At 51.4% G+C, this 245,958-nt stretch overlaps 9 protein-coding genes across 12 annotated transcripts; 7 read left to right on the top strand and 2 right to left on the bottom strand.

The window, feature by feature from the left end:
• Positions 1-231: 231 nt before the first annotated feature.
• On the bottom strand, positions 232-58,507 carry RBM6 (RNA binding motif protein 6). Of its 2 annotated transcripts, none has more exons than XM_062500637.1 (23): positions 58,439-58,507; positions 54,092-54,201; positions 50,585-51,920; positions 49,737-49,826; positions 48,697-48,766; positions 35,801-35,874; positions 16,428-16,502; positions 14,848-14,908; positions 13,334-13,402; positions 11,977-12,228; positions 11,324-11,484; positions 10,503-10,600; positions 9,989-10,031; positions 9,358-9,418; positions 8,349-8,440; positions 7,502-7,654; positions 6,530-6,619; positions 5,759-5,848; positions 4,904-5,176; positions 4,288-4,362; positions 3,594-3,691; positions 2,206-2,317; positions 232-517 (listed from the first exon to the last, which is right to left on the bottom strand). In XM_062500637.1, exons 2-23 carry the CDS (start codon positions 54,133-54,135, stop codon positions 392-394), a joined length of 3,543 nt encoding a protein of 1,180 aa, XP_062356621.1. In that variant the 5' UTR covers positions 54,136-54,201; positions 58,439-58,507; the 3' UTR covers positions 232-391. The 2 variants fall into 2 exon arrangements, with proteins under 2 accessions (XP_062356621.1, XP_062356620.1); XM_062500636.1 differs by having other exon boundaries at positions 9,989-10,034.
• A 1,572-nt stretch (positions 58,508-60,079) lies between these two features.
• Positions 60,080-63,738, top strand: MON1A (MON1 homolog A, secretory trafficking associated). 2 transcript variants are annotated; one of them, XM_062500649.1, is made up of 5 exons: positions 60,080-60,206; positions 60,431-60,898; positions 61,094-61,859; positions 61,961-62,108; positions 62,547-63,738. In XM_062500649.1, exons 1-5 carry the CDS (start codon positions 60,080-60,082, stop codon positions 62,685-62,687), a joined length of 1,650 nt encoding a protein of 549 aa, XP_062356633.1. In that variant the 3' UTR covers positions 62,688-63,738. The 2 variants fall into 2 exon arrangements, with proteins under 2 accessions (XP_062356633.1, XP_062356634.1); XM_062500650.1 differs by lacking the exon at positions 60,431-60,898.
• Positions 63,739-65,760: 2,022 nt separating this feature from the next.
• On the top strand, positions 65,761-73,039 carry MST1R (macrophage stimulating 1 receptor). The gene is made up of 20 exons (XM_062500745.1): positions 65,761-66,978; positions 68,179-68,367; positions 68,449-68,574; positions 68,652-68,822; positions 69,018-69,181; positions 69,272-69,449; positions 69,539-69,684; positions 69,796-69,957; positions 70,101-70,194; positions 70,302-70,529; positions 70,610-70,756; positions 70,833-70,992; positions 71,076-71,168; positions 71,245-71,478; positions 71,559-71,639; positions 71,712-71,893; positions 71,967-72,076; positions 72,163-72,328; positions 72,407-72,543; positions 72,623-73,039. Exons 1-20 carry the CDS (start codon positions 65,761-65,763, stop codon positions 72,891-72,893), a joined length of 4,257 nt encoding a protein of 1,418 aa, XP_062356729.1. The 3' UTR covers positions 72,894-73,039.
• A 9,881-nt stretch (positions 73,040-82,920) lies between these two features.
• CAMKV (CaM kinase like vesicle associated) lies at positions 82,921-86,320 on the top strand. Its single transcript, XM_062500765.1, has 10 exons — positions 82,921-83,018; positions 84,177-84,308; positions 84,387-84,461; positions 84,536-84,674; positions 84,754-84,874; positions 85,110-85,185; positions 85,264-85,400; positions 85,478-85,556; positions 85,630-85,717; positions 85,853-86,320. Exons 1-10 carry the CDS (start codon positions 82,924-82,926, stop codon positions 86,318-86,320), a joined length of 1,410 nt encoding a protein of 469 aa, XP_062356749.1. The 5' UTR covers positions 82,921-82,923.
• Positions 86,321-87,322: 1,002 nt separating this feature from the next.
• Positions 87,323-107,046, top strand: TRAIP (TRAF interacting protein). The gene is given in 17 exon segments (XM_062500824.1): positions 87,323-87,420; positions 88,584-88,641; positions 89,857-89,940; positions 93,874-93,913; positions 96,496-96,623; positions 99,178-99,272; positions 99,887-100,000; positions 100,898-100,985; positions 102,491-102,580; positions 102,789-102,877; positions 103,599-103,754; positions 103,956-104,004; positions 104,526-104,651; positions 105,184-105,234; positions 106,165-106,266; positions 106,591-106,698; positions 106,700-107,046. Coding segments are annotated over 17 exon segments (1,524 nt in total). The 3' UTR covers positions 106,748-107,046.
• Positions 107,047-109,874: 2,828 nt separating this feature from the next.
• On the top strand, positions 109,875-196,738 carry BSN (bassoon presynaptic cytomatrix protein). Its single transcript, XM_062500615.1, has 11 exons — positions 109,875-110,032; positions 131,617-132,013; positions 154,687-154,955; positions 155,028-155,565; positions 183,780-184,241; positions 185,267-191,902; positions 192,642-194,754; positions 195,058-195,794; positions 196,147-196,240; positions 196,371-196,514; positions 196,698-196,738. Exons 1-11 carry the CDS (start codon positions 109,875-109,877, stop codon positions 196,736-196,738), a joined length of 11,589 nt encoding a protein of 3,862 aa, XP_062356599.1.
• Positions 196,739-200,192: 3,454 nt separating this feature from the next.
• Positions 200,193-204,770, top strand: LOC134048837 (acylamino-acid-releasing enzyme-like). The gene is made up of 22 exons (XM_062500852.1): positions 200,193-200,222; positions 200,793-200,922; positions 201,018-201,144; positions 201,230-201,317; positions 201,412-201,487; positions 201,562-201,725; positions 201,798-201,935; positions 202,018-202,109; positions 202,229-202,269; positions 202,347-202,468; positions 202,631-202,691; positions 202,760-202,857; positions 202,935-202,986; positions 203,070-203,158; positions 203,267-203,405; positions 203,484-203,567; positions 203,641-203,721; positions 203,819-203,907; positions 204,010-204,200; positions 204,279-204,381; positions 204,449-204,555; positions 204,624-204,770. The coding sequence occupies exons 1-22, from the start codon at positions 200,211-200,213 to the stop codon at positions 204,727-204,729; spliced, it is 2,190 nt and encodes a 729-aa protein (XP_062356836.1). The 5' UTR covers positions 200,193-200,210; the 3' UTR covers positions 204,730-204,770.
• Positions 204,771-204,870: 100 nt separating this feature from the next.
• Positions 204,871-209,419, top strand: LOC134048675 (acylamino-acid-releasing enzyme-like). Its single transcript, XM_062500599.1, has 22 exons — positions 204,871-205,155; positions 205,197-205,305; positions 205,386-205,515; positions 205,634-205,715; positions 205,819-205,894; positions 206,025-206,167; positions 206,368-206,505; positions 206,579-206,670; positions 206,762-206,802; positions 206,870-207,024; positions 207,168-207,237; positions 207,338-207,432; positions 207,516-207,567; positions 207,638-207,726; positions 207,898-208,039; positions 208,179-208,247; positions 208,320-208,400; positions 208,478-208,566; positions 208,657-208,847; positions 208,922-209,024; positions 209,094-209,200; positions 209,281-209,419. The coding sequence occupies exons 1-22, from the start codon at positions 204,871-204,873 to the stop codon at positions 209,417-209,419; spliced, it is 2,478 nt and encodes an 825-aa protein (XP_062356583.1).
• Positions 209,420-209,630: 211 nt separating this feature from the next.
• Positions 209,631-214,117, bottom strand: MST1 (macrophage stimulating 1). Of its 2 annotated transcripts, none has more exons than XM_062500730.1 (18): positions 214,066-214,117; positions 213,528-213,669; positions 213,256-213,368; positions 213,017-213,131; positions 212,671-212,807; positions 212,479-212,599; positions 212,271-212,389; positions 212,011-212,173; positions 211,786-211,916; positions 211,602-211,704; positions 211,361-211,497; positions 211,204-211,239; positions 211,010-211,121; positions 210,862-210,939; positions 210,650-210,796; positions 210,462-210,568; positions 209,873-210,012; positions 209,631-209,792 (listed from the first exon to the last, which is right to left on the bottom strand). In XM_062500730.1, the coding sequence occupies exons 1-18, from the start codon at positions 214,115-214,117 to the stop codon at positions 209,631-209,633; spliced, it is 2,115 nt and encodes a 704-aa protein (XP_062356714.1). The 2 variants fall into 2 exon arrangements, with proteins under 2 accessions (XP_062356714.1, XP_062356713.1); XM_062500729.1 differs by having other exon boundaries at positions 212,011-212,176.
• Positions 214,118-245,958: the final 31,841 nt, after the last annotated feature.

Consider the following 245,958-nt stretch of genomic DNA (forward strand, 5'->3'; position numbering starts at 1 on the left):
CCCAGCTCTCATTCTAAGCCAGAAGAACATGGCACCAGGGATGTCCCTGAGATGACAGGGAACATGCTGCAGGACAGTGACACCACTGGTAGGGTCTCCAAGCTACCAAACCTGTTCTGGTGACACTGACACAGCTGCAATTCCTAGTGACATTAGCAGAGAGCAAAACACGATGGGAATCTTTCAAAGCACCAATGCTTTTAAACCACACCATTTTAGCCACAAGACAAGCACTGACAAATTTTCAGTTTTATTTAAAAAATTCTAGCAGCAAAACCTGTAACAATTCAAAAAACAACAGGAAAAAAAAAATACCAAACCTTCAAAAGAACATGACACAGAGAGAAAGAGGCGGAGATGGAGAGACACAAATCTGGGGTTCCTCCACCGTTCACTCAAGCTCCTTATAGCGGGCAAACATGACCCTCCGCACGGCATCACGGTAGGTCTCGTTGGACTGCCTCTTGGGGGGCTTCCCTGGGGCCCCCAGCCCAGGGCCCTTCCTCCTGTTTTCTGCCTGCAAACAGACACAGCTTGTGTTAGTGATTTTTCCTCCCATAAATAAAAAGCTTTCCTGGGCTGCTTCGGGACTGCTTGACTGTTCCCATGTGGATTCGCAAGCAGAGGAAGAGCAAGTGCTCTGTGTTCTTCCAAAAGCTGTTTGGGATAAATTACAGACCCTTTGTGGGCAACAAAAGCAGCCAGCAAATGCCCAGCAGGAATCAAACCCCAAGGACCAGCTGTGGAGGAACATACAGAGGAGTGGGCAGCCAAGGGTGGGCAGCCAAGAGGCAGCACCAGCAGTGAGCCTTTGCTCACTTTGAAAGTGAGCACTGGTGAGCACTGGACTCCTGGGGAGCTGTTTGCAGTTCGCCTGCATTGGCACAAGCTCAGACATTCTCTCTAACAGAGCTCCCATGGGCACTGGTACCTTGCTTGGAATTTCAACCGGTTTTCAAGGACTGGATTTTGCAGCCAGTACCTGCATTATTCAGCAACACCTGCCTGGAGTCAGCCCAGAAGAGCAGGCCCAAGGCTGGAAGTTTCTCTGGCTTTTCAGTTCAACCTACCTGAGTAGTAGAGATCTCACCAGCTGGACCAAGAGATCAGAGTTGTGTGGGGTTGGCATGGTCTCATGGCTTTGCCCAGCATGACTGGGAAGTGACAGGCAAGCACATCTCTCCTGACCTGTCTATGAACTGTATGAGGGCTCTGCTTTGCCAGCAGCTCCCTATCCAGGTGAGGAGCCCTGACAGGAGCACAGACGTCCCAGAGTGAAGTGCTGGAGCCGGCTCTCAGCAAAGCCTGTTTTATGGGCATGGGGATGTCATCATGAGGACTGAGCAGCACCTGGGGCCTGGTTACTGCTGTCTGCACTGAAGAGGGACTCTTGCCTCATGTATATGAGCTCAAGCAAACGTGTCATGAAGCCTCAAGTATTTGCTTTAATGATCTACTTGACTGCAGGCTGAATGTCAACCTGTGAGCCCTGCTCCAAGCTGCCTGTCCCCAGCAGAGAGCATGGACACCAAAGCAGCTGGCCAGCCATGAACCTGCCACCAGAGCACAGCACTGCTCATGTGGCCCTGGGCAAGGCAGAGCAGACCTTGCCCCAGGTGCTTCTCTGATAAACCCTCTGCAGTAAATGAAGGTCCACTGAGAGACCAGCCTGTCACAGAAGGCAGGATCTCCCTGACCCTGCCTACCCCTGACATACTTTGCCACTGGGCCTCTGCTTCTTGTCAGGTGCTGTAACTTGGTATTATCTACTGATGTCCAGAGCCTGCAGCAAGAGTGCTAAGCAGAGCAGACAAAGAGCATCTTGGGCCCTGTGGCTTTCGCTATACTCACACCTCCCCAGGGGAAGTTCACCTTTATCCCCAGCTCACATTGCTGCAGAGAACTGAGTTGGTAACCTGTTCAAATCTCAGCCTGACTTTGAACAGGTACTAATGAGATGCTCACACCCTTCCTGCTCACTGTTACTCTATTTTCAACACCTCCAGATCCATATAAATTCTAACCTTGTTCTACAGCCAACATACTTGTAGCCCCTCCCAGCCTGCAAAGTTCATCAGTGCACACATATTATTCCATCAAGGGAGTGCTGAGATTTGCAGCCTGACTTGAACTCCCTCCAGCTGTCCTGAGAAACATTATGGGCCACAGGACAGTGGTGTGCTTCGAATGGCAGGGAAGACTCACCTCCATTGGTGATGCTGTGCCCTGCTGGTTGTGGCCAAAGCCCTTCTTCCACCCCGGAGACTGCACCATTCGGTTCCCTTTGTTGTTACTGTCAAGCCTTGGTTCATAGTCACTGCAAAAGAAACAGAATCAATTGTCCAGTCTTGCAATGCCTCAAATACATAATATTTGTATGTATAATAATACATACATACATAATATTTGTATGCCAGGAATATCTAGTTCTGCTAATAGAACCTTCACTGACATTTCAGCCTCTCATGAGGGATATCCAAGTTTCCTGCCAGAAGCACGCCACCTAAGGAAACCACCACAGCGGATTCTGTGTGCAGGGCTCATACACCTCTGACTGCAAAATTTCTTGTCCCACCTCAGGGGGAAATACACCAGGGCACAGGAAATGAGCTCAGACTCCAAAATATTTACAGTGTAAGCAAGCCAGGAGTCTTCTGTGCTTGTATTTCTTAATTAAAGTCTTAGCAATAGCAAGAAAGCAAAGTCTAATCCCTGCTGCTCTGTTAGATCTTTCTCCCAGTGCTGTGGTCATGGAGCTCAACAGATGCAGTGTTGATTCGGACACTCTTTCTCCCACTTCATTACTCATCCAAGACCATTAACCAAAAGTCACAGTTTTGAAAACCTCTCAGCATAAAAGACTCTTGCTTCAGACAATTTCTACTTTTTGGTTGCTGGTGACACTGCACACTAACTGTTTATCTACAGCTATTCCAGGAAAACAGAGGGAAGAGAGATGTGAATGTTTAAACTGCAAGACACAGAGGAAAAGCCTCCTTTCTGAGATGCTGTGCCAGAAGAACACAGGCATATAACCAGTTCTATCTTCAACACATGCCTGTCCGTTCCTCAGCCCACTGAACACACGAGCTCACAGCAGGCAGGCCTGTCAAGAACTCCACACAGCACGCACTTTCTTCCTCCACCTACTCTGAACGAGATGGAAACAGCTCCCAGCATTCCCCTGAGTCAGGCAACAGATGAAACACTGCTTTGCTCTTTCCTCCAATGGCTAGATGCCAGGACAGGAGGGCAGCAAGTGCCTTAAGGACGAGGTGGATGGGAACAGGCTGCACTCTGCTCTCTGTGTCCAGCCAGACACACTCAGACCCACATCTCACTCCTCCAGCACCAGGCAGCTCTTTTATCTGCTCTGCCCTAAACCCTTGTTTCCACCCCAGCCTTTTCCTGACCTCTATGAGATGTCCTGCAGTACAACAGGCTCACACTTTGAGGAACTCCACCTCAGTCTGTCCAGCTGTTACTTTCCAGATCTACCCCACTGGACAATTCCCAACCTTGGTCTGCCAGCAGCACACATCTCATCCCAGCATCAGCATCCCCAAAGAGATTTAACCCACAACAGACAATACCTCTCCAAGTCCCGGTCATATCTGAGTCGTTTCCTCTCCGGTGAATCCATCTGCTGGAATTTCTCTCTCCGGTCATTTCCTTTATCTTTATGCCTCCCCTTCACAACAGAAAGAGCAAAGTAAGTACAGGAGCTATGAAGGATTCAACACTGCCAGGAGGCTGCCATGCATCCAGGTCTCATCTCATCCTCAGTTGGCTGGAAGACTGTCCTGGGGACTCACAAACACTGAATGCTCACATCCCACAATACACTTGCTCTATTCAGATGCCATCTGTTGGGCTGACCGAGACCTGTTGTTGCAGCCTTCCAGCCATTGCACCAGGAGCAGCTTTGTGACCTTCCAAACAATGGACAGGTACAGCTCTCCTGTCCCTGGCCAGGCAGCAGCAGCCCATCACTTTTAGGTGGAAATTTGTGTACCACTTAGCCCAGAGCTCTGTTCTGGCTTGCAGGACAACAAAACCACACTTAGACCCTTCTGTGAGGAGCGAGATCTGCTCTTAGAAGTTACAGAATTACCTACAGGACCCCATGCAGATGAGCTCACAGTTCACTTTTGGGAGGCATCTGATGCCTGGTGCCTAACTGGATGCTTGCTGATGCCTGGTGCCTAAATGGAGGGTCTTCCTGGGACCACCACCCCCCCAGTGCAGAAGCACAAGTGGCTGGCCTGCCCACCACCACAGACACACCTCACGCTCTCTCTTCTCCAAATATGCCAGTTCCTGCTCGGATCGTTTAATCTTCATATGAATCTCTAGGTTTTGCTGAAAGAAGGAAGACAGAAGGCAGTGTCAAGCAGAGAACACAAGCTGTCAGGGTCATCTGCTCCACCCACAAGGAGTACAGGTTAAGCAGCCTTCTCTTGTACCTGCACTATACAAGGCACAGGAGCCTCTCCTGCAGCCCAGACTATCTGCTCCCCCACAGAGGCCTGGAGCCCTTCCTCCCTGCAGTAAGGAAGGCAACCAGTCCTATTTCAACCCATGTGCAGCTTGGCTCTCCTAAAAGCAAGAGCTCAAAGGCAGCACAGAACATGGGGGTGCATGTGCCAAGTTTTTACCGCTCTCACACTTGTGTGTGCCAGCACCCCACTCTCCCTAAGCCTTAGCTATCTCACTACAGCTTACAAAGTCACATCTTGATGCTATAGCACTCCCATGGCAGGAGCAAGCAGTTCACACAATGCATTGAACAGAGCTTTGGGGGAACTTTGCCTGTTACAGCACAACTCTTTTCCCAACCACTGCATTTTCCATGCAGCTCACATAACCATTAAGCCAAAGGCAGCCCCCAGCTTCCCCATGCCTTGTGCAGGTTGGAAAGCTGCTGGTGCTTGATGAGCACTTCCTTGTTGGGAAACTGCCTCCTGCACAGCAGGCAGGCCAGCTTGTTCCAGTCAGTCAGTTTGTCATCGCTGGCCTTGGCCTTCCGTGGCTGCTCCTCGCGCAGTGCCGGTGGGTGCGGGGCAGGTGGCAGCCACTGAGCCTGGGACTGCTCCTCCTCTTCCTCCTCCTCCTCATTGTCACTGTCGCCTCCATACTCTCCCAGAAGTCCTATCAGAGGGTTCACCACCTTGGGCTGAGGAAGTGGAGAAAAGTGTGACCATTTGTAGCACCAAGCCTGCCGGGCTAGTGGAGCTTTGCTTCCCCAACCCATCTCCCTGTGACTCCTTTCTCAGTTCCAGTCCAAGAGGCAGAGAGTTGATTCCCAGCAGGGAAGGGAACAGAGAGGAGCTGGCTGGCTTTTTTCCCTTCACACCACAGGGTGGAAGCCCTCCTGCTCTCTAGACAGGCCGTGCTTTGGTGCCAGGCTTTTCCAACTTACCACATACCTGAGAGTACAAGAAGCCAACCAAGACAGTGGCTGCTTGGCAGGAGATCAGTGAGATTTGGCCTTCCTCAGCCTGGAAAAGTTTTCTGCTTTAGGACTGGTTGAGTGAGATCCTGCTCAAATGCAGGTACCAAATTTCCTCATGCTGGAAGCTGACAAACAAGGTCAGACTTAAAAAACAAACTGCCTTCCATTCCTAGTACTCCTTCCTCTGGCATGAGAAACATCTCTGGCACCTCTGGCACTCACAATTGCAGCCAGGCTGTGCTGAACCTCCCTAGACTGTATCCAGGCTCAAACAAGTGCATACAATCTTATGGAGATACTTACTGGGGCTGCACTCTCTTCCTTTTTCACAGAAGGAGGTAAAGGTTTTTTAAAGACATCTTCTGCAGAGAACTTCTCCTCTCCAGTCTCAGTCTGAAAAAGTCAAGATGAGGTGTTGAGACTGCCATAGCATGGACTCACAGCACACAATAGCTAAGCACTCATTCAAACAGGTCTCCGAGGAAACCAGGTGATTGGCAGAAATGAGGTGGTGGTTCTGGTGGGAGTCATTCCCATTCTGGGGAATCCAGAGCTCTCCTGGAGCCATACTCGTGATTTCAGAGACAGCTGCAGCAGCTCACCATGCTGTCCCAGCCCACCCCGCTCTCACTCTGCTATACTGTGATGCTGACAGTGGTTCCAGTAGTGCCTCATATCAGTGAGGGAGCTGAGGCAGGGCCAGGTCACATTTGAGCACCTCTGCGTGTGCACAAAGGACATGAAGACCGGGTTCAAAGCCACCCCCACTGCCAGACAACACCAATTTTCTCTGCTGTGACTGTAGCACAACATATGGCCAGGCTCAGCCAGCATGGCGGGGTTTCCAGGATCTTCCTTATCCTGGACAGAGGGCACCAGAGACTGCAGTCAGCACTGCAACAGGATGAGCCTGTGATACTCAGCTGTGTGCTCAGCAGCACAGACAGCAGGCTGGGATGAAGCTTCACTTTCACACATTTTACAGAGAACTGGGCTGGGGCCCTGGACAGGTTCCAATTTAATGTCTCATGAGTCACTCATACTTGACCAGGAAAGACAAGTGTAACACCTTACCAGGCCTGTGCTCTCATCCTTCTTCACAGAGGGAGGCAGTGGCTTTTTGAAGACATCTTCTGCAAAGAATCTCTCCTCTCCAGGCTCATTCTGAAAAATCCAAGACTGGGCATTAGGCCAGCAACAACAGAGGTGTCAGAGAGTGCACAGTGCATCCAGGAAGCCAATTCTGAGCATTTATGGAAAACAGGCAAGTGGGAAAAATGACAGAATGATTTCTACTGGAGAGGCTTTTACCCTGCATTCAGACAGGACCACGCTTCTCCTAGGTCAGTGTTCCTGAAAGCCTCCATACCTGATGACTCCTTGGCTGGCTTGTTGCCAGCCTCAGGGACAGTTACAACCCTCAAGTCCCAGGTACCCAGGACTGGTCATGCCACTGAGCATATTCAGACCAAGAGGCAAGAAAGAACACAGAGTTTCTGTACTGGTGGCTAAATCACTTCTACCAACTCTCCTGGCATTCCGCAGGCCCTGTCGGTATCACAGCCCTGGGCTGTGCTCGAACATTGCTTTGGGCAGCTACTCCCAAACAGCAGCTCCCACACTGGGATTTGCTCACCGGGAACAGCAATGAATGGCACTGTCCTGATTGGGGCAGGGGGAGGGGGACACAGAAACTGCAGTAAGGGGAGAGCTGAGTCTCCATCATCATCTGACTTGGTGTGTTTAAATGTCACTGCCAGTTTTTTGTTGTCTCTATTACAATAGCTGGGTGCTTTCAGCAGCGTGAGGATGGGTCTGTATCCTTCACCATAAGGAAGGAATGAGAAGCCCTGGATTTAATGTAAGGAGAGAAAAATTTTGGGAACTTAGTCCCTGGCTGGACAACCACCATGTTCCTTTCTGGCTGCTGACCCCACTGTCTTCTCTCACTGTCCCTTTTTGAATCCTCTAATTACTCTCTATTTTCTAACATCTCCTCCCTCAGCCTCCTGGCATCAGGTCATTCTGATGCCTGGAGGCAGTTACCTTAGCAGAAGTACTTTTCCCTTTGTCCTTTTTGTCCCTGTTGTCCCTGCTGTGTGGCTCCTTCCTGTCACTTGTCCATTCTTGGCTCCCGTGCCGCCGCCTCCTGCTCTCCATCGGGGGTGAGGAGGGTTCCCGGTCGATTGTGACTTCCCTCTGAAAGAGGCATTTAGAGCAGGTTTAGCCCAACCCCTGCAGTCTTCTTACTGGGCTTCTTGCCCTTGCTGAGCTGGGGAAACCAGCACAGTAAGAAGGGACTGCAGAGGGCAAAGGCTTCAGAACTTTGCTGGGGCAGAAGACAGCTGACCACAGCCAGGTCACCAGAGCACAGCCCTGCTCTCCCACAACATGGACATCCCCAGGCTCATGAAAACAAGATTATAGTTCCAGAAAATCTCTGCTGATGGCTCTTTTTTGGCATCCTTACAGCTATTGCTGGCTAGGGTTGAGAAGCAAAAAGACCACAGATGAAAACAGAGCTCTGCTGTCCATTCTTTCTTACAGACAGTCACTTATCACTTGTCTACAGCAAAATTTAGCTACAATGCTCTGCCTGTAAGACTACTTGAGGAAAAGCAGGCCAAAAACCCTCCAAAGGCAGGACTTCAGAGGCCAGAGGCTGTTACAGCTGGTTCAACACACAGCTAATGGGTTCCTAGCCTCTCATTAAGTTGGCATTTTGCAATGTGCAACCCTTTCACACAGGTCAGAAGACAAGAGTGAAAGACACAAAGCTGCCTCTGTACTGCCCTATGCTGGCTTGTCTTCAGGATCTGGCTGCAAAATCCCTCCAGGAAAGAGCAGTTTCTAAGAACATATTCCATGTAAATCTTCCTTCCCATACACTCACCTGAGTTCTGGGGTCATAGTATGTCCCAGCTATGGGATCATAGTAATGCCCAGTGTCAGGATCATAAATGTATGTAGACACATCTGATGGTGCTGAGGAGAGAGATAAGAATTAGAATCACAGGCTTCCAAAAGACAAAAGCAAAAACAAACATTACACTGGTGAAAATTTCAAGAATGGGAAAGAATTATTTTTTTCTCCTGGCAGGAGAGGTATGAGTATCTTCGTACCACTTGACCTACATAATCTTTTCTTTAAGGAATAAGAAGGGTGATAAGTTTTCACAATTCTGATTAGGACTCTGGCAAAACTTCCACATCAAAACAGATTTACAGGAGCTGTGCTGAGATCACAAGACCACAACACTTGGTCATGAAATTCAGTAATTTCCCTAAGAATGGGGTAATGAGTATCTACATCCACCCACTCCTGTGACAAGGAAAAGCTGTTCTCTCTCAATCGTGTTTGAAGTGATGACACTCCCCACATCCCTTCCACCCCATCGGTGCAGGAAAGCTCTCAAGAAGAAAAGGGAGTGAACTATTTCTACAGGAAAAGCCAAAGGCCTTAAGGATAGTAGGCCCATAATGTCAGGAATGCTTCTCATTTCCAAAATGTCCTTTGACAGACCTCAGAAATGCTATATATAAATCAGTAAAACAATCAGGAGTGGTCTTCCAGCTACTGGCATTGCTGCATCAAGTGTATTTTCTTCTGTCTTCTCTAGTAACTGCCAGGATGATTTTATCCCATCAGTTTTCCACAACAAGGAAAAATAGGCAGCAAGTTTCCTTTATCTGCATGTAGTTTCACACAGTGAGAATAGAGGGAAACACATCATCAGATAGGAAAATGTGACTAAACAAAGTTGGCAAAGGAACTCACAAGTGGGTGTAGCAAACAAACCTACTCTTAGCCTTTAAAATATTTTTGGGCTGATTTCTACATGTCAGTGCCCTTTTAAGGAAGAAAAGTCTCCACAGGAGGAGTGAAGCAGAGTTTAACTTACACTGTGCTCTGGTGCGTCTCTGTGATTCGCCACCCCTCCTGTCTCTCATGCCCCTTCTGCCCTGAAATAAGTGAATAACACAAACAGATCAGAGAGTCTTTAACAAACATCATATTGCTTCTGCTCCCTCTGACAGGCCCAAAGTTCAGAAGAAGGGCTCACTTAGCCATCCTAAACAGAGCACAAGCAGACATAGCTTTTCATCCCCAGAGCAATGGACTGTGTCCCAAACCACAAGATCTCTGCTCACAGCAATCCATATGAAAGCCTCCACTCCAGCCAGTACATGAGAACAGTCCTGCAGTCTAGTAGCAAACACTAAAGAGACATTCACTCAGGAACTGAGATCAGACATCAGTGAAATAACTCTGTAAAGTGTGTCATTAAGTAACCCAGCCCAGAAGTTCCTCCAGCAGCACTGACTTGCACTTCTGTGCACATGATAAACAGTATGAGGAGCAGAGCAGCAGTGGGCAGATTTGAGCATTATCACCCCATCTTCAAATGTAGTGAAACATGTTCTGCAGTACTTCAGCAGCCCAAAGAGAAAAAGCCTAACACAGTCAGGTCCATCACCCCCCAGTGCTCTTCCTCCCTTTCAGCAACCTGCAGGAAAGCTGTGCAGACCTACCGGGCCATAGTAGGAATTGTCACCATGCTCCCCATAGTCATTCCTGCTGAGATAAAGGTTGCAAGTTAATGGCAATTTGGTTTTACCTCAGTACATTCAAAATGATCAGCAGGATCAAAAAAGGCAGAAAGACCATCTTTCCTGGCCATATGTTGGACTGCGTCCATCCCAGGAGACAGACTTGGCAAACCACTGTCTCCACAAGAAATATGACTCTACTGTGTCTTCCAAGATTAATCTCTCCACATGTTTTTTTTTAAAAAGCTGAACCCACTAAGTTCAGTAGAATGGGATTTGATGGCTGGACAACAAGATGCATTATGATCACTAATCCCATTCTGCTCAATCACTGAAACTTCTTCAAGCTTCAATGCCTTCACTTCTCCAACACATTTTTTTTGGTTGTAGGAACATCTGTGCTAATTCCCACGCCAAACTTTAAGCACCTGCTCTGACAACTGAGCCTCACTGCACAGCATGTAAAGGACAACTCCACTGCCTCATCTGTCTGTACCTTCTCCTCCCTGTAGCAAGATTCACTTCCAGAGTACGTCCATCAATGCAGATCGGGGGATCCAGGTTCTGCAGTATCTTTAGCAACCTCAGAGCTTCCTGTAAAAGGAAAAAGAATGCCACTTTCCATGAGAAGGAAACAGCACATTTTCCAAATCCAGACTGTCTTGAGAGGAATGTTTTGTGCTCAGTAGGACAAGAAACACAACACTTAATATTTTTCTAAGTGTCAGTGAAGGGTGTTTAGGATGCAACAAAAGAGATAAATGCAACGTGAGGTTATCTGCTTATCCTGTGCCCACTTGTGCCAGTTGGGGATGGCACTCTCCTAGGGCTGCCAAACAGTGCAGCTCTGTAGCTGCTGCTGCCCCAAAGTGTTTTGGTAAACACCCTCTGGACCAGCACCCAAGAACAGCTCTGGAGCCATCCAGACACAGAAAATGTGAACCCTCCAACATGGGAGGGTCTGTAAATTGAGATTCTTGCCTTCTACAAACAAAAACGATTGGATTAAAGTTCTCTGCAAACAAAATACCTGTGGAAGAAGTGTTCAAGTTTAGAGTGTCTAAAAAGGAATGTCCTGAGGTGAGAAACTCAACCAGTGTCACAGCTTGTGACAACAATCAGTCTTTGACTCCTAAAGGCAAAGAATAACAGCTGTACCAGCTAATTCTTGTACCTGGTCAGACAAGCAGAAGAGACAACTCGCTCCAGCAGAGCAGCCTCACAAGTACAGAGATTTCTTGTATTTCTGTGGTTTCTCTACTTCTACAGGTGTCAGATGCCAACAGAGGGAGCAGGTGAAAGCAGGAAACTACTTACAGCATGAGATTCCAGTTCGATGAAGCCATAGGTCTGCCCCATGCGGCCAGCCTTGTTCTTCATGATGCGCACGCTGGACGTGGACAGACGCACGTATGGGGCCAGGAGCCCCACAATCACCTCTGGGGGGGTGAACCGAGTGATTCGCTTCAGCATAATTGCTGACAGACACAATCAGGGAGGTGGCCCAGGAAGAAAAAGCAGTGAAAAAAACAATTTAGAACCAAGTTTACTGTGGCTAAACCCACTCAAAGCAAGAGCACAGCTTCTTGCAGTCAAGTCTTCAAGCCACTGCTTTTTTCTCTCTGCTTTGCAAGATGCTCGTTATCACCTCCAATTGCTAACCTTTCCTTCCCAGAAAACAAAGTAGAAAGTAGCCCCTTCTCAGAGCTCAGCCCAGGGTAACTGCTGGCCCAAAAGACTTTTGAAGCTGTTAATAGCTCCACCCTAAAGCCAGCTCAGCCTGAATTAATCTTCCTAAAGGCAATTTGTCAGCACCTTTGGAGCTGGACAATCTTCCATTACTCTACACCATGGATTTGCACAATATAGAAATAGCCTCCAGAGGTTTTAGTGAAATGCTGCCCTTTCTGCAGAATGACCTCATGGAGTGCAAGCAAGAGGAGTCCAAAACTGGTCTTTGTGTCACTCACTTCTGCTTCCTCCACCATCTGGTGGCATGGCTTCCTCTGCTTCCCTCTGAGAGGGTGGCTCCTGGTGCCGGTCCACGTCCCTTCTCTTCTCCTGTGAGGGCCGACACTCTCTCCCTTCATCTCTCTTCCTTGGCTCCTGTTCCTGAGGCTGACATTCCTGCTGTGGAGCAGGAACTGAGGGCTGGAGAGGCTGCTTTGGAGATCCTGGCTGACCTGACAATTCCTGCTCAGGTGTTTCAAGCTTTGTCTCTGCTATTAGAGAAGAGAAATGAACTGGTTTCACATACAAATGTTTCAGCAGGTATTTTTTTTCTCCTATTTTCTGGCCCTTGCAGCAGTGGTCCTTATAGAAGGCCAACCTGTACTGCCTGTTGCATATCCACTGTCTTAAAACTTGGCAGACACAAGGTTGGCTCGGGTACTGTCATCCTTTCATTGCCTTGTTTTGTGTTGGGCTGCTTTACATGACTTTTCTAGTCGGAGACAAGAGGCTTTTTTGGCCTCCTTTTAGAATTGGCTCTTGCCTGAACAAACAAGAGTCAGGGATGGAATTAGACACATTCCTTCCATGACCAAGACAACCTATATGATAGCGATATCCTTACTATCCACAATGTATTTCTGATCATCCACTGCCAAGCAGTATCTACTAGTACTGTCACCCTGTTTATATGCTAGAGGAAAACTGGGTTCAGACCCTGCCAAGACTACAGAACGAAACACATCCATAGTACAGTCACAGATTTTATCAGGTGCCTACTGACTATGGCTGAGGCAGAAACAATGTGGGAACGCCCTGCCTCCCAATCTAGCTATACCATTCAGAGAACACAAACCCCAACAAGTTTCTGTGCCTGAAGCTTCTGAATGGCCTAGCTCCACTGCAAGAGATCCCTACCTGACCTAACACTGCTGGAAAGGGAAGCCAAATCTGTGAGGCTGCAAAGGCAGGTACCACCAGCCCAGCACCCACTGCTGAAGACTCTCCCCACAAAGAGAAGCAAATGAGGGTGCAAGGCATGGCACAGTGAAGCTTCCCTCTTTAATGTCCCTGAGAGCAAGTCCCTGCTCTCATTCTGTTTGGGCAGTGGGTGGCATGGCAGAACACACGATGATTTTGCTCATAACTGCTGGGAAAGCTGCACAGTGCCTTGCTTGGCTGCCAGCACAGCTCACCTTGGACAGGCTTATATGCATTTCTCTGTAGTTTGTAGAGTGCAGAGTTTTGGCTACATAACCTCATGTAAAATTTGCACATGAAACCAGTTTGCACCTGCAGCTGTGAAAACCACCTGTGCAAATCAGCAAATCACACAGACATGAGCACAACCCTAGAGATGGGGAGGGCAATTCTTACTGAATTCTTGCTCAGCAGACACGTCCTCTCCCTCAGCACCACCTCTGGACTCTGGGCCTGTTCTGTTTCCTGTAAGAAAGACACACTTAAGTCCATTTCACACCCATCAGTCACAAAGCATGCCAGAGCTCATACAAAGCTGCAGTAACCACTGTAAATTCGTAGAGAGTTGCTTTGTTTCACCCAGTCATAGAGAGGTTACTTTACTGCACCCTTTCCCAAGAAAAGCAGGTCAGTAAGAAGCATTCACCACAATCTGTCTTCACAGCAGCTTAAAGGCTCTATTTAATTTGCTCCTGGGCAGTTTCATTACAACCCACAGCTGCGTTAGGCCAGCTGTGTGAATTTTGCCTTCACAGCACTGATGGAGGAACCACAGAGCACGGAAAGCACAACCACAGGGACAATGCTTCAGTAAACAGAGATCTGTGCATCAGCAGTTGATGTATTGCCCTTCTACCTGGGGCAGGAGGGCAATACATAGAAGTCTACTTAAGAATCAAAGCTTACACAGAGACTGGAATGCACAGGCAGTGCCAGAGGAGGGTGGAGGACTCACTCGTGGCACTGTGGCCCCTGGTGCTGCACCCAGGGATGGTGAAGGTGGGCACAGCCATCATCCAAAGAAATCAGCTCCTCAAGGAAGCCTGTTTTGGCTCTTATGCCCTCCCACCCCAGAAATCAGAGGTGCTGGTGGGGTGAGGAGAAGCTCCTGGAGAGCTCCTCTCATGCATTTTTTACAGCCTGCAAGGTGAGTTCAGCAATTCCAATCCTGGTTTCACCTCTAATCTCCTCTCCCAAGAACAAGTGATAGGACAAATGGAAACAGTCTCAAGTTACCCTGGGAAAGGTTTAGATTAGATATTAGGAAAAATTTCCTGACCAAAAGGGTTGTCAAGCATTGGAACAGGCTGCCTTGGGAAGTGGTAGGATTACCACGTCTGGAAATGTTCAAAAAATGTGTAGGTGTGGTTTTTAGAGAATGGGTTAGTGGTGGTCTTGGCAATGATGGGTTAATGGCTGGACTTGATTTCAGAGGTCCTTCCCAACCTTGATGATTCCATGATATTGTGATCTTAATCTGAGAGTCTCAAATGTGAGGCAAATCTGAGAGTCTCTGAGTAACACTAAAACTATGCAGCTGCATCTCCCAGGGAAGGTGGGTCAAGGGAAGCAGTCTCACCTACAGGGAGCAGTACCAGCTCACAGTGCCAGAGGACACACAATTATAACTCCTTGGATTAAAGGACAATAACAGACAATAGGAGAGAAAGCCTGTGGGCAGTAAGACACCTCTCCCCAAGCCTCACAGGAGCAGAGAACCTGACAGCGACCCATTGCATGTAACATCTTTAGTGTGAACAGGCAAAAAGGGTCTAAGTGAAGCAAAACTAACAATCCTCCCACACAGCTAGTCCACCAAGAGGAATGCCATGGGAAACCAGAAGAAAAACTTACTTGTCAGGGTAGATGAAACTTTAAACTACCAAGCTCAGGGGACCAGATATACTCACCATCTCTTGGGAGCTTGCAATAGGAACAGGAAGATCTGTAGCCCACAGTACACACCTTACACTGCAATGGAAGGTGGACAGATGAGGAAGTCGGATTTTGAAGGCAGTTGGTACAACCTGTTCCAGAATTCCAGCCTCTGCAGCATGTTTTCAGAAAGTAGCAGCCATGAAAAAGTTACAGTGATAGGGAATGGCAGCAGGGGCCTTTGCTGGAAGTGCAGGTAAATGCTCATATGACTCACAGCTGGGTTTGCCTTGGGAACAGGGCTTTCACACAGCTTCTGAGCACACATTTATTCACTAGTCCTTGAGATGGGACTCTTCCCCCCTCAAGTGATGCTGGATGAAAAGCTCCCTGCTAGGCACAATGTTGATTTAAAGGGTCCAAAGTTACCTTGGCATTCTCTAACCTGAACTCACCCCTCAAGCAGTGACGAAGTCCTTATCTGAGCTGAACTGTAGATACTGATGTAATTTGGAGAGTTACTGATGAGGTGTGTGCTAACCAAGAGGCAGAACAGTACAGGCTTGGATGGTTATCCCACCTAGAGCCACTGTGGGGAGAGCCAATTGCCTCATTTTCACAGCTCTCTTCAAACACAGCACTCCTGACTTCCTCCTTAAGCTCTTCACAAATGCGTTGCTTTTGTTTCACGGCAATTTCTTCCTTGACTGAAGCTTTGTGGATGCTCTGGGACACAAGAAAGCTCAGGCCATGGCTACACACAGCAACAGTGAGGACATACAGTGCAGCCACCTCACTGCACTGAGAGCTTGAAACTTGAGTCTCCAGCTCTGGAGAGCTGCAAGCAGAATGAGGGGCAGAGCAACAGCTCTGCTTGCAGCTTGTAGCCCATGGTGATCCAGTGGTCAAGGTGGGACTGATTAGAACCAATCCCTTCATATCCTGCTGCAGCCTCTCAGCCTGCAGTCAGTGGGAATGCAGGCAACAATCCTGTCCTTTCTCCAGCAATCACCTCCAGCCTGTTGCAGCTGTAAGTTCCTGTACTGGGAGAACCTTGGGGAGGCTACAGGAACAAACCAACCCTTAGGCAACTGCGCCTTCCCAGAAATGGACCAGTCCCAGCATGTACTAGACTTGGCTCATGCTGCCTAGACTTGGATCCATTTCCATGCTTCCTCCCCTGCTGCACTTACTAGAGCCACAGCTAGACCACAGGTTCCTGTGTGAGGCAGAGGGGTGGTTACACACATGAACCAGAGCAAAGCCTGTTCCATTCCGGTTGGCAGAATCACTGTCTCGTTGTGGTTTTTAAGGAGAAAGGATCTGCACGCTATTTTTCCCACATTTTAAAAAGGAATCACTGCATAGGGACAAGGCTGCTCTGTGCATAAAAAAATCTGGCTACCTCTACCAGAGCAACATGCATACAGAGGTGGGACCAAAAACAAGGTAGGAAAAAGCACAGTTTAGAAGGGGAAGAGCTTCAGGGCAGGTATTTGTTACTCTGAGGGACGTGGGCCACCGAGCAAATATCTAAGACTCCTCTGAGCTGCCAGTACCACAGGTGCCAGCAGGGGAAGCACAACACAGCTCTGAGCTCTGAGCACATACTTACACGTTTGCAGCGCCAAAACTCTGGGCACGGAGTGTATTCAAGGGTCACTTCTTTGCCACCAATCGTAAGAGTTCCCTGTTGAGACAAGGGGGCAAATGACGAACGTGCCCAGCACATGAAGGTTACTCAGAGGCAAAGAAAGGGGTGAAAGCTCTGGTTCCTAAAGGTTTTGCAAGTGAAACAGGGTGAAAGGGGGAGAGAGTCTCCCAGTTCAGTTAGCTGGAGCTTTGCCATGGAAGTGGGAGGGAAACAGCCTGTGCCCTGCTCTAGCATGGAGCTACAAGGCTGTATTAGCTAGCTGCAGAGGAACCAGGCAAGAGAGGCCTTGCCACCTCCCAGGAAGAGCAGAGACAAGTAACTAGAGTGGGAAACTGCTTTAACCTGCTTTAGTCCAGGTGCTGGTAAGGGGAAGCTGGACAAACTCCCTCACACCAGCCACCAGGCTGGCCTCAAGACAGCTACTCGAGGAGGAATGAGTGGAAAAATCCTCTCAGGTGAGAGAACTTTCGTACTTGGGTTAGTCTTCATGCCAGTCACAAAACCATGGCTTTTCTTCAGAGAAATACACCAGAAATCTGCCACTGGCCCTGCAGCCAGCAGAGCCACCTCTCTGCAGCCAGCCCTTCCTTGCTGAGGCTGCTCAAGGGGCTCCACTGCCCACAGATACACTGCCTCCAGATCCACAAGTGATGCTCTGGAGATGTGCCAACACACCCACAAGCTCTGCTGAAATGCAGATAAAATGGGTCGGAGGTACAAGTCCCCTGGCTCCTGCCTGGAACAGCAATGACTCCTGTTGGCTCCCATCAGCCATGGACAACAGGCCATACCTGGGCAGGCAGGATGCAGGCAGGCCAAGTCGCAGATGCACGCAGCCAGGAGACACATCCTGTCACTGGAGGCACTGACAGACCATGCAGCCTGGATTTCCCAATACCACAGTCTGAGACTCGGTACCAATAAAGAGTCCCAGACCCAGGTCTCCCAAATCCCAGGAGAGCAGCTGCCTGATAGCACAGACAGATGTCAGGGAGCTGTAAACGGTCCCAGCTTATTTTGGGGACCTCTGCTGAGTCAGAAGTTTCCCAGATACTCTGACCCAGTAGCCTCACCATGCAAAAACCCCAGTGCAAAGTATGAATATGAGAAAACAAGTTCCCAGAGTTATTATTCAGAAGTCATGATACTCCTATGCATAAACTGTTCTGCAGAACGTGAGGGAGATGTTAGGGAATATGCAAAGTGGGAGTGAAGAGTTCATAGGAGGGAATCACTGAGTGGCAGTACAACAATCGTTTAACTCCTACGAAAGAACACAGCAGGGTTCCACCACCTCTCCTCTTCACATCCTGCCTTTAGGAACCAAAGCCATTCTTTCCTATCAGGCCTATGTTGAACACTTTGAGGGGGTTTCTTTCTGCCACCCAGCTGCTCAAGCACGGCTTTCCAACATGGATTTGCCTTTGCCTGAGTGAAAGCTGAGCCATTCCCAGACCTCGCTGAAGGCTGGTGTGTGCACCCAGAACACACAGCAGCATCTTTGGAGAATCTGCTCAGGGTCTACTCACAGCAGGGAACATTGCTCACCTTACGTGTCTGCAAGAGGCTTTGCACCTTCTTTAATGCATATCAGGAAACACAAGTGAGAAAGGGAAGTTGAAATCAGTGTTGTCCCACTGGAAATGCTGGTCCCTGAGACAGGCATGCTCCCTCACCCAAGCAGGGCACCCACCACATCCCAGCACACACTCAAGAGATGGGCAGTGCCAGAGGAGACTAGAAATGCCAGTGGGTGCCTCTGGACACACTGAGCAGAGGCAGAAGGAGAAGGCAGGGTGCACATCCTCATGGGCCCAGGGAAGTCCTTGGGAACAGCAGCCCCTCAGCAGGCAGCTGCAGCTCTGCCTACGAGATCAGGAAACAAAAAAACCAAAAAAAAAAAACCAAAACAAAAAAAAGAAATCCTCAATTAGAGAACATCTCCTCTGGCAGGGCCAATCCATCACAGAGCTTCATCCTTCTACCAGCCATTGAGGACAAACCTTGCCAGAAAGCCTGAGGATTATTTTTGGTTTTATGGAAAATGGTATTTAAGTGCATGTTGTGCTGGTGGTGCTGGTCCCTTCCGCAAATTCCATTTTCGGAGGCTGCAGAAAGTGTCACTTGCATAATTCTCCCTGATTTCACTAACACCCTGCTGATTGCCTGCTCACTTTTTCAGCAAGCTCTCTCTTACTGATTTCTTCTTGATAAAGTAATTTTCAAGGCTGCAATCATCATTTAACTGTCCAAAATTAACTCTCCAAATTTCACTTAGGACACACATTGTCAGGATTCAGTGGCTTTGAATTCCTCATTCTCCCATTTTGTTACTAGATTCCATCACAAATATTTTCAGAACCTTTATTTCCCTTAGTGCCTGTCTTTGCTTACTCTTCTTCATGTAGATCTTCCTTTACTGTGCAAAAATTTTTGGCTAATACTCTAAATTTCAGTCCAATTGAGCAAATCTTGACAAAGAAATGACAAAGATTTTCTAAAAACTTCAGGGAACAGTGCTGAGGGGGGAAAGAAAGGGTAAGCTTAAAGTATGCCACCTGTTGTGTCTGGTACCATATCTCTTCCATACTCAGGCATTTTTATCCTGGACTTTTTCACCAACCTGCACTATGCCTGTTAACTCCTCTGTATTTTTAATACCCTGTACTTTGGAGCAGCTTGGCTTTTTCTAAGTCAGAGTGAAACAGAAATGTCTCTCTGGTCTTCCCAGTCAGGAACCTCCCCCTCATAACTAGCAGTAAACACAGAGTTGACTCACCAGTGAAGGGTTTTAAAAGGCAGCACGGCTTTGCAGTACTAGGACAGCAGGCTCTCAGCCATGGAAATGCCCAGATTTCCAAGGGTGTGAACAGATTCTACTGTTTTCTGAATTGCCAAATTCATCAAAACAGAGCATCGGGACTTTACTGCTGGAAGCAATTATTTGTGCTACTGTTTGATACCTTTCAAACACAGTTATACATGGATTTTTTGCTCAGAGGTCATTGGAGATGCAACACTGAATTCTAATCTAAGTGATACAATTCAGTCCCAGCCAGTTCAGCTACTAAAAAATCTGCCCTTTGGCCAAGTATGTAAATATTCCTGTCAGCAGACGGATCCATGGAGCAACCCTACCATGAGATGGTCCTAGAGAGCTGTGCCAGGAAACCATAAAGCCTGTTTGCAAAGAGCACACACTGCGCAGCCACGTCACAAAGCTCTTCACTGAGCAGGGACAAACCCCACAGGAACAAGTTGCTTTTACAGAAGGAAAGAAAAAGGAGAAAACTCCTTAGCCGGGATATCCACAGGTGATACGATCTTTCCAAAAGCACTTTGGAGACTGTGTCAGCAAGGCACAGAGCTTCAGCAACAAAGCTAGTTTTACTAAAGCAGTTTCCAAGCTTTTTGTCCCCAAAAGAAGCATTAAAGAATACCAGGAAGGTAGGCCTACCTGTGAGAAAAAAGCCAGACTACACCCTAGGACACATCATAAGCACTTTTGAGGATGGGTTTAGCCCACCTCTAGTTTACCCTGTTTGTAACAGCACTGCTCTGCACAGAGCCCAGCCTGGCTCTGCAGGTACATGAGCACTGAGCACTCTGATCCCACTTCCCAAGGAACCTATGGAGCTACTGCCAGGGCCAGGAGACAGCCAGCTGCAGGTCAGGCACTGCACAAGGCCCTGCTTCAGCTGTTTGTCTGTCAATTAGCATTTACAGTTAGCATGCTGGGATTTTTCATGCTTGTTGACAGCCTTTTAATGATGATGACTGGGGGTTGAGGAGGGGGAGAACTTGCCAAAAAAGTATCTCTCTGCTCTCAAGACTGAGATGACAGAATACAAATCATCAGTGTCAAAGCTTTTGCTAACTGTTTCTCTGAAAAAAAATTAGAGCATCCAAGAGTGACCTAGAAAATTGGAAATGTGAAAGGAGAGCTCTCAGAACACAGCCACTCCCTCAAATCATACCAGGCTTCTGCTTTAACTGAACCTATCCAAACACTAAAACCTTCAGCAAAATTTCACTTTGGAGCCTCCAAACAATAAGCTGACAGCATTCCAAGTATTTCATCGTGTGGGTCATGCTTCAGCAGCTACAACTGGGACTGTGAAACCCCATGGAGATGTGGATGCAGTAACCAACACCACCATGGACTGCTGCGGAGGAATGTGCTCCAGCTCTTCCAGGGGGATGACAACAGCCATCTGTCCAGGATGCCACCATCCCTGGTCACAAGGAAGACCGTGAGTGCCTGACTTAGTGGAACAGCAATTGTCAGGCTCACCTTTACAGATGACACACCTGGGGTGGCACACATCAGTTTTGGAGAACCAAGGCTCAGCTACCAAGCACCCAAATCCACAAGGATTAATAAGCCAAACTTTTCTTCTTGGCTACAACCCCAGGGGAGTGCAAGAGGTGCCTCTACCACAAATGAACCACCTTCAGACTCCCTTTAGCAGCTGGCTCATGCACAAACCAAACACCACATCAGCTAATTACTTCCTTATATTGTTTGTGGTCTGATTAAATGAAAAATATCTGTATCATGAACTGAAAGGTTCAGATATCCTTTTTGATGAGTAATAACCAAGCTGGAAGACTAAATGTGGTTCAACATGATAAAAATTAACTGAAAATACCATTTGTAAACAGATAAAAAATTGTATATGAAGATTATGACAAAAGAATGCTTATGGGTAGCACAGCAAAGCAGTCACATTAAAATACAAGAATTAACCTTGTTTATATGATGTTAATTTAGCCCTCTTATGCATATTTACTATAATTAGGATGGTTATTCAAAAATCAGTATACATCCGTCGTTTAAAAATTATTTTAAATTATTTTAATGACTAATGTTTGTTGCCTTGGGAATGCTCAGACACTACCCCAGGAGGCAGTCTGGGAATGCAGTGGATGCCCCTGGTCCCAGCAGCAATTCCCAGAATAAAAAGTTCCTACCATCCTCAGGGTATATTCCAGTCCTGGCCTCCAAATGCACTGGACGGCACAGCACAGGAGACAAGGGGCTGACAGCACAAGCCAGGTCATCTAATTGGAACTACAGATCAGAATGCTTTCAGGTTCTGCTCCTACTTGAGTATGGATTAGAAATGCAGATTTTACAACCCCCAACTGCCACACAATGCAAGTTACATAATGGCATCCTACTCCACTGGCATGCACTGTACAGATGCTGAGTGGGAGCTGGCAGGGAGAGCACAGGGTTCTCTCCCTGATAGGATTCACCTTCAAATTAGGCAGGAGGGTGAGGTCAAACACAAAAGTCTCCCTAACTATCCCCAGTTACTCGTGGAATTCAGGAGGCAGCACCTTCCTGGGATGAAGCAGAAGGCCAACACCTGGGAGGATAAGAGACCAGCTAGATACATTTCAGAACAAGATCATCTCAGCCACAGAAACTGGCTTCTCATCCCATTTTCCATATGTTGAAGTTTTTATCCCTGAACTCATCAGCAGCTGCTGTAAAAGGGACTCAACTGTACAGAGCAACAGGCAGTACATCTGCTTACCTCTGACAAAAAGCAGATGAGAAAAGCTGTGAACCCACAAGCCACAATCCATCTCTAATTAAACAGCTAGAAAACGGAGCGTGACACGGAGTTGGAGAAACAAGAGCAATGCAGGCTGCTGCAGGCTACTGCAGCAATCTGGCATTTCCTACAGCAAGAGTAACTTCAAGCAAACTCCTCATGAGGTGGGATTTTCCTCAAGGCTCTCCAGCCTCTTTCCTGAGCTCTCAAACCAGTTGCAGCTCAGGGATTTCTTTTTATTGGCCTGATCTAGCAGTGTGTCCAGCACTCTACTACTGAGTGGCTGACAGCCAAGGCAGAAGACTCAAGATACAGAGGAGAAAAGTATGGTTTGAAAAGTGGTGGATCCCTGAGGAATTGTTACATCACCAAATGGATCCAAAAAACTTTGCTGTGTACTATGATTACAGATTTCCATCAAGACTAACACTGAGATGACAACTGACAACGTAAACACTGTGTTAGTGGTCACCCAAAGAGCAGGATATTTGGCTCTTGGGTATCAAGAGAACACTGTGGAGCTGAAGAGCACGTGGCATCACCTTGAAGCATTTAGCACTAAGGCATTTATTTCAACAGTGATCCAAGGCTAACCAGCATGGCATGCTCAGGGCTCCTGGTCTTCAAGGTCAGGGGAGGCCTGAGAGTGAGAGCCCGAAGCTGTCACCATACATCCTGAGCTGACAGAACACTGCTTCAGGCACACCACTGATGGGCATGTTAAACAAAACTGCCACTAACACAGAACTGAGGCATTAGGAAGATAACTGAGAGTCCTAAAGATTCAGTAGCTAAATGTAACAGATTAAGATGCTATATACGGATTATTTTATCCCAGATAGTTCCTGGTATCTCTTTTTCGAAGCCCTTTTATTCAAAACCCATTACCCACTAGCACTGGGATCATCCAGGCCACACAAGCTTCCATATCTACTTGCTCCCTCCTCAGGCCTCCCTTCCTGCCTGGTTATCCAGGCTATTTGTCCTTCAGCAGAAGGTGCCAGTCTGCATCCTTTAAGCACTTTATTTCCACAGACACCCCAGCTAGCCTGCTGAGACACCTCCAGTTTTCTTCCTACGGTTTCTAAATTCCCTGGATACCAGCCATACCCTTTTTAAGCAAGTCCCAGTATCTTTCTACAGCTCACCTCCCCTCACTGATATCCTTTTTGCAAATACACACAGAAATTGCTTTTCAGACTATGCCAGCTTTCTACATTTTAATGCCTGAATTTTGAACTCCAATTCAGTTCCAAGTTAGGACTCTCAAAGTGCTTATCTTTTAAACACAGCATTTGCTTTTCTTGTCAGCACTGTCAGCCCTGCTCTGAGAGCACCAAAACGGTGGGCACAGGCAAGCTCTCAATTACAGCTCTAGGACAGGTAACAGCGATGTGCCACAGCTGGGGAAAAAAACACACAGTGTGCTCAGGACCTCACATGCTCAAGGGCCAGCTTTGGGCAGCAGGTGACATGAATAGCTTCTGCATTTCACCCTTTAAGTAGATTTCAACACATCTGAAAGCTGTCTTTGATCCAGTGAAGCCAAGTGGACTTTCACCTGCCACTCAAGGCCCTAATGCATCTCTGCCTGGCTAATGCCAACCTCCAGCTACCCTCACTCCTCTGAAGAGGGCACTTTTGCAGATCAGCTTATAGGATCAGTGGGAAAAAAAGTGGAAATTTTAAAATGAAAGCCTTTCCTTTACAGCATGAAGGAGTCAGAAGAAGATTTCTAGAGTCCAGACAGTGAGGATTTCGGGACAACAGCTCAAAGAGGGATATGTTTTGTGTTCTAGTGTTACTAGCTGTGCTTCCACTGCACTGCTAAAGAGAAGCATGGATGGTTAGGGCCATATAACAAGGTAAGTGGAGGAGGGCATGCATGTGAGTTTCTTTAACAGCTGGACTTGATCTTAAAGGTCTTTTCCAACCTAAATAATTCTAAGTCAAACACTCACTTTCGTGCTCAGAAAAGTATCAATCAGGTTGAACCCTCTATTTGAAATATGTACTTGAACTATCAAAACTTAAAGAGTATTTCAATATTTAACATATCATTATTCATAGACAGATCCCTAGGTAAGGATCCACATGGCTCTGCCTCATCACTGTTCCTTGACTTATCACGGGCTACTGCATGGACAATGTTTGAACAACAACTGCTTCAGAGACCCCCTTCTCACCCAACACAGGGACTTCCCTTCTCTCTCCAAAATGCTGCTCTACTGCTTGGACATATTTCTCACTATTTTTTTTTTTTTTACATGGCCACCTTTTTCCTCATAGGTCATCTCATCCCATCTCACTGTTAAACAACAAAAAGCTTAAGCACATTAGCACAATGCACTAATCCAGTCCAGAACCTTCCTGTGCACCTCCCTCAGGGATACTTTACAATTAGTAATGGCCATAAGGAAGCTGGGACACAATGAGGAAACACCCAGCACCTTAATCATAGGTTTGAAACACAAATACCAAAACCCTAAAGAGCAATCCCAATGTAAAATCATGGTGGAAAAAAAGTCAGGCTGGAAAGCTCTGCATTAAACGGGTAAATTTATTGCTAGACAATTCAAGCTATTTAATTAAGCATTTTAAGACCCCCCCACACACAAACAACACATGATCTTCCACTGGAGCATGCACCTATGGGATTACACACCAATTCCAACACCTGCATGGTGAACAGAACTCAGGGTGCTCTGTGCAGCAGCAAATGTTTGGTAAGAACACACCAGCTGTAATGGGGAAGGGTGTGCTCCAGAGGCTCCTCCAGACACACCTCCCAACTTCATTCTTAGCAGCCTTCCCTGGCATTGCCTTCTCTGCAGCCAGTGCTCAGGCAAATTCCCTGCAGGACAGTCTCTCTGCTGAAATGAAAAGACTCAAAAACCCTGCAAAGAGGAAGTACCTCTGAAGAAAAGAGGGTTTTACCCTTAGAGACATCATTTCTCAATATTCCTAAACTCCCAGTTAATGACAAAAGTGGGAGTCTGATACTGCCTCCCAAAGGATAAGAGCCCTGCCATTTGCCACCAGCAGTGCAACACTTACCTGTGTCATCCCAATGATGATGATTCCCAGCACATCACTGTGACCTCGAGGTGGCCTGTCCAAAAGCTGTATCCAGCTCCTTAATGGTCACACCTGGACAGAACCTCAAGGCAGCTGGCCCACCTTCAGGCTGCCACCTGTACAGATTTCTGTGTCTGAGCAGATGCTGCCTCTTGAGAGCTCTTCTTGGAAGAGCTGTTGATTTTTTAAAACAGCTGCTTTAACCTTTTGGGTCAGTATTTGCCAAGAAACCTGACACAGCATGAAAACAGTTCTCCAAGCCCTTTGGAGGGAAATGGTTTCTCCCTGCCAGCCTGGCTTGGGTGCAACATAACACTAGTGGGTGTCACAGCTCACTGTGGGATCCAGCATCTCTTCATTTTTCAGGGCACTGAGGTTTAAGAGGTTAATTCAGGGAACTGCACTGTACAAAGTCCAGAGGTAAATTCAGATCATTCCTTCCTGGTCAGTTCCCAGAACTGCTGAAGACAGGAATTTAGTGCCTTATCAGTGTGCAGAAGTAGTGACTCTCTAGGCTCCAAGGCTCTGGTGACTGACCTCAGCTCTTTGGGGCAGTAGAGCCAGAGAAGTGAGTGTGCAGAACAGCAGTCCCTCTGATAACCCTGCCACCAAGGAAGGAAAAGAACACAGTTCCCTGCTGTGTCAGAAGTGCCTCAGCATGGCTGAACTCCTAAGGGTTGGGAAAGGGAAACAGCACACACAGACATCTCTTTAAACAGTCAGATAAACTGCACAGTAGTGGGTGGCTCAGATATACTGTCACTTGAACCCCCTGTGAGACTTTTAATACCTGTGGATTTAATACCTAGTGGCTCAGGATAGGGACTGGCCCGAGGGCAGCCAAGCACATGGTACTGCCTGCAGCTCCCTGTATGCTGCTCATCTCTCTGCAGCAAGCACTGGAGCACCTGAGAGGTGATGCTTTCAGCTGCTCCTCTTTGAACCACATAGATCAACCATTTGCCTGTCATTAGGAAGTGTCTGTGAAACTGTCTGGAATTCACTTCTTACGTTCAGTGATGTGCTCAGTACACACTGGAAGGAAGAAAAAGAGATGAGCTGAGTTAATGGAATAGCCAGAGAAGGCAGCAGTGGCAGTGGACACATCAGTTCCACATGAACCAGGCACAGAACAACAGCTCATCAGGCCAAAAAAATCCAAACCACCTCAGCACTCCTCTCCAGTGATATCACAGGTTGGGAAGAATCAATCAGACTTTCAAAAACTTAGGGCTATAAACAGTAAAATACCTTAGTCATCATATCATTAATGTACAGCTTTGCACCGTGAGAAAGCTTCTTAGTGAGACTTCTCAACCTGGTATTAAGTGTATGAAAATACATCTTGGGATTTTTAAGACTTAAAATTACTTTCTCTGTTAACTCTGCTCCTGAGATCCTCGATGGAAAAGTACATCAAATGTCTGCTTGGGCTTTAAATGCCATCCTGGCTCAAATCTGGTTCATGAAGCCCATTTAAATATATTGCTAATTTCCTGGTTAGACATGAACTGTACATCACAAAAAAACTAAGATTTCCCCTGTTGTCTATGAAAACAGGAGAAAATTACTTTCATTCTCTTGTCCTAAAGACAGTTTCAGAGTTTTAAATACTTAAACCTTATGTTTACAGCTTTATAGCTTTGACCCTCATTAAAAATGGAATTCCTTGCATGACAGGCTTGATTTTAGACCCCTGTCCTTCAGAAGCTGTTTGTTCATCCCATGGAAGGAATAACTAACTGAACTTACAGGTGGCCTGAAGCTATAGAGTCGCAGGAGGACACTTGGATGCAACATCTGGTAGCTGTCAACACATACACACAGTGCAACAGCACCACAAAATAAACCTTCAAACAGAATGCTCCTTTACATCTGATAGTTTTTGTTCTGCAGAAGCCAGGAAGAACTTCCCACCTCCATCCTGTGCCTCCTTGTACGAAAGAGCTCCAAGATTTTCCCACACAACCCTCTTCTGAGAGCAATTGTAGCCAGGATTCACTAAGCTGGGCACACAGTGCTACTGAGGACCTGTCAGTGGCTGTCCCATTCACAGGCTCTCTGATATGATGGAAGAAGAAATTCTCTCCCTTATGTGAGAGGACTGGGGAAGTTGGTGTCTTTCCTCAGCAGTGCAGAGGGATTTTGCCTGCCAGCACTCTCAGTGCTCTTCCACCTCATGTGTTTCCTGGTCCTGCACAGATGCAGAATGACAGCAAAACTCCTGATCTTGTAGCACACAGTGTTTCTTATGCTCTCTGTAGGCATTAAAGCTTTAATAAGAGTCTAGAAGGTGCCCTGTGGCTTGCAGGAGAATGGGGTGGAAAATAAGTCCGTGTCCTCCTGTGTTAAATACCTGTTTCCTTGTTGTCTGTGATTGATGGATAATGACACAATAGCCCACTTAGGCGTGCCGCCCCCATTTTCCACTGTAATAATTTCATTTCTAGACAAGAACATTAACAACCCAGTTACAGTCAAATGGAAACAGAAATTCACAAATAAAAGTTGATGACTGACAGAGCTTTGATCTTGCATCTTCAAACTTGAATCTGAATTTAATATTTTACTCGCATGATTCTCATGACCCAAGCAGAAAACAGCAAAATGCAATGTACTCCTTTTGAATGAACACAAATTCCAGGTAGCCAGAATTCTGTTACTTAAATTGAAAAGGTCCAATACAAACTCAGTTGGGAAGAAAACAGACTAAAATCCACATCTGAGGGGAATTCCAGATCTCTCTCACTATCAAAACCATATATACACACAGAAGATACGTAATTTCTACAGAAGGATAGGCATTTCTTTGAAGAGAAGGAAACGGTGGTTCTGCCTTCTTCTTTAAACCTCAGGGAGCGTGCAGTTTGACATTTTTTACTACATCTAGGGTCAATATTTTACCTTCCTGTTTCAGCAGTCCAACACCAACAGTGCATCAAGTAATGGAAATGCAATCGTTGCTAAGACAGCACAAAAGCATGAACGAACAGTTCTGAGGCTGAAGCTCACAACGACTCATCAAGTGAAAACTGCAACATTTTGGTATGCTCCCACTTATCAAAACAGTCCAGATGGAGTCCTAGCGTTATAATCTGACTCATATGCTTGTAAAACAGATCTGGTGTTCCCCTCGACATTGCTGGAATTGGGCTGAGGACTCATTGGACTCAGCCCAACAATTTATGTCACCTCATTCTCAGTGACGCGTCCTGTGCAAACCATTATGGCAAAACTGTGATAGAAAATGGTGTCACTCTGGAAATGAAAGTTGTGGTGCATTGACTGAGATGCCTTGATTCATGACTGAACCTGTCCAGACATTTCCCTCTCACTGCCTGCTCATCTCCCTTAAGACACTTCACTCACATCATCAGCACCGTCCACTTCTAAGAGTACAGAGGGAATTTCTGAGAGTACAGCTGCAGTTTGGTTAGTCACCAGCTTACTTAAAGGATGACTTCAAAAGCATCAAAGCAAATTAGTGCCATGAGTCCTACTACTTTCATAAAAGAGCTTGATCAAGGGATTTTACATCCTAATCCAAAATCCCCTTCTGACCATATACACAATCTATCAACTGCAGTACCACACAATCTGTCCTACACCTGATTTACCATATTCCTTTGAAGCACTATGAGGCTACGAGGTACATACCTTCCAAATGGTTACACAGGGATATATTTAGTTTCTACAGCTCTTCACAGAAAATCAAGTAATGATGAATGCAAACAATACAAAACATACAGTCTGTGAGAAAGATCACAGCAGTAAACCACTGCTCTTTGTTTTAAGGTGAAACTGCACCTATGCATAGTATATATAGCATAATCTATGACTAAGATTTCCCCACTGGCACACAATTATTCCATTAACACATTAGGAGGAGAGACCTGACAGTTATAGAGACAGGGTGCCATCTGTATCCTGCCCATGCATCCAAAGATTACTTAAAATCTTTCCTAGCTCAAGGCAAGATCTCACCTAGAAATGAATTCAAAAGATGAGTGTTCCAGATGCCTCACCGCTCAGGAAAATGTTCTGCGTACTGAAAATGACCAAACCAAAGCTATTTTTTGGGGAATGCTCTGCCAATGAGTTCTCTACAACACAACTTTACCCCTACGGAAGGGGCAGAAGCATTATGCATGGTACACACTCCACTTTTTCCCCAAGTACCCCCATTTTTATACCATCAGTGCTGGGTGTGCCCAAAGGTCCGGCTGTCCCATGGTGGTTCCTCACTTTGAGCCACCAGTGCAAGGAATATCCAACCTTTTCCTGCCCAGCAGCTGTGAGTGATGCAGCACAAGTACTGAAATATCAGATCACACAGCCAATCAACCAGAGAGGACTGGACACCTGTCTTGTCAATCACTCACAGACCAAGTTATTTAAACAAATTTCAGGAAATCACAATTATTTTCTCCAGTTCCTGGCACTGTAAACGGAACATCTAATCCAACAAATAACAACTTGATTAACAAGGCATTTATAAGCTATAGGGAAATAATGGTTATTTCAGAGTTACATCATCACACAGATTTGTTAATGTCAATGGGCAAAAAATTACAACAAACCCATCACCAGAACAGAAATGCAGGGGCCAGGAGGGAGAGCGGTTTCATTTTAGAGAAGGGTAGGGGGTGATGCTTTATGTGAAACAACTTATTTATACAGCAATCCAAGCCAACCTCAGCACACAGAATAGATAATTCTGTAATATACAGCAATATTTGAGTCCTAAGATAACCCTGCTGGGCCACACATCCTCAGCAGCAATCAGAGACACTGAAGAAGTTCCACTTAAGCATGTGCTGCATACTCCAGCCAGCTCACCTAGAAACTGTCCTCTGGGACAATCCCACTGAGCAGCAGCAAACACATACAGATCCCACCACATGGGTAAGGTGAGGATGAAGGAAAAAGAAGGACAGGATTTTGGAATATGAGCAGGGAGGTGGAGGGATATGGCAAGCTGGGAATCACACAAGGAGAGCAAGAAGATGCAGCTTCACAACTCTTCTAGTGAAAAATGAACTTATTTTAAAACACATTGTAGAATGGTTTGCTTCTTGAGGCAAGGCAGGACAGAGCTGCCAAGAAGGAGGTTGCAGGTTTTTTATCTGGGTAGGGCTGGAGAAAACACATTGATGGGAAGCTACTATTGGATAAAAGTAAGATTGTGTGAAGTCTCTGACAGAAGATCTCTTACAACCTTCTGTGCCAAAGGAAGAGGGACTAAGAGGATTCACACAGCTTGGAGAGCTGAGATGACAGAAGACGTTGAGAAGACAGAAGAGAAAAAGGTCCGGAGAAATATTTTCGGTACTTTTTGACAGTTACATTTTACAACAAAAGCCACCCTTCTCTTCACATGGAAGGTCATTGCAGCACACAGAGATTAAACCAGTCCTTCCAAACAGGCAATGCATTTATCACAGCTTCCTTGCAGGATACACACATGTGCACCCACACACCCAGCCCTGTCACAGGTCACTGCAGGGAGATCCAGCTGCTTATTCACAGGCAAGTGTCTGCCCAGCTCCAGGAGCTTCCCACTGCAGGATTCCATACAGATCTCAAAAGCTTACAACTCCCAGTTAAATGCTGGTATGATGCAGTGATAAGTGAAACACAAGGGGAAATGAAAAACGATTGACTCAACATGTCAAGCCCCCGTGATGTAAGAGCAGGGTGAACTCGTGACAAGGTCACACACTTGAATCAGATACAAAAAAACCCAAATCAGCTTTGCTGCCTGGACATCCACTCATCCACTAGCCTGTGGAGAGAACTTTCCATAGGTCAGGCAGCTCATAAAAATTCTTCCACAATGTGCATGTTTCCCAAACCAATAGGATGTTTACAGAAGAAACTGCCTAAGTATACAAGCCTTTCCCTCACTCAAAGTGGAAGACTCCAGAAGCAGATTCTAGAAATCCACACAGTCAAAAGCAGGATGGGCTTCACCGAGGAGAGGGAGAGCAGGGGAAAAGGAGGTGTGCTAATGATAAAACCTGAGCAAAATCCACACACCTAATATGCAACAAAAAAAGCAGACGATAATGCCAGCTGCGGATCCAAGGAGAACAGATCAAAGGCAAGGCCATCTCCAGCATCCTTAGCCTAACACACAAATGGATTTCAGTGTATTTGTGGACATGCCACCACTACCCTCAGCTGCAGGTAAAAGCTAAAGAGATGGAGTAACATTGTTAAGTCAATAAATGATGGATACCAGACAGCCCGTGAAAATGCATTTGAGGCAGGTGTCATCTTCCATTACAGGGGGAATCTGGCAGACTCTAGAAAAAAAATTTCTAGACTCCACAATTAGGCATGTTCTACCAAAAGGAAGGCAATTAGTTTTGATGCTTGGATACACATTTTCTCTTACAAATTGCAACACACTCCCTGTACCACAGGCTTCAATAAATACTCCAAGGCTACAGGTCACAGGAGAAGTTCCATTCTCAGGATAAGCACATGCTCCTTCTTTATTTAATTGGGAAGCTGCACAGAGTTGTGGCTTGTTACTGCAAATGTTTTCAGGACAGAAAGTCCTAAGCTTTGCCTGCTTGTCACAGCATCTTGTGGATTTTAACACCAACAGCTACAGTGAAAAGCCTGTGAAATCTGATCTGCACCAGAAGTTCTGTTCACACAGAATACAAGAAAGGCCCTGCAGTGAATGGATACAGGGAAATAGGCTCAGAGCAGGAGAAACACACAGTTGATGTTTATAGTTGCTCAAGTGATCACCCACAAAATCCAGTAAGAATCCCTCTTACCCTCTTCAGTAAAAAACAAGCAGGGAGTGGAGACATTGGTGTGCTCAGCAAGCTGAACCAGGACAGCGCTGCAGGGAAGCTGCTCTGACAAGTGCCAGCCTCAGTGCAGGAAGGCACCAGAGCAAGTCTCAAACAATCACTCCAGCACATGCCTGGAGACCTGCACAATAATGTACACTGTATGCATTTAAAAAGTTCATGCTATAGCTCTCCACTTGCCCTCTTTCTTAAGAAATAGGAGGAAAATATTACAAAATTGTTAGTTACTACCAATACAATCTAGGAAATATTCATGCAGCCAGTGTTGCTAAGTTTGAGGCCTGAGCGGAGACAATACTACAGTCAGTTGAGACCAGCCATTTGTTCCTGAGCTCAAAAATCCCCTCTTGCTTCCATATGTGTAACAACCAGCTTCATCTCAGTGAAAACAGTAAAACATGCAAGCAGCAGAGACAGGCTCCTTCCATTTCTCCATCTCCTGCCTTTATGATACACAACAGTACACAAAGGGTACTTAATTTCCCACCTGATTTTCTCACACTAAGTAACATGCTCATTATGTCTGTTCTTTTCTACACATTAAGGAGGAATGCAAGAAGATCCAATGCCTATGGACAAGAGTAGCCATGGGATGTATTTCCAAAGCTACTTCCAAGAAGCCAACCTGGTGCCCTCAGACAGGAACACTACCACACCAGGGGCTACGTCAAAGAAACACCAAATGCCACACCACATCCTTTCAAAAATAAGGGAAGGAAAAATATTTAGGAGACTTCATAGACAGAAACCCCATTCTCCATTCAAAACAACTTTCTCCCCAAGAGAAAAGTAGCTCATGGCAGACAAAAAAAGAGGTGTCACACAACTCAAGTGACAGCCACTGTGAAACAAAAGGCCACCAGGAGCATCACCAACCATGAGGCCGCTACAAGGGCTGGATCTAGGCTCTGCACAACAAATCAACAGCTCATCTGCCCTGCTGGGGCAGAGCCCCCACAAAGCCAAGGGGAGAGCCAGCACCTGGCACCTCACTCATGAAGCCCTGCTCCCACACTGGGAATAACAGCAACCCTGTTCATGCATGTTAGGTGGCACCTTGGCACTGGAGTAAGTTGCCAATGCAACAATCAACAAGTCAAAGCAATTAATAAGGAGCCTGTTGTCATTACTTTAGCTGTGACAGTGAATACACATGGAATGAAACTCTCCTGCAAAATTAGGGCAACACAGAATACGGGTGTTTCCTTATTACAATGTACGTAACAGAAAAGCCCCCTCAAATCTCAGCAGTCACATATACATGCTAAGATTTACTGAATGGAAGGAGTTGAACCTGGTAAACCTGTAGTTTGCAAGTCTGGCAATGATCTTAAGTGGGCGCTGGTACGTGCGGAGTAAAACAAAAAATATCAGAGTGATACAATATAGGGATGTAGCAAATTGTTCTTCAGGCAGGGGCAGTTAAACAGGCATGAAACAGCGTCAAAATGCTGGTTTTGCACAAGCTACTTATTCCCAGCCTGCAGATGCCTGAGAAAGAAGCAGGTTGACTAGTGAGAGACCAGCACGTCACTTGCTATTTATGCTCTCACAAGTGACTGAATATGACAGGGACAGTTGATAACCTTCTGAAAATAACTGAACTATCAAAGAATCTGTGTCTTAGCTAACACAGATTTATGGTTTTTCAGCTTGCAAAAATGCAGACTCTCAGTCTAAGGAGATGATCTTGCAACTCTACCCTGGAAGTCACTGAAATGGAATATCTAGTCTCTAGGGACAATTCCTAACTCCCTTTCTGAAGATCTCTATCTGCCTCAGTGAGAATTTTAAAGTCACCTATTTCCTTTGCAGTATGTCAGGTACAAATATTTTTAATTTTTCTTTGGTAATAAGAACGGCTCCTTTTCATGTTCAATCAAAACATTAGACAGATTAGACAAGTTAACCTATGTGGGGCAATCCAGAAGTTACAGCTCTCCTGACCAAATGCATGTAGCTTAGGTCATCTCAGACCCCACATTTCTGCCTTCTCTAATTACTGACTATTGTAGGTCTACTATAACATGATGAGGATTGCCATATGGAGGCTTGGGAGATGATCCCTTCCAAGCACGCCATCTTCCAGCTTTCCTCTGCACACACACAGAGCCAGGTATAACAGGAAGAAAACTGGAAGATTTTCACACCTTGCCTGTTTTTAGCACATCCCAGGTGTGTATGGCTGGCATCTCAACTCCTGTCACTAGTAGGGAATGGAAGCACAGGAAAACATTTTCCAGCCTAAATCACTGCTGTAACTGATGCTGGGGAGGTCAACGTAAGCAGCAGTGGAACACCAGTCACAGCTTCTTCCCATGCATGTGTGTGCAGGGATTTACTGGGCACTTGCAGGCACTCAATTCAGTTTAAGGATTGGTGCCTACAGGCTCTCTGCTGTAGCAATGGACCAAATCTGATCAAGTTAAAACACCTGCCCAATTCTATATACTCCAAATGGGAGAAAGGGCAGAGCAGGCATCAAAAATCAGAAAAAGAGGGATTCCCAAATTCCCTGACACTTGGGAATTGCTCTTGCATAGGAAGACATTATTTCATGAGAGCAGAATGGAGGAGAGAATATGGAGAGGCACTCAGTTAAAAGCAGTGTCATCTATCATTATAGATACTCTAGTGACAACAAAATAAATTGGGACTTGTAGAAACACTGAAGGGGAAATAAAATTTGTCACTGATGGTAAAAGTAATAATTAATTCTGGAGCCTTCTCTCTCTGCTCCTCACCACCACCTCAGTGGGAATGTGCCAGGCTCCTTCCCAGCAACAGAATTATTTCTGTAAAACATTTTTGTAAGTTGCAACACCTCTGTAACTGGAAATAGAGGCAAATGTGAGTGCTTAGTGGGACCTTTGAAACCCCAGCTGTGAAGACTCATTAAATGTAAGTACATTTTTGCAGATGCACAGCTCTGAATCTGACTCATAACTCACCTCCCATGATGGCAAGACCCGGGATTCAGGTAAAAAGGCTTAAGATAATTGATATGGATTATTACTCAGGCAAATTAGGAAGAAGAAAGCAGCAGAGGAGACTTAAGGGATATGGTGAAGGAATGGGGATCAGAAGTTGGCTCTATTGAGGGATCCATCATTTGCAGATCCAAGGCACAAGGAGGGCAATATGAGATGGGAATCTATGTTTTCTCTAACAGATTTTATGCATCTTGCTCTTGTATGGGGACAACAGCTCTAGCTTCAAATACCAGATCAGAGTAAAGGACCCTCTTGAATAGTTACTGGAAATTTCATTTTCTCCATTAAAAGGGCTGGAAATGTTCAGGTTTACCAGGCTCAACTGCACGTAAGGGTAGCCCTTATGTCTGCAGCTCCGGGTTGCCAAAGGACAGGATGGATATGAGGGAGATGCACAATTAAGCATCTCTCCCACACATAAGGCATATGGCAAAGTGGAGCACTCAAATCACAGCTGACTCAGAGCTGCACATGAGGGTATGCACCTACAGTCACACGTGCATGTGTGTGCACCAACAGCCGGGGGAAGCATTTACTGCCAGCACAGCTCTTCCCAACTGCATTTCAGTGAGGACAAAAACAGCAGGGCCAAAACCTGCAGTAGGAGTCTGTCAGCCACCAGCCTCTGACTGCAGCCAGTGTGTTGACACACACCAGGGAGGAGGACAGACCACTTGTTATCCAGCAGCTCTTTCCCGCTGGCATTCCCAAGCCTGATACAAGAATCTGGTAACAACAACATTTAAACTGTGGTGTTGTGTATTATACAAGAATAGATCTTCCTTCACAAAAATCTTACTGGCTTTCCACCACCCCACCAAAAAAAAAATCTTCTAGCATCATTGACCGAATTGTAAAGCAACCTGGTTGGCTTCCATGCATCCGATGGCCTCTTCCAAGAGTGAAAACTCCACGCAGACATAGCCATAGTCGTAACCTGGGGACAGCATTTAAATACAGACGGGAGTCATGTTAGTGCCTTGTCATAAAGAAAGCCACATTAAATAATCCATTTCCCTTTCCCTCCAATGACAAGCCCCCTAACCACCACCCTCTACCTCAGAATGAAAAAGAAAGAAACCAGGGACTAGCTGGATGATGATTAACTGTGCAGTTTACCATGAATGTTAATAGTAGTGTTCCCACTTTCCCTTACACAACCCAGTGACAGTCACACCCTTCCTTAGGGCAAGAAATAACTGCTTTGCTGTTGTTTCTAAGTCATAGTGACTTTCCATTGCCAGTTTCACGTTTTGTGCTGCCTTGGAGGCAGCACTCTCCAAACTAAGTGCTGATAATTTCCCAGTATTTTGCTGCAGATGTATTTTACATGAATAGCCAGCATTTTCATTGGGCAATATTTAGAAAGAACAAACATAATTCCTTTGCCTTTGCTATTTTTCTTTCAACACCTGCTTACTTTTTGAAGTCCAATCCCTTGCATTATGAAAAAGTCCAGCTGAGCAAGAATGAAAACTCCAACTTTCTCATTTTGGTATAGATACCACTGCACACATAACAAGAGGGTGTGGGACCTTTAAGTTTAGATTCAAGAAACTATAGAGCCTTTACCCTTCTCACTCCTTGGAAAGCTGTCATCTCTGTCACTGTAGAAGGGACCCACTGATTTAACTATACTCCAGTTACCCAAATATTATTAAATATTATGACCCAAAGTAAAGTTCAGTGAGAACACTACAGAATCTAAGACCAACTCAAGATCCATCCCTGATGTTGAAACTACCTCCAAGAACTGGAGCACTGAGGAACAACCTAAAGTCACAACCTCATCCTTCACATGTCAAAGCCACCACAATCTAAAACAGTACTTTCCCCATGGTCATGGGCAGAGATGATCCTACATGGACATAAGCAGTGAGAGAGCTTGGCTCCCTCCTCCTGCTGCTCTTTTGGCTGGTTTGGAGTGAGACAAAGGTTGGTCTGTATGTGATTTGTGCCATTTTAGGCACCTAACTCTCCTGGTGAAGAGTTCGTCTTCCCACCTACTAAAGATGCACATCTCAACTCTGGGATTCTCAACCCAGGTATGTATCTGGTTCCTACTGCTTCAGGCCCTCACTTTCCATGCATCTTCATCTCAGGCAAGGCATTCCAGCATCCTGGAAAACAGCTCTATCTCCCTCAAGCCTATGCCTAAGAACATTTGCTGCACACTCTAGTTTTTCCTTCTCTCACACTCTACCATCGTTGTACTTTACCATATCAAAGACAGGACCACACAAAACGATTTTATCATCGAACCCTACTGATTTTTTTATCTTTTTTTTTTCATTCTGGGGGCTCTCTGCATGTTGTTCTAACAACACAATCCTGACTTTGCACCTTTGCCTCTAATAAAATACTCCAATTTGAATCCAGCACCTTTTCCACCTCCGAGGAATTCATTCCCCTTTCCCATATTATTTTAGCCAATATAATTACACTAAATGGAAATGTATCAATCTGTGCGCTGTTCAGCTCAGCGGAAGATGCAGTCCAGCAGCACATCTGTGGTGGAAGGCAGCTAAAGCCACTTGACACTCTTACATCAAGTGGGCACCTGGAACTAGAGGTGTGGTTTCAGCTGGCAGGATTGACAGAACCAAACTGATCCAGCTGTTCCCATAGCATCCATTCTGCTCTGCAGTACAGCCATACCAGATCACATTTTGAAAATGAAGTACTCCTCTCTGCAGAAGGCAGCTGCTCTCCAGAAGCAGTGCTGCCCCTTGCTGGGAGACTGCTCTGCATTCTGGGCAGACACCTATGCTACTCCCTGCAGTGTGCAGCCTCACATGGTACATTTTAAAGTTTTACTCAAATCCAGAATTCTGGAGCCACTTCTTTCCCTTCTGTTTAGAAAAGGGCTGCATGAATGATATTTGTCAGCCCATAAGGCCCCCGATTCCCCTTCAGAGAGGATTTTTGAAAGCTGCTGTAATCAGCAAGACAAGATCAGAGCACTCTCTTTCTTCCATGTGTAGGAGACCTCATGAGGGACACAAAGCAAGATTGCAGAAATTTTTATTCTCTTTGCTCTGCAATAAGAGGACATTTACATCCCAGTCCTCATGAAGGGAATGAGTAGTTTAGACATGGATTTAATCCAGCATGACACAACGAAGAGTACAAGGCTGAATGTTATAGAGAGATACAAAAACTCAGACGCTTGGAGGAATGTGTGCCAGAGGATCATTCCAAGCATTACATGGAGACAGTTAAGGGGAAGCCCAGCACATTTCTCCTTCTGCACTTTCCCCAACTCTGCTCTCCCCCACCGAATTCATAAACATAGCAGCAATAACATGTACAAAACCAATAACCGTGGGTCTCATATCCTGCCAAAATGCAGCTCCAGGCCAGTCGTTCATCTCTTGTGGTCGGCTCGCAGAGGGACGCAGTGTTCTGGAATACACTACAAGCTGTCCTTGCACAGACAGCACCAAAGTAGTGATGCAAGAAGAGAGCAGCCTGGAGCCACTTGCTGAAAACCACTGCTGAAGATGTGTGGGGGCTTGACACTTTTCCCCTCCCCCAGATCCAGAGCTTTGCATGGATCTGACAAGCACACTCAGGATGTGAGAACTATGAAGTAACATCAGCCTTGGGCAGCACGCCACCCCTGCTCTGCCCCCCTGCCCCCAGCTCCTCCAGAGCATCCTTCCAGTTTAGACCACGGCAGGGAGGCAGCTGAAATGGAAGCCTGTGGAACAATGGCACCACACCTTCAAAACGCAACAGCTGCTGATTTTTCCACCATCTGCAACAACCACATCACCCAGAGAACAAAATATGAAACATAACCAAGTGGCTCAAGACTGGTTCTTAAAGGGGAGCAACTACAGAGGCTCCTGCCACCAAACCACTGTCAGGCCTCTCCCCTGCCTCCTCCATAGGCCTGGTCAAGCTCTGTGTAGCAGCTGCTGAGCTTGGATATTTTTGTTTCTGAAGCCTTCACACAGATTGCCTGTCAGAATGCCAACCACTTAGGCTGCTGTTATCAGAAGCAGGGCATGGGATTTTGATGGAAGAATAGGAACAGGCACCTAATTGCAGGAACTGGCTCCATAGGCATCCCAAGGTAAGCAGTCCTCCATTGTGAGTGAGAGCTCTTGGGCACCCTCTGGTATTCTTCAGGTCATAGCAGTGAAACCAAAGCAATCAAACCAGGAAAGCAAAACCACTGGTGAAGAACGGTGTGGGGTTTTTTACTCAAAGAGGCCTAACTTCACATGCAAGATTTCATGTGAAGATACAGATTCTGGTTTCTTCACCTATTGATTAGTACAATACTACAGTTCCAGGCTCCACAAGAAATTAGGATATAGTAATGATTTGTAGAAGTATATATGATCAACATAAACTCTGTCAAAAAGGAAAGAAATCCTTGTGTGGCATTTCCCCCACACAACCTCTGAGCATGCTGCAGCACAGCTGCGCTGTCCAAATTATCTTTCCAACAGAAACACTTGAACTTGCCCAGATTTTGGCCCTAGCATAACCATAAAACATGCATGTCCTCATCTGCCCCCATGTTTTAGGTCAACAGTGTAAAAGGACTCTTGTACCCTATTTAGCTACTTCCTTTCAGCTGTGCAAGTCTACAGTACCACAGGCTGTGTATGACAGATGAAATCAGAATGCAAGGAGAGCATGCACTAAGATTGCAGAGGACTTCTGCTTTCCCTTAAGTGCTTCTATGTATACACAATCCTTTACGGATGCTCCCAAAGCATGCTCGGCTGTCTTCTGCACTGAAAATGGCACAAACGCTTAATACTTAGGAGTAAGGACACATTTAGAGTTCCAGGAAGCAGTTCTGCAGGCATTGGAATAAAGAACATTCTGCCTCTGAAACAGACGTGTTTTAGCAAAGTGAATTTTGACAGCAAATGGAGGGTTCCTGCTAGCATGCAATAGTTTGGCAAAAAATCCTGAAAGCCTGCCTTAAAATTACTGTTCTTTGGCTTCAGATATAGAGACCAAAACCTTGAGATTTAAAATAAGTCTTGTCTCTATACAGAACCAGGTTCTACTGAACAACTGACACATAGTAATGTGTTGCTTCACCATAGTTTGTTATATCAAAGATCTAAATAAAGGAAAACCATAATGTTGTTCTCATAGGGGCTGTAAGCAGTGTGAAGACAAAAAAAAAAAAATCTCTGGAGTTTTAGAAGACCAAACTAAAAGATCCTGTAGTGACAGCAGTCCTGTCTGTGCCAAAGCAAATATAGTTTTGGAAAGAAGGCAGGATGGCAAAGTGACAAAAGCAACCAATCCAAGGGGTGATCCAGCTTCTTGATGCTAGAAATGAGTGTGCGGTCAGTTGTGTTCCTGCACAACCCCAACAAGCTTAAGGCATTAGGTCACCTCACATCCATGGGGAACCATAACCTGCCTTTGCAAAAACAACTCTGATAAAACCCTGGCTGCTCTGGTGCAACACAAAGATTCTTCTCCTCCGAGACTAGAAGAAGAACATCTCCCATCAAAGTAACTTCATGTAACAGCTCACCAAAGGACCCTACACTAACCTGGGCAACTGGTTAGTGTAGTGTACCTAGTTAACTATCTGCCAGTCTGGTGGAGGCCCCTGCATCTGCCAGGTGGGGCTAAGCAGCCTCAGAGCAGATGGATGCAGTGCAGTCTCTGCAGGCAGACAGTTTCCCCACCATCCCAACAACACTTGTGTATTTTCCCCTAGGATAAGACAGAACTACAACAGAAGAAAAGCATTTGCAGATCTGGGGACTTCTAGGACTCAGAGAGATGGCACATTAAAGCAGAGCCATGCCCAGCAGCTGAAGCAGGAGCTTCTTGCTGCTTGCTCTCTCTCCAGAGACAGCTTGGCAGAGCAGGGTGCAGCTGAGGAAACACTCCACAGAGTGCCACCCATGCCAGAGAAGAAAGTTCTACTGCTCCAAGGGCAGCTACAGCATAAAGTATGGAGTGACTATGAAGGGCTTCTACATTCCTGAGGGAATCTGCAGTCTCACGCACTGACCTTTGGGGAGCTCAGGTAATGGAGACTGGGATTGTGCACCCTGTTCTCAGAGAATCTGCCATTCTGTGGCTGAAAGGAAGAGCTGTCTCATGAGCAGGAGATGCTGGCAATGTGCCCATGACATCACACACAAGATTCACCTGTTTCCTCCAAGGACAGATGCTGATGTAGGTCATCCATACCAGAGTGAATAATACTGGAGAACACAGGGCTTTCTCTGGATCACTGGGCTACCATTAGGAGGAATCACAAAGTCAGTGCTTCCAAGAAAACAGGAGCTCCTGGACACGCTCAGGAATGGCTGTACCTGTGCTTACTCAGCAAGCACTGTCTTTACAGTGAGGATGGGCACCAGAGTAGTGCCTTCTGTGGCAGGCAGAGGAAATAAATCTCTCCAACCAGTCTGAAAATCTGGAGGGCACCTGTTGGAACCCTTGAATCTGAGGGTTTTGAGCTTTCTGTGCTGACAAGCACTGACCCCCAGGAGAATACTACTTTTGACCTAAGGCCATAGAGAAGGCTTCCAAAATTGAATAACAGAACTGGGCTCACTAGTGTGTAGTTTGAATAGAAGTATGTAATGTCACATGGTGGAAAACTTAAGAATTTAGGGTTTTAGACTACAGTAATACATAGAAAGCAAAATGGAGGTTTTAGGGTGGAGGTTTCTTTCTTCTTTACATTCTTCTTCATGGTCTAGGTGGTGTTTTGTGTGATTGGATGGAGGAGTTCGCATTGCGGGTCATGGGTAATTAGATATTAAGTTAAAAGTAAAAATAATTTAGGTAGCTTTTCTTAACTGGACAATTGGCCCTTAAAAAGCCTTGTAAAAAGAGAGATACATTGCCATTTTTAGCTTTTTAGCTAGAAGTGCTGTAGAACTCACTTGTACATAGATAAGAGTTAATAAACATCTAAGTCCAAACAAGAAATACTGTCTCTCAAGCTTTTAATCCCATCTCTGGCAAAAAAAAAAATAAAATAAAATGCAACAGGCACCTCCACAGCACGACAGGGACAGTGCCAATCTATCTATGCTACCATAGAAGCCAAAATCATGAGTTCTCTCAATACCAGCTGGTGGATTCTGAGCATCCATAAATTTGTCAGATCTCTTTACTGCACAAGTAAATTGGTCTTCAGAGCTACTAAAGCTGAAGAGTTGTACTAGAATAAACAGGACAACCTGGAACAAGCCATATCCCCAATCCCCTTCAAAGGCTGAGCATTTACAAGCCACACCTGCTGCTGGGAAAAGGCCTGTCACTTCCTGCTGTCCCTCTGTGTAAAGAAGCACACTAAGAAGTACGCTCTTACTCATTCATGACAGAACAACACTGAAACCACAGGAAATGAAACAGAGCTGTATTCTGAAAGCTAGAGCACTACAGTCCATCATTCTCCTCCCTCCATCCTGGAGAACAGGACACAGAAAGGACCTGCCTGAGACACCCTCAAAGGCAGACACTAGCAGCTCCATAAACTACAGGAACTACTACAGTCAGTGTGTCAAATGCTTGCCAATCCTTCTTGGCCCAAGGAGGATAGTTCACCCACCAGCACAAAGGAGAGGAGTGAAAAAAAAACCCAATGCTAAGATTGTACACATTGTAGACAAAGAATTGCATTATGTTTGTACAGAAACCTGGAATCTGAGGAAGGCTAAGGCTTTCACTAAACTTCATGAGAGAGGACTGTGAGCTGCATACCTGGGAAGGTGCTCCATCCAGGAACTTGGCTTTAAAGTGCTGCTAATATGAACCTGGTCTCCAGGATATACAACTTGTCATCTTAGCACAAAGTAATCAAGATAATGTCAGCACACTATGTAAAGCCTTGAAGTTTTGCTCCAGAGATGCAAAAGGAATAAGCATCTTCGTAAAAATGGATTCTGCACGTCAAAAAGTCTGTGAGTATGTTTTATGGATGTTTGTGTTTGTTTTCAGAATAGGCCTTATAACCCCAAACCAAGGTTGATCACTATCATAAACACTGATTTAGACCAGATTTGTACTTCCTATTTCCTAAGCCACCACATCACAGATGAGGAAAGAGGAGCAAAAACACCTTTTACTTCTAAGAGACAATGCACTAGTGCCCCGAAACCAAGCAAGGCAAGCCAAAAGCCTACTGCCCACACAGCTGGGAAAACTGGCAAGGACTGCTATTGATGACCATGGCTTAATTCCAGCTAAGTACATTTTTTGGTTCTTGGCAGGCTATTCTGGTTACAAGCTAGAATCAATTGGTTCAGATACATCAGTACTGAAGATATTTCTGCAAGTCCTGACAAGTGAGCCCTGCTGTCTGCAGAACTCTGCTGATGACTAGGGGATCTGACCACACCTCAAGGGGAAACTCCTGGTGTGCTGCAGCATCTCCTGAGCTCAGGGATGGTCACCTCAGCTCTCAGCAAGTGCCTGAGGTCTGCATGCCTGAGTCAGGCTGATGCAGCAGAGCGGGCCACACACCTTCACTGTGCAAAGCACTAAGCACAGCAACAGGAGATTATTCATCCTGTGGTGCATCAGCACCAGCCTTGATGGTGAGCCAAGCTGTCCTCTGTATAATTAGCACATCAGGCCAGATGCCCCTCTGCACCACAGCATGTGCCAGAGACATCCCACAGCAACCCACAGCTTCTGCTTTGTACCAAACCCAAGAATCTAAGTCCTTGTGGGACCTAGTCCTCATCTAACTCCACAGGGTTGGTGCCAAGCCAACCTCTGTATGAGGAAGCCACTGGCTCACCACAAATCCACCCTCCAGAGGGGTTCCCCCAGGGCCACTGCATCCCTCCAGAAGGAAAGGAAAAGGTTTCCATTTGGCACAATTCCAGAAACACACCCTCCCCCTGCAGAGGGGCAGCTTACCTCTCCAGTCCTACCTAAGGCTGGGACTGCAGAACAATGGCACCTGTGGCAGAAGCATCTTCCCAGCATTTCTGGCCTCCAAGAGCAGCCCTACCCAAACACCACCCAGAGCAAGGAAGCTAAAATCCTGTTATATGTGGGCCTGACAAATGCACAGCCATGTTTGCCTCAAGGGAAAGGTGATCTCACTGCCTTGGAATGCACTCCAGCCATGGAAAATACAGAACTTATCCCTGAGGACAGATGCACCGATTAAAAAAAAAAAAAAAATCAGTACCAAGTTTTTCATCATGAGCTGGAAACTTCTGGACCCTTAGATTATGAGTTTCAGTAAAATATAACACTGAAAAATACAATTCTGAATTCTAGAGGCTTCCTGATATATTCCTGAAACCAATGATTCACTGTTGTGATATACAAGATAGACTGCATTTGGAGGGGGGGAAAAAAAGCAGCACCTTTTAAAGATTTATCTAAGGGGCTTATTAATATTTAACAGGGCACCAATGCAGCAGAGCTCAGAGAGAACAAGCAAGATAATCCAGTTTCTTGTAGGACTTGGCCAAGGGAATTTTACATTTAACACAGGGAGAGATAAGAGAAGCAGTTCCAAGTACCACATAAGGGGCTGGTCTGGAGAAATAGAACATGAATGCTAGGGCAAGAAGGTGGCTGAGCAAGCAATAAAACATATTATTTAGTGGCAATAATACTTGCTAAAACAAAAGCTTTTCAAAATGGAGCAGGCAGCTGCTATAAAGCAGCTCATGTTTTCAAGTGACACTACATTTCTTGGGTGTCCCTCCACCACAGGAAGAAGCCTGTCCTTCTGCATCAGCCACCTGTATCCATGTGGACACTGCTCTGGCCCCAAGCATTACTGCTGTTCAGGGAACTTCTACCTGCTCCAGGCATTCCTGTTCCATGGGCTCTTTGCTCCTCAGGGGTGCTGTATTGTGTTCCCATATACCCACCCAGGATTCAAAAAAGAGAGTATTTGAAAGGGTCAGAATAGGGTTAAAAAACCCAAATCTCCCAATTTCTGAAGTGCTGCACTAATTTAGAGAGTACATAAAGAGGCTGGGGTAGATCTCACTGCTCCTGCTGACTAGAATCCAGCTCTCCTCATCCCTCCAGGTCCACTTCAGAGCTGTTCTCCACTATGCTGCTCTCCACCCTAGTGAGAGAGTCCAATCTCCACCAGGCTCTCTCAGCCCAGCAAAAATTTCTCTCAGTTCCCCAGATGGGCTTATGGAGTGAACTAGAAAAGTCTTGTGGGCTGCCAGCCATTTCTCAGGCTTACTTTCCCTGAACAACTTTCACAGCTGCTGGTACCAACACTAACACAAATCCTGGTTGGAAAACACATGTTCCAAGCTCGTCCCACTGCAGGCTGCATCCAGAAGAACAATTTGAACAGAAGGCTCAGAGTGTGCCTTGTGCTTTCACTTACTACTTTGGCCACCACTGCAGTGTCTTTTAAGATAAGCAGCCCTTTAAGATAAGGCTGGCTCCATGTGCTTCCTTCTCCAGGGCACACGTGTGTGACTCAGCCAGAGTTCTGTGCATATCACACCCTCGAGATGAGATCTGAGGCTTATGTCTGACATTAGTCAGGGAAGCAGAAATAAAGCCTGATGAGAATCAGGCAGGAGGTAAGTTTAAAATACGATCAAAATCAAAACCAGGGCAAGGTGTGTTCATGTTAGAGTCCTCAAAGGTCATAAGGTATCAGCTTCAAGCTCCTGGCAGTCAGCACAGAGGCAGGAGCATGGCCAGTAACAGGAGGAGGAGAGACCCCATACCATGAGCAGCCAGTGCTGTCACACTGCACTAACACCTCCACAGACACCACAGTGTAAAGCCACATGAAAGCCCTGAGCCCAGCAAGCAGAGACAAGCACCTCCAGATGGGATAGGGGAGCTTACAACCCCTTCCCAGAGAGCTGCTGACAAATCATCACTGCAGTCATCTACAGGAGCAGTGGGACATCCATTCTCTGCCCCCACACAAGGCTCCAGGACATACTGCACACCAAAGCAGCTGATAGCCTTTGAGAAGGCTGCTCAGCCACCTCAAGGTTTGTTCTTTGCAAAGATTAATTGGACAGACACACTTGAGAACGCAAGCTGAAAAATTTAATATAGTTATTTCTGCCAAGGCTTACACATCACACTCTTCTCCCCAAAAATGGATTTGGCACTTTCAGTCTGAATGTACAGGCATCAACTGAAAAATCTAGCTGATGGAAATTACATGTCTTTTAGGGTAATACTATAAAGTCTGACTTTGACATTTTATCATTGTAAATATCTGCCTCTTTGATTTAAATAGAATTACTATGCCACTTCTTAAGGTCTCTCACTGCCTTGTTTAAAATCTAGCCATCATTTCAGTTTGTGGGCTTCAGAGAAGAATCAACAGCTTGAGTGCATACCAAAATCACACCAGGTATATTAAGAACAGAGTTCCATTCTCAGCACAGCCTTCAGTGAAAATAGACTTTCCTTCGCACATACAGAGCATGTAAAAAAACCAGGGCTTTATAAAGAAATTGAGCTACTTTTTCCAAGAAAAATCAACCATATATTCTCCCCCAAACCAGAAAGAGTCTTGTAAAAGATCATACAGTGGAATCATTACACTGAAGCTGCTGAGATAAGCTTTATGGTAAGTGTTATATTTTTGAGAAACTGATCCGAACCTCACTTATTTCAAGCTAATTGTGTGTTATTTGTTATGGCTGTTATTGTTCCCCCCACAGCTGCAGGCATTCTTCTCTCAAACACACTCAACATGCATACTCATGATTAATGTTATTTTTAACATTTCTGGACAGCACTCAAAAATATACAACCCACACAGACTGGCTTAGCACGTGCTCCTCTGAGCCAGGCTGCCATCGCCCCACCGAGCTGATACAGCAGTGCAGGTGTATCCCAGAGACATCAGTAATCCAAAAGGTTTGCTTTTAATTCTTATGGGTATTTACATACACACCCCATCAACAAAAGCATTGTTTAGCCCACACCTAGCCTCTAGTTTCAAAGAGGTTTAGCTTTTCAGCAGTTAAAATTAATTCAATTTTATACACTTCTCTAGGAGGAGCTAATGTGAAAAGCTGGATTAATTTTGCTAAAGCTTCTAGTTACACAATTTCTAAAAGAAGTCTTCACAATGCAAACAAGTATTCATTTATTGCCCTAGACATCTTGTGCAAGAAGGATCAGAGAGCTGTTTAAATGCACCCTCAGGACACAATGCAAAACAAAGACTTTGGAGCCTCCGTGTAACCTTGAACAAAGCTACACCACTTAAATGGCTGATGTTGACTGGACAGGGTTAAACAACAGCTTTACACAGCTCATAAAACATGAGCTAATTTTAACTTCATTCTTTGCCTCCCCACAATTGCCAGAAAAACTTCTTAAAAAGCCAACTTTGCAGCTGAAGAGACAGCCTGAAACAGAATGCAGCTTTTGGAGAGAAAGCAGAAAACTGCAACCCTCGCATCACGTGTGACCACCCGCAGATACCCGAGCTTCTGCACATAACTTCAGACACTGTGTCTCATCCTGAGCAGCCTTTGAACCATGGAAGGGGAAGGAAGAAATGGCAGTTCTCTAATGAGGGCAGTAAGTCCAAATAACATACATGGGAACAGACTTAGGAAGGGATTTCCAGTTCAAGTTGATTTATTACTGAAGTGACATGTTTCAGAAGGAAAAAAACCACAATAACTGACAAATCTCATCAGCACAGGCAAAAAAGGAGCATGTTGCAATTACTGTGTTGCAGTCAGTGCTGTGTGGGTGACGACAGCCATGCTGAACTGTGCTTAGAAAAGAGGAAAGGAAGCAAGAAAGACTAACTGTGCCCCATAAGCCCTGGTTGTTGGGCCAGATTACGTGACACTGGGATGTTCTTTAGTTCAAAGGTTCCTGAGAAGGTTATGAAATCTCCTTTGACAGCTTCCAGAAACAAAAATACACTTGAGAAATACCCCACTGCCCCAGTTTCCCAACACACTGGAAGCTTTTATATAATGTATTGGCACCAAGAATTCCAGCTGCTTCACATACAACCCATACTGAAAATAAGAAAAAGCACTGATGAATGTAGAAGCTTCTGCTTTCCTAGGCTTAAAAAGAAAAATAAAATACCAGTTTCCAGGTATGTCCTACTAGTATTATCCACACCAATCCCCAGGACTCACCCTCCTACCATCGCACATCTTTGTTCCAGTACAACTTTTTCACAAAGCAGCCTTGTAAAATATTTCTTTCTTCAGAATCCTATACACACTGATCAGAAGTACAGCAGAACTTTATTCTTTCAATGAGGAAGAACATCCAGACTCAGTATTTGGATATCTGCTTATTAAACTTAGTATTTTTTTTTTTAACCTGTCTTCGTACTTTAGCAGGGCACCAGTTTCAGGATACTGAAGGAAAAATGTTAGGATGGAACAGGTTTCCTAAGGACACTATTTGTGCAGCATTTGTTCCACAGTGAGATCACCTCAGAAATAAGATTTAGAACAATCCAAAACGGTTTGGTAATTAAAAAAAAAAAAAAAAAAAACTATAGAGGAATTAACCTGCTGTCCCATGGCGTTACCCTTGACAGCTATTAGAACAGCCTTAGTGCTCCTACACCTCTCCAGAGGCAGCTGAACACATGCTTTACCTCTGAGGCAGCAGTGAGTATAGCCATCAATTTTGAGGACAAGACTACAAAACTCAGAGGGCATTTTCATTAAAATATACCTGCAATTAAGGGCATGTAAGACTTGAACCAAATTGTCAAAGAGGATATTGGTGTGAAAAATACCCTGCTGTCACCCTGAAACTAGAAGCACTGGAAAAGCATTCTCACCTGAGCTGTAATCTTTCAGTCGCAGGTCCTTCACAGGTGTCCCATCAGGTCCTCGGAAAGCATTGAGGATCTACAGGAAAAACAAGATGCACTTCATCTCCAAAATCAAACCTCCAAACCCAAGGTACTTGCCAATGCACATTTCTGTCTCTCCAAGAGTTCTGTTCTTTCTAGGTTAAGTCAGTTACAAACTGACACACTTTCCAGCAGTACCTGAGAACTGTTACCAAGTTTTCAAAGTATTTTTGGGTTTTGTTTGAAGAAGTGAACATCATTTATATCACAATTCAACTGTTCAAAGGTTTATTACACTGGTTTCAGACAGACAGTTCAACTCAGATCCTTATTTAAAGTAAAAAATGTCCTACTGCCTTTAAGAAAATCAAAGTACAAGGGCAACTGTTCTGAGTCTTATCACCCTCTGAAGGGCAAAGTTCCTGCCGTGAGTTCTCCTTTATCAAGCCTCAGAAGATGATCACTGCAGCTAACCCTAGCAAAAACTGCTGCATGTAGGGGGTTCCCATGCCTGGAACTTTCACCAAATAAACAAAAAACCCCAAAACCGAAGTCTGAATTCATAGTAGAAGCTTTATGAAAATGAGCTACTTTCACCTTGTAGCCTAGATCATTTTATGGTTTTTTACTAAAAGCAGCAGGAACAGCAGATATCTTTTCCATACTTGTAAGAGCTCATTTAAGCAATTTCAAGTAAGTAAGAACAAACAAGTTCACTTCTGAGCCCAAAATAGTAGTAACAATATTTGGTATATATAAAGCAGTGACGAAGTAAGGCATGTTGCAGAGTCTGGAGTCAAGGCTTCTAGCTATCAACACCCCACAGCCAAGCACAGGAAAACTCATCACTTATAGAACTCCCAAAAACCTAGAATAATCAGATAACAGGTAACATTGCAGTGACTTCTAAAACTGGATTTTCCCCTGGGGAAATGACAGGCCATCTGATATGTACTAACCAGACTTAGAAGTGGTACTTTAGAAATCCTCAATAGAAGTTTCTGGATGAAAAACATCACACTTACATCATCCTTTGTGGCAGTTTCAGGCACTCCTCCTAGTCGAATGAGCTTGCTTGGCTTCACATACTTGGGGCAGGTCCGGTAATCTTGGTCCTTGAGTTCATACAATCAAGATGGTTTTACAAATGAGAGATGCTGGCTCACAAGATACACAAGCAGTAGCAAAATAAAGCAGGGGAAAATTCAAAGGCAAAGGCCCATAAGCAGCCTGACTCAGAGCTTTAACCCCTGTTGGAGATTCAGCGAGCTCTGGATGAGCTCTTCACATGCTCACTGAGCTGTAGAGTAAGATCTAGCTCCAGGAAAATAAAATGGGCAGATCATATCTCTCTGCTTTCCAGCAGTGGGAGATTCAAATTCAACAGCAGTTATTCATATTCAGTAGCAGTTATTAACTCAGTAGTTACCACTACCTTCAGGTTTCCAAGATAACTCTGAAGGAAAACAAAATATGTATGAGAACAGTTGTACACAGGCCCACCCAAGCCAGTGCTTCTCTCTGATACTGCTCATAAGCAACATCCAGGGGAAAACAACAGAATAAGTTTATCTATAACCACTTCCCCAAACACCCTCTGCCTGGCCATTTTCAACTTGGGGACTTTCTGAACCAAATCTGGTTCTACATATTTAGCAACTCTTGCTTGCTAAACTGCACTTCTCTTGGGAAGTGTGTCTGAGATAGAAAGGGTGCCCATTAAATAACCTGGAGCAGAGAATGATCTCAGAGAAGGATGGTGGATTAGAATAAAACTGAAGGGATGGGATATAGATGAAGACTCCTTCCCAACTCCTTCCATTCTTTGGCCAACACACACTTAATAGAGACAGCAATTAACAAAACCACCTACCTGAAGGTTCTTATAGGGCCTAGAATCTTTGCTGGGTTTTCCTTCTGCAAAGGACTTGCCATGTTCATAATCAAACATCTGATGCCCTGGCAGCCGGTGATCCACATCACGATATTCCATGTTCCGGTAGTCTGTATCTTGCCTCCCAAGGAAATCCAGGTCACCTTCACCCTTTAACCCAAGATCAGAATCGGATCTTTGCTGCTCCCCCCCAGAAAGCTGCTGCTGCTGCTTGTTAGCAAAGTTCTGAGGTTGCTCCTCTTGGTCCTGAAGAGTAGAAAGAGGTCCACGGCTATTTTGGAAATTGTGCGAAGTGTCATCTTCACGACCCAGTCCCAGGGTCTCCTCTTCTCTGGCTGGTGCTTCTGAGTGTTGAAATTCTCCTTTTTGGCTACCAAAGGGACTTCTATCTAGACTAAGTGCAGACTCATCTCTTTTGCTGGTGCTTAAACCAGAGCCCTCTCTTTCTGCTAAAGGTACAGTAGATTGGTTGTGCCTAAAATCTACAAGGCTTTGATCCACAGGAGGCATTTCCCTTTCTGAAAAGTCCATGGGAGGAGCCACATCTCTGCTCCTAAAATCCTGATCAGATCGGGATCTGTGCCTATTTCTGAAGTCTGATGATGGTGCATTCCTGTTTCTGAAGTCCAGATCAGAAGCGCCCACACCCCTAAAGTCCAAATCAGGTACTTCCCTATTTCTGAAGTCTGAATAGGAATGTTCTCTGCCCCTGTAGTCTAACTCAGACATGTCTCTTGCCCTAAAGTCTGAATGAGGCCCATCTCGACCTCTGAAGCTGAAATTGTAAGACCCTCTTCCCCTGAAGTCTGAGAGAGGTTCCTCCCTGCCCCTGTAATCCATATTATGTGCTTCCCTCTCCCTGTAGTTCATACGGAACGTGTCCCTGTTCCTGTAGTCCCCTGAGGGAATATCCCCACCCCTGAAGTCCATAGGGGGCCCTTCTCTCTCCCGGAAGTCTCCAGAGTATATATCCCTGCCCCTGTACTCAGAAGGGGGTGGCTCCCTACCTCTGAAATCCATCTGAGACTCATCTCTGCCCTGGAAGTCAGATGGTGGGAAATCCCTGCTCCTGAAATCATGGTGCCCGTCCCCACCTCTGAAGTCACTACGTGGTCCATCTCTAGCTCCATAGCTGAAAGAAGGTTCCTCTCTGTTGGCAAACTGAGGATTGAGGAGGCCTGAGATTGCCTGGATATCAAAAGGAAGTGATTTTCTGCCAGAGAAGTTGCCAGAGTGTCTTTCTTGACCAAGACTATCAAGGGAAGGAGGATATTCCCTGTTCCACCCGGGAGCAAACCTTTCTTCTTGGCTCCCACTGTAGAAATAAAGACAGTATTATTCATAACGTGCTTAAGAGTCTGAAATCTACACAGCAGCACATTCTTCTCTAAACTTTTATACAGCTGTGTAACAGTCTAAGATCCGCAGAAGATATTGATGTTTGGCAGTTTAAGATGAGGCAGCATACGACAGATGTGAGAAAGTAAACTTGGGTGCTCCCATTTCAGCACAATTTCCAGAAGCACTCAACAGGGAATACCTGCAATATTAATGGGTTAATGATGGTAGCACTCCACATAGTCCTGCACTGCACACAGCTCTGCAGCTGTCTGAGGTGCCAGCAGCTGGTATGTTGGTTTATTAACATCACCAGCACATGCCTGTGAGGAACCCAGGAGCTTAAGCTTTCTGGGCAGTATGGAAAAAGCTAACTTAACACATCATCCTGAGGCACATGAAAGCAGAGGTTACCAAACAGGCTTTACTGACATGCTACAAAGACTCATTTATGCTTCCTTGTGCTGGAGACCAAACTGGAAAATTCTGAAAGCCATCAGTTCTGACACTGAGAGTGCCTCACAGGACTATGCCAACAATCAACATCCAAGCTATCCCTGTGCTCGTGCCTCCAGACTGTCTCACACCAAGTTCACAAGACTATGGCTATGAGCTCTTCCAATATCTCCATAAAAACGCTCAGGTAGAAGTTTCCTCTTATGGCAGTTTTGCAAAATCCAATGGGGCTTTTTTTTTTTTTTTGAGATGGAACTATCTGATTTTTCATCTAAACAAGGCTCCAACACATTAAAAAAAAAAAAAACAGAATAATACAGTATCAATACCTTTTAAAATAACACCAAATGCTACCCAAAGCAGTGGACATTTCCTTAGCAACTACAGCAAGTCATGCTGTACTCTGAGTTTCACTACAGAATCACTCACCAAGATTCATGAAAGCATACACAGATTTCCTAAGGTACACGGTCCACTTCACCATCATGTAGAATAGCAATTAAATGTGGATCAAGGTCAGCATTCCCCACCCAATACATTAAAGAATGATACCAATAAAATCCACTTTAAAATCATTAGAACAACACTACTGTTATCAACACAAGACTCACCAACACTGTTACTACAGGTTCTGGAGGATGCTGATTTTCATCAGCTTTCTCAACACATTACAGTAGACAATTATTTGAAGTATTCTTATGGCAGAAACCCAAGGCATGCCATGAGCAGTACCTTTATCACACTGATTTTCAAGGGACTTAGTGCACACATGAGCAAACAATGAAAGAATTATATACAACAGAGGAAAATTCTGGATTTTGGTAGCTTCATTTTTATACCCAGCTGCTCTTGCAAACACAGGTCCCAGTAACAACCAGAGGAACACAAACTAGTAAAAATATTGTGCTGTAATGGTCAGCTGCAGGTGTATCTTCAGAACAGTGCAGTGACATTCAAAAATGTCTTATGAAGGCGTATATAGGGATATAGATTTTTGCAAGTGATAGGACAATGGGGAATTGGTTTAAAATGAAAGAGAGTGGGTTTGGATTAGATACCAGGAGTAAATTCTTCCCTGCCAGGGATGGTGAAGCCCTGGCACGGGTTGCTTAGAGAAGTTGTGGATGCCCCATCTCTGGAAGTGTTCAAGGCCAGACTGGACAGGGCTTAGAGCAGACTGGGATAGTGGAAGGTGTCTTTGCCCACAGCAGGGGTTTGGGAAAAGATGGTCTTTAAGGTCCCTCCCAATCAAACCATTCTGTGATTCTATGATAGATGGACTTATTAACCTCATGGAAAGAATTAAATTCCCAAAGTTTTTATAAAATTGTGTGTGAAATGAATGTGCCAGTATTTCTGAACTCATTTTCTTCTCTTACAGGTATTAACAGCACATAATACCAAAAGATATAGAGCACATCACCTTAGCTCACAACAGCTAAACTAAGTATCACTAGAAAAGGTGGTGTGGAGAAGGACTAGAAATATTAAAAGCAGCTGTTGCTTAAAAACTAAATAAAAATCTTCACAGATGAAAATGTAAAGCCCATCAATTAACTTGTCTGTTCTTTGGCAATCACAACTAGCTCCATAGAGACCTCACAACTTCCACCAAAACAGTAAACAGTGGGGTCCCAAGGCTTGCTGTATTTAAGAATGTTCCTGAAATAAACTATACATTCAAGTGCTTACCGAAAAGATCCCATTCTGTTGCCTTGTCGATGGTCTCCCCACATTTTGATCTTGTCTGGTAGGCTTCCAGAAATGGTTAATTCACTCTAACAACACCCAGACACCACAACCTGTTGAATAAACAACATGATGATAAGCCACAAGGCAAACACACGTGACATGAGAAAAACTCTGCTGGTTAGAATGGGTATGTGTAACATCTGATTAGGATCCACAGATACACGACCACACTCAGCCATGAATGAATTCAAGTGTTGCACTTCTCCGCGTTCAGATTTGTAAGCATCAAACGACTCCTGAAATCAAATTGTCAATATGGTGGGCAAACAATTTGATATCTGCTTTGATTAACATAGAGCTTTCCAACATACTGTGCTGTCTGACACTATTCAGGGTGCAGATAGAAATGTGAGAACGTCGCCATCTATAAACAACAAGGACCGCTGCTGAACAACAGTTTGCAATTAATGTTTAATCCAAACTATTTTTGCCAAAAGCTCTTTGCCGTTCAAGGAAATGATCACCACTCTTGGTCTACCATGGATACTCTGCCCTCAGAAGTATGTAGATAACGGAGGAGGTTTTGTCAATAAATCATGACAAGAACTGCTCTCCAACGCTGCCCTCATCAAGCAGAGTGACGCAAGTATCACTTGCCTCAACAGAAATCTAAAATTTCATCCACTTCCTCCCACCAGTGGAGAAGGTGAGGATTTCCTGGTAATAACCAAAGCCAGGACTTGAAAGAGGAAGTATTTCCGTCTTTCCAAAAGAAAAAAAAAAAGCTGCAGCAGAGCGTGGAGAAAACTGAGGGAGATGGCAGCCTGATGGCCTCAAATCTGCTCTGGCCAGCCCAGCTGCGGTGGCACAGGAGGGCTGTCATATCTCCCAAGGCTGGGAGAACTGGTGCTTACATGCTGTTCCACAGTGGGACCATTTACCTCCAGTGGTTGAGGGGGCAGAGGACAGTACAGTCACTGCCAGGCTTGGCTGGAGCAGCCCTTGTCAAAGAAAGGCACACAAAGTCCTGTTTGCTCTCCCTCCCAAAGGTCAGCGCTGCCATAGCGGAGGCAGATCAGCAGACAGACCTTCCACCAGGGAGCAATTCAGGATGCTGCTGCTGGCAGCTGTGCCAAGGAGCTGTGGGAGCTGCCATGCCAAGAGAGTCCATGCTCTTGCCACAGTCCACTACCCACCAGGGAAGGCTTAGGTGAGAGCCAGGGACTGCAGGTTCTGGCAGAAACCAAGCATGTAGAGGCTGAGGAAGGCAACGTGTGCAACCACCACTGATCCATCCACCCCAATGTCACTTCCAAAAAAACAGGTTCATTCTGTTGGCCATTCAAACCCGAGAGTACCAGCCTGCTGACATTTTACATGGCTCTTGATAAATAACCACCCTGGTCCCAAGGATTTCCTCCATCTTTCTAGGAGGAAAAGTTCCCTTTCTGAGAGAACCAAGACTGCACCCCCTTCATGGCAAGGGCAGGCAAAAAGAGATGGCTCCTGTCAACAGCCAGTCCTTTCATCTGAGATCTTTTGCAGCCTGCAGACCTCGCATTTCTTGCTCTTCCCTTCTGGATTTCCCTCCCCTACTCCAGTTCTCCTTAAGTCAACAACCTCACCGAAGCCTAAAAAAAAAATAAATAAATAAAATCCCTTGCCAGCTGGGAACTGTTTAGACTTAATATTCAAATTATCAGATAAGGAAAAAAATACCACCGGACAGCTATCAGGCCTGGCACAGACCCGCTGAGCCATGCAGCAACCCCCAGTAGTGTGAGGTCATGGTTCAATAACACAGGGAGCAACACTGGCTCTGACAGCCCCCACTCAGCCTGATTCGCTCCCCGCCTCCGCTTTTGGCAAAGCACAGGGTGGAAGTTGTGCCAGCTTGTGCTTTTCTGGGTCTGCACCACAGATGACCCTCAGAAGAGAGTTATATTTAACCCAGGTCACTTCAGTGATACGCTTTACCACACAACCCCACAAACCAAGGTGACAGCAAACTGCAGGACGGGGACAGAAGGGTCTTAGCCTGGCTTCCACTGACGCCAAAATCTCCTGAAGGTACACCCTGCTACAACTGCTCCAAAAAAAGCACACTGTGATGAGACATCGTGAGGATTCACCCTTCTGCCACGGGCACGTATCTGCCAGCTCAGGTCCCACCTCCCAGCTCCCAGGTAAATGCTGGGAGACAGGTCAGTGTGAGTGAGGCTGTTTGCCAAAGACACCCCAGGCGAACAGCAAATCATGGCAGAAAACCACCTGCATACTTGGAACTGTGCATCCATTAGTTTTGTCATACTCTGGTCACAACCAAGTGTTAGAGGAGATGGAAACAATCCAGTCACTTGCAGAGCCTAGACCGACAGCTCTCTAAGACAATAATGAGCTGATACAATTACCCTGAACATTTGGGGGCAGATATGCATCATCTTTCCCTACTCCTATCCCAGCTGGCTCTACTTCCTGATGGCAAAGCCTCAGCTGCACCGAAGACACAACTAAACAAGGAGAAGCTCTTTTGTGGTTTTAGTTCTTCCAATGACTGGTAGTCACACAGTCCACCCAGGAGAGACTGGTGGAGCTCCAGATGCTCCCCAGCAATTACACCCAATGATTTTCTCAGGACCATGCCCTTGCCTTCCCCAGACAGCTCTGGGGAGGTTCTTGACTCCACTTCCCAAACTGCATGTGCCAAGCCTGACAGCAAACTCTTGGATCTCTTATTCCAATTTATATCCTGCTATGGTAAAATAATGGCTTTGGTCATGGGAATGGTGCAGCTGAGCCAGACTAAGCAACTGGTCTTCTTCAGGACTAAATAAAGACATCTGTCAAGGGGCTGAGTGGGAAATGCCAGCACAGCCCTCAAGTGTCTCCTCACCAATTTACAACACACTTGGCACCTTTTTTCCAAATATGGGGGAGAAAAGGGTAATTGGTGACAGACTGGGTGCTATTTTCAGAAAAATACTCTGATATTCAGAGCTTCTCTCCAAACAAATTTTGCCAAGACTTGGTATTTATAGAGCACAATGAAATCAAACACAGAACTACACACGAGAACAGAGGAAGTAGTTTGCTGTGGAACAACTTTCTGTACCCAGTAAAGTTTTTGTAGTTTTCTGCAGTAAAGTTTTCTGTACCCAGTAAAGGCTGAAGAAAGAAAAAGGCCTCTGTGAAATCCAAGTACTGCAGGAAGTACAAGAGAAAACTATTCCCCAAAGCTACAGAACCTGCAAGTAGCCAAGAAAGCCTGTGTTAAAGCTGGAGATCCCTAATTCAGAAGAAATATCAAAAGCATGTCACTGACGTGAAAGTGAAGGGAGAGGGAACCACTTTGGTACTCATAGGTGTCAGGCTGGAGGATTTGAATTAAAAAAAAAAAAAAGGGGATGTGCATACTTTTCATCTGCATGATGCTTCGAAAAACGTGTTTTAGAGACAATCAGGTGAATTTCTAACACACACCCCACCAAACAGTGAATGCTGGGAAAGACTCTCACACCACCAAAACCCTGCCAGGAGAGGAAAGTGGATTCCACCTTCAGCAGCATTGCCAAAAGTAACTCCACACAACAGCAGCAACACCAGCCTCTTAAGGTGCCCATTGTTTTTAAAAGCAGAGCATGGGAGGTCACTATCATCACTCCCAGTCGTTCCTGATCACTGCCTTACCTGGCTTCCACCACAGCCAGGCCACATCCTGCCTCCACCTAAGCCTTTATTTACAGCCCAAAATCCCAATTAGCCCATCATTTGGGATTACATCTGCTAAGACACAGCTCCCATCAGGTCCCCCTGCATCCCAGCACGAATCCAGCCAACTTTGGTCCATCCCTTTTACAACCTCACAAGCATTCCGAGATGGACACACATACGACCTGGTGCAAAAAAAGGCCCCAGTCTTGATCAGAGCCTCAGAACAACATTGAGATACCCAGAAACACTACAATTGCTGACAGCGATACACACGTGGCAGGCCCCAACACTACCATGTGGGATGATCCAAGGGCCGAGCATCCCAACCCCACAACCCACATCCTGCTGGGGCGGGGGGTGCTGATGAAGCCACCGAGTCCTGACAGGCAGCTGCGGGCCCACAGCGCCAGAACCTGCTGCCTCACGCCCCGCAGCGGGCCGCCCCCAGCCTCACTCGATTCCTGCACCACGGGTGACCCCAAACCAGACACCCCCCCTCCCATCCTCATGGACTCCGCAGCCTCCCCTCCTCTACGCCGGGAGCCCCTCGGGACACTCCTCGCCCCTCTCACCCCACTGAGAGAGATCCCCTTTATCCCAGACGATCCCCTTTATCTCCCAGGAGACCCTCATCACCTCCTCTTCCTCCTCCTGCTCCGCCGCTCCCGCCTCGCACAGGCCCCACGGCCGCCACGGCGAGAACCCGGAACTTCCGGCTCCCTCCTCCCCGTGGGCACCCAGAGGGTGCTGGGAATTGTAGTCTCTATCGCCCCGTCCCTGCCGCCCCTTCTCGGGCATGTACTTGCGACTCACGGACTACAACTCCTATGATCCCCCTTGGAGCGCACCGCCTACAATTCCCATGATGCCCCTCGGCGGGTCGCCGCGATGGCGGGGGTGTCGCCGCGGTCGGGGCCGGGACCGGGACCGGGGGTAGGGCGGGAGGTGACCGCCCGCCGCCGGCTCCGACACGTCTAGGCAGCTCCCAGGGGGCTGCAGGGCGGCCCCGGGAGGAGTCGCGGAGGTGGGTCCCTGCGCGTTGTCCTGAAGGGGGGTCCTGGGTCGTGTCGGGACTGCAGGAGCGGTGACACCTCAGCGCTGAAGGGGGAAGGATCGGGGTGGACCCATGCTGGGCTGGGGGTGGTCCTGGGGTGAGTCTCGCCCAGGGGAAAGTCAGCAGGGTGAGGAGGAAAGGTGAGAACCGGGCCCTGACCCACTCCCCGGCACCCTCTAGGGCTGTCACAGGATTTTAGTGGGGCTCCCCCAGGTGCAGACGAAATCCCAGTAAGCTCCCCGGCACTCTCCCAGACTGTCCCAGGCTCCCCCAGATGAGGACAGAGCCCTTACCTGTTCCCTACTACTCTCCAGAGCTGTCACAGGCCTTTGTGGGGTGAGGATTTAGTTCCCCGGGGGAGGATAGAGCTTTGACCAGTTCCCCAAAACCCTCCAGAGCTGTCACAGTTTTGGGGTGGGGGCTGCATGAACTCCCCCGGATAAGGACAGGGTGCTGATCCACTCTGTGGTACCCTTCAGGGCTGTCACAGGACTCTGTGGGGGCTGGTCTGGCTCCTCCAGGTGCAGCATTTGTTGGGATTGGGTTTGGGGGCAGAAGGTGTGCCGGGGCACAGAGCAGTGCCTGGGCTCCTGAACTTCCCTAGCAGCCGGGTTCAGAGGCACAGGCTCCTAGCCAGCCAGCCTGCCTCCTGTTGCGTTTTTTTAATGTTCACTTTTGGGCTGGTTCTCCCCCAGGGAAGGGAGGAAGGAGCGGGCTGGAGGTATGGCCTCTGCTGGAGAGGGCACCTAGTTGCTGGGGTGACGCCATATGTGCCAACTCAGGAGGAGTGTCACCAGCCTCGGCCTATCACTGCCACCTAACCCGGTCCAAGGACGGTCATAAACCCCTCCCTTTGCAAACACAAGGCCTCTGGGATCTCCAGTGTATGGGACAAGCCCCGTCCAGGGCCGTGTCCCTTCCCCCACGCTGCACAGGGAGGCTGAGCAGCTTTCATGGGGGAAATCGAGGCCAAGCCTGGATGAAAGGTGCCGTCAGCAGGGGACTGGAAAGAGCTGGGGCTGCGTGAGAGAGGAAATCCTGCTGGATTAGAGCAGCTTTCCTGACATCTCACCAGGGCTCGGTGCTGCCTGCTGAGCCAGCGGGATTGGGCCATGGGTGCTGGCCTGGCCACGCTGGAGAACAGAGCATTTCAGGCACTGCTTTGAAAGTGAGTGGATGCAGGGGTGACACTGTGGGTCACGTGCAGGTCCTTGCCCCGAGGAATGGCTGCAGATGTCCACAAGAAGAAAAGCTGGGAAGTGCCCAATGGGTCCCTGGCACCAGGAGATGGGCAGCACACGGAGAGGTCCGAGAGCCCCACGCCGGGGCTGGCACAGGGCACGGAGCCAGGTATGGACCACAGCTCACCAAGGGGGGAAAGAGCAGCTCCTCATGCAGGCTGGGACCTCTACAGCTCTGTGGGCAGGGGGAGATTGGGTCCACTCATGACTCCCCACCAGCAGGACCTGCACCCACAGGGTGCTGTGGGGTGGGGAGAGGAGGCAGGTCCTATTTGCATCCTTCCTCCAGCATGGGGGACATGTGAACGGATGCTGCATGGCCCGTTGTTCCAGGGGCAGGCCAGGAGGGAGCCATGTTCGTGCACACCCGCTCCTATGAGGACCTGACCAGTCCTGAGGATGGGGCGGCTGTGGCACGGAGCCCAGAGGAGAGACGAGGGGAGCCAGCCAAGCAGAGCAGCATGGAGCAGATCAGCAAGGACTTCAGCGAGCTGAGCACACAGCTCACGGGCATGGCCCTTGACCTGGAGGAAGAGATGAGGCCAGGCAAGGAGGGGAAGCTAGAGCCATCCCTGCAGACCACCCGCCGTGACTCGGTGCTGTCGGGGAAGGAGGAGGAGGATGTGACCATGGATGCCTGGCGCTTGCACAGGAAGCACGTCTTCGTGCTGAGCGAGGCAGGCAAGCCCGTGTATTCCCGCTACGGCTCTGAGGAGGCCTTGTCCAGCACCATGGGCGTCATGATGGCCCTGGTGTCCTTCCTGGAGGCCGAGAAAAACGCCATCCGGTCCATCCACGCAGGTACCGCCCTGGGGGGGGGGGAATGGGATGGGGGGTTCACGGCCTGCCTATCCATGCGCCTGCTACCATGGGCCATGTCAACTGTCCCCAGGGGCAGATGGGTTGCTGGGAAAAGAGGCTGCAGGCTGGCTGTAGCCCCGGGGAGCCAGACTCACAGGTCTGTCTCCGGACCCCCGGGGACTCCCTCCCAAGCAGATGGCTACAAAGTGGTCTTTGTGCGGAGGAGCCCGCTGGTGCTGGTGGCAGTGGCACGCACCCGGCAGTCAGAGCAGGAGATTGCACACGAGCTGCTCTACATCTACTACCAGATTCTGAGCCTGCTTACATGGACCCAACTCAACCACATCTTCCAGCAGAAGCAGAACTATGACCTGCGCCGGCTCCTGGCTGGCTCCGAGCGCATCACTGACAACCTGCTGGACCTCATGGCCCACGACCCCAGCTTCCTGATGGGTGCTGTGCGCTGCCTGCCCCTGGCTGCCAGTGTCCGGGATGCTGTCAGCAGCAGCCTGCAGCAGGCCAAGGCCAAGAGTCTGGTCTTCTCCATTCTGCTGTCTGGGAACCAGCTAGTGTCTCTCGTGAGGAAGAAGGATCAGTTCCTTCATCCCATTGACCTCCATCTGCTCTTCAACCTCATCAGCTCTTCTTCATCTTTTCGGGAGGGCGAAGCCTGGACTCCCATTTGCCTCCCTAAGTTCAACTCCAGCGGTTTCTTCCACGCCCACATCTCCTACCTGGAGCAGGAGATGGACCTGTGCCTGCTGCTGGTCTCCACTGACCGTGAGGACTTCTTCACCGTCTCCGACTGCAAGCGGCGCTTCCAGGAGCGCCTGCGGCGGCGGGGGGTGCACCATGCTCTGCAGGAGGCTCTGCGCACCCCCTTCTACAGCATCGCCCAGGTGGGCATCCCTGACCTCCGGCACTTCATCTACAAGTCCAAGAGCTCCGGGCTCTTCACCAGGTGAGGCCCTGGGGAAGGTGAGGCACTGGGCCACGGCCATGGCATGTGGCATGGGCCAAGCCCCTTTTCCAGGGGGTTAATGGAGTGCTGTGTTCCTGCAGCCCTGAGATTGAGGCTCCCTACGTGCAGGAGGAGGAGAAGGAGAGGCTCTTGGGGCTTTATCAATACCTGCACAGTCGGGCCCACAACTCTTCACGGCCCCTGAAGAACATCTATTTCACAGGCCCCCGCGAGAACCTCCTGGCGTGGGTAAGGCCATTGGTGGGGCTTGGTGAGCCTGTCTTTTCTGGTCCTGCATGGTGGGGAAGGGGGGTGGTAACACTACACAGCACCAGCTCTGTGGTCCCCTGGGAGAACCCCAGCCTGTGCATGGTCCTTTTGGGGGTGAGGGAAGGACAGGCAGGGATAGCAGTGAGAGCTGGTGAATTCTGGCACCAAGGGCTGTGCCGTGTTCTGTCATGAACTCAGTGCTGTGGAGAAAACCCACACTGAGGATAAACCCCAAGGTCTGGTTCTTGCACTTCTGAGCAAATCAGATGCCACCCATTTAGAGTACCCCGCTGCCACTTTGTGTCCCTGCACTGGAGCCCCTCTGCCCATTGCTTGTAGCCCATGGGGGGAAGATAGAATACCAGCCCCAAGTGGGGCTCAGTCCTGTTCCCAGCATGTGTCGTGTTTCTTCTCCAGGTAACCAATGCCTTTGAGCTCTATGTATGCTACAGTCCCCTGGGGACCAAGGCCGGTGCCATCAATGCTGTCAACAAGCTCATGAAGTGGATCCGCAAGGAGGAAGACCGACTCTTCATCCTCACGCCCCAGACATACTGACGGGCATCTGGCATCACCTGGGGGATGGAGCCAGCTGGGAGAGCCCCCACTGTGCTGGGGAGCCCATTCACAGGGACCCCAGAGCACAGGGAAACCCCATCTGCAGGACTGTCCAACCTGGTTGTTAGAGATGGGGTGCACAGGGAAAGGGAAAGGGCTGAACAGGACTTTCAGCTGCAGGCAGTGCCCCAGCTGGGGGGCTGTTCTTCTGCAGTCCCCAGCTCCATCCCTTGTGGGGGTCCTGGAGTGGGGCTGCTGGTACCCCAAGTTACTGGAGGGGAGCAGAACCCCTGGGTCCTGCTCCCTATGCCTAGCACCTCCCTTCTCTGACATCCTGTGGCTGTGCCGAGGGTGGGAGTCCCCAGGGGAGATGTGGCAGCACTCAGGGCGCCCCTGTGTTGCTGTGCCCGCAGATGACAGGTGACGCTGTCCTGACAAGGGACAGGGCTGGCCTGCACCTTTCCCTGCCTTGGGGAATCTGGATCCCCCAAGTGCCAGGGAGCCTCTGCAGTCCCAGAGCGGGTTTGCCCCCTTGGCATCTGTATGAGCCTGGACCCTTCCCACTGTGGCTGTGAAAAGGATGACTGTCCCTGGGGTTGCTGGCAGGCAGGGTGGGTCACCCCGCCCCACCTGGGACAGCAGGGTCCTGCCCACCTCATCACAAGGACACAGCAGCTCCAGAGGTGCTGAGGTGTTTGTCAGGGTGCTTGTGGGCTTGTGGTTCTGGCTGTGGGTAGTGGACCCTAAAAGGGGCAGCTCAAGCACATCTCCTTGGAGACCCCCTGGTGCAGGGCCATGGTGCTCCCCACCCCATGGAGGAGGCACTGGAGCACCTGTCGCCCAAACCCAAATCCAGCTCCTCGAGCCAGCTACACTGAGCTTCCTGCACCTCCCTGACTACCCCAGGCACTGGTGTGGGGCTGAGCACCTGTGAACAGCGCAGCTCTATATCTTGGGGCTGTCTGAATAGTGCTGGAATAGGTGTTGCAGGAGGGGCGGAGCCATCAGGGTGACACCCTGGCACAGAGGGAGCTGGGAAGGATCTGGCAGGGGTAGCACAGGGATCTACTCCTGTATTTATGCTCCTGCCAGAGTGTAATCGCTTGTCTTTGCTCATAAACATTATCTGGACCCTAAGTTAAGTCTTGTCACGTTCCTGTATGTTCACTGGAGTGGAGGGAGGACTAAGCTGGGGGGGGAAGTTTGTTCCAAGTTTTGGTACGGTTCAGTCCAGCCCCGGGTATTTGCTGGGAGCCAGGAGAGCTGCCTGGGAGTGGTGCGAGGTTGCCGGGGTTGTGCTAGCAGGAGGCGGCGCTGGCTGGAGACTGGGAGTGGCAAAATCCCCGGGCTGAGCTGGCCACGGCCAGCTCATGTCGAAACCGAGCAGAGGCGCAGCCGGAGGAAAGGGGCTGTTGGGTAAGGCCCGGAGCCAGCGGAACTGCCGGGTCTTGCACAACACGGGGGCGGGAGCCTGGGAGGGCCGGCTCTGGCCAGGCGGCAAGCTTAGGGCATTTTCGGTAGGCTCGGCCTTCTCCCGGCGCCAAAGTCCCCAGCGCTTTGCTTACCAGGAGGAATGGTCCATGTGCAAAACTGGGATTCATGGCCCCGGCGTCCAAGGACAGCAGGGCACTTGGAGGGTAAATCCATGTATGGATCGGAATGTAAAGGATCTTCCCGCATCCCTACGAACAGCAGCCACTCCCAGAGGTGCCGGCACCTCCTGCCACTGCAGACAGCCAGGGAGGAAAGGGACATGAGACACAGAATGGGCACAACAGAAATAACCCTTCACAGCTGCCCTGGCAAAGCTGTGGCTCTCCCAGCCCTGCCCTTTTCTCCCAGCTGGGAACTCTTGGTACTGAGCCTGCCGCACCCCTCAAGGCTGCCCTGTTGGCCTGGAAGCGAGCAGCGAACGCGGTGCCACCGCGGGAACTTCCCCGGTGCCACGGGGGAAGCGGCAATTTCGATTCCAAGTGTTGGGGTGTCAGCCGTCCCTATGGCAGCGGGTGCTGGGGGCTGCGGCCGAGGGGCCAAGGGGTACCGACATGCAGGACCCCACTCGTACCCAGGGATGTTGCTGGCAGCCACCTCCCAGCCACGGGGGTCCCCCGACGGCCACCCGGACCTACAGCGGACAACCGAGGCACCGTGCCAGCCCTGCACCCGTGTTCCGATCGCCCTGATTCACACCTGTGCGCCTTTTGGGCACCGTGCCCAGCCGTGCCTGTCTCCCCGGGAGTGCCCAGCGACCCTCCGGGTACCCCGATCTCCGTGTTCCCCGAATACCCCCGTCCCCCCGGTGCCGGCCCTCGGGGAGCCCCGGGCGGTGAGGAGGCAGGACCCGCCCAGCCCGTCCCGCCCTGTCCCGTCCCGCCTCTCCTGCTCCGTCCCGGCCCCGCTCCGTTCCTCCTTGTCCCGGCACGGCAGCGCACGGCAGCGCCCAGGTGAGCGCCCTGACGGCCGGCACCGCCCGGATCGCATCGGACCGGACCGGACCGGATCGGATTGGAACGGCCGGATGGGGCGGAGGTAGCCGGACCCAGTGGAGACCCCGGACCTGGTGAGCTGTGGCGGGGCCGGGGATGGAGGCCGGGGGTAATTCGGGGTCCCAGTCCCCGGAGGCCGGCGTGGACCTTGTCCTAGTCCCGCAGGGATCCCCAGTCCCTGTTGCTATCCCGGGGACTGGCAGAGTCCCCATTCCAGTCCCCGGAATAGGTCATTGCAGGGCAGAGTTGCCCCAGGGTGACAGGCAGCGTCTGTAGGTGGCAGAAGGCAGGATTTGTCCCTCTGCCACAGGCAGCTTGGCATCACCTCCTACTCATGGTATTTTGGAAGAGGTTTGGTGTGACTGATCCTCCCTCGGCACTACCCATCATCATCTGGCCCTTGGGAACCCTGGCACCCCCAACTGACACCCGGCTGTGGCTGTGCCCGGGTCCTCACCTAAAATAAGCGGGTAAAACTGTCCCTTTTTTAATTTTGGCAGATGCAATGGTGGCCCATCCTCCATATGTTCTGAGCCTGCTGGGTGCTGAGCACTATCGATAACCCTACACCAGTGGCACTGCACAGCATGGGCCTGTTGTGCTGTGTGTGCCTCTGGCTGCTGCTCGCCCTGGCCCTGCTGGGTGCCGGTGCCTGGCAGTGTCCCCGCATCCCATACAGCTCCACCAGGAACTTCTCCATCCCCTACACGCTGCCCAGCCTCGATGCTGGCAGCCCCATCCAGAACGTTGCTGTCTTCACAGACTCCGACGGCCCAGCCGCTGTCTTTGTGGCGGTCCGCAACCGGATCCTGTTGGTCAGCCCTGAGCTGCACCTGCTCTCCGTCCTTATCACCGGCCCAGTGGGCAGTGCCAAGTGTGAGATCTGTCGCCTGTGCCCAGCCACCACAGATGGCCCTGAGGACACAGACAATGTCCTGTTGCTGCTGGACCCACTGGAGCCATGGCTGTACAGCTGTGGCACGGCACAGCATGGGCTGTGCTATCAGCACCAGCTGGATGTGCAGGATGGTAAGGTGGCCATCACAGCCACGCACTGCCTATACTCAGCTGTAGGCAACAGCCCTGCATTCTGCCCTGACTGTGTGGTCAGCCCTCTGGGGACCAGTGCCACTGTGGTGGCCACCTCCTACGCCTCCTTCTTCTACCTCGGCTCCACCGTCAACAGCAGTGTGGCAGCACAGTACAGCCCACAGTCGGTGTCTGTCCGACGCCTGAAGGGCACCCTGGATGGATTTTCAAATGACTTCCAGTGGCTGACCGTGCTGCCACAATACCGCAACAACTACACCATCCACTACGTGCACTCCTTTGCCGACGGGGACCATGTCTACTTCCTGACGGTGCAGCCAGAACGGCCGGGATCAACAGTGTACCACACGCGCCTGGCACGACTCAGCACCCACGAGCGTGACCTGCGCCACTACCGCGAGCTCGTCCTCGACTGCCGCTTTGAGTCCAAGCTCCGGCGCCGGCGCAGCAAAGAGGAGGATGCTGAAAGGGACATTGCCTACAATGTGCTGCAGGCAGCCCACGCTGCCCGTCCTGGTGCACGCCTGGCCCGCGACCTCGGCATCAACAACACCGACATGGTGCTCTTCGGTGCCTTTGCAGAGAGCTGGCCGGAGAGCCGGGTGCCACAGGAGAACTCGGCCGTCTGTGCCTTCCCCCTCCGCCTCCTCAATCAGGCCATGGAAGAGGGCATGAAGAAATGCTGCGGCACCGGGAACCAGCCACTGCTGCGGGGGCTCAGTTTCTTCCAGCCAGTGGAGTACTGCCCACACAATGTGAGTGCTCCACCCTGCACCGCATCCGGCCCGGGAACCCTGGGGGTGGGCTGGGATGTGGGAAAGTGGGTTCGGGAGCTGGGAAACACTGGTAGAGCAAGATGGATGGTGGGGTGGGGTAGTTCAGGGGGGAGAGTGGCATCACCCAGGTGTGAATCAGCCCAGCAGCCACCCACCAGTTACTGCAGGGGCTGCTGTGTTCCGGCAGCCCTGGCTGCACCGAGGAGGCTGGGTGCAGGCAGGGATCCTGTTTGAGCCCCCCCACATCACTGGTACATGCGCCAGCACAAGGGCATACTGCCACATGCCATGCATTAGGCCAATTCCTCTCCTGGTATGGCCTCCCCAGGAGCCTCAACTCTGACCCCCGTGGTGACTGTCCCTGGACCCCAGCCACTCTCTCCAGCTTGTTTATGTATGGGGGGGTAAGAAAGCCACAGGGCCTTGGTGCTTCGCAGACTGGATGTGTGAGGTGTGGCTGCTCTTGCCTTGTCCCCCAGGCCCAGCCACCGCCTTCTCTGGGCAAATAAACCGCAGGCGGAAGTGTAATTAGTCACCAGGGTTCCCCATCTGCCACAGCCGCAGGGCAGGAACACCGTGTCCCAGGTACAAGCCGTGGCATGGCCAGGATGCAGATGGGTGGGCACCCCGGCAGGGCCCCCTCATCCCGGCACATGACACGAATTTTTGTGTCCTCAGCCAGGCTCAGGGCAAGGTGCAGCCAAATCCCCTCCTCTTCCTGCACAGAGCTGACAGCTCACTGCTGCTGACTCACGCTGTGGCATAGGAAACTCAGAGGGACCCCAGCCCCTCTGCATTGGGGGTGTCCAGGGGTGACCCCATGGCTCCTGGTGTCTCTCTTCAACCCCAGTCCCTTGCTGAGCTCCAGGGGTCAAGGAGGTTGCAGCCTGTTGCAACCCCAATCCTGGGGTTGGAGTGTGCATCCTGTGGTGCCAGCACAGATAACTATAACCAGATGGGGTGAGAGGGGAGGGCAGGATCTGACGCCACGTGGGGGAACTGAGGGAGGGCCTACCGATGTGTTTTTTCCCAAAAATTTTCCCAGCCTGGAGAGGAACTTAGGCAATCCAATGCTGTCCCAAAATATCTCACAGCTCAAGCTGATGCCTACCTGCGAGGGTGTTGGGAGTTGGGGTGCCAGGGCCAGCTTTAAGTCACTCACCCCTTGTTCGGCCACAGGTGAACCTCTCAGCACCAGTGGTCAACACCAGGTGCTGGGATCAGCCCACCCTCATCCCTGCTGCCTCCCACAAAGTGGACCTGTTCAACGGGCAGCTGACTGGTGTCCTCCTCACCTCTCTCTTCGTCACTGCCATGGGAGACGTCACTGTAGCCCACCTAGGCACAGCGGAAGGACGCATCTTCCAGGTGGGAAGTGAGGGGTGAGGTGGGATGACGGGTCCTGGGAGACTGTGGGGTATGCTCAGCCCTCTGCTCTGCCCCGTGCAGATGGTGCTCCAGCGCTCCAGCTCCTACCTTCTGACCTTGTCCAACTTCTCCCTGGGAGAGCCAGGGCCAGTGCGAGGTGCCATGGGGCTGCAAAGCCATTCACTGTTCTTCACTGCTGGCACCAAGGTGAGTGGGGGGTCTGAGGGGCATAGGGTGCGTACGGAGCTCCATGTGTCCCGCTCACCTCCGCTCTCCATGCCCAGGTGTGGCTCCTGAACGTCACTGGCCCTGGCTGTCGCCACTTCTCCACGTGCCACCGCTGCCTGCGGGCCGAGCGCTTCATGGGCTGTGGCTGGTGCAGGAATGGGTGCAGGCGCCGCCACGAGTGCACCGGCCACTGGGTCCAGGACAGCTGCCCACCCGTCCTCACCGACGTAGGTCTGCGCTGCTGTGCCCCTGCTCCTCACACCTCCCAGGCACTTGGATGGGGAGGGACATGGCAAATGGAGTGGCATGGGGTGGGACCCCCTCCCTGGGATGGGTTGTGTTCCTCAGAGAAGGGTATTTCTGGACCTGCAACAGTCGCTTCACTTCAGAGGCTTGGGGTGACTCAGGTGTCTCTCCCACAGTTCCATCCCCGGAGTGCCCCGCTGCGGGGTCGGACGCGGATGACACTCTGTGGAATGACCTTCCGCTCCCACTGGGACCCCAGCCGCAGCCCCCCCAGTGCTTACCGGGTGGCAGTGGGACGGCGAGGCTGCACCGTGCTGCCGGAGGAGAGCGAGAGCTACAGGTGTGCAGCAGTGCTGGGAGAGAACAGCAGCAGAGAGGGGTCTGGGGCTGCCCCCTGGCCTGGGGCTGATCCCCCATCACTGTCCCGCAGATCCCTGCCCACCTCACGCCACAAGGAGTTTGTGGATGTGCTGGTGTGTGAGCTGGAGCCAGGGGGCCCGGCAGCAGTGAGGGGCCCAGCCGACGTGGTGCTCACTGTGGAGGAGCCTGCCAGACCCTCTGGCTTTCGGGTCTACGGCTCCACCACCCTCGGCGGTTTCGTCTTTGTGGTATGGTTCCACACCGGCAGTGCCCCTGGCAGGGCTGGGGGGGGGCGTTTGGCTCACTCACCCATCTCACTGACCCTATATCTGCTCAGGAACCCAACGTCAGTGCCCTGCACCCTCCGTTTGGTCCCCGAGGGGGTGGCACCCACCTCTCACTCCATGGTACACACCTCTCGGCAGGGAGCAGCTGGCAGGTGATGGTCAATGGCTCCGAGTGTGCCCTGACTGAGCAGCCCAGGTACACCCCTGCCCTGCCCTCACCTGGCACAGCAGGGTCCCCAGCACGGCACGGCCACGGGGAGCCCCTGCAGTCCCGCTGTCCCCCCAGCCACGGCTGTCGTGTCTCCAGGCAGGGCAACGGGACAATCCGATGCACGGCTCCCGCCGCTGGTGGCCTGGGCGCAGCCTGGGTAGCCCTGTGGATCGACGGGGAGGAGTTCCCTGCCCCCGAGCCCTTCCAGTACCGCCCTGACCCCACTGTATCCTCCATCGTCCCCAGCTGCGGCTATGAGTGAGTGCGTGGGCTCCCTTCCCCTGGGTGAGGGTCCAGTCCTGTCCTCCCACTGCTCTGGCTGGGCTGGATGAGGTGCTGGGAATTGCAGGCACCCTGGGAACCGTGTGCATCCCGGGGAACCTGATTCCTGCTCACTGTAGGGGCTCGCTGCTCACCATTATCGGCACCCACCTGAACTCTGTGTATCGTGCCAAGATCCGCTTTGAAGCCCGTGGTGTGGTTACCCAAGCCACAGTAAGCACCGAGCTGTGGGGCCACCGCCCCCCGGCGCTGCCCACCCCACCCCACCCCAATCCGCTGGGCACACTCCGAGCCGGTGATAAGCATCTCCCTGCCCACAGGAGTGTGAGAGCCCGCTGGCACCGGAGCGACTGCTGTGCCACAGTCCATCCTTCCCCTTCGAGAGCAAGGTGGAGGTGGTGCTGGGGAACCTGAGCGTGCTGCTGGACGGCGCCTACGGCCGCTGGCTGTTCCGCCTCCGGTACTACTCCCGGCCCAAGCTCTACCCCTTGCAGAAGGAGGGCAGGCGGCTCCGCCTCAAGCCCGGCGATGATGAGATCGAGGTGCACGTACGTGGGGCAGTGGGGTGAGCCAGAATAGGGGATCCCACTGCCAGGACCCCGGAGCTCACGGTTCTCTGTCTGGGCAGCAATTGGGACTGGATGCCGTGGCCACCTGCATGAACATCACCATGACGGTGGGGGGCCGGGACTGCCACCCCAACGTGCTGAAGAATGAGGTGACCTGCCGCCTGCCCCGCGAGCTCCGCCTGCCCCCCACTGGGGCCCCCGTGGAGGTAGGAACCCCCCGGCTGGGCAACCACCCACCCCAGTCACCCCCACCCCATCCCTGCTGAGTCTCTGATCCTCCAGGTCTGTGTGAACGGAGTCTGTGAGGCGCTGGGCTGGGTGCTGTCCCCCCACACCTCGCTGGACCTGGCCGCCAGCCTGGCTCTGGGCATCGGCATCACCTTCCTGGTCTGCTGCATCTTGGCTGCCGTGCTGTTCCGCTGGCGCTGGAGGAAGAGGCAGGGTGAGTGCCGTGCTCGCTGGACACTCTGATGTCCCCCAGACCCCTGCCCCGCCACCCCCCACCCACCCCACTGCTGCCTGCAGGTACGGAGAACCTGGAGCTGCTGGCACAGCCTGGCCGCAGTGACCCCCCTGTCACCATCCAGCGCCCCGGCGTCGACTACAGAGAGGTGCTGGGTAAGTGGGTGTCACTTGTGGGTGACGGGGTGCTGCGTTCTGCAGGCCCTCACCCCACCTCTGCCTGTCCCGGCAGTGCTGAACGCAGCGGGCACTCCCGGCCCCGTGGGACCCCGCACACGAGTCACCGGTGCCGCTGCCGATGGCAGTGCTGGTGCTGGTGCAGCAGGCGGCGGATCCCCCGTGCCCCTGCTCAGGGCCACATCCTGCTGCCTGGAGGATCTGAGGCCGGAGCTGCTGGAGGAAGTGAAGGACATCCTCATCCCCGAGGAGCAGCTTGTCACCCACCGCCACCAGGTCATCGGCAAAGGTGACTCTGCACCCCGATTTGGCTGTGGTGTCACCTGCCCAATGTGTGTGCTGCTACCTTTGTGCCACCTGTCCCTGCAGGGCACTTTGGCAGCGTCTACCACGGCACCTACACGGACCCGCTGCTGGGGGACCTCCACTGCGCTGTCAAGTCCCTGCACCGTGAGTCCCTTCTCCTCCCGTGCGTGCTCCCATGGCACAGCAGCAGAATGTCCACAGCTCAGCTCTCTGCAGGCATCACGGACCTGGAGGAGGTGGAGGAGTTCCTGCGTGAGGGCATCCTCATGAAAAGCTTCCACCACCCCCAGGTGCTCTCCCTGCTGGGGGTGTGCCTGCCCCGCCACGGGCTGCCCCTCGTCGTCCTGCCCTACATGCGCCACGGGGACCTGCGCCAGTTCATCCGCAGCCAGGAGCGGGTAGGGAGTAGCCCCACAGGGAGTGGATGGTGATAGGTGCCAAGGTCTCCTGCTCACTACTCCCATCTCGCAGAGCCCCACAGTGAAGGAGCTCATTGGCTTCGGGCTGCAGGTGGCCCTGGGCATGGAGTACCTGGCCCAGAAGCAGTTTGTGCATCGGGATTTGGCAGCCAGGAACTGCATGTAAGTGTGTCTTTGCCCTCCAGACCTCCACCACAGGTGGGTCTGTGGGTGCCAAGGAGTTCCCACCTCAACCTGGTGTCCTACAGGCTGGACGAGACACTGACAGTAAAGGTGGCTGATTTTGGGCTGGCACGGGACGTGTTTGGCAAGGAGTACTACAGCATTCGGCAGCACCGCCACGCCAAACTGCCTGTCAAGTGGATGGCGCTGGAGAGCCTCCAGACCCAAAAATTCACCACGAAGTCTGATGTGGTAGGCATGACCTCCCTCCCCATCCCGTCCCCCATCTCCATCCTACATGTGTGCCCATGGCATCTCTCTTCTTGGCAGTGGTCCTTCGGGGTGCTCATGTGGGAGCTGCTGACACGTGGGGCATCGCCCTACGCTGGGGTGGACCCCTACGACATGGCCCACTACCTATTGCAGGGGAGGCGCCTGCCACAGCCCTCTCACTGCCCCGACACCCTGTGAGTGGAGCTGGGGGTGGGCAGGGTGGCAGGGGGTTGTCCTGGGGGGCTGCCAGCTCTGACTGCGGTGTCGGTGCAGGTACAGGGTAATGCTGAGCTGCTGGGCGCCGGCGCCCAAGGACAGACCATCCTTCGCCGGGCTGGTGGGTGAGCTGGAGCGTGTCCTGGCCACGCTGGACAGTGAGCATTATGTCAACCTGGCTGTCACCTACATCAGCCTGGACTGGGGTCCTCCCTTTCCCCCTGCTCCCCCGGGGCAGCTGCCTGATAGCGAGGATGAGGATAAACATAATGAGGAGGAGGAAGAAGAGAAGGAAGAGGAGGAGGACGACAACACATCAGTGTGCTGATGGGATTCCCTCCACCATGGAGTTTCCCAGAGCCCCATATACCATAGGCACACTGCCCTGAGGAGGGATGCAGTGTGCAGCCAGATGCCATGGAGCACCCTCCCCACGGGATGGGTGCTGGGAGGCAGCTGGGTGCCGTGGAGTGCTCACCCATGGCTCACACCCAGACCCTGCTCGCTGCTCCCCAGGATTGGTCCCACACCACAGGATGCTGGGGGCTCAGTCCTGCTCTGGCTGGGTGGTGTGAGGCTCAGTCCCACAGTGATGAGTCTATGCACTGTGATCTGGGGTTTAGTCCCATAGTGGATGGGTGCCATGGGGCCCCATACCCAGCAGGTGCTGTTGGGTGGCCTGGCCATCCCAGAGCTCCCATGGAGTTTCCAGCCTCTTGACTGCTCAAATCACTCATTAAAACCTAATTATATTTTTTTCTCTGGCTGGGGCTGTGTCTTTGAGGGGGCCATGCCCCAGGTTGACAGCACCTTCATGCCCCGGCATGAATAAGGTTTCTCCCCACCCACTCCTGGGCACCCACCTCCCGGGAGGCACTGAGGAAGGGGCACCCACTGTTGCTGTGCCAGTGAAAGAGGGCACCTGCACAATGGTGCTGCTGTGGGCACCCTGTAACCATCCCCCAGTGCCTGCCACGCTGGGACCCCACTCTGCACCCTGTGTCCCACTGTGGCCCTCTGACCTTGGGATGCCTGGGAGGTTTTTCCTAAAGGTCCTCCTTCCAGCCACATCCAGCCCATGGCCAGGGTGGCTGTGTGGCACGAGGCATGTGAGGACCACCGTGCTCCTGGGCATGGGGTGATAATGCCCCTGCAGCCCTGGCATATGGGTCATACTGCCCCTGGGATTCATGGCATGGTGGATGCCTGGGGCGTGGAATTGTAGTGCCCATGGATTATGATGCTCCTGGGATGATGGGTGCCCAGGCATCAGGTCAGGATGCTCTTGGGGTCATGGGTCCCCAGCCATGGGATCATGGAGCTCAGGGCAAGGGGTTGCCTGTGGGACCGCAGTGCCTCAGATATGTGATCACAGTGAGGACACAATGGCACCCAGCCCATCTACTGCTCCTCACCCTGCCTTCCTGCACAGGGTACAGTGGGGCACACTGCTCTGGGCTTGGGGCTTCTGTCTGGTGACCAAGAGTAATTACCAGCTTCACTTAATGATACCTTTATTACTTCAGTACTGTCTGTGCAGGGAACTGTGCAGCTCATGCCTCAGGGCATGCCTAGAGATGGGCATGGGTCTGTGATGCTTGCTGCTCTACGAGCTGGCTTTCTGTTCCTTTTGGTGGAAGTGGTGGTAGATGTTGCATGTGCAAGGAACTCGTCCTGATGAAGAGGTCCCTTCTGCCCCAGTTTTGGGACAAAAATCACCTAGAACGAGACACTGGAAAAGAGGAGGGGAGCAGTGAGGGGCATCCTTTGCCTGGGTGCAGATCCAGTTTGAGGCAGGGGACAAGGGCAGGGTCTGGGATGGATGGATGGATGGATGGATGGATGGATGGATGGATGGATGGATGGATGGATGGACAGGGGATGTTCCAGACAAGCCCAGGATGAGCAAGGGGTGCTGAAAAACACACAGTCTGTGGCTGTGGGCAGCATGGCTCCTGCTCCATGTCCAGCCACATGGGCCCTGCCACCAACACTGACTTTAAATAAAACCTCCTCGGCTGCTCATTAAGCAGTGCTGGAGCCTGGGGCCGCATCAGCTCCCATTAGCCAAGCTGTCCATCTCCACTGGCACCTCACACCTGCACAGCTCTGCCACAGGCCTGAGGGCATTTTTAGTGCAGCTGTGTCTCAGCATCCCACAGTCAGGACAGCTGCCTGCAGTGTGCCTCAGTTTCCCCACAGTGACACTGCTCTGCTCCCCTGGCCTGGGTTCTCAGGTGACCATGACCTCCAGTGCAGGTACTGACCTTGCACATGCAAGGCCAAGCAGCACCATTTCAGCTCGCTGCTGAGTTGCTGTGGCAACAGGAAGAGTCTGGCACTGTGTGGTTATTAGGGCTGGATCAGAAATGGAATGTGTTGGGCACTGGTAGTGGGGGATGCTACATGCCTTGGGGGCAGCTGGGGTGGGTGATTGGGGCACAAGCAGCTCATGGGATGCAGGGATGGATGGATGGATGGATGGATGGATGGATGGATGGATGGATGGATGGACTGGCACCCCAGCTATTGCCCTCCTCAGCACAAAGCAGAGTGGAGGACAATGGAGCACAAAGCTCAGGGCTGTGTTAGGGTGGAAGACGCTTGCCAGGCCTGCTGTCCATGACACAGGAGACAGCTGTGGGAGCACCCAACGGGAGCAGGGTACCTGGTGGGAGCAGGGCTGTCCATGCTGGCCGTGGGGTGGCACAGTGAACCCTTGTTAGCTGACAGCTCTGGTGTGGTTGCGGTGACATGCGTGAGGGTGGCCCCTGCTTAAGGCTACTCCCATCCCCCTATGAATGTGTTTGCAGAGATGACAGATTTCATGGTAATCCACATTTTTCCTGCCCTAATTACGCTGCAGGAGGTGAGGAGTGAGCACCCAGACTTCTAAGCCAAGGGCTGGCATGTGGCCACCCTGTCCAGTGCTGGCTGACACTGCTTTCTGGGACTGGTACTGGCACTGTGCCCACTGCCATGGCACCAGGAACAGGCAGGTAACCTCCCAGGGTGGCACCTTGCTTGGCACCTGGCACCCCTGCCCCAGCTGGGGGATGTCTTAGAAATGCCACCTGGGCACCCACAGGTGGGCACTGGGTGGCAGTACCCTGAGGTGCTGCGTGGCTGGGCATGGTCGGTGTAGCATCGGACGGAGCTGTGGGCAGCTGAGGCCGTGCCGAGCCGTGCCACGCTGTGCCAAGTTGTGCCAAGCAACCCCGTGCTGTGCCCATCCGCCACGGCTGCGGCAGAGCAGCCGGGGTCCCATCCCGACAACGCGCCCTGCACACACAGCATTTTAAATGTTTTATTTGGGGAAAGTGCTGTCGTTAGCAGGGATTAATTATTAAAATCGGAGCCATCTATAAAACATGAGTGGCCGCACGCGGGGCTGCGGGCGCACAGGCAGAGCCGGGCACGGTCCCGCCACCGGCATCGCCCGGGGATCCGCAGCGACGGCGTTTGCTGGTGATGCCGCAGTGGCACCTCGACAGCGGGCTTGGGTTCCTGGTGGCAAAGTGGGTGCAGGCAGCGGGGTGGGGGCTGGACTGGGGATGGGCAAAACTGTGATAAATCAGTGTCTGGGTGAGGCGGTGGTCTCCGGTGCCAGCCGTCCCGGTGAGAGGTGGCAGGAGGCAGCAGGCAGAGCCGAGCTGTTTTTAGCGGCTGCCGGTGCTGGGGAGCGGGCGTGAAGAGCAGCAGCCGCCGCACCGACGTGCCATTTTTAGAAACAGGCAAGTTCTGCTAATGATGCCTGTGAGCGGCGGGGGGGCTGCACCCCGGCACCCCCGCTCCCTGCTGCCCGGACCCCGGCCCCCGAAGCCAGCCCTGTCCCTCTGCCCCCCCGCCTGGCTCTGGAACCTGCAACTGGGGGCACTTGCACAGCCCGGGACACCCCTGCACCCACCTGAGACTCTGATGGCCCTCAGGGAGCTCTGCTGGTCCCCGGAGAGCTTTGGTGGTACTTGGGCATCTTTGGTAGCCCCTGAGGTCCTCTCCTGTTCTCTGAGGAGCTTTGGTGGTCCTTAGGGTGTTCCCTGGGGAATCTCTGCTGGCCTCTGGGGATGTGTGCTGACCCCCGGAGGAGCTTTGCTGGCACCTGGGGAGTTCTGCTGTTCTCCAGGAAGCTTTACTTTACCCCAAAGCCTTCCAGGTTATAAAGCACATATTTTTCTCCTTTCTCTGCTCCGGCGACACCAGCACCCCTCAGCTGGGGAGGCTCGCCCCGTCCTAGCACCCATTCAGGACCAGTGCCAGCCATGTCCCAGTCCTGGTCCTGGTCCTCTACCTGGGGGTCAGTTCTCTCCTTGAGCTCTCACGCTGAGCAGGCTCCCTGCACCCTCGTCTCTATTGCTGCAGGTACTGCCAGAGACCCAGGGTACTGCAAAATCTCCTTCAGTCAGAAAGGGAATCAAACCCTGATGCCATGTCATCACTGTGATGCAGGAGTACACTATGGAAAACAAGCTCCCATTCCCCATCAGGGCTCCAGGGACTAGGGCCAGCCCTGGATGTGACAGGGACCAAGACAGTGGAGAGGTGGAGAGGGACAAGGATTTTTGTACCGTCATCTACACAGGGACAGGTCGTATCAGGAGTAGGCTGGCCAGGGACAAGCAGCCACGGTCAGTGGTGCCCAGCCAGGTATGGGCAACCCTGTCCTCTCACACGGTGAGGACACCGACTGGGATGGGCTGGCGGAGCTGTGGCACTGTGGAGGACACCATACCCGGTGGCTGAGCTAAGTGGCTCTCTGGCTGTCTCCCTTGACGCCTTGGACGCCATGGACACATGGGTGCCATAAGACACCTATGGGGAGGGCAACCCTGCCACTGTGCACCCTCATTGCCGCTCATCCCACTAAAGGGCCAGGGGTGGCAACCAGCAGCTGCACCGCCTCTTTTGCTCTCCTCCTTGCTCCCCGCCGGCCCCCCGAAAGGAGTGATGGGGTTTATTTGGCCCCGTTGCCGGGCCGACGTGCACAATTATCGCTGATTGCCTGGCGGTTGCCATGGCGATGGCAAGCACGCAGGGATGCGGTGCCGCGTGGTGCTTGAGTCACTGACACGCTGAACACCCCCCACTGCACCCCATTGCACCCCACTGCACCCCAGCACAGACATGCAGAACATACATCCCACTGCACCCCTGAACAAACATGCTGAGCACCCCCCACTGCACCCCCCAGCATCATCTGGGCTGGCCCTCCAGCCCCTTCACCCTCCTGGGGCAGGGGAATACAGCCAGATGTCCCCAAACAGAAGCAGGGGAATATCTCCAGATGTCATCCACCCCATCTGAGGCAGAGGTGTTCAGCCAGGTGCCCCCAGCCCTGGCAGCCCCACCTTGGGTATCCCAGGCTCACTCCCTCCAGAGGTGCTGTAGGAAAAATTACCCTACACCAGCCATGCCACCCCACATTCAGTTCTGGGGTGCAGTGGGAAGGGGGTGGGTGCATGGGGAAGTGGGACACAAAACTGTAAGGACAAACGCCATTGGGGTCAGCAAAGCTCATCACCCCAAAATGGGGCACGGGGTGGACCAAGATCTGAACCAGAGTCAGGACCAGGAGGGGACAAGTACACAGTGATGGGACCCTGTGGCAGCTCTGCCACGGGCAGGAGACTGGTACCAGGAGGTGACAGGCACAAGCTAGGGTCAAGGGACAATAGAGAAGTGCTACCGGATCCCTCATGCTGCAAGCCACCATTGGGCAGCTCCAAACCACACGAGTCCCTGCTGGTAATTATGACTTACGCTCCAGGTCCCCACGAGGTGCAGAGATTAATAACCGCGGCGTGCTGCTGCCAGCCGGTATGATTAAACTCTTGATTAGAAGCTCAAACTACAGTGCCCTGATAATTCCCCCTGCTCTCACATACCCTTAATTACCCAGCACGGGTGGTGATAGGCCTGGGGCTGTCAGGGCTCTGTGCCACACAGGGGACAAGTGCTGGGGGCACTCTGGTTCTCCCTTGGAGTGCTGGCTGGTCTCCAGTGAGCAGAGGGGAGACGCTGGCTTTGGGACAGTGGTGTGCCCCATCCATGGGCGGGAGGGGGCTGTGGGTCCCGGGAGTGAATGACCGCACCCTTGTGGCTGCTGAGGACAGTGCGAGTCAGGAGTTTGGGGAGCTGGGGTTTGGTGGGCACAGGGGCGGGAGGGGAGGGAAGTGGGAGTGCAGTTCGGAAGCAGCACCATATGGGCAGCAAATGGCAGCGTGTGGCACGCAGCCGCTGGGGAGGCTCCACACACGTGGCTGCACTGCGTGAGGAGTGGGGGGCAAGGGGGCTGGGGAAGGGACTGGTGACCTGCTGTGCTCTGGGGGCCGTGCTGCCCACCCCAGGCTGGGTCCCATGCCCGTGCTGTGGGCAGAGGGAAGAGAATCAGGACTGCCCTGATTCTTGTTCCTTGCCCCAGGCTGTGGGATAAGGACAAATTGTCACGGGGAAGTGAGTAGAGCCTTTGGCCCTGCTTCTGAAGGAGAAGTTGCCTGGATCCTACTGGATGATAGCACAGAGGCAGGAACATGTGCCTAACCGTGTCCTCGTGGTGCCTTTTAGTGCTCTCACGGGGCAGATACCTGTGATGCTGAGCTCACGAACAGCTTTGCTAAAATCCTGCTTCCATCCCATCCCATCCCATCCCATCCCATCCCATCCCATCCCATCCCATCCCATCCCATCCCATCCCATCCCATCCCATCCCATCCCATCCCATCCCATCCCATCCCATCCCATCCCATCCCATCCCATCCCATCCCATCCCATCCCATCCCATCCCATCCCATCCCATCCCAGGGGTCATGGCACAGCCCAGGGGATCACTGCGGGGTTCCACGGGCTCCCCTGTCCCTGTTGTGTGGAGGCGTCCCAGCTCGGTGACATCCCCGCGGTGCCCGGCCCGCCTCGCCCACGGCGGTGCCGGTGGGTCCCAGCGCCACGCGTGACCCGTCCTCACGGGCGGGGCGCGAAGTTTGGAGGTGACGTCAGTGACGTGGGCGTGGCGTGAAAGGGGGGCGTGGCCCCACGGTCCCGCCCCACCAACTTGCCGCGCCGGGCGCGCGGGGCCGCGCCGCGACGGACCGACGGCTCGGCTGGGATCGGCTGGGATCGCTGGGATCGGCGGGGATCGGCTCGGCTCGGCCCGGCTCGGCCCCGGCCCGGCGCGGGAGGGTGGGCGGGAGGGGCGGGCTCCCCCCGAGCGGCGGCCCCGGGCCGCGGCCCCCCGTTGCGGTCGGAGAGGCGTGCAGGTGAGCGCCGCGCCGCGCCGGACCGGGGGCGAGGGGGGCCGGGCCCGGCGGCGTGGGGGGGGGGGGGGAGGTGCGTTGCTGGCATCTGTCACTGTCTGACCCGGGGCTGCCCCAAACTCTCCTCCCGCCACCGGCGGCCCGGGACGTCCCGACGGGGCCGCGCGTATCCCTGTCCGGTGCGTGCGCGCCCCGACGGCTGCCCGCCGCCGCGCTGCCCCCGCCGGCACCCCGCGTTCCGCAGACCCCGAGCCCCGACGGGTTCCGTGGGCACGGCGAGCTGCCGGAGCCCGGCTCCCCCCGCGCCTCCCCGGGGGCTCGCCCCCCCGGGTCGCTGCTGCCCCCGTGCCGCCCCCGTCTCCGCGAGGAGCCCGGAGAACAGAAGACCCGGGCCGGCAGCCCGGCGGGGGATGCTGCCGGGGAGCCTCTCCCCGTGCCTCCGCCGCCGAGCATCCCTTCCCGGACCCCGCACCTCTGTCTCCCGCAGTCTGTTCCCTTCCCGCTGCCGCAGCGCTCCGAGCCGGCCAAACGCAGACCTGCCTGCGGAGCGCGGTCCGCGCTGTCCCTCCGCACGCCCTGGCCCGGGGGCGGTGGGACTCCCCCAGCCTTGTCTCAGCCCCAGCCCGGCGGCTCGGCGGGCAGCGCCGGGCCGGCCGGCCCCTCCACCTCCCGCTGCCTGCCCGCTGCCTGCACTAGCAATATTTCGGTCCGTCTTAGCCTGGCTGCGTTTTCTGCCTCTCCTCGGTACATCCTTCCCCCGGGACGTGGGGGCGGGATGGCAGGGGGAACCCCCCACGGACATGTCCAGGGCAGCTGCAGGTGGAAGCGGGGCCAGAGATGAAATTCCAGCCCGTGGCACTTCACGCCGTGGGGCAGAGCTGGGGGTCGGGGGTTGGGGGGCCCCGCTGGCAAGGGCTGCACGGCTGCGTCATCCCTCCGTGCCATCCCCACCCGGCCACCCACTTCTCCGCTATTGTCTTACACTCGCTGTTGCTTCTGCTCCCAAATTAGACACTTGGAGGGGGGTGCTGGCTGCGTGCGGGTGCCAGCGCAGCACCAAGCCTTCCCCCCGGCACCCCGGGGAGGGAGCACTCATCCCTTCGCCCACCTTTTGCCTGGGTGCCCCTGCCCCGGTGGGGGTGCTCTCACCCGTGGGGTGCAGGTGCTGACCCCCATGTTGGGCTGGGTGCCAGTCTCCCTTGCAGGGTATACCAGGTGCACTGAGCCCCTCAAAGCCAGCCTAGGGCAAGGAAAGGTGGAAATGCTCAGCCCTGGCTGGATGGGTCCCCACTAAACCAACAGGAGCTAATTTTATGAGCGCAGATTAGCTGAGTGCTCCCAGAGACAGCAATAAAATCCCTATATATCATCCCACCCGGGTCCCCTTCCTGGCTAATCCTGGCACTGTGACGCCAGTGCTGCCAGCCTGCCTGCCCGTCTACCGGCCAACCCTACCCCGATGATCTGGGGAACTGAGCCCACCACCCTTCCAGCAGCTACCAGGACAGCCCTCATTCCCCTTGGCCAGGTACAGTGGGATGGGAGAGCCGGTGTCGTGTGGCATGGGGACACAGAGGTGCCAGGCAGGGCACGTGGGAGAGCTGCTGGGATGAGTCAGGTGTAGGCTGGAAAGTCTTATCCAATCTGGGGCACAAGCAGAGGTGTCCCATGGGTGCTCTTTTTCTCTTTTGGGACTTGGTGCACACTGAGCAGGACTGCGGCAGGTGCTCTTAGCCAGTGCAGGCTTTCCTGGCAGGACTGTGGCTGGGTGCCTTGCAAGCTAGGAGCACCCATCCTACGGGCATCACTCCAGCAGGCATGGAGGCAGGTCAGGCCCAAAAGATGGAGGCTGGAAGGAGCATCCCCCCATTCCCTGGCTCACTGCACTCACGTCCCACCCAGGTTTGGGTCAATCACCCCAGGGAGCAGTTAAGCGCATGCCCTGAGTGCTGCAGGCAGCATGCCTTCCTCCCAGGGCCCGCACCGCAGAGATGGGGCTGTGCACCTGCAGGTGGGTCGGGTGCTGCCGGGTGCTGCCCATCCCTGCCCCCTCCAAAGGATGTGCCGCTTTCTGCATCTTCAGCTCCCATTGCCATAGCAACAGGCTCGGCGCTTGGGTACCCGCGATGCCGGCTCCCGCATCCCGCATCCCGCAGCCATCCTGCCCGCAGCCCTCGCCACCGGGCCCCGGGCGCTGCCAGTACGGCACAGCCGGGCCCACACAGCACAGCATGGTGTTTGGGGAGCTTTAGCACTGGGCAGTGGGTGCCTCCAGCATCGTGCCAGCTTCCCACGAGGTCCCACTCAGGCCCATCTGAGAGGGCTGGGAGGGCCCCAGGCAGCTCTGTCATCTTTTGAGCCATCAAAAAATAATGTCAGCTGAAACTTCCTCCCAGTAACATGGTGGGAAAGGGGAAAAATTACTTTCTGTGACCAATTCTTTTTTTTCTGGGAAGCTTTCAAGAAGGATCTGGTTTTGAAGGGTTCTCAATAGGGAAGCAAGGGGCAAAGCATGCTTCCTAAAGAGCTGGAGAAGCTGGTGTGTGCCAAGGCTGGTGTCCTTACCACTGCCAGTGGCAGGAGGGCTGGCACCTCCAAGCTGCAGTGCCACCTGCCTGGTGCCACAGTCAGGGCTGGTTAGGGGATGGGAAGCTGAGACTGGTGTAACCCACTGCACATGTGACAACGTGTGACAATGCTCTGCCTGGGGAGGCCCCGTCTGCTGAAACGCTACCGCTGGCAAAACTGGGCTGAGAAACAGGAAAGGATCTGTTCACCTCCACTTGCCTCTCCAGTGGGTGCTCCAGGCACTGTGCTAACCCTGACTGCTAATTAATCATTCATAATCCACAACCAGGGGCCAGAGGGGCCAGCTTGTGGCTGTGCTGGCAGGCTGAGCCCAGGCAGAGAGGCTGGATACCGTGGGGATGGATGCACATCGGTGGGGCTGGGCACACGGTGGCTTGCGGCAGCTGCAGAGCATGAGCAGCTGCTGTGCTCAGGTTCCACGTTAATTAGCACAGCTCGGGAGGGTCTGCTGTGGCTCCAGGGGGGCCAGCAGTGCTGGGGCACTCACTGCCTCTCCCTGCCCTGCCAGCACCGGGCCCTGCGATGCCGTTTGGCTGCGTGACGCTGGGAGACAAGAAAGATTATAACCAGCCGTCTGAGGTGACCGACAGATATGACCTGGGCCAGGTCATCAAAACGTGAGTTGGTCCCTCCATGGCCCCATGGATACCCTGGGGAACCCCAGCCACCTATGTGGGGCCTCTGGGGGTGCTGGTCCCCAGCTGGGCTGGGATTGCAGATTGTATTTTGGGGTGGCTTTGCCCTAATTAGTCTCTCTTGCTCATGGGTGCATGGGGGATATTCACAGCTAGCTCCAAGGAGGGCAGTGAACTTTCCCACTGCTGATGGCTGCAGCTGGGCAGCTCCCCATATCCCTCCCTCCTCCCCTCCAAATTTGCAGGGATTGCAGCAATTCCATGCGATCCTGGCTCCCTCGAGCATTTTGTGAATCAGGAGGGCTCAGCTACAGCAAAGGAAAGGCAGATGTCACTTGGGGGGCTGTGGAGCACTGCTGCTTCCCCAACTTTTATTGCCATGCTGAGGAACCTGTTAGGATGCACTCCAAAAAGTAAAGCCCTCACACCCCTTGAGAGCGGCTTGACTGCAAAACAGGCACCAGAATTTTTTCCATCAACTTCCAAAACATCTGCTTGGACAGAGGTTGCACCTGGGAGGGTCATACTGGGTGGCAGTGGGGACCTTGGTGCTCTCAGATCTTTGCTCCATTGTCTCGGCAGTTTGTCCCAAAGCCCACAGGTCACTGTTCCCCTCCACCCAGGGCAGTGTCCGTGAGGATTCAGCACAGCTGAGGGGATTGGAAATCCAATGGCTTTGCTGAAACAATGCCAAGTGCCCCCCGGGGGCTCCCCTGCAGCTCCAGCCTGGCTGATGGGCTCAAGCACCATTAATAATAGAACAGAAATACTGCAGCTACCGGCACATCTCCCTTTCTTTCTCCCCTACTGCTGTGCTGATGTTAATGTCGGGTGTGCTGCTGTTTCACTTTGGCACGAGTGGCTTTGCAGTGGGTCTTATCCCTTCTGTCCTGAGTACAGGGCTTTTTTAACCAGCAAATTCTCCCCTTCCTTATCAATTTGCTTCTTCCATATCAGTTGCTTCTCACTGTTTTTTTCTTCCCCTCCAAAGTGGTTTTGAGCCACAGCTTTCTTCCTCTTCTGTGGCATCTCCCATGACCGCTGGGATCTGGGGGAATGCTGGTGGGCCCAGGTACCACCCAGGCATCCCAGTCTCAGTGGTCCCCAAGAAACGGTTGATTTCTGGGGGTACCCTTGCAGGGAGGAGTTCTGTGAAATCTTCCGGGCCAAGGAGAAGACAACGGGGAAGTTGTACACCTGCAAGAAGTTTCTGAAACGGGATGGGCGGAAAGTGCGGAAGGCAGCAAAAAACGAGATCATCATCCTCAAAATGTGAGTGCTGGGGCTGGAGGGGACCCTGTGCTCCTGGGCAAACTGGGAACTCCCACTCATGCCCCTGTCTCTTGGCAGGGTGAAACACCCCAACATCCTACAACTCGTGGATGTCTACATCACCCGCAAGGAATATTTCATCTTTCTGGAGCTGTAAGTTTGGGAGATTTGTGGGGGGAAGGCATGGCCCCACCGGGGGTGGGTGTCGGCAGAGCTGCTGTCTGCAGGGCCACTGGCCGGGAGGTCTTTGACTGGATCCTGGACCAGGGCTACTACTCGGAGAAGGACACCAGCAATGTCATCCGGCAAGTGCTGGAGGCTGTTGCCTACCTGCACTCACTCAAGATTGTCCACAGAAACCTCAAGGTGGGTGGCAGGGGGGTGGGAGCACATATGGATGCTGCCATGCCCCCTGTCCTGGCACTCACAGTCCCTGCACCAGCAGCTGGAGAACCTGGTGTACTATAACCGCCTGAAGAACTCCAAGATCGTCATCAGTGACTTCCACCTGGCCAAGTTGGAGAATGGGCTCATTAAGGAGCCCTGTGGCACCCCTGAGTACCTGGGTGGGTGAGAGCAAGCCAGGTGGGCATGCAGGGGTGGGCAGTGCTGGGTCCCAGCAGGCCCCTGCTGCTCCTTACCATCTTACTTTTTACTACCTGCTGCACCTTCCTTTCCCCATCACCCTGGGGGCTGATCCTGGGTGCTTCCAGTGGGTGCCTCCCACTCCCCATCACCCCACAGCCAAGAGGCTGGGTGGCTGGGGACCCCGGGGGATGGTTGCTCTTCTGTCTCTTGCAGCTCCAGAGGTGGTGGGGCGGCAGCGGTATGGGAGGCCAGTGGACTGCTGGGCCATCGGTGTCATCATGTACATCCTGTGAGTGTGGGGTGAGGGACAGGGTAGCTACAAGGGCTTGGGGCTGGGATCGGACTGAGCCCCCCACCAATTCCCCAGCCTCTCGGGAAACCCCCCTTTCTACGAGGAGGCAGATGAGGATGACTACGAGAATCATGACAAGAACCTCTTCCGCAAAATCCTCGCTGGGGACTACGAGTTCGACCCGCCCTACTGGGATGACATCTCACAAGCGGGTGAGCCCCACACTGCAGGGTACGTGGGGTCCCATGTTGTCCCCTACCAGCACTGACTTCTCCCCCTGTGCCCCCAGCTAAGGAGCTGGTGACGCGCCTGATGGAGGTGGAGCAGGACCAGAGGATCACAGCAGAGGAGGCCATCTCCCATGAGTGGTGAGCAGTGGCAGGGTCAGATGGGGAGCCAAGGGGCCTGGTGGGGTCTGCTTATCCCTCACTGCCTCTCCAGGATCTCTGGGAATGCTGCCTCTGACAAGAACATCAAGGATGGCGTCTGTGCCCAGATTGAGAAGAACTTTGCCCGGGCCAAGTGGAAGGTGGGTGTGGGTGTGCCGTGCCTCTGTGTCCTCTCTCAGCCGAGCCCCGTCCCCCACCGTGGGGCTATGAGCCTCGTGAGGCTGCCAGTTCTTGCCTCTCCGCCAGCTCCACAACCCCTTGTCTCTCCCCCACAGAAAGCCGTGCGAGTGACCACGCTCATGAAACGCCTGCGGGCACCCGAGCAGACGGAGACGGCGGCAGCCCCGGCCCCGGCAGCGACCCCAGCCCCGGCAGCGACCCCAGCCCCGGCAGCGACCCCGGCAGCAACTCCAGCCCCGACAGCGACCCCGACCCCGGCCCCGGCAGCTCCAGCCCCGGCAGCGACTCCGGCCGCGGCCTCGGCTCCTGCCGCCGCGGCCACGGAGCCCGCGGCCACAGAGCCCGCCACCGACACGGCCGCGGCCACAGAGCCCGCCACCGACACGGCCGCGGCCACGGCCTCCGCCACGGAGCCCGCGGCCCCTGCCGCCACCGTCCCGGAGCCCGCAGCCCCCGGCGCGCCGCCCGCCGCCGCGCAGCCCCCGGCCCCCGGCACACCGCCCGCCACCACGTGTAACGAGGTCGGGGCAGCCGCCGAGCCCCCCAGCGAGCAGAGCGGCTGAACGGCCCCCGCGCCCCCTGTACATAGTCCCGGCATGGCCCCCCCCACCCCCGCCTGCGCCCCCTTTTCTACGTGCCCCGCCGGAGAGCCGGCCGCGGGGCAGAGCCCTGCATGGCGCCCGTTCCCCCGTGTCCTCCCAGCTCTCTCAGTCTGTCCCCCGCCGCCGTCCCCTCCCCCGGGGATGCCCAGAGACACGGGGCAGCTCCCTTGGCCGCACGCCCGCAGCGCTGGGGGGGGGGGCGTGGCGGGGCCCCCCGGGACACGCGTGCATGTGCGGGACCGCAAGCGGGACGGAGCGGGGGCTGTCCCGGAGACCCCTTCTCCGTCCCGGGACCCTCGGGGGGGACGCGGGGACCCCCCCACCCGCGGGCAGCCACATGGCCCCCCACGCGTTGTGCCTGGAGGACCCCCCAGTGCCCCCTCCGTGCCCCCTCCCCGGTCTCCGCTTCCCCCCTCGCAGCTGCATGCCTGCAGGGCCGGCTCTGCCCGCGGCTGCCGCCGCCGCCCCGCCGCTGTATCTCTGGCAAATAAAGACCCCGCTGAGGACAAACTGAGACAGCACCAGCGCCGCCTGCCCAGTCTCTCTATGGGGCCGGGGGTCCGCCACGCGTGCCGGGAGCACGGAGCTGAGCGAGACGCAGCGGGCTGGAAGTGGCACCGCTGCCCGGGCAGCGGCACGGTGCGCGCTTGCCGCCTGGAAGGTTCCCGGGCAGCATCCCGGCTGCCGACTCCGGGCTCCGTGAGGCACGGACCGAGACCCCGCCCACTCCCACAGGCCCCGCCCCTCCGGACCCGCCTTAGGTGCCACGCCCACTTGATCCCGCCTCACCCTTGGCCGAGGCGCGGGATCCCCTGAGGTCACTTCCGGCGCGGACCGGAAGCGGTGCGCTCGCGGTCGCGTTTAAACCGCGCAGGGCCGCGCGGCTGCTCTGGCCCGGGGGCCGCGGCCCTTTGGAATTCCCCCTTTAACCTCCGCTGGCCGCCTGAACTCCCCGGCCCCGCCATGCCCATCCGCGCCTTCTGCACTATCTGCTCCGACTTCTTCGACAATGAGCGGGACGTGGCGGCCGTGCCGTGCGGGCACACCTTCCACCAGGCCTGGTGAGCGCCGAGGCGGGGGGGCTCGGGCTGGGCCGTGGCGTGTCAGCCACGGACACCTCCTGTGGCCCCGCGCGAGGACTCTGAGGAGTTCACGGAACTGCCGCAGCAGTCCGGGTTTCGCTGATTACGCATGTGTGTGGGCTGTCTCGGGAGGTGGTGCAGTCACCGTCCCAGGACGTCTTTAAGGAAAAGCTGGCATTTGTGGCATTTGACATGGTGGTGATCCATCATAGGTTGGGCTCGCTAATCTCGTATCTTTTCCGACTTAATTGATTCTGTGATTCTGTCGCTGTGCTGCCTGCAGGCTCCCTTCTCTGGAAGAGCCAGTGTCGCAGGGTGTTTGGACGGAATGGTATTGGATTATGGTGAAGCAGCCCTGGCAATTCCATGCTTTTCTAGGACTGTGTTGCAGGTGTCTGTGTTGGAAGGAAATGGCTCTTCTGAGGAAATAAACTTTGTGTGGGGAGAGGGTGGGCATTTGCTTTCGTTGCTTATGAGCTTGGAGAAGACCACGGGTGCGATTGTCACTTCTCACTCAGCAGTGCTGCTCGGGCCTGCTCTCTTCCAGCAGCCAGCGGAGCAGGGCGAGCTTCCGAAGGTAACCTGCCAGCTCCAAATCATTATTCTGCTCCTGGAATAAACCTTTCCAGTGTGACGTGATGGCTTGGTTGCAAAATGCATTAGTTGTTCTCCTGGGGAGCCCAGCAGGTTTGCATTCGTTATCCCAGAGCAGAGCCCAGCCTGGTTCCCCTCACTCCACAGATCCGTGTTCAGTGGCACCTCTTGGAGCTGACTGGGCTGGGATCTCGCTGCCACATCCTGATAGAGCAGCTTGTGTGTGTGTATCCACTTGCTTCTGTAAATCTGAGTCTGTTCAAAGCCTGTCTCCCAGAGAGATCTGAGCTCTGCAAAAGCTCTGCCCTGTTAAAGATAAGCTCACATGCTAAATTCAGCCAGGAATTGTCTTGGAGATGTGGGTGGAGCATGTGTGTGGAACACGGAGCTTCTGCCAGCCACGCCGCTGGACTGAAGGTTTGCAGTTCTGCTCTCGTGTGTGATGAGGCGTCACATCCTGCTGTCTCCTGGAGAGCTGGGGAATGGGACCTGGAAGCAGTGCTCCAGGACTTTAAGGATTTACTGTATGTTTTCCTTTTGTTTCTCAGCCTCCTCCAGTGGTTTGACACTGCACCAAGCCGGACGTGCCCACAGTGCAGAAACCAGGTAAAGCCATCCCCTGTGCACACCTGTGGCACAGTGCACTGCAATGGCACTAAGGAGCTGTGGCCTGGGGTGATGGTGGAAAAAGACTCATGGTAAAAAGCAGAGAGACCTTCTGTCATGTGGGTCTCTGCAGAGGCTGAGAGTATGAACTCTCCTCCACCCTTCAGATTGCAGTGGGCTGAGAGTGCCCTGCCACTGCACTGCAGCTCCTTTCAAAAGGAGCTCTGGGGTTTCACAGCTTTTACTTAGGCTAGGTAAGTATTGGCATGATGACAGGAGGGGCTGCAAGGGCTTAATGGGGACACCTGGCTGGTGTTTCTGGCATGCCCAGCCCATTCTGCTGCATGTGGCCTTACAACCCCTCCTGGCTTAGCAGTTCTCGACCCTCCCTTGAGAAAAGCAATGGCTGGGGAGAGAAGGAAGAATATGCTGTTTCTGACATAGGAAACTGAAGCTTGGGGTTCCACTGGCTTAACTGGGATCTGAACTTCTTTGAAGTCCCTTGTGTCACCAGACTTCATGCTGCCAGTAGGTCTTGGCATGTAGTGGCTGCAGGAGATATTTCCTTGCTCTCAGATGTAAATTTTTAGCTAGCTGCTGCTTGGGCTTATTCTGTTTTTGTGCTTCTTTCCTCATCTCAAGGTCTTGGCCCTTGTTCCTTCCCTGACTTGTTGATTCCCTCTGTTCTTCTCTGCCTCTTACATCTCTGGGTTACCATGGAGTTATCGCGAAATAACATCTTATGTGGCAGTAACCATGCAATTAGCTGGTGTCATGACTGTATATAATACTTAAAACACAAAGCTGTAACTGCATGGGGGAGGTGTGGAGAGCTATCAAATTCAATTACAGCACCTTCTGCCTGCAGAAAGCAGCACGTACTTCTGTCTTAGGATTTGGCATCATGTTAGCTCAGCATCAGCTGCTTGGGGCTGAGCTGCCAGAGAACAGACTGCGCTCGATTCAGAAATGTCTGAATCTTTCTGCTGCAGCTCAGGAGCTTGGCTGGAGTCACACTTCCAGAAACTGAGTGGGGGGTCTGCTGCTGTGCTGTTGAGCCAAAGCAGAGCATCTCCACTAATGGTGTCAAACACGTGATCTGATTTGCCTTTCAAGGCCTTGTCACAAGACAGTACCTTCTCTCCCTCCATCTGTCTTCCATATCTGTTGTTTCCATATTTGTGCCCATCAAATTCTTCTGTCTCTTGTGTTTAGGTCAGCAAAAGACACATCATCAATAAGCTGTTTTTTGATGTTACCCTGGAGGAGCAAGCAGCGCCGGATGCTGAGAGCTTGCAGGTAACTTGACAGGGGGGTTCTTTCATCATGTGATGCTTCAGCCTCCTGGAAGGGTGGCCCAATCTGCTGGTCCTCTGCCAGCAGGTGCTTCCCTAGCTGGAGCTTGCTGTGCTCATGTTTCTCACCTGAAGCATATCAGTCTCTGTGGTGATTTAACATTCCCCCTGACCAGATCCCATGTGGTGACTCAAGGAGCATCCTCTACTTCCTGCTCTTCCTTCTGCTTCTCACTTTATCTGGAAACCTCCTATAACAGCATCACATTGGATTTCTGTTCCTCCCTTGGGAATGAGGCTACAGAGCTGTTCCCAAAGGCAGAAGAGAAATCCCAGATGCAGTGAATTGCTGCTGGTATCTATGCCTCGGTTGTGTGTGAACCCTACTAACCCCTCTGGAAAGAAGGGGCCTTTGGAAGAAGTGCCTCCTTCTCCTTTCTGTGCAGGAAGGTTTTTTGTGCAGATTGTATGATGTGGGGCAGGTTGATAATAAAGTCATGATTCCACAAGAGAGATTAGGGAAGGGACTGCCTGAAGCCACACCAGCAGCAGTGAACAACGTGGAGGCTGGGTCCTGGCAGGATCCTGGCTGTAGCTGGGATACTGAATGGTGTGCTCCAGGTGCCACCTTTGGGTGCAGAGAGTTGGGTGTGAATAGGGATAAACAGAGTGGCTGTTCCATGTTCTCCTTTGTGTAGTATGAATGAAACAGGGTTCCTTCTGTCTTGGAATTATCTGTTCCAAAAAAAAGGGTGGCCAGTTGACCTTGGTACAATGGGATGCTCGTACCCTCTTGTGTTTAGAAGCAGCATGTGCAGCAATTACTATAATTAGCAGTTGCCATGACAATTCTATATGTACTTTGTATGTCTTTAAAATAAAGCTAGCCAGACTAGAATGTCAGTAGCACTTTCTCCAAGACTGCCAGTAATAAAACTGAAGGCCAAAGTATGCTGAGGAATGGAGGAGCACCTCTGGGCACTGGGAGCCACGTGCCCTCGCAGCAGATGAATATTTCCTTTTGTATATATGGAGATCCATTCTTATGAGTGTAATGAGATGAGTGACTTGGAAATGGGTTGCTTGGAGAGAATCACCCTAGAAAATCTTCTGTTCTCTCTTCCCCCCCCACCCCACCCCAGGATCCAAAATGGATTCCTCCAACTCTCTGCTCCGGGTAGGCTTTGCAGAGCTTCTCCCTTCTGAAGGGCAGGGATGTGGAGCTGCTCCTGCACAACAAGCTCAATGGTAACTCTTCCTACTCCTGTAAATCTTGTGTGTGTCTGTCAGAGCAGCATCTATCCTCAGTGAACAGCCTGCTTAATGAGGGCTCTGGAAGGAACCAAATATTTTCTGGGTAAATCAGCATCATTATCTTGTGCGGGTATTCAGTGCTGTATGTGCTGTACAGGTTGCTGTTGCATTTGTCACCAGTTTCATGTTGTGTGCTGCCTCGTTTTTGGAGGACATGAAGTATCTTAAGAACACTGATGCCTTGTTCACAATGGGTGAGGGACTAATGTCTACCAAGATACAAGGTCTGTCTGTGATGGAGTGTCTGATTCTGGCCAGGCAGCAGTTCAAAGCAAACACATGGTGGGCCAAGCCCAGACTCTTCAGAGGATGAGAATTTCTGGCATCCTCGGTCAGAAGCAACTTCACCTGAAAGGAAAAAAAAAAAAAAATTAAAAAAATTCCAAGGTTTGTGATGAACCGCTGCTTGGCCCTCCAAGAGCCTGGGCATAGAGTGGTGTTCATCTCTGTAATCAGCTGGAGCTGTATCTGTGCAGCCCACAGCTGTCTTGGAATGAGCATTTGGCCTCCTGCCATGAAAAGGATGTGCTAGAAAGCAAAGTGTGTAGCTCTGGTCTGCTTGTCATCTTGAGGAGACAAGCTTGGGATTCTCTTCAGAGAGTCAGTCTTTAGCACCCAGTGAAGTGGTCAGAAGAGCTCCCTCCTTATCTGAAACCCCTTCCTGTTGTTGCAGAATTAGCCAAATTATCTTTTGAACAGTAATTGTCTTTGTTAGTGTTCCTCACTCTTGCTGTTACTCTGAAATATTTACAGTCAAAGGAGTACTGGGGCTGCTTTGCTTTCCACCTCCAGGCTAAAACTTCAGTAGAAACACCAGAGGGAACCGGAATCCCTGGAGTGGCTGCAGACCATAGGCTAAATGTCCAAGAATTTCTTTCATTACTGAGCCTCGATTTAGCCTGTACTGAATTTAAAGATCATCCTTGTGAGCAGAACAGTCTCCATGTGGCTGTTCCGAGAGCAGGAAAAGGGTGAGTTTTGGGGTGTAACACGCCAGTGAATCTGTCAAGAGCTGCTTGTGACCTGGGGAGTGCAGAGTTCTTCCAAATGAGATTTCATCTTGGTGAAGAGGAGGTGGGGGGGAGGATTCCTGCCTGTAAACCTGCTGAGGAAGGTAGAAGCCTTTGGAGGACAGCTGTCTGTTTGTGGTCAGGATATATTCGTTTGGTCTTGGGGAAATGCGGTCTTGTAACTCAGTCTGGCAGAGAGAGGAGAGCTTCTCTGAGAGGAAGGAAAATTTGGAGCAGCTTTTAGGAGCTGTGGTGGAAGATGAGGGATTTCAGATTAAGTTGATGAATGAGGTAATGTTACATAGCTGCCTGAAGTAGCCCAGGGTTTCTTTGCTATCATGATAATTAGCGCATCTTGTGAGCTCACTAACCGTTCCTGAATAGGACTCTGAGGAAGCTACTTCAGAGTAATTCCTGCAGCAGAGCTAATTCCACATTAGCCCTCCAGCAGTTGTGCCCCTTGGGGCAAATCCCAGTCAGCTCTGCCAGGCTTTGCATTTAGTCCCTGCTGCTTACCAAGCTTTACGTCCTACATTTTCTTTCCTGCCTTTATACTAGCGGAGCCTAGCTCTGGTTCTTTCAGAGCCGTGGTCACTGCTGGTGCTATTCTTGGCTCAGATTTGCATGTAGCATTCCGGGTTGCACAGATTTGTGTGCCTGTGTTGGCATTTTATTGTGGTTTTATTCCACTGCAGTTCCTGCCTGAATTGTTATGTGCTTTCCTCTGCAGTTCTCTAACACTGCTTTTTAAGTCATCCTCTGTTGACACTTTCCCGCATATATTTATCTATCTGGTTTTTATTTTAAATATACATATAGAGATATAAATAGCCTTGCTTTTTAACCTCTCCACATTTCCTTTGGCTATTCGCCAGTGTTATTTCACTTCATTTTCTTTAATTTAAACTACAGGGCATTTGCTGCCTCTCTCTGATCCTTGATGAAGGCATTAGGAATAGCTGATGTTGCTCAGACCCTTGTGGTACCCAGGAGATGATATGCACTCCCAGTTGACGTGTTATAGATTGGTTTCTCAGTGATCTGTTTCCAGCCATTCGATTGAGCTGCTAGCTCATATCAGCATCCCGAACTGCAGTGACTTCAGTGTGTCAGCATGATTGAGTGTATGCTTGGTTACCTTTTCTGGTATTTGGATGTGTCCTCCTGCCTCCACCTGCATGTGATTTAAGTTCACTTCAGTTTAAAGAACTCTCAGTAATGCAGTTAGTCTGGCAACATCCCTCCCTTATTGCCTTGTTTAGGTAAAACATTATAAAAATTGTTCTTTCCTGACTTCCTGTGTTTCCCTGAGAGCCTTCCAAAATTATTCAGCTAAAACAGGATGACTGACAGTGTGAGAAACACAAGGTTGACAAGGCTAAGATGAAGCTGCGATCCTCTCTTCTCTCCCTGAAGAATGCCAGTTGGAGGTGCTCTTTCTATTCCCTGTGACAGTCCGGGCTTGCAGCTCTGTGCTTGTTGTTTCCATGTTCCCTCCTTAGTACCTGCCTGGTCCAAAAGTCCTGCTGAGAAACCTCTTGGGTCTTTTTAAGATCTGGTGAAAGCATCTCTGCAGAGTGTTTTCTAATGGGATTCTCTCTGTTGTGTTTCAGAATGAACTGGACAAGGTGAAGGCCCAGCTCTCCTTGAAAGGTGAGTTCCTGCTCTTGGTGGGGATCAGCAGCCCACGATCAGCAGCTCCTGGGCTCTACCTGTTCCATGTGGCTTGCCCAGGTCTGAGGAACCCCTGTGCAGAGGCCACCCCTCTCTGAAGCCAAGGGCATGGTTCAGGCTGCAAACTGTTTCACTAGAGCAATGTCTTTGGAGCTTTTTCTGAGACAAGCACACCTACAGTGACGCAAAGCTTATATGACAGGGCCTGAGTCCACAGCCTGACCCAGCTCTGCTGCAACTCAGGAGTTCACTGCAAGTTTAGACAAGTAGTATTTTTTTTGCCCACTTCCTAATCACAAGCTTACAGAGTTGCAACAAAGCTCTATCTGGTGCAGGCTTGAAAGCAAAAGCCTTGGTTTGCTTGCTGGGGAACTCATTGCTGCAAATGGCAAAGGCTCATTCCCTCCAACAGATGAGGAGGTGAAAGTGGTGTCCAAAAGCAGCAGTGGGAAGGCTCTGGATTTGTTTGGCTGTTGCAGTGCCACATGTGTCGCACAAGGAGCAGACGGAGTTCAGTGTGCACGCACTTGCATCTTCCCATCTTTAATTTTAGAGGATGTTTGAGGGAGGCAGGAAAAGCAAAAGCCCTGGAGACTTGTCGATGGGTTTTAAGCATCTTCTGTAGGCAGCTTGTCATCAGAACATGAGTCATGAGCAGCAAAAGGAAAATGTCAGTCTAAGTGACAGAAATCCTAAAACATGCTAGCAGAAGGAATAAAAAAAATACTTAAAGAATGCTGGGGGCTCACCCACGCCCCAAGAGTTGTCTTTCCTCTGCGTTCCCTGCATGCACGAGACAGACATGAATAGCCAGTAGATTGAGGATTCAGTCCTTAGCCTGAGAGCAGAATTGGATGGTCTGCACGTCTCTATTCTGAGGCCTGTTCTCCTGCCAGCTTGGTTGAGTTTAGTGACTTGGTAGAGAGCCAGATCTTCTGGGGAAGGTGGCTGGGATTCTTGCTAGGATATTATCCAAGAAAAACTGCTTGAAGGCCTGCTAATCTTCTCAGCTTCTGGTGAGTAGAGGTTGGATTTGATGTTCCTTGTCCCATTCTCTTTTCATATTGGAAATGTGAAGCTCCTTCCCACCTCCTGCCTCCTTTGCTGTGGGCACTCTGCTCTCTGCTGGTTCCTGTGTATAAGTTCTCCATGTGAAGCTGTGCTCTGCTCTGTGCGCTGCAGAGGAGCTGTGGAGCTGCCAGGCTCTGATCAGCCTGCAAATGGCTCCAGAGGTGTCGAGCTCCAAGCAGACCCAGCAGGCTCTGTGGGAGGCACTCTGAATGAGTTGAAAACTCATTCCTGCAGCATGGAGGGGTTTGATTCCTGCCATCTGCCTCTGGGCAGCTGAGAACGGAGGAGGGGGAAGCCCTAACTCTTTTGGTGGGTGTGGAGTCCCTGTAAATTCAAGGGAACATCTCTAGGCACTGCCTGTGGTGGGAAAGGGTTATTCAGATCAATGGAGAAGCCACCTGTGTTCTTCTGCTGGAACACATTCCTCTTTTGTTCCTTGGTCCCACATGGCTCTTTTACTCCCCAGCTGAACAGTGAAGCTTCACTGCTGGTCATGCTTCCACAGGATGTGAAGGCTGTATTTGAAACTGGATGGCTTGCAAGGCGAGCAAGCTTTTTGGAAAAGCACTCTTTGGCTCTCTGCTATTGCCAGGCTGCAGCCACAGGCAATTTTAGCAAAGACCAAAGATGCTGAGCTGAAAATTTTACCTGCTTTCAGCAAGGTTAGGTGAAGGGGTTCCTGCTTTCCCTCATTACCCAGCTGATTTGAGCTTCTCAGTGATGCTGGCTGTTCCCTGCATAGGTCTGGCAGCTCCTGATGGTGGTGGTCATTTTCTGAGCTGTTCTTCCCATGTCTCCACAAAACAAATTGAAATCTGGTGGTGTTTTCCACCACCTTCTCTCTGGTGGTCAGAGGCATGTGCTTTGCTCCTGGTTTGCCAGAGGGAGGAACAGCAGGATGCAAAGGTTTTGTGACCTGTAAAAAGTGGGCACCTGGGGAATCTACTGAAGCTGTCGTGTCCTGCAGTGTTGCCAGTGTCCCTGCCTCCTGTCCTTTGATGTAGGTGCTGTGGTTGGTGAGAGCACATGCAGTAGTTTGATGTACCCCTGCATACAGTTGCCCATTGGCCCCCAAAAGGGTTCCTGATATGTAAGATTTTGTGTGGAGAGGGATGGATACAAAGCTCTGTTCTCCAGCTCTATGACAGCTTGGTGTAACTCGAGAGGAATTATTTCCTCATGCAAGCCTGGCTTTGAGAAAATGCAAGAGTTAAGATACATCATCTTAATGCTAGCAGGGCTGGCACTGGAAAGCTATTAAAGGGAATTTTTTATCTTTAGTAAAGAAATCTTGAAGCCTGCTGGCACTGAGAGGTGCAATTGCTCAGTACAGACCCTGGTGCAGACAGCACTTAGAGAAATGGCTCTCTCCAGGAATGGCCGAATCCTGGCAGCCTGAAGCTGAGCCTGCAAGCAGTCTGTGTGCTCTGCTGCTGTGCTGCAGCTGGAGTCTGGGTTTCCAGGCCATGACCTTTTTCTTTCTTTTCCAGAGAAAGAAAAGCGGGAATGCCAGACTGTTGTGGACAAGCTGAGGGACACTCTGGATGTGCGCAATGCCACGATAGAATCGCTCCAGAAGATGCTGGGAGAGACAGAGATGCTGTGCTCTTCTCTCAAGGTACCCTTCCAGTCCCCAGCAGGACTAACCATCACGCAGGCAGTGTTAGTTCTGTTGAAGATCCTTGCACATCCTGCTAATAAAAAGATTGTGCTGGTGGGATTTTGGGTCTGGTGTCTGGGTTTTCATTTTGGTTTGATTAATTGAAGCAAGTGCTGTTGCTGGACTCGAAGTCCTGTTTCTGTTCTGCCTGAGGTGATTCAGAGGCATAAAAAGCCTCCAGGCCTGTGGTTTATGTACAGGTGCTCAGGGCAGAGGTATCCCTGGTGAGGGAGAAATGCCAGCCCAGCCTGAGGAATGTGGCTGAGCCTTGCTAATGAAGTCACAGTACTGGTCATAAAGGTGGTAGCAGGAATCTAGTGTGGGAAGTAGCCCCAGCACCCCGTTGCTGAAACACTGGTTCCCTAAGGTAGAATGTTCTTCTGAAATGGGTTTAGGCCAAGCGGGATTCAAGGAAAATTAGTTTCTTACTTTGACTGGGGGAAAAATCAAACTGAAAAATATGGAGGGGGAGTTGCAGGCTTCAGCTGAGTGGGATCTGATCCAGCTGACTCTCCTCTCTCTGTTCTGTTGCCAGGGCTTTTGCCTCAGTTAGGTTAGTAATGTGAAGTCCAGGGATCAAATATTCCTGTTGTGTTTCAGTGTGCAGTGACTCAGTGTGTAGTCATGTACTATGCGTAAACAGAGGGAGGAAGAGGGCAAGAACAGGAGCAACTTTGTTGGGATGTCTTGGAGCAGCTTTAACTTGGTGCTGGGCTGACAGTCTGTGCTGTGTGAAGGTGGTGTGCCTGTCTCAAGAAGGTGGAGTGCAAGCAGTTGGGGTTGTGAGGTGCAGGCTGAAAGTGGGATAGGTATCTACTGCATTTCCCGAGCTGTCTGACCCAGTATCCTGAATTGCATCATGTTTCTTGACCTGCAAGGCCAAGTGGCTGAGAGAGAGCTTGTAGATGTGTCGTGGTGCTGTCTTGCTGTATGCCACCTGGACCTGGCCTCTTTTGGGAGGAAGCATCCAGGAGATCTACCTGACACTAGAACAGAAAGAGTAAGAAGGCAGGCAGGCCTCACTGTGAGCCAGCACAACTGTTTTTCCCCAACCATGGGATTATATCCAATCTGCTTGCATATAAAGGCATCCTGGATCTTGGCCATGCCATAGGTGCTGATGTGATCCTGGGTAGGTCTGTGGTGGGATAGATCTGATGCCCCCTACTCCAGGAGAAATAACTGTGACAGCAGAAGCTGGTACTTGCTGCTCAACTCAGCATCTCAGTGCTTGGTTTTCCTGCCTTGACACCTCTGGAGGAGGCTCTGTGCTTATCTTTCCTGTTGCAAAATTCTCTCTGTATGCTTAAGTCCCTTTAATGAGATCTGGGCAGGTCAGAAGGATTAGGGACCTGGAGGTATCTTTTCTGTGGCGTATGGGGTTTCCCAGCTGAATGGCAAGCGCTGACTTAAACTGCATCATTAAAGATTAAAGCACTAAATTTTTGCAGTGAAAATGCAGGCTTAACTTGCTGTGGTGCAGGTTAAGGCTATGAGCTAGTCCTGTCTTCTGCTGGCACTGTCAGTTTGCTGCAGTTTCAAGCTGGTTGAAGTTGGGGGACTCTGCTCTGACCAGGCACAAAACACAGCTGTGGGGATCTGAAGTGTTGGGAGTTCAGGTTAGGGAAAAGCCAAAGACAGGCTCCAGTTAAGCAAGAGTGACACATGAGCCTGCAACACTGTCCCTCCTCAACTTGCCAGTGGTTTCACAGCTGTTTGGTTTCTGTGGCAAGAAGTGGATAAAATCCTTGAACTTCTGTGTGGGAAGGAGCTTTAGAAGGCAATGATCTTTTGCCAGGCCTTTCCCCAGAATCAGCACTGTCCTGAAACCAGATCTTTTCAAAGTTGCTGTGCAAAGTGCCCAGGCACACACAAACCTAGACAGCGCAGATGCATCCAAATGGTGCTAATTCAGCTCTCCCCATCTTCTGCCACACTGCAGATGTGTGCTTTTCCAGCTCAGCTGAGATTTTGTGTTACTGCTGGAGAGGCAATAGGCTGCAATAGGCTTGCAGCAGGTGAGAGAAGTGCCCAGGTGGGTGCCTGGTTTGGCTGAGATCTCCCAGAAGAGACACACTCGTTCCTGTCTATGCTGTAAGCAGCTAGTGGCAAGGACAATTGGGAGGCTGAAGCAATCAGCTGTGCATGGAGGGGAAGGCAATAGCAAGGTTTGCTTGCTATGGACTCCTTTGCTTCTGAAAAACAAATTGTCACCACTGTGTACAGGGCACTTTGCATCCCCTTCAGCACTCCCAGCTGAGAGGGACTGACATAGTTTCAGCTCCAGCCTCGCCTTGTGATTAGCACTGAGACCCTGCTGTGCTTGTGAGGAGCAGAGCTGGGGGTATGGTGGGAGGGAGCTCAGCTCTCCATAATCCCAGACTGCTGAGGTGGTGATATCATTTAGAGCTGATGTATGCTCCAAGCTGCCTGCAGTGCACGTAAGCCAGGATGTTTCTTCAAGAATCCCTGGAGCCTCACTACCAGTCTGTGTGTGCTTGCTTCCCTGCAGAAGCAGATGAAATTCCTGGAGCAGCAGCAGGAGGACAACAGAAGTTCAAAGGAGGAGGCCCACCGGCTGCGAAACAAGCTGAGATCCATGGAGCGGTGAGATCTGGGGTGCTCCCTGGGCCTTGCAGCTTGGGCTGCACCCCTGTGCCCTTTTTGGGGAAGGCAGGAGGCTCCTGCTGGACCTGCTGCAACACCCATCTCTGTGTGCTGGGTCATCTTATCTGTAAGGTTTGAAACAGCTGCTTTAGCTGCCCTTGCATGCCTCTTGCCCCTGCTATGTTTGCAGACAGCTGCTCTCATTGAAGAGCAGCTAGACAGTGTACTGGCCTCATCTCTAGTGCACTGAGCATGGCTGTGTGCTGTTTCTGTTATCAGAGGATGCTGATAACATCCAGAATGATGCAGAATGCCAGCCCAGGAACACAGCCACAGGGCTACAGGGACTAAGAGCTGGGCATCAGTTCCATGTGCAGTATGTGTGTACAGCTGCCCTTTCTCTAGTCCAAGTGCTGCTGCTTTTCCCCAGTGAAAAGCCCTGCTTGAGGTGAGGCAGCTGTATCTGTTCTCCCATGACACCCAGAGCGCCTGCAGGAGAAGCTCAGGCTGCACCAGCCCTTTGAGGGGGAAGCAGGGCTTTTGTCTCTTTCCCAGTTCTGTTTGTGATTCATGGGATGAGGGTATGTTTTTATTTGTGGGGTTTTTTTGTGCAGGATCGAGCTGTTGCTTCAGAGCCAGCGCCCAGAAGTGGAGGAGATGATCAGAGATATGGGAGTCGGGCAGGCAGCAGTGGAGCAGCTTGCAACCTACTGTGTCTCCCTCAAAAAGTAGGTGCTGCAGGCTTGGCACATCTGGCTGGTGCTGTCCTGGGGGTGCCCAGGGAGAACCCTCTGCTGAGCACCTACAGGCACACAGGCTCTGCGGGGCTCTCATCACCTCTTAGGGCTTCCACTGGGTTTTGACTGACAGATCCTGGGGACCTAGTTTGGAGCCTGTCACACTGAACTGTTCCTCTTGTCACTGTAGTGACATGTGTGTCACCATGGGAACTGTCTCCAGCATTGTCAGTGCACCTATGAAGTGATGATGATTATTCCCTCCGCTTCCATCTCATGCCTGGGGGAAAGCAAGCGGATGCAGATCTCTGGGTTGTGCCCTCTGCATCACTGCCCTTTGCAGCTGTGGCCTCTGGCAAAGTGAGCCTGCACTGCTCTGCCCTCTCCTACCTGGATATCCATCTGGTCCTGCTGGGGGAAAATACAGCTATTTTTTGTGTCCGTTCTGGTGGCAGCTGAATAACTGCAGCTTTGGTACAAAACTGTAATGAGGCAAGTGTCCCTGTGGTGTAATTGGGAATGAATGTGCATGGCCAGTAGTGTCAAGTCTCTGAAAAGTCACTTAAGGCAAAATCCCCTGTTTGCTTGCCAGCATGGAAGCTGTGCTCTGTTTTATTTTTCACTGGCAACTGAAATGTCTCTGGCTCTGGTTCCCATTTTGCTGGTGGAATCAGACATGGTATCCCATGCAAGTTTTTTCTCCCCATGGTGTAGTGGAATGTGTGACACAGTGTTGGTACGCTCACTCATCTTTGAAGGGCATTTTGTCTTCCTGGGTTTTCTCTGGTGGCTCTGCAGGTCCAGAGCTTCAGTTTAAGGATCTTGGCTTTTCTGTGAGAAGTTCTGGCTCTGCTCTCTTACAGTGTGACTCTTTGGGTCTCTTTTCAGGGAATATGAGAACTTGAAGGAGGCTCGGAAGATCTCTGGTGAGATGACAGAGAAGCTGAAGAAGGAGCTGTTTTCTGTCAATAATAAGGTAAAGGGAGAGAGTGTGGTTTGCCAGGGTGAGATCTGGTCTGTAGATCGTTGTCCATAACTGAGGCCCAAGGCCTCTGCAGTGACCTCCTCCCATGTTCATAGGTACAGGTGTGTGGAAGGGTCAGGCTGGGGTTCTAGGTCAGGATGTGACATGGTGAGCAAGCAGCTGTTGTCAGGAGGGCGGTCTCTGGGGACAGTGCTGGGGCAGCATGTGCAGAGCCAGCCAGAGTTTGGCAGGGAGCCTGTGCTGGAAGGCAGCAGCACACATGTGCTCCGCTGTTCCATCTGGGTTCTGGAAATAGCAATTCCTTAATCCAGCTATACTACTGAGCACTCAGCTGCCAGCTCCTCCTGTTGCAAAACTGGGCCTTTAAGGAAGTGGGAAGGGGTTTGAAGCCAGTATTAGTTGAGCAGGGCTTAGTCTTGGCTTGGCACATCCAGTCACACCCAGCCTTGTGCCTTCAGCCAACTGAACTACACCAGGGCTCCCACATCATGCTGTGCCCAGGCAGGAGAGCCTCCCAAAACACAGTGAGGACACACAGGTGGCCCCGCACAGAGCCTGCATGGGCTGTATCTCTTGAGCTGGTGCAGAGCCTGGGGATGCTGATGTGCCTCTGCTGCTGTGCTCCCCCTGTTCCAGGTCTGGCTGGGGTCTGTTAGCTCAGGTCAGGCACGACTGTCTTTGTTCTGGTAGCACATCCTTGTGCAAAGTGTGTGTATCCTCACTCCCCAAGGCACAGGTGTTCCCTGGGGCATCCCCATGTCTAAGCTAACAAAGTGAGAAGCTGTGGGTGGATTTGGCCTACTTCTGTTACTCCGCCATAGCTATTGTCCCCTCAAATGGAGAAGGAGGTTTTCAGATTGCTGTGCTGTGCTCCCCAGAGGAGTTAACCCCTACACAAGGTGCTGCTGCAGGAATTGGGCTGCTCCTGGCTGAGTCAGACCCAAGTTGTGATGGCTAGTGTGGGTCAGGAGGATGCGAGTCAGTGCAAAAGGAGCTCCAGGCTTGGCTGACAGAGAGCTGACTGTACCCACAGCCTGTGAGCTGGCCCAGGCTCCCAGAAACGCTGAAGTGGTAGCAGTCCACTTCCTGACCCCTGCTGCTGGCATGCTTCCCTGTTGAATCAGTCTTGTCCATGTTCCTGCACTGCCGATGCACAGCCATCATCCAGCCTGTGGTTTGTGATTCCTGTGTTCTGGTGTGTCCGAAGTCCTGCAGGATTTCACAATGCAGCCACCAAGTGTTAGAGCAAGGAAAAACTGTTGCCATCAGGCATAAATGCTTGGTAAATGCAGGGCAAGCAGCCCTCTGCAGGCAGCTTGTGGAATTGGGTAGGGATTGGATTGCACTGATACAGGAGAGATTGATCAGACTGACACAGGAATATTGAGCCCTTACAGAGAAGAAGTAGTATGTGGTGCAGAGCACACTGCTCTCGCAGGGCTCTGCAGTCCCCCTTACCCAGGTAAGTGTAACCCACATTGTGTTGTGCTCTGCAGCTGCAGAAAACGACTTCAGAGTTGGAGAAGACAAAGGAGGAATTAAAAAGCACACAGAAAGATCTGAAGAGTGCAGACAAGGAGATCTTGGTGAGAATATCATTCCTTATGGCCAGCTGCCAGTTACTGCAGACTGGTCTGCAGCTGCAAAGCCAGGAGTTATGCTGGCTTTTGTTTAGTGACTAAATTTCCCAGCCTACCTCTGAGCTCCACCTGATGCTGATTTATGGAAAAGGGGTGAAGTATGTACTGCTAAATCTTGCCTTATCTCACTACCTGCTTTCCCTTTTCCCTCCAGAGTTTGAAGAAGAAGATAGATATCCTGCAGGATACTCTGAAGGTCCCATCTGTAACCAGGGAAACACTCAGTCGGCTAGTCTTTGAAAGGTTAGTGAACTGCATCCTCAGACACAGTACAGGCATGGAGGTGACAGGTTCAAAGCCAGAACTGACAGTTTAACTACCTGAGAAAGCAGAGATGTGCTGGTCTGGCAGAAGTATGTTGTTTTTCAGTATTGCAGAAGTGTGGCTGTTTTGTTCCTTGTATCCTTGTGGCTGATGAGATGGTGTTTGGTTTACATGGGAAATGCCTTGGAGGGTTTGGGTCTGGGGGGGTGGAGGAATGGCCTGAGTTTTGAGAAAGTCTTTGTCACTGTGTCCTGCCTGGGAAGCATCCTTAAAGTTGTTCTTCTTGTTGCTTTAGAGTTGGCTGTGTGATGAGCATGCACGTGTCTATGGGGACCAAAGATCTTAGCTAGGCAGAGGAACCTTGCCTGAAAAATGACATCTGCTGTTATTTTCTTGAAGAGCCTATGCCATTATCCCAGTAGAGCCATTTGTGTTGTGTCTATAGAGCAGTAGTGTTGGTGTGATTCCTGAGCTCTGGGTGCTGCTGTTACAGTGCTCAGCAGTTGAGGGGGAGCAATAATTTAGGACGTTAAATTTAAACTTTGGGGTTCAGGTTGTCCTGTCTTTGATGTGTAAGCAGAATGGAGCTCTGCTCCTGGTGCCACTGCTGGCTGAGCACTCAGTGTCATGGGGTGCAGCTCTGCCTTCCCCTGGGTGGCAGGCAGTGGCTCAGTGACTGATGCTTTTCTTGGCCTTGCAGCCCTGCTCCTCTGGAACTGCAGCATCCAAAGCTCCACTGCCCGGCCCACAGCGATGAGATCAATCTAGATGCTACTTACAATGTGGACACCCCTGAACAGCAGCCCTGTGCAGCTCCCCTCGGCCCTGCAAAAAGGCAAAAGCTGGATAAAAAGCCGTGAGTTCCCCCCCCCTTTTTCTGCTTCTAAAGGAGATCAAAGTCTCACTGCTTTGGAAGTTGCTGTGTGAGATCAGATAGCTCCCCAGCTGCCTGATGGCATGCTGCAAGTTTTGTCGTCATTTGCTTGGCCTTGTCTGTCCTTGCTGGCTCCATTTGAACAATAAATCTCTGCTGATTTGCTCCTTGGGCTCCTTACAGGCCTCCTGTGGTAAATCTGGTGAAGAAAGTTCTGAAGGAAACAGTGGAGGTAAAAGGATTAATCTTGATTTTTCTATGTCGCTTCTTTGATTCTGCTGTTAATAAGCTTGGGATAAAGAATCTATTTTGTCCCTTTTGGCCGTAGACCAGTCCATCTATAAAACCAGTCTGTGCTTCAAAGTGTTTTCCTTGATGGTCTTAGAAACACATGCTGCCTCAGGCCTCCTGGAACTGGGCAGGAGAGGGAAGGGTGGGGACCCACATGCTTCTTGCTGATGATTCTGCTGCAGATGTGCTTCACAAACACCACCTGGAGCTGACCACAAGGGCTGTGGGGTCAGCTGAGGTGGCTGTTAGCCAGGTTTGTTGGGGGCAGTGTCCTGCCTCCTGGGCACTGTTCCACATAAGCCCCAGTGGGAGGTTGGAAGCTGCTGGTTTTCAACCTGACATGTGGTATGACAGTAACCATCACCTTAAATAGCTATCTGTGTAATTGGTGCTGCCTGTTTGTGGATTCCATTCAGCAGATTGTGCTGGTTAAAGAGCTTTTCTTGTTATTTTGTGGGACAGAATGGGGCAGATGATCTGGAAGATGATGCTCTTAAAGGACTCTTGCCAGCATTCATCAGGAACTCTGTTTTCTCCAGAAAGTCACCTTCAGGTGGTTTGCTGGGTTCCCACAGGAACATGGGCTCTGTAAGTATGACTGTCCAGTTGGTGAGTGTGCCCAGGGCTGGCACTGCCACCTTTATCCTGAACTGACCCTGAAAGAGGAAGTGAATGAGGCTTTTACCTTGCCACATAGAGTGTGTGGAAAATAAATCTCAGAGCACAACCTGGCTACTTCCCAGTCCTGCAGAGCTCTAGGGATGACAGATGCTCATTCCCTTCCTGGCAGCAGACTAAGTGGCTCTCAGTGTCCTATTCCTCTACCTCCTTGGAGCTTAGGGTGTTCTCCTTGTATTCCTCAATCCCAGTAACGAAATTCTAAGCCTTGCTCAGGTTTGTTTGAAAAAGTGTTCAGTATTCCCAAACCTTGTTTATACCCATGGATTTGTTTTTTTCCAAAAGTGAGGGCTTAGTGCAAGTACTGAATGTTTCCAAGTGCCTTTAACCCCTCTCCAGAACCTGTGGTCTGCAAGACTCCCCTTTCCCCATATACAGCATGAGTAGAGGTAGCCAAGGCTCTATGTGCTGCTCCAGGCTCATTTGTTTTTCTCTCTCCTAGGTGAGGATGGGCTACGATGGCATGGGAGGCAGGACAAAGTTCATAGAGCCAGTATCCTTTCCTGCAGCTTATGTGGCAGTACTGATGCTGTGGGCATCTCATTTCTGTTCCTTCTCTTTGGTCTCAACAAAAAATGGACTTGGGATCCTCAAGGAATGATCTGATTTCTCTCTCTGAACAAATCTAAGCTCAGCAAAGATGTAAAGGACCTGAACTTGCTGAGAGCACTTGTGTCTGATTCAGAGGAGCACATCATCTAGAAATCAGTGCAATTTTCAGGGACTGCCTGAGCCCTTGAGATCTTACAGCAGCAGTGTAGCACAGTCTCTTCTGGCTGTGTGCCTGCCAGCCTGTGCAGCCGGAGCCCTCATTCCTGCAGGGTGCTGCTGCTCCACCATGGTGAGGACTGGCTGGGCTGAGCTCATCCGTCCCAGGGTGTGGAGCTGCTCCTGCCATGGGAGGCTGCAGGCTCTGACTGCTCTGCCTTCACCTGCACAGTGTCCTGGCTCAGGAGGTTTTGCAACTCAAATAGATGTGCTGTTAAAATGCTGGTTTATGTGCAAGAGGATAGCATAGAATCATGGAGTCATTAATGTTGGAAAAGAGGTCTGAGATCACAGTCCAACCATTAACCCAGCATTGCCAAGCCCACCACTAACCCATGTCCCTAACCAACACGTTTGCATGTTTTTTGAACGTTTCCAGGGACTTCCACCACCTCCCTGGGCAGCCTGTTGCAATGCTTGATCACCTGTTTTTCCCGTCTGGGAAATGTTCCCTGACATGTGGGATTAGGCGTGTGTCCAAGCTCTGCTCCTGTGAGAAGGTAGCAAAGCCCCTCATGTCGTGCAGGGAGTTTTTCCTTGGGTGCAGATATATGGCTGGGTCCCAGGTCTCTGTTTCAGGCTGGACTGCAGCAGGTGTTGGATCACTTGTTCCCAGGCCACTGCTCTGTGCTTTTCTTGACAGTTTTACCTCCAGACAAACCTGGCAGAAATCCGTCCATTATCAGTTAGGAGCAAGAAGAAGGTCTCCAGACCAGCATCTGCAACTCCTCCTGCATTTGCTTCCCGCAGCAGCCAGGCCAGAATGGACACTTTCCTGCTGTGAGAGCCCCTGACTTCCTGGGAGAGGCTTGGAGGAGGCTGCAGGGCAGAGCACACTTGCCCAGAGTCTGGCATGAGGCAGTGTACAGCTACCACTGTCTGGTGCAGTGATTCCAAAGCACTAATGCTGCCTTGTGGGTGAGATGAGCTGCCCTGTGGAGAATCCTGCCCTTGCAGCAAGCTTTTGGAGGCCAAACCTCTGGGTAACGCCTGGACTGAGTTGCTCTACTCATTTTACCATTCCTTCCTCCTTTTTTTTGTGGAGAATTAACAGGGTTTTCTTGCCTTCTGGCCTCTTCAGAGCTCTGCAGTTGCTGCTGCTTTGGGCTCTCTGGCACCAGGTGGAACTGCACTTCTCAGATGCAGCCACAAGCAGGAGGTGCAGGAAGGGTGTCTGGGATGTCAGTCCAGAGAGCAGCAGGGAGAAGGGACCTGGACCAGCTCCATGCCTGGTGTAAATAGTTCCAAGAAAGTTTACTGGAAGAAGTGTGTAGAGCAATCTGTGTGCCTGCCAAGTGTCTGTATATTCATTATAAAATTAAACAACTTCCCTCAACCACCAGTCTCTTGGGGCTGGGGAGATCCACAGGTGGATTTGGGAGCTGTGTTGCCCTGCCCTGTTTTGGGCCATGAAGTCCAGAGTGGTCTTGCAGGCTTGGCTCTGAAACTCCTGACTTGGAAGGGAAGTATTGGGGTGACCCCCTGCTGCACTTGAAAGAAGAGGTAGATGTGCTGGTGTGAAATTTGTTTATTTGTATTTTTTAATAAGAGTGTAGAGTATTTTTATTATTTTGTAACTGTTCTGCCTTGTGATTAGAGTTTGGAATGGCCTGGAGAAGTGCTGAAGAACAGCTCCCTTCAGTGGAGGGGAAGCCTGGTGGGGCTGAACCTGTCTGGGTTCTTCAGCTTGGAGCTGTGGAACAGGAGACCCACACCTGACACAGGGTGGTTTGAGCTGCAAGGAACAGATGTGGTGAGGCACCTAATAAAGCAGTCTACTGTACAAATTTTTCCTATTTCCAGCTGCTTCAGGCCAGAATCTGTAGTACCTGAACTGGCTAAAAACATGTTTTTAGAGAATAAAATATATTACTGTGCACACTTGTTAACAAAACTGGCTTCTGAGCATTTTCCAGCCTATTGGACCTCAGGGTGGAGGCCTGAGCTTGGCTTGCTGAATGTAAGGTGGGGGATGTGCTCAACCCTTCAGGTTCCTTTGGGGTGCCAGCCCTTGGGAGACAGGCCCCTTGTGTAGGGAATCGCAGTGGTGGGATGAAGCCATGGGGCCAGTGATGCCCATCCCCAGGGAAGTGAACAAGGCAAAGCCCTGTTAAGGTTTAGCTGTGTCTTACCTGCATCACCTGAGACTGACTGCAGAATTTAGTGGAATGGGGGGGGAGAGTTTGAAGGAGCCAGGAGAGGGTTCAGAGGGCTGGAAAAAAAAAGAAAATGCTTGGGGGGAAGGAAGGGGGGACTTAATCAAGCAAGGTGGATTCTGCAAAGAAGGCTGGGAGAGGGGCTGCAGAGCCTGCTGTGTTCTGTCCTTCTCCCTTCGAGGTAGGTATTAAGTGTCTGTAGAATGTGAGACTTGCTCTGGATCTCTCCAGTTCAGGAAGGCCCTTTTAAGAAGGCAGCAGTGAAGGTCTGGGTGTAGGGCTGGTGGGAGACATGAGGTTTCCATGTTGGGGTGCTGGAGAGCAGGTGGTGTTTCTGTCCATAAAGGGAGAACAGATCCCAGCCTGAAGTGGAGGGGTTGAGAGGGTTTTTTGGGGCTGCAAGTTTAAACAAGTTTGAGCACTTTGTTTGGACACCACCTGCACCAGCACTATTGCTGGCAGCTGCTCCAACCTCCGGTGCGTTCAAGGTGGAGGTTTTGAGTGTCCTGTGTTTGGGGGATACATCACCTCAGGAAAATCTCCAAACAAACCAAACTCTTTTTGCATGTCCTGGCCACCTGCTAAGTCATGCCCTCTTCCATCTGCTTCTGCACTCTCTTACTTTCCATAGATTTATTGCTGCTAGGTTGTTTCTGATGTGTTTTTGTTTTGGGTTATTGCACGTCCATTGCCCCTGTCCAGAACTGAAGTTGTTTTGTTCTCTTACTCAGTGCCTTCTTACCCTCCAAAGCTCTTTTACTCCCGTGTTACACTTTTGCACCCCACACCTGTTCCTCGGGGATCAGCAGTGACCTCTAGCGCCAGCATCCCCTTCCCTGGGCTAGGGGTTCCGGAAGGGGGAGGACGAGGGGCTGAACTCCCTTGTTCCTGGGGCTTGGTAGAGCCGGTTGCTATTTCGGTTCGCTCCGAGGTGAGGCTGGACTCAGTTTAAAGTTTATTTTAGGATTTAGCGCGTGTCTGTTGACTCACAGCCCATAAAAAGCAGCCGGTAGCGCTGCCCGGGCTCGGCTCCGGCAGGGCTGGCGCGCCCGGGGCAATTTTTGGTCTCCGCAAGGGTCCCCCTGAAGAGGGGTTCGGAGTCGCAGGGTGGCAGCAGGGGACCGGCGGTGGCAGCGCGTCCGTCTGCCCGCCGGCACCGTTAATTACCGCCTCTCATTAACGACCGGGGGCGAGAGGGAGCCCCGGCAGGTCTGGGCGAGCTTCCACCGGCACCGCTGCTCTCTGACGTCACAGGCAGCCTCTGACCTCACACAGATAGAGCGTGACCATTGGCTGAGTGCTGAGTGACCTCATGGTAATGGGGGTACTGGCTGGCTGAGGCTGGAGCTTAGGGACAGTGGATGAGCCCTTTGGTTCAGCCCTGTGCTGTCACAGAGGAGTAGTGGTCCCTGGGTGAGCATGGGAAGGACAGGGTGATTATTGACTGAGGCTCCATTGCCTCATCAGCGAGCCTGTGAGCTCACCGGGAGGGATATGCTCAGTGCCACGATTCCATGAGGTAGCAGGGTGCTCAGTGCACAGTACCATGTGACATTGCCGGGCTGCCTGTGACCTCACTGACCATCAGAGCGCAACATCACAAGGCAGTGCATGACCTCACAATAGCGCAAGACACTCATTGACTGGCAGAGTGTAATGTCCTGGGGCAGCCCATGACATCATGGGGGAGGCAGGTGCTCACTGGTTGTCAGGCTGTGACTTCAGGAGCAGCACATGACTTCACAGGGGAAGGGACATCTCATTGGTCAGTGGAGTGTGACATCCTGCAGCGGCCCGTGACGTCAAGGGTGAGCGGGTGCTCATTGGCTGTTGGGTGTAACCTCATGTGGAACTGCGCGCCCATTGGCCGCCGGGCCGCGACGTCACAGCAGACAGGCCGCTCATTGACGGCCAGCGCGGGAGCTCGCGTGGCGCCGCCTGGCGGGCGCGAGCGCCGACGCTGCGAAGCGCCGATTGGCCGGCGGGCGGGGTGGGGCGGGGCCGGCGGACACGTGCCGGCGGGGCCCCGCGGGGCTGGCGGCGATTGGTCGGGCGAACGCGCGCGTGCCCGCGGCGCGGGCGGGCGCGGTGGTGGCGCATGCGCGGCGCGGCGCGGGCGGGCGGCGATGGCGGCGCGGGGTTGATGGCGGCGGCGGGGGCGGCGCTGCGCTGAGGGAGCGGCCCCGGTCCCGGTCCCGCCCGGTCCGACATGGGCAACGAGGCCAGCCTGGAGGGCGGCGGCGACGACGGGCAGCTGCCGCCCGCCGCCGCCGCCGCCGCAGGGGCCCCGCCGCCGCCCGCCGCCGCCGCCAAGCCACCTTCAGCACCGGGCGGCGGCGGACAGCTCCCGCCCGCCGCCGGGCCCAGGTCAGAGCGCGGGGCGGGGACCGGCGGGGGGCTCGGGCTGCGGGGGGCCGTGAGGGCGCGGGCACGGCCGGGTGGGGGTGTGGGCACAGGTGCGTAGGGGTGGTGGGTGCGGGTGTGCGTGGGGGGCACGGGAGCGTGGAGGCACGGGAGCAGGAGTGCGGCCGTTCCGGGGTGCGGCGGGGAGGTGCGGTGGGTGCTGGTGTGGTGGCTGCAGGGGTGTCCGGGGGCCGAGCGGGCAGGAGGTGCCGTGGGGTGCAGATCTGTGGGGGCAGCTGCAGGCGAACGCAGGCAGGTGAGACAGGAGTGTACGCGGAGTGGAGCCGAGGGCAGAGACGGTGCGGCTGTGGGGTGTGGGCAGCAGGGAGAAGGCAGGTGAGGCAGTGCAGTGGGGCTCAGGGAGGTCATGGAGGCACCCGAGGCATGTCACTGCTGGAGCGTGCAGCCCCAGCGAAGCTGGCAGCTCTGGGACACCCGTGGGTGCTGGGGAAGACAAAGGTGCGGTTTGGGGCTGGGTGTGGGAGGGGTATAGAGTGCCCCGGGGGGAGGAGTGTTGTGTTTGGGGGGCCGGAGAAAGCGGGGTGCTGCCTGGTGAGCAGGGGTCCAGCAGCAAGGGGATAGGCATAAGGAGAAGGGAGGGTGGTTCGGGGTTGGTGGGTCTGGTCAGGATGGGGGGATGGTGCCTGGCAGCACACGGCTGAGAGCACTGGGGTGCATATGAGCACCCCAAATGTCGCCACACCAAATGTGACCACTCCCAAACGTGGCCACCCCAAGTGGAGCCAGCACCAAACAGGAAAGGTCGTTATGTAACAGGAGGGACATGCAGCCCTGCCAGGAGTCATCGGTGCAAAACCTCGCAGGGAACTGCACCGAGCTGTTCTCCTTCTGCCAGGCAGCACCAGCTGGGAGGGAGATACTTTGGAAGAGAGTGTGGGACAAGAGATATTCCTTAAGATAAAAAAAGCCAATCCTAAAGCATCATCCTATCTGAAAAAAATAAAGGCAAGGAACAGAAAGTTGCATGGAGGGATGCGAGGGACTTGGCGGGTGGTTTGCCCTCAGTGTGTGGCCAGGCAGTGGCATTCTGGGCTCTTCTGCTTCACCTGGGCAGTGATGAGCACTGCTGGCCTTGCCAGTCGTGTTGCTTCAGACAGGGAAGATCCAGGTGGGAGCCTGAGCAGGCAGCTGTAGTCTTGCCTGGCAGTGGGCTCCGTCTTGCTGGGCTGCAGTCGCTGCTCACAGGCGGCACCATAACATCCAGTGGGATTCAGGGATGCTACAGGGTAACCAAGCTGTGGGCAGGCTTCTGTCTGCAAGATTCTTGTGACCTTTCACACAGGGAATGTGAAAAAAATACCTCTGGGTGAAATTGTGCTCATTTTCCTTTATGTTTTTCTCTGTTTCCCTTGCTAGAGAGTCACAGCCCCTCTGCTTTGGATTCTTCCAGTGAAAAGTTGTTTGTAGGTGCTTGAACAATTTAAAATTAAATACCTGTGGGGTTGTTTAGGCTTCTGTAATGAGAGGAGCTGAGGAAGCCATGCAGGTCTGCTCTCTCTGTCCAATTTTGGCACTGCGCCTCCATTACTGTCCAGTGTTTGTGTTTGCTGTTGTGCAGCACTGGGGGCTCCAGGGGCTTTTAGGGTCCTGGAGCATGTGTGGCTGGTGGGTGGAGGAGCAGAGTCTGTAGCACGGGCCACCCACACTCCTCTCCTGCCAGAAACACCAAGTTGTTTTTTCCGGCCATGCTCCAGCCCTCGTGCACTGCGCTGATGCTCCTGCGCCTCCTGGGAAGCTGCTGCTGGGGAGCTGCCCTGCCTTGCAATTAATTAACTCAATTAAAGAGGAGGGCCAAATGGGGCTGTGCTGTGGAGCAGCAGTGGGATGGGGATGATGCTGAGCTATGCCAAGGTTTAAAACCTAAGCGTGGGAGGGGTGTGGGGGACTGAGATGACTCTGGGGGATTTTAATTCAAGGTAGCAAAGTGGCAATGAAGGGAAATGGGGTCTTGAGTAGAAAGTCGCTTTTGTGAGGTGCAGGAGTGGGCACATAATACAGACCATATGTTGTGAAAGGTTCAGCAGAGCACAGGATGTGCTGGCCAAGCAGTGAGTGTGCAGTGCAAAAGGTGCTGCTCCAGAAGTCTCAAGTGGCTAGAGAAAGTGAGTTTTTCTCAATATTAGAGCAATTTTTTTCCCACTCTGAATTAAGTAACCTAAATCCACATGTAAGCCAGTGAAAACCATAGTAGTGCTACTTTTCTGTGTCATTTTTTGCAGTTTGCTTTGTGTTACACAGAAAAATAGTCTGAATACCTTATAGGGGGTACCCTGGATTTTGGGGTGTTGTGTTTAAATCCATAATAACAGTTTCTAAGGAACTATTCATCCACTATGAAGATACTTCAGAGAGTAGAAACCACAAATAGGAGTAGCATCTTCTCACTAGGTTGCAACATCTACCACTATAAGCTTCGATTTTCTGCTTGCATGCTTTGGCAAGGCAAGGATGAGCCAAAGGTTGCAGTGCTCAGCCGTGGGGTGGTTTGGCTCTGCCAGCAGGATGCAGCTCTGGAAAAGGCCAACCTCTTGTTTGTATGGGACAAAGTGTTTTCAGTACAGACTTCACCCTTGTGCAAGGAGCTGCTGGAATCTCACCTGAGGGGGCTGTGCCTCTGGTACTCCAGCAAGGAGAGATTCAGTCTGAGGAGGGAGGGAGGGAGGGGTTGCTGCTGGTCTGCTCAGACAGAACCCCTAGCCTGAAAGGAGATGAAAAGCTGGAGCATCATTAACCTGTAGGATCAGAGGAACCCAGATTGGTTGCTGATGCATTTGGACAGAAAGGTTTCCAGTGCCTGGAAAGTTCTGGTCTGTTCCTCCAGAGAGACCCCCTAAGCAGAAGGGACAAGCTTATTTTGTGGTGCAAATGGATGGATGGATGGATGGATGGATGGATGGATGGATGATGAAAAAGGCTTGGATGGCAGAGCAGTGATGATCCCAGGTTCTGAACTGTAGCTTGGGGCACAGTGCTTTACATGGCTGGTTTTCCTGGTAACCTGCAGAGAAATTTTATTGCTGCTTCTGATTGTACGTGCCTGATTTATGCTAGTTTCATTCAGGTTTTCATTCTCTCTGCTGCTCAGCTGTGGAGCTTGTAAAAGACTGTTTTTGACACTTGGATGCATGAGCTCAGGCTGAAGGATGGGAGAGGGGAAGAGGGGCAGTCTCCTGGGAAGCACTGAGGACCAGCCCCAAATTCAGGGGCTGTCTTTGGGAGCAGCAGTGCTTTCAGCACCTCTGTTTCTCTGGAGCTGGGTGATGCACATTGCAAGCAGTCAGGCGGGCTGCAGGCTGTGAGTCTGGCAGGGAGCTTGCTCCCATGACACACTGGCAGAGGTGCCAGGACCTTTGTTTTTCACACTGTGGGTCATTCCCCAATATTTCTTAAGCCTCAAAGTAGGTTTGCTGTGAGCTGAAGGTCTTGAAGCAGCTAAGAGGGAATATTTCCAGTACTGTGTGGCACCACCTTTGGCATGGGCTGTGAGCTCCCCCAGAGCCTTCTCTTGGCTTGGAACAATGGCAAGGCAAGTGCTGATCCTGTTTACCCTGCTGTACATTCAACATTGCTCTCTTTGGCAGGTGGTGGAGCTTGAAGTAAAAAGTCTGGTGATAGGGAAGAGTACAGGAAAAACAGAACAGAAAGAAGGAGCCCTTTAAATCAGAGAAAGTTTGGACAAACCATTGCAGTTTGGATGCTCCCTTTTACCCTCTCAGTAGCTCACTTGAGTGTGCTTGCTTGTTTGCCATAAAGTACCACCACAATTAGAGATAACAAGTTTATACATCATGATATATTTTTTTAAATAAACTTTGCCAATTTCTTTTTAAATGGGCACTTTTCCCAAGCTTGCAGAAATGAGCAGCCGATGTCCATTTTCATATAACTGTGCTAGAAATAAAACCAGACTGTGTGATGGGAGGTCAGGCTGCAGAGAGGGCCCATGCTCACCTGGAGAGCCCAGAGAGCCAGCTCCATTCTCATTTCTGTGCTTTGCTCTCCCCAAAGGCTCTGAGGTCTGCACAACATGGGACAGAGGCATCACCATCAGAGGTATTGCTGGGAATTTCCTCAAATATTAAAATAGTTTTTTCCCTGGCTAAGCCATGGATTGGCACTCTGGAAAAGCATGCCATGTTTCTGCACTTATTGAGCATTAGTTTATTTGCTGCAAGACATTTGGAGGGTCAGGAGGGAGCTGAGGCTGGGTTTAAGTGAGGAGAGGAAGAACAGATATGCAATGTTTTGAGATCATTAAACTTGTGTGAACAAAACAAAAAGGAGTAGAAAATGGTGTACCATGATAGATCGAGTCAAAATATTTGCGGTGTGAAATACCCCTTTAAGCTTCAATTCATCTTTACCCCTGTGATGGGCAGGCAGTGCTGACTGTGACACAGTGCTTTGCAGACTTGTGATTGCTCTGACAGCAGCCATTAGGCCACTGAATCCAGACGGCACAATTCTGGGTGCTTAAGTAACTCTAAAACCTCTTCTGGGAACGTGCTCATCAATATTCACAGTGTTTGGCATCAATTATTAATGCCTTTATTTCCAAAACAAATACACAGATTTGCAATCCGCCTCACAGATCAGGGTTTCTAACTGCTGGAAGCAGCCTGTATGGTTCATTGTGGGCATGGATCTTTGCCCCTTGCTTTTGCTGGGTGAGGGGTTCCTGGGGATGTTCCTGCAGTCCACTTCTGCTCAGAAAGGATGCTGAAGGATTTGGAAGGATTGATGTCCTTTGCTGTGTTGGCTTGTGCTGGTTGAAAAGTTGGAGGAATCTTTGGCTTCTGGTACAATTTGAAGCTACAGCAGGGCCGCTTCCTTAGCACTGGAAAGCTGAGTGCTAATGGTCAGCCTTCTGGTGGAAAGTGTTCCTGCCTGTGGCAGGGGATTGGAACTAGGTAATCTTTAGAGTCTCTTCCAACCCAAACCATCCTGATTCTTCTGCTGATGCTCAGGAATGGAGCTGCAGCTCAAGTGTGTCAGCCTCACATCCATTGAGGCTAGTGGGTCCCTCCACATTGTTGCTCATGTTGAGCTGGCTTCTGCATCTCCACTTCTGCTTCTCCAGCATGCTGGAATAAAGCTATTTCTTTTCTCTGCTTGTGAATCGAGCACATATTTGATGTTTCCCACCATGTTTCCAATTCAGTGCAAACAGACAGTCAGTGCTGTGGCATATTCCTGCAGTTTATATGAGTTTGGGGAATACTTGATGTGCATCTGGACTGGCAGAACACCACAGCCTGCCTGCCACACAGCCTCTCTGCACAGCCGTCTTCACCACTTCCCCGGCTGGGGCTGGCACCAAGGCTGGCCCAGGGTGTTTTTCCAGCAATCCTTTTCCAATATCAGGCTAATTTTCTAGTGTATGAGGTGCCCCTTGGGAAGGACAGGACAGGCAGTCAGGGTGCAAAGAGTGCTTCCCAAGAGCAGGTAGCTCAGTAGGGGGAAATGATTTCATGGCAAAGGCATTCTGTTTTTTCACTAAATGTGACAATAAGATTATCACATCAACTTTGCTGTTGAGTGCTGCTGCTCCAGGATGTTCCTTGGGGTTTGTTTTTTTCTTTTTGGCTAGTGAGTGACAGCAAGTGCTGATGGTCATCCTGGTCCCACACATTGTAAACTGTTATTCTTCTTGAATTTGATATCGTTACTGTTGAGCCATCGCTGTTTTCAAATGTCTGTTTGAATGACAGATTTGTGATTTTTGTATTAGTCTATGAGCATGACTATCCTACGAACAAGTTTCTTTGTTTTTTTTTGGTGCCTGGAGGTGCTGAGCTCCAGCGTGACCCCAAGGTGCTGCTGTGCAGCCTGTCAGTCATTGCTGACTGAGCACGTGGTACTGCTCCTCATGTCACTGATGCTGGGAAGTTTTTTATGAATTCAGTGAGTTGAGAGCACCTCCAATGTGCTATTAAGGAGCCTGCAAGAGCTGTCAGCATTTCTGTACCCTATTAATGCTGACCTGTGCTTTATGGCATGGCTGGAAGGGATGTTCATGAGGTGCTCTGCTTGTGTTTAATACCAAAGATGACTTAACTACAATGATGGTGATGTCTTGCTCACAGAGAAGCTGTCTCTGCAGCTTTCCTAGCATGTATTTGATATTGAAGAGAGACCCCAGCCCCATTAACGGATTGGGGACAGTGGCTTGGGAGGGCAGGAGACAGCAGCTCTCTGCCCATGTTGAGCTTCTCAGAGACAAGTCAAGAAAAGCACCTCTGAATGCAATTTTTATTTTGTTTTCTCTTATTATTTAAGTGCCATGGTTTGGCTGGAGTTGGGGAGGGAATGTGCCCTCCAGCCTGGCTGCTGGCACTGGGTGGTAAAGATGGGTATGATAGCTAGCAAAGGCACACCTCTGCATAGGCCCATGCTAGCCACATGGTAATGAAATGTATTGACAGTGAGCATAAAAAAGTGTAGAAGCAGTTTACCAGACGCATAATGGGATATATGATCACAGAAGGTTTAAATAAAACCTTCGCCTCTGAATATACAAAGTCTCTCTCAGTCCAAAACCATAGTTTCTGTGATGAGCAGCAGATTAGCTGTTCTTACTGCCTTCATTCCCCCCTGAAGATGTGATTAATTAGTTTGGTGCATTCTCTTTATTCAAAAATGATTCAGTTGTGTTTCTAGGTCATTGCCTATAGAAGAAAAATGTTGGTGTATTTAATGCAGTAGAGTGCGTTAAGCATCTTCTAAGAGGAGCTACAACACAAACCCTTCTCTTGCCCAGTCTGTTCCCAGACCTCTCTCCTGTCCCCGTCCTTAGCACAGGAAAGAAGAGCCTTTACACCTTCACCCTAGAGCAGCAAGATGAACATCTCCATGTGGAGACTGTTGGTGCTCCCTGAGGTGGGTGGGCATAGTTGTCTAAGAACCAAGTGACTGCAGTGGTGTGTGCAAGGTACTGCTGGGGAAAGGTGGAAGCACAGGGCTGGGGGAAACCTCTGGGCCATTACTTGCTGGTAGACACCATTGGACACTCCATCACACCCCCACTAATGAGGTAATGACTGAGATCTTAATGGGACACTGCTCTCTTCTGGAGAGAGCTGGGGTTGTTTGGTCTGGAGAAGAAAAGGCTCCGTGGGGGACCTTAGAGCCACCTGGACCTTTCTCTGGTTGTGCCTGGGTCCTCATGAGAAGAGCATTTCCTGTCATCTTGGAGGGTTTCCTCTTTTTTGGTAACTATAATTAAACTCAGAGTAAGCAGCTGCTGCATAGAAAACACATCCATGCTGATTGACAAATGTTTCAGAATTTTGAGGGTTTTGAGGCATATGTGACAGTTCTTCACTCGGTTCCAAGACCTGACAAGGACCACAGGCTCTCAGACATGACAAAGCAGTTTCCCACGCTGCACAGCTTTCAGAAGAGGATTTGACAGCTCCTCTGAAGGGCGTAGAATAAGAACCACCATGAATCTAAATGTCATTTGGTGCAGATGTGGCAAAATCCTGTGTTTCAGCTGGGGTGTCCAAGGGTGGCAGGCCCTCCTCCATCCAGCCCAGAGTGCTGGAGAGGGACAGGGATACTTGCAGAGGCCAGATGTCAATAGCTGAGAGCAGCTCCTGACCCCTTTTTCTCCTTGTTTCCTTGCATACCAGTGGAACACTGCTTTCTAGCCTTAAGTCTTTCATGGTTTTAGGGGCTCTTGGGCTTTTCCAACTGCTGAGAGGCTCAGAGCCTGGTTCCAGTGGACGTCCCTGTGCTGGACCAGTCCCGAGGGCTGTAGCATTGTGAATGGGGAGATCTGTTTTGAAGTTTGCCTTTATTTATGGATTTTTAGCTCTGTTAGGAGATTCTTGGATTATGCAACCTCTTCTGACCTGGTCTCAGGGTGCTCCATCCTCAGAAGTTGTATGTGGGTATGAAGTCAGTGTGAGATGTGCCTTCTTGAGCTACTGAATGCATCCAGAAGGGTTTGATGCTCTTGACAACCTACCTGAGACCCAAATGGGTCTGCCATGGACTTCCAGTAGACGATAGAGTCTGTTGCTAGCTTGTCCCCTTCCTTCATCAGTCTAGACGTGAGGAGTGTGAAAAGATTTTGCCATATTTAATGTCTGCAAAAGGATGAAGTTGTGCGTGGGAATTACTTGCAAAGATTGACATGTTGTAGCTGCTAACCACCCTTTTTTTTTAATTATTTAACCAAAAAACAGATTGCAGCCAAGGAAAAACAACATGTTTTTTTTTTTCTTTCATCTTCTAAAGAAAACATTTCACTTATAGATATGTGAATTTATGCGTTATAAAATAGGAATAGTTGAAAATTGGTAATGTATAATAAGTTCTTAAGGGACTTGGTAATTTGCTTTTGTCTTGTGAAAAAACCCCAAATCAGCTGATAGTACAAAGCTTATGAAAGGCTGGGGAAAATGTGGGGCTGAACTAGATCTTTTTCCATGTTGACTCTGAAGTGTACTTTTTCTTTTGATGAAACATAAAATTACTTTTAATTTATTTTGTTTCAATCCTAGTTACATAAACTATTATTTGATTGTACAGCTGGACTGAAAAACTGTAGGAGGTCTCATATTCAGGATTTTGCTGCCTGTCTCTCATTAAGCCTACAGCCTGATTTCTTTAAATGCACCTATTAATCTTCTTAGGGAGACAAATTGTTGTTTGGTTGGGTTTTCTCTCTCTCTCCCCTTTTTTTAATTTTTTTTTTTTTTGTTTTGTTTTGTTTTTAACACTAAGCTCCCAGTTAACTGGCTGAGTAAAGTGCTGGTTTGCAGCCTTTGCAGGTAGGGCTGTGCTGCAGCTGGGCACCACAGTGCCAGCGCCTGTTGCCTTGGTAGGCTGGGTTTGGTCTGCTTGGCTTAAACACCCGAGGTGATCACAGCCTGAACTGTTCTCATCATGCTCAGCAACAACCTCCAAATCGACAGGAAGGAGTAAATGTAATTTTTTCCATTTTGATTTTGCTCTAGGCTACTTGAGTAGTTAATCTGCAGTAACTTGCCAGAGCAGTGGCTGCCCCATCCCTGAAAGTGTTCAGGGTCACGCTGGATGGGGCTTGGAGCAGCCTGGTATAGTGGCAGGTGTCCCTGCCCATGGCAGGGGGGTTGGAATGAAATGATCATTAAGGTCCCTTCCAACCCAAATCATTCTGTGATTCTGTGAACTTCTATTGTGTTTTTGATTTCCAGTCCAAAACTCTTGGGGTTCCAGGTTTGAGACCCCTTAATGTAGTCCTTGCAGGCTAGCAGTAGCACACAAAGAACCCCATGTTATCTTCAAGTGTGCAGATTTTTCCTCAGATTCATCAGCTTTCTTGTCTCCTGCCCACCAATGGTAAGCCACCATAATTTGAGTTTCTTCTTCCCCGCTCACTGCAGGATTTCTTAACACTCTGGGCAAGCGTTGGTAGCAGCCCTTTGGAATGCTGCCCTTTTGAATCTTCTCTGCTCTCCTCTGCTTGGAATGGCTCTTGGGAGGGTGAGGGAGCTGCTGTCAGTCTCAAACATATCTGTGGGCTGCACCAGCTCTAATATGAACTTGTGAGATGTCTGGAGCAGATAGTGCTGGAGCACATTGTTTTGGGGCCAGGCAGCAGCAGCAGCTTTCCATAAATACTCCTGACACTGCCAGATGTGAGGAGGTGATGCTGGGTGTTGCTCTCATATCTATAAAACAAACCATCGTTTGTATTCAGGGCACATCTGTAGTCCCAAGGAGTGAAAATATTCAAGCCTTCTCCTTTTCCCACCTGTATCTAAGTTGTGGATGTTTTGGGAATCCTGTAGCTGGGGACCACACCAAGAAAAGAGGTTGTTTCCATTTATATAGAATGTATTATATAGAACCTTTTGTGATGGTGATGATTTTCAGAGCCCATTTACCACTCTATTAGATGAAGTTTTGACTGGTTACACACACTACAGTTGCAATCAGTTCCTGTTGGAGTGGAAAAGATGATCCCTATCACTACATTATATGCCAGTGATTACCTCAACCTGGCAAAAATAAGGCATCCAGAAACATCCCTGTAGGAGGAAACTGAAGAAATGTCTCCTTAGGCATCCCTTTTCTGCTTTGTTTTATCAGCCTTCCTCATCTTCCAGTCTCTTCTCCTCCTGCATTGTTAATGGATGTTAAGTACTGGTTAATGGATTAGGGTAGGATTCCTCTTGGCTGTACAACTCAGTTTCATCCAACCCATGTCCATGATTACCAGTTTAATTTTGATTTATTATTAAGTGAAAATATAGGCCCAAACACTGAATTGACAAATTATCACACCTTTATTTTTCTTTGACATACACAAACAAAAACCAGACAGCTGCTCTGGGTAGGAATAAAGTGCCTTCTGCTTCTCAACATGTCTAAAATTTGCTTCACTTACAACTAAACTTCTCAGCCTTAAATTTTACCTACTGCCATTTCTGCCAAGCTCAGCCTTGCGAGGGTTCTGCAAGGACAGATGCATTAAATATGCAGATGCCTCCATCTCTTTGGGGACAAATGTTCTGCACTGAGGTACGTGCAGCAGGGAAATGCAGGCAGGGACAAGGCGCCTCAAAGAGTTACAGAAGCTGGAGGATGTTTTCCTTTGATCCTATAAAGAATTTGGCAGGGGAATTTCAGACACTCCTATTTCAAAAGTAGATTTAAACTAAGCATCTTGAGATATTGAAGTTGATGGTGTCTCTGACAGTACTGGTAATGTATTGTGTCTTGGGTTTCCTTTCCTGTGATGAATAATGAGTTTTACGCATAAAAACATAATTCTGAGTTTAGTTTGCCATTCCAATTCAAATCTCTGAAAACCAGAGAGTAAAAATCTAAGACACACAAACACTGATACTGAGCCCATCCAGTGCCAGCCCCCAGGCAGTGTCCCATCAGGCACCTGCAACCACAGTCTTAAATAACAGACATTATTGGATCCTGAGAGCTGGTGTGGGGGATGTCAGGGAGGGAGAAACCTCTAGAGCTGAGAAGTGTTTCTGAGAAACACAACCTGATGTGAAGATTTTGTTTAAAGGCATCTGGCCATGTTGTACAGATTCCTCCTCCTCACAGGGAAATGTGGGCTCATCAGGTTTTCTGTGAGCCCCTCTACACCTGCTGTATTTTGAGCTCTTCGTGGGGGATCAGTTGATGGCTGTTTCCTCAGTCCCTGCCCAAATTAACTCTTGATTGCTCTTCCACACCTCGGATATCTGCTCTCCTGGTAACCTGAGGCAACAACAATAAAATAGAATGAAGGACCTAAGTGGCCCGAGGAAGAGTTAAAGGCATGATTATGAGATAGCCAAAATGCGTAGAGGTGCAAAGACACGAACTGCAGGATGGATAAAAATGTTACGGTTTTTCACAGACACACACAAAAAATAGGTCTTGTGTTTCATTTGCCCACACTCAGACAAATGAGGGTGCAAAGTCAGGATTTTTGGTTTCTGCGTGGTCACGAGGAGCTGCCTGTCTCTCTGCAGTATGGCACTCTGATTTCCTCTCCTGGAAATTGCTTTTTAACTGTGTTTTTCTTTGTTTTTTCTAAAAATACAAACTAGTTTCTTTCTGGTCTGTCATTACTGCCTCTTTTTTTAATAGCACTTCTCTTTCTGATGGATCTTCCTATTTTTTTATGCCTGGAATGAGTGTTGTTCTTCGTTCTGAGATGAGTTTAGTTGACTCAAGCTGTCATGGAGATGGCTAATGATGCATGTTTTTTGCATCAGCTTTTAATTTTGGAGCATGGGTGGAACTCATCCAAGAAAAGGGCCCTGCAATCTTCCCAGTTTCTTAATGGTTGAATACCAACTTCTTGTGGCTGGAGGTTTCATAGAAGTCTGGGAACCCTTGGGTGGTGTGGATGTGACCAGGGATGTTGACCTGTTGGAGCCAGACACTGGATTGACCCCTTTTTTGCCCACCTGTGACAAATGGTGCTCGTGTTGGATCAGTTTTGCTCAGCCAGCCAGCACCTGTGGGAATCCATCCAGCTCCTGGACAGAGTCAAGCCTGAATGCAAAAGGGAGAATTGCAAAACCAGACCTTGGTGCCACTCTTCGTGAGGAAGGAAGCCAGAAGCAAGTCAAGGGAACGGGCTGCCAATGCTCTTCTCTTTGAATTGCTTTCCAAAATGCATTTTCCCCAAAATAACTTAAGTGTGGTGTTTTTTGGGGGTGGATCATTCTATATTTGTTGATGAGCATTACATTGATGTTTTCTGAGAATGGTCCAACATGGTCTGCAGGACTCTTTGCAGAGCATCAGTTTCTCATTTAGAACCCATCACTACATGTGGCTATGGTTGTTCTCTGTGCCTTACTCTGCATTTCTTGACCTTGGGTTTCACCTGCCATGATGTTTTGAGACATCCAGTTCAGGAGAGCATTCTACAGCTCTTCACATTCAGCTTTAGCTTTGAATACTCTGAATAAATTTGCATGGCTCAGCAAACTTGTCCTTTCTTTATCCCCCCTCCTTCCCAAGCCATTTATGAATATCCCATTTATCCCATGGCAAGATCCTGCACCTCTGCTTGTGAAAACCTGACCATCTGCCTCTATCCTTGGTGTCCTAGATCGTGATAAGTTATTAACCCATAAGAAGGATTCCCCTTATTTCTTCATCTTATATTACTTCTTTTTCCCCCCTTTCTTTCTAGATTTTTATCCTAACAATTCTCTCACTCGAGATGATTTTTCAGATTAATTATTGCCTTTTACTCATGTAGCTTGGTTGTTTAATGATATTGCTGTGCTATGGCCATGTCTGAAATCTTTTCTTGACAGTGCATGTTTTGCAAACAGATGCCATGGAAGCTTCCCTTTCTTACCCTTCCACCTGCTGCTTTTAATTTCTTTCTAACAAACCTTCTCACCTTTTCTCTTCCTTCCCCCCCCCCCCCCCCCCATGTATCCAAAAATTATAGTAATCATGTGAATTTCTGTGTTTTTTTCCAGTCCTGCAAATAGATTGAAGCCGAGTCTATTACAGTCACTGTTATTGAAAGTTTGTGTATCAGGTTTGGCTCCTTAGAGCAGGTGTATTCCTGTGACAGGATTAAGTCCAGAGCAGTTTAATTCTGCATTGCTTTAGGGAATAGCTAACGAACTAAACAAAAAATTGTGTCGCTGCTAATTAAAATCAGAGAGGCTCCAAGGAGGGCGGGCGTGGGTTATAATCATAGATTTACAAGATAAGCTTTCACCAGCCGTGTGCCATAAAAATTCCTTAGCTTCATGCCACGGTTCATCTTTCAGCTTTGCTGGCATTTCCTAAATACAGAGCAGTAATTCATGGTGTTGGCTTTCCTGGGACAAAGGCCTTCAGTGAAGTGTGACTGCAGCAATCAGCTCTTCTACCCTTTAATTGCCAAAGAGGTAGGATGTGAGTGGATGGAGGCTGAGGGGAGCAGCTGCTCCTTGCCTGGGGTACTCTCCCCAGCATCCTCATCCTTTCTGCTGCCCACAGTATTTTCAAGATTGTCATGGCTCTTTTATGTAATTTTAACACACATAAATGACTTGCTCATAGCAATCAGTTGTACCAGGGAAGGCATATGGAGACGACACAGCGAGTAGCTGAGTGGAAATCAGATGGAAGAGGTGGCTCCAGCCCACACCTCTCCTTAGCTCCTGGGGACATTTATCCCTGTTTTAGCTGCTATTTCCCTATGTGCTCCTTAGTATTGGGAGCAGGGCCATAACTCTGTGGCACAGCTCTTCATCATTCATTGCAGACCTTCCAAATCCTGCAGTAAAGAGAGGAGCTGTGCAGGCAGCAGCTTGCTTTCCTGTTCAGCCTGCAGCATGGCCACTATCAGCACCACCTGAATTAATGCTTAACGAGGGGCACTTAATGATCCCAGACCTGCTGAACATCCTCCCCTTCAGCAGTGTCCTCAGGTCCAGCAGCTAGGGTGACTGATGCCTCCTGTCCATCCAGGTCTCCCCAAAGACTCCAAGGCTTCACGTGCACTGAAGGTCCAAATCTGACCTTCCAACTGAACCCATTCACTGGATGAAGTAATGTTCCTCCTTGTCTTGGATCTTCCAGATACCTCCAAGTGCCCAGAGAGAGGCAGAGAGGGATTAGATACCCCATGGCCTTTCTAGGATCTCTGTGTTCATCCCAGGCATGGTGAAGCCCTGGCTCTGCACCTGCAACTTTCACACTTTCCTGGTTCTCCTCATTGAGCTGTACAGCTCCTCTCACGCCGTGCAGCTGATGGCATTGTGATCAAGAGGTGGCTTCAGCTGATGGCACTGTGATCAAGAGGTGGCTTCTACTCTGTCTCTGGAAGATTTACATGTAGTTTTCAGCTATCACAGAGGAAATGGATTTTCCCTGTTGCTGAAATAGAATGAGTACTGGATGCTGCACTTACTCCTGAGATATTGTAATGTTTTGAGGTTCAAGATCATTAACATTCTCAGCAACAATTACATAATTTAGAAAGGAGACACTGTTCAAACTTTTGGACCTTTATAGTGCCTGCTCCTGTAAAGATATCTGGGAAGTGATCTCTTTGATATATATGGGAATGGGATCATTACCTGCCAACTCTTCTGTTGAGCCCATTTGCCTTTGGCTCTGAAGGGCTTGGCCAGTATCCTGACAGTGGTGGCCACATGTTTCAGGCATCAGCAGGTGGAAGAGCAGCTCCCCAGAGCAGCATGTCGTGGTCTGCAGGTCATTCAGTGACCTTCTGGCTTGTGAGAGCTCATGTGAGAGATGCAAAACTCTGCCCTGACTCCAGTTCAGGTCTTGGGGTTCATAGAAGCTGCTCTGGACTCAATAGGGATCAGTTGCTTTGCATTTAATTGCAGATGTTCATTGTGGTATATATAGGGTGTCTAATAGACATCTGACCTTGGGGTTCTTTGGAGAGGTCTGGGATGTTGCTGGTGAGTGGGGACAGCCACTGCTCTGGTTTTATATTGCAGGTGCTATAAGGGAAATTGCTCTTGGATCAACCAGGGCCAAGTAAGGTATAAATTACATATTTGCTTGCCACATAGCAAAATTAGACTGGTAAACAACTGAATAGAATAAAATAGGGTAGAAAATAAAATATTTCAAGTTGGAAAGACCTTCAACAATCATCTAGTCCAACTGCAAATGACAATGATTCACAAACCTTTACAAAAAGGCCGTTGTGTGGGAATGAAAATAAGCAATAAATGCTTATTTAGAGCTTAAATCAGTCATAAACCCCTCTTCTGGTATGTAGGATTCTGCTAATAAGATGGCAGATGCCTCTCAACAGCCGTGCCTGCCAGAGCAGCAGCAAGAGTGACATTGATGTGTTCTCCTGTTGCTGATTCTGGGTTTAACTAGGCATGGTGATGAGATGGAGAATAACTGTTTTGTGCTAACTGTGTAAACTGGAAATCTCCTGTTCTTGTTACCTTTCCATGGATGGCATTTTAAATGAAGGGGAAAACCAGCAGCAGCTCTAGGTGTGTTATCTCCTGCAGAACCAGGGCCAGAGGAGGAAGCTGGCAGGCACACCATGCATGCAGCATTGCTATTGCTCACCCCATGACAGCACCATCCCCCTGGGGAAGGTTGTTGGTCCCGTGTCTTGGTTGCCAGTGGCTTGTGCCACAGGCTGCCTGGCAGCCCCTCCTTGAAGCCCAGCCCCAGCAGGGTGTAACAGCAAGGCAGAGGACTCAAGGATCTCACATTTGTCTGTATTTATGAGAACAGGTATGAGGGTGGAGGTTAAGGACCCAAATGGTTACCAGATTGGGTTGAAGCCTGGAGCAGGAGCTCAAGTACACTGTCAGCATCAGGAGATGTGCTTTAGGGATGCCTCAGTCACCGGGAAAATGCCTGACAGAAGCTGCATCTTATTTGACAGGGATGAGGCAACCCTGGAGCACAAAGCTGCAGGAGAACAGGGATTTTCCACTGCTCACAGAAGCAAGTCATTAAATACTGTGGCCTTTCACAAGAGTACTTGTATTGCCATCTAATAAAATACTCTGTGGCAGTTTATAGTCACCATTTTGTATTTTCTATTTTGATTTCAGCTGTGTGGCATTCGCTGTTTTTAAACCATCCAGTACACACATTTCCAGAATGATCCTCTTCCTTCATGGACATCAGTGTAATTAATTTAGGGGTACTTGAATTTAAGCAAGTGCTTGATTCTGTAACTGCTGGATTTATTTTTTGTCAAAGCAGGGCCTGATACAGGATTTCCTGTGTTAGATGTAGGACTTCATAGAGCTACAAAGCTGCTCCCAATAAAACACCCAAGCTTGGGGTATATCTGAGCATAACTAGTGTGAGATTTTCAGTGCATGGAGCTGAAACCTAAAGCCCTCCACATCAGACACTTCTTTTTCTGTTTATTTATTAAAATGGTTGTCCTATTTTCTAGTCAGACTTGCTTACAGGCAGTATATACCCAGCTAACATATGCTATTATCCCATGCTGGTCCTTTGCCCATCCATAACCATTCAGAATTTTGTCTTTCCAAGTCAAATCCAGTGCCATTTTGACCTGGAGTACAACTGCCTGCTTGTTTAGCTACCTGTTTTTTTCTAAACAGGTTATACTCAGTGATTCTTAAAATCAGTCATGTGGATGTTCACATGAGGTTTCAGTCAAACCAACTAGGTCAAATCTCTGCTCGCAGCTGAGCAGCTCTAATTCTTGTTGGTCAGCCCAGCTTCCCTCTTTTGGGTGTGAGCCTCTTCACATGTCTCTTTTCATACTTTGAGTTGTTTGCTGCTCATCCCCTTGGTTTTACTGCAGATAAACAGTCATTTTCCCTCTTTTTTCCTACTAACAGAAAAGGTATCTTGTCCTCATTTTGCTGATTTTTGATCTGGATTTCAAGCTGGGAGCTCCCTTCCATGGACAAACTCAGCTCCTCTTTGGAAAGCCTGAGCAGGGCATGCAGTTTATAAAATCATGATGACACTGCCACTTATTTTAATGGATTTTATCTACTACAATGCAGTAATTAGATCAGTTGCTCAGCAAGCAAGGACACATTTTCCTTAGCACCAGGCAGAGGAAGGGATTCAATCTGTGTTTCTCAGTTGCATAGAAAGGCTGCAGCTCCTGAAGGATTTACTCACACCACAAATGCCAAGCTCCTGTGGATGCAATCACTGCCAGAGTTTTGTGGCAGGTGAGCAGGTGGATGTGGCCAGCATGCTTAAGGCGCAGTTATGAAATTAGACAAAAAACAATAAATCAATAGAAAACAAATGCTGTCTCTTGAATTTTCCCACACAAGCCAATAAGACTTGATTTACCAGCCGTGCGTGTAGATTTTGTAATATTGTTATTGTTTGATTTTACAACAGCGCCATTAACACTGTTGGCATTTATCTTGCCATGGTTATTGCTCCCAAGTTAGCACCTCATGTGAAAAAGGGCCCGTTGACATCTCCTGGGATGCTGGCTCCAAGCCTGGGTCTTGCCTTTAAAATTTAGAGGCACTGATGAATCTACTTGAGTTAAATTAGAGCAATTCCCTCCTACAGACCCTGACTTTACCTGGGAATTCCCAAATAAGAAATCTGTACCAATTTACTGGCACAGAATTGTAAACCAGTGCTATGTCAATGCATTGCTTTTATCTCCACTGATGCTGCTGACATCTTTTCCCTGGTGCTGCTGTAGCATCAAAAGTCTGGTTTAGGATAAGTCATGTTTTTCTGAAATTAAATATTAAGCAGCAAACAGTCTAACATTTGTTTTGGCTGTAAGTAGGACTTTGCTTTTAAGGCTTTCCCAATTCTTGTAATTTTAATGAAAAAACATAATTTTTACATTGGGGAAAAAATCGGGCATAAAAAATCTGAGGTTCTTGTGACATTTTACACTGCTGAGCTTGGTTTTGTGGTGACTGGCTTTGACCCTTGGTTTTCCTTGTGCTGTTCATGCTTCTGATCTTCTTGGGCAGCTCTTCCCTCTCAGTACTTATCCATCTCCTCCCAGGGTGTTGCATCAGCCCTAAATAGAGAGGCTGGTTTTATATCCATGTCTGTTCCTGAGTGGAACTAGGGAAGTTCTGGAAGTTTTAATCAGGAGAAGTATCTGATGGAGAGGCAGAGCTGGGTATGGATTAATGTCTCAGGGCGATTTGTACCTCTGGGCTCTGTGGCAGCAACCTTGCAGCTTTGCTTCCTCTCTTTCATGGAGATGAGAGTTAATTTTTGTGGGTGCTTACTTAGCTTTGTGCTGGAAAATGGAGGGAGTTTTAGGGAGCTAGAAGAAAGACACCATTTTTCAATTTGAAAACAAAAAAGGAAGGAAACAGTTTCCAGCTGCCCACCTTGCCTGTGACTGTGGGCAGGTGAGTAGAACTGCCTGCCTGCCTTGCTTGTGATAAAAAGCATTCACAGAATATCATAAATGAAAACTTTAACAGTATAATTGTTAGTACACTCAGTCAAACACTTGATGTTCTTTAGTTCTACAAAATTATTACTCCATTGGTAACAGAGAGTACTGCTGAGTTTGGACCCTGCAGAGATCTTTGACTCCATGTCAGCCAATATTTCTAATTCAGCAATTAGGGCAGTGCAAAATCAATACATTCCCCATGAAGTGGGGAAAATCCTGTTTTATTAAGGCATTCCAATTTAATTGTTAATAGACACTCTTGTGGAATTGGGAGGAATTCTTTGGAACTGGTTAGCAGGCCAGTACTAGTTAACTATCAGTGATAGTCTTTAAAAAAAAAAATAGGGCTGAGCTGCAGTTTGGGCTTTTGTAACAGCAAAAAAAAGAAAAAAAGTGTTCATAGATGGGTACAAATCATACAAATATTGGATCATCCTCACAGAAGATGCAGTGCAGTGAGCGTGGGCCTATGTTTGATTCCATATGACTGTTCTCATGTTCTTTCCTGAGGCATCTCTCCTGGGTTGAGTTACTGTATTTGACAGACCAGATGATTTCTTTTGGTCTTAAAATGCCACGTGTATGTTCAACTGGTGCAAGTGAGAGACAGTGCAGCCTGTGTCACAGGGGGATTTAAGCATCCTGGATAATTATAAAATAAATAAATGCAGTGTTGGTAGAAGTGCATGGAGTGAAACTGCTGCTGGGAATGGGATGGAGGTGGTGCCCAGCATTACTCACCACTTGAAAAAGTGCAGGAAGCTGGGAGGGAGCTTGAGCCCAGGCTGGGAGAGCATCTCTGGAGCAGCACTGACCTGTCAGACAGTGAGCACCCATCTACCCTCCTCTGTCTTACATGCCAGCAGTGAGGCTCAGGGCAAAATAACAGCACCTGGTGTATTGTTCCTCATGGGCTTTTGCATTTCCAAGAGAGCCACACTGTTGTGTGGAAATGTGAACTTGTCTGTGTGTTATCTGACAGCTCCTTGATGGAGTCAGAATTCCTACTTGGTGGCAAATACTTTTTCATATCAAATGGGGGAAAACCCATGAATTTTGAAATTTGCAGTGGAATAGAATCACAGAGTGGTTTGGGATGGGAGGGAGCTTACAGACCATCTCGTTCCACCCCCTGCCATGGGCAGGGACACCTTCCACTAGACCAGGTTGCTCCAAGCCTCATCCAACCTTGCCTTAAACACTTCAAAGGATGGGGTAGCCGCAGCTTCTCTGGGGAGAGTAACCATTCTGCTGTTCCAAACAACAATTATTTATTTGACCATATAATGCTATTTCAGAGTTGTTTAATACACCATTAGGATAGTATGTGTCTAATACATAAATGCTGGTGGTTAGAAATAGAATAGAAATATTAAATTTAAGGTGAGAAGATGCATTTTGCTTTCTGACAGTGTTTCCTTCTGTTGTCTGGGGCTGAGCTCTCCGATCTCCACCAGCTACAGATGGTTTTATGGGGTAGTAGCTCTGCAGATATCAGGAGGCAAACCCCAAATCTGAACTGAAGGGTGTCAGAATTAACAATGGAGGAGCAGCACATGCCAACAACATTCATGGCAGGTGCCTATTGCAGGGCCAGGAGCAGTTTTCTCTTCAGTCTAGAGCAGATCGCTACCTCACTTAGTGCTTTGCTTTATTATTATTATTGTGATTCTTTCTTCAGAGAAGTGAGTTTCAACCTGCAGCCAGAAAGTATTCCCAAAGTGCTATTTTACTATTTATTTTCATCCGACTTCCTATTACTGTGGCAACATGCACTTTAAATTTTATTAGTTTTATGCATTTAAGTTCCCTTTTTAAACCTTTATATGGTCAGACCCTGCTTGGGTAAATCAACAATGTATTAAATTTGAGGTTCTGAGTAATACTTTTCCTTAAACAGCTGTAGATCACAGGTAGTGAGGGCATTAGGGCTTCTGTTTTTTTGAGAAATATTTTTTGGGCACTAGTGATAAGCACATGGACCAAATTGCTCAGTAATTAGATAATTATCTTCTATCATAGATTCCTTCTCATGCACTTGTGGTCTGTCAGCAGCATGCTACAGGGTGCCTGCCCTGAAAGCACCTGGGAGGAGGGTGGGTGTCTGTCGTGCTGTGCTCTGCAGCACAACAGCTCAAAGCTCTTGCAGCTGGAGCTGCTCCAGAACTCCTTGGGATCGCCAGGAGCATCCCACACAGGCTATGGGACCGTGGCACTGCTGCCAAACCAGGAGTGGGTGTGATGCTGACCTCAGGGCTGCTCCTTTTAAGTAGCTCTGGTTTCACAGGGAGATTTCATCACCCTATCCAGATGACCAGAGTAATCCCAGCTGGGTTTTTTTGTTGTTGTTGTTGTTGTTGTTTTTTGTTTTTTTTTTTTTTTTCGGGCAGCCAAGACTCACATCACCCAGAAGAGGGTTCAGCTGGGGGCAGCCAGCCCACAGAGTCCCTGTTGTCTGTGTTTGCCACTTCAGTACTGATTACTAAAGCAGACCCAATGTGCTTTTTCTTGATTTCCCACTGCTGTGGACCCTGGGAAACAAGCCCTTAGCTGCTTTCACCTGTGACTTGCATGGTTTAGCCTGACAGCTGAGAAAGTACAAGTAGTTCTCTTGCCTCCATTAGGCTTCTGGAGGGGTTTTCCTTTAATAAATTGGCTCTTTGCAGGCTTCTGGTTTCACAGCCACTCGTGAGAGTAGGTTGTGAGAAGCTGGCTTAGTGAGAGTTGGCCGCGTCCCTGCAGAAAGGGCCCTGCAGGCTGCAAAGCAGAGTCACGGCTGCCTCTTCAGTGAGTTTGTGCTGTGGAAGTGCTGGGAGCCCTGGCTGGCAGGAGGCTGAGCTTCCCAAACTTCTCACACACATTTTTATGTGCAACTTTCTGACTAAAGTTCAGCTCAGAATACAGCGAATAATTCAATTACATCTCTGCCACTGGGTTATATAAGAGAAAACTGAAATCGCGCCTTGTTTCATAAGGTGAAGTTTATCCTTCTGCTGAGCTGAGCAATTTCCCTGGTTTGCAGTGGGGTTTTGCTATGCCTTCTTGGCTGAGCTGGGATTTTGAGGGGGAAAGGGTGCTGTAGCAGTTACCTACATCGACTGACATATAGATGTACAAATGTTTGAAACCTGGGCTTATTATGTGTGTTTTGATGGTGTTTCAGCATGCTGAGGAGACCGGAGCAGCTGGACCAGGCTGTGGGCCAGCGGTCAACATCTCCCTCCCTGGCACAGACTGCACCCAGCTCCCAGAGCCCCCGGGAGATGAGGGGTCAGGGCCAGCCTGGACCGGCGGAGGGGCCGCGCAGGACGCTGCAGGTGGACGCCAGGAGCCAGGGCTCGGGGAGGTCTCCCTCGGTGTCGCCGGACCGGGGCAGCACCCCTACCTCTCCCTACTCCGTCCCACAGATTGCCCCCCTCCCCAGCAGCACCCTCTGCCCTATCTGCAAGACGACAGAGCTCACCTCCTCCCCTGGGCAGCCTAACTTCAATGCCTGCACCCAGTGTCACAGCAAGGTGTGCAACCAGTGTGGCTTCAACCCCAACCCACACCTCACCCAGGTAATGCCCTCTCTTCCTCATGCCGCTCTCCTGACTGCTTTGGGTGGGTTCTTGCTTTCTCCAAGCACAGAAGTTGCACCTTTGCTTTTGGCAGATGAAAAGCACTGACTAGGAGCAAGGGTTCTGCTGGTAATAAGGGAATAATTGTGATAATGTGAGCTTTGATGAGATGGGGGAGATAAATTAGTTGAAGGGGATTGGTAGATTACCAGGGTTCAGTCTCTGTTGCTGAGATGCCAGAACACCTAGCTGACGTCTCTATCCTCACAATTGTCCTGGAGTCAAAGGAATTGACAGCAAGGAGGGGAGCAGAGGGGCTGCTGAGGTGTCGAGTGCCTTAGACCCTGGCTCACAGCAGGTTCTGGTGGGTTCCAGGCAGTGTCACGCTGGCATTTAGGGGGGAGTGCCAGGAGTCGTGTGCAACACACAGCACTGCTGGGGGATGTGTGAAATGGATACTCAGGGTTCTGGGGGCGGATCCAGCAGCAGTGCTGGATGTGGGTGCTGGGGCTGGCTGAGGTGAGGGGCTCCCTGTGCCAGCCTCTCAGGTCATCGATCTCCACGCGGGGTGGGAAGTGATTGCATGGTTTTTGCAGCTGTTAAGAGCCAAACCACAGGGGTTTCTAATCTTAAGCTTAAAACAGCAACTTAAAACCACACTTTGGAAAGCAACTGTGCTACTCCAGTGCTTTATAAGTTAGGATTTAGGCACTGAAGCCCCCTGGATACCTAGAATTTACTGCTAGTAGCCATTTTGTGGTAAGCATGCAGTGCTTGCTCATGATGCTAGACACAGTGGTGTCCAAACATCATTGTTTGAAGAACTCCTTCCTTCCAGTCCTTTTTCCTGATGGAAGGAATCATAGAATTATGGTACAATTTGGGTTGGAAGGGATCTTGAAGATCACCTGGTTCCAGCCTCTTGCCATGGACAGGGACACCATCCCTGTCAGGTTGCTCCAAGCCTGGCACTGAACACTTCCAGGGATGTGCCATTCACAACTTCCCTGGGCAACCTTTTCCAGTGCCTCACTACACTCACAGTAAAGATTTTTTTCCTTTTATCTAGTTTAAACATACTGTCTTTGAATTTGAACCCATCCTCCCTGTCCTGTCACTACATGCTCTTGTAAACAGTCTTGCCCCGTGAAGGAGATAGCCCTGTTATAATGATGTACAATTAGCTGGTTCCTGATATTATTTTATAGGTATTTACCCCTGCAAAGGTCTGAATAATGTCTCAGATCTTAATAAAGGGCCTGAGGTGGAAATTCAGGCTCCTACAAAGAAATGCCATGGGCCACTTTTCCGTCTTGCTTATAAGTTTCAATTTTTATTAGGTTTGCCAGACATTAATTTGGTATCCAAGCATTGCCTTGAAAGTTGTCCAGTTACTCTGAATAGTATCAGTTAACAGGAAAATAGCAAAATAAAAATGCAACAGTTTCTCAGTTTCTGGTCTTGTCTCTTCTGCTTTGCCCCAAGAGCTTACCCACAGTGGGCTGTATCCTGAGTCTCTCTTGCAGATACCAGTGTTAAAATACGTGTGTGCACAAAGACTTTGCTTAGCAGCTCTACGCCATTTTGCTCTTGGCATGCCTAGGTCTCTGTGCCCTCGGGAAATGTTTGACTTTAGAGCATTTTTAGATAGCAAATAAAAATAATATTGGACCTGAAAAAGATGCTTTATTTTTTGTCTGTCCTGAGTTTAATATGAATTTCAGCAGCATGCAACCTTATGACTTGTAAGTAGGTTGTTATGGGAGCTGGGGGATGAGAACAGTTGTCCAAGAGAAGTGTTTGCAGCTCATATTGGCAGCCCATGTGATGGGCTGGCTGGGAGAGCAGCAGTGGTCATTGCCTTGTTGGAAGTGTGACTCCTTTTCCTCAACATCATTCCTTGTGCTGCTATTTCAGAGTCATGCAGCAAGGTGCCTAAAGCATCCTGGTGCTGTTACTGGGGGGTAATGGAGGCAGCTGGGAGGGTGCTCTCTGTCTTGATGGTGGGAGCTGGGTTGGGAAGGATCTCTGGATAGAGATACAAATTTGTGACTTCTTTCTGCTTTCAAGGCTCTGTAGCAGGATTAAATCATCAAGAATATCACATTGTCTAAGAAAATCAAACCCAAGAAAACCAAAATTGTGTTTTACTTGGTACATCCTCTCCTGTGCAGTCTGTGGAACTGCCAGATACCACTGGCATGGTGAGGTGGGAGTCACAGGGCTGGTTTGGCACAATGATTGCCCAGACTGTTTAGAGAGCTGGGGTATAAATCTTACATAAACACTTTGTTTTCGTTAGTCTTTTACTTGTATGTATACCCATAGTATAAAATAGCTTTTTGTAATATATATTTAAAGAAAATCATACTGTGTGAGCTGTAGTCCATCAAACCCTATCTTGCCACTTACAACTGCAAGAGCAGATTTTTCAGAGGAGGGTTAGTTGCACCACCTAATGAAACCCCTTCACTTCGTACTTCAGTGATACCTTCTGCTCAGAAGCACTTAATTCCCTTTGAAATACTGTTTTTCTTTGGCTATTATTTTATTCCTTTTTGTGTGGCTTGATGGTCATTTTATCTTAAAAGCAAGTCATGAATTTCTGTGCTGACGAAGCAATCAGCCTCTGTGGCATCTTGAGTTGATTGCTTGCTGAGAAAAACAAAATCTCTTTCTGGGTTTTTATTTCACTGTCTGTTTATTCCTTTGAGCAGCAGCTCGTTCATGTTTCACAAGACTGGGCAAACAGAAGTTCCTGTCTGCTGCTGGTGTCACTCATATTTTACATGTAGATAATAATATTGTTCCCTCTGTTCATCTCCATGCCCTGAAATAGCTGCTGTTATCGTTTTCAGTTTGGTTGTGTGCTGGCTTTCCTTGTTCATTCACTTATTCCTGAAGGTCAGTGCTCTTGCCATAGACAGTTATTTTAAGCAAGGAAAGGGAATTATCGAGCAGGGAGCAATGGTGGCACCATTAAAGACAGTAAGTTTTGAAATAGCATGCTAAAATCTAGCAGTTGGTTTGCAGTCCTGTGCAGGAAATAGGTTTTTGAATGGAGATGTGTTATTTTAAGTGCAACACTGCAGCTTTCACATTCTAGTGTGATTTTTTAATTTCTCATTAAAACTTTTTTTTTTACTTTTCCTCTGTGTTGTCTTTGAGGGTATTTTTGGACAGCTTGTTCTGCAGGACTATACCAGTGATGCTGTCATCTCTTCTGCGGGGAACAGCTCAGTTTCAAACCAGTACAATAGGTTTAGAAAATCCTCTTTTTATACATTTTTCACTTTGTTCTGCCATTCCTGTGGCTTTCGCTTGACTGATCCAGCAGCATGTTCATCTGATTGGATTTGCTCTGTTTGGTATCATAAGGAGTAACCTGCAGGCATCCTTTCTGCTTCTCTGGGGTTTTGAAGTGCTGCTGCACATTGCTAATTTGATAAATTAATTTCTTCTTCAGTCTTCTCTTAAAATTTGTTGGGTTTCTTTTAATTTGTTTTCTTACCATCCTAAGCGCTAAACCAAAAACATGAGGAACTTGAGTTTGATTTTAATCAAGAGCAGCAGCACAGCATTAAAATGTGTGCTTTAGTTAGAGCTGAAATGAAACTCAAAATGCCTGGCTGCTTAATAGGTCTGCTTGGAACCACTTGGGATTATAGGAAACCTTTCTTGTCTGCCTTATGTTTCTATTGTGCTTTTTTGCAATTTCTAGTGTTTATTAGAGGAAGTTTCACAAGTATTCAGATGCACCATCCTGAATAAAAGGAACATGTTTATATATGTCTGTTCTTTGCCAAATTACTTTCTTTTTGAAGGCCCTGCTTTTGTCCCTGAGCCATTTTGATTTTATTTGTTGTGTTTATGGCCATATTTATAACTTATAATTGTTAAACTTCAGCTCCGCCACATGCTTTTAGCTTCACTTAGGGGGAATTGAAGAGGTTCTTTGTACCTTTTATGATATGAATATAATGAATTATGAAATATTTAAAATATTTGAGAGCAAATTGGTTCCCTGCATGTTCTGTGCCATGTAAGCTCGTCACAAACTTTTGATCACAGACCTTCAGCAAGTGAAATGTAGAAAGTCTCAAGGAGGATTAAAAACTTGCTGGTTGGTTTCCCTGTAGTGGTCAGGGTTGTTTGACAAGTGAAGAAAATTCTCAGTGGCTCTTGAGTTATCTGTAGCAAGAGGAGGTAGCCACGGAAATAATTTCAAGTTTTTAGGTAAATGTTTATATTGTATTAATGGAAAATAGACCATCAGCTGAGGAGATGAGACTGAAATAATGTGGGCATTGTGTAGGGCTGTGTTTATCCTGTCATAACCTCACAGCAGATGGTTTTCTGCTCAGTAGCATAAGAAAATGTGGGTAAAATGGAAAAAAAAAATAAGCTGTTGGGGGAAGCTGAAGGGTGACACAGTGCAGAGCATCTCTGGTGGCAGGAATGGGGCTTGTTGGCACTAGAAGAATGTCTGTGGTCCAAAGGCTTTTCCAACCTGACTGTACTGTCAAGAGTGGTGCCTGCCCACAGCATCATCTCAATCATTTAGCAAGTGACTGAAAAAACATCAAATATTGAAATTGTGAAGCTGTTCATATGCTGTTTTCAAAGGACCCCATTTCTCATTTGGTTCATTGTCCCAATTTTACACATTGCACCATGTTGGTGTCCAATTTCCAGTAAAACCCAGCATATTTGTGAGTTAAAGGCCCAATCTAACTTATTTACCCTGCAGTAGGTTTTGGCTTGACTAATGACCACTGGTTCTGAAACCCTGCAAGCCAAGGGCTGTGCTTAGCATGCCAGGAGTGTTATTAGCTCTACATTAAACCAATGGCTGTTATTAATGGCAGTGAATCTCCATCTCTTCGTCTCATCCACCTCCTGTCCCACCTGTCGTTCATTCAACATCCAAGCATTTACAGGTCTCTGATGCTGTGCAAGTGTGGGTAGGTTCCCTGTTGGCATCAGTGTTTTTACCCAGGGCTGAGCACTGAAGGACTGGATGAAAACAGGGTTCTACTTGCTTATAGATAATTAAACATGTTTTGTGAGAAATTTGATCTCCCTTGTTTCTCCCTGCCTTTTCAAGCAGCCAAAGTGTTCTTTACCTCTTTGGATCTTTACTGAGAAGCCATGAGGCTATGCTGGCATGGCATTTCCTAAGTTTCTAGGTTTCTTGTGGGTGCATCAGCTCCATGCGGGATGTAGCTCTTTGTAATGGGAGTGATGGCAGAGGATAGGCTGTAACAGTGATACTACATTTACACAGTCTCTTCTCTTGCTGAACAAGGCAAAGCCAGCAAAGTTTTCTCCTGCTCTTGGGACTGGACTAGTGTTTGTTTTTCTGGCCGTGAAGCACCTCCAGCCCCAGCCATTGGCACGTGCGTGGTCCTGCATCTGTATTATTGTGCTTGTGGATAAACACAAGGCTCTGTTTAGAGGTTATAGTTCCCTCTCATTTTAAAGAATGAGTGTTGGGGCTGAAAAATCAATGTTTCTGTGGACTGGCATCCCTTGGGACATTTCACACAGATGTCATGCTTGTGTCTGTGGGTAGCTGGGGAGGTGGGGCTGGCTCTGTCAGCAGTTGTCCTTCCTTGTGTGCACCTTTCTGAAAAGTTCAGAGGTGTGTTTATCCCTCCTGTGATCAGATCAAGCCCCTGGACATCCTTGGGCAAACAATGTTTTTGTTCTGATGTGGTGTTAGACAACTTTTTGTGTGTGTACATGGTAGGTTGTACCCTATATTCAGCCAGACCCCTGTGTTGCTGAGTCAAGTTGCCCATTTTAGAATTATTTGTCTTTTGAGATCATCTTCCTTCATCATATAGCTGTAAAAATAAATCTATTTCTAGCATTATGTTCTAATCTGGGGGAAATTTTCCACTGGATCATGCTGCGCAATAGGAGTGCGATGCATGTTTTATTCCATTTTTTTTCTTTGTTTTTAGCAGAGCTTCTGCCAGCAGTGACCTGTATGTGCAGTGGGTGATGCTGCTTGCAGGAGCTGGGGTTTGGCATGCCTGCTACCTTCTCCTAAGGATACAGCAATCTGGGCTGCAGCTGCAGCCCTGCATCTAGGCAGGGATGCTTGGCCTCATCTGCTGCCACAGGGCTGCTCCATCCCAGTGTCTGAGGTCAGCATCTGCCCCATGGGTAGGTGGGACCAGTGCTTTCTGCCCTACAGCTCTCCTCAAGAGAACCCTGTGAACTGGGTTCTAAAAATCTGCTCTTTTTGGCTGCAGTGAATATGCTGTGGATTTTTTTATGGTGAGAAAATATTGATAGGAACATGGGATTTAGCACCCTGAACCAACAGGTTGTATGTGTATGTATATTTGCCACATTTTAGCCCTTCCTCACTGTTGTCCTGCACCTCTTAATCTCTATCCCTGCACCAGGTGTTCCATCCTGTATCTGCAGCGTAGCAGTGAAGGGTGTGTCCCTTGATGGACTTTTAATTTTTTTAACGGGGTGATTAACACTGAATGAAACACCTCACATGAAGCTGCAGAGTAGCACATTTGCTCTTGCTGAGCCTTTCTACTTAGAAATGGCTTATTTGTCTTTTTTTGCCCCTGCTGCAGCCTGAGCAGGAGCTTCTCCCAGCCATCCACACCTTCCTGCGACTCATCTCTCTGACAGATCGCAATTTAAGTTAGAAAAAGCTCATGAGTAATTCTGGCTGTTTCTCCCAGTGTGCCGCCTTTTGCTGCGCTCTGCGTGGATGATTCAAATAACGCAAAAATTCGCTGGCAGAAAATGTCAAAAAAGATCTTGGCTGAAGGGTTGCTGGTGACTAAGGGGGCTGGTGTTGCTCAGGGTGGGTCCTCTCCGCTGATGGCTGGTTCTGCTGAAAGTCACAGGAGGGGCTGTGGTGACATGTTAAATTGTTCGTAGGGCAAGGGAGAGCGTGGCTTCCCGCAGGCTGCAGCGATGCTGCGGTGCAGAGGGGTAATTAAAACAACTGCAAGGGAAGAGGAGTCCTCCCGAGGGATGGGAAGTGGCCTCCTTTCGCTGAACGCCGAGCCCAGCAGCGGCTCGGGCTGAGCCGCCGCCCTGCACCCTCCTTCCCTCGGTACATTAAGTTACAACAAGCCGTTTGTTTGGATGAGACATGGCTTTCTTCTGGCTTTCAACTCCCAGATCGCTTTATCACTAAAAAGAAAAGCCAGCTGAGGATCGGAAGAGGCTGTCAAGCTTTCCGTAGTGGAGCAGGGTACCGACTCAGAGGCTCCCTGTGGGTTTTTTTTGAGAGCTTTGCTGTCCGTGGCAGCTGCTTGCCTTCCTTCTCTCCCCCTGAACATCCCCGGGCAGAGGGCTAGGATCCCTTACAGCCCACGGTGGTAGATGGGGATATTTGGCTCACACAGATGCTGCTCCACATTTTCCTGCCGGTTGGGTGTGTGGAATCACGGAGTGTCTGAGTGTCCCTCAGCTCCCGCTCAGTGCACACACACACACAGACACAGCAGCCCCGAGAGCCGGGGCTGCGCAGGGCTCACAGGGCTGCACAGCCCTCGCCTGTGCGCTCTGCTTTGCCCATGTGTGTTTGCTGCCGGAGCGCTGAGCTGCCTCGGGGAACGCTTAGGAGGAAACTTCAAGAGCTTTCAGTGCTCTGATGGGGATTGAGTTAATCCTAGCTGAATTCATTCCTATTTGCGGTCTTTGTACAAGCTGCAGAGAGCAGGGTGGTTAAAATGGAGGGTGTCAGACACTCCACGTTAGCACCCACTCTGCACCGACCCCTCCGGGGCTGTCCCAGGGGCTGCATCTCTGGTGCAGCAAGGGGTGCCCAGTGGGAGAACCCCAGCGAAGGAGGAGATGTTGTGACATGGCTCTTCCCACCTTGAATGGTAGTGACATGCAAGGTCTGTCTGTCCCTTAAAGACAGAGGTGGTGGCATCTCATCAGCCTCTCTTGTAACCTGAATTTAGCTGATCACCAGTGCTATTTATAGAGCTGTGTGGGATCCCACCACAATAAACCAACTTGCTTCTTCCTGACCCTGTCTCGTCTGTCTCTTGGCCATGGTCATGTTTAGATGCTAAAAAGGGATTTACATGGTATGATGGACTGAAGAGCCTCAGAGATTTCTGAAAGCAGCCCTGTGAATGCAGTGAGGTGTTTGTGGAACAGCAGTTCATGCCTACAGAGGTATTTCTCACCATCTTTGTTCCCAGACCTCACCCTCCTGTTGTACCCAACTCTTTTTGGAGACATGATATGCAGCTGTGCTCCTGGACAGTCCAAATCTGAGGGGTATGGTGCTGATGGACTATGAAAACTGATTATTTTAACTCTGATTGAAATGGTGTTTTATCTCAGCTGCAAACTGTTTGATCAAGGACAGCTGAAGGGGGGATGTTTCCATTCTGGAGTCAGTTTATGTTGTAAATAGGTTGTGCCAGTGGCATGGCTTTCTGCTCTGAATAAATCAAAGCCAAATTTTTGGATTGGCCCTGGAAATCCAGGGAGCAAGATGTGATCTTAATGGAATGGGAGTAGACTGTGCAGCAGGCTGGTGAGATTAAAGGTTTGTCAGAAGGAGTTAAGGCATGTACATAACACAGCACTACACCAACTAGAAGTTGTTTCTGAAGGCTGAACAACAAGTGTGTCCTTCCCCTTCCTCTCTTGTTCCCTGCCCACTTTGATGCCCATCTCCTGTAGCTTATTCGAGCCCAGCTGCTTGTGCAGCAGCCTAGCAAAGAACCTTCAGGATGAGAAGTTTTAATACTGACTTTTTGTTCCCTCCCCAGCTTGTCTGCTACCCCCTTGCTATGTTTAAGCTGAGGGGGCAGGCTTGCCAGACCCTTAAGTTGGAGACCTCCATGGAAGGAAGAGACCTGAGTGGTGGGCAGGAGAGATGTGCCCATCAGTCTTAATGGAGAGGAAGTTCTGGTGCCCTCCTACCTCTAGCCACCCTTTCTGATGAGCACAGTATTCCCATTAGGCAGAAACAGAAGCACAAACACTCGGGCTCATCTATTCAGCAAAGCCTAGATTATTCTGAATCATCTGACGTCCTTATCAGAGCGCTCCAGCCGGCGCTTGCATCAGTCACAGTTCAGGCTGGTAGAGTCAGTGGCAGTGCTCTGCCCGTTTTAATTGCCACGAGCCAGCAGCTATTTGAAGCCCTGTCCCCAAAGAGCAAATGAGCTTGTCACTGCTGGTAGCTTAGCTTTGCAGGAATAGCAGGATCAGCAAGAGTTGTCCATTAAAAACCTGCTAAGGACGCAAACATATAGGGCTGCACGTGTAGTGCAGCAGCCAGCTGGGTGTGCTGGAGTGGGGCACTGCTGGGCTTGGACCTAGGAGTGGGAGTTCTCCTCAGGATTTTAGTTTTAGGGTTTTTTTCCCCTCTAATTGCAGAACACCCTAGAAGCTGTAAAGGCCATGTCCCTGTGAATCCTTGAGTATGAGACTCCTTCAAAATCAGCTTTGTCATGGCTCCGAGCTGCTCACTGGTTCTGTTCAGCCCCTCGTTCTCTCAGGCGTACCATGTTGCCCCTCCTCCCCACAAGACATCCCATGTCTGTCCTGATCTCCTGGAAGGCACTGCTTGCTGCCCTTTACCCCTGAGAACCTCTGTTCTCAGTATGATGCCCACTAGATAAAATATCAGGTCTAGTGGAGAGGTCTGGCTAAAAACTAGTGGTCTGTGTTAAAATTATTCTGGGGACCTGAGAAAGGCTTGAATTACCTGTATTTCTGGATTCCTCTGAAAAAAAGGAGCATACTTATTGCAGGAAAGCCCTGTCCTTGGGCTCACCTGCCTCTGTTTTGCACACGTACTCTAAGTATTGTAAAACCTTTCAAGCTTTGAGACAAGCAGATACTCTCAGTATTTGATGGAGCACAATATGTTAGTGCAAGAGCAACACTGCTGGGATCCATCCCAAAAGATGAAGCCCAGTTAAAGTGAGCCCTTGTACCCATGCATGGTGCTGTCATCTGGTCCTCAGCAACCTGCTCAAGGGACTTTTGGCAGACTGGGACATGAATCCTGATTTTTTTTGGAGTACCTAGCCAGTATGGAGATGCTGGGCCAGGCCAGCTAATGCCCTGAAATTTATTTTATATGCTCTACCTTATGTTGTGACCTACCATATTAATTTTCCAGCTGATATGATTGTGGCTTTCAAATTGGAGAGTGCTTTGAGAACTATCCTCAAACAGGCATGCTGCTGCTGCCACCTGTCTTTGAGCTGCTTCTGTGATCCCACTACTTGTTCTCAGCAGACAATTGTTATTGCTTTATTGAATAAGGAAGAAAAAAAAATCCAGCAACTTCTGAAATACTATTTTCCATAACTAATTCCAGGTGCTAAATCCCTTTTGAGACCAGGGGCACATGTTGGATAAGAATTCTTTATGGAGATCCTGGGTGTAAAGTTTTTGCAGTTCTGCCCAAAAAAGCCTCATGATCTGATGGTTTAGAAGGACATGTGATTTGGAGGGCTCTGAAGAGCTCCACTGCACTGAGGGTACTCCAAGTTATGGCACCCAACCAAGACCCAAAATCAGGCGATGTCACTCTTACAGTAAAACCTGAAAGCTTCAGTGCCCTTCCTAATGATTTTGGCCAGCTCAAGTTCTTACCACAGGTCACCTTTCTTCTCCATCCAATGCCTTTTCCCATGTCTCCAGGCACTTGTCCAGTGCCATCCAGCCTGCATCCTACTGGGAAGCAAAGATCTTAGCATGGCAAGACCCTTTCCCTGTGGGAGTAGGTCACTGTGCACCAAAGAGCAGCATCCCTGTGGACGGCGTGCTCTGCCTGCTGCATCCCGTGCTTCAGACCTGCTCCTCCTTTTCTTTCTCTGCAGTGTGCCAGGAGTCAGCCCACGCCAACAGACAAGGCTGTGGGCAGATAAAAGCTTATGGGAAGGTGGTGTTCATTTGGATATCAAATTATTTTTTTTTTTTTTACCCTCCTGGTGCGTGGATCCTGCTGCTTCCCCCTTGCTGGCCAATCCATGCCTTCTCTGCCCAGTTTGAGGCAGTTTGGGGCTGATTGCTTGCAGTCAGCGTGGCTCCCACTGTTCAGATGGATATTTTGATGCATGATACTTGAAAATCAGAGGCAAGATCTCTCCAGCTGAACTCCCAAAAGTGGGGTGCGCTGTGATGACTGCTGCTACCTCACCTGCAAAAAATGCCCTGTAGGTCATCAGAGTCAGTCCCCAATTACAGTGGCTGGTAATTACACATAAGTTGCCTGGCTTTTGCAGCCAGGGCATGATGGCAAGATTTATTGTTTCTTTTCACGAGTGGTTTCTGATTGGCATTGGAGCAAATCAAGGCAGGGTTAAATCAGCTTGAACTGTGCAGTTTGCTGCTCTGTAGTTTTCTTGCTGTCTGGATGGACATGGAGCACTGCAGCTGGCACTGCCTATGTGCTGCTTGTTGGAGATCTTTCAAAGAAAAACTAAGAAGTCCTAGAAGGGCATTTGCTTCTGCAGTATTTTTGATGTTTTACCTGATTGATTTCTATTGGAATGTTTCTCTCTTTTGTAGCAGTTTCTGGTCTTACAGTTGAGGACTTGACCCTTTATTTGAGCTGAACTAAACTGTCTTTTGTTGTAAGCTTGCCCAGGGTTTTCAGTTGTGCTAAGGAATCCTAAGCAGGTTACTCCATGGTAATACTCTGGGCCCCCATTCAGGAAAGCTGCAGAAAGTTCCCAAATGGGGTCACTTCAAATTTTGGCTTGGGTTGTGACAGAAAAGACAATCTTTCAAGTAGCAGGATTCTTTTTCATTAAGAGTTTATTCACCTTTCTGGTGTATTATTTAGATCTCCATGGCAATGATGGCTTCAACTCAGCAAGCAAAATATCATAGACTAGAATCCCAGAATGGTTTGGGTTGGAAGAGACCCTAAATCTCATCTCATTCAAGTTCCTGCCATGGGCAGGGATACCTTCCACTAAACCAAGTTACTCCAAGCTCCATCCTACCTGCCTTTGAACACTTCCGGGGATGGGCAGTTCACAACTCCCCCAGACATCCTGTTTCAGTGCCTCACCACCCTCACAGTAATGAATTTCTTCCCAATACCCTCTCTATTCCTGCCCTCTTGTCAGTGTGAAGCGGTTCCCTGTTTTTTTGTCACTCCATGTCTTCATAAAATGTCCCTCTCCAGCTCTCTTGTAGCCCCTTCAGGTACTAGAAGGGGCTGTGAGGGCTCCCTAGAGTCTTCTCTTTCTAGGCTGAGCAACTCCAACTCTCATCAAATCATGATTTAAATGACCAATTTTAATCTTGCTTTGCAACTGAGCTTTTTTTTTGATGACAGAGTGATTGCTCTTGTAGAGTGGCTGGCAGTGAAGTAGCCCCTTCTTCAAGGCTAAATAATAGCTATAAAAACCCCAATTAAAAGTGATGTGGCTCTACAGTATCTGTGGTATCTATGCAAATTCTCAGTGTTTGCAGATTCCTGTGTAAATTTTGTTTAGTAGATAATGATTTATGTCACTATGCCAGGTGTATTTGGATGTCCAGATGTATTTGGATGGAGATAGGAATTCCAACACAAAAAACCTGTTCTAATTTATTTAAAATGGGTGGTTGGTGACTGGGCAAGCTATTTCTGGTAAGGAGTGCCTAGGCTGGAGGAAATCTACCCAGTGCCTCTCCTCTGCTTCTCAGAGAGTCATAAAGAGGCTCAAGGTTGGTAGGGCCCTGAGCCCCGTGGGAAAGCATCTTGCATTTTTCTGGGGTCACTGAATCCAGGAGCTGGTACCTGCCCCTCTGCCTGGTTCGTTTCCCTCTGCCATGGGAAGGGAGCTGCCTGGGATGCCTTTGTCATGAGTTTAGGATTAACCCTCCTTTTGGACTCCTTCCAGGTTGCTTTCTCAGGTCCCTCCTATCCAAGAATGGTAAATTCTGGCTGGATGGAACCATTCCTACCCCTGGCAGTGCTCTTTCCCTTACTTATTCCCCAGCAACCTGAGTGTTGTCCCTTGTGGCAGGCCCTGTGTGCCTCCGTCCTTCAGCACTGCATCTTGCTACGCCTCACTGCAGTTTTTCAGCTCATCACCATCATCTGATGCAGTTCCTGGGAAAACCAGTACAGCCAGCTCCCAGGAAGGGCTGGATGATCATGAACAGGAGGGGGGGATGTGCTATGCCTGTCTCCTCCAAGGTGCACACCCATTATTTGTCAATAATTGCATCCTCTCAGCAACACGATAACCCAAATGAAGGGCTGTCCAAAGGGTTTTGTGGAAGATCAAACCTGCCCTGGGCAGCCTATTGCTCCTTTGCCCAGCGTTTAGTACCCAGCAGGGTGTCTTGGGATCATGGCATCTGCTTGCATTTCTTTTGCTGCAGCCATAGATTTGTGTTTCACAGATTGTGTGGCTAGCTGGATTATAAATTATTCATGACAGCCCATTTATCGTGTTTATCTGGAATAATTGAGCAATTAAGTCTGCTTAGGTATGTAAAAAGATTGTGCAGTGGCTTGTCTACAGGCCCTAAATTCTGCAAGAGTTAGGCTGTTACATATTTAATCCAGAATAACAACAACAAGAAAAAAAGAAAGGCAGAAAATAACACTGTGCTTTGATGATGCACTGATCCACTATGATGTGTCCATTCACACAAGATTTTTATTCCAGTAGCTTCACTCGTAAATACACGCTAGCCCGGGATAAATTTGGCTTAACTTGGCTCCTTCAGTCTGGAGAAAGTATGAGGCCATAACATCAGGTCTGCAGCCCTGTCTCTAAAAACACTTTGGACTGCTTATGGCATCACCAGAATTGTTTTTAGTGTTTAAAACCTTCCATCCTAGACACATGGGTCAGAGGATCAGGCTCCTCTCTGCCCTCATCACTGCTGTGCTACATACTCAGATGTTGATGCTGCCAATGTAATGCAAAGTTTGGGGATGAAAGGACCTTTAAATATTCAAAAGTGTTTAGTTTAGTCCCTGAGCTACAGCCATTATCTCCCATTGCTGTAGTTGTCCAGGAGGGTTCCCAAAGGAGCTGGAAGCTCACAAGCAAGGCTACAACAGGGGCCACTCAGAGCTGAATAAATGTGAGCCATGCAGTAAATGGATTATTTTATTCTGTGTTACTAATAGGAAACTGTGCTTCTTTTGAAGCTGTACTTCTGTTACAAGTCTATTTACTGGGAGCAGCCTGTGCTCTTTATAGCATTATAGCTGTGAATTGCATCGCTGCTGCACGACACCCCACGGTGCCCCATGGCCTCATGTATTCCTCTTTGGACAGGAGGTACCAAGGAATGGAAAGTTTTGAGCTCCTCCGCTCCCTCCTAGGCTGCTATTTTAGTTCTGCAGGAGACAATGAGCGAGAAGGACCGGAGGCTTCTGTTACTCAGGACGTCCGTCCTTCGGCTGGCGACAGGGCACAGCAGCAGCAGCAGAAAAAGGCAAAGCGAGCCATTAGGCTTTCCTTGGCCGAGAGTGTTCCCGTGGAGGTCCCACATTACGGAGCGAGAGGGACCTGGGGCTGCACTTACAGCGCCTGGGCGTGCAGAGCTGGGGAGGTTCAAGCCCGAGGTGAGCTCTCTGCCGTGCTCCCTGCCCCGGCCCAGGGAGCAGCATCCTTCCCGGCCGTACCAGCATCCAAACCTTTCATGCACTCCTGCGGATGGGGAACAAAGGCTGTCTAAACAGGAGCTAGTGAGGCAGCAAATCGCACAAGAAACCTTCCCTAATGAACTGGAAGGACTTGTCCCTTTGCCTCGGGCAGCGGCACTGCCGGCTTGCTTAGCTAGGCAGCGCCTTGTTTGGCGGGGGAGCCGCGCTCCGCTCCGGGGGGAGCAGAGGAGCAGCGCTGGAAAGGTTTCCTCTGCCCATCTGCTCCTCTCTGCCAGCAAGGGCAAACACTGAAGGAGGGGATGCTCTCACTTCCTGAGGGGCTAGCCATGGGGGATGCTGCCGGGGAGCACCGTCCTGCCTGTGACGGCGGATCGAGGTTAGTTGCAAAGCTGTTGGGCGTACAGTTATTTCCTTTGATCGTTTGCTTCATCCATCTGTCCGTGGTTGCGTGGTGCAGGGAAAGATGGACCGGGTGGTGAGGTGCAGGAGCTGGAGGTCGTCTTTGAAACTGGAGAGCCTCTTGGGGGTCAGTGCCTCCTGACATCCTTTGGGGAGAAGAGATGTGCTCAAGTAGCCTGGGGTTGGTTCAGGGCGTGCTAACCAGAGAAAGGAAACTGGTTGAGAAGTGACTCATAGGATGAAATGGCACTGTCTTATTTCGCAGCTCTATTCTCTGGACAAACGCAGTTTCCCATCTGTTATTTGCAGAGAAGGAGATGAGTTTGGGGGTTGGCTCCTCTCACTCGCCAGTAAGCAAGCAAGTTGATTATTATCTGGCAAGCCTTAGCAGGATGATTACTGACGGCTCCGGTGACTTGCCCTTCTGGGCAGGAGTGCCAAAGACTAGATTTTATTTTTATTGAGATGTTTAAGGATAAAGATGAGCATAAGGTGGCCTTTTTCACAAGTGACTCGGTGCCTCAGTGACCAATTCCCCTGTCAATTAAGTGCTGAAACAGTCCTAATTGCACATTTTCTCTGGAGCCCTGGATTCTCCACAAACTGTGCTTTAGATTTGGACCAGGAAGCTTCAGCCCACGCTGCCTGCATGTTTGCATCCGCCTCCTCTCCACCTGGATGCAGGCGTGAATTCTGGTGAAGTCTTGACATGCAGCCCAGCCCCGGGCACACAACAGCTCCTGCACCCTGGGCTGCTTGTGGTCTTCCCAAAGCACCTCAGGAGACTCCATCTCCTGGTGTTTTCTGTCTCCCTCAACTCAGACTCCGGCTGATACACCACATCACAGCCTCCACGGGGTGTTTTGCAGGCTCTTCTTTGCATTTGCATGTAGGCTGTGCACTGATCCAAACAACCAGGGCTGCTTTTCCTACTCTCTACACATGAGCTCCATGGCAAACTGTCCCTGTGCTGCTGTAGGAGAACTCAGCACAGGATCATGGAATGGCTGGGATTGGAAGGGACCTTCAATATATCTCCTTCCAACCCCCTGCCATGGGCAGGGACACCTTCCAGTAGATAAGAATACTCAGGGCCCCATCCAACCTTTGCCTCAAATAAGTCCAGAGAGACTTTAGTTCTGCTATAAAACAAATCCAAAACTTCAGAAAAAGGTGTATATTGGTGTTGGTCATGCACTGCATCAGCCAGTCTGGGATGGTGTAGGAAACTTGATCCACATGGTACCTTCAGTTTTTTCCGTGCATCAGCAGCTCCTCCAGGATTTGTTGAGCTTTCCCTGCTCTCCTGCAGCCATTCCCACCTCCTGCCTTCCCAGCAGTATCCCAGCTCCCCACAGCTTGCTGTTCCCTCTGTTCTCTAGCCAAGGGCTGCCTTCTAGCACTGCCTCTTCCCTTGGATCAGGATATTGTTTAATTGCAGAGTATGTAGTAGCTTTGGCATATTTCAGTGTGACAATGTGAAACAGGTGCCCCCCAGAGAGCTCCTCAGGAGTGGATCCAGGAGGCATGGATGGAAGGGATGTTTTGCTGACTGGCTGATTTTGTGAGACAGCAGTTCTTCATGTGCAGGCAGAGCTGCTGAGCTGAAGACACTTAAGGACACTCTGAGGCAGGGCACTGGCAGCTCTCAGGAGAGGCCAGGCTGTTGCAGTGTTCCTTCAGGATAAGCCAGTAGCAGCCATGAATGAAACCTGTCTCCATCCAGCCAGTGATCCTGCTGTTGAGCCTCTCTATTAGCCTGATTAACACAGTACCTTCATTACCCAGTTCCAGCTGGGGTTATTTTTGTACTCATACTGGTGCCTGCAAAAGGCAGAGGGAGATGTGACTGTGGCCTTGGGGTGCATCTGCTGGAAGGTGGCTTCACCTGGAGGGGGCTCTGGGGAAGGGGCCCACTAGGGGCTCTTGGATTTGAAGAGCTGCTGCTGGAGGCGGCCTGTTGTGCTCTTCCTGAGCACAGTTGGGGTTTTTTATCCAGGATTTCCAGTTTTGTAGAATTATTAAATACACATGTTTTCAGCTACTCCCAGAAAACCCATGTTCCTTTTCTGTTCTGAATTCCCATGAACCTGGTTTCTGTTTTTTCAGCTCATTACCTATCTTGTCTCATGACAAAGGATGAGTGTGGGTTGTATCTTCTGCTGAACAAAACTCTTTTTCTCTGTCCTGTCCAAAATGGTCACCTTTGGATGGGATTGACCATGCTGGACTCGAGATGACTTGGGAACTGTTCTTCCCAGTCTAAAATAATTGTGTAAAACAGGTCAGATGGACTGAGCCCAGTGGCCTCCTCTGACACAGGTGTGTGTAGCTAGCAAGGTTGATGGCTTTGGCTGCTGAGAGGTCTAAATGGGTAGAGCTGGTGAGGAACCATTCCATCTCAAGTCTCCAAAGTCATAAATATGGTAATCTAAATATGGTCTCTCCTTTTTGGTTTTATTATTCTTCTGTAGTAGGATAGCATCCTGGGTGAACTCCAAGTGGTCCAAAATAACCAACCCTCAGCAAAGACAGAATTACTCTTTATTATAATCCTAAATTTTGGCATGAAAATATCTTGGATGTTCAATTATGATGTTTTTCTGCTTACAGTGCTCTCTTTAAAGCTTCTGCCCACTGCAAAGGCTGAAATCTATATCTGAGATACTTTTAGAGCTGTATTGTCTTATCTCAGGGAAGCAAAAGAACCTACACATAACCAGCATTCCCTCACATCTCCTGGTAACAAATACTGGGGATGGGCTATTTTCACATAGTCTCCTGAAACAGGTGGTGTTAGAATAACTGCAGAAGCCTTATGGACTCAAGCTGTGTCTATCATTTCAAGTCCTTTTTTAAATGTGAGCTTTTCTTGGTGTTTTTCTAGATGGTTTGGAAACCACAGTGCACAGGGATGGATGTTGGTTCCCCTTATGTACCTGCTCTGCAGAGGGTCACAATCTAGCCCACAGTGCCTGTAATTTTATATGTGTGTGTGTGTGTGTGTGTATATATATATATATTTTCAATTTATAATTCTTATGAATGTTTACATCTGCACCGCGCAGAGCCGGCACATGCTGTGGATATTCCTGCTGCAATTTTCAAAAAGAAAACTCTGATTGGAAAGTTTTCATTCCTAATAGGATTTGCAAATTGTTGGTGCTCACAGGACAGAATTGAGGGGGGAGGCACATCTGGCAGCTGTGACCCAGCAAGTGCTGCCACTTGCTGACCTAGCCATGCATTGGGGAATAATAAGATTTGGAAGGGGGTTTTGAGGAGTATTCTGGGAGGACTCTGTGGTAGGAAAGGTAAGGCTGGTGGTTGTGGATGTGTTGGGCACTGCATGCAGGCTGGGGCAGGTCAGGTATCAGATACAAACACTCCAAATATCCATACAGATGGGATGGTTCAAGTTATCAAAGCTTATGACATCAGAACAGGCATAAAATACCCTATAGATGAAAGGCCTGCAAGCTTTACCTCCTGAGTCTTCTGCTGAGCCCAACAGCATGTGTATAATTTGTTTTAATGGCTAGAAACATCTGCTGTTAAAAGTGATGCTTAATATATTTGGCTTCCACTTCCAGTCATTAGTTCTTTTTATGCCTTTTTCTGCCTAATTAACAACCTTTTAGTACCTGATATTGTTTCTACTGAATGTGCTGCTATATCGTAATCAAGTCACTTCTTAATCTTCTCTTTGATAAACAAAAAAGATCAAGCTCTTCAATTCTCTCATTTCAGACATTTTCTGCATCCCTAGAATCACTCTTACAGACCCAGTCTATATCTCCCGCAGTGTTTTACTAATCTCCTTAAAATGTCGGTGTGGAACCGTGGAGGGCTCTAGAAGGAGTCCCTTGGTGCTGGAAGAGGAGGCTGAGCCACCTTCTCACTCCTACTCCAGCTCCAGGCTTCCTGCATGAACTGAGCAGAGGTTTGCTGGGCAGCAGAGACACTCATCTACATCAGTATTTAAGATATGGGGGGCTGGAACAAGATGATCATTAAGGTCCCTTCCTACCAAAACGATTCTGACTCTGTAGTTTTACCAAAACCACTGTCTGTGGTGAGATGATGAATTCTCGTTGCCCCCAGCTCAGCCAAATAACCAATCTGAAATCCATTTAGCATATTTACTATTCATATTCTCTAGTGCTTTTTATTTTTGTCAGCATGTCATACAGTACTAGGTCAAAACACCTTTTGGACATCAAGGATATTGCTTATGTGCATTACTAATATCAGATGTGCAGAGAATAAAATCAGCTTTGCTTTGCCATGATCTATTTTTCCTAAAACCATGTTGATGGGAGTATTTATGTGTCCTTCAGTTCTCTGCACTGTCTTTCTGCTCTGGACAGGTATCTTGTCTCCCTGTCCCCTTCAGGCCATACCTTTGCCTTCTTCAAGCAGAAGACTCTTACAGTCTCCTAAAATTTCCTTTTAAAAATGAACATCAGCACGCAGCAGTTTTCATAGTTCTCTTAGAGCTCTTGGATGCAAAATTATTCAGTCCTGCCAAATTTAAATATCTTGTGGTGCTGGTAGATGTTGTTGAATGTTCTTCTGGATTGCTAATAGGATGGAAATGCTTCATCCTCCTAACGAGTGTTATCCTGCTTGTTCCCAAATGTTCCAGGACAGTGATTATAGCATGTCCATCATATCTGTCTCATGAGCAGTTCCTCCATCTTCACCCAGTGATGGACCCCCATCCCTTCTAGGAAGAGTTATGGGTGTAAATCTTTACTAATCCAACCCCTGAAGCTTTTGATTTGGTGAAGAACTGGGCAAACAGGACACAGAAATAGATGGAATATTTCACTGCCTTGCATCACCATCCTCTAAATGCTTCTCTTCTTGCTTGCAGATTCATCATGCAGGGAATCCTCTGCAGAAGACAGTAGAGAGAAACAGGGAAAAAGAGTATGAAGAGAATGATTTTTTTCTGCTATTTCTTTATCACCCAGGCTTTTTCCTTCTCCATTCTCCTCCTTGGGGGAAGGATCTTTGGCAAGACAACTCAGCCCTTCCTCTTTGCTCTCTTCCCTGCGGCATCCTTTAAATTGTCTTTGATCTGTGTAACCCACACAGGGTGTCATCGGTTGCATCAGTGGAGGCAGGCCAGGCAATTTGTGATAATCCCAACTCAATTTACATTTCAAATGCTTGCTCTGGGAGCTCATACCCCACTGTATTTCCTGCAGCTTTCTCCTGCTCCCCAGGATAGAGTTCCTCAGCAGCTACTCACCAAGTCACCAAGGGCAATTGTATGCTCCTATCCCATCTTAAAAAAACCCTGGCTTTTTCCTGTCTGGGTCATAGGTTCACTGTGAAAAATGAGAAAGTTACCATGATCCCACTGTTCTTCAGCCCTGAGCTGAGGGAGGTCCTGGTGGGCTTGTCCATGAGCCATACGCAGCTCCTGTGAACCCGGGACGCAGGCACAGCGCCTCCCACTGCCCGGGTTTTCCTGGAGAAGCCTTGGCCAAGGGCAAAGTGGGGAGTGTGTGTGACACAAGGAGCAAGTGGGTCTCCTCTTCCCCCAGTTTCCATCTCACTAAGGGTCTTAAAGTGCAGGTAAGGAGATTATACAGAGAGAGAAGATTTGAATTTCTTGCATTCTGGGAACAAGAACCTGAATAGAAAGGATTGGTTCTCCCTTAATTTGAGCTGATAGGGATAGTGGGCAAAGCTTATGGGATTTTGGTAGACACTGTCTTGAAATAGAACTGTGGGAAGAAATTCCAGGGGGTGTGAAAGCAAAAATAACGCAAGAAATTCTGGATGTCAGAAGAGAGACGGCAAGACCCTAAGAAATTATAAAAACTGAAGTACTATTTTCAGGAACTAAATATAATATGGCTCCTTTGGAACAGCTTGGAGAAACGACAATGTAGCACAAAATTGCTGGGGAAAATTGAGGCTGTTTTTTCTCAGCTCCAAGTGAAGGACTTGAGCAGAGGCTTGGTGTAGAGAGTGGTGTGGGAGCTCAGCAAGTACAGGGGAGTCTGGGAAAAGCATAGAGCTGATGTGCAGCCAGGCTTGTAAGGTGATGGGGAAAGCTTTGCTGCAGGCAGTGCCAGGCCTTGGCACCTGGCAGGTGCTGGGAGGAGAGGGGAAGGGGTATGGTGGGTAGGTGGAGGTTTCATCCACCCTCCCCGCCCCATGAAGTGAATTTGAACTCATCTTTCCTAGCTGATCTGAATTTCCTCTGTTTTTAAAAGTTTATTATTTGAAGGCTGGCCTTTATGAGAACACTTCTGGGGTGGGGACTTGTAAGGAAGGGTTTAGGGCTTATCTGCCTCACCTCTGGAGGACTTGCCATCATGTCCCATCATGAGACCCACAATAACACCCAACTGGATTTCTGCTCCTGTGAGCAGAAGGTTGACATGTGCCTGTTGTGTGGCTGGAGTGTAGGGGGGAAAAGCCTGCAGCCAGGTTATGAATCACCCATGCCTCCAACCATAGGACCAAAAGGCCAAGCAGACCTGGAGTATTGAGACTGGGCAAGGTGATTAATGTCTCTGCAGCAGGGATTAAGCTGAGCCTTAGAGGTGATCTGTGACACGTAACACTGGAATGAAGAGATGGCTTCCGGAATGAAAGGCAGGAAAATCCACACCTCAGGCCTATGGGATGTGCAGTCCCCAGAGAGCACAAGGGCCAGGAGCTGTTGGTTGCTGCCTCTGCCAGGCTCTGTGTCTGCTTGTCCTGGGTGCTGCTCCGGTTTTTGGGAATGTTCTGGTCCTTTTTGCAACTTTAGCTGCTTGTCTTGGAGAGGTCTTTTGCAAGCAGACCTGTCTGTCCTGCTGACTGTGCTGTATATTAATACTTGTGGAGCTGCTGAGCATCCTGGTGATTCCTCATATGGAAAGGCTCTACAGCCTCTTTAATTAACTTAATTTAGACATTAGTGTGTCACAGGGAATTTCTCTCGTGGGGAAAGTCTTTCATTTATCACCACTTAGCCAGAGAACCTGGCTAAGTTTCCTGTTTTTCATTTGCATGCAAAAGTTCATCGTGGTGAGAGTGAAAATTAACCTTTTGCTCCCCAGCTTGCACTCTGCCTTCCTGGAAGCGCTGATGAATTGTGCAAGGAGCAGCACTCTTTGCACTACCTTATAGCATTTCAGAGCCAAATTTTGAGGTGGAATAGCACAACCACTGCACTGATTCCAGAAGATCCATCTCTGCTAGCCCCAGGGAAGCATTGATCATGGCACAGTGATGATTCCTCATTTGACCTTGGCTATTCTCTCTGGTATCTCTGGCCACCAAGCAGGAGGGGAAAAAATGGGCCTTGGGGAGCTGGTGGAGCTATGACCCCTCGGAAAGGCCCCTCTTTCCCCAGGAGAGGCAGAACCTCATGGCAAGCAGTCACTTCACAGTAGAAGCCTTGGAAGCAGACCAAGGCTAATTAAAGCTGGCGTTTGTGCTGGCGTGCTGTGCCGTGGGTACCTGTGACAGATGGGGGCTGCTTGCCCTGACTGCGAGGTACTGCTAGTGAAGAACATGGTACCAAAATGTTTTTCAGGGGCTGATGGCTGGTTCCTGTTGCTGTGTGGGGTCTGTTGGGGGGAAGTAAGGGTGTGCTGGGGCTGCCTGCAGGCAGCTGTACCTGCCCATCACTCACTGTCCATGTCCTCTCCTTGTCTCACAGGTGAAGGAATGGCTGTGCTTGAACTGCCAGATGCAGCGGGCGCTGGGGATGGACATGACCACCGCTCCTCGCTCCAAGAGCCAGCAGCAGCTGCACTCCCCTTCACCCTCCCCCTCCCAGTCCCCAGCCAAGCACCCTCAACCCCCGGCTGCAGACAAGACCCCACCAGTCCCCCGCCCCCTGCCACAAGAACAAGCCAAACCTCAGCCCACAACGCCGCAGAGGGAGCCGCATGGCCAAGGACAGCCAAAACCTCAGGAGGCAGCCAGGTCCTCTCCGCAGCATCAGCCCAGGTCCTCTCCGCAGCATCAGCCCAGGTCCTCCCCGCAGCATCAGCCCAGGTCCTCCCCGCAGCATCAGCCCAGGTCCTCCCCGCAGCATCAGCAAGCCAAGCCTTCCCCCTCTGAGCAGAGAAAGACGCTGGGAGATGCGGGGCCGAAGCCTGCTGCCCCGGCCCCTGGGGCTGGAGCACCAGAGCAGCCCCAGGAGGGGCTCACAGGGAAGCTTTTTGGCTTTGGGGCATCCCTCCTGACCCAGGCCAGCACGCTCATGTCTGTCCAGCCAGAGGCCCCTGCTCCGAGCCAGCCGTCTCCTGGCAAAGTGCCTCCAAAAATTGTCTTCAGCGATGCCAGCAAAGAGGCTGGTCCCAAAGCCCCAGGGGCACAGGGCCGGGCTGGTGCCACACCGGCGGCCAAGCCGGGCAAACCGGAGCAGGGTGTCAAGCCAAAGGAAGTGCCGAAAGCAAGGGTCTCGTGCCCCCTCTGCAAGGCGGAGATCAACGTGGGCTCCAGTGAGCCCCCCAACTACAACACCTGCACAACCTGCCAGCAGCAGGTCTGCAACATGTGTGGCTTCAACCCCACGCCTCACCTCGTGGAGGTAAGGGGGCTGGTGGGGAGGGTGTCTTCTGATGCAAGGCTGTGTGCTCTCTCCTTGTTTAAAATGGAGAAAAGATGGGGTGCTTGTTTTCAAAGGTCTGTAAAAAAAGCCTTCAAGAAGCTGCTGGATCCAAGTTCCTCCTGGGGCAAGCTTCAGGGCTGGAGTCCATGGTTCTCCACCTCTTGGCAAAGACATGGATTTCATGTGTGTGCACTGATGTCCTGGTGGTATCATGCAAGGAGCAGGGCAAGGCTTGGCTGTTGTTAAGGTCACCCCAACAGTGCCCACTGCTCCCCAAAGGTGTCCAAGGGAGAGGTTATGCAAGTGCCAGTCACCAGCTAGCATCCTCCTCCTGTTGCTGTGGATGGAGGCCGTGGCCAGACTGGAGATGATGCTGATGAGGGATGTTCTGCAGCTCCTGCATTCTCAAATGATGAGGCTGCTAGGAAGATGATACAGGGGAAGAAAGTGTCAGGGCCTCAGCAAGAGGAGCCAAGTGCAGAATAGTGGAATGGGCTGAGCATGGGGTGGATGTGGGAATGCCCAGTGTTGTTTGGATGTGAATTGGGTGTGCATTCTGCAGCCTGCTGAGTTGGAGTGCAAGGAGAGGAGAATGGAGACTGAGATGGTCTGAAATCCATTCAATCTTACCTGTTACACAGATCACCTTCCCAAGCACCAAAAAAAGCACCATAGCCAATTCTAGCCCTGGTGCCTAGAGAGGAGAGTGGTGCAATTGGTTCAGCTGGAGCATCCTCCTACTCCTTCCACCTTGGAAGCTAGGGAGGGACATCTTCCAAGCATTTCACCCCCTCCTGTACTAGTGATTTGAGACCCTGACCAGAGGAGGCCCAGGGCTTGCTCCTGGAAGTGCTACATCTCACAGACAGTTAAGACACAGAATTGATAACATCAGCACATGGAGAAGTTAATGGGAACTTGAAATGACCAGAAGTAGGATTGCTAATTTTGGCTCCATTCCACAGCAGATAATTACATTTTATGTTCCTAGCTCCTCCCTGCCGTTTCAATTACACCCAGTAATTTTCTGTTCTTCCTGAAGCTGCTGCTGCTGCTACCGTTCGTGGTCACGTTGGTGGTGAAGGAGATGCTCTCCCAGAGTGTCTGTGGAGGTACACACCCCCCACATGGCCATCTCAGTGTACACAGTGCTGTTTTCAATGAAAGTGAAAACACTGAAAACAGCTCCTGCTGTTGCTCCCACCACTGCCTCCACCTTGCCCCAGGGGCTTGAGTGAGGAAAGCTGTCCAAGTGTTTGTTCTTTGGGTAGGGCTGAACCCTGTCTGTGTTGGCATGCCCCTGGGCAGCAATGCATTTCCAGGCTTCCGAAAGCTTGTGGAGTGGTGAAAAGGCTTCAACACTCTCTAGCACTCAGCTGCTAATTAATTAATTAGAGAATTAATTTGGGGTTGGTTTGTAGCCAGAAACGTGGTGATCTCTTCACATAGCAGGGAAAGGTGAGCTCTCCTCAGCCCTTGTCTCCAGGGTCAGTAGCTGACACCTGGGATTAAATTTCAAATTTTGAAGACTGGAATCTGTCTGGGTTCCCTCAGCTCTTGAACAAATGCCTTCAGACACCTTTGGCAAACCCAGCCTGGCATGTATGCACCCCTTAGTGTTTCTTGCTGCAGCTCATCCCTGCAACATCTATGAGCCTTCACAAAGAGTGAAGACCCACAGCAAGGTCTTACCCAGGCACTGTGCTGTCATGGGTTTTGTTTCCCTTTGCACTGAACCTTTGTCAAGCTCTACATGGTTGGGTTGGTTTATGGGATTTATTTTTGTAAGAGTTGAGGAACAAATGCAACACTTGTGCTGTGGATGTTTTTAACAAAATCTTCATGAGGAAAGGAAAGCATCACAGGGTCTATTGACGTGGTTGGGCTTTAGGTTTGCTTGATCTTCTGGGAAAATTGCTCTGTGGTCTAATCTTTTTTTGCCTGCAGCTCACATGGGCTTGCCCCAAGCCCTGAGGTTCATGCAAATACCAGAACTCCCTCTTTGAAGTAATGAGGCTTGATCCATTAATTGCTTGATGAATTAAGACCTTGGCTATAAGCTGCCCTTGAAACTTGTGTGAAAACTAATGAGGGATTTGATCCCGAGTCTGGTAAGTACAGAGGAGCACCAACTGTGGGTGAGATTAGCAGCACACTCTGTATGCACCCCTGGAGCCTGGGCAAGGTTTCACCCTGGCCCCAAAAGGGAGGGAGAGGGCATGGCCCACAGTGGCCTGGTTTTTGGAGGAAGGATGGAGTTTTGCAGGAAAATAGTGCTAAACCCATGTGTTTCCTGCAAATAAAGTTGTATTGTCACTTCCAGAAAGCGAGGAAGGCTGTTGCCCCTATTTGCAACCCCCTAAAACTTCTTATTTCCCTGGAAAGATGTTTTATTATACCCATGGTATTTTCATTCCCATCCCACTCCTGATCTAAAGATGGAGTCGGAGGCTCTGTGTCCCTGCTGTCCCCTCCCACCCTCTGCAGCTGCCTGTGGAGGTATCCAAGGAGCTGCCTCCTCCCCAGCACTCTGTTCAGCCAAGTGCACTCAAACCTACCAAAAGAGGAGAAAATACTAAAAGTGCTGTTTTTCTGTGAACTCACTGGCTGAGTAGCATAGGTGCTGAGCCACCCAAAGGAAAGGGTAACTCATGCTTCTCTTTCTGTCCTTGCACCGCTATAGACTGATGCTTATGCAGGTGAAGGATGCTCCAAGAGTATCATGAGTAGCTGGGTCATGCCTCAGAGCTCAGAGTTTCCACAAGTTCTGCCAGGAAGACAGGCCTTCCTGTGGCATTGGGTCTTGGTGGGCATGATCAGAAAGTGCTGGTAAGGGCTGGAAGCCTAGGGCATGTGAAGAGTTTAGGGATAAGGGTCACATATTGGCAGTACATCCCAGGAGAAGTGTGAGAACTGTGGTGGCCCATGGCTCTGGAAGCTGTGGGTGACCAGCAGAGGAATCCCAAAATCCCTGACTTCCATATCCTCTGCATGCTTGCCATAATACACATTACCCAGCTTTTAAGAAATTGTTTATGTGAAATACCAGGAGTACAGGTGGAGCTTCCTCACACCTCCTCTAGGAGCTGCATCCTGGGATCAGTACTATGAGATGCTCTCAAGCCAGACCTGACACTTTGGGACTCTCCCTAATTCCCTACAGCCTCAGCCCAACACCGTGCAGGAAGGGATGAGGTTTCTGTAGCAGGAAGAACAAGTGCTGGGTAATTTCACTGGGGACGTAGGAAATCTCTCCTGTTTATGGCAGAGTCTGCTGAGGGAACAAATGATCTGGCAAGAGCTGGCTTGCAGTGTGATTGCCCTTGTGCTTGCATGATGTTCTCCCAGTAACCCCAGTTGACCCCAATTGACTCCAGGGGTTTTGTATTAAGGAGCAAATGAACTATGCATGTTGTGTTACTAAATAAACATGGCAGGATGCCCCTTTGCCTAATTAACCAGCCTGAAACAGGAGCAGTGACAAGTTTCATTGCAGAACACTGCTGATTCCCAGGTGCCAGGCTGTGACCTCCAGTGGGCACCTGACCCTCAGGAGGGTCCTGTTACTGATTTGTGGGTCTCACCATGCCCCATCCAGATCCTTAAGCTGCTTTTTTCCCCTTGATTTCCCCATGCATTATAAAAAGCCTCCTTTCTTTTACAGTACTTGTGTTGTCAGAGGTGGTGCTGCTGCACTGCCCTGTCTGATCTCACCAGTTAATGCTGTTGAGTTCCTTACTACATGCATTATATGCATATATATATATATAGTGTATGCCTATCATATGTTGGTGAGACACAGGAACGGGTTTCCCAGAGAAGCTGTGGATTTCCCATCCCTGGAAGTGCTCAAGGCCAGGTTGGATGGGGCTTTGAGTAACCTGGTCCAGTGGACGGTATCCCTGTGCATGGTAGGGGGGTGGACTGAGATGAGCTCTGAGGTCCCTTCAAATCTGGGATTCTTTGATTATCCCGGATGTGGTATCATGGGATGCAGGGGCAGCATTTGCTTGAGCCCTTCATGGGACACATTCCTCTACTGCTGCTCCCCTTGTACTGCAGCCAGGTACAAACCAGCCCTTTCAGATGTATTTCTTGCAAAGAGCTTGTGAATTACTGTATCAAATATTGTCTGGAAAGCCCCGGACCTCTCTTTTCATCATGATCCAAGAGCTCCCGCTGGATAAAATTGGTCGCTGAGCAGAACAGCTCCCCAGGGTGGGATGCTACACTGCTCAGATTTGAAATACTGATGCTGAGGATGGGGCTGACCTGCCCTACTTGCAGAAGCAGCCGCGGCAGCTCCTGGGTTCAGCTGCAGGAAGGAATGCCTGGGAAAAGGGACTTCAGTGAGATGAAAAAAACTCCGTGAGACGAGCCTTTGTGCAGAACAGGGTGTCGCTGCCGGCAGCCGGAGGATGGCTTAGAGAAGCAGAGCCGAGGAAAGGTTTTGTGCCAGAATTATTTTGGTGTCGGCACATAGATTTCAGAGAAGAGCTAAAAAGAGAGCAGGGAGGAGCATCAGGCTCCTGCCTCACCTGCCCTCGCTGCCGGGGGGGGGGGGCGGCAGCCAGGAGCCTGTGTTCAACTCCCTGCCCCCTTCCCAAGGGTCCCTGCTCTCGCTGGGAATGTAATTAGCTCCTAGGCAAAGAGGATTAGCGGGGTTAAGAGAGCCTCCAGCTCAGCACTGTCCTGGGGTGGAAATCCCAGCCCCTGTCTGGTGTCTGGGGCCATTTCCCCCTCGTTCCAAGGCAGAAAAGCAGGAGATATGTGCATGAAGAAGAAGCTGCCTCCTGCCCTCTGGAGCACAGGTTTCTGTTCTGGGCATCCAGCAGCTCTCCCTCTCGGAGAGCCCTATGTCCTTCATGGGATGATCAGAAAGGTTCCCAAAGAGCCACCTGCCTTTGGAGGGTGTCAGGGAGGGCGGGTGACAAGCAGGGAGAGGGGCTTAGAGTTTTCAGGCATCATCTTTCCATAGGAATCCAGGTCCTGTCATTGTCCTGTTCCTGCGGGGCTCTGAAGGACAGCAGGGATGTGTTCTGCAGCTCCTGATGGAGCAGGGAGCAGCTGTTGTCAGTCACTCTTTTGAGGCCGTTTGCCCTAAGTCGAGTGTCCTGCAATGACAGCTTGGCAGTGTCCCTGGAGCTCAGATGGGCGCTAGGATGACCCAGTCCACTTTCCAGGGACAAGAGGAAGAGCAAATGCCACTCTTGAAAAGTGGGCAGAGGGGTGGACCCTAGAGTTTTCTGCAGGAGAAAGATGTAGCCGGAGATGCAGGCCACAGGGTGCAGCAATTGCTGGGTTTCTCCTAGATTTTTGTGCAGAAATCATGATTTTAAACAATACCCAAGGCCTGAGGGTATGAATATTTGGGTCAGTCACATAAACTTAAGTCAGATTGAGAGATCTGCATAGTAGGGCAGCACAAGAGAAGAAGGCGGTTTCGCTGGCCTGAGCCCTGAAATCCTGTTAAGGGCTGGTAATTAACAGCTCGTTGTGACTCAGGAGTTTTCTGTGCTGCTGAACCTGCTGTAATTAAGCTGCTTCTTGCGCTGGGCTGGGCAGCCCTGGGCTCCCCAACAGCTCCTCCTGCAGACACGGGTCTGGAGTGGGGCTGGGGTCTTTGTAACCTTGCAGACAAATCTGAGTTAAGAGTGGGGTCCCACCTGATGGGGGATGAGCAGCATCTGTGGGTGGTCCACTCATGCAATCCATATTTCTGTGCTGGACCTCACTGCTGGGTTTTCTACAGAACCCCACTAGATGTTAGCACTGTGTCTGCTGCTGGCTCTTGTCTTCTGCTGGTTCTGTTTTTGGAACTTCTGGGGCTGCTCCACACACTGGGGTTTGCCTCGCTGTGGCTGCTCTCAGCTTCTGGCCACTTTAAAATTATCTGAAGAACTGCTGTTCTTTTCTTTAATCAGTAAAAAAGCCCAGACCTCCAGGTTCCTTTCTTGTTTTAGCTGCAATTATATTATTAAGGGACAAATGTCAGCTGTATGTGGACCCTGCTGATTCATACTTCTGAGGCAACCGCTGCCCACACTGCAGATTGTTTTCAATGGTTCATAAAACCAAACAATATTTTTAGAGAGGTGACAGTGGCTGAGCAAAGTAGGGGATTTCTGCCTTCTAAATGAAGATATATTTGAAATGAACCATGCTTCCCCTGATGCCAGGCTGGTTTTCCAGAGCACATTTGCTGTGCCCTAGGACTTGGAGCCGCTGCCCCTGGGCTAGCAAGCTGCTAGGGCCAACAGTGCCAAGGTGTCTCCAGAGCTGCCTTGCTGTGAAGTGAGTGCATGTGTCAGGATCAAAGCCTGAGTGCTCACTGTGGCTCAGGCAGTTAAAAGATTTGGGCTTACAACAGGGAGGCCTTTGGCTTTGGGGAGGCCAGTATTGCTTCTGGGCCAGCCCACAGTGCTGGAGGTGAGGTGGCAACAGGACAGACATGATACCTGAGTCTCCACTGCAGATGTCCTTCTCAATAGTCTGTAAGAGCTCTGGAAGTCAGCACCTTGCTGCAGGTTCTGCTTTAATTGGTTCATCCATGTGGTATTGATCATGGTGTTTCCTAGAAAGTGGCAAGGAAAAATTTGGGGAAATGCTTTTTTGCCCATTAATATGAATAATTCTTCATGGCAGCTCTTCTCCCCAGTTAAGCTTTGACAGCTTTTCCTAGCAAATGCTTATTTTGGTAGGTATTGCAGATCTGCTTCTCAGGGTGATGGTATTCTGTCTGTGACACTTCACAGACTCATCCTTCAGAAAGTCGCTGAAGCCATCCTCGAGCAGACAGACAGGGACAGTGACCTTGCAGCAGGTACATGGACACAGACTTATGGGGCCATCACTGCAAGGACATTGGATATTCTCACCAGTTGGCCACCATGAATATTAAAATTCACCAACATGGGAAGGGCCTGAGTAACTTTCCATCACCCGACTGAGGTTTCACAGTTTGGAACAGCTCCGGGAAAGGCTGAAAGAAGATCAATAACTGCCCTAATGCACCTTGTTAGGGACTTTGTTGACCTTGAGAAGCTTTGAAAAGAGTTACTGTTGTGCACATGAAAGGTTGAAGGCAGCAAAAATAGGCAAAGTGGAAGCACAGAGAGGAAGCAGGACAAGGTAAAGCTGCCATAGCATTTTACAGATTTCAGAAAGGGTTTGATATAGATATGTACTGGGGAGCAAAAAAAAAAATCCAGTTCATTCACAAAATTGAGGTCACCTGGTTCTATAACAGGGTTTTCTGCCTTTGCTGTTCAAGTCAGACCCAGCAGCCATTCTGGTGGGGCAGCCCTGGAGCTCTGTGCCTCGAGGAGCCTTGTGCCTCTCTGCTGCTTTGGGCAGTATCACTGATGTACACTGCAGCACCAACCCAGAGATGTCCTCTTTGCTCCCCAGATGAGTCCCCTCAAAGGGAGCTGGTGCAGACCTCAGTGGACACCTCACTCAAGCACACTGCTGGCATGGGGGAAAAGTGATGGGGTTCCTGTGTCATCCTCCTAACGCAGCAAAAAGCAGGAGATGATGGAGGAAGGCAATGGTATAGAGGAGGCATGGAGCTCTCAGGGGAATGGGAACAACCTGGACGCTCATGTCTGCTCCTGCTGTATCTTGCATTGAACAGTGAGTGTCTGAAGAAGCTCAGAATCAGTTCCCAGTGCAGGGATTGGTACCCAACATCAGCATTTTATTGCCCTCTCTACCCTGGGAAAGTGCTTGGATCAGAGGGGTCTGGATCACACTTGGATCATGTTTGGGATGGTCTGCTTTATGAGATGGCTTCTTAGGGTCTGGTAGGACATGGCAGCACTGACCCCTGAGTCCAGGCTGTTTGGTGGATTGTGTGGGCTTCTGTGTCCTAGACCTCTCTCTTGCCCACAGCAGGAGCTGCTGGTGGAGGTGATGGCAGATACTGCTCTTACAAAGGCAAAAGGTGTGGGGGGGTTGAATTGGAAGGAATCTTTGGAGCAGCATGCTCTGAGGAGCTCCGTGTGAGCTGGTGGTCCCTGAGCAAGTACCAGCAGCAGATGATGAGGATGATGGGATCACCTAAATCAGAGTCTTGGTCTAAAGCTGTGATGGGCAGACAGAGAAACAGCTCTTTTAGTGGGAGATGGTGAGAGGATTTGGATGTTCAGCTCCTATTTCCACCCCTGGGAGCAGCCACAGCTTATCCTGATGGGCTCAAAGACCATTATACAACCTGGGTCTTTCTTCTTTCTATTTTTTTTTAATAGCATGCCATGTTAGTGCTTTATTTGGGAACATGTTGGGACACTTAATCGAGCGTTTAATTGGCTTTGTAGCAGTGGATTTCTGAGTGGGCTGAGGAGGAGGCAGCTTTAGGGCTGGGCTGCAGTGGAGATGCTCAATTTTCCAGCTGCAATGGGAGCATCTCAGAGTGAGTTTGCTGATGTTGATCCACTTAACAAAGCAACATCGTTTTTGCTGTTGAGCCCAGTGGCATTTTGCAGTTGTATCCTGCAGACTTCAGGATCTGTGAAGCTCTGTGGAGCAAAAGGAGAGTGAGGAGAGGGGCTGCCAATGGTGAAGCATGTGGCCATGCTGGGAAAGAATCCAACAGGAATGCTGATGATGGTATGTGATTGTTGGGGATGGGTTTTGCTAGGTCAGCAATCTTATGTTGATTCCTTTCTTGCCACATCCAAACTGTGCTGGTAAAGTCCGTTGGCAGGACAAGCCCATGTGGGCAGCTTGGGCACTGGAAGGACATTGGTGCTGTGCTGCTAAAAAAGTCCAAGCCTTTATGCACAGTGTGTGTGATTGAAGGCTGTGTCCTTCTGTAAGGATCAGTAGGATCTGAAGGACAGTTTGTGGTACCTAAAACTCAACTAATGCAAGGATTCACCCTGGTTTAATAGTGTTCCACATCCTGTGTAGTTCAGCCCTTGCTGTATGCTGGGATGCCCTGTTTTCCCAACTACACATGTGCTGGGGTGAGCCATGCGAGGTAAGCACCAAGATCCCATCTTCCAAGGAGTATACTGGGTGTTGGAGAAAACACTGCTGAGCAAGGGAAGAAATTACATTTATTTCTATGGAAAGAGATGGCATTATTGGTTACAAATTACTGCTTGGGAGGTGGCCAGCTGGGTGTTCCTCTTCTTCCTCCATTAAATCATAGGATTACAGAATGGTTTGGGTGGGAAGGGATCTTAAAGCCCATCTGGTTCCAATCCCCCTACCATAGCAGGGATGATCAGGTTGCTGATGGGGCTTTGCTGGAGGGACACAAGCTTATCCCATCAGGTGGCACTGCCAGGAGATGTAGGATGGGGAGCTGGGCCCTCACCATCATCCCTCTCCTCAAATTTCCCTGCTTTGCAGCGTGAACTCTGTTCTCCTGTGTAACAAAGCCTTCCTCTGTGGTGGAGAGGGAGGCTTTGTATAATTAATGTTGCCAGGGGAGTCGGGGTTCTGCAGTGCAGCAGTGCCTGGGACTCACCCGGGCTCCAATGCAGCATTCCCTGCATGCAGCTATCCTCTCCTGGGCAGCAGCAAGGAGCAAGCACATCGAGCCAGGACACTTCAGCCTTTTATTTCAAAGCACAAAACCTCACAGCATGTGAAAAGGCAGAAAGCTGAATGGATCAGGGAGGTGCACTAAGGAGCTGCTCCTTCCTCCTCCTCCTGGCCTGGTTCCTGAGCTCATGAGCTGGGGAAGGTGGATGGCACCAGCCTGAAGCAAAAATAAACACCAAAGTGAAATGGAAAATGAAAGCAAGCTCATTCTTTGAAGCATAGCGACGCTCTGAGCCTGGAAAGGTCTCTGAATGGATATTTTGAGCAATGTTTCATTCTTACATTACCCAGGCTGGTTTTCAGTCTCAGTGGTGGAGCTATTAGTGTGGCCTGTGGCCACCTCACAACCACCTTTCCAATGATTTTTCTGTCACAGAGGTCAGGGACTGAGTGTAAACACATGACTGATTGTCTTTTTGGTTGACATTTGCTATGTAAGTTGAGAGGAAAATGTTTCACAGGGACAGTTTGTCTTCTGGAGGTGTGAGTCCCTCGCAGAAGGTGGGTCCCCATGTGGCACCCCAGGGCAGGTGCTGGGTGGCAATGCCCCAGATGCTAGAAATGGGTTTGTTTACTTATACTAATTTTCTGTTCTCACAGAGGAAATTCTTGCACGGCTCCTGGGGACCCACATCCTGGCATGAGGAGGAGTTGGGTACCAAACCTTTAGAGGCACTTTGATCTCCTCCAGGGCATTCATCAGCCTCTTACCTGCTTAAAAGCCTTATCGCAGGACCTTGAGCACCCTGGCTTCTTCCATCTGCATTTTCTCCACAGAGCAGAAGAGGGAATAACATGTCCCTCCATTTTCCACTCCCTGTTCATTTCCCAGTCTTCAGTCAACCCATTCAGCACAGATCATCATTCCTGCCCCTATAATTTAATCTGAAGTGGCTTCATTTTCCTATGTGTCCCTATTTTTTTTGTGCCTAAGAGCAGCTGCTCCACTGCAGACAGAAGCCATGCTGCAGCTTCCTTGGTGGTGAGGCAGGGTTCTTTTAAAACCCCAATGCTTCCATAGTCTCTTTCTTCACATAAGGCTGCAAAGTTGCTCCTTTCCAATGACTGGGAGCGTAGGAGGGACTAGCCAGGAGGTGCTGTTATTAACATAAGAGATTGTAGTTGTAAGCCAGAGCATTAACAGAGATGCTTATGCCTGGTCCAGCAATGATTGCACTCCTTTCCTTCTTCCAATTTTTATCCCTTTCCTGCTCCTGTGAGCAAGTGGAAAGGCTTTTCCAGAGCTTGGGCTTCCACTTTTCCTTCCTTTGTGTGTTCACCCTGCAATATTTAGAAAGCGTAGGCATTATTTAGAAGCCACCAGGGGATAAAATGCTTCATCAAATGTGTGATCATTCCCTGAGAAAATGGGGAATTTTTAGGAGATGCCCCTTGAGAAACTGAGAAAGCTAAGGAGAGTGCCTGAGGCTGGGCTGGCAAGGGCTCTGGTGTCTCCAGGGGCTTGCCTGCTTCGTAAGGACATTGATTGCTCCAGTGCAAGTTTAATTTCTCTCTGATGTGAGGATGGTGAAGCTCTGGATGCCCTACTCTGGAAGTGTTCAAGACAGTCTGGATGGGGCATGGAGTAACCTGGTCTAGTGGGGGTTGGAACCAGATGGTCTTGAATGTCCCTTCCTAACCAAACCATTCTAGGATTCTGTCATCTCTCAGAGGGTCTGCTTGGGACTGATCACCTCCAGTATAGGGGGTGATGACAGGGGGTTCCATCTGCAAGTGGCTGCTCTGCCACCCAATTAATTTTAATTTTAAATCCCCCCAAATTTTAAAGTCAATCCTGGCCAGGCATAAGAAAATGGGTAAGAAATGGGACACAAAGTTTAAGGAGGGAGCATAGCCATACCCTCAGGAAGCTGAGCAGGAGCTGGTGTGCCTGCCCTCTGGCAAAAGGACATCCAAAATTATTTATTACTTTGTACTTTGCCAAGAGTTTCTAAATATGTTGCTTGCAATGGCACCTAGAGAAGTGAGATCTTCTAGGCAGTACACAAAATGAGGTGTTATAAGTAAGCAGGCCATTAACAGAAATACTGGCACCTTCTCTTTGAAAAAAAAAAAAAGCCCTTTTGGGTTGTTAAATAGTTGTTTGCAGACTGAATGGTGGTTGGTTTCTAGTCCTGATGCAGTCTCAGCCAAACACCGGTGCACTGAGAGCAGCGGGGAGCTGGAATTCCCAGTGAGGGCAGTGCCAGGAATCCAGGAATTAAATGTGCCCCCAGCCTGAGAATAGCAGCTTGAGAAGCTCAGCCAGGGGAGCCTCCTGCATCTACAGAAGGGAATATCAAACTTCTTCTTTACAATTGCTTCAATTCTTTGTGTGGCACAATGGAATTTGCTGGGGCTGGGGTGGGCAGAGGTGTAGCTCAGTGCTAGACTTGCTGCCCAGCTGAAATGCATTTCCCTTCTGAGGCTGTTCCTAGAGCTGATTTTAAAGCTCTTTAGGAGCTCCTGGAAACGATTCCCCGACAAAGCAAATCGTTTCAGCTAATTAAGAATCTGATGAGAAAGCCCCAGGTAATACTTTGCAACTTAAACAACTTTCTGGGGTGTTCGGAAGAGAAACAGTTTGAAAGGTGCAGCTGCTGTAGTTATATTTTGTGTGTTGGAGAGTAAAGCAGAGGCACAGGGATGTGGTTACTGCTGTGCTTATCCTGCTGCTCACAGTGGATATGGAACCAGGTGAAGGGGACAGGAGGAGGCTGGGATGTCACTGCTCTTGTCCCATGTGGATGGCATCGCTGAGCATTCCCAGCAGCTGCGCTGTGGGGCTCAGCCTCTGGAGCACGGGTGGGGCTGTGCAGGCAGGTGGCACAGGGTAAGTGTGAGTAAACCATCTTACCCCACATACCCTGCAGCCCAGGCTCAGTGCTGGACGGGTCCCTGTGTGCTGCTGTCCCCTGTGTTTCAGGCAGGGAAGATCCCTGAGAGATGTTCACGGTCAGTCATGCAGAAATCCTTGGTGAGGCTGGGGAAGGGAACAGTCCCTGCTTTTCCCAGCCCAGTGGACAGGAGCCACTGGAGCCCAAGCAACTTTTTGCCAGGGATGGAAGCCTCTGCAAGGGCTCTGCCTCCTTTGCTGAGGATTATTTCAATTCTGTTTCTGCCTCACTGAGGCCATGCTGAGCCAGCGCCAGCTGTCCCTGTCTATGCCAAGCAGTATTTGGGAACCAGGGCAGGCTTTTCCCTGTCTCTTTTCTCTATGGCTATAGGTCCCCCACCAGCAAACCCTTGAGCTGCCTCAAAGCTCTTTCTGGCTACAGCCATCAAAATGCACCAGACCCCCTCAGCAAAGCATGGGGCTTTATTTCCAAAGTATTCTCTTCACTGTTGCTTTGCCTCCTCATCTTCCCACTGCCATCTGCTCTGCCTGCTAAAATAAGGCAGTGTGCTGCGGGTGAGCTGTGCTCAGGGGGCCTCTGCTCTGCCCAGGCTGCTCAGCACAGGGACCCTCTGCTGGGCATGCTATGGCCTCTGGGAATGGGAGGGGAGGGTTTGTCTACTCCCCTCCCTGCCCTTGTTTCAGGTTTGTCTCTCCAAGCTGATGGTAAGAGTGGTACCCACCCAGGGTGATGCCTTGCAAGGGATTTGGCTTCTCATCCTGGAGATGCTCATCTCCAACCTGGGGCAGATGGTGACTTGCTGAGACTGGATGTCCAAATTTTAGATAGTTTAAGTGAAATAAACCCTACATTAGGAGTCCTTAAGTCTCTGGAGATCACCCCAAGTCTTTCCTACTGCTCTCATCCCTTCATGCCCTCTCCTGTGCTTTCCTTGTGAAGGAGTTGCTGTAAGGAAATAGATATAGGACCACATTCATCACCCTTTTCCCTGGAATGGCAAAAAGCCTCAAAGGCCGATTTTCTGGGGGCCTCTTTGTACCAAAAATGTGAGTACCCAGGACAGGGTGGGAATTGCTTTGTGTCCTAACACATGGCAGAGCACAGTCCTTCATCCGCTCTGTGTTTCTCACAGCACAAAACCAGGAAGAAGGGTGAGGTAGGGGGGAGAAAATGTTTTGCACAGTTAGCTCACAGACCTCATTGCCCTGGAATACTGGAAGAGACAGTACAACAAAACACTGGAACACGGAGGGAAGATTTGGGGGAAACAGAGACACCTTTGGAAGTGACAAGAGGGATTTCTTAATTGAAGAGATCTGTTTTGGGATTTTCAGATGGGATCACTGAATGTTTTGTATTGTCCTATGCCACAGCTAGCAGCCTTTGGCCATCATTTCTGCCGTGACTGGGAGATAAGTAGCAGTCTCTCAACTCTCCAACGTGAATGGCTGTTTTAGGGATTTTTTTATTACTGTTTTTTGTTAGGATATTTTAATTATTTGGAGTTCAAAGAGCAGCTGGTTCCCAAGTCTGTTGAAGCAGTAAGCATTGATTTCATAGGGATTTGGTTGACTCAGAGACAAAATATTCTCAAAGAAAAAGAAAAGCAACCCTTGTTTGGCAAAGAAATGAACTATTTGGTTTGGGAACAGCCCCACAAAGTGTGGATGTGGGTATGAGGACAGGACCTGTGGTGTGGGCTTGCCCATGGCTCTGCAGATGTGGGCTCTGTCAGAGCCAGGGCAGGGTCCAGGCTCTGGAGCTGGATCCTCGGGATGTGCATGGCTGAGTGAGGGAGCTGGCAGCAGGTCCCACTGGCTGCTGGGAACAAACACCCGCACTCGGGGCTGTGAAGGAGCTGTGAAATTCCCCTCTTTACATAATACCCTGATTTACTCAGAACTGTTAAGTATGACCAACAGTCATCTGTTTGCTGAGAGCAAATAGGACATGAGGAGAAGAGGAGCAAACTAGAGCTAGGCAGAAGTATTTTTAACAAATCTAGGTTTTTCTTCAGGCTGGAAGTCAGGGGAGTGTTGCCAGGGTTTAGAGGAGCAGGTTTCTGCAGTGGCCCCGAACTACTCTTAAAGTGGAGCTTCTTAAATTATTTAAAGGTTTTATGTGAGGTGGTTCCTCTTGTGGCCTCAGGAGCCACAAAGTCCCACAGGCATCTGTCTGTCTGCAAAAAGGGCAGCCGGGGAAGGAAATGCCTTCACAGATCATATTAAATTGAGTAAACATGTGATTCATATGATTTTCTAGGTTTTTTTTTAAGCAACCATTTTATTTAAACTTCACCATTTCGTTTCCTTTTGGCTTCTCAGCTACATTCTTGCTGCATTTACTCCTGAGATGGAAAATCACAGCTCTTCCACCCCAGCAGCTGTAGCCAGTTCCTACCTCCTTGCTCCAGAGAGACTGAGCACTGCTGGTGGGAGCATCCATCCAGGTCAGGGTCACCATCAAATCACCACGTGCCAACTGGGGGGCTATCAGCTATTCCTAACATAAGTTTAAGTTAAAATAAGGTGGTTTTCAAAAGAATTTTCAATTTAAAATAAGTTCTGAAGATGATGAAAATGGAATTGGCTCCACCAAGACACATTATCCCTCTGTAGGCAGCTCATGATTCCTGACTCCATCAAAGTGCCCAAAATGTGGGCTGTGAGTAGTCAGGAAACACTTAAGATGAGGACAGATGGTCAGGACGGGGGATGTGTTCCTGGGGAGGATGGTTTGGAACTGTACCCCAGGCAGGTGGGAGATGCTGGCCCTGCCACTCCAGCTCTGCCATGGGCAACAGGTGAGGGGATGGGAGAGGGTGTGCAAGGCATGAGTGTGGGAAGATGCTGCTGTGTATAATTTGGGAAGTAAAATAGCTCATCCATCTCCATTGTAACAACTCCTGTTTCTATAATGCTTCCCAGCCTTTTAGTGTAATAGTTCGTTGACCTGCACAGCAGCATGAAAGATTATGGGAGTTAATTTTTCAAGCTTATCGCTTGATTTATTCCATAAAGGTAGTTCATTTAATTAAAATATTTCTGCTGCTGGAATTAGGACTCACAGCCTTGAAGCCTGGAGCAGGGTGAATGAGCTTTTTTGAAGCAGCAGTTATTTAATTTGGTCAAGCAGCACTGCCCACAGAAACCAAAGCATCCAGTCCTCTAGGCACACATGCATTTCAGGACAAAAATCATGGATGCAGGTATCTCCTCCAGTGGTGTATCTGCTTCCTGTGGAAGGACAATGGGAAGAGGGATCTGGTAGCTCTTAGCAGTACAGTCTTGAGTACCCTCAGCCACCTCCACATGGGGGTTTCAGTCTCTGCCAACATAGGGTTGTTTCTTGGAATAATATAAAAAAATACTGTTGTAACTATTTTTAAAGCTTGGAAAGCTTTATATGCAGGTATACTGCAGGACATTGATTTGTGATGTCCTCAGCTTCCAAGGCATACTACTGATGGCTCCCCAGCCTGCTTTGAAAATGATCCCTTGTGATCATGAAAAAGGTTCAAACCTAGTTTACTCTGGGGTGAGGGGACAGGGGACTCAGCAGCTCCTAGGGGGAGGAAACTGAAGCTTCCCAAGTTGCTGATTTTCTTCTGGTTTGGAAATGAGTGTCTGATAGACACTTGGGGCTCTCTGCAATTTAAAACAGAGCAATCAGACAGCTTGAATCTGCTTTTATCAGATGCAGCAAATTACTAGTTGTATGGCTGGATATTTTAGTCAACACTAGTGCCTATGAAAAAGGGTTTTGGTTAAATAAGACTCCTCTGATAAACTTAGCTTTTCTTGGATTTTCTTCCATTCTGTTGGAAAAACACATAGAGTAGTGTATTTGTTTTCTGCAGAGTTGGCCAGGTTTCCCTTAGCAGACATTATTTTTGCTGCAGTCTTGAAATCTTCTGCACGTGGGTCCAAATGGCTCCTGAGGAGTCATGGTTAATGTGTCAAATGTGTGCAATAGCTACAAGGAGCACCTTGCATCTACACCACACCTGCTTCAACAGGAATGGGGTCTGTGGTGACTGGATGTGGGCTCTGCTGCACCTGCTTCACATCTCCTGGGCGTTATTGTGGGATTATTATCATGCAGCTGTTGTTCAGAGATGCTCCTGCTGCTGCTAGCCTTGGCTGAGAAATACATCCTGATAATGGGCACTGTTAAAGATAAGGCTGTTTGGCAGGCTGATAAATCTTGTTAAGGAGTACCCAATTGCAGAGTAAATTACAATGCATGGCCAGATCGAATCAGACAAAAATGAACAATATATTATTTTTTTATCAGCTGGGGAGAGTAGACTCCTGGCTCCGTGCTAGAGGGTTTGGGTGCTGCAGGGGGAGCTGTGTTAGGTGGCACTGGAGCTTGCTCTAAAGATACAGCCTCTCAGTGGGTGCATCCATGCCAGTGCTGGAGCAGGAACCCAGCAGAGTCCTCAGGGAGGGTGGACTGGGAACAACTGGTCTGTGTGTGGGTGAGAAGGGACAGGGATCTGGGACGTGGTGGAGAACAAGAGCTGAATTTCTCTCTTCTACATGGTTAGATGATGGTCATCCCAGTCTGTTCTGCAGTGAGTGTAAATGATCCAGACAGCTCTATAAACATAACGTTGGAGCAAAATGAGAAAATTAGAGCTTGCCATCCTTGGGACAGCCATAGCTAATCTTTGAAAACCAGACCAAACCCTCTGCTACTTTAATACCATTGCCTGGATTTTATTGTGAACAGAAAATTTTCTTAATACTAAATCCATTTGGATCCAGTCTTTCGGAACTGAGCTGGTAGTTAATTTAGCTCTTTCTCACAGATGAAACAGGGAGAAATAGTAGGGCTCAGTGAAAAGGAAAATGAAAAGTGCTTTCAGCATCAGATTTGCTCTCTTGTTCCTCCTATTTTCCTTTTTCTTAAATACTCAGCACATGCTCACGTGTGACCTCCCATCATTGCACCTCCAGATGTCCAGCCTGGACATGACTTTTCTCCCACTTCTCTGGAATGATGCTCCCTCTTGAGTCCATCCCAGGCCAGGGGCAGTTTTATCTCTACCTGCTCATTGCAGAAGGAAACATTGGGTAGTGGTCAAGGTAGCAGAAGATGTGTGGTCATAGCCAATGATCAAGAAAAAACAGGAGCATGTCCAGATTGGAAATAACAACAGAGATAAATGAGTGTCAAAGCTGCTACCCAGTGGTCGCAACTGTGGGAACTCAAGGGTGAAATGTGAAATTTGGACCAAAGTGCTGAGGGGGGACCGGATGCAGATGGGAGTGGCTGATAGTAACAAAGAGAATGGCACATTGGAGGAGATTGGGGGTTGGCCTCCATGTCTCCTCACTATCTCCAGGGAAACCCACTCCTGTTTATCTCTACCACCACTGCCCTGCTGGGTGGTGGCACCTCTGCTTCCCATTCCCAAAGGCAGCTGTTTTATTGCTAGATGTCTGTGTTAGTGCAGGAGCATAGAGTGACACTGCTGCTCAGCAGCTCATTCCCAGGGCAATGGATGTTCACCTACAGCCCTGGGAATTGGTCCCATGGCTTTTAGACAAGCCAAAAGCATCAAAGTGCTCTCTCCTCAATATCCTGCTGTTTTTTTTTTTTTAATCTAATGAACTGGAAGGAAATATGTTGAGTGGGGAGGGATGTCTATATATATTCTGCAAAAGCACCACTTTCCAAATTTTGGACAGCTGTGCACCCTTTTTTAGCAGCCCCTTCACACAGCCCACACAGCACCCAGGCTCTCGCCTTTGGCTGGTTTGGAAATAGGCTTCCTTGATTGCAAAATAGTTTAAGTCCTTTGACTTAGAAACATTCTTGCCATTCAAAAAGGATTTTTTTTTCTTTTCTTTTTTTTTTTTTTTTTTAAAGCTCCAAAAATACAGAAGGTGCTTCCTGCTGCAGCAGCTGCCCTAGTTTTGGAGGGGATGGAAGATGGGCAGGGATGAGCAGGGCGGAGGCTGGCTCATGGCTATGGCCGCACAGGGATGCAGGTGGTGAGATGCTTCCAGGGTGGGAGCTGCTGGCTGTGGGGGCTTCAGCTGGATGCCAGAGCCAGGGCTTTATTCAGCCAGATGTCCCAAACAGGTTATCCAGTTGGCCTCTTGGCATTTGGGTCAGTCAAGGTGAGCTGTTTTCCCAGTTTTGTGGAGTAGAATTTTTGGGGTCCAACAGTGAAATAAGAGTATCAAAAAGTAGTCTGAGCTTGACTAACACCGTAGTTCCTGATAACATGGAAAAGTTGGTGGCATTTTCTTCAGCTTCTGTCAAGCCAGATTTGGGAAGGACCCTTGCTGGGACCTGTCCACAGGTCAGCACCCCAAAAAGTCCATCCATTTACTGCAGCAGGCAGTGGTTCAGAGGAAGGGTCTGCAGCAAAGTCCTTTGAGAAACAGCACAGGGAGCAGGGGAGGGCTCAGCCTGGAGAAAAGAGGCTCAGAGGGAACCTTCAACTTTCTTTAATTACCCAAAAGGACATTGTAGCCAAGAGGGAGTTTGTCTCTTTTCCCAAGTAACAAGTGGTAGGATAATGGAAACAGTCTCAAGTTGTGCCAGGGGAGGTTTAGATTGGATGTTAGGAAAAATGTCCTTGCAGGAAGTCTGTCAAGCACTGAAACAGGCTTCCCAATGAAGCAGTAGAATCCCCACCCTTGGAGGGTTTTAAAAGACATGCTCCACCCAGGGGGAGGAGCCAAGCAATTCCTACCTAGATAAAATCTAAAATTTAGAATACTAAGGCAGCCTTTTTCTACTGGATTCCCAGAGAAAGACCAAGGCCATCTTCATCACCACTAGACCTACAGAAGAAAACTATACCCTTCTCCAAAATCATTGCTTCAACACATCTGTCACTCCAAAAAGACTGTAGCCACCATTTAATCAGACTGCTACCACCACCCTGAACAACAGACTGTCAGGTTGCATTCTGACTGTCAGTGTTTTGTTTTTTTTGTATTAGTGTTATTTTATTTTAATTTTCCTAATAAAGAACTGTTATTCCTATTACCGTATCTTTACCTAAGAGCTCCTTAATTTCAAAATTATAATAATTTGGAAGGCAAGTGTTTACATTTTCCATTTCAAGAAAGGCTCCTGCCTTCCTTAACAAACACCTGTCTTTCAAACCAAGACAGTGGTGACCTTGGAAGTGCTGGGATAACAGTTCAACTCAATCCTAGAGCTCTTTTCCAACCTAAACAATTCCATAATTCTATGATTCTGCCTACACTTTGCCACAGGAGGTACTGCTCAGGATGGGATGTGCTGGAAGGTCACAGCCAGTGCGGTTTGCAGTTGGCCAAGGAGCTGCAGGTGGTGCAGGCTGATCATGGTGGTGACAGCCCCATGTGCAGCTCTCCAAGGGCAGCCGAGGCTTGTGACGCTTTCCCCTCGGCGTAGTGGCGTTCCCCAGCCCGGCCGTCGGTGCTGCAGTGCAATAAGCTGGACTTGGCAAGAGCACAGCTATTCCTCGAAGGCGAGCACAGGGTAGCGTTGCTATTACTCATCAGTCAAAGGCTTTCAGCTGGAATAATCCTCCACTGGCTATGTGGAGCATTGAGCTGCAGGGTGGGAGGCTGTGGGCCCCATGGGAGCTGCTCTGCTGACCCTCGGGCTCTGCCGTGGAGAGACAGTTCATCCCTACTGCAGCAAGGAGCAGGGAGCATAATCCCTGGGATGAGATGTGCAAGGGGAAGGGAGAGACAAGGAACAGGACTGCTATGGCCACCTTGGCACCTGGCTGATGTCTGGCTGCCCATCTCTACTTGCCTTCCCCTTTCCATGGCACTAATAAAGGAGATGGATTGTGGAGCTGACACCCTGCTCCTGCTCCAGGTCCCCTCTGGGTAGATTTGGGGAGGGGCCACTGGTGTAACACACTGTCTTCCCTGCAGCTGTCATGGGGCTGGGAAATGCCTCTGCCCATGCCCTTCCCTTTCCTTCCAACACACTGACAAGTGCTCAGCCATCATGTGCAGCTTCTTCCATCCTCTCTTTCTGTGTCTATTTTCCACTTGAGAGAGGTCCCAGCACAGAGAAGGGATGAAGTGGAGCAGATGGAAGGCAGAAAACAAGCCCTGTGAAGCAGAGCTCATCCGGGCAAGCTCATTATCCTGTGCTGCTTTGAATCACATTGTTGCAGTGTGAAGGCCATCAATATATCACACGCATTTAAAATAGAGATGGGGAGGGACCATCAGCTCTGTCAGCCTGAGACAGGCCACAGGAACAGATAAGAATAGTCTGTTGCTGGAAAACACATCACTGGGTGGCTTAGTCAAATGCTATATATAGCAAGGGATTGAAATAACTGTGGTAGCTTTCAGGGGAGCTGATCTGCAAGCCCGGGGTTGCACTAAAACTTACCCAGTTGATGGTAATGAAATCAATTAGTGTGCAGCAGTTGACAGCTGAGGAGACTCAGCTGCCCGAGGTGTGTGCAGTCCCCTCTCCACCTTTCCCTGCAGATGCACTTGGGAGCCCATGGTGTTATGCTGGGAATAATGGCATTCCACTCTTTGGGGGAAGGAGCCAGTCAGGGGGAAGGATGTGTGGGGAGCTCCACTTGCTCCCCCAGCCTGGCAGGCATCAGTGTGTGGCTGCTGGACTTCAGAGACACATGACCTGCTCTGCTGACCACTGTTTGGGAGCTCCATTTAGTCCTCCTTTTTTGTTTGCAGATTATATATACATATATATGTATCTACACACATGGTAAGCTTCAGAAGCAGCACTGCAGTTAGCAAGCACACATGCAGACAATTCTCTGTCTAGCTTGAGTGGGATTTTGAGGTGGTTTTGATGCTTGGGGTTTAGCTTTTATATTTTTCAAATTCTCTGCTGCTTGCTATGTAAGTCTGAAACTTCATGTTAGGTGTTGGTAAGTTCTCTTCACAGGGCAGCTGGACAAGGCAGTCCCTTCCCAACTAGAGAATCAAGAACAACTGTTACCCAAAAAGCATAAACAACAAAGGGAGGTTAGGACTTCATGGACTAAAGCTGTGATTGGATAATTAACCCCAGTGTGTAGGTGAACCAAAACTTCTAAAAGTGTAAAACTCATGACCAGAATCCACCTTGGATTTGATTTGGGTGTAGCCCCAGCCAGGCTCTTGCATTGCCCAAGGTGTATCTTTTCAATAAATACCTATTTTATTCCTTTTGCTTTGTTTAGTCTCTGTTCCAGGTCAGCTGTTCCAGGCATCAGTTTTAGAGCAAAAAAGGCATAATCAGGGTAATAAAGTGCCCCACACTTTCTGCCCTGTCCTGTGTCCTGGAGATGGTTATCAGTGGTGGTGTGGGACATACAACCCTATGCTCTCCCCACGGATGCCCCGTCTGCATGCTGCCCCCAATTTCCCTGGATCTCAGTCCCTTCCTGGTACTGGGGCACCTGAATTCCCTCTGATCTGTTCCCACCACAGATGCAGATCCCACAAGCACCTCCTGCGTGTGTTCCATCTCTCCTCCTGATCTCTGGTGCTTCTGCCGTCACTGCGCAGGTTTTGTTTCCTTGCCCTCGTTTCAAATCCCATCACTGCCTCAGCCTCCTAGGAGAGATAAGGGCTGGGGCGGAGGTAAAACCAGGCCTGTGGTTGTCTGGCACATGATTGTTCAGAGCACCCTTAGTAAACGTGCTCTGGTCAGATTTTGTTGTGCATCCTCCCCTCTGTAATCAGGAATCCCAGAGAAGAGCCTTTGACACTGGTCAGCACACACTGGCCCCCACCCTGCATCCCAAAACTGGCAGCTCAGTCAAAAGTGCTTGGCAGAGGGGTGGAGAGGGGATTTGGAGAGGCTCTGGGTAGTTCAGCTGGGATAACAGGCAGAATCAAAGGGGGAGTGAGCATCAGCCTGTGCTTGGGCATTGGCATCTGAAATGAGTGAACACCAGGATTGCCTGGGGAGGCTTCTGGCCAAGAGAGCCGACAGAGGAAAGAACACAGGAGCACTTAGAAGGTGGGGAACCTGCCAGCCAGACCCCTGGCATGGCCTGAGGTGGGTCTGAAACAGCCCTGGCAGACAGTGGTCAAGCATGACTTAGTCCCTTTCCTTTAACACTGCTAAAAACCATGCACAGCACAGACAGAGCTGTAGTGTTCTTAGCACAAGGATGCAGAATGTTAGGGAACTGGGATCACACAGTGAGATGCCCCCATTTCTGCTGTGGGAGGGTATATTGAAGGTGTCTGGTTGTCAAGAGCCCTCCTAAAGGGAGTTTTCCTGCTAGCCTGCTTCCTGAGAAAATGGCTTGGGAAGTGGTTTTATGAGGTTCTTGTTAATTTGGATCTTGATTCAGATACCAGAAGTGTTTTCCATATTTTCCAGGCATCCATCTGTCACAGCGATGAGCCCTGCACAGTACTTGTCAGCAAATAAATGAAATATTCTGGTGAGATTCACTGCATTTAATGCTGGGAGATAGATCTGGCTTGCAAGATACTTGTACCTCATGCTGCTTATCTTATTTTGTACAGATTTTTGTCCCAGTATTTTAATAGATACTGTTTTGATTGTGGAAAATAATGCTATAGAGCATAAGTAACTGGGCAGAGTCCCAGGGGGGTGAGATTGTGGAGAATGGTTGGCATGGGGATAAAGACCATGGCTGAGCATCTTCCAGGCACTGGAGAGGTTGAGCCAAGGGTCCTAGGGGCTGATGGGGATGGTGGGACTGGTAACCAGCAGTTAACGGGGGAAGCTGGGAAGCTTCTGCCACCACTGGTTCCCACCAAGCCTCTCAGACCTCCAAGTCACGGAAGAGAGGATTCATGTTTAACTGTGATGCTGAAGCTCTCTGGCTCCATCATTAAAAAAACCCAGCAGCACTGGGGGAATTCAGCATTTAATTAACTTGCCAAGTGGTAACATTGACCAGAATTATGCAGGAAGACTTCTATTTTAGTTAATTACAGTTTTGTTGCCGCCTATTAGTAAATTAAAACAATTGCAGGGTAAGACCCGGTGGAGTTTGGCGAGCACGGCTGTGGCCACCTGCCAGCCAGCTCTGGAGCTCTGGGGAGGCTGAGTGCACCCCCATCCCTGCAGCCCTCATTGCTGCCCTCCCCCCCCCTTCCCCACCCTGGCTCAACCCCCTGGAGGGAGCATGGGCAGCCATGGGCACAGCACTTGCTGCCCCTTCAGCACAGCCAGCAGGAATTGTGGCCAAATCTGGCATCCTTGGATGCCGCTGGCATGAAAATTGGCATGGTCATTCCTGCGTAGATACAATGTCTTAAACGAAGCTGCCTTCCCTCAGTCCCTCATGCCCTGCACCCAGAGCTCTCTCCTGCCTCTTGTGACCCCACCAGCACTGATTGTCTCTCCAGAAACCCACTTTTTCTGTGACTCTTCTGCAAATCCCAGTTTTTTGGAGGCAAGGAAAGAAGGGAGCCCGAGGAACAGAGTAGTGACCCTCAAAGGCTGTAAGCTGATACCCAGCTGGGCTGGTCAGCCCCAGCATCCTCACCCCCCTGCTGCCTCTGGCTAGCTGTGTTCCAGTGTGCCCTGCCATGCCAGAGCCTCTTCATTTCACATGGCATCTCAGGTGCACTTCGGTTTCATCCCTCTTCTTAATTATTGATGCTTTCCTCTGCCTGGAGCCCGCTCTGCATCCCAGCAGTGTTGCCCATCTTCTCTGCATGCCACAGCCTTCATCAGCTCCAGCTCCCCATAACCTGTGCCCCACATGGTTAAACCCCCCCATGCCCACCACCACAGCAGTTCTAAGGCAGCAAACCTCAGTGACAAGCAAGGCCCCATCCCCATCCTGATCGGGGCCAAGGTTTCCAGCATCTTTAAGTGTGAAGACTCAGACAGAAGCTGCTGTGCCTTTGTCATAAGCTCCTTACCCACTTTCCACCCCAACGAGGGGCACCCTGGCTTCCTGGGCATCCTGACAAAGGTTTGGACATGTAAAGCACTAAATACAGCCTAATTATTATTATCTTTGTGGGATCCGGTTAATCTCAATGGGGATTTACAAGCTGTTAGCAAGGCAGCCACTCCTCCGATGTTTGCATTTTTCTTAGGGGCAGCTTAATCCCCTTGGCCATATTATCTGGGAAATGCCTGAGGCCAGGTTATAGGGAGGAGGAAGCTGCTTCAGAGCCAGTCCCTCTGAGAGGGAGCAGAGGTGCTGTGGGATGAACAATGCCAAGCTGATAATGCTGTGGAAGAGGGACGGATCCTGTCCCCAGCAGAGCTACCAACAGAGCATGGGGCACTGCCACAAGGCTGGGAGGTGCCACAGCTTCAGCATCCTCACAGACCCCCTGGGATTTAGCCCACAGACACCTGACAGGTGTCAGTGCTGGGGTTGATTGGGCTGCAGAAATCTCTAAAAGATGGAACCAAGAGCTCAGAATGAATGGGAGGCATTCTCACTGGCACGAGCAGCTTTGCTTGCTTCCACCTTCCCACCGCTGCCATGGGCAGGATTTCTCTGTCCCTCATGTGCATGTGGGAGCTGGGCAGCTCACAGCTGCTTCTGTTGGAGTGTGCACTGCAGCCAGTGCAAGCTGTGATGGCAAATGCTGCGCTGGCTGCTGCAGCATGGTCTGTGCTCACAAACAGCTCCACGTGGCACTGGCTGTGACAGGGATGGTGCTCTCACATAGCTCAGGAAAAATTCAGTAATCCCTTCTCTACTTTTCTGCCATAACCTCGCAGTGATTTTCCAGAGGGGTTCAGATTGAAGCACAGGGTACAGGACTGCCATCAGGGTCTCTTTGACAGTAAGACCCCAGAGGTGCTGAAGGAAAAGCCAGTAAGAGAAAATGCAAGCTCAGCATATGCCAGTCTCTCAATTTGAGTGTCTCTGGGGCTTGGCTGGCATCTCTCTCAGCTGGCAAAGCCCAAGGACCCTCTCTTCCTGCCCTTCCTTGGTTCCTGCCTTCCTGCTGTACCCAGGCCATCCTGCCTGCTTTGAAAGATGAGGGGCATTTCAGAGTGGAGCTCAACAATCTTTTTGGCAGAGCTATTTTTAACAGAGATTGTTCCCTTATCCACTTCCCAGTGCGGTCCCATGAAGAGTCAAGTTGTCACATCTGCAAGAGCAGGATGGCAGGGTGAGCTGCTCAAACTGGGGCAGCTGCCAAAAGGAATGGCTGCAGAGCTACAGCTGGGAGGAACCTCAGGGAGGAGCCTCAGACCAACCTGCAGAGACGTCAGATCTTAGAATCATAGAACAGTTTGGTTTGGAAGGGACCTTCATCTCATTCCAATGCCTCTGCCGTTGGCAGGGTCACCTTCCACTAGACCAGGTTGCTCAAAGCCCCATCCAGCATGATCATGAACACTTCCAGAGATGGACATCCCCATGGAATAGATTAGTACTGTGCTCGTCTGGTTGTGGAGGAGCCCTAAGCCTCATGTTGATGACATCACACCAGCAGTGACACCTGCCCCTCCATGGGCTCCTTGAATGGGACCTGATTGGCACCCATCATCTGCACTTGGTACCTGGTGGCCAGTGTTGGCCTTCCATGATCTTTCTGGGCTTGAATATTTCCCTGGAAGGGCAAAAGCAGTTGTGTCCATCACATACGCAGAGCTCCCCTGTCACCCAAGTCTGTCAGGTTGCAACGTCATGAGGATATACAATGCCCCATTGAGGGAGGGTGTAAAGGATCTGAGTGAGGCAGTCTGGACAGTTCAAGGCAAACTGATCTCCTCCAGCTCCTTCAGAACCATGCTGGGAGCTAGTGATGGTGTGGCAGACAGGTATGGGCAGGAGCTGAGCTGAGCACATCCCACCCATCCCCTGTGCATCATGCCCTCATCTCACTGCCTGCATCAAGGAGGGAGCTCTGGCACGGAAAAATGGGATTCCTGAACGAAAAATGAAAGGTGGCGTATTTCCATGAGGCATGGTTTCAATTTGTGTCACACATTCACATTTCCTTCTGCAGTCTGGAATAATTACACAGCGGAGTGGGGCGAGCAGATCTGATTCAGAGGCACGAGAACGGTTCTGAAATAAAAGAAGACAAATGCAATCATTAAGATACAATAGGCTGCATTTGCCCCTTAATTAGACTTTCTCTTTGATTAAGCAGTAATTAAATATTACTGTGCTAAAAGGGATTTTTTTAATGGCCCTCCAAAGCCCTAATGTATTCTTAAGATGTTTGTGTGAAGAGCAGGGGCTGCTGCAGGGTGCTGGGTGTGGGAGGATGTTTTACACCTGCCCTTTTCCTGCAGGAGCAGCCCGCCTGCCCCTCTGCTCCCTGGAGAGCACAGGGCTGGATGGCTGCTCCTGGGCTGGATTGCTGCAGGAATGAAGAAGTGAGAAAGCCCTGCTGCTCCTGGCCACCACCAGCTGCAAGGCATCTCCAGCATCTCATCATAACTTGGAGACTCCTGGGATGCAGATGACAAAGCTATCACAGTGCTGCTGCCCCATGGGTATGGGATTTAGAGTCATAGATTAGAATCAGGGAATTTTTCAGGTTGGAAAAGACCCTTAAGATCATGGAGTCCAACTGTTATCCCAGCACTGCCAAGCCCACCACTAAACTCTGTCCCTAAGCACCACATCTACACATCTTTTAAATCCATTTGGGGATGGTGACTCCACTGCTTACCTGGGCAGCAGTGGGCAAGCCTGTTCCAGTGCTTGACAACCCTTTCAGTGAAGAAATTTTTCCTAATATTCAATCTAAACCCCCCCCACTAGCACAACCTGAGGCTTTTTCCTCAATGTCCTTTTGATGAACCTCATTTTCTCCAGGCAGACCATCACCTCTGGGGCCCCAGGGGACACGGCTGGCTCACAGCCATGGCCCCAGGCTGGTCCAGCTGAAGACCAAGACCACCTCTCTGACAGCATGACAGCTCCTCAGGCCCAGCCACCCCTTGAGGTTGGCCAACCTGAGCTTTGGGAGCCATGGATCAGCAAAGGAGAAGTCTTGAAAAAGAACCTGGAGCACATTGTGCTTTTAGCAGCAAAACTGAAAATATTTAAGATGCAGAAGCATTTGAAACATCTAAAGGGAAGGAAATGTCAGGCCACTATTCCTGGACATTCCTGGGTGGGTAAAAATAGCCCTTGGGCAACCCAGGGGAGGAAAGTGCTTCTGATCAGAGCCCCTGCCTTAGCCCTGCAGGCTCTCTGCCACTCACAGCCCTGCTTGCCTCTGCTTTTTCCAGGCCATAAAACGACAGCTCTTGCTGAGAATTTCACTAGACAAGATTGTCTTGTTCTTATCCTCCACAGCATGTACTTTGGGTAATGTCTTTGGGAAATTCTGGCGTACTTGTGTACCCACTATTTTTGTTAACCTAGAAAAAAAAAAGATCCGTAAGTGTTACGATTATGCTATTAAACATTTATTGCATCTAAAAAACCCAAATCGGAGTTAAGAGAGGAGCTGTATGGAGCTGAGAAGTGTTAAGCTACAGTAGTAATCTGCCTTTGATTATTTAATTTTGCTTAAAACTGAAATATCACAAGGCTGAAGAATGAAAGAGTTGGTGATGCTGTGGGATTGTGGGGGAGGGTGTGCAATCTCTGTGTCACAGCCATGGTACCTCTGGCTGGACATCTCTGGGTTCTGGACAAGGATAGGGATGAGTTGAAGCTGGATGTGGATGGTTTGCAGGGTATGGCTATGATGCTGCCTGCCCCTCCATAGCTGGTTATTTGGTTTGGGTGGGCCGAGTCCTCCGAACCATTGCCAGGTGTCACATCCGCCGAGCTACTCCGGGAGACCCCTACTGGGATCAAGCTCCCAGAATTTAAACAGGACTCTTCCTTCCATTCTCTTGCAGAAGAACGAATGGCTGTGCTTGAACTGCCAAACTCAGCGGCTGCTCGAAGGCAGCCTCGGCGACCCTGCCCCGATGCCACTGCCGACCCCAAAGGCACCATCCGCCGGCTCCCCGCGGCACCAGCCTCCCACCGCCAGCCAGCAGAGAGCGCCCACGCCGGCACCCGTGCCTGCCGAGCCAGTGGCACCCTCTGAGCAGCAACCCTCACCCGCCAGGAGCCTCCGGGCTGCTGAGCAGAGCAAGACCCCGAGCCCAGCCCCAGCAGAGAAGAAGCCCCCAGCGCCAGCAGAAAAGAAGCCCCCGGTGCCAGCAGAGGAAAAGCCCCTGCCCAAAGCTGCCCTGGAACCTTCCAGAGCTCCTGAGAGCATCGCTCCAAGGGGAAAGAGCATGACCCCCAAACCAGAGGCGGAGAGCAAGGAGAGCCAGGCGCTCCCCGAGGCACCGCGGGCCAAGGAGCAGGAGGTGAGCTCTTAGGGAGCATCCAGCTCCGAGCATCTCTGGGCACACACCCTGCCCCAGGCTGACACCACACCCAGCCCCAGGCTGGCGTGGTGCTGAACTGTGCCTCTATCAGTATTTGTGCCCACAAATGGGGAAGGACCTTCACAGGCTCCATGGCAGCACACTGGTATTTGCCATCTTTTTATTAGGATTACAGAAATTTGGGCAAAATGCAATTGTTCAGGTCATGTCTGGCCTTTGGATTTCTTTTAAAATAATATAAGGGCAGTTGGGATTTGTTGTCAAATGGAAAACTCCTTTTCCAGCATTCCATGTTGCAGCAGTGGGTGTTTTTCAAGCTCTTCATCCTACCTTTTCTAAAATTCAAAACAATTTGGGGAAACATTTGGCTGCCTTGGGATGGTGTTTCCCCACAAGCAACCATCCCAGCAGCAGCCAGCAAAGCCCCCCATGGGGAGCACCTTCCACCATGTCCTCACCAGCTGGGAGGGAATGGCTGCCTCCCTCACTGCTGTGCAGCCCCCAGAGAAGAGGCTCCTTGTGCCCCCAAAATCAAGTGCCTCTGTGCTGGCAGGGTGACAGGTTCTGCCAGTAGCACTGGGGCTGGGTGTGATGGCACAGTCCCCATGGCTCAGAGACTTGACCCCCACACTACCTAATCGTCAAGCCACTTAAAGGAGGCTCTTTACTTCTACTGCCACCTAGCAAGGATCCTGGGGCCAGCTCTGCTTCTGAAGTGTGCCTTGGGGGCTGGGGACCCAGTTTTTCAAACACATTTATTAGTACCCCAGTATCTTTATGCCTGGGGCCATTTGCTGTGCCATCCCCTGCTTGCAGCACATCCTCCCACCTGCCTTTATTAGCACAGACAAGTTGCGGATGTGCCACTGAACTGGGGGACGCAGGGCTGGCTCCCAGTGGTGCCCAGACTTTCTGTGTGCTCCTTGGGAAACGGTTGGGAGGGAAGTAGAAGCAGCAGTTCTGGAGCTGCCTAGATCTGACACTGTGTTCTCCTTTGCCTGCAGGACAGCAGCAAGCCTTACCCCCCGGACCTGTCCCGCAGCCCCCAGAGCCTCAGCGACACCGGCTACTCCTCCGACGGCATCTCCAGTTCACAGAGCGAGATCACCGGCCTGGTGCAGCAGGAAGAGGAGAAGCTGAGCAGCACTGGGCTGGCTGGGCAGAGCCCCCCCAGCCCCTCCGAGCTCACCAAGCTGGAGAGCAGCATGCGGCCTCTCCTGGAAGGCGGGGGGGCACCGACAGAGTCCCCTGAGCGCGGCAAGAGCCGCACAGAGCCACAGGATGACCAGCGGCAGCAGCAGCGGCCACGGTACCTCTCCATCACTCCTGAAGCCTTTGACTCAGATGAGGAGCTGGAGGATATCCTGGAGGAGGATGAGGAGTGGGACAACCAGCGGGAGCGTCGGGAGAGTGCAGAGTCCTCAGATGAGTTTGGCAGCAAGCTGCGGCATGATTATGTGGAGGACAGCAGTGAGGGGGGCTTCTCCCCAGTGCCCCCCCGGACCAAGGGCCAGGAGGCAGAGGTGACCGATGAGGAGTTCATGCGGAGACAGATCCTGGAGATGAGTGCTGAGGAGGACAACCTCGAGGAGGAGGAGGAGGAAGGCTATGGACGCACCAAGTACAGCATCCCCAAAGCTGGGCAGAAGACAGAGGCAGAGAAGGGCAAAGAGCCAGCATCAGCCAAGCGGCGCCTGCCACATGGAGCCAGCAGCATGTACACAGAGGATAGCAAGGAGGTGGAGGCAGTGGAGGGTGATGACTTGAGCACGGCCCAGGGTGGGCTGCGGCGATTCAAGACCATCGAGCTGAACAGCACAACTGGCTACGGCCGGGAGATGGAGATTGGCCAGGAGCCAGATACCAGTGTGGACCGGGAGCCTGAGCTGGAGATGGAGAGTCTGACAGGCTCCCCTGAGGAGCGCTCACGGGGCGAGTACTCCTCCACCCTGCCAGCCACAACGCCCAGCTACACCTCAGGCACCTCGCCCACCTCCATCTCCTCGCTGGAGGAGGACAGCGACAGCAGCCCCAGCCGCCGGCAGCGGCTGGAGGAAGTGAAGCAGCAGAGGAAGGCTCGACATCGCTCACATGGCCCCTTGCTGCCCACCATTGAGGATTCATCTGAGGAGGAGGAGATGCGGGAGGAAGAGGAGCTCCTGCGGGAACAAGAGAAGATGCGGGAGGTGGAGCAGCAGCGCATCCGGAGCACAGCACGCAAGACCAAGCGTGACAAGGAGGAGCTGAGGGCCCAGCGGAGGAGGGAGCGCTCCAAAACCCCCCCCAGCAATCTCTCGCCCATCGAGGATGCCTCCCCCACAGAGGAGCTGCGACAGGCAGCAGAGATGGAGGAGCTGCACCGCTCCTCCTGCTCCGAGTACTCACCTTCCATTGACTCAGAAGCAGAGAGCTTTGATGCTGTGGCCTCCAAGCTGTACAAGTCTGGCAGCGAATACAACCTGCCCACTTTCATGTCACTGTACTCTCCGACAGAGAAGGTGGAGAGTGCTGCCAGCCAGCCCATCAGCAAGCCCCTGAAAAGCGCCGAGGAAGCCTATGAGGAGATGATGAGGAAGGCAGAGATGATGCAGAAGCAGCAGATCCAGCAGGCCCAGCCTGCCTTTTCCTCCAGCACTACCTACCAGCAGGTTGGCTACCGCAGTACCGAGGACCAGAACGGCTTTGACTACCAATATGGTGAGGAATACCGCTACGACAGCAGCCTCACGCACCCCTCCCAGCCCGACTATCCCAGTGCCCTGCCGAAGGCAGGAGCAGTGTACGAGGAGATCCTGCAAACCTCACAGAGCATCTCCAGGATGCACCAGTCCTCTTCCTTTGACCTGGCTTTCAAGCAGGGTGAGAAGGTGAAGGGACAAGAGGAGGGGTACCAGGAGAAGCGCTTCCTCAATGCCGAGAGCGCCTACGCTGACCTGCTGAAGCAGAATGGCGGCCCACTCACCCCTGGCACAAGCCCCACACAGCTCTCTGCTCCTGTCTCCTTTGCCAGCTCCGACAGCAGCACCGGCAAGGCTATTCCTGATGTCCGGGTCACTCAGCATTTTGCAAAAGAGGGACAAGACCTAGCCAAGCTCCAGAGTGCTGTGGCAGCTCCCAGCCCAGTATCCAAGGCTACCACCACTCCTTATGCTTACAGCAAAGGCACCAGCACTGTGACAACCGCAGCAGGCAGCCCTGGGATTGTGCTGCAGAGCTACAGCTCACCAAGTCCAGAGGCCCCATCCATAGCTGGGAGAAGCTACACTCCATCAAAGAGCACTGTCAGCTATGGCTCACAGACCGAGGACACCACCAGAACCAGGACAGTGGAGATCAGCGTGCAGACAGCCAGGGAGAAGATCCCAGCCGCGAGTGATAGCAAGCCCACACTGCCCAAGACATACACCTTCTTCAAGAGCTCCAGCCCTCCGCTCTCACCCACCTCACCTACACAGAGTCCCACCCGCACCACAAAAGCCACAGCAGAGTTTTCCACGCAGACACAGAGTCCAGTCCTCTCCTATGAGGGTCCTACTGCTGCTGGCCCAGACACCTCTTCCCCCATGGTGGCGCAGGGGACGCAGACGCCACACCAGGCGGGCTCGCCACGCCTGACCCGGCAGGCCTCCTCACAGGACTCCCCCTTCATGGTGATCACACTGGCGGCCGATGCAGCCAGCCAAACCAAGCCAGTCAGCTCTGGCGCCTTGACATCTCCCACTTCATCCCCAACCAGGCCAAGCCGGCAGCTGCTGACACATGGTTATACCCAGACACCGGAGCCAGAGCAGCCAACAGGTACCTATATCAGGGCACAGCCAGTGAAGGACCATGCCCAGAAAGCACCTGCTATGACTTCAGCCGCTGATGGCATCACAGGGCTGTACAGCTGGGGAGCACTCCCTGCAGAAAACATCTCCCTCTGCCGCATCTCCTCCATCCCTGGCACGTCCCGGGTGGAGCCAGGGCCCAAGGTGCCAAGCAGCAATGCTGTGGACTTACGGACTGCATTGAAATCTGCCCCCATCATCATAACAGACCAAGGCATGGATCTCACGTCCTTGGCCACCGAGGCCAGGAAGTACTGCCTGACCCTGGACCATATCCCCAACCGGCAGTCCACGGCCATCCAGCCCTTGATCATCAACCTCAATGCCCAGGAGCAGCCCCACGCTATCATTGCAGCAGCCAGCACTGCTGGCCTGGCCATCGCCTCTCCCATGATCCTCTCGCAGTCCAAGCAACCTGTGGTCTATGGAGACCCTTTCCAGAGCCGTGTGGATTTTGGGCAGGGGACCGGGAGCCCAGTGTGCTTGGCACAGGTGAAGCAGGTGGAGCAGGGTGTCCAGACAGCCACTGTCAGAGCCAGTGGGCTGGGCAGTGGCAAGCCCGAGCCCACTGCAGCCCCCCAGACCAAACTTGCAAGGTACAGTATGCCAGGCCAGATGGGGAAGAAAGACGTGCTCCTCACACAAACCGGTGAGGCACAGAATGCCAGCAGCCTCCCACAGTCCTTCCCACCAGAGCCAGGATCAGAGGTGTACCGAGCAGTACCAGTAGAGCTGAAGAGCCAAAGCCCTCTCCTTGCCATGGGCGGCAAGAAATCCCAGGTGATGATGGTGCATATGGAGGAGGCAGCGACTGGACCAGTGACCAAAGTGCTGAAGGAGGAGGTGCCAGCCAATGTCCTGGACCTCACGGGTGTGAAGCCGGAGAGCCAGGTGGCCTGCTGTGACATGGTCTACAAGTTCCCCTTTGGTGGCAGCTGCACGGGTGCTTTCAACCCCACCTCCAAGATGCCAGAGAAGAAAAGCGGGGAGGCAGCAGTGGTGCCTGGTCGGAAAGCTGGTGGACCAGTGTATGGCAGCAGAGAGCCAGAGCTGCCAGAGACCTTCCCTTACCGGGAGCAGCCGGCCCCAGCACCTGCGCTCTATGAGGAGCAGAAGTTTTACTCAGGCAGCGCCTTTGGACGTCTCTACTCCTCCATGTCAGACACAAACCTGTCCGAAATCGGGATGAGCTACTACCACACAAAGGGGGACCAGCCCTTCCCTGCCCCGGCAGGTGATGCTGCTGTGGACCTCAGCACCATGAAGCATTCCTACAGTGTGGGCTTTGCCGAGGGGGGTTACCTGGGCCAGGGGCTACAGTACGGCTCTTTTTCTGACCTCCGCCAACCGGGAGAAATGCTGAGCCACCCCTTCCCCATGCGGAGGTACAGCTCAGCCTCCAACATCTACTCTGACTACCGTTTCTCACACCGGGGGGACCTGGCCAGCTTCCAGGAGTCCAGCCTGGCCCACTACAGTGCCACCACGGCACGTGAGATCAGCCGCATGTGTGCTGCCCTCAACTCCATGGACCAGTACGGGGGCCGGCATGCCAACGGCCCTGATGTGCTGCCTTATGGACCCAGCACTGGGCAGGGGGGCACAGGGGGTCTGGCAGCTCAGCAGCAGGGCCCTGTACCCCCCAAACCCAGTGGGATGTACAACCCCACCTACCCTGAGGGACGGCAGGGCTTCAGCAATCTGGCACAGTACAATGTTCCTGGTGTCCGCCTGGGCACCATCCGGCAAATGCTTCCTTCCACTGCAACCGTGCGGGCCGCCGACGGCATGATCTACTCCACCATCAACACCCCCATCGCCTCCACACTGCCCATCACCACCCAGCCAGCCTCGGTGCTGCGGCCCATGCTGCGTGGGCTATATAGACCCTATGGTCCAGGCGGTGTGGCAGCAGTCCCACTGGCCAGCTTAGCCAGGCTGCCAGTTGTCACCCCCCGTGTCCCACTTACAGCACAGAGCCTCTACCGCTTCCCAGCCCCAAGCCGGCCAGCCCCAGCAGCCTCAGTGATGGAGACGCCCGTCTACCTGGGGAAGCCTGTTGCCAGCACAGCACCGACAGCAGTGGGTGCTGCTCCCGCTGCCAAAGCACCTGCTATCCCTGCCGCACCTGCCAGTGGCTTGCAGAGAGCAGAGCTGCCACCAGCTGCACCCCGTGCAGAGGCACCAGCAGCACCAGCAGCCCCCAAGGAGAGTGGGCCAGTGGCCCCGGCGCCCAAGCCACCACTGGATGGAGCTCAGCGGGAGGAGAGAGAGCGGGAAGAAGATCGTCAACGCAAGCAGCAGGAGCATGTGCTGCAGCTGGAGCGGGAGCGCGTGGAGCTGGAGAAGCTGCGGCAGCTGCGGCTGCAGGAGGAGCTGGAGCGGGAACGCGCAGAGCTGCAGCGGCACCGGGAGAAGGAGCAGCTGCTGGTGCAGCGGGAGCTGCAGGAGCTGCAGTGCATCAAGCAGCAGGTGCTGCAGCAGCAGCAGGAGGAGCGGCACGCGCAGCTGGCACTGCAACGGGAGCAGCTCGCCCAGCAGCGCCTCCAGCTCGAGCACATCCACCAGCTCCAGCACCAGCTGCAGCAGCAGCTGGAGGAGCAGAAGCGGCAGAAGACCATCTTCCCCACCCCTGTGGAGCCCACTGCCCGCCCACCCGAGGGCCCCGCTGAGGTGCCGCGGGTGCTGCCGCACAATGGACAGGCATGGCCCCCACCAGGCCAGACACCCCCAGAGGGACAACCCGGTCCCCGCTACCCCATGCCACAGCGTCCACTCAGCAGCTCAGCCTCGGACATGTCACTTCAAGTCGAGGAGTCCTGGGAGCCCAGTCGGGGCATCAAGAAGAGGAACTCGATGCCACGGCTGAGGGATGCCTACGAGAAGGAGACCTTTGCGGCACGGAAGATGGCAGACAGCAGTGTGCAGACAGATGAGGAGGATGGCGAGGAGCGGTACATGCTGTCACGGCGGCGGCGGACGCGGCGCAGCGCTGACTGCAGCGTGCAGACGGACGAGGAGGACAGCGGGGAGTGGGAGCAGCCTGTGCGCCGCCGGCGCTCCAGGGCTTCACGGCACGCTGAGGCCACCACCGAGGGCAAAACGGACGGGGCAACCCGCACAGCCAGTGTGGGTATCCAGACCATCAGTGACTGCTCGGTGCAGACAGAGCCTGACCAACTCCTCCGTGTCTCACCCTCCATTCACATCACCACCCATGACCCCCGAGTGGAGATCGTCAAGTACATCTCAGCCCCAGAGAAGACGCAGCGGGGTGAGAGCCTGGCCTGCCAGACAGAACCAGAGCCAGCTCCCCAACCTGGTGTCGTGGTCCCCCAGCTGACAGTGCCCACCACCATCCCACCCTACTCCACCAACCTCCAAATAGTAAGCACAGGCCCCCTGGACCCCCACACTGTCCGGCAGCAGACCCTGGGCAAGTTTGAGAAGAAGAAGCCAGATCCCCTGGAAATTGGATACCAGTCCCATCTGCCAGCTGAATCCCTCTCCCAGCTGGTGACCCGCCAGCCGCCCCGCTCTCCCCAGGTCCTCTACTCACCTGTCTCCCCCTTGTCCCCCCATCGCCTCTTGGAGTCCTCCTTTGCCACCAGCGAGCGGCTGAACAAGGCCCACGTCCCCCCACAGAAGCACTTCACCACTGACTTAGCCCAGCGCCAGCAGACACTGCCACGCCCCATCAAGACCATGCAGCGCTCCCTGTCCGACCCCAAACCCATCAGCCCCACCTCTGAGGAGGCCAGCAAGGATAGGTTCTCCCTCTACCAACACCCGCTGCTCCCCAGCTCACAGGTAGGTCACCACAGGGAACAACCTTACCCCCAGGGAACAGCCCCAGCAGGCATCTCGGGATGTTTCATTTTCATTAGCACTGTGGCAATTAATATTTCAAAAGGCTGTCTCCCCACGGCAGCTGATGGCAGCCAGCAGGCATAGACGTGCATGCCAATACCAGTGGCTGGAGGGAGGCCCTGGAGGTCCATTGGCTGCATGAGCCTGTCAGCAGGCAGGAGATGCTGCAGGTTGGCAGCATCAGGACTGTCCCCCTGCTCTAGATGGGTCCTCCTTCTCTCTTGAGGACTCATGCACGGCTCCATTTAGGGTTGTAGTGGTTCTTGCTCACACCTTTGCCCCCACACACCGAGGTTGCCTTGGGCAGTCAAGTCCCAGCCAAGAAGTCCCAGGGCAATTCCTGGGGCAGCAGCACCCACCGGCAGTCCCCTGAGTTACTCTGCCAAGTGCCCATGGACAGAAAGCATTTTTTGCAGCAGAGGGTATGCACGTGGCCAGCTCAGCGCTTGGCTAGCTGCCACCCCCGGTAATTACTTACGGAAAGCACCCTGCCTGTTACTTCCATCCTATTTATTGTGCTTTTACATAAACGCCGCTTTCCCAGTGCGTGGGGGAACACGTGCACAGTGGGATGCCTCACCCCAGTGCCTAGGGCACAGGAGGACCACTGCAATGCTTGGGGTGGGACATGGGGAGGACACCCACCTGCCCCCTGACCAGATGTCCTTTGGCTTTGCAGGTGGGGGGGCTGCAGTCAAGCTCGCTGGCACGCAAGGTGAAGCGGACACTGCCCAGCCCACCACCTGAGGAGCCCCACGTCCCCCTGGCAAGCCCAGCTGCCTCCCAGCTCTACCTGAGCAGCCTGGCTCCCAAGGCCACCGCACCTGTCACCAAGGCCAGCCTGCTGAAGGAGCTGGACCGCGACCTGAGGCTGGTGGAACACGAGGCCACCAAGCTGAGGAAGAAGCAGGCAGAGCTGGACGAGGAGGAGAAGGAGATCGATGCAAAGCTGAAGTACCTGGAGCTCGGCATCACCCAGCGCAAGGAGTCGCTGCTGAAGGATCGGGTTGGTGGACGGGACCACCCCTACCTGCGCTATCCCGGAGATCGCCGCGACTACCTGTCGGACAGCGAGCTGCACAGCCTGCGCCTCGCCGCCTACGACAGTGCCGGCCTGCGCCCTGCCGGGCAGTACCCCGACTACACTGCCGCCGCCGCCTCCTATGGCGCCTACCCATACCCAGCCCCGCAGGGCCCCGCCGCCTTCCCACCACCACGCCTGCAGCACCCCCAGTTTCCCACAGCCAGCACCTCGCAGGATGGCTTGCCGGCAGCTCCACTACCCACCTTTACCTCGCCTGGTGGCTTCTCGGCCCCTGGCACCGCATACCCAGAGCTGGGCACCCCAGCTCAGCCTGGCTTCCAGCCCCAAAACCCCTACCAAGCCCCAAGCGCCTTTGCTGGGGCAGCCACTGTACCGGTGGCACAGCCTGCCCTCTACCAAAGCCCAGCAGACATAGCTGGTGGGCACCAGAAGCCACGGCAGACCTCTCTGGCTGACCTAGAACAGAAGATCCCCACCAACTACGAGGTCGTCGGTGCGGCCACCAGCTCCTCTGCTGTGCCTGATGTCACCTTCAGCACTGCACCAGCGAGTGGTGGCTATGAGCAGTACAAGGCACCTGAGACCCGGCCAGCTGAGAGAACCAGCACGGCACCGGGCCCCTCAGCCAGCTACTCTTCCGAGTCCCTCTACACCAATCTGGAGCAGAACATCCCCCGTAACTATGTGATGATCGAAGACATCAGCGAGCTCACCAAGGAGAGTCCAGCAGTGGATGGGCAGAAAGCAGAGCCGGTGGGCACAAGCACTGATAGCCGCCACAGCAGAGAGAAGAGTGATCTGGGGGACGCCGAGGGCTCCGGCCGTCCCTGCTGCTACACCAAAGCCGAGGAGGAGTCTGAGGAGGACATCTATGATCACCATGGCCCTGACCATCGTGGGAAGAATAGCTACTACCGGGGCACAGAAAGCAATGGCAGGGTGTCCGGGAGCTCCACCAGCTCTAGCTACTACTATGGGGACAGTGAGTACCGGCACTCCTCACGGATGGACAAGCACAGCTCTGGCACGCCACTACCGAAGCATTCATCCAAGAACCTGGCACCCGCTGTCATCTCTTCCAAGCGCAGCAAGCACAGGAAGCAGGGCATGGAGCAGAAGATCTCCAAGTTTTCCCCCATTGAAGAAGCCAAAGATGTGGAGTCAGACCTCGCCTCCTACTCAACAACCACCTCCATTGGCAGCAGCAATGTGGCCTCCAGGGCCAAGAAGCTGCAGGATGAGATCACCTATGGCCTGAAGAAGAATGTCTATGAGCAGCAGAAGTACTACGGTGTCTCCAGCCGGGATCTGGTGGATGAGGAGGAGCGAGTCTATTCTTCCAGCAGCAGAACCCGCTCCTCTGGCTATGGGGTGGAAAAGTCCTCCAGCCGGGAGATGGGTGGCCGGAGCAAGTCGTATGAGCGGGAGAGCATGGAGCGCTCCCAAAAAGTCAGCTCCAAGCCCTCATCCCTCAGCATGAGCCAGAGCCGCGGGCGGGCGCCCATGCGCTCACAGCCCTCGGAGGAGGAAAGCCCCGTCAGCCCCATGGGGAAATCAATGGGGGGGTCACGCACTGTGGGAGGGCCGGGCCCCCAGTCAGTGGGGGACCCCTGCTCCCAGTTCTGCTCCAGCCACTCGTTGCCTGATGTGCAAAAGCACATCAAAGACGTGCCAAGGAGTCACTCGTACAAGCACGAGGAGGGCTACGGCATGGATGATGCCCATTGCGTTGTCTCGGACAGCGAAGGTAACAGCTCCCCGTGGTGAGCACCCCAGAGCATGGCACTTCCCCGGAGCATGCCCGTCTGCTCGTACGCAGAGACACTCTCACCGCCTCAGTTTGCTTGACACGTGCCTTCCTCCCCCTGCCCTGGGTGTTCGGTGTTAGCTGGTCCTGCACGGTGCCCTGCTGCGCCGCGTCCCGTCCCCACTGGCACGTGCTGTCCCCTGCGCGTGTGCCCGCTGCTTGCCCCTCCCACTTCATTGCATGGCTTCCGCCCGCGCAGCCTCGAATGAGAGATTGACTGTGGTTTGTTTTTGGTTTCCGAAGCCTATCATTTGGGTCAGGAGGAGACAGACTGGTTTGATAAGCCCAGGGAGGCGCGGGCAGAGAGGGTCAGGCACTACAGTGGCCACTCTTCCTCGCAGAAGAGACCCCCAGTTAAGCACACCTACCACGATTATGACGAGCCCCCCGATGAAGACCTGTGGCAGCACGACGACTACCCCCAGCACCGCGAGCACCGGCACCACAGGGAGTACGATCGCCATGCTGGCTCCTCCCGGCACACCAGCGACGAGCCCCCACGCCGCTCATCGAAGCAGCACCCGCGAGAATCTGGCCGCCATGAGCCCCGTGGCCATGGGCCTTCAGCCGGCCCTAAGAAGGCGCAGCAGCCTGAGTCCCGCGCGCCTTACGGCCCCAGCTCCGCTGATTACGCCCCATCATCCCGCCCCACTGCTCACCACCATGGCACTGAGACCCCCAAGGCACAGAAACCTTCTCAGTCGCACGGGTCAGCCACGCCAGCACCGAAGCCGGAGCCCCTCACGCACCCACAGCAGCCAGCAGCCAGGCAGCAGCAGGCAGGGCAGCCGGCAGCACGGCAGCAGCCGGCGGCACGCCAGGCTGCCCAGCCAGCAAGCTCGATACAGCCTGAGACCAGGGGCAGGACACCAGGACCCGCCTCATCCCGGACACCACAGCAGCAGCCAGGGCCAGCCCAGGCAGCAGGGAAGGCACCAACCACACTCCATGCACAGCCGGGTGGACACCCAGCACCGACAGTAAGTACGGGCTTAGCTGGCTAGGCTGCATCCTGACCCCACAGCTCTGCCTGGAATCAGCACAGCTGGCTGTGGACAGGGGCTGGCAGGGGAAGGGTTGGGAATGGGAGCCATGGAGTAAAGTGTATCCCACTTACACACCCACTACAGACAGCCCTGGGTGCTATGGAAGCTGCCATCCCCGCTCGAGGGGACCCAGGAGGGGACATCACTATGTCCTGGATCCCTTGCTGCCTCTTTGAGGGTTGCGGAGCACTGTTTGGGAGTTTCAGTGTCACCTCCTAGTCTGGGCCACCCTTGCCAGATGTTCTACTGGGAGAGTGAGCCTTCAGAGCCTTTTTCCCCTTTCCAGACAAAAGCGGAGCCAACAGACATGTCCAAACCTGCAGCAAAAGTGCCACAGCAGCCAGGGAGAGCGCCGTCAACACAGCCCCTGGGAGCAGCAGGTCAGTGAGCCCCAGTGGCACTGTGCCATCTGTCCCCCCCTTGTGCCAGCTGCCTGGCACCCCAAAGCTCAGCTGAGCTCCTCCAGCCGGGCCTGACCCCTGGCTAACAGTGGCTTTGTTTGTCCCTCAGCAGACAGCAAGGCCGGGCCAAGGGCAGCCGGGCCGCGTGGTCCCACGGGCATGGCCACAGGGCAGCCCGGCGGGGAAGGAGAGAGCGTCTTCTCCAAAATCCTGCCAGGGGGGGCAGCGGAACAAGCAGGCAAACTGACTGAAGGTGAGGGCTGCTCCCGAGATGGGGACAGGGTGGTGATGCTCTTCTGCAATGAGATGGAGTCAGGCACCTTGGGGATGGCTGGGTGCAGCCAGTGGGATGCAGTGCTCCCACAGTTTGAAGCCCAGGGAAGTGGGGGACCAGGTTCACTACACCGTACTGACACCTGTCCTGGCTTCCCCACAGCGGTGTCAGCTTTCGGCAAGAAGTTCACTTCGTTCTGGTGAGAGAACGGCACAAGGTGAGTGCATCCAGCACCGGGCACTGCTGTGGGCTCTCCCTGCCCTGGCCGTGCCTGATGCCCTCTTCCTCCCTTGCACTGCAGGAGTTTGGGAAGTGAGTGGAGATTTGAGTCGTTGCAGTGGAAAAACCTATGAAGAAGCCAATGAATTCAGCATGCGGCGCCAGACTCTGAGTATAACGGTGAGTGTACAGGGCACACCTGCACAAAATTCCTCTACACTGCCGTGCCATCTCTCAGGTTCCAGTGGCACCGGTGTCCCCCAAGCACCTGCTGAGCCCTGCCTTGCCCCCCTCCCAGCCCCCATGCTGGGAAAGACATAGCACGAACCCATCCCCTTCATGCTGGGCCACTCATCCCCATCTTCATCCCCGGGTGCTGGCCCCAAGACAAGGCGTGGAGGCTTGGCCTTGTTCCGCCGTCTCGGCAGCGCTGGTGCAGACCCTGGGTTTCCAGGGAAGGCCTGGGCGGTCCAGGCTGTGCTCCGGGATCCCGTCCAGCGCGGGGGCGGGCGGAGGCGGCGGCAGCTGCTCCGCCGGCAGTGCCTCTTGGCTCTCTGGGGCCCTTTCGCTCGGGACAGCGCTGCCGCTCGGCGGGGTCCCTTCCGCGGGGCGGGGCTGTTCGGACTAATGCCTCTCTCTCTTTCTCTGTCTCTCGCAAGCTTTTGAAAGCAGGGCGATCCCTGGATGCTGGACCAAACGGCGGCCGAGCAGGGGCCCGGCGGACGCCCCGGGACGGGTGCCCCCCACGCCTGGCGAGCAGCTCCGGCGCGGCACACGGCGAGCCCCGGCAGCTGCCCCGAAGGGGATGGGCTTGGTCCGGACCGTCGGGTCAGGCCCCGTAGGCGGGCTGCGGCCCTTTCTCAAGATTATACGCAGAGTTGCTCCCTCTGAACCCCAGCTCTGGCCTCTTCATAGGTTTTTCCTTCCCCGCGAGCCGAGGGCTGGGCGCCGTGGGCGCCGCTCCTCCTTCCCGATCCCACCCGCCCCGCCGGGGCCGTCCCCGCGCCCCCTGCACTGCGGCCGCTCCCGGCCCCACCGGGGAGCCCCGGAGCGCGTCAGCTAGGACCTAACACTGTTTTACTACCGAAATACGAGGCCATAGGACTCTGACAGGCCGGCTGGGCGCGTGTGCCGAAGCCATTGGAATCATTGAAAGGGCCGCGCTCGCCCTCGCCACGCAGCCAGCGCGCCTGCCGCCGGGTACCCCTTTTCTTTCAAGAGCAGCCTTAATCATCCCACTTTGATTTCTGTGTATACCTCATCCGCACCGGGGGTGGGGGTTGGCGGGGAGGGTACGGGGCGTCGTCGGGGGGGTCCTTTTTTTCTCGGTTTCTTTGGGTTCACTTTCTTTTGGTTTCGGGGTTTTATTTTTCTAAAGTTTATATCAAATCCTCTTCCCTCTTTGCTTTGTGCGATGAGTTAGCACACGGGCTGTCGTCTGTAGAAGCAATAGAGTGCAGGAGGCTACAAAAGAGCACAAATCCCGTGGAACAAGATCAGGAGAGCTTTGCCTCCGGCAGTATCCTTCCTTTTACTGTGCAATCCAAGTCCTTCTCAAGCCATTTTGCGGGGACGGCCGGCGCAGCGGCCGGCGGCCAAAGCCCACTCGCCCTGCCAGGAGGGGATTCCCAGGGGGGAGGCAGCCCGAGGAGGGGGTTCGCCCGCGCCTCGCCGCCTCCCCGCGCTGGCAGCGCCCCGCCGACACCCCCGTGGCGGGGGGCAGCCGCCCGCTCACCCGCCTGATGTTCTATGCAACGAAATAACACGACTCCAGAACAAGACCTGTGAATAGCTAATCAGTTCAATGTCGCGCCTAAGGGTTCCATCGCAAAGCGTGCCGCCGAGCGACGCGAGAACTGTTCTGTACCGACCACCCGTGCGTATGAATTCGTGGCATGTTCGACCCACGGAGGGCCACTTTGCCAAAGGGCAGCCCTAGCGCCCGTGACCGTCTGTCCCGTCGTAGAGCATGGCTTGCTACTTCTCTGCACGGTTCCACCCGCCTTTCAGTGCTTGCTGTTCTTTGCCTGGACTTTTCTTTTTTTCTTCTCCATCAGTCCATCGCTGTACTGAAAGCTCTTAGCAGATTTATGCACTTGTGATGGAGGACCCGGCTGCCTCGGGAAGCCCACGCTTTGTGGTAGATCCCTCTCCGGGAGCTCTGCCGGTGCCCAAGGCTGGGGGCAGGCCGGCGGCTGTGGGACGGGAATCCCAGGGGCAGCCCCACGGAGGAGAGCCCCGGCCCCGCGCACAGCCACCGCCTGTCCCCGCCGATGACAAGTGCAGAGCCTGAGGGTGCCTCCCGCGGGCTGCCGGCCCCGCCACTCCTCGCGCTGTAAATACTTGTACAGTGTGTAAAATCGCACGCGGGACCGAGATCCCCGCCGGGGCCAATCTCGCCGCCCGAGCACATCCGCCACCTTGCCTTCGTGCCTGCCAGGACCGGGGGCACGCAGCTTCCCCCGCCGGGCCGGGCCCCCAGCCCGAGTTGTGGCAATCTGCTGGACAGGGCGGGGGAACGGGGGGTGCAAAGACCGAGGGCCGAGCGCGGCTGGGCGCCGTTTCCAGCGGTAAGTGCGATGCCGGGTGCGCTCCCTCTGAACATTGTGACGGTGTGCGTGTCTGCTGTGCTCTGTGCCACCCGTAGTGACCCCGTACCGTGCCGTACCGTGCCGTACCGTGCCGTACCACCCCCGCCGCTGTGTCGTGACTCCCTCCCAGAAGCTGCCCCCTCACCAGGTGTTTCTGTGGGAACAGAATAAAAAGGACTTGACACAAACCAAGGACTGGCCCCGATTCTTGCCTGCCTGCAGTGTGGGGGTGGAGGTTCGGGACCCCTGTCATGGTGGGGGTGGCTGGAGTGGGTTTAGTTGTCACCAAGCACTGTTGAGCTCTGCCACTTACACCTGGGATGCGGGGACAGAGGGTCCCTGTGGTCATCAAGGACCCGATCTCACCTGCCTGGCCAGGCTGCTGGGTCCGGTGGGCTCCCAAGGGCCCGATCCCCGTTGTCGGGGCTGCTGTGGGCACCAATAACTCAATCCCACCCCCCTGACCAGGCTGCTCAGTCCCATGGGCCCGATACCCACCCGACCAGGCTGGCAGGCTGGGGATCCCTGTGCCCCCCGGTCCTGCGCATGGAGCCCCTGTTCTGCAACCACCTGGTGGGTAAACCACCCCGGAGCGATCCAGAGGCTGCGGGGCCGCGGTCCGTCCCTCCGCTGAGGCCTCAGAGGGGCGCCGCGGGCGATCCGGTGCCTGGGGACTTGCCGCCGGGACACGTCGGGGGCGCGGGGGACCCCAGTGCCTGCGGCTGCAGCGCCGCCCGCGTCCACGGGGGGGCGCCTCAAAGCGGGAGGTGGTCCGAGCGCCGCAGCCAATGGGAGGCGCCGCAGGCCGGCGGCCCCGCCCCATCCCGGAAGTACCGATTCTGGCCCCGCCTCCCGCCGCGAGGACATGGAGCCGTCGGTGAGGGGCTGGGGGGAGTGACGTCAGAGCTCCGGGACCCCCCCCCCCCCCCCCCGCCCTTCGGTCCCGCTGCCCCTCCCTGGCCTTCCCTCGGGAGTCCCGTCCCGCAATGCCCCCCGACCCCACTGCTCCGCGGACCCCCGGCTCGGCAGCACCCCGGGAACTGCCCCGGTACCCTTCTCATCCCCCCTTAGACCCCAATTGCTGCAGGACCCTCCTAGGCGCCCCTTGCATCCCAGGACCTGCACCCAGTATCCTGGTACCCACTAGTACCCCAGCAACTGTCCCAGTGCCCTCCTGGTCCCGGCTATGTACCCCAGTATCTGCTATCCGGTGCCGTCCTGGTCCCTAGCACCCCAGTAGTGTCCTGCACTAACCCCTCTCCCTCCTCCTATCCCCATGTGCCCCAGCTCTTCACCCACAAGTGCTGCCCCAATACCCCCCAGAATCCCTCCCGTCTATACTGGTGCCCCAGTAAGAAACCCTGTGCCCCATTACTCCCCCGGTCCGTGCCCCGCATCCCTCGCCCACCCGTCCCCACCCCTCCAGCCACCGCGGCGTGTCCCGCAGGTACAGTCACGTGCGGAGGAGCTGTCGGAGCTGTACCGAGAGCTGAGCCGGCACCCCGGGCTCAGCACCGCCTGCCTCGGCCCCGACCTCACCACCCAGTACGGGGGCAAGTACTGCAGCCTCTACACCGGTACGGGGATGGGAGGGAGAGGGGGCAGAAGGGTCCGGGGAGTCCCTGCCTGCCTGGTGGGGATGCAGCTGGTGTTCTCACCCTGCTCCCCGCAGAGTGGTCGCAGCGGGACCTGGCAAGGGCTGAGAACATCAAGTTCTGCCGTCAGTACCTCATCTTCCACGATGGAGCTTCCATTGTCTACTCGGGACCCGCAGGCACCTGCTCTGAGATCAAGGACGAGTAAGTCCCATCCCGCTCCTCACATGGGATCCCCCAGAGTAGCAGTAAGTGGCGAGCTAATGGGCACTCACCTACTCACCCACAGGCTGCTGAGCCGTGAGTCCCCCAGTGGGATGCTGAAGGCTGTCCTGCGCAAGGTCCCTGGGAAGGAGAAGGAGAAGCAGTTCCTGGAGGTGAGGAGAGGTCTGGGGGAAAAGGGATATTCACTGGTGCTCAGGGCTGGAACCATGCTGTGTCTTGGGACCGCCCTGACAGCTCTGCCCCTAGGTCTGGGATCAGAACCGGAAGGTGAAGAGCATTGACCTGACAGCGCTGGACAAACATGGCAGCGTCTACGATGATGGTGAGGGGCTGGGGGATGCCAGGGAATGTGGGGTTCCAGGGAACAGGGTGGCCAGTGCTGACCTGCCCCTGCAGACCAGTTTGGGTGCCTAGCCTGGTCTCACTCGGAGACCCACCTGCTCTATGTGGCGGAGAAGAAGCGTCCCAAGGCTGAGTCCTTCTTCCAGAGCAAAGCCCCGGAGCTGGGCACCTCTGATGAGGACACGGGGCACCCCAAGAAGGAGGATGCACCCGTCAAGGTGGGGTGTCCCCACCCTGGGTCAGCTGCGGGCTGGCTGTGTGGCTGTGGGGCTGACCAGCCTGTGCCACAGGGCGAGCAGTTTGTGTACCACGAGGACTGGGGGGAGACGCTGAGCACCCGCAGTGTGCCCGTCCTCTGCGTCCTGGACATCGAGGGCAACAGCATCTCAGTGCTGGAGGGCATCCCAGAGCACCTCTCTCCAGGCCAGGTCAGGAGCTGCAGGAAACCAGAGAAGGGAGGTTTCAGGAGCCTGCAGCATTTTGAGCTGTTTATCTCCCCTCTCCCCATAGGCTTTCTGGTCACCTGAAGACACTGGTGTGGTGTTCGTGGGCTGGTGGCATGACCCCTTCCGCCTGGGGCTGCGGCACTGCACGAACCGCCGGTGAGTCCCCACAGGGCACCCCACACCCCAGCCCTGCTGGCAGGACCCTGCAGGGCACCCACCCCACAGCCTGGCCCCCCAACCCCACTGTGACACCCCTCTGCCCTCTGTGCTGGCAGGTCAGCACTCTTCTATGTGGACCTGACGGGTGGGAGATGCGGTAAGCAGTGCATGCCCTGATCCTGCCAGTGCCCTGGTTCCACTGCAGCCCCTCACCATCCCCTTGTGCCCATGCAGAGCTGCTCTCTGAGGACACCAGGGCTGTGTGGTCACCACGACTCAGCCCTGATGGCTGCCGCATCGTCTATCTGGAGAACAATGTCCTGGGCCCCCACCAGCAGTGCAGCCGCCTTCGCATGGTAAGCAGCACCAGGGGGACACTGGCAGGCACCAGGGACATGCCAGGGTGCCCATGCTAGGGTGGGGCTGGCAGGAGGGCAGTGGTGTCCCCTCATTTGGTTACAATGGGGGTAGGCAGGCTGAGACCTTGCAAAACTTGCCCTATGCCATGTCTCCTGCAGTACGACTGGTACACCAAAAACACCAGCACGGTGCTGGAGGCTGTGCCACGACAAGCATGGGGTGAGTACAGCTCTGGGGATGTTGGGGTGGACTCAGGAAGATACTGAGTGCCGCCAGTCTTGTCACAGGTGCCTTCCCGGGCATCTACTGTGGTGCACTGCCAGGGATGTGTTGGGCAGCCGATAGTCGCAGGATCCTGCTGGACACGGCCCAGCGCAGCCAGCAGGTGAGGGAGTGGTGGGGGACACAAGGGAGGGCCTGGCTGGGTCAGGGCTCCACTGGACTCTGCCCTCATGTCCCTAGGATGTGTTTGTGGTGGACACAGCAACAGGCACCACAACTTCGCTGACAGCTGGTGAGTGACGGGCCAATGGGGCCGTGCTGGTGCCAGGGGTGGGGAGAGTGTCACACCTGCAGGTCTGACCCCCTCCTCTGCAGATTCCCCCCAGGGAAGCTGGTCTGTCCTCACCATCGACCGGGACCTCTTGGTGGCCAGGTTTTCCACCCCTAGCTGCCCCCCCATGTTGGTAAAGTTATGTCCCCAGTGCCTACCAGCCCCTTGGCACGGGCACTGACTCCTTTCCCCAGTGCCCACCAGCCCCTTGGCACGGGCACTGACCCCTCTTCCTGCACAGAAAGTGGCAGTCCTGCCCGCTGCCGGCCGTGAGGCACAGACACAGTGGATCTGCCTGCAGGATGCACCCCCTGTGCCCGGCATCAGCTGGGGCATCCGCACCCTGCAGCCCCCACCAGAGCAGGAGCATCCCCAGTATGGTAAGTGCCCCAGGTGAGGTCAGGCTGTGTTCCACCATCCTCACTGCTCCCTGACATCCCCCCTCCCTGCCTCCACAGGGGGCCTGGACTTTGATGCCATCCTGATGCGCCCAAGTGAGGGCTCCACTGCCCAGAAGCCCCCCTTGGTCGTGATGCCCCATGGTAAGAGCTTGTCCCCACCCTACTGTACCCCAGCCAGGCAGCATCACCTCCCCTTTGCTTTTGCTATTTGCAGGGGGTCCTCACTCCGTCTTCACGGCCGGGTGGATGCTGTACCCAGCGGCACTGTGCCGTGTGGGCTTTGCTGTGCTGCTGGGTGAGTGACACCAGGGCTCTGGGTGACACAGAACCCATGGAGGGACTAGGGTGGGGACACGAAAGAGGAAGAGCTCTGACACTGCTCCCCATTGCAGTGAATTACCGTGGCTCGCTGGGCTTTGGTCAGGACAATGTGGCCTCCCTGCCAGGCAACGTGGGCACACAGGATGTACATGATGTGCAGGTATGGCCTGGCACATGGTCCTGGGGCACCCTGTGCTCCTGCAGGTGCCCGGAGTGGGGAAACTGGAGCTGCCTGCTCAGTGGGTGTTGTCTGTGATGACAGCTCTGCGTAGAGCGGGTGCTGCAGGAGGAGACACTAGATGCCAGCCGGGTGGCACTGGTCGGTGGCTCGCATGGGGGCTTCCTGGCATGCCACCTCATTGGGCAGTTCCCTGACACCTACCGTGCCTGCGTGGTCCGCAACCCCGTTGTGAACATTGCCTCCATGGTGGCCACCACCGACATCCCAGACTGGTGAGTACTGCTACCCCCAGCTTCCCAGGCTCCTGGCCATCCCAGTCACATGTGTGCCCCCAACTCTATTGCCTGCAGGTGCCTGACAGAGACAGGGCTGCCCTACAAACCTGATGCCCTGCCAGACCCAGCCGAGTGGGCAGAGATGCTGCACAAGTCACCCATACGCTATGTCGACTGGGTATGTCACTGTCCCCATCCCTGTCCTCAACAGCAGTGCCAGTGCTGAGACTGTGCTGGTCCTGCAGGTCCGTGCACCCGTGCTGCTGATGCTGGGGGAGGATGACCGGCGTGTGCCCCCCAAGCAGGGTCTGGAGTACTACCGTGCCCTGAAGGCCCGGGGGGTGCTCACACGGTGAGTGGAGTGCTGGGGGCTTGAGCTGTGGGGTGCAGACACAGCACTAATCCCTCTTTCCCCTCCAGGCTGCTCTGGTACCCAGGGAATAACCACGCGCTGGCTGGCGTCGAAGCTGAAGCTGATGGCTTCATGAACATGGCACTGTGGCTGCTTAAGCACCTGCAGTGCTAAGGGTGCTGACTCCTGCTGCTGACCCCCAATAAACAATGTAGTTCAGCACCCCGGTGTCTGTAGTGGTAGTGCTAGTACCTGTGTCATCTCTACTCCCAGTGCCCCAGGAGCTGGTGGCCATTGGACCTTTCACCTGCCAGGATGTGCAGCTGTGCGGCCAGGGATGTGCTGGGCCATGGGAAGGGTGAGCCCTGCCTGGCCATGCGGGGCAGCAGGGAGCGGCCGGAGGGCTGGCACCCGCCGGGGCGCTGCCTGCTTTGGCAGGCGTCCCAGTGTGGGCGGCAGGCGCCGGCAGCCCAGCCCGGCCCGGCAGAGAACAGCCCCATGGCCACAAGGACCGAGGAGGGTGCGGAGGTGGGCAAGGGGTTCAGGGGAACTGTGTGGGTGGGCACAGCCCCGTTTCGGGCGGTGGGCACGGGCCGGGGGGTGAGCTCACCCCCGTCCAGCAGGCCCCTTCCCTCATGCAGGCGGCCCGCGGCCCGGCTGCCCGCTACCGGGAGCTGAGCCGGTTCCCTGCCATCACGCGTGCCGCCCTCAGGGCCGCGGCTGGGGGCCAGACCTTCCTGCTCTACACCGGTGAGTGGTGGGCTCGGCCACGACCGCGCCTTCGGCCCGCGGGAGCCGAGTGAGCGGGCGCTGACGGCCCCGTCCCTCAGAGTGCAGCCGCCCCGACCTGGCCCGCCGGCGGCTCCTGCGCTTCGGCCGCCACTACAGCCTGCGGCGCACAGCCGGCCGCCAGGGCCTCGCCGTCAGCCGGACCGCGCTCAGCGCCGAGCTCCAAGACCAGTACGGCACGGGCGGGCTGCGGGACGGGACGCTGCGGCTGTGGCACGGGCGGTGCCCGTGCCGTTCCCGGTGCCCTCGGCGCGTGGCCCGCCGCAGCCTCCGTCCCTGCCGCCCTCAGGCTCCTCAGCCAGGACTCGCCCACGGGGCAGCGCCGCGCCGCGCTCAAACGCTGCCCGCGGCAGGGCCACGAGCTGCTGGAGGTAACGCGGGTGTCCCGGTCACTCACCGGCGTGGCTGCAGTGCCACCTCAGGGTGCTGGGCACCGTGTACACGGTGTGCCCGTGCTGACGCCCGTCCCCCCAGGTGTGGGATAGCGAGGGATGCAGCCACAGCGTGGATCTCACGGCGCTGGGGAAGCATGGGGATGTCTACACGGAGGGTAGGACCCCTTCCCCATGGTCCCCTCCCACAGCAGGGGTGAGGTTGGCATGGCCGGCAGCCCTGGTGGCTACCTGGTGTCCGATTGTACCTGTGCCAGGCTGGGCTTTGGCACTCTCCTGCCACTCCAGGACCCTTTGCCTGCCTGGCCTGGTCACACTCGGAGACTCGGCTCCTCTATGTGGCTGAGAAGAGCCGGCCCAAACGACAGCCCCTGTGCCCCTGGGATGTGCCAGGCACAGCCTGGCCGGCAGCAGAGGATGAGGATGAGGAGGTAGGTGCTCCATGAGTGTGTTCAGTGCGCCCCCAAGCATGCCACACACTGTGAACGTGGCACGTGCCCCTTGGGCACACCAGGCACTCCCTGAACATGCTATGCACCCCATGAGTGTACCATACATCCCATGGGTGTGTCATGGACAGAGCTCCACGCCTGGGGCCACCAGCCATGGGCCTGACGGGTCTGTGCCACAGGGCAAGCAGTTTGTGTACCACGAGGACTGGGGGGAGGCCCTGAGCACACGAAGCGTGCCTGTCCTCTGTGTCCTGGACCTGGAGGGCCTCAGCCTGTCAGTGCTGGAGGGAGTCCCAGAGCACCTCTCCCCTGGCCAGGTCAGGATGGGGTGCAGGGAGTGTCCCAGGGGACCCAGCCTGTGGCTGTGGGATGAGCCTGACTGTCGCACAGGCCCTGTGGTCCCTGGATGACCATGGTGTGGTGTTCGTGGGCTGGTGGCACAAGCCCTTCCGCCTGGGACTGAACGCCTGCTCCAACAGGAGGTGGGTCCCAGCCAGCAACCGGCACCATGCCAGGATGCCCATTCAGTATCAGCACAGTTGGGATCCAACCTGACCCACTCTTTCCTCCCAGGTCAGGGATTTTTTACCTGGACCTGGTCAACAGGTGCTGCGGTGAGCACTGGGGCCCTGGTGGGTGCCCTGGGGGGCCTCTGGGATGCTGACCCCTTTCTGCCTCCAGAGCTGCTGTCAACAGAGAATGGTTCTGTCTGCTCCCCCCGGCTGAGCCCTGATGGCCAGCGCCTGCTCTACCTGGAGGGAGTTGTGGGGGGGCCCCACCGGCAGTGTCTGCGCCTGCGCATGGTGAGTTGGGCCTCATGGGCACCAGGCACGGCTGTCCCACATTGTGCTGCCAGCACAGTGCCCAGCCCAGGTGTCACAGCCTCTCACAGTGCCTGGCAGGGGTGGGGGTGTCCCCAAACCTCCCTGCCTCAGTTTCCCCTGGCACGGGTCCATCTCTGAGCACTGGCTCTCCCCAGCTCACCTGGAAGACAAGGCAGACGGTGACGGTGCTCGATGTGGTGCAGGAGCCCACGGAGGGTGAGCAAGGCATGGTGGGCAGAGCTGATTCTGATGGGGGGCTGGTGCCACCCCCTGCCAGGTGCCCATGACCCCAGCTCACTAGCCCAGTGCTTTGCCCCACTTGCAGACTTTGCTGGGCTCTACACAGAGGTGCTGCCACTGCGGTGCTGGGCAGCTGACAGCCGGAGAGCTGTGCTGGGCACCCCTCAGCGGAGCCGCACGGTGAGTCCTGGGGATGGCAGGGCCAGGGACATGACCCACACACCCCACGGTCACACTACTGCCTGTGCTCTGTGCCCTCACAGGACCTGCTACTTGTGGATGTGGAGGCATCCACCATCACCAACCTGACAGCAGGTACATGGCACCGGCCACCCATGGTGCTCTAGTGAGCAGCTATGATCACTGACATGTGTTCTGTCCCCAGGGTCACCTGAAGGGTGCTGGGAGCTGCTCACTCTCCAGTGGGACCTGCTGGTGGCCACCTGCTCAGCCCCCCACCACCCCCCCAGCCTGGTGAGCAGTGCCCTGGCACCACGTGGCACAGCAATGTACAGCCAGGCACACCACGGTGTGGCACACATGCCATGGTGTGGTGTGGCACAGCCAGGTCCAATATGACACACCCTTGGCATGGCACAGTCTTGTCATGGCACAGCCCCAGTATCATCCATTGCCTGTGCCCAGGTGGTGGCTGTGCTGCTGCCAGCAGGCCAGGAGTTACCCCTTGGCTGGGTGCTAGTGGAGGATACCCCAACAGTACCTGGTGTCACCTGGAAGACTCTGACGGTCCAGCCACCCTGCAGTGGGCAGGGCCCCACTGCACAGGGTGAGCCCCTGAGGGCCCCTGCTGCACCTCTGTGCTGCCTGGGTGCCAGGGACCCTTGGGAGTGGGGACTGGGCAGGGTGCTGGGCACCCAGGGTGGTGGCTGCTGAGTGGGACCCTTTCCTTGGTGCAGGCACCCAAGCTTTTGAGGCCCTGCTGCTGAGCCCCACAGATAGCACACCACCGCACCCCCTCATTGTGTGCCCCCATGGTGAGTGAGGGGACGGTGGGGATGCCCTGGCAGTGCTGGTGGCACACCAGGTGATGGCCATGCTGGCCCCAGGTGGTCCCCATGCTGTCTTCGATGCCCGCTGGCGTCTGAACATGGCTGCACTGTGCCAGCTGGGCTTTGCCGTACTCCTAGGTGAGTACTGGGGAACCTGGGGACACGTGGCCCTGTGTCCCAGTGGAGACATGGCACCCATGGCCTTGTCTCCTCAGTGAACTACCGTGGCTCCCTGGGCTTCGGCCAGGCCAGCATCAGCTCCCTGCTTTCCCGTGTGGGTGAGCAGGATGTGGCAGACACACAGGTGAGGGGTGCTGGGTTGGGGGTGCTGGGAGAACACTGCTGGGAGGAGGTTGATGTTTGGGTGCCAATGGTGGGTGGCCCATGGGTGCAGCTGGCAGTGGAGCAGGCGCTGCACAGAGAGCCCCTGGACCCACACCGCCTGGCCCTGCTGGCTGGCTCTCATGGAGCCTTCATCGCCCTCCACCTCCTCACCCGTGAGCCTAAGCGTTACCAAGCCTGTGCCCTGCGCAGCCCCGTCTCCAACCTGCCCACACAGCTGGGCACCTCTGATATCCCTGACTGGTGAGTGCCACCCTCCATCCTGTGCCATGCCATGCCTTGTTCCTGTGACACCTCCCAGTGTCTCTCTGCCACAGGCGCTACACCTCCCTGGGACTGCCCTACTCCTTTGAGCGGGTGCCACGTGTTGAGGAGGTGGCCACAATGCTACTGCGCTCGCCCATCGCCCAGGCAGCCAAGGTGAGGCAGGGTTAGGATGGGTGTGGGCTACCAGGTGTGGGGTGTTGGACACTGAGGGCAGTGCTGCAGGTGCAGACACCGGTGTTGCTGTGCGTGGGTGCCCGGGACCGGCGCGTTAGCCCCATGCAGGCACTGGAGCTGTACCGGGTGCTGCGGGCCAGGGGTGTGCCAGCACAGTGAGTGGGGTGCAGGTGGGAGCAGGGAGGGAGCTCTGGGGTGCTGCATGAGCATCTTCCCATCCTGTCCCTCCTCACAGGCTGCTGTGGTACCCAGAGGGTGGCCACGCACTGGCTGGCGTGGAGACGGAGGCTGATGTCTTCAAGAACTGTGCCCACTGGCTCCTCCAGCACCTGGGGCAGCCCAGGCGGGATGGGACAGGCCAGCACAGCCCCTAGTGCCCACAGGGCTATGCCAGCCCCAGGGTGAGTGCTAGCCCTGGGGACCACACCACAACCAGAGGCAGATGGAGGGAGTTTAGCCAAAGGCAGGGATGTGGGTTGCGGTTTGGTGTTAAATAAACGTGAGACCCTGTGCAGTGCGGACCACTGCGGCCAAGGTTGTCCCTTTATTGTGCAGTGGCAGCTGTGCCAGGCTGGGAATGCCAGCTCAACCCATCTTCATCACCTTGTAGATCCAGTCGACATAGAGGGAAACACGGATGAAGAGGGCGGGCTGGTCAGTGCGTGCACAGACACGGGAGGGAGTGATGACCCCCTCCAGCACCCAGCAGTCAGCGGTGAGACAAGCCAGTGGTCCACCATAATCACCCTGTGGCATGAAGAGAGCAGTGTCACCCTGGTGGCAGCACCTGCCGCCTCCCTGGGGTGGGCGTCCCCAGCCCAGCTCACCTCGCAGGCACCCACGCCGGCACGCAGAGGGGCAGTGCACAGCTCGGTCTCCTTGAGGCGCCCACGGAGGGCCCTGTTGCACTCACTGTGGGCCAGCACTGGCAGCCGTGCCACGTTCAGTACGCTGCCATCAGCTGTGCCTGTGGGCAGAGAGCACGGGGCAGCGGGGATGGGATGCAGCATCAGTCATGGAGGGATGCAGGGGCGTGGCATGGGCAGGGGATGCTGTGGGCGGGGAATGGCAGGGACAGGAGGATGTCCTGGCAGTAGGATATCATTGCAGGGAGATGTTGTGGAAGAGGGATGCCATGGACAGGGTGATACGAGGGGCAAGGGATGCTGTAGGCAGGGGAATGGAATTGGCAGGAAAACGCCATGGAAGGGAGATGCTGTGAGCAGGGGTATGCCAGGGTTGCTGGCAACCCCAGGGTTGCCGGGGGTTGCTGCAGGCGGGGGATACTTCAAGCAAGGGATGGTGTGGGCAGGGAGATACCATGAACATGGGGATGCTGTGGGCAGAGGGGATGGAATGGCATTGGGGCTGTATTGAACAGGGAATCCCCCAGCAGGGGCTGCCTGTGGCAGGTACCTCTCGTTTCCCCCCAGCCGGCGATCTCACACACAGTGCCCTCAGGCACAATGTAGCGTTCGGGGGGCAGGCAGATCAGGGCCACACGCTTGGTCAGAGCCGCTGGCCTGTGGCAAGAGGGACAGTTGGACACGGTGCCAGCCTGGCCAGCAGTGGAGCATGGCAGAGGCCAAGGCATGGTCCCTCACCTTGCCAGCTTCAGCATGACCAGCTGGGACTCAGAGGGGCCACAGACGATCCGGACAATGGGGATGGTCTGTTGGTCAGGGTCCCCAGGGCCAGGGTCCTTGAAGAGTGTCCCCAGCTGCACTTCATAGCCCGTCAGGTCAGCATCACTGTGGAACAGGGATGTGAGGGCACAGGAGGGTCCCACCACCCCACATCCCAGCCCCAACCTTACCAGGAGAAGAAGCACTGGCGTGTGCTGATCACCCATTGTTCCTTCACCAGGGATCCCCCACAGAAGTGCATGCCAGCCCTGTGGGGACAGGGGGTGAGCTCGTGGGGGACACTGAGTACATGGCAGTGCATGTGGGACACCCACTCACCGATTGCGGATGCTGACAGTCCAGGGCGAGTTGCCAGGCTGGCCACCAACAATGCGCCCCTTCTGCTGCAACCTCTCGTCCCGCTGGCCACACTGCTCAAATGTCACCACGTCTGTGGGCAGGGTGGGCATCAGCTGGGGCTGTACCACCAGCACCCGCTCCAGGGTGCCCACCCAGGACCCATGGGTCCCCACCTGCATTCTCCATGATGGAAGGCACCGTGCTGCCAGCTGCAGAGACAAAACAGAGGGTAGCACTGGCACAGGATCCAGCCACCCTGAGGGGACCAAAATTACCCTGTGTGTAGCCAGGGTCCCCTCTAGCTCTGCAGGGATGTGGGTAGGGGCTTACAACAGGGTTTGATGGCACAATAGTCAAAGGGGGTACGGGGGTCCATGGTGTAGCACCAGGGGCCATGGCTGTCATTATCAGGGTTGCGGCAGTAGTTCTCCTCCAGGTGTGCCTCAGGGTGGGTGGCAGGTGAGATCCTGCCAGGAGGCAGTCACCATCACTGTCACCATCCCCATCCTCGTCTTCATCCCTACAACCCCATCCCCATCCCTGTACCCCCCACTCCTCCTTACACACTCACTGGGGCACATGGGGTGTCTGGGCAGCCCACGGCTGGCAGGTGATTCCCTTGCGTGTCTTGCTGATGTGGCCATGGTAGTGCTTGCTGTCGTCGTGGTAGCATTCTGGGGACAGGCAGGAGGGCTGGTACCCCTCACAGGGGCACTGGGGTGGACACCCAGTGAGGGGTGCCTGGGATGGCTCACCTTGGGCATCCTGCTCATCAGGGCAGCGGCGGATGTGGAAGCAGAAGGCGATGCGGACAGTGGGGCGGGAAGTGAAGCACCACGGTGCCTCTGATCCATCGGGGTTGCGGCAGTAGTTCTCCTGCAGGTCCCTGGAGGAGGGACCGCATAGCTGGCCCCCCTCAATCCCACACTCATGGGTGCTGCCCATCACCACCCTCCTGGGGTGCACAGCCATCCCCTTACTTGCACGGGTACTTCTCAGGCACGAAGTGGTGCTTATGGGGCACCTGGGAGTCCCAGCGCTGGCAGGGGATCCCTGACACGGTAACATTTACACGGCCACGGTAGCCTTCACCCTTGCCCCTGAAGCAGCTGCTCGTCACGTTGACAGGCCGTGGTCGTTTTTCTGCTTGTGTGGCCAGAGAGGGGGGCAGAGTAGCAGGATCAGGGGTGGCACCCAGGACCTTCAGGCCCAGCTGTGCATGATGCTGGTGGGGACTTACTGCAGACGCGAATGCGGCAGTATTCGCGTTCCCGTGCGGGGTCGGTGGTGTAGCACCAGGGCCTCTCGGAACTGTCAGGGTTGCGGCAGTAGTTGTCATCGAGCCCTTTGTCAGGGTACCTGGGTCAGAGACAGGGAGCAGTTGAGGTGGCACCATCACCTCAGCACCTGGCACTCAACCGGGGCACTGCACTGCTGGGGGCTAGTACTTGTTGGGGTGGTAGGGGTGCTTGTGTGGGTGCTGCAGGTCCCAGCGCTGGCACTCTGTCCCCAACTCAGTGTGGTCCACGGTGCCACGGTAGTCCTCCCCGTTGCAGGTCATGCAGACAGCTGCCAACAACTGCACGGCTCAGTGTGGGGGAAACATACGGCGCAGGGTGACCCTGGGATATGGCACTCACCATCCTCACACTTCTTTATGCCGCAGCTCTGGTGCCGGACATTGGGATCAATGGTGTAACACCACGGGCCTCGCTTGTCCCGGTCAGGGTTTCGGCAGTAATTCTCCTCCAGCCCATTGCGGGGGGATGGCAGAAACCTGCTGGCAGCAGAGTGGGTAGGAGAGCTGCCAGGAATCTTTTGCCCTGTAGTGGGCACAGCCAGGATGATGCACTACCCCTGTCAGTGCCATTGCCCCCAAGCCGTCCTCATTGCTCCTGTGCTATCCCGCACTGCTCCCACCCCATTCCCCATTGCCCCACGCTGCCCAGGGTAGGTGCCACGGAACAGCCAGGGACATGGGGCAACCTGTGGTCGTGCGGTGTCATGGCTTGCCAATGCTGGCAGCGCAGCCCCTTCTCCGTTGTGGCCCGTGTGCCGCGGTAGCTGGAGCCATCGCCCTTGATGCAGTCCTGCAGGTAGTCTGAGCAGAGCCAGGCACATCTTCAGAGCCACAGGTCAGGGCACGTGGACAATGAGGAGTCCTGTGCCAGGTGGCCTGTGCCCAGTCTGTGGTGTCCCCATACACACCCATGGCACCAGCTCACCTTTCTTCTGGTACAGGTCATAGCGGATGTTTTTCTGCAGCTGGATGCGGGGTGAGTGCTGGGTCCAGCGCAGCAGCTGGCACAACTGGCTCTGCCGGTCATAGTGGAAAGCCCTGGGAGGCACAGTGGGAGTCTGGCACGGGACCGTGGGAAGCCAGGGCCTGCGGGACCTGGGTCACACACGTGAGCACCCAGTATCCATGTGCAGAGTGACCCAGTGTTGCGGCCCCTGCACTCTGACCTGCCCCACGGTGGCACCGTGTCCTGCTCACCGGCAAGCCAGGCTGGTGGCACAGCGCTGGGCACACTGCTCTGTAGTGCCATGCTCTGGCAGTGGTGGCGGTGGGTCCACGGACACTGCCAGCAGCTCGGTGGCTCGCAGGCGCTGGAAGTCATTGAGGGGTGAGCGGTGGCCTGGGGAGTGTGGCAGGAGCTCAGTGTGCCCATGGAGGCATAGCATGAGCACCGGGGCCCTGTAGAGTGTAGGATCCCTCCCCCATGGAGCGGGATATCCCATCCCACACAGCATGGGATCCATGTCCCATGGAGGAGGGGAACTCTGTCTTTAGGTAGCATGGGATCCATATAACATGGAGCAGGGGATCCCTGTCCTATGTCCTGATCCATGTGCCGTAGAGCAGGAGGGTCCCTGTCCTACATCACCCGCTGTAGTTCCCTGCTTCCGGCTGCCCCCCTCCGCCGTGGGACAGGGCATGGCCTGCAGGCTCCCGGCCCGGCCGCTGGCCCTGCTTTGGGCCCCGCACTGCCTCGCACCCTCCAGCCCCACGGAGACCCAGCCTGGGGCCCTACCTGAGCCCAGAGCCGCGGCCAGGGCGAGCAGGACCCCCAGCACGTGCTGCATGGCGGCGGCCCCACGTCCCCAGGCCGCTGGACCTCCGGGACGGCCCCGAGCAAATATTTGCGGTCGGGCGCGGGGCCAAGCGGGGCCGGGGTCACCCCGCGGCGGGCACGCGTGGGGCGGGGCGGGGCCGGGGGGCGGGGCCTGTCTGGGCGGGGACAGGCGGGCTCGGGGTCACCCCGGGGCGGGCACGTGGGGGCCAGGGCGGGGCCTGAGCGGCGGGGCGGGTTCTGGCGGGGCCGAGGTCACCCCGCGGCGGACACGAGGGGCGTGGGTGGGGCCTGCGCGCAGGGGACGGGCCTGCAGCAGCGGGGCCGGGTCCTGCGCCGGTGAGGCGGGACCTGTGGGCAGGGCGGGGGCGGGGCCGTGCGGAGGGCCCCACGGGAGTGGGCGGGGGTGTGGGACGGGGGCGTGGCCGCACTGGGCGGCTCGGCGGGGCGGGGCGGAGGAGGGCGTGGCCAGCGCTGTCGCCGGGCGCCGATTGGCCGCGGTGCGCTCGTGCCGCTGGTTGCCAGGCGCCGCGCGCGCGCGCGAGCCCCGCCCCCGGGTACGTGCCCGCGCGGGGTCGCGCTCGCGCCGCGCCGCCCGCTCGGTGCGTCGGGGCCGCGGAGCCGGCGGGAGCGGGGCCGGGCCCGGCGTGCACGGTGAGAGCGGGGACGGGGGAACCGCGACCGGTCGGAGCGCGGCTGCCGTGGCACCTGCCGGGCAGCCCTGCCCTTGGCGGCGGGGAGCAGGTCTGGTGGCGAGGCGGCGCGGCCTGGGCAGAAGCGCGGCGGGCTCGGGCCTGGCGGAGGGCTGGCGGCGGGGTGGTTTTCCCGGCGCGGCGCCGCCTCAGCTCGGCGTGCCCTCCGCGGCCTGCGGGGCCGGCCCGGTGCTGCCTTCCCGCCGGGCCGTGCTCCCTCCGCGCCGCTTTCCCGCCGCCGCCTTCGGCCTCGGGTGGGCGCCGCGCCCGAGAGTGCTCGGCGGGGCCGGGCGGGAGGCGCAGCGGGCCCGGGGCTTCAACCGGCTGGGCCGGCCTGGGCTGTACCGGGTGAGCCTCGGGGCTTCGTCGGGTGCGGCGCAGGTGCTCTCGGTGGCGGCAGCCTACTCTGGTTGTGACAAAACCCGTGTGGGCGTCTCGGGCTCTCCCCGCTCCCCGGGACCGGCCCGGCGCCGTGCGAGCGCAAGCGGGTGTCCAGGTAGCTGGAGCAGTGTTCCTCAGGGACAGGTGACTGTCCCAGGCAGGGTGGCCGGGCTGCCTCTCGGCTCTGCCCCTGTGGGGCTCCGTGGGCCCCGCCACTTCCCAGGCTGACCTTGGCTCCGGGCACTGGGAGCGTGACTAACAGCAGAGGTTGTTCCGGGAGGGGCAGACCTACTGCCAGACTTTATCTTCAGTCACTAGTGCAGGTGGCCAAAGGCAAGTTAATGGTTCTGCCGCCCAGAAAGGTGTAAATGCTGGATATTCCCTGTGGCCTCCCTGGTTTCTTGGAAGCAACAGGCTGCAAAGTGGCTCAGGAAAGTTTCCAATGCCCATCAAGTCAATAGGCCTGGGTTTACTGAGTTTTGCCACAGGTTTGAAGTTGGCAAATGTGTATTTTTGGAGTGTAACTAAGTGCTGCTGCTCAGGGGGGAAGGTGGTGGGGCAGGGGGATGTGGGACTTAGCTGTAGAGTTTGTGGCCACTCTCTGAGGTGGTGTATCTCCCTTGGTCCTGGAGCTTTGGGCTCCTACGGTTGGGAAAACACCACTGGTATTCACCTGTCCAAAATTAGACTTAAATCTTCTTTTTGTGTTAAGAAAAGCCAAGAATTTGACTATTTTCTCTTAGCCCTTCCAAGCAGGGGCTTCTTTCTGCCACCCATTGCTGTTACATAGTGAACTACTAATGCCTCTTGCTTTTCATATACTGTTCTTAACAAAACTTACTGTTTAACTTTCCAAATGGAATGATGTCTCATCCTACCTTTAGCTTTACGGATTCCTTTCCTCACTTTAGGAGTTTCTAATTCTTAGGTTTCTTCACACAGTCTCTGCTGCTGTACCGAGCATCCTAAACCACTTATTCATTCTTCCTGATGCTTGTCATTGCACTCTTCTATCCTAAATATAGGGTAGTATGCCAACAGAAGGAGCTTGAGAGCAAGCTGAAGTGCTGGGAACACCACTGTTTACTCAGAGGAGTAATCAGCAAAGCCTGACTGATTCCAGGTCACATTGACTCCTTGCTGCAGGAGTTGAGGCTCACTTCTTTGGGAGCTGGCACAAGAGCTCCAATAACTGGGAGATGTTACTGACAGTGCCTGCTGGCTTAGAAATACCCATTTCTTTAAGCGTTGTGTAAATGGAGTAGTAAATTGTGCTTAATTGTTGGCATCAGAACTGGGGGATCAGTAAGAATTATGGGGCTGATAGCAGTAAAGGTGTTCTGCTCTCCCTGTGTAGCAGTAAGTTTTGTACATATGGGATTTGCTGACCCCAAGCATTTGTCTGCTTTTAGAGATGCTGCTACTCATTGGTAACTTATCCACTCTGTTCTCCTCGTCTCCTTGTGCCTGGAGTGCTGAGCTTGGCTGCTCTCAGAAGCGAAGGAGGATGTGTGACAGGTAGAGTGGGACCCTTTGCCAGCTTCAGAGCTGGCCCAGTGCTCTGGCTGTGACTTGTCTTCCACGGGCGGCTGCTCTGGAGGAATTCTGGCCTGCCTCTCTTGGGCAGAGCCATGCCCTGACAGTGAGGGGTAGTGTCAGAGGGAGCCCTGCTGCATTCTGGCTCGTGTAAGTGTGCCAGCAGACAGGCCTGAGAGGTGCTTTGGGACTCTGCACTAAACACCAGTGATCCTGCTGGGGGCTGAGGGAGAAGAGAACTCTGTGGTTGTAGCAGCTAGATTCTGTGGAGTTTTAATGCTTTAGTGTGTGCAGCACAGGTGTGAGGTGCAGTGTGTTGTCAGCCCAGCAGAGAAGGTGTAATGGTTCTGCCCTGGCAGGAGTGGTGTTGCTCATCTGCAGGAATGGTGTCTCCTTGCCTTTTCTGTGTTCCTTGGAGAGATAATGAGACAAATTGGCCTGGGGGGATAGAAGTGTGCTGTGCCAGCCTGGGGAGGAACTTGCAGCTGGAGTGAAGGTCTGCCTCGATCTGTGGGTAACAGCTATCTGAGAAGTTCTGTGGGGATGCTTTTGGGTGGTTTGTGCCTTTACTCCTGTTAGCTGAGGAATAGTGCTGAGGAGTTAAGTCTAGTGATGATTAATTTGAGTGAGAAAAATGCAAACGCTGAATTCTTCTTAGGCAAACAGGGGTCATGTAAATAAATGCCTCTGGCATTCTTTGTGGTGCTTGCAGACTGTCTACCAATTACTTCTGGTCTCTTGCTGAATCAGTGGGAGGCTGTTGCTCCTTGAGCTCTGAGTACTTTGGCGGTGATTTGGGTGAAATACAAATAAACACAGTTGGATTGACCTAGTGTATCTGAGCTCTTGGTATGCTGAAAATGTTTGTTCTTAGGATGTTTGTGCAGTCCGTGGAGCTCTGTACCTTAAACCCAATTTGCAAAGGACTGTGACCACGTTTAAGTTGTGAAAAATAAAATATCAACCTGAGGAACCTGTGCTTTTAGGGCTTGTTCTGTGAGATTGAATTTGAGCAAACTACTAGGTGCTGCTGGATGGAAAGTTAATGCATTAACCTGTGTGAACACTCTAGGTAGGTGCACATCCTAGTCTCGTGCCTTGTTCTGTGTATCTCCCTGTGCTTATCTGTTGACTGAAACTGTCTCTGGTTCAGCTTTTCTGGGATAAAATTTTAGCTTGCCAGCAAGAAGGATAGTTGTATATGCTTGATGTTACCAGTATTTTTGTCAGTGTTTTTTTGTGAGCATCTGAACTGATCTGCTGATGCAGCAGTGTCTGAAGGAGATGATTCGAGTCCCCCAGCTAGGCAGGCCCTCTCCCTGTGCAATGCCTGAGCTGGTCACCTGGGGACCAGCAGAAAGCTCCCTGGCTCTTGTGCCTGATTTATGAGCTTTTCTGGGTGAGGGAGGAGGAGGAGACATGGGGCAAGGTGAGTGGCATGGCTTTGATTGGAGTTGGATAGACAGCAGGGGCCTCCTGTTTTCCTGAATGCTGTGTCCTGCTCAAGGTCACCTCAGTGCTGGTTTTTGGAGCCTTGAGGCACCCTAGGAGATTCCCTGGAATCTCTGCCCGTGGTAGCAGTGCAGCCTTGCAGGGTTCTTCCATGTTTGAGGTCCTGTCCCTGAACAACGTGGTGGAACCTAAGATCTGGAGGGGGCTGCGGGGTTACCAAGTGCTCCCACATCTCCTTACTGTGGCCCTTGCATAAGTCTGTGGAGAGCTCACAATGGCTCCCAAACCTCAACACAAATAGTGTTCAGCTTTGTGGTCCCTGGCTGTGTCACCGTCAGGCCATTCCAGTGCCAGTGGCACTGTGTGGTCCTGGGGTGAGGTAGCAGAAGGCTGTGTGGGAAGGCTGAGCTGGGTAAGTGTCGCTGCTTTTGGAGCAGAGACGTCAGATCCCAGACATGCCATTGTGGTGCCTGCAGTCATCTTGCTCAGCCTGACCTGTTTTGTCCCTGGGTTAACTTTCTGCAGTTTAGTTAACCTGTATTATCCATGGAAGGAGCTTGTAAATCCCCAACCAGGAGGAGTTTTTCAACAGCCCAGCACTGCAGGAGGAAAGGAAGTGAGGCCCAGCCTGGAGGAGGAGGTGGCATGGTCCCTGTAGTGGTTTAGATCAGATCAAGTGGTTACCTCAGCCACCTTCATGGTTTGATGCTCTGAAAAGGGCCCTTCTCTTTCTCTGCTTTCAGCTGTGCCCTCTTGCCTCCTCCCAGGGGCCAGCTGTGGTGCTGAGCTAATGGATTGACCAGTTGATTCTGCTGGTTTGGCCTAAAGTTGGTGGTTTTCTCAGCTTGACCCTTCATTCACTTTGCAAGAGAAGGGTGTTGGACCATCCTTGGAGGCAGGAAACCATTGGCTCAGCAGAGCTCTCCCTTTGTAATGGTGCTCTTGGCCACCAATTATATATTAAATAACAGGTATTTACTTATTCTGAATTGAATTCCCCCACTTATTTCACTGTTCTGCCTGTATCTTCTAGACCTGGAGAGTAATTCTTGGTGAGATTCAAAGTACTCTCTGACTTTGACTTGCAAGAGGATGAGGCTTGGAAACAGCAATAAAATTTGTCCCAGCCCCGTGGTGTTCAGCTTTGTTTTTCTTCACAAAACCGGGCTGGAAGCCTCATCTGACCTGTAAAAATGTATCTGTGTGAAGATTTCCGCTAATGAGTTCTTTTCTCATGTTGTGGTCTCACCACAGTGCTTTTGCTGTCACTGCAGCCCCAAGGAAGGGTATGGTGTGTCTTTCCTGCTGTATTTTCTGAGAAGGGCTCGATTCATAGAGGGTTTACGTGGGCTGCTTCTAAAATATTTTGTGTGCTGGTTTCTCTGACCGTTCCAGCAAACTGGCTCAGAAGCCCCTTCCTGCAGTACTTGTGCACATACTCCTCCTTAGGGACCTGACAGGCGGCATTCCTGCCCTCCCTCCTCTGGGGTGAAGAAGTGGTTTTGCAGGGGTTTCAGTTTACTCTCACATATTTACAGGTCACACGAGTGCTGGATGTGTGTGCTGAATTTACACAGGCTTCTCTTCTTTTTTGAACTAGACTCTGCATTTTTACTTCAGAAAGCTTAACATTCTGTGAAGTATGTTCCTTAAGGGTGGGGATTAGCATACAGTAATTTGGATGAGAGTTTCCAGTAGCAGATACTAATCATTTGCTATCAGTCCCAAGGCGTGGAGATTGATTTTTGGATGAGCTTGAGTGATGGTTTGAACTGTCCAGATTTTCCACTGAAGTGTTGAATCATGACAGGTGATGTGAAAGCCTTGTGCCACTGTCACAACCTCAGACTGCAGTGTGGGGACTGTGTGCTGCTGGTCCTGATTGCCTCTTCCCTCTTGCCTCCAGGTGGATTCTCCCAGGCTCTTTCCAGAGCTTCCAGGGTTTTCTTGTGTGCGTGGCTTTTCTGGGACTTTTCGATTTCAGCAGAGAGGGACCAAGTTCCCTGTCTGCAGTGCTCAGTTACTCAGCAGTCCAGGATGCTCTACAGATTCCACTTTAATCAGGATGGAAATAGTTGTGAGCTTTTCCAGCATGGCTTTTGCGCCTCTCCCATAAACTTTTTTTTCTAAAGCAACTCTTCTGTATTGGTCTCTAGCTGGGAGTTCCCCCTACAGCAAGAAGTTTCATCTGGTCTTCTCTAAGAATTGCTGAAATGTAAGGCGTGACCTTTGTGTTGTGGCACATGGGATTCCTGTGGGAAGGCTTTACACAGGTGTGGGCTTCTAGGTGGGGAATGAGAGGCATATTTGAGGCTGTAGTGATTCCCTGTTCATGTCCCTTAGGCTTTCTACTTAGGTCTTGACCTCTGTGGAGTGTAAGCTCTCTGTGCCACAGGAGCTGATTCCCGCCTGACAGACCATGCACGGTGTTTCCCCACCCCAAAGGAAATATTTCTAGTGGAATTTTTATGATGGTGCCTGGGGGCCTACATTAAGGGGATAAAAGGTGGTTATTCTACAGCCTTCTCTGAATTCAACTTCATAGGATCCTACCAGGAAGCTACACAGAATCAGTGTAGCTGTGCCTCTTTTTCTCTAAAAAATCAGACTTCTGCCTCTGCAGATACAGGTAAAGGCTGGCTGGAGACAAGGGTGGGACTATGCCAATTCCAAGGGATAATCTTGTAGTATTTTTCCTAAAAGTCAAAGCCTCCTTTGCCTAGATTCTGAAATTCCTTGGCATCTTTCCTTTCTCCTAACATAGCAAAAGCTTTAAGACATGTGGGAAAGTATAATTACAGTGGTATTGGCATCAAATGAACTTAATGTGCACAAACAACTCATATAATTGATTTGTTTCATTAATTCTCACTTTGAATTCATTGAAAGCTTCTGTACTGTGGTGTTCGTGCACAGAATAGCTGTTGTATGGGATGTGTAAGAGGTCCTGCAAGTTCTGCAGCATGGTCACAATGCACATCTGCCCATCCTGTGAGGGATGGAGCATCAGGAGTAGGGCAGTCAGCCTTATTTTAATGAGTGTCCGGGTCAGATCAGATGTGTTTTAGGCTGGGCATTAACGTTTGTGTGGATGGCAGTAATACTGAGTGGTTGGACTGACACTGTCATGTAATCTAGGGTAAAGGTCTGGATGAGCTATATGTGTTTCCATGGTATCAGTTCACTTCTCCAAGGTGAGCTTTGTGGCCAAAACGTGAAACTTTGTGTCCTCTGCCTGGGAAATTTTGTGCTTCCAGTGGTGTTTATAAAGTCAGTGCTTTGTGTTTGTGTGCCCTGTGCTGGTAGCTCTTTCAAGAAAGAGTTATCACATCTTAGAGTAAGATTTTGTTTGAATAGCAGGGTTCAGCCTCTAGGGAGGTAAGACATTTGATCTGAGAATGACAATTGCTAGATAAATACAAATCTTCAGAAGTGTCCAGAGAAAACTAAAGCAACATGTTGTATCAGTACTGCATGCAAAGCCCATGAACCCTTGGCACTAAACTGTAAGAGAAGCGTTGGAATAGGGCTTTACAGCCTCGTGAAAACTTTGTAGTCAAAGCTAACATGAAAAAGGGCTTCACTTGCTACTGGCAATGATGTAAAATTGTATACTGAGGAGTTAAAGCTTTGAGAAGTCAGCAGTGCTCCCCTGTGCAGTAATGGTGATAAGCCAGGATAAAAGTTGTGTGTGATTCTGTGTGCTGAGCATGGCAGAGGGAAGCACTCTGTGATTGCCATGGCTAATTTGGGCGTGAGAAGGTTTGCTTAAAGCCTCAGTCAGAGGTAGATGAGCTCCTGTACTCTGGAAGCACTATCCCAGCCTGTGATTTGATTCAGTCATCACCCTCCCCTCAAACCAGTGTCCCAGCACTGGTACCATTGCACTGCACACCCATTATTCCTGAAAACTGGAATGCTGACCCTTCTCTTCATTCTGTGCTGCTCCACCAAAGCTCCTGCACTCTTTTAGTCACTGAATCAGGTGTGAGTGGTGCAAGTGCTGCTGGCCTGTGCTTCCTGCTTTCCCTGCTGAAGCAGGGTCCTGCCGGGACAGGTAGGGCCATCTCTCGCCGGCGCCTTGGTGACTGGACGTGGCTGTGTGAGCTCAGCCTGGTCTGGCTGTGGGCTGTGCCTGGTCTGGGGGTATCCCTGGGGAGAGGGGTCGTGCTACTGTCCTGCTGTCACGGGAAGAAGCTGTTTCCTGCAGACCTCTGCATTGCATCCTGGTGCTGTGTGCTTTGCTCCAGCGTGACCCAGCTCAGCTGCCTCCAGCCTTTTTCTCTTCCCTGAATGGCAGGCTCCTAAAGCCTCCCCTGGAGGTGCATAACTTTGTCTAGGGAACTTAATCCTGCTGACTCCAGGTAAGCCTCTTTGCACTTTTTATGGATTTCTTACAGTCTGTACACATGCTGGTTCAAAACCTTTCCCTTGATATGATGCTTCAGGAGGTCCTTTGAGGCAGCTTCTCCCCTGTGCTGCAGAGAAAGGCAGAGGACAGAGGAGGCAGTGAGATTTAGGGGTTGATTTTTTTCTGAAATTAGGATGGAGTCAAGATACTGCATATAGGGGCAGTTCTGAAGGCGCACCTTGGCCACATGTACCTGTTTTGTGATGAGTTGGTCAGTTCACATCCTGCTGGAAAAGGAATCCACCACCAGCATGAGAGAGGTAATGGAGAGCAAGGCTGGGTGCAGAGCTCTGCCCTGGGAGTGTCTTTTTGGACTGGTGTAGTGTGTGGCTTGGTCTGTCCAGCTGGGAACCCAGGAAAGATTGCTTCACATGCTGAAGTCCTCATTTCTGGTCATATATGGGAATTAAGGCTGGCTAAGCTGACTCCCTAGGCAAGTGTTTAGGGCTGAGATTCTTCTTTAAGCAGTGACTAAGACGATGCTTATTAGTGAATTCTGCACAGCTGACTCTGAGCCCTGTTTGGGACCAGCAGTCATAGGCTGTGCCAACTGGAAAAGGTCATCTAAAGCTTGGAGCTGCCTGGGCACACAGTGAGGTGTCTGGTTTGGAGCAAGGAAGAGCCACCCTCAGCTTCAGTAGAAGCAGATGGCTCAGCTCTGCAGCTTAAGCTCCTCCAGGAGGAGACACCTTTCATTTCCCAGTATCAGTGTCTACTCTGGTTCGAGGCAGGCACTGGCATGTACAGAAGCTTGAAAGCACACGGGTCTGCATCTCAAAAGAGCTTTTCTGCTCCTGTCTGGGAGTGGAGGAAGAGTCTTGATGGGAAACTTGGTGATGTAAATCTACTTGTAAGGAGCTTGAGCTGAAGTGGCCAGTGTCCTCCTGCTTGGGCTTCGTGGCAGCGGCCATATGAGCTGATTTGCAAAGCACTTTCAAGGGCAAACAGTTGTTTGCCTATTTACCTCTTCCCCTCAGTGGAGAGGAATTACCTGTGTCAGTAGAGCTTAGAAGTGCTTTTTTAATTTCAGGCTTGGTGGGGAGGAGTATAAATTTGAACTCTTCTGGGTGTAGCTAGTTAAAGATCCTTCTGGAGAAGAAACAGCAAAACATTGCAGTACCCCATCTGGGTGGTGATCCTGAACAGAAGCACAGCCCTTTGGCGAGAATGGTGCTACATCAGGAGCTAATACTGCCAAGCATAATGCTCCAGGTTTTTATCTTCAGTGGTCCCTTGGATTCAACAGGTTACCAGTGTAGAGGCTGTTGGTGCAGGAAAAGAGGCCTTGCAGTGGTGTGTCATTCCATTTGTGGTTGGCAGGCTTTAGAACAGTCCCTCACTTAGAAAAGTCACATGAGAAAAGCATTTAATGTATTTTTAGATGTCTTTTAAAGTGGCTCAGTGGCTGAAAAGAAACCTGCATCAGGTCACTCGCCTGCTTTGCTGCAGTTTGCCCAGGAGTGCTCAAGCAGACTATTAATGTGGAATAGATCCAGTCAGAGCCTTCTGCTGTAAGGGAATTGCTCTGCCTGCTACCAGGATGCAGCTGGCTGTGGGAGGTGACCGTAGCTCTCCGTGTGTGCTGCTTAGATGCTGGTTAGGACAATAGTGGGAAATGAATGGGAGATGTCCAGCTGAACCCAGTTTAATTTCTCTTTATCTTTGGAATTGTCTGGGTTTTCCTTGGTGTCTTTGTGCAGTGCTTTTGCCTGGCACAATTTGTTGCAGGGTCCAGACTCGGTGTGCTTAGCTTCTCAGTTGGTTTGAGCAGGTGCTGCTGCCAGAAGAAGTCCTGCCTTTCTCTTGTGCTGGTGAAAAGGACAAGAGAAGTGGTCTTGCAGACCCCACATCCAGCCCAGAAACTGAGCCAGATGGAAACCGGCCTCTTGTTTGTCTCTTGTTGCATTCCTTTAATGTGTGTGAGTTCCCACGTCCACTTCTCTGCACACTGTAACTCTTGTACCAGCACAAAGAGAAGAGAGGAGTGGGATGGGAGAGGTGGAAGTGCTTCCTTGGGCAGTTACAATTATTAAAATGATGATGTGGCTGCCTGTGATGCTGCTGTGGTTCTTCAGGCAGGCTGGGGCACATCTGCCCTATGCAAAAGAGGCAGGGAAAAAACTCAGCCATTCCTTTCTCTACAGATTTTCCAGGTCTTTACCAACATGGGAGGATGCATACAGCTTGCAGGCCCCATGTTGCATGATCCCTTGAGGTCTTTGTGGGCCACTGAATAGGAGGAAGAGTTCACCAGTGTAGGAAGGAAGCATGATGCAGTGCATTGGAGGGTGGAAGTATGAGCTGACATCCTGGGGTGCACATGTGGATGAGGTTATTGGTGTTTCAGATGTTTCTTGGCTGGGCTGTCATACCTCTGCCTACCAAATATGAAGAACATTTTTCCAGGAGTCCTGCCCTTTCAGAATAAGCTGAAAGAATGGGAAGCAATGGCAAGTGAGGAGAGCAGGAGACTTGAGAGGAGCCTCCTCTAAAAACAGCAGTGTTTCTGTAACAGCTAACACCCAATATTGATATAAGATAAGTTGTCATTTTTACCTTGAAGCATCTGGTGATGTTACCATTCAGTGACAGTGTGTAGGCAGGTGGTACAAGAGGGGTGGAAAGCTGCAGCTCACTCTCCTTGTTCTCTGAAACAATTTTGACCATAAATGATGGAAGTCTCTGTCTAACGAGAGGAGGAGGCAGCCAGACAATGTGAAACCTGGGAAAGGTGTGTGGTTTTCTTTGCTTACTTGCTAGAGTGCTTAGTAATGGAAAGAAATAACTGAGGGGAGACTATGTCTTTTCCATCTCTTGAGGCCTTTGACTCAACGCAAGGTTCGAAAGTGACTTTCCACAAGAGGTGGAAACTTCAGGGACCTGTGATCAGGTCTCACTAGATGCTGGCCTTCAATATGTTGTGGGCATGATTAAGAACAGAATCTGAAGTAAAAATGTCGAACTTTTCAATGTGATCTGCTAAAATAAATTAGTATTTAGCAAGAAAATTCATTTTTCTTGTCCCTCTCACTTAAAATGAGTGGCTGTGCTAAGAGCTCTTTGGAGATGCCTCTGCATCTCGCTGAAAGCCCCAGATTGTTGTTTAATTTATTCCTCCTCAATTTGAGCCCAGGCTTGTGGAGATGAATTTTAACAGTGACCCTGGAGCAAGAGCAGGGTGGTGAGTAGTGAGTGTGGCTGGTGAAGGTGCTCCCTGGGGTTCCACAGACAGGGTTGAAGGCTGGTGTGTGCTCCTGGACCGAGGCAGATGGACAGCTGCATGTGCCCCTGCCAGGACTGCCTTGTAGGGAGATGTGCCAGCTGCTTCTCAGAAGGCTTCTGGAGCTGGTGGCTCCTGCAAGCCTGGCCTTCATGGCTGGGGACATGCACGCCTGGCCTTTTCCCTGGGTGCCTTTTAGTGCCTGTATAAATACCAGCAGGCTTCAGATGCATTGCAAATTCTGGCTCTTTTTTTAAGCCCAAGTCATAAATAGGTTGGTGCTGACTTGTGGGTCCAGCAGAGCTGTCATTAGAAATGATGTAATGATTAAACTCGGCATCGTGACGGCTTTCCTGCTGAGCTTCCCTCCCAGGTCTTGCTTTTCTGTTCACTTCAGGAGCATCACAGGTGCCAGGTGAGATACATTTAGGCCCTGGAAAAAAAAGTTAATTTAGCAGAACTTGCTATGAAGTGGCATTTCTTAGGATGAGCCAGACCAGCCACAGTCTGTCTTCTCCTTTTGATGCCGACACTGATTGTGCTCGCTCTGCTTCCCAGGGAGCCCGTCCCAGCTGCAGCACAGCTCTGCACTAGATTTTATAGTTAGTGCTCTTTGGAATAAGTGTCATTTAAAAAGTATCCAGCCAAGAAAGAGCACAAGATGTAATTCCAGTGACGTTTGTGGATTTTTTTTTGTTTGGATTTTTTTCTCTCCAGAAGGACAGTGGTTTCTATTAAAGGGAATTGGCAGCGCCTGGCCTTTAGCCCTGGGTGGGAGACAAGCTTTGAGGGTTCATCCCTTTGCTGCGGGGCCAGGGTGGTTTTCTGAACTCCTCAAACAGTGCAAAGCTCAAATCAAGCCATTCCTTGCACATCTGATATTTTTGTAGTTAACCTGTGAAGCTTTTGTGTACGAAGCAGAGGTCCTGGGAAGGTATGAGAAACAAGCTAATTTTACTCCGTCACAAACAGGGCTTGACATGTTTATTTTAGACTCTGGAGCTGCTCAGGCCACTGTGTTTTTTTTTTTATAGTCTACTGTTACTGTCAGATTAAAAAAATCAACTTGAACTCTGGAAATCACAGGGAAATAGGGTGTCCTGGTGTACTTGGCTCCAGTGAGGCTCTGAGGAAGCTGCAGGGAGGAGTTGCCTGTGTTGTGCTGTGTGCCAGTCTCGGGGTCTCCTGCATACCAGAGAAGTCTTTTCTGAGCCACCAGCTGTCCATGGACTACGTGCCCTTCTATTGCATCAACTGTCCTGCAGAGAAACAGTTCCCTTGCTGGGTGTCCTAACTTCATCTGTAAAAAGTCCACAGCTGAATAACTTAAGGAGCTCTGGGGGTGAGAGCAGAGCTTGGCCATAGGATGAGCAATGCAGCAGCAGGTCATTTGTGCCTCCTGCTCCCAAGAAGGTTTGAGTGGCCAAGTCGCCAGCATAGCTTGAATAATTTTTTTTTTTTTTTTTTTTGCTGCAGACAAGTTCACCAGGCAGCAGGAGATGAAATTAATGAGACCAGCTCGTTTTCCTCCTGCCACTGTAGTCTGACAAGGGAAGGCTTTAGGTTAGTCCTGCTCTAAGGAGGATGCACAGAGGGCCCCATCCTTGTCCCTGCATGGCCAACTCTCTGCTCCTGCTGACGTGGTGTGGTTGAGGAGTGCCCCTTTAATTGCAGGTGTGCTTTGCACAGGCACTTCCAGCTTCTGAGCTCTTTTATTCCAGTTATTATTAGAAGTAATTAAAAGCGTGGCCAGTGGTGTGTTCACTCCATGGAGGTGGTGTGCACGGTGCTCAGTGGTGGGTCAGTGTTGTTCAAACGTGTAACACAAGCAGCCCAGATTGTCTCTGCCCACGCAGGCTTAACCTCACCACTGAGGTGCCTGCTCAGCAGCCAGCCCCGACCTCTGGGCTGGGGGATCCTGCTGAGCTCTGGGCTGATCCAGCCCCTTTGGGTGCAGGCTGGAGCTGCAGCTGATCCAAGAGGCTGCAGTGTTTATTATGAAGCAGCACTCCACCACCAAGCCAGTCAAATTATTGACTGTAATTGATTCGTTTATAAGCAGCATTGGTACTGATTTCCAGTTAGAGCGTTTTGCACACTTAGTATTCTAAACCTCGTAATTATTACTGCTAAATCTGACAAATAGCACTGCTTCTGAATGACAGATCTGTCACCCTTCCCTCCCATGGCACTCAGTGTGCAAGTCCACCCCACTTTACCTTCCCACAGCAAGTCTTTTGGCCACAGCTCAGATGGAGAGTCCAGCAGGTTGTCTGGGGCATTCCCTGGCATCTTGGGTGGTTCAGTCTGTTCTTTAGGGTCATGGCTGGCTGTAGGTGCCCTGCTGCTACAACATGAAGGTTAGCCCTCCTTCGTTCTGTATCTTACACCTTGTTCTCCATTTTTCCCCCTCTTCCTTGCCCATGTCCCTCCTTTTCTCTGCCCAGATTCCCAAGTAACAGCCCTGTATTACTTTCTGCTCATCGCTTTAGAGTCTGCTGCATCCATACCGAAACCCAGTGTTTATGCTACATAGGAAGTTTCATCTCTTAGCCTTATCTGACTCGGTGTCACCTCGGTGGCCTCGCAAGACTCCAGTCCCAAAACTCCCCTGCAATTATGTGGCGTGTGTTGGCTACCCTACACCAAAGACAAAAGTCCCTAATGCAAATCACTTCAGCCTTGATTCCTCTCCCCATGTCCAGTTAAGCAGTTTCTTAGGTGCAGTCTGCGTACCAGTGCAGGAAATTAACATTTTACACAGTTTTTAGGCTTACCCAGCATCCATACCCTGGAGCTGGTGGAACTGCTGCCATGGCTCCCTGCAGAGGTCCCAGCTAGCCATGGCCAGCAGTGTTCCATCAGGACCTCCTGCTTGCATCTGTCCCTGAAGAATTTACAGCCTAAGCTGTAAGGATGGAAAAGGAGATAGAGGGGTCATGTAGCCCTGTTCTGCTGAGCAGTCATGAAGCTCCTCTAAGCTGATTTAGCTGATAGTGGTGAGGAACACTGGCAGGCACTTACCTGCCCCAGTTACCTGGCCTCAAAGTCGTGTTCTCCCCAGCTCCCCACAGCACTGATGGAGATAACTGCAATACCCCGGGGGTGTTTTCCCCCTCTCATTTTCCAGAGCCTGATGAGCAGGGGGGGTTTGTGATTGGGCTTTCAGTTTGGTTGTTATCTATTTGGTTGACTTAAGTCTGGCTTTCAAAAATGGGTAAGGCAGCCAGGCTCAGAGTGTCTGGTCTGTTCTCCAAACAAAACACAAGCTTGGCCACAATGCTGTGTGTTTTAGATCAAGCAGGCCAGAATTTATTTGTCAATATTAATATTTGTGTGCTGTAAAGCACCAGTGGAAGTCTGTGCTCTGAAGGTTAAGCTGTGTTTTGTTGGTATCTGGTGCTCAAGGACCTGTATCTGTAATCAGATGGGTGCTGGGGAGCAGCATCTGCCCTTAGCCTTAGTCTGCTGTTTGCTACGCTTTGCACCTTCCAAAAGCACAACTGCTGTGTCTGGGTTTTCCCTTCTGCAAGAGGGTTCAATATCCCTGTTTTGCAGTGTGTTTGGGTTGAAGTGCATGTGTTGAGGTCTGGGTGCAGACAGGGTACCCAGGTTAGGACACAGGGTGATCCATTTTCCCTGTACATGCTTCTTTGTACCTGCGTCTTCAGAGGAGCAGGGCCTTTAGGGAGCTTTGGCATGTCTGCAGTGTAGTTGGCTTGTTAGGTGCAGTACTTGTGTCCTGGCAGCCCTGCTCACTGCTCAAATGGAGCTCCCAGAAACTGCTGCCAGTGGAACGTACTGTGGCTTTGTCAATGACAAAAATACCTACTTCTTTAGAGTTATTTTGCATGCAGAATAACTAGTGTATTTTATTTTGCTTATTGGGCTGTAAAAATGGGGGGAAGGTAGATTTGAAAATAAACCTATTGTTGTTGGTTTGTGAATAAAGATGTTTTAATCCACAGGATTTGATGTATTGGTAAAGACCTGATGTTATAATACAGAATAAATGTGTTTGTAGAAAAGTACTTGAAAAAGAAACTAAAAGTTATACCCTAGGTAGCACAGTTTTAAAAATCAGCAGTAATTTTGCCTGGCGGCCTGCAGGTCTAAAATGTGAAGCATTGCACTGCACTTGACTAATACAATAAATTTTGAAACAAAGTGGCTTAAAATATTTATTTATAGAAAATATACTCAGGGGCTGGAATGCACTACACTAACACTTGATGTATTCCTGGAAGAGTTATGCGGCTGGTCAGTGTTTGTTTTCCAAACTCTGTTTTCAGCTCTTCCAAATGTTTCCATAGGTGTTTTGGACAGCTTTTCCCTGGCATGCTGCAGCCCATGGCTGCTGCCAGCAGACTGGGAGAGCCAGTGTGACAGAAGGGCTCTGTGCTGAGTCCCTACCACGGGAAACTTGCTGCTCTTTCCAGAGCAGGATGCTGGGGTGGGGGGGCTGTGATCTCCTTCCCCACCTGGCGTGGGTCCCTTTCCCCAGGACAGGTGCAGCTGTGTGCTTAACCTTTGTTGCCAGAGGAATTCAGCCCTTCTGCCAAATGCCTCGTTCTCCCTTTCCTGGGATGATCCAGCTTTTCCTCTGCTGAAACAACCCTTCCCAGGGTCCTCAGTGACAGGGCCTCTCCTCCTGTGACTCAGGGTGGCCACACACACTTGTCCTTCTCATGCACCCTTGAGCAGTTTGCTTTATTTCTTTAATTGCCCATGTTTGTTGCACTGGCTTCACCCTGGCTTTTCCCATCCTGCTGATTTCCTCAAAACTGCGAACACGTCAGGTGCATTTTTTCAAGATAATATCCCTAAGGGCAGCTGTTAAATAATCCTCTCGATGAAGAGGAAGCCAGAAGGGTTGGGGTAGAGTGTCTATAACCACCTTATCGCTTGCAGCTTCGAGACCTGGCAGGAGTTGCCATCGATGTGTGTGTTGCTCTTGCAGAATAAACAGCCTTGCAAGGACTTTGGCAAGCGGAGCCGGAGCCGTCTCTCCGAGGCCATGGTATAGTTTGTTTTCTGGGACAAAGACTACTTAGACATCTGGATTGCATTGGGGATTTTAGGGGAAAGATAAATTATTAGTTTGCTGTGAATGGAGAATGGCTCTGATAGCTCTTCGAGCAGGCTTTTGCCAGCTCGCTGCTGCACGGGCTGAATTCACGTTCTCATACTTCAGAAAGAGAAGCAGCAACTGTGGAGGCTGTTGGCCGTGTCCTGGGAACAGGGGGCTGAGCAGACCTTTCCTGACCTTCTGGTGTGCTGAGAAAACATGCTCATTTTATGGGCAGTTAATTTATAGAAAGTTCCTGTTTAAATTTCCTCCAAGGGCCGTAAAACCGGAGGACAGCTGCACGCATTAGCTGGCTAATCAAACGCTGCTCACCCCTGGCTTGCCCTCTCCTTCTCACCACCACTAACTCTGGGCTCCTTCACGTGAGTGAGTGTGGCAGCTTTGGGAAATGCAGTCAAAAAGTGTCTGCAGAGGAGTGGTCGTGCTCCCAGGGTTTGGGGTGTCCTTCCTGAGCCACAGCTCTCCAGACTGGGCTGTTCCCCAAGAGAGTCCAAGGTCAGTCAGATTTTGTATTGCACTCCCCCTGTTTTATAAAGGCTCTGCTGTGCTTTCTGCCCTAAGGAGTGGTGCTGCCTGCCACAGAAATATCCACCCTGGGCTGAAATAAAAACTTTGTTCACATTCTGTTCCTCTTCCAGGCGTGGGGAAAGTTGTGATTGTTTCCTGTTGCCTCCTCCCTCCTTCCCCAAAGACTGCTAATAAGTAAAACCTCATAGATTTGTTTGCAGTTGTGTCTAAGTTTGTCTTTCGGTGAAAGGAAATCACTTTAGATGGCTGCTGGGGCACCCGAGCTCCAGAAATGCAACTCTGCCTTGGCTCCTTGCAGCAACCAGCCTGATAGGATATCAGCATGGGTATGTGCTGTAATAAACTTGATCCTAATAGCTAATTTTGATCTAGTTTGACAGAGATGTTGGGAACTTGGATATTGAATCTCTTAAGAGCTCCTCAGAGCTGCTTTTTCCTATTCTGACAACAAGCAGGCTCGTGTTCCACCCTCTGCTATAATTGTACTGGTTTATTTTCCATCGCCTTCTCACTGTGTTAAAACTAATGATGAAAAGGAGAAACTCCTAGCCCATGTGCAGGACTGAAAACCAGAACTAAAACTCCTGTTCCTGCCCTCACTGCAGTATCTGCTTCTGCTCCTAACAGCTGTCCTGCCTGCTCTCCCTGCTGCCTGTGCTCATCAGCTGCAGGGAAGGCAGCAGAGCTGTCTCTGTTTTGGTGAGGTCGGGGTGTTTTCACCCTTACCGCCCTTGTGTTCTAGGGAGTGGCTGACCAGTGCAGAAAATTACTTTGTCTGTGTGGTTGGAGGCTGCAGAGACTTTTTTGGAGCCCCCAGCTTTATCTGCCAGGAATTTAAGAGAGGTATGATGGCAGAAAAGAGCAAAGGTGAGCACGTAACACCCATTACAAGTTTCTGAACCTGCAAGGGCTCCTGCAATAAACCCTTTCAGCAGATTGCCCGGTGTGATGCAAGAAAACTGGCCCGATATCCCTTCATTTTGTTTAAGCTGGGGCCTGTTTCCCTTCCTTTAAATCTCCTCTGCAGCAGTTGGGGAAAAAATGCTGCAGAATGAAATGCCAGGAATGTGAACAGCAGGTGGGGACTGGCAGATGTACTTATCAATCACGATAGGCTGACGAGTGGTTTATTCCTCTAAAGAGCTACTGTTTGCCTAGAGCTTGGTTTACTCTTGTCCTCTCCAACTCCCTCCAGCCTCTACCAAGGTTCAAGTTAAGAGCAGGGAAGATTTCCCAGTTTTCTGGAGCATGCAGTGCTTGGTGCAGGACTCCCTGTCCCAGGAGGGCAGAAGAAGGGGAGGGTGGGAGCAGACCCAGTAAATCACACTGGAAGGGTTGCAGCAGCAGCACACTTCATCAATTACATGCCACATCCAGGGATGGGATTTGGGAAGTCTCGCTTCCATGGTGCCCAAGCAGAAGACAGACTCGATTATTTAATTGAATTTTCTGCACTGTTGCTTTTCAAAACATGACTTCATATCTCAGAGGAGTCTGGAGTTATTTCAGTGGACAAAACCCCTATATTGAGGAGGTGGTGCTTTGAGATCATTTGCATTTTTGAGTGAGAAGACTGACACTCTGGATTGCAGATCTGGACCTGTGGAAAGGGGAGCAGGATCCTCTGGTCTTTGGGGTTTCAGAGAGATTGAGCCATAGTTTGGTGTGGCTGCTCCTGTTTTTTTGAGTACCTTTCACTTCGTATGGAAATGCTTCTTTGTAGCAGGGCAACCTGATTTACATGAAATAACAGGCTGAAAAGCCTTTATCTGTTGATCTCTAAGCAGCTTTCCCTGGAGTGTTGGCAGTGTATGTTACAAGCAGAGCAAACCTGTCATCACAAACGACATTATGGATGCTCTTCCCTCCAAGCTTTCATTCTGGCTGCTGTGCTTGTGTCAGAATTCATGTGTTATCCCAGTGCTTCGGATGCACTCCATTTCTGTGCACTGGTCCTTGCAAAGCCCGGGATAAGCCATAGGCTTGTAGGTATTTTCCCTGGCTACTTGCCTGCAGTGCCTGGAGCACTGCTTCAGTTCATAGTGATTTGCCTTTGTAGGGACGCTGCTGATGTAGATAGTTATTTCTAAGAAAAATGAAGGCACATCTGCCCCAAGCCTTCTTATCAGTTTTTCTTCAGATTGTTGCTTGGTTTTGTGAAAGAGAGTGGAAGAAAGCAGTAGCTTTCCCAAGGAAATAAGCACAGTGAGAAAAAGGGAGCAGACAGAACTAGGAAACAGAATAAAGATCTCAGAAGCATCCCCTTTTCCCAGCAGCAAAATGCTATTATCAAACTCTGCTCACCGGCCACCACCTTGGTTAAAGGGGGTTTGTGTTGGGAGGTGCTGCTTTCAGCTTTTAGAGCAGTTTAGCAGCAGCTAAAGCAACAATTCTGGTCACAGTGCCATTCCCAGTGCTACCTGACTGCATCCTGCCTGGCCTGTGGACTCTGGCACCTGGCCTGCTCTCTCCTGCCCAGCTCCCAGCGTGGGTCAGCTGCTGGGCAGCGTTCCACAGAGCTGCCTTCGAGGGGAGTTACCAGCGGGGGCTGTGCTGGAGCAGGGCAGGAACCGAGGAGCAGATGCCACGAGCCCCACTGCACATTCCTGAGGAGCTGCCTCTGGCTTGCAGCGACTTGGCCTGAGCTCCCTCGTGCAGGATTTTCCCAAATCGACTCCCATTTGGAATGGATGCAGGTTCACACGCTGGGTCTGGGGTTGCCTGCTTTAGCTGCTGGGGGAGTTTTGTCTCCGCAGGGCAGCGTGGAGCAGGGGTGCCTGGGTGACACTGCCTGCCACAGAGACTGCTCCCAGTCGAATTTAACTCTTGAACTTAACTGCTCCCACTGGAATTTCCCGTGCCGAATTTTCATGCGGTGTCCCTGCCTCAGGCTTTGTTTCAGCTTTTCAGCAGAAGCAGGTCAGCCATTTCCAAGAGTTAAAATAATTTTTTTTAAGTTTTATTTTGTAAGTATTTAAAACCCAAACAGCCCCTGACTGCTTGCATTGAGAGGTGCTTGGGTGGCACAAAGGCTGCATGGAAGGTTGGCAGCCCTGGGCTCTGATTGCAGTAGATGTGCCATCTCCCCTCCTAGCAAAATGCCCTGGATCTTATGGATCTTATCAGGTTCCAGGCGTCTGCAAGGCTCCCTGTTCACCAGTGCTTTGTAGACTGGTTTTCATAGATCCTGCCCATCCAGGACCTCCTCCAGCCTGGGGCCAGAGGGACTGAATCAGAGTGGGAGAGAGGTGCTGCCTCTGCCACTATCCCAGCGCTGGGAGCCGGACGCAGTCTCTCCTGGGCTGCTTGCTGACAATCATGGATGGGTGATGGGCTCGGCTGTCTCAAGGGCAGATACGGACTATAGGTGGAGAAAAGCAGTAAACTGGTACTTGCTGGGACCAGCTCACAGACAACCTTAGTTCTCAGGTATTCTGACTTTTTAACTCATTATTTGCAGCCTTGAGGTTTCAGGTGTTGCTTTTATTACCTACAGCAGCATTATACTCTGTTGGAAGAAGGGGGGTTTAGGCTCAGTCTACAGCAGTGAGCAAAGCTCCTGGCTGAGATAAGGTCTTTAGGAATAAGTGAGAGGCAGTCTGGCTTCTGCTGCCTGCAGTAAGAGGCATCATCATTACCTTTGAAAGTGATTTTTGTGATTGTGTGGAGGAAGGTGTCTCAGATGTGTAACCTAGATTTGTTTGCTCTGAACAGTTGACTGTGGTGATGCTGCAGTGTGGACAGTGTGGTTCCTGATCAGAGAATCAGTGTTGAGTGCTTGGTGACTGTAACTAGTAAGCCAGGTTATTTTTGGCATAGCGTCTCTGCTTTATAAGGGGTGGACTGAGCTGCTAAAACCACATTTTCCCCCTACAACCCATTATGAAGCTCAGAAAAGGCCAAATGTGGAGTTGCTGTTCAGAGGTGGGCTGTTGTAGAGATCCTGGCTGTGGTGCAATTAGGTTTTTATTTTTGAACTTTAAGCCCAGCCCCTCCAGGTGAGGGAATGGGGATTGTGACCAGGCTTTGTAGCTGACTCAGCTGAATTACTTCTAAGTTCCTTGGCTCCATCTGGACCGTTCTGCATCCTCCAAATGCTGTACAAGGTGCAACAAGGTCCTGCAGGACTGACCTGATCTCATCCCTGAATCAGCAATCCGTTAAAGACAGTGAGCCAAGGCAATACCATATAACCACTGAAGTTACCATAAGCAAAGCAAAGCTTTGGTGCACATCTTTGGGTACCTAATTGCTGTGCTTGCCACCTGGGGATTGGAATTGCTCTCCCGCTCTGGAACCTGAATGGGATGTACTGTGGTAAGCAGTTTAATTGTTTCCCCACATCTGCAGCAGCTCTGTAAAGTGAAGGCAGGCTGAACACACCTTCAGAACTCCACAGCCTCCCTGCAACTCCAAGACTGCCTTTTTTTCCTGCGGTGCTTGTGCATCTCTCTCCATAGAGCACATATGCTCTCACTGAACTGTTTATGTTCTCCTGTGCTGTTTGATAGCAGAGAGCCCTCAGGTTTTTCTAGGAAGTGTTTCAGACTTGCTGGGATATAGGTGCAGCCATAGGAATGTGACCGTGAGAACAGCAAGGATAGCCTAGTGGGTGCTAAGTAACAGGATGCCCTCTTAAACTAATTACCGGGTTTTGGGCATGCATTAGTGATGAGGGTCAGGCGAGTGCTGAACCGAAATCAAAGTGAGAGTGACTTGGGGGGGTGGATTCAGAAGTGATTAAGGACAGATGCATTTGTCTGCTGTTACATAGCTTCAGAAAGCTTAGGACTGTTGTGGGTGGCTGTTGGCTGGGAAGTGGGGCTGTTGGCATTTCTCTCCCGAGGTCATCAGCACAGACTGTGCCTGGGGCTGGGCTCTGCTCTGTTCTGGGTGCCCCAAGGCACAGAGAGTGGTTCCGTGGGAGCAGAGCTCCAAGAAGTGGAAAAAGGGGCAGAGGGGGCACTGCTGTTACAAAGGGTTACGCAGTCAGAGGATGTCTAACTTTGCTAAAACGTGAAGGGGAGAGTGGTTTTTGGGTGTCCAAAGCACACACAGTGGGCAAGAAAAGGTGATGCTTGGCTCAGAGAGGATGAAACTATTACAAAATTCAGCTGAATGCTGATTTAATTTTCCTTGTTGTGTCAGAATGGCATCAGACTGTTTTCCTGTGGCATACATTGGAGCTCTGATGACTTTGCCCCCATTCTTGGGATTCTTACAGAAGGAGTCATCACATGCTCCACAGTGTTTCTTTGCACTGGGAGAGAAGTCAGGACAGTATCTGCCTCATCTTTTCTATTTTTTCTCTTTATAACTTAAACTCATATTTTAATCTGCCCACTTTAGTTGCCACATCTTTAGTTGCCCTCTTGCCATGTCCTGTGCAGCCGTGAGTCGGAGTTGCAGTCCCTTCACAGCCATCCAGATTGTCACCTAGGAAGCTGTGGGACACAGTGTCAGTGGGCTGGGCAAGCAGCTTTGGTCTCCTGTGTAAAAATTGCATTGCAAGTCAAAATAGAGGGATGCAGCCTGTGCTCACACTATCTGAAATACCCTGTAATTTAGGGTTTTTTTCCTCATAAACATTCGGATGTTGCTTTCAACATCTCTGACCTGTGCAAGATGGAGGAGGGGAAAAATACTGTATTTTTTCTGCTGTGACTAAACCTCAGGGGCATTTTTTGAGGTCTGACACCATGTATCATGCCAGCTAGTTAAGTGTTGCAAATATGTTACACTATACAGTCTCTGTGGCTGCTTACAGAAGGAAAACATAAGTTTTCCTTGCCTTGTTCCTGCAGTCTCTTTGCCTCCTCTATCTCCTCTGAGTGCTGTTTACCCAGTTTGTTCTTGGGTCCCAGTTTTGCATAACTTGTCTGGTATCTGAGCAGGACAGTTTGATCCTATTTTTAAGTCCTTTGGACTTTTTTGTCTGTGGGATGTGGGATCAGGGAATGGCAGGATGTTTATATTGGAATTGCTGCAGGGGGATTGCTCAGAGCAACCCTTGAAACTGCTTTGTGTGAGAGGAGGAGCAGGTTACCCTGCACAATATTTATTTAACCTGGCTTTGTGCTGTCAGGGATGTTTCTCTGGTCCTTCTTGCCCAGATCCTGAATGCATGATTCCTGGTGTAAGGAAAGAGCTTTACCTGTGGCTGAATGTGTTCTGTTATCTGTATGGATGGGGCAGAATGTTAGTGTTTTAAAAAATGCCTGAATGTCACTGCTGTGCATAAGTCTGGTCTCACCTTCAAATAATTGAACTCTCTTGGTTTCTCAATTCTAGGGCAGGGTGGGGAGAAAAGCTGGAGCTATCTCTGCGCCAGTGGACCTGTGATGAGCAGCTCTAGTCTTCCCTGCTCCTGGTTTGAGCCGCTGAGACCATGGTCAAAACTAGATGAGGGTCATTTTATAATTACACAGCGCAGTTAAACAACATAATTTAGTTCAAATATAATGCCGTGAAATTAATGCAGCAGGAACGAGATGCAGGCTCTGTTAATGTCTGCTCTTTTAAGGTGCTCATCTTTGCTTTGTAATTTAAATCAGTCTTCCTGCACCAGAGCACCTGGGAAGGAGATGGACCTGAAGGACCTTGTCCTTCTGCCTTGTGCTCTTGGAGTTCTCTCGCTTTTGGACTTGCCCTTTGAAGGAAAGGGTGGCCAGCTTGGGCCAGAGGTGACTGTGAGGAGCAGAGAGTGTCATTGAAGCAGTCCAGCCCTTCAGTCCTGGTCTCCAGGAAAAGAAGGCATCTATAAAAATGTGCACCCGCAAGATGAGGTTATTCATTTGATGGCTTTTAGTGACCCCTGAATTTCTGCTGGTTTAAGGGAGTGTGTTGCCCAGCTGGAAGCTGCTGATCTCTAGGGAGTTAATTCTTCCTCCAGAAGCTTTCTCTGCCTCTGTGACACAGGAGCAATGCTGCTTCATTTCGCAGCTTTCCCATTTTATGGTTGATGGTTAAAGTTGGAACGTTTTTATCTCCTTCTGCCAAGAAGTATTTAGAACAGTTTTCATGAGCAACATTAAAAGTTGGAGGTCCACAGCTGATGCCCTGGCTGCTCTGCATTAGTCACTGGGAGGGTGGGGGTAAATATATTTAAATGAAGAGCTGTGGCAGTCTTGCTAGCTGAGTAATAAATCAGGGCTGAGAAACTCCATGAAGTTGAATCTTAATGCCTTGGCTTGGGGTTGCAGGGTGCAGTGGTAAAGCTGCTGGAATAGTGGGATGTTTCTAAACAGAATGTGCCTGCCCTTAGTTACACTGCCTGGAAGAACATAAATACTGCTGCATACACAGCTGAAGTGCTGAAAATGGCTTTTTGTTGGTGTTGCTTTCCTTGGTTCCTGTCTCCGTTAATGTCAGCTATTGGTGCTTTGCCTCCCCTTGGTCGAAGCAGCAGCAGGTAGGGAAGAGATCCAGAGCTTTGCCTCCATTCCTCTGCTTAGTTCCTCAATCCTGGCTCTGTGACATCAACCTGTAGGAAATTATAGTGCTTGAGCACTTTCAAGGACCTGATATTTCATTATCTGAGGAATTTTTTTGGAATACCCAGAAAGTGATTATAAACCCTTGGAATGTGGCTGTCTCCACAAAGCACTCCAGCCAAACAGCATTTCGAGGTGACTCTGAAACCTCCACCGACACTTTCTTCTTTTCAGATTTGGGTTTGGTGCCTGCAGCCCTCAGGCTGTGTGTTCCTGGCAGGAATGATCCTGCAGGATCCCCTGCCCAAGCTGCCCACGCTTGGGTGCTCCTGCTTCAGTACCATTAACAAAGCCAGTGCTTGCCTGATGGCCACAGTTCCAGCATGTCCTAGGGAGGCCCAAAAGCTGTTCTAGTGATGAAAAAAATATGTCAAAGCACAGGCAAGGGTCTTGCCATGAGCCTTCTGAATCGAGTGTAAGGCCAGAGGTGCAGCCTCAGAAGGGTTTCCTTCAGAACAGGATTTGAAAGTTTGATCAAGTTTCCTAAGAAGGTGATTTGCAGAACTGCCCTGCCTGTTGGTGTGTCTTTCATGTCTTTCTCCCCTCTCATAGCTTCTGCTTGCTAATTTGGCAGAAGGGGTTTTGTACCTTACTTATTTAAATTAAATAAATAAAGAATAGACAACTGGTAGGTGGAAGAGTTTTGGCTAAAGACACTGAAGCTCACCTCCCTCCTCTGTGTGATGCATTCAGTGTGTAATGTACTCTGAAACTCCAGATTTCCTGCTTTGCTGGACCTAGGAGTTTATCCCTCAGGGTCTTTCTCTTTTTGTAAGGTCTCTTTAGTACTTGTTAAGACAGGATGTCCAGTGGAAGCTTCCTCTCCAATTAGGATATTTGTTGTTTCTCTTCCATGTGGAGTCTCTGAAGCCTCATAAGGGGTTTTGTTCAGCCTTTAATTCAATTAAGAAATCAAGCAAGAGATGTAAATCTTTTTAGCCTCATTGGTTTCAGTGCTCATGACTACAGCTGTAAAGAACATCTCCTGCATGGTACAGCTGAGCAGCTTAAGGAAGGGAGTGTTTTTCCAGGCTGAGATTTCAAGTGCTGCTGGAGGTTTGTGGATGATTTTGTCCCTCTGGAGCAAGGGGCAGAGGAAAGGCTGCAGTCACCTGTCAGTGATGGTGGCTTGGTTTAAACCTGTTTCTGAAGCAGCAGAAACCTCCTCTTTGATAGAAATCCACTTTCCAGCTCGGTGACTTCTATCAAAGGTCATTAACGAGTGTGAATTAGACTCGGAGCAGCTGGTGGATGGTGAATGACACCAGGGGACAGGACACACAGTGGTGACTGTCACACCAGCTGCTCCTGCACATGTCCTTTGGCACTTGCTGGGGAACAACCTGCTTGCTCACGAACACAAGGTCGGGCTCTGATACCTCGTATTCCTCACATTTAAAAAGTGACATCTTGTGTTTTACTTCTTGTGGCCATATGCTTTCTTGCCTTGTCTCCAGGTGCCTCAGCTGCCAGCCCAGTGTCCTCTGTCCCAGCTCTCCTGCAGGATGGGATGGCTTATGCTAAAATGCTTTTCTGTGTTGCCCAGATCTTCACTGCAGAATGAGCGACAAGTTCAGCATGATACAAAACTTTCCTTATTAAAGAGAAAATTGGAGTCAAAACTCCCTGATTTATCTTGGTGCCTTGAGTTCTGGTTTTTATTAAACCTCAGGAACTTGTAAAACGTTTGTGTGTGTGTATGTGTGGGCATGTATATATAGATGTATACACACATCTGTTGTGTTTATCTTCAAAATATGCATTTTTATGGCATTTCTATGGAAGAAGATCTTAGTCCTATCTTCTTTTTTTTCCCCATAAACTTTTCTAGTTTAATTTCCTGTGGATTTTAGTACTACCTTTAGCTTACATTTCCTTAAACACAGAATTAAATATTAGGATTTTTACACACTGTCACTCTGTTTTCAGACAAAACCAAGAGTTATAAACAGAGTTTTTAGGGACTTGGTCTGGCTGGCTGTGCACTGGAAACATAAGTGAAGCCAAAGCCACATTACAGCGCATGCCCTGAGGCAAACAGACCCTTGCTCTGCCCTGCTGCAGCTGTATATTTAGCCTATATGCCCTTTCCAATAACAGCCAGGAGAAGATGCCTGGAGAGGAATGCGAGTCATCATTTCCCTGAATGCCAACCCGGGATCAAGTGCTGCTTGAGCCAGAAACGCTGCTTTGGTAACTCTGCCTTCTATAAAATTCTCTGCCCCACCCGTCTTTTTTTTTTTATTATTATTTTTATTTTTTATTTTTTAACACAGGTGAAGTTTAAGCATTCCTGTTCATGACCCCACTGTCTCCTTAAGAAAACCCATTTTGTTTAAGTTAGTTTGGCTTCTGGCTCTTTTATTAGAGGAGAGCGTGGGCTCTTATTTCCTGTCTCCCTAGTGCCCCAGTGCATCCCACTTTGTTGTCTTCCAGCTTCCTTCAGGAAGGATCCATTTTATACCTTTGATTCCCATCACTTTTCTCTGTCAGCTTTCCCTTGAGATGGGCCCAGCTCACAGGATGAAGAGGTGTGGGGTGGCATTGTTGAAGCTGTCCCTCCGCTTTGGCTTCTTGGTAGATGTTTATATCTTAATTTTTCTTGGCTGCTGGCAGCAAACAAATGACAGTTCTACCTGGCTGCAGTATTTGTAATTACAGAGAAAAAAAAATATCTCTGAGGCCTTCTAAATACTTGGGAAGATAATATCTGAGTTTCCTTTCAACTGAAGGCGCTTGAAGATACGATCTGAGTTGGCTGTCTGGGAATAACAAAGTGGAGGAAGGGATTGAGTGTGGTTGCTGAAACTTTCATCAAAGAGTGAAGAGTGTTGCCTAGCCAAAATCTGCAGCTGTTGGTCACTGCCTCGGGTCAGACACGGTGGACACTCAGGAAGTAGCACACAGCCTGCAAGGGGCCAGTCCAGCAGGGTGGAGGAGCAGGGGCACATCCAGATGGTCTTCCAGCAAGTCTGTCAGGTCAGTGTAGAAGTGTGTAGTTGAGAGTTGCTTGTGGGTACCATACTCCATCCCTCCTGCTTCTCTCCTCAGGGCTGCAGGAGGCTGGGGAAGGTGTTGCCTCCAGAACAAGTGTTGTCACAGCATCTTGCAGAGGAAATGTGCTCTGCAGGGAAGAAAAAACATGCTCCAGCTGCCAAAAGGGATCTGGTGTCCCTTGTGGTGCTGCTGCTGCTGCTCTGCAGTTCCCCTTGCACGTACCTCAGCAGGAGTGCCCTGGCTGGGGGTTTTTGGGACTGCCAGGCTGCTTCCTCCCCTGCACAGCCCTTGCTGAAGTGCGTACTACAGCATGTTCTCAGTGCTTACCTCTTCCAGGAAAATAAGTTTTTCTGGGAATGGAGTGCCCTGATGAGAGGGCAGTGTAGTAGCCCAACTTCTGGACAAACAGGTGCAATACAGGGGCAAAAAGGAAAAATAGGCTCCTTGCATTTTCTATCACTCTCACAGAGTGGCAATGAAGGTAGCAGAAAGCCTCCTCTCAGCTACAGGAAAGTTAAATACCTCAGTGCTTGCTGTAGCAGAATAAAAACTACTGCAGGGTGTCAATGGCGGTGACCACTTCCTGCACAAGTGTCACAAAACTGCCTGTAGCCTCTGGGACTTGAAAGCAACAAGTTGGTGACAGTTTGCAGGCAAGTTCCCCATAAGAAGGAGGGTGCTGCTTATTTCCCTGCCAAGCACGCATTTTTAGCACTGCTGTTTTGGGTTTGAGTTTGTATTTTTTTCCCCTAAATTGTTTTTCAGCATCAGGGTTTCCTGTTACTGGCACCAGATGTGTTGGAGACAAGCAGCACAGAAATATAAGGAAGGATGCTGAAGAAAAAAGCAGCTCTTTTTGTGCATATGTCTTTTGGGCTGGGTGTCACTTCTGGGCACCTTCACCACATTAAATGTGGTGACAGTACACAGTTGGGCACATAATGTTGAAATTAAGTTTTAGAGTGAAGAATTGAGTACAGCTTGGTTGGTACCTTCTGATCTGAAGGTGTCTGGGGTGACCAGGTGTTGATGTCTGTGGGGGGTGGAGGGTGGAAGGGGCTCCAGGGGCCTCAGGAGGACTGATCTGGGGCTCCCCACGTGGGCAGGTCTCTCAGGGTCTGCTCTCTGACCATGAGCTGCTGCTGCTTTGGTTTTGGTGTTCATGTGGCTTTGTACAGGCAGCTGTGAGTGCAGCATTGAGCCAGAAACTGCATGATCTTGTCCTCCAGCCTCTGTGCGAGGTCACCATCTCTAGAGGCACCTGGTTAGTGTTGTGCAGGACAGGATGCTGTCACTCTGAGCAATATGGAGTGGGGAGCTGCATCTGGTGGTGAATCTTCTGTTCCCTCGTGGCAAATCCCTGCCCCGAGTCTGTGTGCGACCAGTGTGTGCGTCTGTGTGGTTGTTCTGCTGTACATCCCTGTCTGCAGCTCATCCCACATGCAGCAGTGTCTGGAGCTGGGTCATCTGTGAATGTACATGGCAGAAACCACTGAGGTTGGAAATAACCCCCAGAGGCGTTCGCTGCACTTCCCATAGCCTTTAACACAGTCTGTTGGAAGGGCTGCTGCCTTTGTTTCAGAGTACGTCCGGAGCAGGGCAGGCACAGAAACTCTGACTGTTTCCTAAATTTCACGCTCCAATACATACTACACGTCAGGCTTGCAGGCTGGCATGCTCTTGGGCTCAAAGAGACTGTTAGTTCATAACTTGGTGATGGGCTGCTCTGCCCAGACACTCTGCCCTCGAGCTGTTTGTCCCTCCTGCCCCCCCTTCCCGGGGTCCTTCAGCACAGCGCAGACCTGCACGGAGCACCAGCTGCCTCTGCCCAGGCTGTGCCGCCAGGCTGGCACCAGGGGTGCCTGCTGCCGTGTTTTGGAGCGGGCAGCACGTCCGGCAGAGTGCCATCTTTGTGTGCCTGGCCGGGGACGCTGCACTTCATCATTCCTGCTGCTCGCTGCCTTGACTCGCAGGCGTGCGATAGCTGACGGGACTTGCCCGGAGATCCTCCTGTGGAAACACGCACGGGAGATCTTTGCAGAGACAATAGCTCTGCTCTGCAGAGTTGCACCATGTCTTTTTATCTGAGTTTGCTTCCTTAGAGAAAGGCAACTTGCTTAATGTTTTCTTTAATGAGGACATTGGTAAATAAGCAATCAGGTAAGTGGGATTCCTATTGACTCCTAAATACCTTCTTAAGCAGAGTCAAGAATTGCACTGCAGTTACTTGAGCTTTCTGCAGGCTCGGCTCAGTGGCATTAATATGCTGGTGGTGATTAATTACCGCAGCCCAGTGATGTGATTGTGTGCTTGAGCAATTGGATTAGATGCAGCTGGACAGAGACTTCACTTTCACTGGTTCTTGCTGAAGTGGTGTTGTAATCGGCCACAGAGGAAGAGTCATTTCTAGGACAGCCACCCTCCTCTGGCTGGGATGCTTCCCCTGGCCCCACACTCCTGGGTCTGTGATGGGCAGAAGGAAAAGACTCTGGGAAAATGTGTGGCTGGGAGTAGCTACTTTGTCCTGCTCTCAGTCCTTCCTTTCAGTCCCATCTTCTGCCTGTACTGTTCTGCATTCCTGGATGAGGAAGGCACAGCATGTCCTTACCGTGTCAGTGGGTCTCATAGCTGCATGCAGAAGGAGCAAATTCCAGCATTGCCTTGACAAGTCAGCATCATATCAAATGAAGCATCATAACTTCACTGAGCAGGCCCAGTTCCGTGGCTCTGTAAGGGGGTTTGGCACTAGAGATCAGGAATCAACCTTGGCACATGCAGTGAGCACTAGGACTGAAACAGATGTTGATACTGACTTTGATGTTTCATCCAACACTCTGAAGGCTTGAATTTGAGACCAAAAGAGCTCTCACAGAAGCAAGAGAATAAAGAGAAAGTCGGTTCTTTCAGAAGATCAGACAGAATGAAACATCCTGAAATTCAGGACTAACCTGAACCTTTGTGTTTGTTCTGCAAAACTGGGCAGTGCAGATCCTGCTGGAAGGAGGTGCACAGTGCCACGTAAGGAAGCTGGGGTGGTCTAGCCTTCCCTCATAACTGGGAAGTGCTTCCTAAGTCAGTCAGCTCTATGGCTTGATGCTTCCCAGAGATCAGCAGAAAACCACCTGCAGAATTCCATCTGCGTTTGGGTTTTAGCCCTGTTTTGAATTTGTGGGAAACTGTGTGAAGCACTGAGGTTTTTGCTCTTGGAGAGCTCCAGTTCTGTGCCACTTACCAGTCGTGGACAATGACCCAGAACTGACTTTTTCCAAATGCAGCTGGGATGATTTCTCAGTTGAGTCAGGGTTGTGCCCATGGTAGTGCCATGTGAGGTGGTGTGGGCTCTCAAACCAGAGGTACCAGGCAGGTCCCAGTGCTTGTTCCAGCCTTGCTGCAGGTAACATTCACTCTTTTGCAGCTGCATCCAGACCCACAGTGCCAGTAGACTTGCAGAGCAGCACTACTGCCTTTAGGCAGGGGATCTGCTATCCCAGAAAGTATTCCACCTTACATTATAGTCCATGTGGACCTCAGCACTGCAGGGCAATGCCTTGTACAGCTCTACTGATAGCTGGAACCACCCTGCTTTTCCTCCTTCACACACTGTGAGAGGCTGGCAGTGTTTCAGCTTCTGTCCATTGTGTGGTGAGGTGGAGCTGTGTTAAGAGGTTTTTTTTTTTGGTGGCGCAAGTTTGTTCTCAGCTCTTCTGTTTGTTCTTTGTTATCAGCTACTGAATTCCTCCTATAACTCCTGTGTATTCCACTCCTATATGCTGAGCCTCTTCTTCTGTAGTTTCCCTAAAATGAAACTCTGAATTTGCAGCCTGCAAGTGTCACATGAGCACACAATGGCCAATTGCTGGGCTGAGGGGTACATATTGGGCAGTGTTTGTTGACTGCTTTGATAAGTGTTTCTGAAATAGCTGATGATTTCATCTTCCTCTCCTGCTCACCACAGATACCAAGAACCAGCTCCTTTCTGCCCATATGCTCCTCTCCATCCAACAAAAACGCCCCAGGCTGGATCACATCATTTGGCTGAGCAACACAGAGCTGTT

This window comes from Cinclus cinclus, chromosome 12, assembly GCF_963662255.1.
Source record: "Cinclus cinclus chromosome 12, bCinCin1.1, whole genome shotgun sequence".
Lineage (NCBI taxonomy): Eukaryota > Metazoa > Chordata > Aves > Passeriformes > Cinclidae > Cinclus > Cinclus cinclus.

What these genes read in the sequence shown, in the direction of transcription:
- RBM6 (XM_062500636.1), bottom strand. Translation starts at nt 54,135, where the DNA reads ATGTGGGGAGACCATCGACAAGGCAACAGAATGGGATCTTTTCG. An exon ending in AGATGGTGGAGGAAGCAGAA is followed by an intron (nt 11,485 to 11,976) that starts GTGAGTGACACA and finishes TGTGTCTGTCAG; the next exon opens with CAATTATGCTGAAGCGAATC. An exon ending in TGGAGAAGAGAGAGCGTGAG is followed by an intron (nt 3,692 to 4,287) that starts GTGTGTCTGTGG and finishes TCTGTTGTGAAG; the next exon opens with GGGAGGCATAAAGATAAAGG.
- MON1A (XM_062500649.1), top strand. Translation starts at nt 60,080, where the DNA reads ATGGCTGCAGATGTCCACAAGAAGAAAAGCTGGGAAGTGCCCAATGGG. An exon ending in GGCACAGGGCACGGAGCCAG is followed by an intron (nt 60,207 to 60,430) that starts GTATGGACCACA and finishes CCGTTGTTCCAG; the next exon opens with GGGCAGGCCAGGAGGGAGCC. An exon ending in GCGAGAACCTCCTGGCGTGG is followed by an intron (nt 62,109 to 62,546) that starts GTAAGGCCATTG and finishes TTTCTTCTCCAG; the next exon opens with GTAACCAATGCCTTTGAGCT.
- MST1R (XM_062500745.1), top strand. Translation starts at nt 65,761, where the DNA reads ATGGGCCTGTTGTGCTGTGTGTGCCTCTGGCTGCTGCTCGCCCTGGCC. An exon ending in TGGAGTACTGCCCACACAAT is followed by an intron (nt 66,979 to 68,178) that starts GTGAGTGCTCCA and finishes GTTCGGCCACAG; the next exon opens with GTGAACCTCTCAGCACCAGT. An exon ending in TCTTCACTGCTGGCACCAAG is followed by an intron (nt 68,575 to 68,651) that starts GTGAGTGGGGGG and finishes CTCCATGCCCAG; the next exon opens with GTGTGGCTCCTGAACGTCAC.
- CAMKV (XM_062500765.1), top strand. Translation starts at nt 82,924, where the DNA reads ATGCCGTTTGGCTGCGTGACGCTGGGAGACAAGAAAGATTATAACCAG. An exon ending in TGGCACCCCTGAGTACCTGG is followed by an intron (nt 84,875 to 85,109) that starts GTGGGTGAGAGC and finishes TGTCTCTTGCAG; the next exon opens with CTCCAGAGGTGGTGGGGCGG. An exon ending in GAGGCCATCTCCCATGAGTG is followed by an intron (nt 85,557 to 85,629) that starts GTGAGCAGTGGC and finishes CTGCCTCTCCAG; the next exon opens with GATCTCTGGGAATGCTGCCT.
- BSN (XM_062500615.1), top strand. Translation starts at nt 109,875, where the DNA reads ATGGGCAACGAGGCCAGCCTGGAGGGCGGCGGCGACGACGGGCAGCTG. An exon ending in AAACCTCAGGAGGCAGCCAG is followed by an intron (nt 154,956 to 155,027) that starts GTCCTCTCCGCA and finishes GCATCAGCCCAG; the next exon opens with GTCCTCCCCGCAGCATCAGC. An exon ending in CGCGGGCCAAGGAGCAGGAG is followed by an intron (nt 184,242 to 185,266) that starts GTGAGCTCTTAG and finishes CTTTGCCTGCAG; the next exon opens with GACAGCAGCAAGCCTTACCC.
- LOC134048837 (XM_062500852.1), top strand. An exon ending in TGCTCTGAGATCAAGGACGA is followed by an intron (nt 201,145 to 201,229) that starts GTAAGTCCCATC and finishes ACTCACCCACAG; the next exon opens with GCTGCTGAGCCGTGAGTCCC. An exon ending in CCTGACGGGTGGGAGATGCG is followed by an intron (nt 202,270 to 202,346) that starts GTAAGCAGTGCA and finishes GTGCCCATGCAG; the next exon opens with AGCTGCTCTCTGAGGACACC.
- LOC134048675 (XM_062500599.1), top strand. Translation starts at nt 204,871, where the DNA reads ATGTGCAGCTGTGCGGCCAGGGATGTGCTGGGCCATGGGAAGGGTGAG. An exon ending in CCCACCACCCCCCCAGCCTG is followed by an intron (nt 207,727 to 207,897) that starts GTGAGCAGTGCC and finishes GCCTGTGCCCAG; the next exon opens with GTGGTGGCTGTGCTGCTGCC. An exon ending in ACCTCTGATATCCCTGACTG is followed by an intron (nt 208,848 to 208,921) that starts GTGAGTGCCACC and finishes TCTCTGCCACAG; the next exon opens with GCGCTACACCTCCCTGGGAC.
- MST1 (XM_062500729.1), bottom strand. Translation starts at nt 214,117, where the DNA reads ATGCAGCACGTGCTGGGGGTCCTGCTCGCCCTGGCCGCGGCTCTGGGC. An exon ending in CACCCCTACCACCCCAACAA is followed by an intron (nt 212,390 to 212,478) that starts GTACTAGCCCCC and finishes TCTCTGACCCAG; the next exon opens with GTACCCTGACAAAGGGCTCG. An exon ending in TTCCATCATGGAGAATGCAG is followed by an intron (nt 211,122 to 211,203) that starts GTGGGGACCCAT and finishes CCCTGCCCACAG; the next exon opens with ACGTGGTGACATTTGAGCAG.